Source organism: Plutella xylostella, chromosome 3 (genome assembly GCF_932276165.1).
Source record: "Plutella xylostella chromosome 3, ilPluXylo3.1, whole genome shotgun sequence".
Taxonomy (NCBI): Eukaryota; Metazoa; Arthropoda; class Insecta; order Lepidoptera; family Plutellidae; genus Plutella; species Plutella xylostella.
In genome coordinates, this window is record NC_063983.1 from 2,391,222 (window position 1) to 2,679,579 (window position 288,358).

A 288,358-nucleotide genomic window follows, 5' to 3' on the forward strand; every position below is an offset into this window, starting at 1 on the left:
TGGATGTGACAAAATGGGCATATTTCGTAGCTTTGCCACTATGATATAAAAGTCCGAGTATTTTATATTATTTTACCTGGCGGATACTACACAGTCTACCCCACACAGTACCCACTACTACTTGTGGGTAAATAGGCACATTACATACCCAGTTTTCATTAAAAATCTAGCTATATCTACCTCTGCTACATAATTTGTGCAATTTTCAGCGGTCTTTGCCAATTGCCATCATTTTCAGTTTTATAGCTAACTACTACATTGGTCTTTAATTCAATATGTAAAATTATTAAATTAACGAAGTCCTGTATTTATATTTAAATTAAACATCTGCCCATAATAACTGTGTGGTTAATAGTTATCTTATATTGCCATTCCGCATTCTAGGTGTGGCTCTTAAGTCACTTGAAAAGGCTTTTCATGGTCAGAGCCTTAATCTTCATAATAGCTATCATCTGGTTTGGTCATACCTGCCTACATATTTTTTTTGGAGGTAGGTATAATATTACAGACACCTTTTCAGAATTGCGCATCTTCCTAGTTTTTTTTCGCTGTATGTACTTATACCTACTTTAAATTAAAAATAGAATCCGCTATTCCTACGTTTTATAATATGTATAATCAATCGTCGTGGAATTAAATATAGTATTGGTCTAACTATAGGATTACTATTATTAAGATGCTAATTGGCAGCGGCCGACTTAAGGTTGTAGACGATGACAACACGTGTCGTAACGTCTCTACATGCATTCTATGTACTTCTCTATGGACGTGTTGTCACTAATATGTCGCTGGCTGCCAAATACATAGATTCAGATATTTAGATTCATCATTAATTCATATTATCAAGATATACGTCTACCACCATTTCACAAAGGCTAGGTCACTGAGGAGAACAAATGGCGAAAGAAATCATACACTACGCTAGTGAAGCTGCGACAGGTCGCCTGCTGCAACATGATGTTGCCAACATCATGTCGTCTGCAGCCAATTGGCACCCTTACCATACGAGCATGTGTTCCCAAACCGCAATGATCTACAGAGTTCGCATTCCATTTTCAAAACTCGTTAATAAAGGCACGAGCCAAGGACAGGTGACGTTATCATCACATGTGTTACTGTTTTTTTACCGAACGCCAGTCTACTTTGACCCCTAACATAACTTCCTTGTGAAGCAGCCCGATTCACCAACAAGGAGGTGGTAGAGGTCTGGCAGAGCTGGCTGGAAACTGCAAGGGAAGGAATTAATAAAAAAATAAAATAAATACGCACATGCCGCGCAACCGTCTTTGCCGAATGGTGTGTTTGACCGATCGCTGCACACGAGTACGAGATCTAAAGATACTTAATTGAGAAAATTTTAAGAAAAATATTTTTTTAAATAAAAATATTCATAAAGTTGGTAGGTATATCATTGATTGTATAACGACTGAGCAAACAAGTAAAATATATTTTTTAGAATAAATAAAATAATATTTAATTACTTAAACCCTTAAATTTCAATCCGTACTATGTTATGTAAGATGTATTTTTAAGTAATATTCTAAATGAAAAGTCCAATATGGGAAAACTAGTTTACCGGACCGTTGCTTGAAACAGTACATACTTATAATCCTCGTAGACACGTATTCTTTTGAACACAATATCTTAAGATACGGTGGTCATGTGCGCTCGCATGAAAGCTAGCACCTGATCGCTCTCACAGGTGTCCGGGACACCCCTCATCTGTCCAGCCACCTTGCCGCGCCGCGCGACATTATCGACACGAGTCGTGTCCATTGCTGCTTTTACAGAGAAATGGATCAGTTTAAAATTATCGGTGTGGCATAAAAGTAATGATGGCGGATAGTCTAAGCATGCTTGATTGTTTAGTGATTTTATTTTATTAGGAATAATTATTTATACTTACTTTTATGGTACTTATGGCAGAAAGGAAATTTAAGGTTATGTCGGTATTAAAACTATGTCTATCCCGTTGTGTCCGTATACCTACTATCAAAACAATGCAGCTAAAGGTTTACTTACATTACTTACATTTCAAACTCAGCGTAAATAACTTTACCTCTGATAGTATGTTATACTTCGATCATAATTATGTTATATTATAAAGCAGCAATGGTTATCACAGTTAGCGATGCAGTAGAAGCGATGGTTATGAGGGTGGATTTCAACAAGTCCTAAAAAATCTTCATTTCCGTGGACTTTTTTATCTTAAGGTTTTTTATATTAGAAAAACGCTTTTATTAAAGTTTTTGTTCATGTTAGTGTTCTTACTAAATGGGTAGCAGATAAGTTAAAAACTTAACGAGATACGGATGATTAAAAATTTCGTGCCACGGCGATGAAACATGCGTTCACGGCAATGAAACAAGCGTCCACGGCAATGAAACAAAGGCCCACGGCAATGAAACAAACTTCCACGGCAATGAAAGAACTGTATACAATGGAAATAAAAGAATCAATCCACTGCATTTTTTTAAAAAGACTGTGAGGGAAACGCAAACTTAGACAGGTATGTATGGCAGAAATATTTGGATAGATATTGGAACGAAAGAAAAAACGACTGTATGTATAAAAAATAAGAATATAGTATGGAATTCTCTAAGTAGCATTGTGGGGTCCGTATTGCGACTTATGAAAGAAAATGTTCATTTCACACTAATAACGTTCACAAACCTTGATCATAAACCTTACCTATAACATCTATATTTTCATAAGATATAATATCCAATTTTTATACTGTTCATTTTATGTAAAATTCATAAAATATACTATAATATGACATAATCTGTGCAGAATTACACAACACCGGAAAAACACCTAGCACCAAAAAAATAGGTGCGGTTAGGTGCACATGTTGGTCAGCTAAGCGTCCCCCTACATAGCGCCAATAATAATAACGCAGTCAAAACTCCTTGCAGGCTTGCACCAAAACCTAAACATAGAGCGTCTCCCGCTTCGCTTTTGATGAACATGTGCACTTAACCGCTCCTCCTCGCTTTTCTCGTCATCGCACCTATCTTTAAGTTGTGGTGTTAGAGGTTTTGATGGTGTTGTGTAATTTAACACAGATTACGTGATATGATAGAATATTTTATGAACTTTATGCTAAATCATAGTATATTTTAATTGGTATAATAATATGAAATGTACATGTTATCATCATCAGCCTATAATCATCCAATGCTGGACATAGGCCTCTCCCAAGGAGCGCCACAACACTCGGTCCTCGGTCTTCCGAATCCAGCCACTAACGGCTACCTGCCTAAGCTTGCATATTTTGACAGCTATGTTGGTAACCTTAGTCCTCTGACGTATAACCTCTTTTCTGATACCATCCATAAGAGAAACCCTAAGCATAGCTCTCTCCATAGCACGCTGAGTGACTTTAAATCGGTGGACCAGTCCCACCATCAGTGTCCACGTCTCTGCACCATATTTCATAACTGGCAGGGCGCAATGGTTGAAGACTGTTGGATGCGCCTTTCAGCCTCCTTGTCGAAGTTGCTTCTGCCTAGCCGAATAGTCTGCCTCCGGTAGTCATATTATTGCACAACTTCGATAGTTGTCTCACGAACGATCACCGGCTCCGGTTTTATGTGAACATTCTAAATGACTTTTGTCTTGCCCAAGTACATACGGAGGCCTACACGTTGCAAGCAGCATTAAGGCCACTTAGCATCCAGCTGAGTTCCTGCAGAGATGTATGTTCTATTATATTCTATTCCACTATCTGTGGGAGGTGTAAGTACCTGCACCTGGCTCTCTCGAATGGGACCTTTGTGCACTGTGAATATTCTATTCCAAGGTCTAAGCTGCCTTTCTAAGCTTGGACCATTTCCCACCACGCTGGTCCACAGGGGGTGGCTGGGTTCACATATTATCTAGATGTGCTAAATCTATAGGTAGATATGCAGGATTCGTCACGATGTTTTCCTTCACCGTAAAAGTGATGATATACATTGTATTTAAATTCAAAGGAACACATTGGTACATGTCAGCGCCGGAATTCGCACCCGCATCACTGGCGTGGGAAGCGGGCGCTTACCCGACTGAGCTACCACCGATCTTATTTATACATAACGTTCATTATAATTGATTCGATTGTTATTATTAATGTAATATTATATATTTCGTTTTTATACATCTCGATACGCACCCGTCTTAACGCACTGCAAAAAGAGGTAATTTGACTAGTCCTGTAGGTAATATGTCAGTGATCGGTATTACCTGTATTACAGGTAAAAGATGGTAAAGATATGTTACTTTGCCTAATCATACATACCACGGCGATGAAAACATAAGTCACGGAAATGAATAACCTGGCCACGGAAATGAATAACCTAACCACGGCAATGAATACAAATTATTTTACAGGACATGGCAATGAAATTTTTTTCATTGCCGTGGCTTTTTTTTCATTGCCATAGCAAATATTGGCCACGGAAGCCACGGAAATGAAAGCATGGCGATGAAAACCAAGGCATTAAATATAAATAACTAAAAAAGTATTAACTATTCGAAGAAATAAACACTTTATAAGTTAAATATTTTCAAAAAGCTTTCTTTTGAATGCTTACTCTAGAAGACAAACTTAATTTTATAGAAGTTATATCTATCCACGGCAATGAAAGAAAAAATGTCCAGTCCCCAAAATTTTTACTGATTTTCACTATAGCGCAAAAACGCGGGCACCGATGTACCTCCTTCCACGTCGAGCAGTTAGGCGACACTTGTAAGAAACGATTAGCGCACTGAGGGGGGCACCCAAGTTCATAGGTAAAACAATATCCTTGATCATGTTTAGGACACGGCGATGAACAGAAGTTCTGGGACACATGAATTTTCACTTACTGTTCGTTATATTCTTTATATATTTCAATAAATGTATTCCGTGACAATACTTTAACTATTAATGTATCAAATGAAACTAAGTTTAACTATCAATACTCAATATTTTTTCATCAATGAAGAATAATACAAAACGTGGTGACGTAGGGACAGACACGGCAATGAAAGATTTGGAGGTTTAATATTTTTTTTTTAAATATCCATTAATCCTATTAATAAAATATTTAGTGCTACACACAGATAACTATTTCACTTAACCGGAAAAAAATATTAGAAAATTATAACTTGGTTTTTTAGTACCGATTTCATTGATGCCACGCAATTTTTGGCCGCGGGAAATTCACCCATGAATGGATGACGACTATTGATATTATGACACGGCTGTGTTCGATCGTTACAAATTATTGTTATTTTTTTACTTTGACAGTTTGCAATGTGCTCGGTGAAATTTTATCATGATCCAGCCGAATACATGTCATTATTATTTGTGTCTCTAAATGTCCTATAAAAAGCTACGCAAAGAAAAAAAAATAAAAAAAACTTAGAGATTTTTTATACCCCATCCACACGCTCGGCGAACAATGGCAAACAGCAAACAGCAAACAGCAAACACTGACGTGTGGATGGGTGTTTGTCGTTGTTTGCCTGTTTGTGTTTGTGTTCGCCAGTGTTTGGCATCGGTGTCGGTTTTTCTTGCCAGATCAAAGGATGTTCGGCAAACAGTTCGCTACGTATCCACACGTCTGGCAGCGGTCAGTATGCGCGCTAGCATTGCGGGAGGCGGACGTATCAACTTGCTACACTTTTTCGTTGGCGCGCATTTTTTTTTATGTATGTTCACCGATTACTCCGCCGTTTATGAACCGATTTTGAAAATTCTTTTTTTTTTGTATTGGGTTGAGCTCCCAGGTGGTCCCATTTTTTTTTCATAATTTTATCTCACCCCTAAGGGTGGGTAAAGGGGTAAAAACAGGGTATGAATTTCCATTTTGGACACATATTAACCGATTCTAATGAAATTAAAAACATATAGTTCTTGTAACAAAAAAATATGATCGTGACCTTGAGCTGATCTGATGATGGAAACGGAAGGCAGTCAAGGGAACTCCTCAACGGTATATAGCAACTACCTCGTGTTTAGGCTTGAATGATTCGTATTGATTAGTAGGACTTTTTGGTATCATTTGCATCTTACTTTTGATTAAAAATTATTGCAAATAAACTAAAAACTATAAAATAAAATAATAATTAAAAAGAAGAAGTCAGTTTTTTTTTTATTATTATTATTATTATCCCACTATCGTCTCTGCTTTCTTCTTATTTTCCTTTTTTCTGTCTCTTGCTTTAATTTATATAATAAAAATATGTCAACCCGAAAGTAATAGCTCGTCGTCCGCCGTGTTTGCCGGTTCGGAATGTTATGAGCGTTCGCCGAGCATGTGGATGGCTGTTTGTGTTCGGTGATTGTGGTTGGTGTTTGCGACTTTGTTTGCTGTTTGCCGTGTTTGTGACAAACAGCAAGCGTATGGATGGGGCTTTACGCGGTGGCTGACATAAGCTTCAGTTGCATTCGTTTCGGTCACTGATAAAAAAATCACCCTGTTTCCTTAGACGAGAGCGAAAGATGGCTTCGGATGATATCCAAAGGTGAAAGTCGTAGATTCTGTTGCAAAAAATATCTCGCTTTTATTTTCGTCTAAATAGGGCGGAATTATACTCAATCACCCTCTACCGGTAATGCAGAAAGGTGATTCGCACTCAGAAAAAGTTGATGACAATTATCGTTAGACTGGCTATTTGATGCCTAATTGACATTTAAAATTATAATTAAGTATGTAAGTACAAGGTAGGAGTGGGTATTAATAAGTATAAATAATGAAGGTTTCCTTAAATTGGTAAAAATTTATGATAGCACTTAGCAGAGATATTATTTATATTTTGGGTCGTGTGTTGTGTATGTGTTAATGTGTGTAACCTTCTAGTAAATTGGGGCATTTATGACTTTCATCTGGTGCCTACCACCTACATAAGTATGTATGTATATTATTATGTCCTATTAGTTCTGTGTAGGTGCAGTCAACAAGTATAATCAAAAAGAAAGATACCACTCTCAGCGTATGATGAAAGTATACCTTTTTTCACAGCCTAAAACTTAAAAAATTCAGTATCGATTTAAAAACTCTTGCCTCATCGCAAATAGTTCACCTGCCCCACTAATCCAGGCCGTCTAGATCAGCTGTCGCTAATCCCCGCCGCTAGATCAGTGTGTCAGCGACTGACACCACACCTGCGCGCGCGCAAGCTGCGGCCGCGGGTCACTCTATGTTAACAATAAAAAACCCAAGTTGAATGCAACAGTAAAAGACGCATAACTTTTGAACGGGTTAGCCGGTTTTGATAAAATATGGCTAAGAACACTCGGTGTAACATTACATATGACTCTTAAAAACAAAACGAAAATTGGTTAAGGTGTTTGGGAGCTACGCTACCACAGACAGATACATAGACGCACCAACACATCAAACTTATAACACCCCTCTTTTTCCGTCAGGGGTAAATCACCGAACGAAGGATGGCGTCGAATCGGGTCTTTAATGCAACGAGATAGAGTCGTGATTAGCGCAGTAGTGGCGCCCCGTAACTAGGATTTGTTGAATTAGAGCATGTAGGTAGGTAGGTACTTACACTTTACAGCTTTTATATGGGCCCTTGTACTAAGTTACTCTTACTCTGTATTTGACAAACCGACTGCTCGGCGAAACGTGATTATCTCCATAAATTTTACTTGAATAACTACTGTATACTTTGTTTCTGGTGAATAAATGAATTTTATTCTATTCTATTCTTTGCTGGCTCAACCTGAAACTATAACATTGCGGTGACTGCATGTAACAGCTGAAAAAAGAAAAGCTGCCTGCCCTAAAAAACTTACTTTCAATTCCTAATTTACAGACTCGTAATAAAAACAATAAAACAATTTAGAATTAATAAGACTGTATTGAAAACAATTTTTGATTAAATACGAGTACAGCACTACACCATCTTGCCAAGAAAATATAAAATTAGTAAGTATAATCAGGTTATTTTTTTATTATAAAAATACTAGGTACTTTATAGAGGTAAGAGAGGTAAGATATAAAAGAACCCTGTAAATGTATAAGAATCCTTATAAATTTAGGACATGATTGAGAGCTTTGCGCCTATGAATACTCCTTATCCCAAGTTAATCATTTGAAGATACTGTTCCACGTGTCTGAGAACCATTGACTCACCCTGCTGAAGAAGTTGCACGGGAAGTTGTTCTGAAGGTTCCTTGACGGATCCAGCTGATCCCTGATCGACTGTTGCTGGTTGCAGTACAAGTACCCCGCCAGTACTACCAGAACTATTATTAATAATTCGATCATGATTGTCTAATCTAATCAGCAAATTAAAAATAAACTGCCGATTTTTGTAAGCATAAACATTAAATTTTTACGCCAAAACTATGGTATATCTTCAAAATGTCGTTCCATGCCTTTGGAAAGCAATTCCTCCCCCTCTCAGTAGAACACGCTACTATAACCAGAACAACTAATACACCACATATCACAATCGAGCATCATTGTTGTGTTGTGAGTAATCAGCAAAATAAACATAAACAGTCAATTTTGTTCCCAATACACACACATTTTTCAGCTAATACCGATTATAAACTCTTATAATAAGTACTCCAAAGAATCTTGAGCGAGATGAGGAACAATTTTCTTCAAATATTCATGGATTCTGCCAATGAATGTCGTGTTTAAAACAGCCCAAATTCGGTCCCATCTAGTAGGCTTGCGGTGGCGATCACGAAACACTGGACTTTCACGACAACAGAGTATAACGCTTGAGTTTAGTGTTGAGTTGTTGGTATGACTGGTATTCTTCCGTAGCCGCTCTTTAGGTAGTTTTACGACCTTCGGGAAATGCGCTGGCCATTCAGGGAGCTCGGCTGGATCTTGCGTATCCTGCGCAGAGATGTTATTGAAGTCGAAGCGAGACTCGTTCAGAGACCTCAACACTCGGTCAATAAAGATACTAGTCTTTATGTAGACCTCGGCCAGCAAGTCGCAAAACCTGAAAGTTCCCAGGTCATAAAACGAACAGAACACCATGAGTACAAAGAATATAGGTATCAAACATGTATTACATAAGTTGCAGCGTCCTGGGTCGCACATTGTCATGTGTGCCTTTTTCCTGTTATTGGTCAAACAATTTGTGATACTACTGCAAATAATTTCATTGAAAACTCGTAAATTAAGTTGGTAACAAAAACATTATTAAGTATTATTAAGATTGAAAGTGACGCACAATAACACAATGCTGGGTCTGACAGGTGGCTGAGTGGTATTTTTTTTTAATTTAGCTAACGAATGGAATGTTTTTTTCAGCCATACTGAGAAAAACTTTTGTAGCTTATTGCATAAAATTTTATTATGTCTGGCGGTTGTCGCTTTTCAGTTACACCTTAGCCTCTTGCAGCCTGACCTATTGTGTTCCGTTATTTTTATAATTTTAATTCATTTGTCGAATAAATAGGGTGGCTAATGAAATAAGGGCAAAGGTGTGACGCAACTGTCGTTACAGGTGTATGTGTCAGGTGTGTAGGCAGCCTTAGCCGAGTGTGCCCTCACCCTACACCTTGGCTAGTCGGTCGTTCGACAGACGTCGCGCCCGTTTGACGATACATTTTGTTAGAGCAATTAGAAAGGTGATATTAAATGCCACTTTTGTGCGCAAAAACAGAAAGGTAAATAACTTCCTTAGGTATCTAGTAGGGTATGTTATTTACCAACAGGCTTCATTACTCATTCGTTACATTATAGGTAACTAGGTACAAGATTCAAGGCGTTAGATAGGAGCGAGTGATTGATATGAAAGAGTATTGAGCTTCCCATACTTAGACACACGTTAAACAGATTTTCGATGGTCAAATATAATAAAACGGCCTATTAACTTTTCTTTGGAATTACAGTGATAATTTAACTATACATAGGTAATTAATACCTACCACCTAAATAATCTCACAAAATCCTGACTGGTTCAAATTTATGCCCCCTTGTTACGAAAGGTGTATTCTGATTGCATATTGCGTGGCCAGGTGACTCCCAGGTGACATAACCTTTAGGGACATTCAGGAGGCATAACAATTATAAAGATCACCCGGCGAAAAAATCTGTGCAGGTGTCCAAGGAATGGACGAAGAGCCAAGAGGCAGCTGATGGAAACAAACAAGGAAGGAAGGCATTATGTGAGGACTGCGTGGATAGAATTAGTGGTGTGGGGTGTGCGCTTTTTGGTAATATACTTTATTATCATTATGGTCATGGCTATATTTATTAATTTATTTAATGGAAAAATGGTGGCGGTGTATTGGTTCTGCCTTTTAAATAGGAGGGGGTGTAAACTTGAACTGAACCTTGGTGCATATCCTTAAGGTCTAAACTGCCTTCGTGAGCTAGGATCATTTCCCACCACGTTAGTCCACCGGGGGCCATAGTTCACACATCTAGGTGTCTCATCCAGACTTTTTCCTTTACCATCGGAGAGATGGTAAGTTAGACCGCTCCACTAGCACAAGTTTAAAATAAATGTGTTTATTATGGGTGCTAAATATGATTTCTAAAACTTCTAAATTTATATTTTTTTACAAATTAGCAAAAAGTTAAATAACATCTGCTACCTAGTTGCTCTCCCAATCATCATTATGGCAGCAAATCACCAGCCAGAAACTTTAACATGCACACATAATTATGAGTAACACTTGTGAAGGTTCATTCCTAAGGACTTATGTAACATCTGAAACTTCAGAGCACTTAAGGGTCGGCAATAGGCAATCGAGGGTTGGCATTGTCATAGAATTATGTAGTAAATGATGCTCTACAGCCTTGAAAAAAATCACACAGGTAGCCGAAGAGTCTAGCTAGGTGCTGAATCATTCGAATTTAAGTAAATGCTTATGGATAACTGTAAATTAATTACGAAAAACCAGTAAATCACACTCCCGTATTGTAACAACTGTGTCGTAATTATCAAGAATTTTCATATGATTCTTATCAAATTATAAAGATAAATGCTTGGACTAGGCGCTAAATACCTTGTTTTTTAATAAACACACACCTATTTTGTGTGCATTAATCCCAAACTTGAGCAATTTTTTTCCCTCAAATCTTCATACAAATATCTATGGCGGCTTTCTGTGTTATAAAATCATAAACACAAGCGACGTTTGACTCAGTCGGCCGGTGGCCTCCAAAGAAGGGTCACGTCGGTTTAGGCGGCACTGACAGCTCGCGATCTAATTGTGTACAGACACAAAATCACTGCACATTGGTTGTCATTGCACTTTTTCAACTTTTATGACACCAACATAATTTGATTTGAAATTGAGGAAGCATAATTCTTATACTATATTGAATAAATTAAATGATAATGTTTTTTATTAGTTAAGTCCATGGTACTTCTTGATTAAATTATAATTATTAATGCCTTACTAAAACTCACTAATATAAAATTAAAATCAAACTAAAAAGAAGATGCTGGCCAGATCGCTGCCACTGTCGGGTAGGGTACCCAAGACGCTGGCCGCGTTACCCCGCTATATAGCGATGCTTAGCCTTTGTGATAGGTAAGTGCCAGCCCTAGGGTCCCTTGAGACTTCTATTAGTCTGCTGCTGATGTCTTTAAAAAGCTGACGTGCATCCCCACGGCCCTGGGATGAGGAGCAGGAATATAGTGAATGGATCTTATGGATATTACTCAAAATGTTGACAACAAGCCACCTGTTCTCAAATGTTACAGTCTGCCTACTGGTTACTCACGGCACAGGCTTAGCCTAGTGTGAGAACCCTAGCTACCATAGTTTTTTAATCTGGTCCAAATAATTTATAACTGTTTTATATTCATAATATTTATTAAGATAACCTGTGTAAATTTTTTGGTTAAATAAACATTTTTTAATTTTTTCATTTTCATTTTCATCTAAGTGATGACAATACGTAGGAAGATTAGGTTAGGATTCAAAAACACAGTCTCATGGTGCTGGTTGAGGCATGGTCTCGTGAGGATCTGATGAGGGCAGTAACACGGAGGTGACTGAATTTTATTTCAAAGATTTAATAGCTAAAAGCATCGAGTTTGGGCGCGGTGGTAGCTCAGTCGGGTAAGCGCCCGCTTCTCACGCAAGAGATGCGGGTTCGAATCACGGCGCTGACATGTACCAATGAGTTCTTTTAACTTAAGTACAATGTATACCATCGCTCTAACGGTGAAGGAAAACATCGTGAGGAAACCTGCATATCTAGATTTAGCACATCTAGATATGTGAACCCACCAACCCGCAGTGGACCAGCGTGGTGGGAAATGGTTCAAGCTTAGGAAGGCAGTTTAGACCTTGGGGATATGCACAAAGGTTCCACTCGAGAGAGCCAGGTGCAGGTACTTACACCCCCACAGAGAATAGAATAGAATCGAGTTTGGGCTATTAAGTATGTTTTTCAAAGAGAGAGAGAAAGATATTTTATGTTTCCTCTGGATTAGTTAGGTTTACTGGGTTTACTAAATTCATTCGTAACGTGAAATTGTCAATGACGGAATTTCTTCTATAGACAGTAGCCACTAATAAAAACAACGATATATGGCGTGATTTGCAAAAGTACCTATCTAGTCAACCTGCCACGGGGTGACTTCGGTGGGTAACTCAGAATAATACTAATTATATGTTATTGCATCAATAATAAAAAAATCAAGAAAATATTCAAAGTTTCCATCCTCGCTTTTCACGCACACAAATCACAAACTCATGCCTTGTTCTAGGAGCAGGGTCTACCCTGGTGCATTTCCATGACCACTTTTCATTATCGTCCCACCGGTTTCGATGCTCAGCGGAATAGCACCAGTAACCATTATTATTCTGAGATATCATCACTTCTTATTCTGAGTTACCCAACATAAAATCACGCCATCTATTGAAATCATTTTTTAAATTAGGATTTGTCTATGGTGTGGTCCCCAAATTTAAGGGTAAAAGCCAAATAATTATATTTTAACCTTTTTTTATACCTATTATATTAAAAGACCTATTCAACGATACCCTACCTACACCATCAAAATAACCGGAAAAAATATCAGCCCCAATTTACTTGTATGGGAGAGGGAGTACCCCAATTTTTTTTGGGTACTCCTCATATCTATGCGAAATATCAGCTTGATATCTTTACCCGTTTCTGAGAAAAAGGACAGTGACAGACAGTCAGTCAGACAGACGGACAACAAAGAGATCTTATAACGGTTGCTTTTTTCCTTTTGAGGTACGAAACTCTAAAAATATGAAAAAATATTATTCTGCCACCAAAAAATATACTTACAAACATACATACATACAATCAAAAAACATTATTCTCCTCCTTCGGCAGTCGGGTTAAAACAAGTGAGACTGATTCTGAACTTTTGTTCTACGAGTTTTAAAAATTAACCAAAAAAAACTTTATCATAGAAACTTTGTTGACACGTGACTTTTTACCATGGAAAACGATTTTTTTTTTCGCGTTTTTGCAAAACTCGTAGAACTAAAGTTGTTCAGAATGACCCCTTGAGTCATCCCCTTTCGGCTTAGTATACCCTTAGTATAACTTATTATCTACACTTTAATACCTGTAGTTACCTTTCTACAAGTAAATACCACATTTGTTTAGAAATCTAATCGGGTTCCAAGTATAGAGAAAAGTGGCACCCCTATTAATTTCTACTCTTTCCTGGTGCCTACCAGTGTAAGTAAGAATTATACTTACTTACCCTAAAATCACCCAAAATGTACTTGAACATAATTGTTAATAAAGTTGGCGAGTAAAAGTTTATCGACCCACTGTGCAAACTAACATGTGTGCGTGTCACTGCGTGTGCTGTGTGAAGAGCATTGAAAACCCAAAATTGGCGCGGCACGTCACCCTGTACGGGGCCTAAGTATTTAATTTTATTTAAGATTATGTGTTACTTAGAAAACGAATCTCATGGTTAACTATTTTCGATTGTTATGGTAAAATGTAATTTTTATTCACCTAGAATACAGTTAAATTATTGTTTTTTTTTTATTAAAACAAGGTCTTTCAGCAAAACGACCGAATGGCGTAGTGGTTAGTGACCCTGACTACTGAGCCGAAGGTCCCGGGTTCGATTCCCGGCTGGGGCAGATATTTGTTTAAACACAGATATTTTTGTTCTCGGGTCTTGGATGTGCCCGTAAAATGGCAATAGGCCCGCCCCCTATTACATTGGGTTGGGACTAACATAACACTCTGGCGAAAATTGGGTGCAGCAATGCACCTCTGCCTACCCCGCAAGGGAGTACATTAGTACAAGGCGTGACTGTGTGTTTTTTTGTATTTTTTTCAGCAAATCTTGAGTAATTCAGGTACATCCACTTCATGTGGCATAGCCGTGGGACTACAGAAAATAGTTACGTGAGTGGGACATCCTGTATATTATATTTAGCTGAATATCGATAAGGAATAGCCCATTTCAGAGCTACTTCTCGCTAACTATTAAACCGGTGACAGAAAGCCAAATAAAAGCTTTGACTAACAACCTGCGGGTCAAAGTTGCCACCCTCAGCTAACTTACATAAATATTATCACGAAATATTCCTAAATCTTCCACAACTCCTGTTTTTATTTCGGCAAAAAGTTGTAGACATGTTGGAACCATTTCAAATGAATTCGGTTCTGTGTGGTTTGTTGAATAAAGTAACTAAGTTGCGTATGTTTTTTTAATGTTTCGGAGCACAGATGTTCAGCCATTCGTTAGTTTATATTTCAGATAATAGGAGATTTTCTAACAGCTTTGCCTTTCCGGAAGACTTCATCAAATGCAACAAAATATCCAATATAATTTATCTGTAAGTAGGTATATGTATATGTACGCTTACAAAAGCACGAGGCATTTGGTGAGCAAGTAAGCGGCAGGTAATCAGTCCTTAATATCAACGAATTATAGCCCAACGTCCTTATGAATTAAAACCGAATAAGAAACACGAGACAGAAACCATACTTATTACTTACTTACATATTTAACTGATAAATTGAACTCCGAGACAAGGTGTAGCCGCACCGGTCGCATTTCACTTCACACAGGAACACCACAACTAAATAAAAGTGTAAGTACTTATTTAAAAACACGGCTATTTGTCAGTCATACATCACTGTAGTGACAAAATGGTCTACAGCTTACACAGGTGCACTTGCCGCTAGGGAAATAGGGACACTTTTCAAGTTTTTAAAGCTAAGCTACTATAGTTCCAAGTGTTCCAACGATGTATCTAACTCGTAGAAGTTCTTAAATAAAAAATGCTTTCCTACTGAACTATGACGATGGTATTGTTTAAGAGATAATGACAATTTCATGCTCTATGCAACTCGTACAGGTAGGTAGGTACTTAATCATTACCTTTACCTATTATATTCATATGGATTTCTTAAATTAGTACTAAAAATAAATACATACATAAGTAAGTACATACTAATTTATTAACACCTTGAAGCAATTTACGATTTACTTTTAAGCCATAATAGTGACTTTACGAATGTCCCAATAATCTGCTCGCCAGTGTAAGCAATAACACACATTAATTTTAAGTTCCATATGCTCGCATCTTGGAAAGCCTTTATTTTATCATTAAATTTAATATGATAAGATGTTGTTTGTCCATCAGTTGGTGGGTGACATTGAAACTGACCAGCTGAAAACTGACTGTGAGCTTAAAAAAACATACTTAAGTACCTACCTACCTACCCATTAAATGCAATTTTGGACAGACTACCTATCATGCTATTCTTAACTGTCTGTTAGTACTTAAGCTTAAAGAGAGTGACTCAGCTGTTCATACTGAAAAAAAATGTTGCGCGAATATCGAAAAGTGAAAAATGTACCGCGTGATCAACAAAATTTCTATAGTGAACCACTTTTTTTCAGGAGCTTTCTAATGTCATGTATAGCATCAAAGTTGTCAAGAATATAGGTACCCTTACGTGACCGCTTTCAGCATAAGTATACTTACTTTATATATTATATTATAAGTATACTTACTTTAATGTGTCCACCGTTGGTCCTGCGATACGCTTTTCAGTTTCCAGCCCACACGGTCAAAATCAAAATTGTCAGTCTCGACTAATTTTCAGTTGCTTGTTTAGGAAGAGTGTTTGACTTCAGTCAAACGGGATACCTAAATAGACTAGCATGTATTTACAAACCGGTGCCGATTCCTATCTGTAGTCTGTAGGTAGGTACCTAATACTAGGGGGGTCACTCTCAAAATCGACGGACGAACGAACAAGAATAGTCACGCAATCGGCATACTAAATACATCGAGATAGAGCCTTAGCGCAGAGTGCTCTGAAACTCTGAAACTTCGGAAAGGCAAATCTGCAGCGCTGACCGCGACTCTATCTCGTATTAATCTCTAGAGCATTGGTACTCAACCTTTTTTATATAAGGGCCACAAACACGTTCAAGTCATGCTGTCGCGGGCCGCAAGCAATTTTTTTTGAACTATCATAAGCGATGTATACTAATATAAAAAAAACATATGCATATACTATTAGACCAATAAAACAAAAAAATATTGTTATTCATCCAAATTTATATATCTGTCACCTTCAATGTATGCTCCTTCAGGAACGATACACATACGCCAATGAATTATCCAACCATCACAACATTTTTAAATGCTTTTGCAGAGTTGTGTTTAGTACTCGCGGCGAATTTTCCTTTTTGTTTTCTATCGATTGTTATTTAAAGTCATGTGGACTGTTCTTTGACTATTGTGGTGTTGTGCACTCGGAATTCTTGCCAGAAAGTCAAACGGTAGGAAAATAGTATTATTTGCGGGTTATGTCACATTTAATACAGCAAATTCGACGAAGAAGGCCAGATTTGTGGAAAAAAACCAAGAAAGATTTTGCACCACGATATCGCACCTTTCGCACAATTGTGAATGAATTTTTCAACAAATACCATCGAGCATCCACCATATTAACCAGATATGGCTGCAGCTCACGGCTATAGCTTCTTTTTTTCCTAAACACAAAATACCACTTCGAGGCACTGTTTTCAATCGATAGAAGATAATAAGGAAAAATCGCCGCGAGTACTAAACACAACTCTGAAAACAGCGTTTAAATTTTTTTTGTGATGATTGGATAATTCGTTGGCGTATGGGTTGGGTATCGTTTCTTAAGGAGCAAACTTTGAAGGTGATAAAATAAATTTGGATGAATAACAATATTTTTTTGTTTTTTATATGGATATAATCCCGATACTTTTTACATAGAATGTTATTATCTATTATCTCTCATGGCACGCGGGCCACTAATAAAGGCCCGGCGGGCCACATGCGGCCCCCGGGCCGCAGTTTGAGTAATAGCTGCTCTAGAGACCTCATACAATGCTCTGTCCATTATACATGTATTATTGGTTGTTTAACATTCGAAATCCCATACATATTTGATGACTGCAAAGGAAAACCAACTTTACTTACCAGACATAAGGAAACGTCAAAAATGCAATAACATAGTGGAAGCTCTATAATGTGGAGACCTACGATAGGATTCAGACAAAGTTTATTACAAACAAAGAATAGATAGGCAAAGTTAAGTAGCCTCCGAAAACTGTAAGTTGTGCAATTTTAGGTCTCTGGTTCTTAGGAGGTGAAGTGGCAATATTTTTTACTCGTTTGTTCGTTCGTGGAGTAAGAGAGTGACCCCCTAGGTACACGAGTGGACATGCAGACTCGAGTCTCGCTGGTGGACCGCGCTGGCGCCATCGCGGCGCCTTGCAGCATTTCTGTAGTGCGAGGGAATTGGATTGGTCTAATCTAAACTTTCTGTTCAAGAGTCAGTCCCAGTTTCCTTGGAGGGGTAGCGGGAATGAAGAAGATGAAGAGGAATATAAACTGTCCAATAATTTGATGGGCGATGGGATGAATGTAAAATAATTATTTGAAAGCCAAATAAAACGAAATACTTAGGGCCACTTGCAGAAACATATTAAATCTAGATTTAGTGTCAAATTTTATATGGACTGACATTTCTTAAATCGAGATTTGACACTAAATCTAGATTTAATATTTTTATGCAAGTGGTCCTTAGTTATGTAAGAATTTGTGAACTTGGCTAACCTATAGATAGAATCTAGGTAGGTAGCTGGTAGCAGCTACCTTCTTGAAATTAATTTCCTGAAAAACCTTAGGCTTAATTGTAAGTTTTGATAATCAGCAAGCAGGTTTTAAATTACGTTGCATTAACCGTTCGATTTTCTCATATAAGTAATTTTAATAATTTTAATATTTAAATTTAATATGTATAGAGATTAAATGAGTAATTTACTATCATAATTTTACAGCGTCATGGTAATTTTAACACCCTTTTCGATGTAGGTAAATATTATAAAGCCCGAGTAAGAATGCCAATCCAGCGTGCGCGCAGTGCGTGGCGAGTGGCAATCGGTGACGAATCTGTGAAATTGGCTGCAGCTCCCGAGTGTCCCCAGCGCGGGCTGCTGGCGACTGGCGATCCACGAGGGTCACTTTAGGTTTACTTTAACTTATATGAAAACGAGAGGTTTCAGGTTAGGTAATCGGTAAGTAAGTACGTTTAAATCAACTGCTTCAACCTCAGCCTTCCTCATCAAACCACTACAGTAGGTATAAGTATCTACCGCATCAGACTATCTATTAGCAAATTAAACCCATGCATAGCAGGCATAACATGGAGGAGGCCTATACCCTGCAGTGGGTTGACATAGGCTGATGATGATGATGATGATAGCAGGCGTAGAGTAGACAGTCCACTTCGCATGACTTGATGCCAGCATCTACAAGTTCCTGCCTTGGACCACTCGCTGCTGGAATCGTCTGCACCGCGGACCATTACAAGTAGGAAACACAGCTGTTTAATGTACTTTATAGGTAGGTACACAGGACTGAATGAATGATATCTAACAGCTTTATTATGACTGTGGTAGGTAAAACATTGTCGAAACTTTCATTATTACTTAGTATGAGTCTCTTTTTAATCGCTAGTTAAATAACTAGCAACCTGAAAATAAATTACATCTCTTATTTTAATTAAGACTCTCGACCGCGTTTGACATGTGCTTTACATGTTGTTAATTAAATAACATTTACATTACAAGCTCATTGCTCTAAGTGACACGTTGCTTTGGTACTAGGAATAGGTACTAACTTACACTTTATTAAACTAACCTAGTAACTTAGTTGCAACTTAATTTGCTATCTATTTATTCGCAGGTGGCAGCCATTTTATTCCGCTGAAAACATCTGACCACTTTCAACGGTATCGCTGAGAATTTTAATACAAATGGTGAAGGTTTCTCCATATATCTGCCACATTAAGTTTTACTCCCCGTCCTTCAGGTGACTATTTACAATGTTGGTGGCTAACAGGATCATAATATACTCAAAAGAAATTTAAATTTATTTTATTGGTTAAAGTCTTCATAAGGAGAAGCTCCTTGGTGAATGATGATGCTTCGTGAATACTCTTAATTATTATGAGGTTATGACGCACATCACACATCCGTCCACTCTGGGGCCCTCTAGCGATATCAAAACGAAATAACATTTACAAACTCTATACATTTTGTCAATTTCAATACATTTTGAATCCTAAAATCGGTAAATAGGTACACTGTTTCTGTTGTTGTGGTTGGCAGATGTAGGTTCGAATATGGGTACTGTCCGATTTAAAGGGAATTAAGAGTAGGTACATTCTTAATCGGGTAAAACGTTTGGTATCCAAACTCGTCGTCCCTACATTTCGTTATAAGTCGATATCTTACTTACGATGGGAAAGTACTTAAGTCAAAACAATAAAAAATAACCTCGACCTTGTCCAGGAGGATCAGTGTGACGGCCTCTTGGATTATAATTAGTACATCTTGTATAATCCTGAAGGTTACATGGAATGACAAAAAGCTGTATGGGGAATGCTGAGATCCCCGTAGAGAAAGATGTCCTTTGCCTATCGTTCCTTAGTTGGTCAGACCTATTGAAGTTATAACCTACTTACTTTAAGTACTTACTTACCTATTTATTTATTTATTAAATTCTTTATAAACTTTTACCTGTCACACATTCATCAATCGAGCTCAATGACAATAGCACACATGCTTCTTATAAAAAAGGTAAAATTGCAGAAAAAGTCAACGTTCTATTTTTAAAGTTAACTTCCGAATTCACCGGTGTGCACCGCGGTACACACCTGTCCCTATTTCATCAAGCTGGTGGAGGCACGCGCCGCTCTCGGTAATGTGGAGCCACCTGTACCTATCAGCTGACTATCAGATGGCAAAGACGTTTGATATAGGTAAGTACTTACATTTGGTTTATTACCATGTACACCCTTTTTCTAACACCCCTTCAAATTTTCAGCATGGTCAAAACCAAAATCCAAAAAGCCATAAAAACGCAGTAGGTATGACTAAAACTGTGCTAAAACACGCCAACAAAAGGCAGAGGGCAGTCCCGCCAAATCACTCCAGCATTTTCAAGGAAAATGTTTCACAGAGCAGAAGCAGCGGCGATAAATCGCCAGATGTTCGTAGTTCTTAGGTGCTTCGCTTCCGGGCGGCGACAGAGTGGCGCCACCGTCGGTCGATAACCGCCCCCTCCTCACACCATGGGGACTCCATGGAGGTGCATTGTCTGATTGTGTTGTGATTTCAGGCGTTTCCGCAATGCTTGAAGGACCGGGGATGGGTGGGAAAATCGCGATGACTGAAAGTGCAAAGAGCTGAAAGTAAGCCATTACAAATGATTTTAATTACATACTTATTTGAAAAGTACCTACTTAGTTATAATTTTGATTAGATCCTCTCAAAGTACTCCCAGGAAGGAAACTACTTACTTATCATAATTATTTTCGACAAAAAAAACTGATTTAGAAATTGCATAACTAGTTAACTAGTGTTAGCGAATGCATCCCAGCAGTAGCTACGTCACTACCGGATGTACATTTTAATATTAGTAGGGATTTGAATTATTGTTTATATGTTGATCAAATTATTGTTAAGGTTTATAGAATATGATTTATATCTGAAATTATAAATATACAGTTATAAATAGCTTTATAATATTACATTATTTTCGCACTAGCGACAGTGGCGCCATTATACTACCGGAACAGTTAAATTAAGTATCAAGTTTTGTTATATATTTAAAAGAACCATTTTAAAAATATTATTAATATGTAGTAATTATAATCTAAATAATTAATGATTTTACGAGTTGTTTTGGATTATATAATTTTAATATTTAGAATATCCAGATACTGTAAGCGTTTCCATTTCCGTTTAGATTACGATACTTTTCAAATTGTTGGGAGTTCTTATAAAACTAGATGTAAGGGCTGAGAGAGCCTCACTCTTTACTGCACCGTCACCTAGACACCTAGTTAAGGGGAACCTCTGCCCGAAAATAAAATAAAGTGAAAGTGCCAGCCATCTTTATTTTTCGCCATCATTCGCCACCTGTTATACCTCAGAAGTGGGATCAGCCCAAGATGTCCGGCCCATATGCTGCTGGTTTGGGCATGAGGAAGAGGACAATCAGCCACGTGACCACCACCGACGACGAAGAAAACGAAGAAAAATTTTTTTCTTCCAACGACGCCATGCCTGCTCCGACGAAAAGACGGCGAGTCACGCATGCCGACGCTGAAGTAGTCCCAAAATTTCGACCAGAAGACAGCAACAGCAGCGTCAGTAGCTGGCTACACAAGATCGACCAGCTGGGAGACGTCTACGGATGGGACGCGACCGAGAAGCAGTTCGTGATGCAACTCCGCCTGCGAGGTTCAGCTCGACGTTGGTATGACGAGCTAGAAAACTACAATCTACGCTGGGAAGATTGGAAAAGTGCACTACGAACTGCATTTCCACGATCAACTGACTACGTGGATCGTCTTGAGGCCATGTTGTCGAGAACAAAAAGGGACACGGAAACCATGACAAACTATTTCCACGACAAAGTTTCACTCCTCAAAAAGTGTGAAATAGAAGGTGAAAGTGCAATCTCATGCATTATTCGTGGTCTGCCTGTGGAACTGCGCGCTAATGCTAAAGCGTATCAATGCGAAACACCTGAGCTTCTCTATTACGGCTACCTGTCGTCACTAGAAAACTACCGAAAAGTCGAAGCGGCCGCATCAACCAAGCGGTCAACATGGAGAAGAGGCGCGACTGACGTATATGTCGCAACATCACAGCCGTCTGGAGTGAAGCGGTGCTACGCGTGCCGACGAGTGGGACATGACGCACGGGACTGCCGGACTCAACAACGCTGCGACACCTGCCAGCGGGCCGGCCACACCTCTACCACCTGCTGGTTTGCATCCGCCCCAAGTTCATCTCGGGCACCGGTGCAGCAGGCGCCATCACGGGTGAGTCGTATTATGTTTACAACTATCAGTACCTGTCAGGACATCTATAAACGACTAGTTTACATTGGTGCGATTGTTCTATTAGCATTCATTGATACTGGCAGTAAATTGAATATACTTACATCAAAGCGGGCCAAAATGCTAGATCTTAATGTCGTTCCATCGGATATAGTAATGAGAGGATTTGGGGGTGCTCATATAAAATTGTTAGGCAGAACGCGCATAGATGTATCAATAGATGATATTTGCTTAAGTGGAGAAGTTGAAATTACTGATTACGATTTATCAGATATAGATCTAATCATAGGACAGTCTATGATCAATCAACCTGGTATTAGTCTAGTCACTACCACAAATACTGTAGAGTTCGTACAAACTAAGGAGGTAGAAAACTGTCTTATGAATTGTAAACTAGAGGACAATGATTTCAACTCAAAGTATTGTGTGTATCTCAAGTGTGATGTTAAAATACCAGCTCAAAGCGCCTGTTACATTAACGTATTTGTAGATATTGAAAGTAATGACAATAGTTGTTGTTTTCTGACTAATTCGATATATGTTCATAACGGTCAGATGTGCTATGCTATACCCGGGCGAGTTATCTGCATCGAGGGATATTTTAAATTCATTAACTTAAGTGATGAGGTCATATCTTTACCAGCCCATAAATTAGTGGCCCGAGCCGAGCTTGTTTCGCTGGTTCCTGATAATTTTCGCGACGTCATGGCTGTTGAATTACATACAAAGTCCACACGTAACGTGCCATTATTAGATCCAAACGAAATTGACATAGGTGAACTTTCAGGAGAAGATAATGATAAATTATTGACCTTGCTTAGTAAATATAGTCATATGTTTGCCAAAGATACGAAAGACTTAGGCTGCACAGATCTAATTAAGATGCAAATTCAGACAACGACTGACAAACCAGTTCATTTTAAGCCATACCGATTGTTACATAAAGAAAACGAAATAGTTAATGAAAAGGTGCAGGATTTAATCGATTCGGAAATTGTTCGTGAGTCGATGTCTGAATATGCAAGTCCCGTTATACTTGTAAAAAAGAAAGATGGAGATTACCGGCTCTGCATTGATTATAGAGCACTAAATTCACAAACTATTAAAGATCGCTATCCGTTACCAAATATTGATGACCAAGTTACGAAATTAGCGGGAAAATGCTACTTTTCGACCTTGGACCTCGCCCAAGGTTATTACCAGGTCAAAATATCAGAGGAGTCAGTACCTAAAACTGCGTTTGTTACACCGTCGGGACAGTACGAATTCCTCAAAATGCCGTTTGGTCTAGCTAATGCTCCCGCAGTTTTCTCTAGATTAATACGTCTAGCTCTACATGACGTCAGAAATGACGTAGCAACGTATCTTGATGACGTCATGCTACCAACCGTTACTGTAGAGTCAGGACTAGAATTATTAGAACGTGTCTTGGAACTTCTCGAAAGAGCCAATTTAAAATTGAACCTAAAAAAGTGTTCGTTTTTAAAAACTAGTGTCAACTATTTAGGTCACGAAATTACTGAAGGTACTATACGACCAGGTCAAAACAAAATTAATTGTGTTTCCGAGTATCGTCAACCTCGAAATGTCCACGAGATCAGACAATTTATTGGATTAACCTCGTACTTTCGCAAATTTATCCGCGGATTCGCTGAAATTGCTCTACCCTTAACGCGTTTGACAAAAAAAGACGTAGAGTGGCAGTGGGGTCCAGAACAGGAAAACGCATTTCAAACTCTAAAACAACGGCTGATAGAAAGACCGGTACTAGGTATCTACGATAGTAAATCCGAGACCCAACTGCATACCGATGCCAGCAAACTAGGATTAGGTGGTATACTTATGCAGGTACAGCCTGATGGATCCTTAAAACCAATTGCGTATTTTAGCAGGGTTACTACTAGAGAGGAGCAGTTCTATCATAGCTACGAGTTAGAAACTTTAGCGGTTGTAGAGTCGTTAAAACTTTTTCGAATTTATTTAACGGGAATACCAGTAAAAGTTGTTACCGACTGCGCAGCTTTACGTTCTACACTGGTTAAAAAGGACTTAATACCACGCATTGCCCGTTGGTGGCTTACTATACAGGATTTTGACTTGCAAATAGAGTACCGTCCGGGGGAACGAATTTATTATTATTATTATTTATTTATTCATTAAAAAACATACACATTTTTACATTTCATAGACCCTGCCAAACTACTTAGTAGTTTGTTGGCAGTAAGCTCTCAAAACAATATGCAAGAGGTAGATAGTAAGTTTTAGCCTACGAACAGTCATATTACTTATATATATGCACAGGACATCATAATTATTATTAAGGTTTATTACATTTTAGACATGAACATTTTCAACAGGTGATTATTAACATGCTTTTTAAAGGTTTTTTTTTGTTACATTGTTCATACATCGGAGACTTACAGGCAAATCATTATAAATAGAAGGTACTAGTACCATTCTAGTGCGTTCGCCATAGTAGTTATTTTTGTTTGGCACAATAAATTTCTTATCGGAGATCTTACGTGTGGTTATTTTATGATCAATGTGTTTTTTTATGACTATCATTGTTGTAGTTCTCTAATACAATTAACATTTTAACTTTTTCGTGAATAGGCAAAATCTTACAAATTCCAAACAACTGCTCATAATTACTCTTACAATTGTGTTTAGTATTTTTATCGACAAGTGTTTTTAAAATTCTGATTTGCAGTGTTTTTATTTTGTCCAAGTATGAGGGGAACGTGCACCCATAGCAGCTGAGACCGTAGTCGATTATAGCATCCACAAGTGCGTAGTAGACTGTATACAGGGTGGCTCTGGTCACAACTCTATTTAAGTGGTAAAATTTGCCAAGAGCTGACCTCAGTCTACCACACACTGCGTTTACATGAGACTTCCACGACATATCTCGATCTATAATTAGACCTAGGTACTTGTATTGTTCTACAAATTCAACCAAACAACAGTTACAGGTCCGCCCCCCACTATGCATACAATCATAATTATGACCAACAATTTTTATTGACTCATCTTTAAGTTTATTATAGGGAGAACGTATATGCACGCATTTGGTTTTAGTTAAATTTATGATAATGCCGTTGTCATGGGCCCATTTGATGATATTATCAATATCTGCTTGTATAAGTGACTGTAAACGTTGTAGATCTTTATGTGCATATAGTAAACATGTGTCATCTGCGTACATATACATTCTTCCGTGTTTAATAACATTACACATACTGTTAACGTGCATGATGTACCCCACCGGGCCATACACTGACCCGGTAGGTACACCATATACAATGTCAGCCTTATCTCCCTTCTTACCACTGATAACGGTTCTTAGTTTTCTATTATGTAGGTATGATTTGAGCCACACATTTAAAGGACCCCGTATACCACATTCGTTCATAGCCTGGATGAGCTGGTCATGGTCCAATGTGTCAAATGCCTTTTTAAAATCAATAAAGACGGCTACAAGTTGTTTTCTATCGTTAAGGTTATTATTAATATAATCTGTGAATTGCGTTAATGCAGTTGCAGTACTTCGACCGCGTCTAAAGCCGTGTTGCGAATTTGATATTATTGAATGTTTCTCTAGGAAGTTACATATTTGTCTCACAATTACTTTTTCAGTTATTTTATTAATAACTGAGAGTATTGCAATCGGTCTATAATTAGTGTAATCTAGGTGGCAGCCTTGTTTATAAATCGGCCTTATCAAGGATAACTTTAGATCATCTGGGTATTGCCCCGAGGACACAGACATATTAATAAAATTGGCGATAATAGGACTAATTTCTTTTTTAATGTATTTTATATCTTGTACTCTTATTTCGTCAGAGCCAGGTGACGTTTCACATTTTAACTGATCAATAATTTTTTCAATTTCGCAAGCACTAACTTTTTTAAAATTCATACTGACTAATGCCTCATTTACATAATCTGACCTTTTTAGAAATTTTTTATTGCATTTATGTTTTATATTATGTATCTCCTCAGTAAAGGTTTTAGAAAAGTTTGTACAAATATGCTCCATTCTTTCTGTCTTACCTAAATATTTTTCAATCACACTGTCCAAGTTTGTTTTAGTTCTACCTAGCCAGTTATTAATATTTACCCATATCTTTCTACAGTCATTCTGGCAATTTCTTATAACAGTCTGTCTATATATATTTTTAGCTTTATTTATGCATTTATTTACTTTATTCCTGAACCTTGTGTAATCTAGCCTATTGTTAACATTGTTTGGATTTGATTTCCACTTTCTGAAGAGATTATCCCTATAGTCCATCATTTAAATGAAACACGTAGACGCGCTTAGTAGGAACCCTGTCACTGAAAACGTGTACCAAATAGATGAGTCTGATTGGCTTGTGACCCTTCAGTTACAGGATGATAATTTACAAAATATTATTACCCAATTACGAGAAAATACAACCAACCCAGATATAACCAACAATTATATTCTGAAAGAAAATCTTTTGTACCGAAAAACATTGCACGGAGAACGCTTTGTAATACCAAAATTAGCAAAATATGGCCTTTTACAAAAGTACCATGATCAAATAGGACATCCGGGGTTTGATAGGTGCGAGAAAACTATTAAGGAACAATTTTGGTTTCCGGGTATGACACGGTTTATCAGAAAATACTTGAATTCCTGTCTACAGTGCGCTTATGGCAAGTCAGAGTATGGTAGAGCGCAGGGTGAGCTATACCCAATCGAAAAACAACCGATCCCCATGCATACTTTGCATGCAGATCACTTAGGCCCCTTTACAAAAACTCGAAAAGGAAATACATACATCTTGGTGGTAATAGACTCTTTCACAAAGTTCGTGTTTGCAAGACCTGTCAGAAACTGCAGCTCGATAGAAACAGTAAAACACATGAAAGAAATTATTACAATGTTTGGAAATCCAAATAGAGTCATTACAGATCGAGGAAAGGCCTTTACGAGTCGTTATTTTAAGCAGTTCGCGGAAGAAACCCAATTTAAACACATTCTCAATGCTATAGCTAGTCCGAGGTCGAATGGCCAAGTTGAGCGTGTCAACCGCACTATCATAGATGGTCTCAATACAATGTGTGAGAGCGAGAGTACTTGGGACGATAAACTTGCTGATATTGTGTGGGGAATCAACAATACGCCTAATGCTACTACCTCATTCCCCCCATTCAAACTTATGTTCGGACACGAAAACTCCCGTTTGCCGGCCTACCCTACTAATAGGCCTACTTCTCAAGAGGAAGCTTTAAAAGATAGGAGAGAGAACGCAAAGTTACGTATTGATAGGAATATGACACTAATGAAAAGTCGATTCGATCGTTCCCGTAAGAAGTGCAAAAAATACACAGTAGGTCAATTAGTTTTGTGGAAAGGCGGCGCTAGTAGAGTAACGACAGCAAAAGTTTCACAAAAACTGAAAAGTCCGTACAGCGGGCCGTACAGGGTATGCAAGGCAGAACCAAACATAGATCGTTATACAATATGTAGTGTAAAAGGGATGAAAGGATATAAGAAATTCAGTGCAGTTGTTCGGGGTGAAGTATTAAGACCATATAAATCATGTGTTTCCGATGCAGATAGCTGTTCATCTAGTGATAAAGATGTGGATAGAGATGATTTAATAGACTTGCTAGAGAGTTAATGATGTATAAAATAAGTAAAAGTTAATCCTGTAAATAGACTGTTCATAATCAAAATAGAACTTTGCAAAATAATGTCGAATAATTACGATGTTATAGGCTTGATTCACTAACTATTAACTTATATCTTGTGTACGAGTATGAAATTAAAAGCAGGCCAAATAGTATGTTTAATAGAAATAATGATTTACAGAGTCTTGGTATTTTGAATATATGGTAAACAGTACAAACAATATTATGGATATAAGTAGGTACATTATCTGGCTGAATACTTGCAACTCCACGAAGATCTTCTTATGCGGTAAACTCGGTAAACTGCAATTAAAAACATATATAGCATTATTGATAACCGTTACCTAACCTAAGTCTATGTGACAAAACTAGTCTGTGTGACGTCATGGCGCCTTGCGAATTTTAAACATACTTAGGTCTTAAGGTCTATGTGACACGTAGAAGCAAGCACATGGTGTGTGATGATGTGTATAACATTTAGCTCTTAAGGTCTATGTGACACGTAGAAGCAAGCACATGGTGTGTGATGATGTGCATAACATAATAATCGGTCTATGTGACAATTCTAGGTGCAACAAAGTCTGTGTGACAATGCTAGGTGTTATTTAAAGTCTGTGTGACTGCCAATAAGTCCATGAGATCAAAAATGTCTGTGTGACATGTTTTAACAATGAGGGGTACTTACTAATAAAAAATAAGTCTGTGTGACTTGAACAAAATGTAGACATGAAAGCAATTGAATATACATATTATACTTTACTAACTTACCATTCGCTTGAGGAACGAGATGTTGCTTCACTTTCAATAATATAAGTATACTTCATCACTCCACTTTATATTTTATTCGATGTAACGTTATTTATTTCTTCCAAATAAATAACTTACATCATAATAATTGACTTCATAATTTATTTGTAAATTCCCTTTTAAAGTATCGACTTTATCGATAACTTAATCTTCGGCGTCGATAATTCTTCAAATTATCGACGCGTTCCCGTCCCTAGCCAGCGAAGCGGTCTTTTGTTCTTGTCCCACCTCTCGCGGCAGCCCCACTCGGTGACCACTGGCTCTCGATCATTCGTCCACGGGCTACGGCATCGACTGCGCGTGAGCCTACCCTCACGGCGGTCCTCTAGGTGCCTAGCCCGCTCTAAAGTGACGAATGACCTAGACTTTACCAGTGGTGCCTTGTGCGTGTCTTCCCCAATATCGGGTAAGTGTGATCAGACTTGCTTAGCTCATTTTAGGAACCTATTTGTGTTTTAAACGTGTACTACTGTATTTTAAAAGTGTTAATTTAAATTTGTTTAACGTAGCTTCCATTTTATTCTATTCGCCTGCTTACGCGTTAGCTAGCTTAACTAACTGCGCACTTATAATAGCCAAGATGGCGGATATGCAATTACGCATTATCATTAAGATGTTTCATCAGCTTCCCTGTTTCTTTTATTTTATCGTTTTAATTACGCTAGCTTGCCTAAATGCATTAACGTAGTTTTATTCCAAATTATGCTGCAGCTAGTGTACCGCTTTCGGCCTTTCCTTATTATTACTATTTCTTATTTAATTAATGTTAGGTATTCCGTTCTGGTTTTCACTGCCGCCTCAATCAAGTTAGATTAGGTGCTCTGCTGTAGGTCTTGATGACGGTATGTGGAACCTAGACGATAACGGTGTACTGATGCGTTGGATTTCCATCTTTTCCAGGGTCCAAGGTCCACGCTACTACTCCAAGGTCCACGCTTACGTCCACGGTACGGTTTACCTACTCCGCGGTTCACCTACGTGGCTTCTACGGCTCGCCCTCTACGTGCTGGTTCTGCAACCCCCTGCCTTCGTGTTGCTGTCCACGCCGCGCAGCCGACCTACACGCCACGCGCACGCAACGGCCACGTGACCTGCCTGCCTACCTACCTGGGCACTGGAGAAGAGGACTTCCACGCCGGTCGCGTTATCGGGATTCCACGCCGATACTCTTCGACTCAGGGGAGTCCCTATCCGTGCCAACCGAAAACTGACTGATCGTGTAGTGTAGGCCTAACCCACACTTGACCTCTAAATAAATTTGTGTCAAGCTAAACCCTGGTTTCTCATTTCTACTCTCCTCTTAGCTAGCCATTTTTAAAAGCGCGACACTGGCGCCCTCCACGTGGTTCTAACGGTCAGTCATTTCTTGGTTGGTAACGTAGCTTGTTTTGTGTGCGTGCAACTTGTAAAGACTTCTTTTTGTCAATTTATTTTATTCCCGCTACACCTCGTAACTGTGGTACTGTGTTTGTAATCTAGTTCTGTGATAAATTTAAAACTATCGATATCGATAATATTTTCTGTTTAAAATATTTATTTGATTGTTTCCTTAAATTTTATTGTTACTTAACACAGTACAATAGTTGCATTTTGTTTTCAGTTGCATCTTTTATGCTTTGCTTATTTAATTTACTGTGTACTTGAGAAAAAACTGTCTACTTTAATTGATTTTGTAACAGAACGGAATCAATGAGTTAAGTAAACCTGATCACACAGTAGTTTTAAAAATGACGCTATTCGCTATAGTTTTAGATTTTCGGATAGAATAAATTTTTACTTTCATTTAAACCCATTGACATTTACCTTAAATTCCTTCTTTTTAAATTTATTGACTAAAAATCGTTAACTTTATTTTTTAATTCTACCCTCAGTTTAGAATATTTTCTTCATGAATAATGATTCTGCTTGAGTTAGCAAATTATTATATTTGCTGCCTCTTTGAATGAAAGGTGGCCTTATTATTCTCTAAATCTATGATAAGGCCTATTATGATTGAAAGTATGAAAGATTTTTGCAAGAGAAGTATGAATGTGTATGTAGTTCCCTTTAGTTATGAAGAAGTATTAGTTAAGCTGCGGATTTTGACTTGTTGAAGGTCAAAATCCTTGGGCAGAAAGGGGGGTAATGTAACGTTATTTATTTCTTCCAAATAAATAACTTACATCATAATAATTGACTTCATAATTTATTTGTAAATTCCCTTTTAAAGTATCGACTTTATCGATAACTTAATCTTCGGCGTCGATAATTCTTCAAATTATCGACGCGTTCCCGTCCCTAGCCAGCGAAGCGGTCTTTTGTTCTTGTCCCACCTCTCGCGGCAGCCCCACTCGGTGACCACTGGCTCTCGATCATTCGTCCACGGGCTACGGCATCGACTGCGCGTGAGCCTACCCTCACGGCGGTCCTCTAGGTGCCTAGCCCGCTCTAAAGTGACGAATGACCTAGACTTTACCAGTGGTGCCTTGTGCGTGTCTTCCCCAATATCGGGTAAGTGTGATCAGACTTGCTTAGCTCATTTTAGGAACCTATTTGTGTTTTAAACGTGTACTACTGTATTTTAAAAGTGTTAATTTAAATTTGTTTAACGTAGCTTCCATTTTATTCTATTCGCCTGCTTACGCGTTAGCTAGCTTAACTAACTGCGCACTTATAATAGCCAAGATGGCGGATATGCAATTACGCATTATCATTAAGATGTTTCATCAGCTTCCCTGTTTCTTTTATTTTATCGTTTTAATTACGCTAGCTTGCCTAAATGCATTAACGTAGTTTTATTCCAAATTATGCTGCAGCTAGTGTACCGCTTTCGGCCTTTCCTTATTATTACTATTTCTTATTTAATTAATGTTAGGTATTCCGTTCTGGTTTTCACTGCCGCCTCAATCAAGTTAGATTAGGTGCTCTGCTGTAGGTCTTGATGACGGTATGTGGAACCTAGACGATAACGGTGTACTGATGCGTTGGATTTCCATCTTTTCCAGGGTCCAAGGTCCACGCTACTACTCCAAGGTCCACGCTTACGTCCACGGTACGGTTTACCTACTCCGCGGTTCACCTACGTGGCTTCTACGGCTCGCCCTCTACGTGCTGGTTCTGCAACCCCCTGCCTTCGTGTTGCTGTCCACGCCGCGCAGCCGACCTACACGCCACGCGCACGCAACGGCCACGTGACCTGCCTGCCTACCTACCTGGGCACTGGAGAAGAGGACTTCCACGCCGGTGGCGTTATCGGGATTCCACGCCGATACTCTTCGATTCAGGGGAGTCCCTATCCGTGCCAACCGAAAACTGACTGATCGTGTAGTGTAGGCCTAACCCACACTTGACCTCTAAATAAATTTGTGTCAAGCTAAACCCTGGCTTCTCATTTCTTCTCTCCTCTTAGCTAGCCATTTTTCAAAAGCGCGACATCGACGACCAATTTTCTGCCTGAATTTATTATTTTTCAGATACAAAATGGAGGCAGCGGCAGCGGCAGCGGTGGAGACTCCAGGGTGCAGCCCGAGCGACGTGGGACACGCGCTTTCCAGGATGGCCGAGTGTTAGCGAATGCATCCCAGCAGTAGCTACGTCACTACCGGATGTACATTTTAATATTAGTAGGGATTTGAATTATTGTTTATATGTTGATCAAATTATTGTTAAGGTTTATAGAATATGATTTATATCTGAAATTATAAATATACAGTTATAAATAGCTTTATAATATTACATTATTTTCGCACTAGCGACAGTGGCGCCATTATACTACCGGAACAGTTAAATTAAGTATCAAGTTTTGTTATATATTTAAAAGAACCATTTTAAAAATATTATTAATATGTAGTAATTATAATCTAAATAATTAATGATTTTACGAGTTGTTTTGGATTATATAATTTTAATATTTAGAATATCCAGATACTGTAAGCGTTTCCATTTCCGTTTAGATTACGATACTTTTCAAATTGTTGGGAGTTCTTATAAAACTAGATGTAAGGGCTGAGAGAGCCTCACTCTTTACTGCACCGTCACCTAGACACCTAGTTAAGGGGAACCTCTGCCCGAAAATAAAATAAAGTGAAAGTGCCAGCCATCTTTATTTTTCGCCATCATTCGCCACCTGTTATACTAGGTACCTATAAGGTACAGTCATATCATATCATATTATTATACATATTTAAATGTAGTAATGTGTAGTTACCTAAGTATGTACTTACTCGCGCCTTCTCAGTTTACGTTGCTTTCAGTTCTTCATTGAAAATAAATTCCTTGGTAACTAACCTGTTATGATTTGAACGCACGGCCTCTACAATGTTCTCCACCTTATCCTCCAAATGTTGGATGATATTAGTTATAATAATCATTGCAGTGGTATACATTAGGTACAAAACCAATATTTTTTGTTAGACTGTGGGTCAAAGTCAAAGGTAACAATTTAATTTAAACTTGCCCGCCTTCCAAGAGTGGATATAGGCAAGCGTCCACCTCTTGGAATCGAATAGGTACGCAACGGACGCATCAAATTCAGTATTATTTCTAGGTATAGAAATTCACACAAGTGCGTAACAATTACAACTGCCGACGCCGTGACTCCATACATTTATGAAAATCCTTTTGGTCCGATACGCACGATACCGATATATGGACGCTTACCTTATGGCCATTCAGTCGTAGCACAACTGGAAAGAACCAAACTGCTCTGGGGCACTAATCAAAGCAGTACGTTCTACGACTTTAGTAAATTGGCGAAAAAAATATTTACAGACAGTCACGTGACAAAAAGATAGCGGTGGTAGCTCAGTAAAAGAGCGGTAGTAGGTAGCTCAGTAAAACAGCGGTGGTAGCTCAGTAAAACAGCGGTGGTAGCTCAGTAAAACAGCGGTAGTAGCTCAGTAAAACAGCGGTGGTAGCTCAGTAAAAGAGCGGTGGTAGCTCAGTAAAACAGCGGTGGTAGCTCAGTAGCAACTAAGCACTCGCTTCTTAAGCCAGAGATGCGTGAAGGAAAACATAGTGAAGAAACCTGCACATCTAGATATGGGAACCCACTAATCCGCAGTGGACCAGCGGGGTCGGAAATGGTTCAAGCTTAGGTTCCATTCGAGAGAGCAAACAGAGAAAATAGAAGAGAGTACGAGACAATCAAAGTTTGTATGGAGCAAATAATTTTCGCGATTTTCCGAAAGTCGTAGAGCAAAATTTCTCCTGGACCACCTGAGTCCCCCCTAGTCGACTTAGGCCCTGTTTCACAATGTCTGGTTAATATACAGTGGCTACCTGTGAGATAACACTCTCTGTTATTATTTTTTGGCAGTGACCCACAGGTAGCCACTAACCAGACATTGTGAAACAGGCACTTAGTGCCAATTTCTCCATAGTGGGTTAGAGCATAACCAGGGATTGGGTAGATATTGCTTGACTTTTGTTTGACACATTTAATCAAGAATTTAATATGGACATAACCTTTCCCTCGTAACGACTTAACCGACAATGGAGAAATTGGAGCTTAGTAGGTATACCACTTATGAAACACCAAGTTATTCTTAAGTTACTGGAGGCCGAAGAGACTAAAGTAATGTTGGAATATGAGACAAACAAACAAATGTTAAGTATCTAGCTGCGACTTTGGGGATATGAATCTTCGCAGCCAAAAGCTACCTAACCACCAAATATCAGCCACTATCAAGAGACCTAGGTTAAATACTTAGGTATGCTACGTGCTTTTGCAGGCAGTGTAAGCAAAGCTAAACCCCATTCATGCTGTTTTTTAATAAATGTTTGAAAAATGACATCTAGGGACAACCCAACGAACTAAGAAGACTCGCTACTCGACGGCACGATTGTGCAAATCATTGGAGTGCTTCTTCTGAGAATCTATTATTTACCACAGACAAAGAACTACCACGAAACCAGTTTTTTTTTATTTCAGCGGGAACAACCAAAACGAAAATCTAGAGTTTGGTACTGGTAGATATTGGTGAATTAATTAGCTATAAAAGTGTTTATAACTTAGATTTCGTGATGTTCTGGTTGTATAATAATTTTTGTAATTGTTATCAATAGGAGAAAACACTAAGAACAAAAAAAGACAATCCAACAACACAAATAAAATAAACTGTGGTAAGGGTTGGTGAAAGCAATTTTATTTTCGCTTTAGTTCTTTAACATACATCCATTAAATCTTAAACAATATTCACTTATTGCTTTTCAGTTCAATCAGGCGGTCCACTTGAGGCACCTGGTGTCCAGGTGAGTCCCTAGGCAGCGCACACTGCAGTAGCGAGCCCCGCACGGGATGCACGTGTAATTCGACGGGAACCCACACACGGCGCAGAAGTGACGATCAGGAAAACTGAAAACATAACATATTGGGTATTTATTTATTTTACATGTAAAAGCAAATGTGCAGCGAAAAGCAGGGGGCTTGCTTGTTTTGTTGACCTCTGAGCATGATGATGGTTTAGGATTGTTGATGATGATTATTTAGGGGCGTAAAAAACTACACATTCTGGTGAAATAACCTAGGACTCCCGCGTTCATCTCAGACATGTTAGACTAAAATATTCAACACATGCCATACTTGTTGCTAGTGATTTATAAGGTGCCCATGTAGGAAGGTGTGCAGAAGACTGTACATACTATATTCCAGCAATTGCGCATCACCAATCTGTTTATTCCTATCCAGAGACATAGGGCTTGCAGTATTGTACATGTATTTATAAATATAATTGTAACAAGAAGAGGTTCTGATATTTTGTTTTGTGTGCTTATAAACCAAAGAAATTAAACACTTACTTAGAAGGTGGCACTTGTGCCGAGAGGTAATTGGGAGGCTCCGGCCTGAAATTGGCATCCTCCTCAACAAGTTGGGCAAAAGTCTTGCGAAACCTCATCTTATAGTACTCGGCACTTTTAGATTTCTTTTTCCTAGTGGGCTTTTCATTTGAGTCTGCGAACTTAGGTACTTTCTTGGACATAACCAAATCAGCATGAGGATCATCATGGAAATTGTCTTGCTCCAGAGCCTCAACAGCTTTCCTTGCCCTTCTTTTCCTTGATGCATCATCAAGAACTCTCCTCTTCTCCGCATCTTTCACTCTGCCAGACTCTCGGGAAGTCATCTTTTTTATGCTTACAATCCTTTATCGTGAACTGGAATACTAAGCTGGTCCATTAAATCATCAACTCGGCCTTGTAGTGTTTCAACTATGTCAGATGAAATGAACAAATGTGTCTCATCAAGATCTTGAAGGATGAATTTTCTTCCCAGAGCAAGAGTTTCGTCTAAGTGCAAAAGGAACTGTTTCATAGCCGGGTCACTGAAAAATAAATAAAAAAAACATGTCAAAGAAGCGAGGACTTAGTGCTGATGAGAAAAAGACAAGGATGTTGGAAATATTCCATCAGAGTAAAGACTTCTTTCAACTCAAGGTAATAGGTTGAACAATATGATCTTGATAAGGTATCTTAAATACTTCACAGGTGGATAGTAGTAGTAGTTCACAGTAGATAGTTTTTATACATATATCCTCTAAAATAGATGCATATTTTCAGGAATTAGAGAAAATTGCCCCAAAGGAAAAAGGCATTACGGCACAATCAGTCAAAGAAGTGATTCAGGCATTAGTGGATGATCACCTTGTGGATTCTGAAAAGATTGGCACTTCTATTTACTTCTGGTCTTTTCCTAGGTAGGAACTATTATATTCATTGTTGTGAAGTGATTTTTCATTAATTGGGATAGTTACTATCATAATTAATGCTACTATTAGTTAGATTGTTATTTGTATTTTTTTACATTCTCAGCAAAGCCAAAAATGCAAAAAAGAGGAAGCTGTTAGACATACAAAGCCAGCTTGATGATTGCTGCAAAAAGTTAAAGAAAACTGAAGAAAATTTAGCTTCTGAATCTGTAAGTTCCAAATTATAGTAACTCATGCATGGAACATAAAGTGAACACCGACTTTACACCAAAAAAGTAGGAAAAATATAAAATTTCTCATTAATTCATACATTGATGTGTTTATTATTGATTCAGGTTGGAAGGGAGTTGAGTGATGAGAGGGCAAGGCATCTAGCAGAATTGGAGCAAACTTTAAAGAAAGAAAATGAACTGAAAAAAGAAATGGAGAAATACAGAGATTCAGATCCAGAATATATTGCTCAGTTAAAGAATGAGATTGAGGTAAGTGAGATTTCTTGATTTTCATAGCCAGGCAATGGCAGTTTACATCTGAGAATGTAAAGTTAAATTGCAGCAATGTAGATGGGCTGAATTGTTGTTGTTCATATATGACTTAGGTTAGGTTCCTAATTAGGCAGATTTACTCATCTGGACCTAACACTTCTTTTCACATGACAATCTCTGTAGGAACATGCCTAGCTCAATCACTCAGACAAATGAAAATCTAAATTCAAAACTTCATGGCATTTCTGTGATAAGTTAGTAACTGATTGGGAAAACTCTCTGTAATCTGCAGGAATTGAAATCTGCTGTTAACCGGTGGACTGAAAATATCTTCATACTGAAGTCTTATTGCAAAAATACATTTCAAGTGGAGAATGAAGTAATTGAACAAAACTTCAATATACCCCAAGATTTAGATTACATGGAGTTTTAAAAATGGATAATAATATGTTTAAGTAATGTTATTTGTTAAGTATTTTTTGTTGTATTATTTATTACTAAGTTAATATAACCTCAAAATGTTCTGCGAATGACTGGGACTGCGAATGCAAATGAATATTCTTATAAAATTCATGAATATTATTGTTCTAAACTTTTTATTTAATAAACGAATATCTTATACTAAACAACTTTAAACTTACCACTCTACAAGCACTCCTTTCATAACATTCACCATTTTTGTGTCTGCGACCAAGCATACGCCATTTAACACGGAATACGAATAAGTTACTTTATTATGAACTGTCTAACAATAATACCTTAGTACTAGTTAGAGGCGCTTTCCTGAGCTAAGGCTATTAAAATTAGTAAATAATAAACTAAAATTAAATTTGAGATGTAGGTAAACAACTCATACGGAGTGACCCAAAGACTACTATGTGACCATAGAGTAAGAAAATTAAGAAATATAGTTCACAGAGAAAAATAGTTAACGAAGCGACATTGAAGGCGCCGACACACTAGCGGACGCGGCTTACGGACGCGTCCGTTAGCCGCGACTGATAGATTGCACGATGCACGGTCTCTTGGGTCAGTCCAGACTTACGTCCGAGAGCGATCTGGCACGAACTGTCCCAAAAGACCGTGCACATTATCAGTCGCGGCTGACTGCCGCGTGCGCTAGTGTGTCGGTACCTTTATCATGCAAAAAAAGAAACAGACTAGGGTGCGGTAGGTAATCTGTTAACTTTTTCTGTCAAATTTCGTTTGTTGATGTTTTTGTTTACTTTAACTTTTGTTTATGCATAAAAATCTAGCAATTTACCTTTTAAAATGGATGATACCTTCATGACCATCATGAGATTGAATACTCTGGCAACCTTAGCTGAATTGGCTGAGGTAGCTACTTCGGAAACCGAAGAAAATGTAAATTATCCGAAGATTACTACTGCAACTGCAGTTAAGAAAGTAAAGTCTCCGAAGATTGATTATACTGCTACTGAAACTAACAAAGTAAAGTCTCCTAAGATAAAGCATCCTATAAATAACAAAGCAAAGAGTCCGGAGAGTAGAATAAAGAGGAAGACGGTGCATCGAACCAGGGTGGACCCTTTTGAGACGCTTGACGACAAAGAGTTCAAAGACCGGTACAAATTTGACAAGAAGACTGTCCGGTGGATCGTGGATCTTGTGAGAGACGACATCACTCGCTGCGTCCGCGGGGGCGGCGTGTCTCCGGAACTGCAAGTTCTGGTTGCCTTGCGGTGCTGGGCCGGCAGTCGGGTAAGGGTTTCACATTAAGAAATTTACAAAATAGACCTTGTAATGGTTCAAGGTTCTATTTTCAACATGGTTAAAAATCTGCTCTCTTCAGATCCGAACTGTGTAAAAAGTCCCTAAGTACATACTACAACCTGGCAAAGTTAACTTGGCACCTGGCCAAAGAGACGAAGATCACTAACTATTTATACTATCTTTATTTCAGATTCAAAATGATGCAGCAGCAATCCATGGTCTAAGCCAGCCTTTTGTTTCGATGGTGTGTGCAAGAGTTGCTGATGCGCTAGCTCGTCTACAGTCACAATTCATCCACATGCCCCACACTACAGATGAACAGGAGAAGGTTGTTAGGCAGTTTGAAAGTATTAGTGGATTTCCAAACATTATTGGGGCGATTGATAGCACCCATATCAAAATTAGAAAGGCTAAAGAAGACGCAGCTCCATTTTATGTTCAAGTAAGTCTGTTGTATGTATATCTCTGGATGTCAATGTTGGCTTGAGGACAAGATTTTGTTCAGGGCAGGAGTAATGTGTACTATTTTTGTAAATTTTAATGCTTTATATTGTATTTTTACAGGTTATATCTGATGCGAAATTAAGGATTTGTGATATAGAAACTTGTTGGGGAGACACTAACAATGCCAGAAACTTTAACCAAACAAAAATAAGAAAATACTTTGAAGATAATGAGTATAAATATAAATTACTGGGTGATCACAGCAATGATATCACTCCATACCTATGCACTCCCATACTGAACCCTCAGACACTTCAAGAAGACGAATACAATGATTCCCATTCTGCAACACATGGCTCTGTTAAAAATTGCTTTGAGGTTTGGAAACAGCGTTTCCGGTATTTACAGAGTGGCCTGACGGTTGCTCCCAAAAATTGTGGAAATATGATAATTGCTCTGGCTGTTCTACACAATATTGCCTTAGACATGGCAGATGACACTGAAGGTGAGTGCTGGATTAAACCCAGGTTCCTAGTAGTCATACCTACTAAAATATAGATTAGGTAAATTAAAATAAAGAAAGTAGTAGGTAGGTACTTAATAAAAAAAATATGTAATCTAATGAACTTAATTCTTTTCACAATATAAATGTATGAAGCAAACTGTACACAACACACATCAACTTGTCTGATGGGGTGCTGACAATGTTATCTAAGATCTTGCTGGATGTTTTTAATTAAAATCACTCTTATGATGCTCCTGTATTTTTCACTACAGAAATAACCATGTCTGATTTTAAAGTGAATCGTTTTGTGGAGTGGAAGGGATTTTGCCACCTGCAATAAAACATGACTGTATTTTATTAAGATAAGTAGATTTGTAGATTTATGGTTACTTTACTAACAAAACTTTATTTATTTCCAGACTGCCCATTTCATCATGATAACGATAATCAAGGGAGGGATGGCCAAAATTTATCTTTTAATCACACAGAAAATGGCTGAAATAAATTAAGATCACTTACCAACAGAATTCAATTTAATTCTCCAGTATTCCCTTTTCATTAACAAAATATGTTCTTTCTTTTTCGCATTTTCAGTCTTCAATTTGTATAATTTTGTTTGCATAGTGCTTGCACTCTTCACTAAGTGGTTCATATATAGTTTTACTTGCTCTGATACTGAATTCTGTAATTGTAAAAAAATAGGTGTTATTCAGTGCTCTGCACAATATATGATTCATCATATTTTGAGCTTTATGCCTAAAATCAATGAAATATTTGAATTTACTCTGCCTTATAAAGGGTTAGATAGATCCTGATTTGTACAGACAGCAAAAGAGATAGGTACGGTCAGGTGCAAAGAGACCTGACCCCCCTCTCATACTAACAATGCTTCTGAGGGGGGTCAGCTTTATCTGCCCCTTACTGTACCTATGCCACCCCAGCATAAACTGTTAGGTCATCACATGGGTTGCAGACAGGTTGAAGACGGATGAATCAAATCATATTTTATTGATATATTCAAACTATATCATATCACATACACTGTACATGTACACGTACAGATACCAAATAAATAGTTTAATAAATACATTCCTAACCCTGATTCCTCTCAGAGTGACAATGCCAGAGAGGGTTGTTTCTTTGTCCCAATGTAAAAAGGTTGCAGTTTGAACATAATAATAATGTCCTCCTAGCCGAATTTCGACTACGGCGGCCAATCTCAATTGAGATCAGCCATCTACGCAGGAGTAGATTATAGTGCCCAAGTGTGTGCGCAGTACACAGGAGCACTCTCTGTTCCATCACTCTCATAGCCCAATGGGACGGATTGACCGACACGACTGGAGAGAGCTAGGCGCAGGACCGACTGCTTTACATGCCCATCCGACAGCATGGATCGTTTTCACTGTTTCGGACAACAGGTGATCAGCCTTCTATGTCCTAACCAAACTTAGAACCACAATTTAGAAACACAAATTGATGGTCCCACCCGGGAATCGAACCCGGGACCTCTGGGTCATGAAGCGAAGCTTCTACCACTAGACCACAGAGGCAGTTTGAACATACTGTATATAATAAATAAGACTAAGGCCCTGTTTCACAATGTCTGGTTAGTGGCTACCGGTGAGATAAAATACATGCACTCTCTGTTATTATTTTTTTGACAGAGACAGCATGTATTTTATCTCACAGGTAGCCACTAACCAGACATTGTGAAACAGGGTCTAAATATAATAAGTTATTGATTATGGTGAGAGCTTACTGTACTGGGTATAGGCTGCAAGCTTGGTTTACTGATTCTGATGGTCTCTGGAATAGAGTCATCTGAATCCGATTGGTCCTGAAAAACAAAAAAATCGTTATATAGAAGAATCAATGCTCGAATAAACTGACTTAAAAATAAGGCCGCATTTTTGTACAAATTTATAATAGAAGTTTTCATTTTGTAAAACTTTCTTTCATGGTGCATAATAAAGAGTAAATATTCTATTTTAAACAACTATGCAGTAGAGCAGCTTCCAGAATCCTGTTTTTTTTTGCTTCAAAAATCAATAGGTTTTATTGTTATTTTAGGAAAATGGTTTAACATTATTTTTATTTTGAACAGCAAAAAATAATCAAAGCATTGAAACATCCATGACCTGAGGTGGGCAGGTAGACCTACTTACAAGCATATCTGTGTCTTCCTGTATATCCACTTCAACTGTGACTTTCTCTGGTGGCTCCATTTTCTGTAAGTAATATATTTATTAATTTTTTTTGTATTTATCTAATCCTAATAAAAAAAATTAAATCTGCCTTGACTCTGGAACAGAAAATACTAACCACAGCATATGAGTCACAGGAAAAAGACTCATTTGTATTATCCATGGAATAGTTGCTATCTCCGAATGAGGTTGGTGAATCGCATGCCTTACTGCAGTTATTATCAGTTCGCTTTGCTTTGGCCATCATCTTCATCAACTTCCACCGTATCTTGAGCTGATCAATGGTGCGTGTTCCACATTTTGATTGTTGATTGAAACTGTAAGTAATAAATAAGATTTGCAACAACCATCACTGCTGGACAGAGCCAAGCTGGTTCAAGAGTTTGCTTCAAGGGGTACCACAGACACTATGGAGAGCAAGGTGTGAAGAAAGTTTTCTATCACACTCACTCTTGAAGCTGCACCATGTGAGTGAATGCAACACAAAACTTTTTTGCTAGGCCTTCTGGATAAGATAGCCACTACTGTGACATCCCACTATACTATGATACATCAGTTGATCATCAACAACAGGTCCAGAGATAATGTGAGGAGTGCAGAAAAGCGAATCATTACCTAGTGCAGATTTTTTTCCATGCCTCATATTTCCTTTTATTGCTGTCTGTGTCCAATTTTTTGTTTTCTATATCCTGAATATATTTTTTCACTAAGTTCTTCAGGATTGCCTGAAACAATTCATTTTAAGTCATAAGAAGTCCATGGATTCTTAATGCTTACTTAAGTACCTACTTATACATCTGATTTTGAGTTCTTGGTAATCTCAAATGGTAGTACCTTTTCCTCGTCTTGCCAGTTCTTGTCTCTCATCCTATTTTTTTTCGACCCTGGTTCTTGCTTTGATTCCATTTTATTCATTTCCGTAAATATCCACCCAATTATGAACTAATTTACTTAAGTTTGATTTTAGCCACCAAAGGAACCGTAATTTTACTAAGTAGTTAAGTACTTTACAGCATATTTCATTTATTAATCATAACTTAATAATTTGATGATACCTGAAATGTAGGTAGGTACGTAAAATACTATAAATTAAGGGTTGAAATCGTTAAACTAATGAAAATAACTACGAACAACAAACAAACAAGCAAGGAAGGAAAGTTTAGGAAAGCCAAAGCTAAAGCTAAACTTCAAAATGTCAAACGAAATTTTGACATTGACACTTACATTTTTATAAATCCACAGCAATGACAAAGGAATAAAGACTCTTTATTCCTTTGTCAATGATCCACAGAGTGAAAATTTTTATAAAAAATTAAAGTTATGGCTACTCGATAACAGATGGCGCTGAGTGCGCTGACTATTATTATTCCTTGAATAGAACCAAGGCTGAGACCGCACTACTTACACTATCTTAAAATTTTCTTTTCGTTTTTGCACACTGGAAAATAATATAATGTTGGTAAAACAGTATAAAGTACGCCTCGGGAGGTTAATTAAAAATAAGGGCGTCCGCCGCCGTCCGCCACTACTGCGGAAAATAGTAAAGCAATATTAGGTAATGAGTTGCTAAGAAAATCTTAGTGAGGAAAAGCTACAACATACATACTAGTAGAGGTACGCGGACATACATACTAGTAGAAGTACGCGGACTACTATATGACTGGTTTCACTCCTACCTAGCTAACAATACGTTCAACTACAATATACCGACCTAGACAAGCAACAAATAATACCTATGAAATCAAATACCGGAACAACAAACTGCTCTATTCCACAAGGAAGCGTCTTAGGATGTGTTCTATTTCTTGTCTATATAAATGATTTACCAAACCATATAAAAGCACATAACACACTATTTGCAGATGACATCTCTATACTACTCCAAAGCACTTCCGAAGATGACTGCAATAATCAAATTAAAAATATATTCAACGAAACGAAAACCTGGCTTTTTAATCACAACCTAGAAATTAATATTTTAAAAACGAAAATCATCCAATTCAGACCTTATCAAAAAGCTCCTCTCAACCTTCAACTAGACCATATAGAAAATGTTACAGAATTCAAACTCTTAGGCATAAACATAGATACCCACATAAATTGGAAAAGTCATATACAAACCATAAAAACTAAACTATCACAATTTATTTATGCTCTAGGTGTACTTAAAGTTAATACAGACCTGAAAACGGCATTGTCGGCTTACTATGCCTACGCAAACGCATGGCTGAGCTACGGCATCATCCTATGGGGAGACAGTGTAGATGTGCACGACTTGTTTGTTTTGCAAAAAAAATGTCTCAGAATTATATCTAATATACCAAACACAACTAGTTGCAAATCATACTTTACCCAACACAAAGTCCTAACCCTACCATGTATTTATATCTATGAAATAGTCAGATTTGTAAAATTACATATCAACCTTTTCAAACAAGTTAACGAAATACATCAAATAAATACAAGAAATAAGAACAAATTAGCAGTACCACAGTCAAATATGCAGATCTTCAACAATAGCCCATATTTTAAATGTATCAAAATTTATAATAAACTACCTACCACTATTAAATGTGAGAAAAATTATAACATATTTTTCAGTAGTCCAAAAACATTTCTAATAGAAAGATGTTATTGTTCAGTAAATGAATATTTATTAGATAGTTTTTAAATACATATTTTAAAATGGTTAAATGTATAAAATAGGTATATTATAAAGTTATATGTTATGTTTTATATTTTTAAGTACCTACCTACTTGTTTAGTTTTAAGAAAATGTTGCTATGCCCTGCAGGGAGCTATGTTAAGGATACTTATATGTACATAGATTTAAGAACAGTGTAACACCAACATAGTTGCAATGAATAAATGATTATGATTATGGTAAGCAAGTACTAAGGTGGTACATTCAACTAAAGAAGACCTAAGTATAATAGCCGTACACTTTTTTACCATAAAAGCTCGCATAGCGCCTATTAATTCATTTTAACATTCACAAGGTACCTAGTTTAACTCATTCTCCATAATTTCCATAGTAAAAAGTCACGTGACAAACAAAGTTTCTATGAAAAATGTTTTTGTTTATATTTTTTTAGCTGTTCCCGCGAGCTCCGCTTCGCCTTAAAAAGTCTTCCCGTGGGAATTCCGCAATAAAAGTAGCCTATGTGTTAATCCAGGGTGTCAGCTAACTCCATACCAAATTTCGTTAAAATCGGTTCAGCCGTTTTGACGTGAAGAGGGAACAAACATACACAAATACTCACAAACTTTCGCATTTATAATGTTAGTAGGGTACCTACCAGCATTAATGCGCTAACTACTTATAGAGCAGCCAATAAAAAATATCATAAACATAAATACAAAGACAAATCCAAGGAGTGATCATTTAAAGTTGTTCAAGTTAAAACTTGTAGTTAAAAAAAACCAAAACGGACGTTTGTCGCGTTTATTTTCGTTTGTTTCCTTACTATTGAGGGGTATCGCGAAGTGAAAACCAAGTTAGTACCAACTTCATCATCAGCCAATAATCATCAACTACTTACTGGACAATCTGGACATAGGCCTCTCCCAAGGAGCGCCACAACACTCGGTCCTTGGCCTTCCTCATCCAAACACTACCGGCTACCCGCATAAGGTCGTCAGTTTCAGTACTACTTAATTAGTGTCAGGTCCAAGAAGCTGCCAAGATACTGGAAGAGGAAGCTCACAGGGTCGGGCTCAGAATCAGCACAGAAAATACCGAATACCTCCACATGACACGACACCGAGGCAACCATGAGGTACGAAAAAACCTGCAAGTGGGAGAGACAGCCTATGTATAAGGGAGTGGCCAAATTCAAATACTTAGGTTGTACGATCACTGACACAAACACAAGGGACCAGGAGATCGACATCCGAGTACAAAACGCCCTCCGATGCAGCGCTGCTCTTCATAAAGTGCTAGTGTCAAAGCTTCACAGCAGGAAAACCAAGATCCGAATTATAAGACTGTATATATTACAAAACTGTAATCCGGCCGATCTTGATGTATGGCTCTGAGGCTTGGACACTCACTCTCAAGGAAGAGAATAAACTTCTGGTTGCGGAAAGAAAGGTGATGAGGAAAATGCTCGGACCAACTAAGAGGGAAGATGGTAGCTGGAGAGTACGGAAGAACCAGGAAATCGAAGACCTGATTTCCGAGCCAAACATCATTGGTCAAATTAAATCCCAGCGACTCCGTTGGCTTGGTCATCTGCAAAGGATGGGGGAGGATCGCGCTGCCAAGAGGGCCTACCTTGGAGTACCAAGCGGTCGTAGGCCAGTTGGCCGTCCCAAATATCGCTGGAGAGATGAAGGTGGCAAGGACCTGCGCCAACTACAGGCAGGCGACTGGAGAGCGACTGCGCAGTATAGAGACCAGTGGCGACTTCTTGTGCCTGAGGCCAAGATCCACTTCGGGTCGCTGAGCCAGCGGAGTAAGTAAGTTAATTAGTGTCAAATTGAATACATTTTGAATCCGAAAATCGTTGACAAGCGATAGGGGGGCGATACTACACATTATTACTCGTATATAATAATGATCATCTTATGAAAAATTAAGTTTTGGAGCGCTGCTAGGTAGGCGACGAATATATAACAATAATTGTTATTATTTGGTTCTACACGTTGAGGTTTTACAAGCATCTTTTAAAGCCTTTTTTTACACCGACTGTGAGTACCTACATACTAATATTACTAATGTGCAAGTTCCAACTCAGTGGTTTTTAGAATGGAATTGCAAAATTAAAATATTGTACAGTTATGAAAGGAAGACTCGGATGCGGAAATACCGAGCTCGTAACTGTAGCGGTTGCTGAAATTTACCACTTTGTTATTCTTTACCGAAAGTTACTCTTTACGGAGTAAAATACTTCAGGTAGGTAGAATTGCCCACCAGGCAGCTGTAAACAATTCTCTTGCATTCGAAATTCTTATTAAAATTTTAAAAGATTTTATGCGGGTTTCCTAAAATACGGAAGGTAGGTAAAAGTGGGACTATATAGTCATATTTTTTGGCTTGATAGTTTTTCATACATAATTAGAAATTTCAAATGCCGACAAAATAAAGATGTAGGTTGAATATTTGCCGGAAAAACAGAAAAAAAAGAATATGAAAACTAATTTCAGAGAACTTAAAGAAATGTGAAGAAAGATTTTCCAAGAAATTAAACAAACATTCCGGTTGTAGAACTCTTAAAATTGCTCCCTTGCTACATTGTGATTCAAAGGAAGGTAAGAAATTTCAATACTCAACTAACTTTATTGTTTTGTTGTAATTGCATTTCCTCGTGTAATAGCTGCACAGTATGTCTTGTATATTGCCTACGGTATAATAAGGTACCTACGGGAAGGTCACTGATATTTTTTTATCCTGTATACATCATCATCATCATCCCGTTGTACCTTTTTTTATCGCACATCCTTTATCCAAAGCCTGTCTGGCAGAAATCGCTTTTAGCTGCGCTCTTCTCTACAATTTAATGTTTTGCATAAATAAAAACAAGCCGCTGTCGCTGACGATTTGAAATAATCGGATTATGCATTAAACCAGAGACTTTCAAGACGCTTTTATATTTTCCGTACATACAAATATCTAGATTCATTTTCTAATGCTTCCTTTTGCATAATAATTAATTAATAATTATGTTTATTTCAGATAATTCAAATCCATAAATGTGTTAGCAACAGTGAGTCTTAGCCTATATTAGTAGATAGGTAATAATAATAATAATAATGCGTTACAATAATTTCAAGTGACCTAAAAATATGTTTGACTTTTTACCACATAGACTTAGGGTTAATCAATCAATGACTGAAGCCTATTCCCGTGACTCATCTTGGATGTGATAAGATTAAGTGTTTTCCCTAAAAAAGTATAATACCTACTTATAAAAACAGTGTGGGTAGTGGATACAATGTCGGTAGTGGAAAGATAAGACGGACCCTGGAGAGAAACTAACTTAAATGTTCAAGATAGCTAATTTTACCTAAAGGAAACATTTCCTTCCAGAAGCAGACAGATTCTTGCTTTACGAAATAGGAAGTTTCGGAGAACTGACATGCAATCGGTACGTCTCATCTGCTGTTAGCTCAGCTCAGGGTTTGAGCTAGCGATTACGTAAATCTAGAGTAACTCTACGCTACGCTACGCTACACTGTCAAGCGTACTCGTAAGTAGATCAAAGCCCTCCAAGCCCAAACAGCAAACAGTTTGATCCTAAGACTCGTAGGTAGAACACAAGTGAATCAAATAATATTTTATAAATAGGTAAGTAATAACAAAAAAGCTGTATTAATTAAAATTACGTTTTTGTTGTGTTTGCATTTGCACTGCATGGGCGGTAGGTACATAATACCAATATATATTTTGCTGACTGTACATAGAGGTTTGTGCTGTCAGTGCCTAGAATCGAGGAATGTAGAACATAACATTTACAAAGTTATATTTCGGTAAGCGCTACAAAAACTCTCTCCTTGCCAAACATCCAACTGTTACCAGCTACTGTTGTCGGCGGTCTAGCTGACTGGAGGGCGTCCCACGCTTCGTCCCATTCCTTAAGGCACGAACCACCGGCACTCAGAAGGCTGATGCATTCCAATGAACCGGAACGCAATGAACTGAATGCACCCACTTAGCATTATTGATTGACTTACTTTGTGACGCCTCGATCTCAGGGATGACAGCTTCTGGGTTTCTCCCTAAGTATAAGGTGGATAAGAAGCTCAAACCTAAATAGGATTTACAGGGACAGGAAAAGCCGACATATAAGACATCTACCTTGTTTTTATTTCGTAAAAATTAAGCCGATTTAAAAAGCTTCTTACGTTGTAAACAAATACATTATCCACGAATGACATACTTAGCAGGGAATTCCCACGGGAAACCTGGGAAAAGCTAGTCATTTTGTGGCCACTCGTAATGGTAACGCTAAGGCTAGGGTTGATATCATTTGCCTGCATTTTATTATCTATTTCAAGACTTATTCGATTGGTTTTATTCTATTGTTAAGTAGGTACAATAGAATAAAACCATTCGAATTAGTGGTGTACAATAATTTATTAAAAAAAATAGTATAGCTGCATGATAGCTGCCCAATGAGAGGAAGTTTAAAAAAAAATAAGTATATACAAATCGAAAATAGCAAAATTATTATGATTACTTATTTAAGAGCACCAACCATAACCACAAAAATAATTCAATTTAATAATAAAATTGTAACTAACAGATATTCTATGTCAATCATGCCATCGTGTCGTCGCAAAAAAACGTGTGGGATTAGAAATATGAGGATACTATATAATACTACCCAATACCCAACTAGTTTGTATAACCTATAAGTTTCGGGCTTGTAGTCATAAAAGGCCGACCCTTCGTATGAAACAGTCCAAGTAAAGTCGGACTTCGGTCCAAATCGTGTCGAAACTATGAGGTCTCGTAAAATAAATGATTTTATTCGTGAAAGGACTTCTTGCTATCGGGTATCGAATCTTTGTATTATGGCTCTCTGTGTGGTCTTTTGTTTTTGATGAATACCCCAGCGGCTTATATTACGATAAATAGAATACTTATGTAGAATAATACATCTTTATTGAACACTATGCGAACCAACCTATGCGACTGTGGTACCGCCCCCCAGACTATGGAGCATTTACTCTCCTGTCCCCTGTGCCCTTCCACCTGCACACGGGAAGACTTACTCCAGGCCAACCAGAATGCTATCAAAGTTGCTTCTTTTTGGTCTGGACAAATATAAAAAATCTGATTTCACTGACACGAAAGAAGAAGAAGAAGATTGAACACTAATTAAATTTAACTGAGAAATAATACTTACAAACTAGGAACAATGCATAATAGCAGGCGTTATCACAAAGAACATAGGTAGGTAGTTTAAAATTGAGTCCGTATGCACAGTTAAAGATATTAATTAAGATAGACCTACCATAGTTAAAAAGTATGGAAAAGCTTTGATAACTACTAAATACCTAAAGCTCTGGGGAAGAGCTAGTTTACTATATCTATATCGATCTGCTCAGCTTTATAAGAATGCATAGACTTACGTCTAAAGTCAGTCTCCCAGGAAATTTGAATTGAAAAGCGAATCACTGATATTTGACGTCACCGAGCGGTTTCAACGACCGACGTGATCACTGTATCGATTTCAGGAATTGCGACAGGAATAACTTATTTGGTTTTATTTATAACTTTAATAATAAATGTTCAGTCATCACCCGATTTCGGATAATCGAATGCATATTTTCAATCCAAATCCTGGAATCAAGAAAATTCCGGAATTCCAATTAACTACCACTTTCAATACTCTATCTATCGATAGCTGACAGTTACTATCATACGATTTTGACACATAGAAAGCTGCATTCTGTCAAAATAGTCTGAAATTAACTGTCAGCTATCGATAGATAGACTTATTGAAACTAGTAGTTAGTCGGTGATTTCATATACTCATGACTCACTAAAATACCCGATGGGTTAGTAGTTAAGCCACTTGGCTATCACCACAGTACAATAAGCAACCCGTTAGATTCCGAAGCGAGTATATATGTAGAAAATCCCAGTAAAAAATATATAAAAAAGTAAACTAATAAAGCAAAATCTGCTCCATTACGCCGAGCCAACGACAAAGTATATCTACTTAAATGCTGTTATGAAAGAACATGTTTCATCACACACTGCCCGTCCGTGGGCAAAGTTTCAGAATATATTAAATTAGCTCCAACATCACACGCGGCGGCAAACGCGCTTTATTTGAATTTAATTATGTCGGAGATTTGAAAGCAAACATACTTTTGTCGGGTATTTCCTTTTAATGCGTCCCTGTCAAGCGACTGTCCTTCTCGGTCACATAGTCACTCGGGACATTTAGGTAAGTATAGCTCTCTAGTTTTCACTACTTCTTCAGTATTTGTTTTGCACAAAATTCCATAAGGCATAAAATAAAGTTTTTCAAAATGTCAATCTCAGTCAAAGTAAAAAATGCTTTTATTCATCGTATATGTGTACTTAGGTACCTACATATTATATATTTTTATGAACTTTTTACAAACTACTCTTCGTTTGAAAAAAAGGCTCTTTGTGTTTGGAGAAGACCGGAGGCAAGAAACTCCTGAGGCATCTTTTAAACATAGGACTTACTGTATCACTTTTGCCACCTTGTATTCGGAAAATTCTATTGTGCATACCGTCTAGTGTGCTACCGTGCTCATCCACAAACTGATTTCAATACGGAATATGAATTCTATGAATTCTATTCTGCAAGGGGACAAAGTTCCCGGAGGGTTACTTTATACTGACGAAAAACTAACGAACGAGAGCTGTCAAGCAATCGTCACATTTAATACAACGAGATAGAGTCGTGGCTCGCGCAGCAGCGTTCCGAAACTTAGTTTTTCGTGATATAAAGTGACCCCCCCCCCCTAGTATTTGGCTTTGTAAATGTCCCCTTATTTTCAGCTCAATCTAGCTCCTTTGTACATTGGAGTAATAAGCCTGGGTGTTCCAATAGATATCCATGAGATAATACAATATGAAATGGTCAGCCGATCCCGCAACACATAGTCGAAATGCTTACTTAATTAAAAGTTTCATGAACAAAATATTTCCTCTGAAAATTGTCACCATTAATATTCATAGCCCTTCGGTTGACCCTTCAACAACTATACAAGTTTAGGTATCTACGTGACTCTCGTGAATAGGTACGTATCCATGGAAGTAATAAGTACAATGTTACGTATCTATCACTATCAGTCAACGTCCAAATGTAAAGGTCATACGTATAAGTACCATTATTTTCACGTGACTGGAAATAATCAGTGGTACCTCTATTCTCTCTTCCAGAAACAAACTAAATACAGCCGCCGCTACACGGGTTCGTTATCGACGTAGACAAGCGTCACTATATCGCGATTCACCATATTGGTAGAACGTGCATTAAACGAGTTTATCGACGTCGATAATGAACCCGTGTACCAGCCGCAGGTTAATTTAGCTTCAGATACACTTTTGGACCTACAAAATCACAAACCATTCATTCAAAAATAAAACATTGTCGTTAGTTAGACAAGGCACAAAACCTATAAAGCTGAAAGTACATAAGGTACGGTCAGCTACATAAGTAGCTATAGACTTCTGTACCTAGTCAAACTGACGAACCGTCAATGTTTCAATGATTTGATAGGCGGTTTCAGTTTGAAACACTACAAAAGTGTATAGCTACTTATGCAGCTGACTGTACCTAAGGGATATTTGACATATCGTCCCCCGGCGCCATCCTCCATTACACGAAACACACAGTACGGGTCGCCTTGTCTCGTTTAGACCCGTCTAGACCTACGTGATCTGTTTTTAGGTCTTAGATTCAGTAATAAACAGCCTAAATTGGTGACTGAAGTGCTGGGGAATTCCAAGTTTATTTTATGTTAGGTACGCCTTAAAGCCTCTTTGATCTGAGATCAATGTTGATACCTATTTTATACGTGCTTGTATGTATGTCAACATGAACATAGAATGACTTTTAACTTATTTATGATAAAGCTTATAGTGGATTTTCGTTATTTTAATTATAACAAAAACTAGCCTAGGGGCCGTCCATTAATCACGTGAGGTCGTTTTTATCATTTTTTGACCCCCCCTCCCCCTTGGTGATATTTGGTGAGGTTTGGGACTAACCCCCCCTCCCCCCCCATGGATCACGTGTATTTTTTTGGAAGTCTATGTAAAGGCAATTTTTGACTAGAAAAAGTATACAATAAATTGCAACGACTCGGGGCGGTCTTTTGCGGCGCGCGAGGAGTCGTTGCTTAGCAACAGCTTCCGAGTCAATCAAGGTCATACGAAAAATCATTCAAATTTTTGCGCGTTCAAAATTTCGGTTCAGAAATACCTAGCGGTTTTTGACAAAAAATTAATACACGTGATGTCTAACGAGACCCCCCCTCCCCCCTCGTGATGTTTCGTGAGGTTTTCCGTACCCCCTCCCCCCCCCCTTTGAGCCTCACGTGATTAATGGACGGCCCCCTAGGCCCGTCGACGTCCGACGCCGACGCTCAAACATTTGTCGTCGGATCCTGATGTCATACGGCAAAACCTGAACATTCTGTCATAAATACCCATCATGAAAATATATTTATAAGTATTTTTTTCTCTTTCGCGTTATAGCTATGAAGTTTTCCATCTTTAACTTCTCAAGTAACTTAACAAAAAAATGACCATACCATATTAATTTTAAGTACTTAACTTGTTTCTATGGATTATTTTAATGCCATCAAATACATACATAAATGTAAAGTACCTATGAAGAATTTGGAAGCTACAATAATTCAGAATGAGTTATTTTCGGTATTCCACGGCGTAGAACAATGCTTCGTTAAATGACAAACTTCCGTTACTTGATACAGTAATTATGCAAATTTGGCGGGTACTAGCTAATATTTCAGCACACTTCCGTTATATTTCAGTGTTTCCCCTCATAGGTCAAAGGTTATCACTACATTTAGTATAGAGGGTGTTATAGTCAGCCAAAAGGGAACCCAGCTCCTCATTCTGAACAACTTTTAAACACAATTGTACAAATCAGCCTGCGTAGTAGAAAAAAACGTGCTCAACAAAGTTTCTATCGAGAAGTAATTTTATTTTGGCAAATTTTCATTAAACGTTAAAGACAAAAAGTTAAAAGGAGGGTATTTTTAACCCTATTATAGCAGGAACAAATTCAGTTTATTGATAAACTTTGTAAAACAATACCCACTCAATTGGAAAAGAAACAATGTTATCATCATCATCAGCCAATAATCATCCACTGCTGGACATAGGCCTCTCCCAAGGAGCGCCACAACACTCGGTCCTCGGCCTTCCTCATCCAACCACTACCCGCCACCCGCCTAAGGTCGTCAGTCCAGCGGGCAGGAGGGCGTCCCACGCTGCGTTTGCCTGTTCGTGGTCTTCACTCGAGAACTCGTCTACCCCAACGGTTATCGGTTCTTCGGCAGATATGACCAGCCCACTGCCACTTCAGCTTGCATATTTTGACAGCTATGTCGGTAACCTTAGTCCTCTGACGGATAACCTCATTTCTGATACGATCCATCAGAGAAACCCCAAGCATAGCTCTCTCCATAGCACGCTGAGCGACTTTAAATCGGTGGACCAGTCCTACCGTCAGTGTCCACGTCTCTGCACCATACGTCATCACTGGCAGGACGCACTGGTTGAAGACTTTTGTCTTCAGGCTCTGAGGAATGGCCGAGGAGAATATGTGACGAAGTTTCCCGAATGCAGCCCAACCCAGTTGGATGCGCCTTGCAGCCTCCTTGTCGAAGTTGCTTCTGCCTAGCCGAATAGTCTGCCCGAGGTAGACCGTAGACATATTCTTGCACAACTTCGAGTGTTGCCTCACCAACGGCGACCGGCTCCGGTTTGATGTGAACAATGTTAACTGTCTTAAAAATCTACCAACTTCAGGTAGTACGAATGTTTTGAAGAAGTTATAAATGAAACAAATAAATATTAGGATCGAACAACAGATAAATTAACATCTGAAGTAGTCTCAAGTGAATAGTAGTTGAGTGTGGCAAAAAAACTGGGCAAAACTTATACATACTACGTGTAAAAGACATACTCCCGACCCGAATGTCTATAAATCCGTACATCTATACCGTCAGGAATGAAATTGTAATTGATCCTCTATAAAAAATATGATTCTAGAAAAAAAATTTTGAAATTGCCAATAATTGAAAAACCTGGTGGTAAAATATATCGGTAACATCACTTTTACGATTAAAAATCTTAAAATTTACTTAACAATATAATCATAATCGTCATATTATAAGGAAGTGGACACACAGGCAGGAGTGGGCAAAGCGTGCGAGGGCGGGCGGGCGCTGCGGCGGGGGCAATTTCATACAGACCGCCCTCGCTAGCCACACACTCCGAGTTTAGAAAAGTGGAAAGAAACTATCTTGTATTACTCTACTTGGAACACTTATGCCTCCCACCTCAGTGTGGTTCAAAGCTTTTAACCTTGAGACGTAGAGTGGACTTTATTTAAAATTGATAAATTTTAAATAAAGTCGCCTTAGAAAACTGGATTTAGAAAAAGTCAGAAGCCCGTAATTCTCCATAACTTTAGCTTTATGGTACGGCATTAGAAAATAGTAGAAAATAACTCGAAAAAGTTACAGCGATTAATAATGGCTGACTAAGATACTAAGCAACCTAATTTTACCGAAAACTATTATTTATCAACAGTGGGAAGTGTTGTATTTTAAAGGTAAAATATAGTATTATGTAGTCTGAGCCTATCTGAAACCTAGTTAAACATTGTGAGATATGGCGTTTCGACTTTCTCCGTGTTCGGCATCATAAGGGTCACAGTGACAGTTAAATAAAGTCAATTTTTCTCTCCACCTTTAATTTGCAAGGTGCGGGTGCCTATATAAATAGAGTGAGTCGCCCGCGCGCCTCAGTTGGTTTTTGATTTTTGAAGTGAACACTTCGGCAAAATGGCTCAATGTAGCCACGGTTCTCGTCGGCTTCGCTCCGACGGGGAAAAATATAATATTGAATTTGCGGAGTCCTCGCTGCCGGGAAGCTGTAGCGTGATGCGGACCAGGCGGCGCGGGGCCTGCCGGCTGCTGCGCACGCAGCGATTGCTGAGGATTTCGCAACGAAGGTTTGAGTTGATAAGCCGTGAGTAAAATGCTATTATTTACTGCTTTTAAAAGCTCAGCCACTGGTCATAATGCTCCGGCGCTTGGGGTTTTTATCCCACGCAGTAGGGTCCGATTCAATAGTCGTGGTGATGATTGATCACATATTCCGGTCCTACTAGTGGCGCTTGAGCTAGATACTTACATTAATGACCGCTTTAAGTAAAGCATATGTTAATTTTATACAGGAAAAAATTATAAAAATATATTTTTCTACCCTCAATTTCTAATATTTTTAGAAAACAGTTGATAAAAACTTTGCTATTACAATAATGCACTTGATTATAGCTTATGTAAGGCTTTACAAACAGGAGCTTTCCAGGACCGTCATAGGATTTTTTACAGGAAGCACGTGGCTCCGAGTTTCAGTATGTTGGGACATTGTGGCATGTGCGGCGAGTAATGTGATCCGCCGGTACCTACCCGCTGAGGGTAGGCAGGCCGATTCGGTGAAATTGAAGTTTCGTGTAACCTGCACTCGGCCCTGTGCTCCCGCGCTGGCCGCCGTCTCGTGCCACCTGCATCGCAGCGTACACCCGGCCCTGCGCTCCTGCCCTGGCCACCGGTTCTTGCCACCTGCATCGCAGCATACACCCGGCCCTGTGCTCCTGCGCTAGCCGCCGTCTCGTGCCACCTGCATCGCAGCGTACACCCGGTCCTGGCCCTGGCCACCGGTTTGTGGTACCTGCATCGCTGCATAGACCCAGCCATGCACTCCTGCCCTGGCGGCTGTACACCCGGTCCTGGCCCTGGCCACCGTTTTGTACCACCTGCATCGCAGCGTACACCCGGTCCTGGCCCTGGCCACTGGTTTGTGCTACCTGCATCGCTGCATAGACCCAGCCATGTACTCCTGCCCTGGCGGCTGTGTTGTCCCACCTGCATCGCTGCGCACACCTGGCACTCCTGTTCTGGTTGCCAGATCCAAACGCCCCCTGTCTGGGAAGAGATTTTATGCTCAGCGGAAACGCCTGCACTATTGCTAGCACGGTCATCATCATCATCAGCCATCATTATGAGCTTATTTAGAAGGTATCGAGTAACGTGCGCTATTCATCAGTGATTTTGGCATATGCAGACGAACGTTTACTGCCAAGGTTGGTCATGTTAGCCATACAAGGGCACACCAACGAAGCCTGAGTAACCACCTGCAGTCGCCGTAGCCACATCGGCATGGATGACGACAAATCGGGTAACGGGCACCGCTTCTAAAAGTGTTATAGCACTTCAATTTGATGCCTCCGCTGAGGTAGGGTATTCTATTAAAGCAGCTTTCTTCTGAACTGCCCAAAGTGACCTGTAGACTGCTCCTGGGGATAGTTGTGCAATCAATTTTTTATTTCGATGTCTCTGCTGAAGAAACTGTCTAATGCAGCTTTTGTTCTAAACTGCCTAAAGATCATTGGACTGCTCATGGGAATGGTGACGCACGGTAAGTACAGGAGCGTTACTCTATACTGATGAGAAACGAACGAACGAGAGCTGTCGTGCAATCGGCACGTTTAATACATACAAACAGATAGAGCGGCTCGCGCCGCAGTGCACTGAAAGTTCGTTTTTCGTCAAATAAAGTGACCCCCCAGACACTATCTTAAGTATCATGACACATCGGCAGATTCCAGCTTTGAGTCTTTTCTTTTCTCGGCTGTGAGCAAAGTGAATCCCACCGGCGAGTGTTCAACCTAAAAGCACTGAGCTAATTCCTGATTTCGTGAAAGTCGCTGTTGCTATACCATACCGCTTCACAAGTTACCGAATTTATTATGATCCTACTGTCGGGTGATCATGATCGGAGTGTCATCGCGGTTTCTGAGTGGCACCATATTAGCTGTCTTCCTTATGTCCCAGTGGATTGTGAGTGTGTATCCGAGCTCTTTGTTGAAAAATGCGTGAACCTCCTACGCAGCAGCTGTCTTCTAGTTGTGTATCGAATAAATCGAGTAACGGTGCTCTTGCACGAGACGACTACCTTTTGGTAAAATTATAACTTGCACTATTCTGGGAACATGCATATACGTACTGTGTACTGTGTATCACATCACGTGTAGCCGCAGCCCTACTCAATGTACGGAGCTAGATAATAAACAATGGCAGTCGTCATTAAATTTCTATGAATTTCGAAGGTCATCATTTGGAGCACAATCCAAAGTGTGAAAGTACCTATTCATGCCTAAACGGCTTCTCTAATATAAATGTATTTTTAATTCGATTCTGGCGCAAACGTTTCATAACTATTTTTCAACACTGTATCTGCTGAAACTACTGAGACTGACTGGTTAAGATGCAGACGTGCCGTTTTCACAATTCCATTTTGAGTAATCCTCAACTGTTTTATGGATCTTTCAGTTAGTTACGTAACTAGTTACCAAGTAAAAAATTACTTGTGTCATGCTCGTACTCGCATCTCATTTAGGAGCTCTCTGGCCTCTAGCTGAAGGCTAGAACTGGTATATATATCTACTAAGCTAGTACAGAGTTATAACCGGGCAGCGGTGACGTGGCAGCTGCTTGATTTATTAGTTTGCTGAAAACTTTCTAAATAAGTAATAATTATTAGTCATAATATTAACTCTTTGCAGTTCTTTCAGAATGCAATACCAGGTCGCTGAAGTAGGTAACCTTCCTTAACTGGACAACAACAACAAGAAGCCTTTTTGTTTTAAATAATGTCACAGTTATTCGCCGTTCCACTGTCATATCGATGTCCAAGGACTTTTTCTTGGGTATAGCTAACTACCTAAGTTTACCTATAGATAGCCGCAAGCTATCCGCTGTTGGCGAACTGTCAGTTCTAATTGATAAGTCAGGCTCGAGGTGGCTCGTCCAACTGTCCATGTTCCCGCCACCATGATTGTTGCTTCCACAGATTAGAGAGTCTATGTTGGCTGTCGTTGCATCAGGTCTGATCAGGTACAACTAACATCTTTACGTACCATGTTTATTTAATCGAGCTATTTTATTTTGTTTTATCTAGGTTGACTTAATGGTTTCAAAATCGAACCTACAACAATGTAAGTAGGTACCTACCTACGTACCTTTGAAGTTGCAACAAGGCGAAGCCTTAAGGTTTTGGCCGAGACCTGCCCTTAGTGTTGACGAACATACCTAAAGGTGACCTTGTTAATGTTTTTCATATGAAGTACTGAACATTTTACTTATCCTGGTGGCATGACTGATCATTTACTTACCCAGTTAAGACATGTTAGCCGGGTTTCATTTATCAACTATTATAATTGTTATGGTTGTGTTAATCAATCTTTATTAATTGATGTCATCTACCAAGGAATGCTGCCAGAGCTCATAATATTCACACATGATGATACAGAATGATAGTAGCCCACAAAATGGGTGCAAAGGCTTATAAAATAACTTTCCTTCCTAGTAGGACTGCACAGGAACTCGTTAACCGCCGAGTTAGTTAGAATACAAAATTAGACTGTGTGTTACTTGTCAATCTAGAATATGAATATAGTGACCTGCATCATGTTTTGAAAAACTGAATACTTAGTTATCCGCCAGTGTCACAGCCTTCATCTAATATTTTCCAGTAGCTGATGAGGCTGAGATATTTAGTAAAATTATCTTCCCTTCAAGCACCACTCCTCGTTCCAAGGACTAGATGCCGCGCCAGGTGTTGCAGGCCGTGTCGTCGTACAGGGCTGACTGAGCAGGTCCACGAGGCTCCAGGGTCGGCTGCTGCATTTCTGAGGTCAGTCCAGAATTACATACCCTAGTCAGCATGTGCTGACCTGAGCCCCAGCGGCCTGGATCGATATTCTACATTTTACAGCTTTTAATATTGTTGCAAAGTATTTCACTGGTTCCATCCATTCGGCAAGTGTATGTTAAAAATATTGCCTTGACAATAACAAGATTTTGATCAATAATTACTTATAAGTATTGCTTTCGAAGAGGCACTGTGTGTATCCATATGTATAAATACCTACCTATATGTATAGGTACATACCTTCCATAACTTTCTGACAAGTCAGGAATAATAAGGAAGTACTTAAGTCTTATGTATACTTATACCTTTCTTTTTAGTATATCTATTACCTAGAAATCTATGCATTATAAATTTATAGATTCAAATATTTATCTACTGATATAATCATCAGTAGCTTATGGGTCACAGTTGGTTTTCTCTCCACCATGCGATAATAAACACATCTCACAATGTTTAACTAGGTTTCAGATAGGCTCAGACTACATAATAGACGCATTTTTCCTGAAATAAAAATGACATATTATGTATCTAGCCTATCTGAAACCTAGTCATTTCTGCATGGTGATATTACAACTGAGGCGCGCGGGCGACTCACTCTATTTATATAGGCACCCGCACCTTGCAAATTAAAGGTGGAGAAAAATTGACTTTATTTAACTGTCACTGAGACCCTTATGATGCCGAACACGGAGAAAGTCGAAACGCCATATCTCACAATGTTTAACTAGGTTTCAGATAGGCTAGATACATAATATGTCATTTTTATTTCAGGAAAAATGCGTCTATTATTACAGTAGCCCAACGTGCAGCATAAGTAAAAAATCCTACATAAAAGATATTCTACGTTTGACTACAAAGTGAAAGTGCCGAAATATCGTGCCCCGTTCCGTGTGAATACGTCGCTACCCCGGCCCCTCAGCAATATACCTCATATTTATTTTTGCAACACCCTGTAAAGACCATAATAACCCCTAGTATCCTTACAGGCTATATGTGGGTCAAACTATTCATACATCGTATCCGCCACCAATTTGCGTGCAAATCTCAATTCCGGCGCCGTGATGTTACCAACTTTGAAACACGAAAAAATAACCAAACTACAATAAAGAGCTTGCTGACGCTATTCTACGCGTTGAAACTCAGTAGTACATAGGTAGGTATATAGGTAATATATCTATGTATATCTAATCTACGTGCTTAAATATTGTGACTTTTACATTTGTTTGGGACATGCGTTGTGAAATGTTATTTTTAGGTTAAAAGTACAATAAAGATAGGTATATAAATGCGACGTGGCGTGCGCAAAAACATTTAACAGTACTTATCAATATAAATACAGTTCTAAATTAAATGTTCCTGATCTACTAATCCATACAAAAATGCTACAGTAGATCTCACTGTAATTTAAGTCAGGATAGCGTTTTTATTTTATTTCTTATTTCTGATTTTGACCCTATCGGGTATTAATTATCGCACATATACACATACTTACTATTCCGCTTACCTAGCAGGTAACAGGTACAGTCAGGTGAATTCCAAATACCGTCATTGTGGAGAAAATGAGTAAAAACCCAGGTCTCGGGTCATCAATCAAGAAACCTATTTATCTCTACTTCAGCTCTCGCGTCGCTACCCTCGTCTCTCTAAGGAGTATTATCATTAATAGAATCGATTTAGGTACAAGGTACCAACATGTAGAAAAGAAAATTGGGGACTCTTATGTGCTATTGTTATTTATTGATATATTGGTATTTAAACTACTTATAATAATTTTGTTCAGCACGGAAATAGGTGTAAACTGTAGGTACCCATATAGGATTTCGGATTTGTCACGCATACAAAACCTAATGACATCTGTATCCTGTCCTGCCTGAAGAAAATTACTAGTGGGTGGTTTTATAATAATTACGTGTTTTGTCGGTAGCTAATAATATCTTGTATATTCACTTAACCTAGGTGGTTGAAGCGGTCAACATTAAGGAAGTTTTACACTAACTGAACTCAGACTGAACGGGTCAATGAATATGAGGAAAATTGAAAAAGTTGCTATTCTTTAAAAACCAATTCACTTCACAATCAAACTTTGAACACTGCGCCAACTGTAACCATACTCCAAAGTGTTTAATTTCCATTGTAAGTTTGTGTTAAGAATAAGTTACATTGATGGATCGGACCAAACGGATTTACCTACATAAATGTATGGAGATTGGAGAAACGACGTCGACTCACGCGTGTAAATTTCTATAGAAAAAATACTGAATGCGATGTGTCCATTGCGTATGATGCTCGAAAGGTTGACGCTTACCTTATACCTACATAGAAAAGTCAAGAAAACTCGTACCATCTTACCATAACAAAAGTCTTCTTTGCAAAGCCACACTGCACACGCAGGCAATATATTTGAAACTTCACCGCCCAGGAATAAGCCAATAGAACGGTAATGTGCCGTCGTTAATAACGCTGCAAGTCCTTATTAACTGGAAACTTGCGAATAGCTGGTAGTTCCACCTAATTAAGGAGCCAGTTACCTGGTATTCAACTACCTGTGGGCAGGGGGGGGGGGGGAAATTTTGTCAGTGCGCAGGTTTTTCGCGCGATAATCGCATTGGCTAGACTGGCCTAGAGGATTTCGTGAGGAAATTTCTGAGGTTTTTATAAAATGATAAATTGGGCATACGTCTAAATTGTATACTTACTGAAAAATCTGACGATACATTAGAAAATAATATAAGTACTTATATAATATAAAAAATAATATATAATATAAACACTCACACCTTTGTACTAATGTACTCCCTTGCGGGGTAGGCAGAGGTGCATTGCTGCACCCACTTTTCGCCAGTGTTTATGTTAGTCCCAATGTAATAGGGGGCGGGCCTATTGCCATTTTACGGGCACATCCAAGACCCGAGAACAAATATCTGTGTTTAAACAAATATCTGCCCCAGCCGGGAATCGAACCCGGGACCTTCGGCTCAGTAGTTAGGGTCACTAACCACTACGCCATTCGGTCGTCCTATTAAGTATAAACAGCTATTTACTTTAAAATGTAAAACTTTTCAAAGTTTGATTATAAGATCATACCGAGAAAAATGGCGGAGACAGATTTCAGAAGAAATCAAAAAGTAGATGTTAGATTGTCTACAAGAATTTATTATAATAAAAATATAATAGTTTTCTTACGAAATTTATAATGAATTGTAGATTGTACACAGGCTTTCATTTAAATTTTAGAAATAGTTTTTTTTATTTTTTATTTCATGACAATAAGTAAGTAGTCGTAAATTTATTTAATAAAAAACAATATTATGAAGTCCTGCGTATTTTGACTTTTGAGATTAACACAGCTTTATTTAAGTAGGTACCTATGATTTACCTTACATTACATTTAGGTGTGGAATTAACTTTTAAGAAACGTTAGAATTTATAATTAATTTTAAATATAACAATTAACTTTGTCAATATACTTACTATCCTATTCTAAATTATACTATTGTTAGCTTATTTAAGTAACTCTAACTCTACATATTTTTACAGTTAACTCTTAAAATAGTAGATTTTGTTTTAAATATGTTTTATTACAAATATTTACAGAATTATTTACAGTAGTAAAGTGTAGCGGTGTAACAAAAAAGGTAGGTAAGTGTAACAAAAGAAAAACTAGAAATAAATAACGAAACAAGTAGGTATAGCTTATACCACGGGCTCTAACGGTGAAGAAAATCATCGTGAGGAAATCTGTACATCTATAGATGTGTGAAACCTGCACATCTAGATGTGTAAAACGACCAACCCGTGTAGTGAACCAGCGTGGTGGGAAATGGTCCGAACTTATGAAAGAAGTTTAGACCTTAATCCTAAAAGTGAACATCTAGATGCAACCTAGATGCCTGCTGGGAATGGAACCTAACTAAACCCTGAAAGATTTTTTATTTGCCACGACATAGCCTAACCTCCTCTACACTAGCCTGCCCTAGTGCCGCCAGTTTTCTGATACAATCGATACCCTCGAGGTTGCAACTTAAATAGAACAAGTTAAACTTTCACAATTATGCGACGAATGCTCCGCTTGACCACTACTTCATTAATTTTACAACTCTGCTTCACAGATTGACTATTCACGTTAGTGGAAACCACCTCCTTTAGGACTCCCTTGAGGATTAGGGACTAAAAAAATACCATATTATTTGAAATCGGATCTACAGGTTGTTGCAAAAAGGATATACTAAGCTGAAACCAGCATGTGCAGCATGTTATATCTAAGCCCGAAACTGAAATCAGAATATCAAAATTAGGGAAAAAAAACATTCTCCATAGTAAAAAGTGACGTGACCAACTAAGTTTCTATGGAAAATGTTTTTTTACATGCTGGTTTCGGCTTAGTATACCCTTTTTGCAACACCCTGTATAGTTAGGAAAAAAATGATCCCAAATATTTCATTATCTATGAAATATTTGATTTTCCATTTCAGAACTATGTTTTATAATCATGGGGTTACACCACCTTACGGAGCATAATCCAAGAGCAAACTAAAATATTAGCCTTTCTTAAATTTTTTGGTCAATATGGTTATTTACATACAATTATAATTTACAGTGCTTACTTTTGACAACATAAATTGTTAGATAGTTGACTGTAATTTTTACTACACTTATGCCCGTTTTCACCAAGACATCCTAAACAGTCATATTACTAAAAGTTTCTTAAGCTAAGAGACTTCTTAAATCCACTTCCTACGTAAATTCATTTTCACCAAGCTAAGAGCTCCCTAGCAATCCGTCACCTAAATACTAGTGATGTTTTTTTACCGATTCAATTTCATTCATTCATTTTGCTGTCAACATTGGCTGTTAGTCAATTGTCTATGCTTTTAAAAGTATAATATTTGTTGACATCGCCTTATTTATTACGTTTTGTTTGTAAATAAGAAACCTAAAATTGTATTTTATCCTTCCAAAAGAGAAGAAGTATAATTTAATAAAGTGCAGGGAGCAATGGCGGAAAATAGAAAATTTTGAAAAAATCCACCTTCGCTTTGCTCTCTTCCGCTATCTAGGAGACGGAACTTGAAGAAGAAGAAGAAGTGGCAGAGCGCAATATCATTAGTGTTGATGAGTGTAATAAAATAATATGTTTTAATTTAGATCAAATAAATATTTTCACCCAAATCACAATGGTATTATTAATCCTGGAACTCAATATTAAAGTACCTAGTAAGCAGGAAAAGCACACCTGCTTTAGTTAATCTGATGAACCTTCGAAAAAAGTTAAAGTGTCCAAGTTGTTACTCAATATTTTTTTTGGTAAAATGCTGTCTCTCGACATCCCTCACGTAATTACGTGGTCGAAAACACGATCTGTTATTAATTCTATAGTCTCAATAGCATCAATATATCTAATTTTGAGTAGCTAGAAGTATATTTGCAAACAAAAAAACTGTCACTTAACTTTAAGAGGCCGAAATTCCACCTCCTAAATTTAGGAAGTCCCTAACGGATTTAAGTGACAGTTTGTCATTGGTGAAAACCATTTTACGCTTAGGAGATCCTTAAAATGAGTTAAAAGTTTCCTAAAATTTAGGATGTCTTGGTGAAAACGGGCATTAAGTATACAAATTAGAGACTAACAAAGACTATCAAATTCCTAAAAGCAACACAAAAAGTTGTCATGGAAAGTTTTTATGCATGCGAAAAAAATACATAATAATATGTAATGTACTTGTCAATTAGATTATCGTGTTGCACAAAGGACCTTTAAGCTAAGAGCGACCTTTAAATATAAATGTATCGATGCCTTGCTTTGAGAGTGTACGGACAGAAAGGCAGAAATAGATTTAATGCCGACATTAGCTTAGTTCCTTTGTGCAACTCGGCATAAATTTAAATACTACTTACTATCTGCTAAAACGTTCATGTGATTTTGGACCTTATGGATTTTTTTTTTCATTTATTGAAATAAATAATAAATAGCAAGGATATAGTTTAGTAACAAACAAGGAAAAACCTATAACTTTCATAACCAAAAAAAGTTAAACTAAGGAGTTGTCGGTTAAAAATCATAAATTAGGAAAAAGTAACAATATTACGTTTTGTATATTATGTAACGGTTATGCTATGCTTAACTATGCTACATACCTACTAAGTATATATTAATTAACATTTATCTCTATAACAAAACGACTTTACCCTTTTATCCAATATTCTTGCTCGCCATAATTTAATAAGAATATCAATTAAATTTACACTTATTTCATTATCGACATAATAAGTAATAACAATACGTATTTTTTGAATCTTTATACAGTACTTACTTTTAATTATATCAATAACTTATTTACTTATCGGCTTTTTAAAAACAGCTTCAATATAACCGCCAAAACTCGACAACCCATCCATAGACGACTATAATTAAACAGACCAATCATCGGTAATGATTATCTGGAGGCAGAAAGAAACTCTCCGTGCTGACGGCCTCCCGCGCGTCCAGATTGGTCTCGCTGATGCGGTTCTCGTTCTCGCAGCACCGGGGGAAGGGCGCTGATTGGCCGGCGTGGCGCAGCGACTTGCTTCGGTAGTCGCACGCGCGGTTGTTATTGGCTGGTCCCGGTGCTGGCCGGGTGATCCTGTCTCAGAGCTTGGACGAGCCGTTGCCGACTAGCCGCACGCTGCTGCAGCGACCCACGCTGGTTCTGAGGACAAATAGAGATACTGTTTAAAAATGGTTTAGCCGTAAGAGACTATAAGTAAAAGGATGGCATTCTGAAAAAATAATAATCATAGAAACTTTCTTTGAGTACGTGATTTTTACTGTGTACAACAAAAGTTGTGCGGAATGAGTCCTTGAGTTGTTCACCTTTCGGCTTACTATGCTTTTGCAACACCCTGTACGAGTATACGGGAGCTGATTTGTGTGCCCTGATTTGGTGGCAGTAATCAACTAATCAAGTTGAATGTTACAGCGAATTATATCGGTCCAGCTAACTGTACCTATGATACCTATCACCCTGCTATAATAATGTGTCTCTATAGTACCTACATCACCTATTATTATTATTATATCATCATTTATCATCATCAGTTATGAGCCAACATTTCTTCAATGCTGGAAATAGGCCATGGGGCTTCTGTTGCTTGACGAAATACGGAGTTTCGGAGATAAGCACCGATTGTGTATGCTACATATGTTTTTATATAGGTATTTGACTCAACGAGATAGGGTCGTGGTTATGGCTCGATTACACCTAAAGAGTACAGTGGTGAGACAGTATCCTCGGCCGATCCTCGACCAATGAACGGCTAGCAAGTGACCGAGTGCGCGGCCGAGGACACTGACTCGCCACTGTACTCGTTAGGTGTAATCGATTCGTTACCGATGACATCGTTCTGAAATATCGTTTCTGCGACAGACGACAGAATAGTAAATTTTCGTCCAACGACGAATATTATACTTTCCAGAACATAATAATTATAAAAAGTGTTAATGAAACTGCATATTGCATAAGCTGTTTCGGTGGCGCAGTCTGAAACCCATTATTATTTTGGACATCTGACAGGTTGGACTGACATTTACAGACTTGACTTGACAGATATGTCAATCACTTATGTCCCGGTCCCGCTTAAATGAACTTTGGAAATGGTGTTCATTTCAAAAATATCTTCGTAGAATTAATTAACTTCATGAAAAAATTATCCAATTTTTTTTATTATTTAAATCTTGTAAATATTACCAAATTATGACAATAGACAAATTATATTTTAGTTGTTTGTTTCTAAACTTCATGAAAAAACTATCGAACTTTAAAAAAATATATATTTTAGTCTTTGTAATATTACTGCATCTATGAAAAAACTGAGATTCTTACCATATGATGACAATGGACAAATGATAAATATTATGGAGGAGCGAAGGTGATGCCACTCCTCCATTGAATGATGTCGCCACAATATTATTGCTGTTTTGTTTCCGGTATAAATATCGTGTACCAAAAAGAAAAGAAAAATAATTAAAAGCTTTTCAAATGCAAACAGACATTGCAATAACTGTGTTTGATATATTGAGCTGTCAACTTGTTAAAAATTACGACCGCTCTGCCGTTTTGTGAAGCCAAAAATAAAACAACGGCGCTTGAGTCAAATGAGAAAAAATGGGAAAAGCGAAAAAAAAAACTCGTAAAAGTTTAATAATTCAACAAAAATGGTTGCCTTTTCGTGACGTGAACACTTGTGCCTGTAATCCCTGCGAAGCTTTTACCTTTGCCTACCTAACATTTTATTGTAACATTTCTAATTTTTAGTTTTGACAGTTTTGATAAAGTATCACTTCTCCAGACTCACGTTACAAACATAAAATATAAATAATAGTTGTTCCCGCGAGCTTAATTTCGCCTTAAAAAGTTTTCCCGTGGGAATTCCGGGATAAAAAGTAGCCTATGTTATTTGTCAAGGTCTAGGCCATATGTATACCTAATTTCATCAAATCCGTCCAGTAGTTTTGGCGTGAAAGAGTAACAGACAGACAGACACAGTTACTTTCGCATTTATAATATTATAGTTAGGATAAGCGGGTTGACCCGATATTATATTGTAATACCATCCCCGTTCTACCTCACAGAGTAACTTATTACGACTCGCGGCAATTCTACAAGTTTGCAACTCCACTGAAACTAGCCTGTAATTAAACAACTCTGGGTAAGAGAATTGACGACGATAAAAAATTAAGTTTAACCGGATTCGATTTATAAAATCAATTGTATCTTCAAGATAAAAATAGCATAACTTTTTTGGTATAGGTAGGACTGGATCATTACAGACATATACATATGCACTCAAGACTGTAATCCCCGAAGGGGTAGTCAGAGGTGGCTCACAAGCGAGCCACCCACTTTTCGCAGCACATTTGTCCTCACGTGATAGGTTGCGAACCATATCGCCGTTTTGGAATAAGTACAATGCACTTAGGATACACATCTAGAATCTAGATGTGCAGGTTTCCTCACGATGTTTTCCTGATGGACCGTAATGGATTTACCGTAACAGCACGTGGTCATCATCAGCCAATAATCATCCACTGCTGGACATAGGCCTCTCCCAAGGAGCGCCACAACACTCGGTCCTCGGCCTTCCTCATCCAACCACTACCCGCCACCCGCCTAAGGTCGTCAGTCCAGCGGGCAGGAGGGCGTCCCACGCTGCGTTTGCCTGTTCGTGGTCTCCACTCGAGAACTCGTCTACCCCAACGGTTATCGGTTCTTCGGCAGATATGACCAACCCACTGCCACTTCAGCTTGCATATTTTGACAGCTATGTCGGTAACCTTAGTCCGACATAGCTGTCAATGTAATCCATCAGAGAAACCCCAAGCATAGCTCTCTCCATAGCACGCTGAGCGACTTTAAATCGGTGGACCAGTCCTACCGTCAGTGTCCACGTCTCTGCACCATACGTCATCACTGGCAGGACGCACTGGTTGAAGACTTTTGTCTTCAGGCTCTGAGGAATGGCCGAGGAGAATATGTGACGAAGTTTCCCGAATGCAGCCCAACCCAGTTGGATGCGCCTTGCAGCCTCCTTGTCGAAGTTGCTTCTGCCTAGCCGAATAGTCTGCCCGAGGTAGACATATTCTTGTACAACTTCGAGTGTTGCCTCACCAACATGACACATACATGACTATCGTCTTGTCCAAGTTCATTCCGAGGCCTACACGTAGGGAAGCAGCATTTAGGCCACTTAGCATCCAGCTGAGTTCCTGCAGAGATTCTGCCATAATAACGATGTCGTCCGCGAAGCGGAGGTGTGACATGTACTCGCCATTTATACATATGCCATGTCCTTTCCAGTCCAACGTCTTAAAGACATCTTCCAACAGCACGTGGTATTATGTACTTAAACTCCTTAGTTGAAAACACACTTGAAAGAATTAATTGTTACAGGCCAGGATTTGAACCCACGGCCTCTCGATTGAGAGGACGAGGCCTTATCCATTACGCCACGCCGCTCTCTTAAATCATTTTCAGATTTTAAAATATTTGCCATTAAATAAATTTTACCTATATTTTTGCTGCTTGCAAGTTTATTAAGTTAACTTCATTAGTGCGGTCACGTGTAAAGGAAAATAAAGTCATGGCTGCCCCAACGTGATGGAACTATGTCGCACTTGACTTTTTCTTGGAAAAGGAACCTATCGTGATTGGATTTTTTCCGACATAGGTAAGTAACGGAATTCAATTTCATTAGGGCTTCTATTACCAATCTATCGCAGTATTTAAACTCCCGATAAAACAAACAGTAACTTGTTGAATTGTCATGGAGAAAGTTAATTCGCAGAGAATGCTATACAATACCTATAGAATACACCTACCAAAGGTTCAGGGCCCCGAGATCAAAAGGACACAACCAAATAATAATAATAAGAAAATGATTCAGACAAATTAGGGTTCCCAATGCAATGGGTCAAATAGTATACAGGGTGTTTCAAAAAGGGTAGATATAACATGCTGCGCATATAGGTTGCCGCTTAGTATACCCCTTTTGCAACACCCTGTATAGATAGTATAAAAAAACGTTTTTTGATGTACGACCACATGGTGAATGCGACATGTTGACACATAAAACAGATTTTTCATTATGTTCAGATTGGATTGAATGAATCCTACGGGCAACGCATATTGGAAAAAACATTTTAAAACTACCAAAACCTAATCTACAACTAACAAATTCAATATTCCACAATAGAACCTCCGACACACAAAAGTTTGCCGCGATGCGCGAAAACAACAAAAGGCGGGCTTATCTCTAACAGCGATTACTTCCAGTCGGGCGAGTGCTATAACAACCACAGAGATATGGACCCGGTTACACCCGGGTCACTGAGACCGGAAGCCACACGGCCAGTTTCCGCCGGATAACACTTATACAGGGTGATCGGAAACGGATTTATTAGAAAATATAGTATAAATTGTTGCACCTAGTAGAGTATAGAGAATATTGATGTATTTTTGTACCTGCAAATTTACTGTTTAGAATTGTATTGGAGCGTTTTTTATGTTATGTTATTTTTAGTTAGTAGGTATCTACATCATTGTATGCCTTAGCCTTTAGGTACATATTAGTAAGCCTACAACTTAAGGCTAGGATTCCCATGCATATTTTTTTAAGAGCGAAATTAAGCTCTCGAGAAAAAGCAATACATATTTTAAAGTAATAATAATAATATTCTCTTCTCTGTTAAAAAGCTACTAGAGGTACACATATTTTTTTAATTAGCCAATTTATTAAAAACATCCTGTATACCACAGTGTACCCGGTGTCGACCGTAGCCGTTGGTATCTTTAGTGTTTTGTATATTCAAATGAATTACATTATTAATTACTCAAAATTACGGGTATTGTGCCGATGCCAAATTAACACCTATTGTGTAAGTTTCAGGGACCAAATTTGTAGCTTGTTCTTTGAAAATTAGGATAGGGAAATAGTTTTTTAAATTTATGAATTTGTGTAAGTTATTATTTTAAACGACATTGAAAAACTAGTAAATGTTGGTTTTAGGTATTAATTGTATAGTATATTAGTTCCAAAGTCAAAGTCAAATGTTTTTATTCATCGTATAAAATAATATAAAATAAATTTTCTGATTAACGTCAATTTTTACAAACTAGGTACTCTCCGTTCGGATAAGGGGCTCTTAGGAGAGAATAAAATTGGTGTTCCCTTGAAAAAAAAAACAAATGACAAATAAAATGCATGAATTTGACAGCTGTCATAGAACTCATGCATGAGTCATGCATATTTTACAAAGTATAGTCTGATGGCACAAAAGATTCAGCATTATTGACCACTAAACAACCGCTCTTCACTTGAGCTATGAGGAAATACACCATTCCATTTTATACGCAATCTTCTTTTTGTTTACTTAGTGTGGAGTTTCCCAGCCGGGTCGGTTCGTGTGTTCTTGTATGTAAATACAATTTGTCTGGTGAAACACACAGATCGAGGCCCTGGGTGACGGCATCTGCGGATTGCCTGAACATATATTCTGATGGGAAATGTTTCAAACGTGTGATTGTGAATGAAATACACTCACGGGCAATGAAAAAGTTCCACTCACTAAATTCCGACACCAAACGACCCCTAATGCGTAATTAAGCCAGCTTTTAATTTGGAGTTTTTCTCAGTGGAACCTTTTAATTGCCCGTGAGTGTAATTAACTTTATATTTTGACCGTTTACTTTCTGACTGGATTTAGGTGCGTACTACATCATTTCAAGTCTTAATCAAAAAGACGTTAGTATTTTTCTTTTCTTTTTGTGCTTTAAATGGCTTTTATTAAAACAAATCTACATTTCGCCTGAAATATACTTTGAAATTTTACTGTCCACAGTCCCCATGACCAACAAATTTAACTTATTGGATAACTTTTTATTTGAACTTCAAAATGTAGGTATTTGAACTCTTGCAATAAGCTCAACTACAAAGGGGTGACTCCTATTTACTGTTTAGTAGTTCTCTTCTGGACGCTATCTCGACTAGCCATCCCCCTGTATGTCCTGTAACTAGGAGTTGTGTAGGAACACAAATAATGTCTGTAAATTTATACAGGAATTTTAACCGACTTAAAAAAGGAGGAGGTTCTCAATTCGCCGGGATCTTTTTTTTTATATTTTTTATGTATGTTCACCAATTACTCCGCCGTTTATAGACCGATTTTGAAAATTCTTTTTTGATGTAGGTATTGGAGCTCCCAGGTGGTCCCATTTTTTTTTCAGAATTTTGTTTCACCCCCAAGGTTGGGTAAAGGGGTAAAAACAGGGTATGAATTTCCATTTTGGGCACCTATTAACCGATTCTAATGAAATTTAGAACGTAAATATAGTTCTTATAATTAAAAAATATGATGGTGACCTTGACCTGATCTGATGATGGAAACGGAAGGCAGTCAAGGGAACTCCTCAACGGTATATAGCAACTACGTCGTGCTTAGGCTTGAATGATTCGTATTGACTAGTAGGACGTAATGGTATCATTTGCATCTTACTTTTGAGTGACAATTTATAATTGCAAATAAACTAAAAACAATAAAATAAAATAATAATTAAAAAAAATTAAAAACCGACTTAAAAAATTACTAAAAAGTAAGAAATAATAAATAATAGTCGGTTTTTTATTTTTTTATAAAATAGGGAGTTGGAAGCCAAAAGGCAGTGATTCAAATGGGCATTCTGAACATTGTAAACAAGTTAAATAAAAAAAACAAACAGAAACTTTGTTGGTTACGCGACTGTTAATTTTTTACTAGATGGGGAGTAAACAATTTCATCACCATGATCATCAGCCAATAATCATCCACTGCTGGACATAGGCCTCTCCCAAAGAGCGACATAGCACTCGGTCCTCGGCCTGCCTCATCCAACCACTACCGGCTACCCGCCTAAGGTCGTCAGTTCAGCGGGCAGGAGGGCGTCCCACGCTGCGTTTGCCTGCGTAAATAATTTGTTTTCGCGAAATTTCAAAAGACGTAGACCAAAACTTCTTCAGTAAGACGAATTGAATCACCCCTTTTCTGCTTATCCTCGTCTCCCATTTTTGCAACGTCCTGTATATTACGTACACATACATGTATGAAAGAAACACCGCTGCTCATTAAAAATGAAATAGAGCGAAAACATGGCTAATTAGGTTCCTCTTCCGAGTTCAGCTGAGCACGAGTGCGAGTGGCTAAGTGATTCTAAATCACTCTAATTAGTGTCTCTAAAGGTTCTCACGTTGCTTGTTGCCGAGCTAGATCTAGGCCTTTCATAAAGATATAAGTAGGTACCTAGTAGTGTAGGAAGATCAGAGACACATATTGACTATAAGGCAACTGATTTCTAGTAGGTAATCTAAAAGTGACAATAGCGACCTCTGTTTAACGTGTTGGCGACAAACAGTAGAGCTGCAAAAGACGGTTTGATAGTTTGTCAAAAACTTTTAACTCTTAGGGCCTTACCACAAAAACTTAGACACTATTTAACAGGTGTTTAGCGCTGTCAAACGCCTACAAAATCTGTCAAATTTCGTTTTAAACACTAGTTAAACAGTGTTTAAAGTTTTTTGTGGTAGCACAGTTATAGTTTTGACCAAACTATCAAACAGTGTAAAGTTAGTATAGGTAGTATTTTTTTTCACTTATATCCATTTATTTATATTACAATATAAAAATATGTACTTGTACGTATTTGTTACGCAGTTTTTTCTCATTAATGACAGAGCATTATTAATTATGAGTACTTACTCATAAAACAATTGAATTTCTTACTATTAAAATTGTATTCTGCTCTGTAGGTTTATAGGTCTGTATATTTATTAAGTTACGATAACCTATTAATTGTAATCTAGAGGAATGACTAGTGGTCGTACAAACTGTAACAACTTTCAGAATCACTAGGTTAAGCGAAAAATATATTGTAAACTTTTGTAATGAAATAAATAAAATAAAAAATAACCGTTGTTGTATCGATATTTCCACGTAATTTAAACTGCAATATCGCTCTAGCTTGACATGATTTCTCCGTCCAATTAAGTGCTGTGTTTTACGTAAAAATTATGGTTTAACAAAGCAAAGACGGCTATTCATTTTATACACCCGCTGAGACTCGGGTGCCCTATTCTGGCTACTCAGCGATTTCAAATCGATGAAGCAATCGTAGTAGGCGGTGCAAATTATATTTTTTTTATTAGATTTACCCTCAAATTCATAGAACGTATTTTAAATTTACAAGGTTAAAATTCATTTTGAAACACACGAGTTTCGACTCTTTACGTGAATGAAAAGGTTGAATGTATGGCAACGTCAATTTTAAGCCTATTGTAAAGTATCAAAAAGCTCTATGAATTTAGGGGTAAGTCTGTATCATCAGCCTGTAATCACAAGACATACAGACCTAACTGGACATAGCCCACAATTCTCTGTTGTTGGACATCCTTATACAACCGCTGCCTGCAGCTACCTGCTTATACTATATATACATATACTATATATATGCAGCCTTATACATATATATATATATATATATATATATATATATATATATATATATATATATATATATATATATGTATATATGTATATATATATGTATGTATATATATATATATATATGTATATATGTATATATATATATATATATATATATATATATATATATATATATATATATGTATAAGGCTGCACCGTCGAGTCGAGCTGTATAACGACACTCACGATCAATGAAAAAGTTCCACTTACAAAATGTCGACACCAAATGACCAAACTGGCTGCACGCCAAATAAATACGTTAAAGTTCATTCGATTACGAACACCCGACTGTATGATTACTACGAATTCAGTATCGTTTTAGAAACTTGAGGTCGCCATGAATAGGGGCGAATGTATAAAATATTAAAGGAGCGGGAGTGCTCGGATTAATTTCGTTTGGTGAGTATCGTGACATACACACGATACTCACCATTATTTATTTCAGTATTTTTATTAAAAAAATACATTTAAACCATTACATACATTTAATGAAAATTGGTAACTAAAATGGATAAGTACAGTTTTTTAAGGAAAGGGCATCTTGTATTCTTTGATTTTTTGTGCGGGCACATGTTTCTGATGCAAAGTTTTTCAAGCTTTGTCGGACTGTAGTAATGAAGTATTCATCTTTGTCTGTTTGTAGGTATATCGCTGTACAAATATGACGCAGTATGACCCTCGTCAGGCTGATAGTGATAACGCCATTACCGCCACACTTGAAGTCAAGTGTGAGGCCTCATGAGTGAATGGACTGTTCTGATTGCCTCGCTATCTGGAGATATACTTGACAGCTTTCAGGCTGCGCTCCCAGTAGGCCAACTGTTCGTCCGTGGCAGCAATTTGCACCTTTGTCCGTTTTTTTTAGTTGATAGATAGCGTCCTAGTCGCTAAGCCTAGTCAGAAAATGACGGATTCGTACGTCAATCCCTGTGCTTCGTGTATGGTTAAGACGCGTGATCCCGTTCCTTCTCCAAACCCTTGGCTGGTCAGGGTCTCTTTTTCTTCCTGTGTATGCGTCAGGAATAGAGTGTTGGTTTGGGATTTTGGAATTGCTGCGTCTGTAAACCTTTTCAGCTGCAGGGATTGGATACGCGTTGTGGCTGCGTATATGCCTGAGTATACTTCTCTTAGGGCGTATGCAACATCCATGGGGTTTCTGTATGAGCACAACAGCTCCTGGGTGATGTTTGCTACCAGTGTTGGGCGACTGTACCTTAGTTCGAATAGGTTCTCTCTGTCTATGTACGGTAGCTGGTTGATGTCTCCGATTAGAGCAATATCACTGGCACGGGACAGGCGGGCGGCAATTACGATTGCCCCGAAATGGTTCATCAGGGCCTCGTCAATTATCAGGCGTTGGCATCCGACATGTTCTCTAAAGCCGTTTACTAGGACTGATGCCATCGTACGTACCCTAGTTCTAACCATGTCCCCGATCCTATGCGCTAGCCTGTTTCGTATATCGACGGCCGCCTCAGTTGTCGTGGTGATAATGGTGTCTTTGCTCACATCGAAGTTATTTACCACCCAGGTTGTCTTCCCACATCCAGGTACCCCGTTCACCCAAGCGATGGTGGGCATCGTCCAGCTATTCCAGGTAGCGTTAATGGTTTCCGCTTTTGCTAGGATTTTGTCCTCTAGCATAATCCTGGTACACTGAGCTACGACCACCATTTGGTTGTTGTGTGGGAGAGTGAGTTTCGGGATGTTGCGTTCCCAGGGCACGAATCCGCATTCCTCGCTATAAGCCGCCATATACGCTCCAGTCATTTTGCCTCTGAGGTCTTGGCAACTACTGTTATCGTATATGCAGGCTTCGGCCTCCTCGAGTAAAACTTTTAGCCGGCTTTCGTTCTCTTGCCTGTAGGTCTGCATGATCGTTTTGCATTATCATAAAAACAAAAGATAAAATAAAGTTGCACGATAGCATACCTCACGCAGTAGTGGCGCTGTCGAGGCACACCTCCGCCTGCACCTACTATGCGGATGACACCGAGGACGCTATCGGCAACCTCGCTAGAACGGCAATAACAGCACCGAAGAAACGGATCCTCGAGTACAACCTAAAGATGGCAATAAAAAATCGGGACAAAGAGGTCGTTGCCCAGCAATCAAGGCTTTTGGCAACGCAAAATGGAGCGGAATAGGAGAATTTTGATTTTAATTTTATATTGACGGCCAAACCGTATTGCATGTATTTTATAGTTTTGTTATGTATAGTATATAGCATGTATTGTATAGTTTTGATATGTAGGCATTGTATAGTATATCATGAATTAATATTATCTGTATAAGAACTAACCAATAAAATTAAGATAGTTTTAAGAACACTGTCACACATTAACACCAGGCAAAACAACAGCGATGACAAAAGGAGTGTGTGGCCACTGACAGGCGTCTGTTAAGTTCTCTGAAGACAGCTGACACTGGCCCTACCCTTCAAATGTTTGTTGCCATTATAATTGTAAGTGTGACTGTGTGAAACAAAGAAAAAAAAAAAAAAAAAAAACAAACAAGAAATGCACAACTGGGGGTTTTTAGTCGGTTAAAGGCCGACACTACCTGGGTCCCCTTCCCAGGTGTCTGTGTAGATTTTCCTCCAGGAGTGCAAAAAAAAATAAAATATTAATAATATATAGGTATATATATATAAAAGATAAAATATATATATTATAAGCTTCCACATTGAGTAGTGAGTAGTTAAAAGATGAAGACAAAAAACAACCAAACTCTCACAATATATTGATCTCTCAAAAAGGCACGGACATAAAGTCTGTGGAGTGATAATAAAATCTTTAAAAAAAAAAAAAAAAAAAAAGCCTAGTCAGAAACCTTCGGGCAGCTTGAAAACATCTGACAGTCGGGTTGCCCACTTACCCGACAACTCTCTCAGCACAAGCTTGCTTGTGTTGGGGTCCACCAACCCGCACTAGGCCAGCGTGGTGGACTAGGCCTAAACCCCTTTCATCATTGGAAGGAGACCCGTGCCCCAGCAGTGGGGACGTGATGGGTCGATGATGATGATGATGATGAGATAGTGTCCTTCAAAATTAGTAGTGCTGCTTCATGTACCTATTTATGTATATCTTAAATCACTTTGTAAATAAAGAAAAGTGGATAAACAGGCCATATAGTGGATAAACAGCACATATACACTATCCTGCAAACTTGACGGGTATCATGATCAATGAGTGTACATATATTACCGTCCCTATATGATATGAGTAAGTGAGGGAGGAGCCCTTTGCAAAGCCCTTACGAAAACTGTCTACGGATAAAACAAATGGGTGGCTTGGAGTGTGTCTATTTGTCTCATTAATTGCCACATCCGGTCTGGCAGTCGCTGTCACGTCACTAGACTTGCCGGAATATATGGGTGGAAACCACGCCTAGGAAAACACGCTAGACAAATCATCATCAACATCATCATCATCACAACCCGCGTCTGGGGAACAGGTCTCCTTTCAATGTAGGAAGAGTTTAGGACTTATCCACCACGCGGCCTTAGTACGCTAGGCAAAGACTTAAAAAACTAAATTATAAGTAGTATTGTTCTATTTATGTATCAATTTAGATATAACTTAATTTCCACGCGGGCTTCTCATCGCTTTTGGACGTCAGCCTGTCAGTGCAAAAGTGGTTAATTTTTGTTACACAGAATGGAATTTAATTGTGTTTTTTTTTAACAAAGAACCTTTTTTAAAACATGTTCTCAAGAGATAAATCATGAAATTCATGAAAAATAGTCCACATCGCGAGACAACGACGCAATCAGCGACCACTGAATGGGACCAATCTTAGATTGAATCTGACACTTCGCTCCGATAGTGAACAGGGACCAATCTACCGCCCACTTGATTCAATCAAATGAACGAAGTAAATCAACTCAACTCGTTGTATTTTACCTTCGTTTCATACATACAAGGTGTAAAGTCTGTTTTTTAATCTCAGATACTAAATTGACAGATTCCTTATATTTTTATTAGATTATTGTTTGACGATGAGATGAGATGATTGTATTGACGAATCGTTCTATTGGTAATCGACTTTTGTTTAACCGTTCAGAATCTGTCAATTTAGTAACTGCAAAGGTGGCATAGTATACCTTACTCAAAAAACTCAAGGAGTCACGCACACTGAAACACTTTTAAAACATCGTGAAATGATGAATTTCTAAAAGTTTTGGAGCAAAAGTTGTTTAAAATGATGACTAAGTCAACTTTTTTTGTCTTACTACACCACTTTTGCAACATTACTGAGTGCCAAAAGTGAGGGGTATTTAAAAAAAATTTATAAATATTCTTAAAAGATATCCCCCTCTATCCCCATGATCAGTCGTAAAACTTACCTCGCCTTGAGTAACTGTTAATATTAGTCTATGGCGGTAGACAGACAGGTAATCGATCCGCTAGTCCAGACAACAAATAATAGCTGCTAAAAATGGTTCGTCTTGTCTGTCAATTAAGGTGACCTAGCTAATGTACCTCAATAATTACTGATTAATACCGTCATAGACGCTATTCTAACGGGCTAATACTTGCAGCACTTAAATACTAGTTCTAGTCTAGGGTTTGTGGTTTGTAGGTAACAAACCACAAACCCTAGACTAGAACTAGTGTTTGTCACCGACAGTCCGACACGCTTATAAGAACATCATTTCTTAAAAAAATATTCTTAAGTTCAATTAGTGCCTACAGCTATTTCTGTCACCACCACAATTTTTTTATGTTTTGTTTTATCTTTTTAATTTCGGGAAAAAAAGTAAGTACTCGGGTAAATAGGTAATTTTTTTTATCGGCCCTTGGTTGTCCCTGTTTTTCCGGTTCGCGTAAATGCGTGGAGTACAGTACTGGGTCAGTACAGGCGGAGTTTTTAAAATAGCGATCTCAAGCTAACATGCTGCTCAAGCACATCCACATAAACACCACTACTATATACACACATCACACACAACACGTCCCCGGATTTATAACAAATGTAGCTGGTCCCTTCATCATCAGGGATCGCTATTTTAAAAACTCCGCCTGTATACTTTTAGGCGCAGGCCACCGTACATAGATACATACACAGTACTCTTTGGTAGTAGTCTTAGGTACTTGGTGCCCGGAATATGCAAAGTGGGTTGGTAGATTTGCAAGCGGGCAGTAGAATTCCTTGTCTAGGTTTCGTAAGCTCTCTTGCGTGAGTGACCAAATTCGACTGAATCCTGTGTAGGTATATTTTTAATCTACATCTTTGTTTCATGCCCTTATACACACACAGCTCGTAAACATCTACACTCTTGGCTGGTAAGTTGGAGATGGACAAATTTTTATTCAACCTAGTCCGGAGAACTAATATCTTTCCTTTAAATATTTACCACGGCGGCGATCGAACCTGGGACCCTCGCCTCGTCGGCACAACAGACAAAGCTACTAACCAATACGCCATCCGGTCGTCATACTATCATCGATCGCTATGCCATTATTTCCGTACTATTGTTTTACAAGATTACCGTCATAATAAAAACAGAGGGCTACGTTCACTTCCTTCATCGCATGCAAATTTTGTCATTTTAGTACCGATTCCATAGGATTCTTCTTTTATTAGCATCACAATATCGAAGAGCACAATAGCTTGATACCATCAAAGAACTTTCGGTGTTGTAAGTTTTAATTAAAACTGGAGTCTGGGGACCAAAGAACCTTGTCACAGCTTCGGTCAATGTTAGTTCACATTGTGTGTAAGTTCTTGTCCTGAAATTTAGAAGTGTTTTTTTATTTATCCTGTAGATATAGGAAAGTATAGGCCTTCTTAGTTGACGGTTTTATAGATTGCCTTATATTAAAATCCTCTCGTCAGGACAAAAGGTCTGATGTATGCTATTCCAGCGCAAAAACTTTAATTTTATTATATATATAGGTACATTGACATGACATGATATACACTCTTGTTGTTTATTACTTATGTATGGATACAATATTTTCATATTCATCTATCCTCAACCCATGTGACTCAAGCCTCAAACTGTTTCCGCAATTGACATACCTACATAATATCTCTTTTACAGACTGTACATTGTACAAACTCCAGTATACATTATCTGTCGATAGGACGTAAGTACATAGATGGCAGCACTTCGAAACTTCCTACTCTCAAGCCCTAGGGCCTCACAACTTATCGATTGTTCGAAAGCACCGAAATGAAACCGCTAGAGGCTTAGCGAATTGCACAAATGTTTAACTCGTGTGAGCGCCCGGAATTTTAGACAGATGAATGTAGGCATTCCTCCCTTGTTACCTGGTAAGGATTAGCAAATAGTTTACTACTCGAAATAAGTACAAAGCTGGGAATTTAGTGAACGTAGGCTTTGAAAATAATCCCGACAGGTTATGGACGAGTAGCTTTTCCGCGCGCGCTTCGCATAGCTTTCACGGATGCTACTTTTTATCCCAGAATTCCAATCTGGGATAAAAAGTAGCCTATAAGTATAGTGTTCCGAAATATTTTACCGAAATAATTATGAATATTTTTTTATTTTTTTCATTACTGAAACAATTTTATAAAACGGCTTATGCGTTAAAAATATAAATAGGTACACACCTACTTAAAAATATTTCCGCACTATACCTACGTACCTACTATTCAAATTTAATATTAATATTTTCCTCACTAGTATGATAACATCAATTGATATCTGTGCTACATTATATCTTGGTAGTCAGTAAGCGTTATTTAGATGAAGTTATATATTTTAGAATGCTTTAGTATCAGAAAACAACACCTATAGCGGGCCAAAGTTACCGACACAATGAGTAAAATATGCTAAAAATACATCCTAAATTCACTTAAACCTTTTTATCCTTTATACTTATTTTACATAATATACAGGGTGTCAGAAAGGGTCTGACTCAGGTGGTCACTCTTCCCTAACGGTCTGTGGCAAATATGTCCGGTATTTTAGCAAAAGAGGGTAAAGCAGTGTACTCACGTCCTATGCACCATGCTGACGTTGGTCTTGCGGCTGGAGTTGAGTCTTCGGGACGTCGATAGGGACACTGACCCTCTTGGCCCGTGTGACGGCGCACCGCGGCAGAGCAGGTACCTGAGATTAACAATAAAATAAACAACATGATTATGATGATAAATAAAATGTTAGACGGTAAGTATTAGGGCATGTCACCTTATCTGTGAAAGTCAAAGGCAATTTTATACAAGAAAACCTCATAAGAAATGAAAAATGTTTAATTTAGTTACCTAGTCTAGTGTTAATTATTTCTAATCAACCCGCAATCATAAAAACCTGAAACGGTGACGGGTCAGGTTTCTTTGCCCGAAACTAAACAGTAGCTGAACTCCAAATCCTACAGGAATTCTCCACACAAATGGTACTCTAGCCCACACGTCAAAGTTATGCATTAAATTTTCACTAACATAGAGTGGTAGCAACTCAAACAGAGCTTAGGCTCGGTTCGTTAATAGTTGCCTCAATATAATACATTCAGCTGACTTTCTACCACTAATGAAGGAGAAAAGACATAGAAAATTGCAATTCTGGTTTCCGTCGAGACCCCGGGGGAACGCTGAAGTTACTGTAATTGACCCCGATAGATTTCTAATGGCAGATCTGACATTGAGCTTATAGATGCGTAGGTTTAACCCCTAACTAAAAAGAGGGGTGTTATAAGTTTAACTTGTCTGTGGTAGAGAGTTTTCTTATAGCTTTAATGTATCTCTTTTTTGATGTATCTCTTTATGCTGTACGTAACAAACAAACAAGTTTATTTAAGTAAAAATCTTTTAAATTGTGTTTAAAAGTTATAGCTTGTGATAAATAGGATAAGTGCCAATTTCACCATAGTCGAAATATAATATCATATTCATCAATTATACGTCATCTCCATATAAAATTCATGACAGATGTGTAAAAAGTCAACCACTGCTCCCTGGTTATGCTCTAAGCGACAATGGAGAAATTAGTACTAAAGCTGATTTTAGATAATGTACTGTATATCCCGGTTCTACCAGCTAAATAAATAAATAACTCATCGTACCGACAACTGGAAACGGCCGAAGTGCACAACGGAATATACATAGCGATTACACAAACAGATATCGATCATTATCATTATCTCCATCGCTGAAAGTCTAAACAGAGCTGTGGAACAAAGCCAGGAACCTTATTCATGAACTCTATACGATTATAAAACTACACACTGAAATAGTTCCACTCACAAAATGTCGACAAGAAATGGCCCCATTTTTTTAAAACATCTAATTTATAATTTGATCAAATTTGTTGAGTTTTGCGTTAATGGTGCAGAGATTTTAAGTTTCACTGCGTTCACATCTAACTACAACGGTAACAATAAAACAACAAGTTGATTGGTTACCTAAGTACTTGACTATTTCGTATTTTAGTAAATCCTCTCTTACGACTTACGACAACGAAACTTCGAGTCAGTATCGCTTTAAAATCGATAAGTTATTTTAAATATGGTTCCTGAGAGCGGGTAAGAAATTGCCGAATAAACAGAGGCGGTTTTGTCGATTCCTGTCTGATACAGGGTACTGTCAGTACATACCTAGGTAAGAACAGAACATTATAATATTCTAATATTAATGAAACAAACTGCCTTCAGTCTCGTTGGGGTAAGACTGATCGGAAAGAGGTTAAACCAAACCCTTCAATTTTATTAGTGTTGCCAAAAAATCTATAATTTTGCAACTTTGCAAACCATTGCTTTTTTGAGATCATACTGTTGAGTCTCCTATTTGCACCTAGCTGTATATTCCCATAAAGTAATTAACGTATTCGCACACTATTATCAGTTGGGAAAGATGTAAATTCCCGGTTTCCACTCTGGCGTAAGTCCAACATGCAGTTTAACATTATCCACGGAAGCAGCCGACGCGATTGTGCATTTGCCCTTGTCTTATTGGCATCAGATTATACATTCATGGACTTACTATAAAATACGGTGTATTGGTATGTCCGTGGGCAACTGTATAATTTGTGCAATGGTATGTATACAATGCATTAATTTGCATAAGCATTGAGTGGTATTGTCAGAATTTAGATCCTCCGTTAGTGATATAACTACTTATTGTTTACTTACGTAGGTGTATTGCGAGAGAAAGCTACAGTCGATATAAAGAACTTTGATCGCTTTTCGGCTAATCAGCTAGCAGGTAACCGGCAATTTGTACTTTTTGGATCGTAGGTAAGGTTAGCCCGAGAGTTTCTAACCAATGTTTTATCAAAATCGGCTGAGCCATTCAAAAGTTATGCTACTTTTCATGTTACTTATGGATTTTTTCACAAATTTTTAGGTTATAAACTTTCTCGTTTTCTTTCTTTTTTTCTTTCACTGACCTGTTGAAGTGTTTCCCGAAGATGCCGCTGGTGCAGTGGAGCGTGACGGTTGACGCAGCTGTTCAGGAAGGACATGCAGAAGCCAACGTGTGTCTGTCTGTGGTACCGTAGCTCCCAAACGGCTGAACCGATTTTCAATTTGTTTTTTTCAGATTGTAGGTAAGGTTACCCCGAGTGTTCCAAGCCATGTTTTAATAAAATCGGCTGAGCTGTTCAAAAGTTATGCTACTTTTAATATTGAAAGTCAGTTTTTTTCCCAATTTTTTTAGCTTATACATTTTTTTTGCCATATTTTTTCCTTTCTTTCACAGACCTGGTGAAGTGTTTCCGGAAGATGCCGCTGGTGCAGTAGAGCGCGATGGGGTTGACGCAGCTGTTCAGGAAGGACATGTAGAAGCCGAAGAGTACTAGTAATACCGTACCGTACTTGTCTGTGGTACCGTAGCTCACAAACGGCTGAACCGATTTTCGATTTGTTTTTTTTGGGTCGTAGGTAAGGTTACCCCCAGTGTTCTTAGCTATATTTAATCAAAATTAACTGAGCCGTTCAAAAGTTATGCTACTTTTACTCTTGAAAGTCGGTTTTTTTTCACAAATTTTTAGGTTATAAACTTTCTCGTTTTCTTTCTTTCACAGACCTGTTGAAGTGTTTCCTGAAGATGCCGCTGGTGCAGTAGAGCGCGATGGTTGACGCAGCTGTTGAGGAACGACATGCAGTAGCCAACGTGTGTCTGTCTGTGGAACCGTAGCTCCCAAACGGCTGAACCGATTTTCGATTTGTTTTTTTGGGATCATAAGTTACGTTACCCTGAGTATTCTTAGCTATGTTTTATCAAAATCGGTTAAGCATTTAAAAAGTTATGCGACTTTTACTGTTTAAAGTAAAAAAAACACAATTTTTAGGGTTCCGTAGCCAAAATGGCAAAAACGGAACCCTTATAGTTTCGTCATGTCCGTCTGTCCGTCTGTCCGTCTGTCCGTCTGTCACAGCCGATTTACTCGGAAACTATAAGTACTACAGTGATGAAATTTGATGGGAATATGTGTTGTATGAACCGCTACAAAAATATGACACTAAATAGTAAAAAAAAGAATTGGGGGTGGGGCCCCCCATACATGTAACTGAGGGATGAAATTTTTTTTTTCGATGTACATACCCGTGTGGGGTATCAATGGAAAGGTCTTTTAAAATGATATAAAGTTTTTTAAAAAACATTTTTCTTAAAGTGAACGGTTTTTGAGATATCAGCTCTCAAAGTCGTAAAAAGTATGCCCCCCCCCCCTCTATTTTTATAACTACGGGGTATAAAATTCGAAAAAAAATAGAGGTGATGCATGCTAATTAACTCTTTCAACGATTTTTGGTTTGATCAAAGTATCTCTTATAGTTTTTGAGATAGGTGACATAATAAGTTTATTATATTTGCTGCTACGGAACCCTTTGTGCGCGAGCCCGACTCGCACTTGGCCGGTTTTTTAGGTTATAAATTTGGACGTTTTCTTTCTTTTTTTCTTTCACAGACCTGTTGAAGTGTTTACGGAAGATGCCGCTGGTGCCGTAGAGCGCGATGGGGTTGACGCAGCTGTTCAGGAAGGACATGCAGAAGCCGAAGAGTACTAGTAATACCGTACCGTACTTGTCTGTGGTACCGTAGCTCCCAAACGGCTGAACCGATTTTCGATTTGTTTTTTTTGGGTCGTAGGTAAGGTTACCCCCAGTGTTCTTAGCCATATTTAATCAAAATTGACTGGGCCGTTCAAAAGTTATGCGACTTTTACTGTTTAAAGTAAAAAAAAAACACAATTTTTTAGGTTATAAATTTTGACGTTTTCTTTCTTTCACTGACCTGTTGAAGTGTTTCCTGAAGATGCCGCTGGTGCAGTAGAGCGCGATGGGGTTGACGCAGCTGTTCAGGAACGACATGCAGAAGCCCACGATACGCAGCGCGTGCCACCAGCCGTTGTAGTCGTCTTGTGCTGATGGGCTGCGGGCAACGAAAGGGTCAATGAACTAAACAAGTAAAAATTTAGGTTCTCAAAAAGTCATAAAGAAATCCAAAAACCTCTATCCTGGGTAGTACCATATAGCACAAACAATGTCATATTTTGGACTACAGAACCTTCTGTAGCCAAATAAGGCAAAAAAAACATAACTTCCGTTTGAAACCCTTGGATGTAGAAGTTAATGTAAAAACGCTGGAAACAACCGTTTCTACATTCTAGGTATTGGGTAGCGGGAGATAGGTGCTCAAAATTGGAATCAGCTTGACGAGGACGTGAAACGTTTCAGTTTTGGGACAAACAGTTTCAAACGGAAGTTATGATTGTTTGATTGTTTTTCAATTGGCGGCGCTAGTTTTCCTTATCTCCTCTAGTACAAAATATTTTACAAGAGGAGATATTTAATTAAATTTGACAGTGGAAAACAATTCAGAGGTCCAATGCCTTAATCTCTATTCATTTTGATATTTCAATTTGAAATGAATATACATAAATAAAATTAAAAATGAAATATCACTGTGCAACCGCTGCGGTTTTATTATGGCTCGCAGCCCCGACCACTCCCGGGTCATGTCAAAGAATTTAATTAATTCGTAGACCATGATTTAAAAATAAATTTGTCGAACGCAAAAATAGCCCGCGTTCCGGCCATAAATTATTGCCGTGACAGTTATTTTCAGTTGCGCCTCTTACACTCTCGGAAAAAGGTTTAAATTAGAAATGTTTGGTTCGTGCCTCCGTCGATCGTCCTCAGGGGGTCACTCTATATGACGAAAAACGAAGCTTCGAAGCGCTGCTGCGCGAGCCACGGCATCTCGTTGTATAAGGTCATGCCCGCACCGCGAATATTTCGCCGCGCGAATATTTTTTCGCAATTCTGTAACACATTGAATACTATAGGATAGTGTTGCCCAAATGCAAGAACAAGACGAGACTTAGCCAGTCTTGGTCTTGGTCTTGCGCCAATACACCTGGTCTTGGTCTTGGTCTTGGTCTTGCGCTCCCAGTCTTGGTCTTGGTCTTGGTCTTGCAGCAAGAGTCTTGCAAGTCTTGCAATTACCTATTAGTCTATTACTATTTATTAAAGTTTACTTTTTGATTTTAATAGATATTTTTTTATTCGCTATGTTTATGGTATTAGTCGTAATGCGCATAGGTCCAGTTTTTCATTTTCTTTGATACAGTTTTGTTGACGACGAATGCTGAAAGGAACACTCACCGCGGTAAACAATGCCAAAAACGGTCATGTTTATGCTGCGCTAAACAGATAGCGCTTGCGTGACCAATTCCGCCTGGGTCTTATTTTTTGTGAAAATTTGATTGTTTTATTTACCTTTTTTCTGTTTAAAATCATGATGATTACGCTTATTTTGTTCATGTACATAAGTTATTAACTAGTTTTAAGTTCAATAAAGAGATATTGATGATTGTGCAACGTTAGAAATTACTTAGTAAAATGTAAGGAAAATTGTTATAACTTTTTAGTTTATGTACCTAGAGTAGGTGTGTTTTATTTCCCTGCTAGATTATTTAGTAATTAAGTTGATTAAAACGTTAAAATGTACATAGATTAAGTCTTTATAATAAATAAATGCGTTTGAAACAGTAAAGGGAAGCAAAAGAGGGCAATAAAAAATGATTAAAAAACAAGGTTCGTCTGTGCGGCATAGCTTCGAGGTAGCTAAGCAACCATTTCGCTAGGTAGAAATCGTACTACGCCAGCCGAACAGAGGAACAATAAGAAGACTAGAAGAAGCCTGAAAACACTTCTGCCTCCCTTTCTGCTCACTTTTCAAGAAAGAAACTGGAGTTTTACTTCTGCCCCGGTCACCTACCTAAGCCTAGGTATTCAACAACCTTAAGAAGCAAGTTCAAGTGGATTACGGCCATCGGTTATCTTCGTTTTGCAACTGTAAGCAATCCGCTACAGTTCATGGTCCTTCGAGCCGGATTCTGCAACCAAGAAGCTTCATCGAAGAGGAGGAGACCAGCAGCTGAAGAGGAGGAGAATCAAGCCTATAAGCGATTACTGGGAGTAATACGCTGTGAAGAGGACGATTCGAAGCCTACGCTGATGCGATTACGTTGCCACTCTATCGGCTCGTATATTGCTAAGCGTCCCACAGAAGAGGCGGAGTGTTCGAGAAACTACGCGCTCAGCGCGGTTGCATTACGTAACACCTTGACGTTGCGTATTTGCAATTAACGCTTTTGAAGCGGTGCGGTCGATCCAAGTAGACTGCCTTCGCCTTGTACGTGAGAAGATCGCCGAGGGACATCAAGTGGAGCCCACATCAAGCAGAACGGCGACATGATGAACACACGAGCGAAGACCAGTCGGAACACGACCCCCACCGCTGAAGGGAGAGCCGTCGAAACTCGCGAGAGAGAAGGCACAACGAACAACTCGCCGGCAGAGTCAGCATCGACAGCAACAACCGACGCCACCAGATCCACGGAGGCCACCGGCACCACGGGCACGTCCGGCACCACGGGCACGTCCGGCACCACGGGCACGTCCGGCACCACGGGCACGTCCGGTACCACGGACACGTCCGGGGCAACGGGAACCTCAAGAACGTCAAGAAACTCAGCCAAGTCGACTGCCAAACTCGACGAGCCGGCCAGCAAGCAAAGTACCAGCAACAAGCCAATGGAGAGAGAGATGACTGCACCGACCCATCACGAGAAGAGGGCCGGGTCAGAGCACACTGTGGTACCTCGAAGGAGGCCAACGTCGCACGCCTCGACATCGAAGACAATAAGAAGAAGGAAGGAAATCGAACAGATGATCGAGATCAAGCGACAAGAAGCGAAGAAGGCGCAAGCTGAACAGGAGCTAGCCAAGATGAGGCTGGAGCTGATTCACCTGGAATCCGAGACAGATCTGAGCGACCTGGAGGAGGACAACGACGAGCCTCATGGCCAGGCCGGACGATCGAGCCATATTGACAAATGGGTCGAGGAATCAACAGCGAAGCGCTTCACTTCACTTCCAACATCACACGTGGAAGCTCACACATCGGCAAGACGACACGAGGGGGAGCGACTGGAGTACGGAAGATACTGTGAACAGGCACCCCACATGTCAGAACCGCCACGTCTCTACAACGGCAAACCTACGGCGCCGCACACACGCGCCACCCCTTATGATGGACAAGTTCATCATCATCAGCCGCCGCCGATCGCACCCCGGTACATGAGTGAGCTGCATACATTCACCGGGGAGCCGAGCGACTGGATCGCATTCAGAGCGACATACAGAGATACAGAGATGTACTTCAGCGAGATCGAGAACATCGCGAGGCTCAGAAAAGCCATACAAGGAAAAGCTAAAGAAGCAGTACGTTCGATGTTATTCAACGATACAAATCCGAAGCTTATCATCGACACATTACAACGAAGATTCGGTCAACCACTACGACTGATAAGAAGCGAACTAGAAATCATCGAGAAAATGAAGCCGCTGTCTGACGACGCTCGCAACCTCGCTCACTTCGCCGGGGTCGTAGCCAACGTGGTGAACACCATCCAACTCACGAAGCGCACACACATGCTACACTCTGAAGACATATATGAGAAGATATTATCGAAGATGAGCATCATGATCAGATTCAAGTGGTTTGAATATAAAGCCGCAGAAGAAGCACGAGAATGGCCAGTATTACTCGCGCTCACGTCTTTCCTGAACCGGACCGCCGATCAATTCGAAGCCTGCGAGTTCGAGAGCCGACCATACATCAAGAAGGAGAGAGAACCACTGCGCAACCGTATGAAGAACAAAGTGCACATGACAAGAGCGGACAACTATGAAGAAGAAATAAGCGACAGCAGTGCCGAGTCCGAGAACGAGTCGATCATCGACGACGATGAAGAATACCACCAAGTTATGTTGACCTCTCGGAAGGACAATCAAGAGTGCCCAGCCTGCAGTGACAAACACGCTCTGAAATCATGCAAGAAGTTTATGAAGCTACCACTGGAAGAAAAATGGGAGGTTGCCAAGAAGGCATACGTGTGTTTTCGATGCCTGAGCTCCACACACCGGGGTTTCAACTGCCGCGCGAAACCATGTGGAAAAAACGGGTGCAGAGGATCACATCACAGGCTCCTCCACCGAGACAAGGAAGGCGAGAAGGATTCGACCGAGCCTAAAGACACACAACCCACGAATACACCACAGCAAGCTAAAGACAAGCAGACGCACTCAGTGAACACCCTGTGCACCATGAAAGGATACCTGAAGATAGTGCCGCTGAAGTTATATGGCCCGAAGAATACTACTGAAGTCTACGCCCTGCTGGATGAAGGAGCCACCATCACACTCATAGAGGAAGAAGTGGCCGACTGCATCGGAGCCACCGGTCCAAAGGAAGGTCTATGCATAGAAGGCATCGGCGGACATCGAATGAACGAGCCCGACTCAAGGCGACTGAAACTGAAGATTCAAGGAAGATACGCACGAAACATTGAAAAAATGAATGCCTACACGATTTCGAAGCTGAGCATTTCGTCACAAATGGTGCCACACACACTAATAGAAGACTGTCCGCACCTGTCCGACATCGCCGACGTGATTACCTACGACAACGTGCGGCCGAGAATAGTGATTGGACAAGACAACTGGCATCTAATCATATCGCAAGACGTGAAATCCGGAGACCGAAACAAACCTGTAGCCTCACTCACAAGACTAGGCTGGACATTACACGGTTGTGCAACATTCAGCACAAGACCAGTGGTAGCCGTGAACCACATACGAACAACTCGCGAAGACAAGATGGACGAGCTAATCAAACATCACTTCAGCATCGAGTCTCTAGGCGTAACTCCCAAAACGCCTTCAAATGACCCCGAGAAGAAAGCCAACGAGATACTGGAAGCAACATGCCGACGACTACCCGAAGGCCGACTCGAAGCAGGTCTATTATGGAGAACTCCGAATGAAACTATGCCAAACAACCGCGAAAATGCAATGAAGCGACTAATCGGTATAGAAAAACGACTGAAGAAAGATGAAAAGCTGAAATGCGAGTATGAGAAGCAAATAAGAAACTTACTCGACAGTGACTACGCTGAACCAGTACCTGGACCGTCTACATCATCGAGAACCTGGTACTTACCTCATTTTGCCGTCGTGCATCCCCAGAAAGGGAAGGTTCGCCTGGTGTTCGACGCAGCCGCAAGAAGTGGCGGAAAATGTCTAAATGACGCGCTACTGACTGGACCCGACCTACTGCAATCATTATTCGGAGTACTACTGCGATTCAGAGAGGGACCGATAGCAGTCGTGAGTGACGTCAAGGAAATGTTCCTCCGCATTCAAGTGTGCGAGCAAGACAGAGATAGTCTCAGATTCCTGTGGAGAGAAAAGGACAGCGAGAAGCCGAAAGAATATCGAATGAAATCACTCATATTCGGCGCAGCATCGTCACCGTGCACCGCAATATATGCAAAAAATCGCAACGCAGCCGACTTCAAAGAAAAATACCCGCAAGCGGTACAAGCCATAGAACGCAACCACTACATGGACGACTACCTACAAAGTTTTCAGTCTGAAGAAACCGCGAAACGTGTCATCTCAGAAGTCGACTACATACACAAACAAGGCGGATTTCTACTCAGAGGATGGGCTAGCAACAGGCCACAGATATTAGAACAGTTCCCCGAAGACGTGCGAAACAACGGTTCTATCGACCTGGGAAAAGATAGCGAACAAGTCGAGAAAACACTGGGACTCCGATGGAACGTGTCTTCAGATCAACTCAACTTCACGCTGAACCTGCGAAACACACCGTCTGACGCCATAGAGGGCACGAGACCGCCAACGAAACGCGAGGCAACAAGCGCAGTAATGTCCGTGTTCGACCCGCTCGGGCTGGCCTCGCCGATAACTGTACAAGGAAGAGCTATGCTACAAGATGTATGCCGCACGGGCATCGGATGGGACGAGCCTCTGAAAGAAAATGAAGAACGAAAATGGAAAACGTGGCTGCAAGACCTGAAAAAGCTACAAGACCTGAATATACCTAGATGCACTACAACGAAGCTAACTGAAGGCGAAATTCACGTATTCTGCGACGCGAGTGAAAAGGCATATGCAACAGCAATATACTGGCGAGCAATACACCCCGATGGTCACGTCGAAGTAAAGCTGTTGTCAGGAAAGTCACGGGTGGCACCACTCAAGCCCGTGTCTATCCCACGCTTAGAACTGCAAGCCGCACTACTGGGCTGCCGCCTAGCCGCCACAGTAACAAAGGAAACGGACTTAACAATAAACAAGTCTACCTACTGGACCGACTCGAGAACTGTCCTCGCATGGATAAAGTCGGACCCGAGAACATTCAAGCCCTTCGTCGCACACCGGCTAGCCGAAATTGAAGATCACACGAAGCCGACTCAGTGGAGATGGATACCTACTGCTCAGAATGTCGCAGACGACGCTACACGAAACGCGCCCTCTCACTTCGACATACAACACAGATGGTTCACAGGCCCACCGTTCCTCTACTGTGATGAATCAGAATGGCCAGAAGACAAGAGCTCTCCCAACATACCTACTACCGGTGAAGAAAAACCAAACTGCGCCCTGCACGTCATCAACACTGAAGAACAGCTCATCAAACCTGAAAAGTTTTCAAAATTCACGCGACTGCTACGAGCGACCGCCCGCGTGTTTCAAGCCGTCGACATATTCAAGAAACTAATTAAATCAAGAAAACATCAAATTCAAGTAACTAAGAAAATTACACAAGATACCACTTGGCGTATCAAGAAGACTGCCAAAGCCATCCCGCGCAAAATTGTTCCTACTCAACAACGGAGCACAATAAATTACGTGATACTTACGCAAGAATACCTAAACAAAGCTGAAAAATACCTAATCCGCAAGATACAAGACGACTGCTTCAAGAGCGAAAAACATCACCTGAAAAATAACACCAAAATACCTAATAGCTCAAAACTGAAAAACCTGACGCTCACGCTGAAAACTGAAGACGACATAATATACCTATCAACGAGAGTCGGCGCCGCTCCATACCTACCTCACGACTACAAGAACCCCGCCGTGCTCGATGGAAGTCACTACGTCACGCTCCTACTCATCGAAGAGAAACACCGACAACTTCACCATGGCAACCATCAAACAGTCATGAACGAGATAAGACAACGATACTACGTGACGAAATTACGTAACTCCGTGAAGAAGATAACAAGAGAATGCCTAACATGCAAAATACGCCGACAGAAACCACAGAGTGCTCCCCTGGGCGACCTACCTAAAGAAAGACTGAATAGGTATCAACGGCCCTTCACATGTACCGCCGTGGACTACTTTGGCCCAATGACTGTGACAGTTGGAAGACGTCATGAAAAACGCTGGGGTGCATTATTCACATGCCTGACTACGCGTGCAATCCATCTAGAGTTGGCCAACTCACTCTCAACCGACTCTATGATACTGGCGCTGAGGCGAATGGCTGCCCGCAGATCGACCCCTGCAACAATATACAGCGACAACGGAACTAACTTTGTTGGCGCGAACAAAGAACTTCAAGAACAGCTGAAAAGTCTATCACAAACAGATTTGGTACGAGAAACTGAAAACTACGGAATCACGTGGAAATTCATCCCTCCCGGGGCCCCACACATGGGCGGAGCCTGGGAACGCCTCGTACGCTCCGTGAAGACAGCACTAGCAGCAACTCTGAATGAAAGATCGCCCAAAGAAGAGGTGCTTCACACACTACTCCTGGAAGTCGAACATGTGGTAAACTCAAGGCCACTCACTGAAATAAGTCTTGACCCAGACGCAGAGGAAGCACTAACACCTAATCACTTTCTGATTGGAAAATCATGTGGTCTGCTGACACTGGGAACGTTTCACAATAGTTCTCTTGTTGGTACTGCAACGTGGAAGACCTGCCAACTCCTAGCGGATCACTTCTGGGCACGATGGACGAAGGAGTACCTGCCTACACTGCTGCCACGCCGCCACCCAGGCCGACCTTACACTAACCCAAAGGTCGGTGACATCGTACTAATCGTGGACTCTTCACTACCACGTGGTACGTGGCCTAGAGGCGAGATCGTCGCGACACACCCTGGACCAGACGGCACAGTAAGAATCGTCGACGTGAGAACCAAGCACGGCATCCTGCGAAGACCTGCAACGAGGCTGATCATCCTGACGACTACAGCACCACCCGATATGACTTCAGCATCCTGCCGCCAGAACCTGGAACCGGTTACTACGTAACGAGGGGGAGACTGTTGACGACGAATGCTGAAAGGAACACTCACCGCGGTAAACAATGCCAAAAACGGTCATGTTTATGCTGCGCTAAACAGATAGCGCTTGCGTGACCAATTCCGCCTGGGTCTTATTTTTTGTGAAAATTTGATTGTTTTATTTACCTTTTTTCTGTTTAAAATCATGATGATTACGCTTATTTTGTTCATGTACATAAGTTATTAACTAGTTTTAAGTTCAATAAAGAGATATTGATGATTGTGCAACGTTAGAAATTACTTAGTAAAATGTAAGGAAAATTGTTATAACTTTTTAGTTTATGTACCTAGAGTAGGTGTGTTTTATTTCCCTGCTAGATTATTTAGTAATTAAGTTGATTAAAACGTTAAAATGTACATAGATTAAGTCTTTATAATAAATAAATGCGTTTGAAACAGTAAAGGGAAGCAAAAGAGGGCAATAAAAAATGATTAAAAAACAAGGTTCGTCTGTGCGGCATAGCTTCGAGGTAGCTAAGCAACCATTTCGCTAGGTAGAAATCGTACTACGCCAGCCGAACAGAGGAACAATAAGAAGACTAGAAGAAGCCTGAAAACACTTCTGCCTCCCTTTCTGCTCACTTTTCAAGAAAGAAACTGGAGTTTTACTTCTGCCCCGGTCACCTACCTAAGCCTAGGTATTCAACAACCTTAAGAAGCAAGTTCAAGTGGATTACGGCCATCGGTTATCTTCGTTTTGCAACTGTAAGCAATCCGCTACAAGTTTTTTGCATCTCATAGAATTCCTAAGCGTACTTACCTATACACCGAACTGTTACACCTAACTACTCAGTGAAATAGCGCTCTGCAAGACGCAAGAGTCTTGCAGGCTATGTCTTGTTCTTGCTCAAGTCTTGCACGGTCAGTCTTGGTCTTGGTCTTGCTAAAAATACGCGGTCTTGTTCTTGGTCTTGGTCTTGCAAAAACGCAAGAACAAGACCAAGACTGCAAGACCAAGACTGAATTTGGGCAACACTACTATAGGAGTATCCGCACTTGCCGGGATCTGCATAGAAGTGACAAAATTCGCGAGAAATTTTATTCGCGGTGTGAACAGGCGAACTTTGAGTGCGGAATATAATTCGCGCGGCGAAATATTCGCTGTGTAGACACGGCCTAAAACATGCCGATTGCACGACAGCTCTCGTTCGTTCGTTTTTCGTCAGTATAGAGTAACCTTCCAGAAGTTGAGCTCGAATTCCGATCAGAGCCGAGAGGCTTATAAAACCCGACAAACTGTGACCGAAATTGCCCCAAAGCGTGACTTTACGTGACCTTTTTTTATGAACCGCAGCGAACAAGTAACAAGTAGATAACTTATTGGCTTGTATCAAAAATACACTCTTTTTTAAAATATGTATTTATGACATTCTATACTAACGACTAAGTTATTATGTATAAGTAAGTATATATTCTAGTGTTTAACAATATAGATATTAAACAAAATTAAACTGTCCTCATTGTCTTTCGCACTACCTATCACTTTCTCCACAACGCCCAAGGTTAACTGGAAGAGAATGCTTTTAGCATTAAGTTCGCCTATGTACAAAATTAATTTATGTGCAATAAAGAATTTAATAATAATAATAATAATAACGACTGGATTAGAGACATCCTAACTAATATTATAAATGCGAAAGTAACTGTGTCTGTCTGTCTGTCTGTCTGTCTGTCTGTCTGTCTGTCTGTTACTCTTTCACGCCAAAACTACTGAACGGATTTGAATGAAATTTGGTATACATACGGTCTAGACCCTGGGAAAGAACATAGGCTACTTTTTATCCCGGAATTCCCACGGGAAAACTTTTTAAGGCGAAGCGAAGCGCGCGGGAACAGCTAGTACATTTATATAACTCATAGTTGACTTCTTCGATTTATGTATAAAATTGTTTTGTTTTAAAAAAATAAGCATTTACATAGTTTAGAAATGACCTAAGTAACTTAAATATTTATTTGAGATATAGTTTCCCTTTCAACCTGTGTAAGCACTTAAAACATCATATTACCGGAGTTATTAAGTACTCATTTATATGAAAACGCCGATCTACTGAGGTAAACAAAAGGTTCAGTTCATTACAATATTATTTCAAAGCACTTTTTTTGCATACCTGTCAATATGCGCCGCCAGTGTGGGAGGGTTGTCCTTTTTACCTTTCAAGTGCAAATGGACACCCTATTGAGGGTACCGAGTGTGGAAATAATATGCGGCTACATACTCAGGTGTATTAACTAATATACACTCACGGGCAATGAAAATGTTCCAGTGACAAAAGCACAATATTTCTCCTAAAGGCCAGCTTAATGTAGGCTGTCTTTTACGATTAAGAATATTTCATTTCATTTCTAGCTGTAGCCCGCGATCTCCGCGAGAACTTATAGAAAAACCCAGGGGAATTCCGGGATAAATGGTAGCCTTACAGAGTGTTGTGTAGCCTCACAAATTGTTTGGGTGATAGAGGAGTCATTCTAACCAACTTTTATCCTTGGAGAGCGTGTCCTATACAAACTTTATTGGTCACTGGACTTTTTAGTTTGGACTGTGTAGTATAGGGATTTAGGGAATAGTATTTTGTTCACGAATAAGGCAAATTTTGAATGATTAAATATGTTAGAAATTACTTTTATTATCAACAAAAAAGTTGGTCTGGAAATCAAACATAACAACACGTGATAGCTTTTTTTTTGGTGGGTGGGTGCAAAAAAGTATACACATCACTTATAATTGTTTATTAATAATTAATGCAATAATTAACAGTAATTGAAAATAATAGTGTGTTTCAAAACATAATATAGACTAATTCAGTGGATAATTGTTATTGAGCAATTTACTCTATGTTATAAAAATATTGCACTCCTACCTGCTGGTTGACCTTTGTTTGACCCTACAACTGACACAAGGCAACAACATCAAGATAAAAATGACCTCTTCTCAAGCACTTCAAGAGACACAAATGAGTCTAGAGAGAACTGTAATCGCCAGAATGGATGAATTTGAAAGAAGGCTTGGGAGTTTCAGTTCATCCACTAAGAAGGCGGACCTTGAGGAGCTCACACAGGAGTACTGCAGCTTCAAAGAGACAGTACTGCCCATGCTGCGACTGCTTCAAGATCAGATTCTCCGTATCGCTGCACAGGTTGATGAGATGGACAGCCAGACCCGCCGGAATGCCCTACTCGTCTCAGGCATTAAAGAGGATGATGGTGAAAGTCCTGCGGCATTGATTTGCGATATGGCAGTTTCTGTGATGGGGATCTCCAACTTCGACAAATCATCAATTGTTCACTGCGTCAGGCTTGGTGTTCGACGGCCCGGTTCCAATCGACCGATTCTGGTTAAGTTTGGCAATTTGAAGTCCAAATCTGATATATGGATGAGCAAAACGAAGCTGAAGTCAAGTCAAGTCGTCATTAGCGAGTTCCTGACCAAGCCTCGTCAGCGCATCTTTCTCCGCGCCCGCCGACACTTCGGGATCAGCAGCTGCTGGACGAGGAGCGGCACCGTCATGGTGAGGTTGCCCGACGACAGCCGGGTCAAGGTGCTGACCGAGGCGGCGCTAGATGATCTGTGCAAGAAGCACCCCGCCGTCACTCCAGTAGCCAAGGAGGCAGTCAAGGCTTCCATTGCCAAGCCGGCGACCTCCCAGCACAAGGGCTCTTCTCCTAAGGGTCGTACTGCGCCGTCGGCGCCCGCGACCAGGAGCAAGACTGCTGGCTCGGCGACTTCGAGGGACAAGCGGTGATTGCACGTCATTGATCGTTTGCGTTTTCTTTTCTCTTTTCTAGCTTCATTTAATTATTATCTTGCAAGTTGAAGGTATTTTTTCTTATTAATTTTTCTTGTTACCTCTTTAACCTCTTTTTTGAATTGTAAGTTAATACTGTCAATGTCAACTGTCATCTGTCAGTGATATGAAGACGTCAATTATTAATCTGTGAACACTACCATGTTGCGCCTCAGAACATTAATCCCATTTAATAATTTTCTTGTGTAGTTAATATTGTTTTTGTTTTGTTTATTGGTCTTTGTCTCTTTTATCTTTTTTTTGTTTTACTTTCAGCCAGCAGGACAGTGCAGGCTAATTTTCTTCCTTAATATTAATAATAGTGATTCTATTTATTTTTTTAACGTCACTTGATAGTATTTGCTGTTTATTATTTATTATATTTTATTATTTATTGATACTTTATTTTATAATATATGTATTTATTTATGTCTGATACCGATAATGAATCTTTTATTTCAGCTAATTCATCGCTATCTTACTTAAGTGTTGACGATGACCTCACTCTGAGCGCCGTTCTGACTAAGGAGTTTGCACCGTTACATAAAAACTTCAACGCTTGTCACATAAATGCTCAGAGTATTCCTGCACACTTCAGTGAGCTTCTTGACACTTTCTCCTCTGGTTGCTCTGATGCTATTCTGGTGTCAGAAAGTTGGCTCAAACCCACCTTACCCTCCACCTCATACTCTTTGCCCGGATACATATTAATTCGTAACGATCGCGTGGGTGGCAGAGGGGGTGGGGTTGCCATTTACCTAAAAAGCAGCATTCCATACAAGGTTATTGCATCTTCACCCGCTAGGAATGCTCCTGCCGAATACTTGTTCGTAGAGCTTAACTTCGGTTGCAAACTCCTCCTTGGTGTAGTCTACTGCCCACCTACTAATGATTACTTCTCCTCCTTGGAATCCGTCCTGGAACATCATATAGCCAACTACACGCACCACTTAGTTTTGGGTGATTTTAACACTGACCTCCTTGTAACTGATTCTCGTTCACGTAAATTCCTCTCCATAGTCGACTCTGTCAATCTACAAGTCATGCCGTTAATGGCCACTCATCACTCCAACACTACTGACACTCTTCTCGACTTGATCCTTACTTCCGATAGCTCCCTCGTCGTTAATCATGGCCAACATCTAGCCCCCGGTTTCTCTCGCCATGATCTCATCTTCTGTTCATATTTAATACGCACCCCAAAAACGAAACCAGTGGTATTGTTACAAAGAAATTTTGCGAAGATGGATGTGGAGAAGCTCAGACAAGATGCTTCGTCTATCCAATGGAGTGACATGCAGGACCTACCTAGCATTGATGATAAGGTCGCTTTCTTATGCTCCAATGTGATAAGCATCTTTGATAAGCATGCGCCAGTCCGACCTGTTAGATTAAAACACCGTCCCTCGCCATGGATCACTGACACTATCCGCAAGGCTATGGCACATCGCGATCGTTTATTTCGTCGTTTTAAGAAAGACCGTACCGATGAAAATTGGTCCGCTTGTAGAGCTGCAAGGAATCGGTGCAACAAGCTGTGTAGGAACGCCAAACGCCGATTCATATTTGAACAAATTGAACTCTCTTCGCCTGCAGGTACCTGGAAATTCCTCAGGACTCTTGGCGTGGGCAAACCTCCTAACCAGGATACACGTATTCCCTTTGATATCAACGATCTCAACCTCCACTTCACTTCAGTTTCATTACTTGATCCTCATATCAAAAGGTTATCTTTAGATAATATTAAGAATATTTCAATTCCCACGCCAGACATTGACTCCTTTAATTTCGCACCAGCAACTCGGGACGAGGTCAAAAAGATAATTCTTTCGCTGAAATCCAAGGCTGTGGGACATGATAACATAGGACGTTTTATGATCACAACCCTTCTTGACATCCTTCTCTCCGCTATAACCCATATTGTTAACTTTTCCCTTTCCTCAGGCCAATTTCCTAACCTTTGGCTCAAAGCCTACGTCCTTCCTCTGCCTAAAGTCCCAGCACCCACCGCTCCCAACGAGTACCGTCCTATCTCCATACTACCCTTCTTATCCAAAATCCTAGAGTCTATTGTGCATCGTCAGCTGACTATGTTTCTCTCAAATGGTGGTCTCCTGAACCCATTCCAATCTGGATTTCGTTCTGGACACAGTACCACCACAGCCTTGCTTAAGGTGACTGAAGACATCAGATGTGCCATGGAGGATCGGCGGGTAACAGTACTGGTCCTGGTGGACTTTAGCAATGCGTTCAATGCCGTAGACCACGACCTGTTGCTTGCCGTTCTTCAATGTCACAAGATCTCCGATCCCGCTGTTAGCTGGTTTTCTTCATATCTTCGTGGTCGCCAACAGGCAATCCGTTGCGGTCCTTCTGATATATCAGACTGGGCTGACTTGTCTGCTGGTGTTCCTCAAGGCGGCATTCTCTCTCCTCTACTTTTTTCAACCTTTATTAATTTAGTCACCTCAAACCTTCTATGTTCCTACCACTTGTATGCCGATGACCTGCAGATCTACAACCAGGTCAAATTAGACGATTTAGATGCTGGCATTGCTGGGGTCAATAGTGATCTCGAGGAGATATTAAGATGGTCTCGTAGCTTTGGCATTTCCGTTAACCCTAGTAAGTGCCAAGCCATCATTGTGGGTGGCTCAAGGCTGTTATCGGGTCTCGACTATGCTGCGGTGCCTCCTGTCAAATTTGATGGTCGTGTTGTACCTTTTTCTGCAACTGTGAATGATCTTGGCCTGATCATTGATCAAAACCTAAGTTGGGATCAGCAACTTGATAAAGTATCCCGTAAAATTTACGCATCACTCCACTCCTTGCTTCGCTTAAAAAATTTCCTTCCCCAGCACACTAAACTTGCCCTTGTTAATTCTCTTCTTCTTCCCATTTTAGACTATGCGGATGTGTGCTATCTGGACCTAACTGAAGCTTTGCTCAATAAGCTTGAACGCTTATTGAACACGTGCATTCGTTTCGTTTTTGGGCTGCGTAAATATGATCACGTTTCACATTACCGCGCTCAATTGAAATGGCTCCCCATCCGTGACCGTAGGAACCTGCGTATCCTTTGTCTTCTCTTCTCTATCCTCGACGAGCCAAATACCCCACCTTATCTAAAGTCTATGTTCCAATTTCTATCTGACACTCATACCAGAGACTTACGTTCTTCTCATAATTCAATTTTAGCCCTACCCTCCTTCCACTCTGGCTTTATGTCTGACTCTTTCGCGGTCACGGCTGTGCGTCTATGGAACGATCTCCCTGAATCCATTAGGAAAGCTCCGTCTCGAAACGTTTTTAAGCGTCTTACTCGAACTCACTACCTTAGTAAGATAGTTAGTTGATAGCTCTTTCCTGAACCTCTAAATTTATTTATTTATTTTTATTTTATTTTTATATATATATATATATATATATATATATATATATATATAGGTATATATAGGTATATATCATTTATATTATGCTTATTTATATATTCATAACTTATATTTTATGTAGTTACGTATTTTATATTATATTTGGTAATTATTATTAAGTGACTTGTTTTAATTTTGTAGTTATAGTGTTGTTTTCTTTTTGCACACCTTATAATAAAATTTTCTTGCACCTCCTGTGGGTTGACTGGTAGAAAATGCTTGTAGCATTAAGTCCACCCTTTGTACACTTATTTTTATATTTGTGCAATAAAGGATTAAATAATAATAATAATAATAACAATCTGTATGATTAATCAGGGTGCCAGCTACATACGAAATTTCCTCAAATTATCGTTTTAAAGCTTGCTGCTTTTATAAACTAAGGCCACTCCACGTCGGTCTAGGTCAAAGAAACAGGACCCCTTTCAGGTAACTAACTCTGAGAGGGATCAGATTTCTCTGCCCCAGACTGTACGTCGTGGACAACAATATTTTAAAATAAACTAGATGGAGTGTCAGTGCAAAAGAAACGTCTCGACAAATAACACCTCACTTCTACTACTGAGCTCTTATTTTGAATTAGTTCGGTTAGAAGATTTGTTACTTTATTCATTGGTACAATGGTTGTCATTAGGTTGAACTGAAAACGTTTTGAAAGTAAACAATATCCGGACAGTATTTTTGCTTTGTTTTCGTATGTGACAATACCATCTTGTTCGCATATTGTTAATCTAAGTTTCTGGTACATATTATAATTATATCTACCCGCTACGACTCAAGATTAAGTATACTCGTAACACTTATACAGGCTGTTGAAATCTCTTTGAGGTTTCGCCTACATAAATATGACGCTAATTTTCTTATCGCTATATTAACCCAAGTGAAACATTCTGGACTTTCTTGCCGACTACATAGAACACAATATGGTTTGCCCAGACAGTTTCAGTACAGAAACACTTGAGACCGTAACATCATACTTTTTATTAATGTGGTAATTATATGAGCTAAGGTACCGCTTGATTATGAAGACTCGAAATCGAAAGATTATGTACCTCCTGTAGGTTGGCTGCAAGAAAATGCTTTTAGCATTAAGTGCACCTTTTGTACACTTATATCTCATATTTGTGCAATAAAGTATTAAATAAATTAAAAAAAAAATATATTAATAAAAAATTGTGTTTCTACAGAATGTTTAAAAAATAATAGGTATAATAAGGAGGGCTTATGTTATAATTTTTGAATATAGAGCCAATTCAATATTATTATATGTAATAAAATAGGGATACACCGTAAAATGGCCTTTTTCCACACATACGGGTTATTGCCGCATCAATAGATTCACTTTTAATTTCGTGCATCGGTTTAAAAATGCGAAAAATTTACACATGCGATTGAAATTGATGGCTAAAAAAGTTACGTTTGTTTTGTGAGGTAAATAGAAGTTTTTAAATAACAAAAACATGAATATTCCTAATATACATTTAAACAAGCAACTGTTGTATATTTATACATAGCTAGTGTAGTGTTTACATCTGTTTGTTTAAATAAATATATTAAATCTGTGCTTTCGGGCATTTAAATCTACAACATTCCAGTATTGAAATACAGACACAGTACGCTCCGTAAAAAGGGAAACCCTCTTCAAACCCACAGGTTTCAAGTAGGGTTTCAGATACAAGATTCAACGATTTGATTTCTATTATTTTCTTCTTTATTACTTAGTTTTAGGCACATTTTATAGCGAACGAAAACCAGACATGGTTTATAAATACGACGATATAAATTAGGTATAATAGAAGAAAGTATATAAACTTAGATAGTATGTTTGTAACTATCACTGAAGTGGTTTTATAATAATAGTTAGATTGGACATGAGTATAATTTGCAGCGCCGTTTAGATTTAAACAGCCACTTTTCGCCACACAAATTGCTCCAAATAATTGACCTTATATATTATTTATTATAGTACTTACCTATATTATTATTTTTTTACTTAAATAGTTACAAGTTTGTTATCCTGCATTTATAAAAAAACCATGCACAGTTTTTAACGGACGATACTTTTTACTTTCTATTTTCCTAGATCATACAAAGTTATTATGTTTTCAGGTATTTTCTTCTATTAAAATATTCTGTTTGATTGTTTATTCTAACTAAACCCACTGCAACAAGAGATAAAATACACAGGATCGTGTTCCTGGAAGTAAGTTTAATATAGCCAATATAGTGTGTATTTTAGAAACCAATTTTGAATCGTAAAAAATACCTATTTCAGCTTTTCCAAAATATCAATTTACAAGTAGATCTCCACTGAACCCATATGTATGAAGCAGAAGATTTCAGAGTTGGTCCCACAGTGAAAGTAAAAAAATTGCAACGTGTAAGTCATTTATAAAACTCAACCTGTATTATGTATAAAAAGCGGTACCAGAGAGGAATATTTTCAAGGAATATTTATTTCATTTCAGATACATCCGAACACTGTACGTATAAAGATATACGTATTAAACCTTTGTATGAACGAAATGTAAAATGGCAAATTAATTGGTATTCACTGTGTAGGGAAAGTCGCCATTATACCTACTTATAATACCTAGTCGTATTTGATACAAAATGACTTCCCAAAATAATATTTTAAGAGGATTATATGTTCTACGTTCCTTTGGTATCCGAAGTCAATTTGCTTGTGCTATGAAAACTTTGAGTCTGCTCAGAAATTATAGGTAAAACAAAATATAACTTACTTGCTGTAATTTAACTGACATAATTACCTCTAAGATATCCAACATACGACTTACGAGTGATAGTACTACAAATAATAAAGTAGGCATGTACTTTTTTTTTGTTTGAATACTTACCTAAATGAAAGTTGCATGTTATACAAAATCTAAAAGATACCTACTTTGAAATGAAATGAAATATAATATGTATATTATTTATTGGACGTTTTACGTTTTACAATTATTTGTCCATTGTCATAATATAATATCACTCTACCACCATTTCACAAAGGCCCAAGAAATGGCGAAACTTCAATACCAATTAATTCAAGTAAGTACTTACGTATTTAGTTTCATGTATTTTATCCCTCTTACGGTGAAGGTAAACATCGCGTTAAGTTACAAAATTGCGTTAAAATCTCATTGGAGGCACCTATACGATGGCTATGCCTTTAATATTATAGGTCTACGGGTAGAAGCTCTCTCAGCACAAGCTTGCTTGTGTTGGGGTCCACCAACCCGCACTAGGCCAGCGTGGTGGACTAGGCCTAAACCCTTCCTTCATTGGAAGGAGACCCGTGCCCCAGCAGTGGGGATGTAATGGGTCGTGATGATGATGATGATGACGGGTAGAAGACTTTTTCTTTTATCGAGAGTTTATACAGGATGTTAATAAAAGGGGTGACAAATTTGTTCTACGAATATTGGTCATTCGTGAAAAAACACCCCCTTTCGGCTTATTATACCACTTTCACAACACCCTGTATAAGATTACGGTTAAACACAGTCTCACCAGTAGTAGAACCACATCATGAAGACGTGCGAGGGCAGGAAGCACGCGGCGAACACGAGCACGAACGCGAGCACCGTCAGCGCCACCTTGCGGCGCGCGCGCATCTGCAACAAACGTTATTGATTATTATCCAAAGGTTGTCTGGAAGAGATCGCTATAAGCGATAAGACCGCCTTTTGTACCCTAGTTAGGTGTCTATGTAAAATGGTTAATTATTTCTTGGTGTACAAATAAGAGTAGGATAGTACTATCTAGACAGGATCTTGCAAAAAGGCAAATGTCGAAAGGGCGTGACTCAGGGGGTTATTCTGCACAATTTTATTCTACGAGTTTTGAAAATACACCATTTCCATAGAAACTGTGTTGGTCACCTGACTTTAACTATGAAGAAATATTTTTTTTCGCGAATTTCCGACACGGCTCGAGACCTTTCTCGTAAGTTCAAAATATGTTGGTACAGCGAAAGCCGGGTGGCTGCCTTGCGGGTCACCTCTGACTACCCCTTCGGGGATTACATTCGTGAGCGTGACCATATTGTATGTATGCAATATTACAAGGCTAAGACCCCTAAAAGAGTGATAATCTATATCTGAATCTGATAGACGTCAGGTTTCTTTGTCCCTGACTGTAAAATTGTAAATTACCTATGATTAATGCAGAAAGTGGGTTGTTATAATTACAGTCGAGTTAGCGTTGTGTTTGCACAACACGTACTGGATTGCAAGCAGAAGACTGATGAGACTGTAATGAATAATGACCATCCGCACTATGAACATACACACCCTGTATAACCCTAAACTTACTGCCAGTTTCTATAACTCTATCTATCTATAACTGGTAGTTACTTTCATACGATTTTGACAGATTGTTACTTTTGATTATGTCAAAATCGTATGAAAGTAACTACCAGTTATGGATAGATAGAGATATAGAAACTGGCAGTTAGGCGTAGGATTTTTTTTTGCGTCTTACGCCGTTATTTTTCTGTCGAACTTAAAGGAATTCTCGGTTCTAAAATTTAAATTAAAATAATGAATAAGTAAGTAATCTTTATTTTAACTTTTTGCAAAATCGTTTTCCTCCTTCTATAATGACAATGCTAAGAGCTCTTTTCAGAGTGGCAAAGTTTTACGAAGGATCATTATTGTGTGAATTAAGGATATTTGAAGGAAACGCGGAGAAAGAAATCCTATTTTTGCCATCTCTCAAGCCCTCATAATACTTAGCAGAGTTGCCATCGCGCACCGTGGCTTGTTGCTAATGCATTACCAAATAAATTAAGTAATACAACGATTTTGGCATTGTGTACTGTTGGATTTAGTTTTCTTTTATGGACGGCAACTTTGGGCAGACGGACAATAAAGTCATCCAATGTGGATTCAATTTTTATCTTTTTAGGTACGGATCCCTAAAATATAAAGGAAATAGAACAAGCTCACTATTTATAAACAGAGTTATTAAGCCTATTAGGAGCTGGTTACTTCCGAATGAATAAACAAAACCATTAATCTAATCCTGTGGCCTCCTTGGTTAGGGGCAATGGATTGTGCTAACAGTTACGACCCCCAATTTTATACGTCATCTCAAGAAAACAACAGGAAATGATTGTACAATCACAGTCAAAAATTAGTTTACTTATTGATATATTTAAGTTCCTACATCAGTGTTTTTGACATTATTGAAACGCAAGAAATATGTAAATAATGTTGCTAAATATGGAAACCTAACATCTAATTCAAAAAGTCATATAATTACTTTCAAGATAAACTTTTTTAAGGTTAAGACACGTTTACGCGTAGTTTTCATAAAATCTCTAAACGTAAAAAAACACAACGCTTAATATATTATGTAACTAGAAAACGTTTTTTTAGCTTTTTTATAGAATCTCGCTCGCTCACAATGCACTCAACGGTGTGATTCGGTAGAGATTTCAATGAATTCCCAATGAAATAGAGTTTTTTACAAACCATTACCCATTGCTGAGTAGGTATTTATTGAGAGAAAGTTTTATTTTATGCAGTTTCACGTCTGTAAGCGAAGCAGCCGTGGGGAAACTTCTCTTGCAAAAACTTTGTTTAAGTATTTACTTATAGTTAAAAACAGAAATTCATCAGTTGTGGAGATAAAAGCTGGCGATAGGGGTTCCCACAATTTTTTATTTTATTATTTTTACGATTTTTGGAATTTACCTACATCGATATATTTATCAAAGTAGAATACCTGTGGCGGACTCCTAGCCACTAGTTCAGATGAAAATCAACAGATGGCGCTCGGACCCAATACAGAGAAGATGTATGGGAACTACGTAAATTACTATGAAAATCCTACATCGCGCATACGAAGTTTCTCACCTACTCTGCAATATATACGAATCCCCAACGCTAACCGTTGGGCAGCTGCCCGCCAGGCCACACCACCCGGCCTGGTCGGAGGATCCTCCCTTTGCATGGGGATGCTCTACCACCTCCAGCATCTCCATATACCTACCTACAAGTATTAAAAATAAATTATAAAAAAGCTTTCCCAGTACCCACTGTTAGGTCCCGGAGGGTAACTAACTCTAGCTTTACAAAATCTGAACGTACGAGAGTTTTCATATAATCGGTACGTACATCGTACAGCCCTGCTCTAAAACTTCCTTTTTTTTTCGTAAGATAGGGTGACCCCTCCAGATATGAGAGTAGCTGTGTGACATATTTCAGAACTTTTATGCTGCACTGGAGTCTTCAGTTCTAGTCTCTATGGCACCTGGTGGAATTCAGCTTATACATAAATGTATATCGCAATATCGTCCTGAATTTCAGTACGAGTGACAGCTCTCCACATATTGAACCGGAAAACCGGCTATACTGGTAGTGGAAAGTTGAATTTTTTGCAGAATGTGCCTGCAATTTCACTCTCTGCCTTTTTGTTTTCATACCTGTATTTTTACAATAGAAAATACCCACTATGCACAATGAAAAATAAATATTTCGGTATGGTACCCTAAAACTAACTTATTTCAGATGAATTGGGCTCAACATCTAATAATTCTACAGTATTGGACCAGCATTATTATTATTTTCTTTGGTACACTTGACCCCTCTTTGTATGTGTTAGTATAATGAGTCGAAAAAAAGCTGTCGTTAGCAGTTATTTTACGCGATTTCAGTAGTACATCCTTCAGAATAGGTCTGAAATTCCGCTACACATCAAGCTTACGGAAATGACGTCACACCACAATAACAATTCAAGTTAACTCGTACAAGTTGATTACTTGAGGCCTGCCTTCATTTCCGGCCTCCAAAGATTATGCCACATCATTTCCATACACTAATGCTAGCCTATTGCTTATTCTCTGGAGTGGTTCGAGCGGGGGGCTACTCCTGTTTTAATCGCGTTGGCATGGCTTAAAGTAAAAAAAACCGATTTAATATACCTTTACTTCCGACTAAATGACTCCCAACTGCTTTTAGGTTCACATTTTTACGAAGCGTCTTATTTACTACCGACACTGTATCAAGAAGCCAGCCACCAAATCTATCCACGGACTTTGACGAAGAGTGATACTGTACAACATACATCACATTCTTATGTGGAAATTTAAACAACATTTTCAATCAATTCAAAGAATCACTAACCTGTCTCACGGTCCCCTGCAGCTCTCCAGGCATGTTTTGCGTGCTCAGCACTAGATGGCGCGCCATCAGGATGTAGAACACGGCGATCACGGCCAGCGGCAGCGAGTAGTACACCACGAAGCGGACCAGCACCACCAGCCGAGGGTAGTCGTCCCCCCACTCCACGGGGTACGGGTAGCACGCCAGGAACTGCAAGGTTATTAGGTTGAAGTAGTTGTGCGGTTTGACAATAGATGGCGCTGATTCATTGTTCGTGTATGTTTGTTTTTTGTTTTTAAATTTAAAGATTATAGATATAGACAGGATTATATCTATTAGCACCGAATGAGCTCAAACCCTTTTCGGCTCAAAGTTCGTGTAGTTTTTTTGTATATTTTTCAAGAAGAATTTTAAAGTGTAGTTGTTCGTGAAGCGGGAGTAGCCCAGTTACTTACGAACACTCAAAGCAATTTGCTTAGCTCTCGTAAATGAATATGACGGATGACCGGGACGACTACGACTGTGGATATTTCAGGCGCAATAATGACTATTTTGCATGACAGCGACGATCATCTCACTGTTGCCAGTTAGGGTGCCCGCACACGACCGACAATAGGTAACTTTTGTATGAGGCTTTCCTCATACAAAAGTTTGAGGAATGATTGCAGTTTATAGAACAGTTGCAGATTTTGACACTGCTTCTTTTCTTCCCATAGCAGTAATGTGTCAAAACCTTGACATGGTAGTAACGGGATGTAGTAAGAGAATTATTGTTTCATGAAGATTAAGACAGAAGGTGTCTAATGAATAAAGAGAAGGCCTAGCACGGGGCGCAAGACCGTTCGCAACAAAAGTTCGAGAGCGAGTGCGACGTAAACCTTAGTGCGTCTTGCGCCCCTGCCCGGCCCCAGGGCCTTCAGCTCGGACTAATGGTAGCAAAACAATCAGAACAGCAAGACGCAACGGAATCCTATGGTCTTAAATTTATCTCTAGACTTATTAGTTATTATTGTAATCATTACCTGAGTGGTAGGGTTGACGACAAACACCCGTATGTAGGAGCCGACGTAGGCCGGCGTGGCGAACAGCGCCGCCAGGATCCAGATGCCCAGCGCTGTGGCCACCGTCAGCCGCGTCGCGCGCTTGCTGCCACCTGGTGGGAGATCATAAAGATTATTAGTCACTAGTAGTGTAGTAGTTCCCATGTCACTAACGCGACCATTAGTCCACCGAAAAACGACCAGAAGGGTTACTCTATACTGACGAAAAACGAACAAACGAGAGTTACCGCGCAATCAGCACGTTTTATACAATGATACAAATAGAGTCGTGGATCGCGCAGCAGCGCCTCGAACCTTAGTTTTTCGTCATAATAGAGTAACTCCCTAGGATCCAGATGCTGAGGGCCGACGCCACCGTCAGCCGCATCGCGCGCTTGCTGCCACCTGAAGAGACCACCGGGGTTACTACCACCGAACATTAGTTATTAACAATCCATAAGCAGCGTCGCTCAAACCTGCTAGGGTCTAGATAGACGAACCGCATTTCAACTGCAATCCAACTGCAAATTGCTGTTCTATTTCAGTCGTGTCAATAACTGCATTCAAACTGCACCTGAACTGCAATTTGCAGTTGGATTGCAGTTGAAATGCGGTCCGTCTGTGTAGACCCTGAGTCCTTGTTTTTGTGTCAATACAAGTTACGTCAGATTTGACAAGCAAGCGACACTGCTTATTGTTGCCGATGGTGCGGTAGCTCAGGATATGAAATCCAGTCGTCTTGTTTCAGAGAAACTAGTTAAACTTCCGTTTAACTACAGATTAATAATTAGTGTTTTAAGTACGTCAATCTAACTAACTTTAGTTTACGTTGCATGTGATGCAGACGTGTGGTGGTGCATTAAGCCACGGTGGTGTGAACGGCACAGGGTGGTACTTAACGACGCTCTCCGTAGAAATAGAACCTTAAACAAGCCTACCTTACCTATCAGCTTTCAATAATCTACAAGAACAAACTAGTTGAAAAGTAGTTTAGAGACATTATCTAGAAGGGTGGCTTCAATCTTCTACAACTTACATACGGAATTTATAGGTAGGAAATTGATTTTTTGTCTAGTGCATAAATTTGGCTTTTGAGTTAAGTTCATGGATAAATATCCCACAACACATTTAGGGCGGAGATAATATGGACCATAAATATCTGTAAAAGCCATAAATAAAACTTCGAAATTTGCTGAAACGCCAACAAATCATTGCAGATAATAGATGATTCCCCAAAGCTTTTACGAAAGTGGATTTTTTCCGGGATCCTTTGATAGTTGGCGGAAAATATAAGTTCATCCAAGTGCGATATTTGCTCTCCAGGGTGCCAACGGTTATTCATCGTTATACGTATATGACACTTATGTAACTATCTAGTTATTTAACTTGTTTATTACTTCCTGACTCTCAGCCGAAGAATCGATTTATAACCGCCTTGGCATTTACGAGATTTCCAGTGGAGACCCCGAAGAAGGGAAGCGTGGGACGCCCATTTGCTGACAGAATTGACGATGCGAAAGCGAGTTTGAGAGCGAAAGCTACATTGCACCCACCAACCCGCAGTGGACCAGCGCGGTTGGAAAAGTCCAAGTTCAGTTTAGACCTAAACGGGATGTGTAAAAAGGTTCTATTCGAGTGAGCCACGTGCAGGGGGTGCACTCTCTAAATTGACGAACGAGCAAACAAACATTTTCACGCCATCGGCACGCCTAATTCAACGAGATAGAGCCGTGGTTTGCGCAGCGCTTAGAAGCTTCGGAAAAGCAAAACTGCAGCGCTAAAATCACGACGTCCACGACTCTCTCTGGATGTCATTGCGTGACAGTTCTCGTGCGTTTGTTCGTCGATTCAAAGGGTGACCCTCCAGGCGCTAAAACAAAGAGAGAATAATAATAGATACTCGTAGGTGGCTAGCTCGGCTTTGAATACTTGCTGAAAATATATACCTAAGCCCAAACACATAGGTCCGATACCAGGTCACTGAAAATTGAGTCGCCTCAGTGCGCAAGTAAGCCCTCTACGAAAATAGATACATTTTCAATTCGGATGTCCGGTTTATCTATTTGAATAATACTTTCTTGGTTTCCTTGCTAGCCGTTCAGCCAGTGAAACGTTTCTATGTAGATAAAGTGTAATTTATCTATACCCGCATGGCTCTATAAAGATCCGATTGCACTTTAATATTGTAGGTTCTAAGGGTATTGTTATTTGTGGGTTCAATTTGTTATTTATTGTTCTATTTAAAATATTATTTGTTCGAGCTGGATGCCGGATGTACATAATGATAAAAAAATTGCTTCTCCTTATAAAATTAATTGGTCACTTGACTTTTTTACAATGGGGTAAAAAAAATATTCACAAACTTCCAGAAGTCGCGTAAAAAGAATTGTTTAGAATAAGTCGCTGAGTCAACAACAATCAACAATTTCGCCTTGCTATACCAATTTTTAAACATTCTGTATACTCAACTTGTAACTTGTTGACATATTCTGTCAGTCTATCACTCATCTAGCCCAGTGGTTCCAGCACTGTTGATGGATCAGTCGCACGATCAGTTTGACACACAATCTGCAACTGTTTGAATTCACGAGGAATTTACAATCCAACTATGAAATTCTGTAACAAATTCATCGACGAGTTCACGGGGGATATCAGCGATGTCGACGTTAAATATGTATAACGTTTTCATATGAATTTTTCAATCCGACATTGACATTGATTGCCATACGTCTTGTCTCGTCAATGTCTTTATTACAGAATCACCTAGTACCTATATAAAATACCTATAGGTATAAAATATTTACTTACACACTAGGTACATATGCCAGCATGACTGTAAGTATTCCCCGAGTTGGTAGTCAGAGGTGACTCACAAGGTACTTGATTTTTTCTTTGATGGTGTTACAGTTAGTGTAAGTCAGTACTTACCTACAACATAATTGAGTGCCAGGGGTGAGCCTCAAAGGAATATTATATATATAACATAAGGGAATGGAACTTATATTCTCTGTAATACGAAATGCAATATTCTATCGCGTGAAAAAAGGAAAACGAGTAGGTTATTCAGTAATATTATAAGCATCATTTTCATGTACTATGCATGAAAAACACGCTTGAATAATATACACACAGGAACTATTATTTATTTATTTACTATGTAAATGTGATGAAATAAAATATGAATAATTCAAATGATTTATTGTGGTTCAAGTACTCATTTACAGTATGTACCTACCTTATATATTTATTTATTTATTTAATATATAAAATTAAGTACTTATATAGTATCATTTAATTATTATTAATATACCTGTACTAGATACATTAATATCTGTATACATAGAAGGCTGATCACCTGATGTCCGAAACAGTGAAACGATCCATGCTGTCGGATGGGCATGTAAAGCAGTCGGTCCTGCGCCTAGCTCTCTCCAGTCGTGTCGGTCAATCCGTCCCATTGGGTTACGAGAGTGATGGAACAGAGAGTGCTCCTGTGTACTGCGCACACACTTGGGCACTATAATCTACTCCTGCGTAGATGGCTGATCTCAATTGAGATTGGCCGCCGTGGTCGAAATTCGGCTAGGAGGACATTATTATTATTATTATTAATATCTGTATTATAGGCATTGCCCCTTATATCACTTTTCCCCTTTAAAAATTGGTCAAAAGGTGTTAATTCAATGAAGGGTTGTAAACTCATTAAAAGAAGCTCAAAACGGCTTTCGTACTCGTATCAATCGGTCAGCCATGAAACGCGATCAGTTGAAATTACTGGGCCAAGTAATTGAAAAAAACCCTGAATTCCATTCGAAGATTCTTGCGTTAATAAATAATCGTATGATGTTTTAAAAGCCTTTAAGCGTACAAAGTTTATTTATTAGTAAGCCGAAAGGGGATCACTCAATTTTGCAACAACCTGTATAATAGGTACCTACTTAATATAGCACTAAGATTGTAAGTTAAATATTAATATTTACAGAGAAATGAGTGTGTGGGAAGTTAGTAGGTAATTAGATAATATTTCCTACATTCTAAACAGATTTTATTCGAGTGTAAAGGCAATTTTTCTCAGCGTAGTAAGATGCCTTAATAGACTGCGTTTTTACAACTCTCCGTTCTAACATCAAACGTTCGTCAAAGTTTACTGATCAATATAAATATTGTAGCAGACGCAAACACCATTAAATTTCAAAGTAGGTAACGGCAAATAGCTTGTCTGGTTTCCAGGCAATTTAGGCGCGAGTGGGAGCGGCACGCCACGGCTCGGCTCACTACAGTTAGTAGTAACTGATTGGCAAGTGAAACATGGCCTTTGATTTTGCTAATTCGCATATTTATATTTTTAGGAAAGCTAATAGCTTAAGAAATACATAAGTGCATTATCAATGTTTAACTTAAGGTTCAACCGCAGACCAACTAGCGCCGACAATTGAAAAAAATACTTCCGTTTGAATACGTTTTCCCAAATCATACACGTTTCAGGCCCTCTTCATGCTAATTTAAATTTTTAGAACCTAGAATATCCCAGTATCTAAAATGTAGAAGTCGAAGTTGTTTCCGCCAGAAACGGCAATTTTTGGCGGTTTAAAAAAAAATATTTGCCTTTGACTTTGACTTTTGCGTTTGTTACTTACCTTCTAGGTACATACATTCTAGGTTCAGTAGATCTATCTAAACTAAAATTTTTACAATTTCACTCATATACCTAAACAATTTTTAATACGAAATCTGTTGAATCCAGCCACTTGGCGTTCAAAAGCTACAGACAAGAACCTAATCAGAAGTTTCCGATTCGTCTTTTACCGTCAAAGTTGAGTGTTCGAAGTTTCCAAGTTTTCTAATACACTAACTGCCGGAAGGAATCGATAAGCATTGATATTTATGATGACATTTCACCCGATTCGAATATCTAGTACTTACCTACTTACTTATCCTTTGATAAGGACAGACTTTATGATGTTAGGGTAAGGGACTCATCATAAAATATTACAAACTTGAGTTACAGTCATCAAAATACTTAATAAAAAAGACATGTTCTAAAGGATTAGCAGGAAAACTGAACTGTTAAAATGAGAAATACATATATTGACATATAAACGCCTGTATTAGTGCTCATCGCATAGATTAAACACAGGTACTTAGTACATTTTTTAGTCTTTATATGTATAACTAACTAAACTTTCGTAAGGGCGCTTGTACACAAAACTGCGATGTTTTTTTTGTACAGCCCTAAAACTAGAGTAACTGGAGCAAAATGATTTTGATACCTAATTGTATTTTGTTAATGGCTAAATCAGAACGGAAGCGATGTTCCAAATTTGATTTAGAATTTCTGATTTGGCGCCAATGTAAACGGGCTTTGTTTGCCAAAGCGCGCGTTTTGCAGTCGATAGTACGAAATTGATACGTGTATTTTTCAACAAATATCACTTGTTGATGGTTAGGCCATTCGTGGTGTTTATTTTAGGTGCAACAAAGTCCAGAATGTAATAGCAACTAACAGGTATAACTCAGTCTTCCGTCGTTCAATTAAATTGCAATTTTAATTGTAATTTTATTGCAATTTAATTAATAAAGCCATTGCATGCTAATTGGAATCGTTATAGGGAACTACATATTTTACCTAGACCTAGGCGCCACGCTTACTTCTATAGTTTACGACAAACTATCAAACCTCTACAATCAAACCGTATATTGTTCATCTAAGAACTTGACATTTGGTTAGCGCAGCACTGCTCCCATACTTCGTTTCCATTAAGCTAGAGTAACGTTATCACCTAGGTATGTATGACGACCGAATGGCGTAGTGGTTAGTGACCCTGACAACAACTGAGCCGATGGTCCCGGGTTCGATTCCCGGCTGGGGCAGATATTTGTTTAAACACAGATATTTGTTCTCGGGTCTTGGATGTGCCCGTTAAATGGCAATAGGCCCGCCCCCTATTACAATGGGACTAACATAACACTCTGGCGAAAAGTGGGTGCAGCAATGCACCTCTGCCTACCCCGCAAGGGAGTACATTAGTACAAGGCGTGAGTGCGTGTGTGTGTATATAGTTTGTCAAAAAGAGGATCCGCCTGTGGGTTGACAGACAGGAAATGCTTATAGCACACCACCCTTTGTACATTTATGATTATACTTGTGCAATAAATATTAAATAAATAAATACACTTTTCAACGAAGTTCACAACCAGCATTAACATGATACTATTGTTACGTAATATGTCTGATCCGTGCCGGCGCGGACGGTCAGATCAACACGGGATACGGTGGTGGAATCGGCTTACGTATTTAAGTATTACTGTATTGGATGCGGATTTTGAGTTCTTACAATTTCGCTTCGAGCGGAGTAAAGTAAACGCAATTTTGAATAGCGGAGACAGGGAGTAAAAAATATACTTGAGTGTATTAAATGTTAAATTAAGTGATTAAATTAAGTAATAACGTTATAATGTAATGAGAATTCAGTTCTTTAAATACAATGTTTTAAACTTTAATAGTAGGACTGATGTCATTGGTCCCCGAACTTACAGGGAATATGGGAATCGGACATAGGTACCTAGTTACCATTACACTCACGGGCAATGAAAAAGTTCCACTGAGAAAATCACCAAATTACTCCTAAGCGAAAAATACCAGCTTAATGATGTCATCTGCAATATTTAACTACGTTTAAAAGCGCACCAGAATATTACCAACTTATAACGTAAACATTTCGTCCAAATTTCCTACTAAATGTTCAAAAAAATTGAGCCTATTCTGAATCGGAAATGTGTGAGTGGAACAGTTTCTTTGCACGTGACTGTAGTTACATATCAACACCCAAGACCAAAGAGTACCAAAGTTTATGCTCCAACCGGGAATCGAACGCGGAACCTTCAGCATAGCAGTCAGGGTCACTAACCACTTTACCATTCGGCCGTCAAATCTAAGTTTAAAGTGAAAAAGGCGTCTGCTACTTTTTTATTCTCTAAAATACGGATAGACTCAATATGGAATCTACTTACCCTAATATCATTATAGCGTTATATCAATTATACTTAGCCCCTGTTTCACAATGTCTGGTTAGTCGCTACCTGTCGGATAAAATACATGCTGTCACTGTCTAAAAAATAATAACAGAGAGTGACAGCATGTATTTTATCCGTCAGGTAGCCACTAACCAGACATTGTGGAACAGACCCTGAGTCTCGATCAAAGTTATAGTTAATATCCACAACGTAAATGAGCAAAATGTCAGAGTATAGGTATTATTATTATGTAATCTAGTTACCTACGTAACAAAGATGTCGCATTAATTATTAGCAATGTTGAAACTCAACAAATGCTGGTTCTATTTACTCGTTTAAAGTTGGCTGGAGTTCCCTAACATACACAAAACTTTTGACTGTAACATGTGAGTCTGTGTGTATGTATAATCAGGGCAATCCATGCTGACCGGATTTGAAAAAAAATGTAACCATAAACATACCTCTAATATTTAACATTAAAAGTAGCATAACTTTGGTACTGCTAAGCCAATTTTGATAAAATATGGCTAAGAACACTTAATGTAACATTGCCTACGACAAAAAAAAAACAAATAAAAAATCGGTTCAGCCGTTTTGGAGCCACGCTACACATATAGATACACAGGCACGTTAAACTCCCTATTTTTTTGTCGAGGGTTAAAATTCACCCAACTTCGGACCAGACATTTTTATCTGACCCCGCCGGTTTATGTAGTTTATATACTGAGCAATCTTGACTAATATTATAAATGCGAAAGTAACTGTGTCTGTCTGTCTGTTACTGTTTCACGCCAAAACTACTGAACGGATTTGAATGAAATTTGGTATACATATGGTCCCTAAGAAAGAACATAGGCTACTTTTTATCCCGGAATTCCCACGGGAAAACTTTTTAGGCGATGCGAAGCTCGCGGGCAACAGTTAGTTGTCTATAATTAACAGATATTACTTTATCAAAGTTCGCTGTTTCGGAGGAACCGAAAATTTTAAATTATTTATGTTTGTAAGTAGTACCTAAACAGGATGAGTAAGCTTCAAGAGGTTTTAAGCAATGGGCGATTCCCTGATAGTACACATGCAGTGGCTTGCCCGCGGAATGCCCCAATGATTTGCAGTCACACCGAGTCCTGGGGGGTCACTCTTTATGTCGAAAAACTAAGTTTCGGAGCACTTCAGCGCGAGCCACAACTCTATCTCGTTGTATTAAAGTTGCCGATTGCTCGACAGCTCTCATTGGTTCGTTTTTCGTCAATATAGAGTAACCCTTCTGGTGTTGCTAACGATCATCTGTCACGGGGGTGGCCAACCTTTACTGCTACTGGGCCAAATTCCCAGAAAATCAGAGCGGGCCGCATTGGATATTAGTTTTGCAGATGTTGCAAAACATTTATGTTTTCCTGGCAACCTGCTGGAAGGTGATCTATACAAACACCATGACCAAATATTTGATATTCACACTGTATACTGAGAAGAGCGCGGGCCGTCGGTTGACGACCACTGAGCTAACACGTTGAAACGTAAACGCTCCTTTCGCAATCAGCGAAATTTGTATTGCACCTCCTGTGGGTTGCTCTAGTTTAAGAAAAAAACGAACAAACGAATGCGTTCAGCCAATCGATACGTTTAAAAAAGGTAAGCGTCCACCTTTCAGCATCGTATGCAACGCATTCAGTGCAGCGATCACAGGATTCGATAAAAATTTTGAATCTACACAAACATAATTATCAAAAAAACAAATGTCACTTTTGGAACTGAATAATTTGCCTTACATTTTGACATTGACAGTTCACGATACTGTTTTTTTTTCCATATGTTTGTGTAGTTTCGAAAATAGTATCGAATCCTGTGATCGCTGCACAGTACTATTGTATAGAAATGCGTCACACAAGTACGTCCATATTATCGGCATTGCCGACGCCGTTTCTCCATACATTTATGAAAATCCTTTTGATACGATACCGATACGTGGACGCTTACCTTAATGCAATGAAATGGAGTATACATAGTAGTTACTGCAGCAGTTTTCCGTAACTTCGATTTTCGCTAGCTAGAGTGAGCCCTGTGTTTAGAAATGGCGGCACGCCGGCTTATCGACAACATGTACCTAATTAGAAATGTTCAGGTGTTCAGGGTAACTGATTCTGAAGCTATACATATAATATATGTAAATTCAGTCATTTTACTGAGATATTTATGGGATTATGTAAAGCGGTTACCAGTCCAGTTATTATTATAGAGCTTATTATTTTAGACGTTTCTTTATGTCTAGTAAGTAAAGTTGGTTTTCCTTTGCAGTCGTAAAATATGTATGGGATTTCGAATGTCAAAAAACCAGTAATATAATGGACAGAGTATAGAAGGTACCTTGTATATGTATATTTCAGTACCACACGTGTGCATTTAGCAATGAAAATAGTATAGTAATTTAATTGGTTCAGAAATAAATTCCAATCAGAGCCAGTTCGGAAACCGATTTCCGACATTTTATTTCAACACTAAATTGTGTCTGCTTATTCTCAATTCGCACTAAATTTTGAAATTATACCTGTAACTGAAACACTCTTGGTCGGAATAGTTTTTAGTACCTATTTACTTGTAGTATGTTGATCTACTTTGTATCGAATAAAATAAAATCGTGTTTCTAAGACGAAAGGGGTTGACTCAGGTTAAGATTCTTAAAAACTTTTGTTCTACGATTTTGGAAATTCGTGAGTAAACGTAAGATACTTCTGGAATTTGGTCCAAAAATATGAAAGCCCTACTATGTAATAAATAATTGTACGGAACCCTTTGTGCGCGAGCTGGATTCACAGCTAGCCGGTTTTTGACAAAACTGAGAAAACTAGTGGTTGGTTAAGCAAGAGTATGAACGCATCACTGTTATCATATTTTACTTATTGCAGAGCCTAATGCATTTCCTAATCCAAGCACCATTACGGCTGGTGTTGGCAACACAGTAAGTTCCATTAGGTCTCAATGTAACTATATTTACTTTGTAACAGTAAAATTTACGGCCCTATCATTGCACCGGGTTTGATGGCATAATTCCATTTGCCGGCGCTAAATCCATCTTCAGTGCCGTTTGTACGCGTTTGCCAAATATACGATGCATCGATTGGGTAAAGGGGTCAAAGGAAGTGACGAATCCAACTCACTCACTTAGGCGCTCCGCTCACTGCTAGAGTCGAGGCGGAGTCGAGGCAGAGTCGAGGCGGCGCCAATGTAGCGTAAAGATAATAGTCCCATTTTCTCACTCCAGTCAATCTCACAAAATGTCGAAACCAATGGACACCATTTTAAAAAAAAGTAAAATACGAAAATTTACGCTAAATGTACTTTAATATTGCAGACGGCATAATTTTCCTTTTAGGGTATTTTGGTGCTTTGTCACTGGAACTTTTTCCTTGCTATCGAGCGTACGTGGGTGGTCTGAAAAGTTTCCGACCTAACATAGATACAATTTTTTTTCTTAAAATTTATTTTTATTCTTCTACATAGCCTGTAAAACAGTAATTAGGCGGCGCCAAAACACGGATTTAGTGCGCCTAAACTGCGCCAACAGAGCATTGGAAATGTTCATTCGAACACGTCGTTGGTCTGACGTTAGCAAACGCGGCAGCCAACGCGCGGACAGCCTTCTCATGCCTAAATCTTGATTGAATATGTGATAAACACGTTTTCTGGACATTTTCATTGCCTCTGCTATCTCTCTCACTTTAATCGGCGGTCGTCTAACACCATTTGGAGAACTTTAGCGATGTTATCGTCAGTAGTTACAGTTTTTGGACGTTCCGAACGTTCATCATCTCCGAAGCTCTTACGGCCACGTTTAAATTCGGCTGCCCAAAATTTTACAGTGGTAAATGACGGTGAAGAGTCCCCGTACACAGAATCTAACTCATCTTTGATTTGCGTAGGGGTATTCCCTTTCAAAAACCAATATTTTAAGACAGCTCGATACTCGATTTTTTAAATTTTCACAGAAATGCTCACATCGACTCATTCAAACGACTGTAAAATAAAAACCACGCGTCAAAAATGCCTGAATCTTTGAAGTGTTGCTGTCAAAAGATGCACAGTTACATTATATCGGAGAAACATCATAACCCTATAATACAGGATCATTCCTAGCTTAGGGTTATGATGGTTCAACTCACAACGCATTTGTACTACCTATTTTGTCTAGATTAAGTCTGTAACGTTGTTGCTATTTTTTTTATTGAAATAAACTTTTATCATTTTTTATTTTTATTTTAGTTACATTCCCTGACTTTAATTGATGTGCGCTGCCATCTTCATGTTGAGGTCGGAAACTTTTCAGACCACCTACGTATTATGTATTACTGGTCCAAAATAATACCTAATGGGTCTGGTACATTGTGCCTTGACTGTAACCTTTGTACAGTATGCCTCTAATAGTTTTCATAAGCTGAGTCCCATCAATGTTGGTCAACTCTATCAGTGTAATAGTGAAGTTTCAAGAAAGTGATAAACTTGCAATAAAGGTACAGTTTGGAGCCAAGATACCAGACACTATCGGGTAGCATTGTGACTCTGACAGTTCTCTGGGGTTAGATTACAATACCCAGACTGAAAAAATTATAAATATATGATTTACCTACGTAAATTAACATAATTTTTCTTTATACAGGGTGCTGCAAAAAGGGTACACTAAGCCGAGAGGGGGTGACTCAGTGGGTAATTTTGAACAACTTTAGAGAAGTAGAATATATTTCTCACTGACTAGTCAGCGAATAACGCTAATCTGAGTGGGCGATCACCTCGGCCAGAAACCCTAGGCTAGATTTGTCTAGCTCTTGTGTTTTAACTGTACAATTCAATGTTATTGTTATTTCACTACAAGTCACGTATGTAGCCTCCATCAGAGAAATTATTGAAGTACTCTCCGTAAGAAAAATAAAAAGGACACGAAAAGGAAAAAGGCACTCTAAAATCTACACTTAAAAGTTGTAAGATAAAACTTTAACACGATAAAACTAACCACACTTAAAACAGAATAGATGTTTGGCGCTATCAAAAATCGAATCTAACAAATACCTTCCATGTCTAGTCAAACCCTGTTTAATCTTTTTAGGCCATGTAGGTACTTGCCTAAATGTTTTATAATTCTTGTTTTTTTGCTAGGTTTGCTATATCCTATAATATCTTATTTTAAAAGATTCGCAATATTAAATGTATACATAAAGTATATAATTATTATGTTACTGAATTAAATTGTATATTTAACTTTTTTTTCATATATTTTTCGTTTGATGTGTTAGATCTACAGGATGTTGCATACTCTGCTTAGTATACTCTTTTTGCAACATCCTGTATATTTTATTAATTAGGGTAACGTAACGTACCTAGGGACATTTTCGACTACCCCAACTTTGAATGATGCTATCGCAGTGTACAACTAAGATTTTAATGTGAAATTTACTTCATTCGGTAGGATATATAGTCGCTATACTATAATGACCAGAATTTGTGCCAAAGCTTTCGTGTGTCCAGATTTTATTTAAGATAATAGTAAAAATGCTTGTTTTGATCCAAGGTACGTTACACGTTTTAGCTTGGGACACTCTTAAGTGTACTTTGGGACAAATTGATTTATAATATTTTAAGTACAAAACGTCTTGTAATCACCGTAATTTTATAACTACATTGACATCATATTATCATTAGTTTATAACGAAATTACATTTTGCCATTATGCATGAATCTTACGTTACAAAAAGGAACATTCACTTTATATAAAAAAATAAGAATATTTTCTCCTGTTTTTACTTTATTTACTGCTTGTTTCAAACGTTCCAGACTAACTGCAACTCTCTTCATTCCAGTTTCACTCTGCCACTTATAATAACAGAGACAGAAGACGTTATTTAGAAGTTAGCAGTCTACATAGTACAAAACCATAGGAAATAGTGTCCCAAGGTACAAATTTAATCGTGTCCCAAGGTACAAAAAACAATTTTTACCAAATAAATCAGTATCTTTATTTTTATGTTACGAATCTTTCAGATAATTGCCGTATCATAAAAATAAATAACTGAAAATATATACGTGATATCCATGTCTCAATTATGAGCATGCGTCAATGAGATAAAGCAACTCAAAAACTTTACAAAAGTAAATTTTGTCGCCAAAAAACTTCTTGTTGTCTGTTCAAAAAACCTCACACTCGATGCCGGTATGATCACGAGACTCACTAGTTTTGCCAAGCGAGTAAAACACTACGCGTAGGGTAGAATTATAATTTGTTAAATTTGCCGGTTTTTAAAATACACTCACGGGCAATGAAAAAGTTCCACGCACAAAATGGCGACTCCAAACAACCGCAATTTTTTCCAACATTTAATTCAATATTTAAACAAAATATTATCGTTTTTAGTTGGTAATATCCCGTCCCGATGCTCTGTTAAATGAACTTCAATGTTGCAGAAGGCGTTGATAAGCTAGCCTTTTCCGTTTAGGAGTAATTTGGTATTTTTTCAGTGGAACCTTTTCATTGCCCGTGAGTGTAAAATCATTGTCCCGAGGTAAGCGTCACAAGGTACGTTAAGTTACCCTACAGCTCGCATCGATTTAATTCCGACTGGTATGAACAAAATAAAGAAGGGCTTCCACTCTCATGTAGTTGCAAGACTTCCTAGACGAGCGATAAAATTCATTGCTAAATGTTCACTTAAATTATGGCATAACGATAACTTTAGAAAGTGTGTGGCAAAAATTTTGCTATCAATTTTAAAGAAAAACTTCACAAAACATATTTATTCATCGTTTGGGAGCTATGCTATGACTGAAAAATACACAGACACTTAAAAATGGCATCACCTACAATTATCAGCAACGACAAGAGTACTTACTTAAAAAAAAGAGTTCTGGAAAGAAAATCTGCTATCTGAAAAGAAAATCTACTACAAGTCGTCTCTATTCGCTGAATGCTAGTAATCCTACTAGTCCAGAAATGCAGTCGACCGAGCACAGATTACTGCAGCTCGACTAATGTAAGCTACTTAAGCTGTTGTTATATTCCAGTGCTATTCTATTCTATTCTACAGATTATTGCAAAGATGTGTAGTAAGCTAAAAGGTGTCTCACTCAGCACGTCATTATGAAGAACGAAAATTTTCCAAAGTCGTAAAACAAAAGTAATTCAGAATCTGAATCACTTCCTTTTGGCTTAACGTAAGGATTTGATAAGACTCGTGCGTGATAAAAGCATCGTAAGGGGGTTTTTTGCAGCCGTAATGGTGAATCTGATAGGTTCACCATTACGCAAAATGGCTAAACTGGTCGTTTGGATTCAAAAGTACCTAAGTAAGATATCCTTTTCCCGTTTGGGTCGAAATATAAGATTTTATGCTATATTTATAGATAATAATTCCTTTTAGGGTGGATTCGTCCAAACATCACGTTACACGAGAATAACTATACCGGAATTAAAATTATACGCGAGTAAATATCTAGGATAAGTACATTTGCATTCTACCAAGTTATACCATGATTAAATTGAATGAACGAGGAACGAAACTGTAATGCAACTAAAATAAAAATAGCTGCGTTTCAAAGCATGCAATAGAAATGACATGCCAACTTAGTATGAATGGATTATAAAAGTATGAAATTGTTTATGTTTTAATATTTTATTCGCTGTTGTTATTCTGAGACTTTGCCTTTTAACGTACTTTTGTTTATGTTTTGACAGATGTGTTTATATGTCATTATGACGGTTTTCTAATCAGCTGATGTGCTGCCGCCATTACAAAATTACTCTCGGATAAGCTCGTTACACGGTCAATTTTGGCGGTATAACATTTTATTCTTGGGATAAGCTAGTTATCTTGGTTTCAGGTTTGGTAGATTGCAAAATCTGCTTACTCGCGAGTAACTGGTACTTTACTCGTGAGTAAACAGTTACTCGACGTTGGCCGAATCCGCCCTTAATCCATTAATTGTTACTTGTTACTCGGGACATTTAACGGGCATACATTTTTTTTCTAGAGACGATATATTATTATTATTATAAATTCTTTATTGCACATAAAAACATTGTACAAAGGCGAACTTAATGCTAGTAGCATTCTCTACCACTTAACCTTTGGTGGTGTCGAGAAAGTGGTTGGTAGTGCGATAGGCTGAGAGGAGAGAAGTTTATTTACTGAAATAGAGACACAGAGATATACTTACTTATACATAATAACTATACAAACTAGACTATAGACTAGATTTATCTCCCTTTTTTGGCTATTCTATATATATAATAATATAATATTATAATATTGCCATTTATTTCCAAATTATCTACAGTTATTCTTAAATAACATATTTTTGCAAATAATAATATTAAATTAACATGCATTTCACTTAATTAATTAATGTTTTAAACTCTATAATTTAATTTATAATAAAATAATAATAATTCATGCACTAAACTTTATATATTTTGAATATTTAATTAAATAATTGTTATTTATTGAAAAATAATTTGGTCACCCATTGCTGGGTAAAGGCCTCCTCCATGTCTTTCCATTGCCCCCGTTGCCTTGCTTGCCTTTGCCAAGTGTTGCCTGCTACTCTGACAATGTCGTCGACCCATCGTCTCTTCTGTCGACCCCGTGATCTTGGGTTGTCCCTTGGGTACCAGTTTAGTACGCGTTCGCTCCATCGGTTGTCTGTGTATCTTGCGACATGTCCCGCCCATTTCCACTTTAGTGCGCAGACCATTTCAACTATGTCTCTTACTTTAGTAATAGATCTTATCACACTACATCTCACTTTGTCTCTTAGTTTGATTCCCAACATTGATCTTTCGGCTGATCTTTGAAATGTATTGAGCTTTCTGATTATGTTTTTTGTAAGAGGCCAAGTTTGACAGCCATATGTTACAGTAGGGAGAACTGCACTTTCCATTAGTTTTTGTTTTAAATGAACTGGTAAGTTGCTTTTAAAAATATCTTTGTGGAGCCAGTATTTTTTCCATCCTAAAGTTATTCGCCTGTCAATTTCTTTGCATATTGCATTATCAAAGGATATTAATTGGCCTAAATATATATATTCTTTCACATATTCAATATTTCCACTGCCTATTGTAGTGTTCTTTTCTTCTCCATTTGTCATTATTTTTGTCTTTGACTTGTTCATGTAGAGTCCAACTTTTTGGCTTTCAATTTCCATGGCTGTTAACATTTCTACTATATTTTCATGGTCTTCAGATAGGATAACTACATCATCTGCAAATCTTAGATGTGTTAGTATTTCTCCGTCTATGCTTATACCATATTGGTGCCAGTTAATTTTTCTGAATACAGATTCTAGTAGAGCCGTAAAAAGTTTTGGAGAGAGCGGATCACCTTGCTTTACGCCTCGCTGTATGTCAAAGGAGTCTCCTATCCTTTCAAGCTTTATTTTCGCAGATGCTTGGCTGTACAAACTTTTTAATAGATGTATATATTTGCTATGTATACCCTGTTCGGCTAAACTTTCCCATAGCTTTGCATGAGATATGGAATCGAATGCTTTGGAGTAGTCAATAAATGCTACGTAGAGTTTTTTGTTATATTCATTATATCTCTCTATTATTTGGGTCAGAGTGAAAATATGGTCTGTTGTTGAATAGCCTTTTCTAAATCCAGCTTGTTCGCGAGGCTGCTGATAGTCTAAACTTTTTGAAATTCTATTCAGTATCACCATAGAAAACAACTTGTAGAGTGTTGGTAATAGACTTATCGGTCTGTAATTGTCTATGAGTTTCGGGTCTCCTTTTTTGTAGAGCAGGGTGATTAGTGATATTTTCCATTCTTCGGGTGTTTTGTTTTGGGTAATTATGTCATTATACAGTTTTGTCAAATGGGGCGTTAAAGGCTCTATCATTGCGAGGATTGTGTCGTTGGTTATGGAGTCTTCTCCTGGGCTTTTCTCTTTTTTCAGTTGTCTTATCGCGTACTCTACTTCTGTTTCTAGTATTTTGGGTAATTTTTCATGCTCTATATTTGGATCTATAATGTTTTTATCAGGTTCATTGTTTTCAGTTTCACTGTATAACTTTCTGTAGAAACTGGTGGCTACTTCAACAATTTCATTTCTGTTTGTTAAATCTTGAGCTTTTCCATGATGCGACTTTGATAGGGTTTTGACCCATTCTTTATGTTTATTATGTAGTTTGTTGCTTCTTTTTGTCGAGCATCTGGTTTCTAATTCTTGTTCTATAGCTTCTAGTTTCTTCCTCTTTTTGTTTTGTATAATTTTCTTGCGAATTTTTTTTATGTAGAGATTTAAGTCGGTGTCGTTGCTCTTGGTTTCTTTGGGTGATGGTCTTAAGATAGCATCTTTCTTCGATAAGTAGTTTAATATCGTCTGTTATGTAATTATAAAAATTTTCATGTTTGGGGTTTTTAGGTAGCATTTTAATACATTCTTTTATAGCCTGAATTGTGTTCGAGTAGTTTTCTTGTATGTCTAATGTTTCAATAGTACAGATTTTTTCATGCATCATATTTTTCAAGGATTCTTTTTCCAGTTCATTGAATTGATTGTTTTTGTGACTAGTTCCTATTTTATTTCTGTTCATTCGTGTTTCTGCATTATAGGTGACTCTTATAAGTCTGTGATCGGTCGAAAAGGTTGTGGATATTACTTCAGTGTTTTGTACATTTTCTCTGGTTTTTGACAGAATATAATCAACTTCATTTTTTGTCTTGCCATCGGGTGAGCACCAAGTCCACTTAGATTTTTCTTTTTTCTTAAAGAGAGTGTTGGTAATAACTAATTTGTTTTGCAGGCAAAAATCAATCAGCAGCTGGCCTCGTTCGCTTCTTTCCCCGTAACCGTATCTTCCGCATATAATGTTTTCCTCCTTACGCGGAAGGCCAATCTGAGCATTGAAGTCGCCCATTACGAGTGTATGTCTTTTTGTGTTTTCCAAGGCTTTTTGTAGGTCGTTGTAAAAACATTGTATTTCTTTTTCTCTACATGCTTTATTTTTCTTTTTAGATTTTTCTGTTGGGGCATACACTTGGATTAGACTTATTGTTTTTTGTCCATATGTGATGTCTAGTCTCGCAACTCTATCTGAGAATATTTTAAAATCATCAATGTGTTTTTTTAGAAATGGTTTGATCATAAAACCTACGCCATTTCTTCCCTTTTTCTTGCCTCCGTACATTAAGATATATCTGTCTTTTTCTAATATTTTTTCACCTTCTATCTTAATTTCCGACAGTCCAATTATATCCCAATTCAGTTGACTTATAGCATTCTCTAGCTCTATGATACGTGATGGATGTTTGAGTGAGCGTATGTTGTAGGTGCATATCTTTAATTGTAGTTTCTTATATGAGTCTCTTTTTGTATTATTTAATTTCTGTAGTGTTATTTTGTTTTTAACTTCATTCAATTCGACTTGATGATTCATGGAGGGCTGTGGTCTACTTCCCCCACGGTGACCAGCCGGATTGGGAGAGGGTTTTGATTTCGATATTTTTCCGGTATTTTTCTGTATTATTTCTATGTTTTCGGTAGATAGAGATAAAGGAGGCGCTGATAGTTGCTAATTAGATTGATTGCTTTGAGAAGTCGCAGTTTTAGCCTCTACATTGAGATATTGTGTTATGCTTCTGTAGTCTGTATTTGTTTTGTGCTTTTTTGGTTGATTGCTCGGATTTTTTGAGTTTTCTTTTTCGTATTGTAGAGATGGTGGGGATTGCTGAAAGGTTCTTTTTTTGAATTGGCTCGATGTATTCGTACTTCCAGTTTCTGTAATGTTTTCGTTATGTGGCATAATAATTAGCTTGTCGTATTTCAGGAAAGCTTTTTTGCCTTGGGCCTTTTCAGTTTTTAATTGTTCTTGTAGTGATTTTCTAATTTCTAAGACATGAGGGGGATAGTCTTCTTTTATGTAATAGGCATGATCATTCAGTTTTGATTTACTCTTTAAGATGAGTATTTTTTTGCCTAGTGTTGTCAGTGCAAAGTTTATTGGCCTTGGTCGACTCTGTTTTTTCCCCATTCTTCTTGCATGTTGGATTTCTTCTCTACTGAGCTTTACATTGAGGTTAGTGTTTATAATTTTTAGTAGTAGATCTTCCAAGTCACTGTAGGAACTTTCTGATTCCTCTACTCCAAATATCACTAGATTTCGCAATCTCACATCCTTTTCTAAGATATTAAGCCTCATTTCATGTTCTTTTTGTGTTCGTTTTGTTTGCTCTATATCTAATTGAAACTGCGATAGTTTGTTATCCAGTCGATCTATTTTTGTTGAGAGATTTTCTTCTAAGCCTGTTATTCGTTCTCCCAAGTTTTTCAGAAGTGCTGTGATGTCTTCCATAGTTAACGTTTTGGTTAAGTATTCAATCTGACAATAGCTTTTTGTAGATGTTGGGTTTTATTTTTAATTTGTACTGCTGTGAAGTATTTTCGGCGCTAGTTGTCTATGAAAAATAGTTCTTTCACTCGACAATAGATGTCGTTGTTGTTAAATATTTTTAGTTTTCACTTTTGTGTCACTTTTTCTTATTGGCGCTAGTTGTCTATGAAAGATAGTTCTTCCATTCGACAATAGATGTCGCTGTTGGTAAATATTTTAGTTTTCACTTTTGTGTCACTTTTTCTTATTGGCGCTAGTGGTCTATGAAAGATTAGTTCGTCTACTCGACACCAGGGTTTGTTTTTATTTTTAATAAGAGGGTATTATTTAAGTTGTTGTTTTTATTAACTATTTCCCTTGATTGTATTTTCGTGTTTATTTTACTGGATCATGCTTAAATAATGATTGTACATACTTTGAGGCTCGAAGTTGAGTTTCTTATTGTGTCTGTTTTGATAATTCCAGCTAGAATTGGTGCACTTTTTCGCCACTGAATTTTTTCTTTGGTGAACACAAAAAGTTAGTTTTCTTCGTAATCCTCGCTTGTATTTCACGAATAACGTTTTCACTTTAGATTTGTATTATGAGGATGGTGTGGATATAATTTGTTTCACATTTACGACACTTTTTACACTTTTTCCGAATATTTGACCTGGGAGTGTTAGAACTTCAATGTTTACATTTGGCTATTCTAACCTCCATCCAAATGATGAGTGATGAAAAGGTATTATTATTAGTTATGGCCATTAGCCATCAGTTCATCACTGAATAAGATATAATTATGAGTGAAGAAGGCATAAAGATAACGAAAAGATATATGTATTTTGAAAAGTCGAGTCACATTATTCAAATGTATAGTAAATATATTTATTTTATTTTTATTTATTCTTTTATTGCACAATATACATATGTAATTATGTACAATCAGGTGGACTATATATGCATAACAGCATTGTTTTTTACACCCACCAATCAAAGTTTAATATAAACAACTTGTCAGCCGTCCACATGGCTAGAAAGGCTTTCACAAAGGCACTGTAGCGATATATCACGCCTCATACTCTCATCGTTATTATATCTACCTACATCGAAATAATGACATTTTATTATATGTATACAGGGTGTTGCAAAATTGGTATACTAAGCCGAAACCTACATGTGCAGCATGGTATATTTTCCATAGAAATTTTGTTGGTCACGTGACTTTTTACTATGGAAACTTAATTTTTTTTAGCGAATTTTCAAATTCTGATTTCAGTTTCGGGCTTAGATATACCATGCTGCACATGTAGGTTTCGGCTTAGTATACCCTTTTTGCAACACCCTGTATACAAGTACGTTGACAGCATACATAAAACACCAAATATTATAATATTGATTTATATCAGCTTAAGTTTTTTGAAATGATGTCCATTGTCGTACTTAGTGGGTACATTTTTTTTCACTACAGCGATTTCACGTTCATAAAATATATGCTGGTAATTATATGTGCTGTATCACCCTGTTTGATTTCGACCACGACTTACAGGGCCACCCTGTATAACTCATCGATCCACAGTCGTTCTTGAAGTGGATGCGACATTGTCTCACGCTTGGCCCTAATATTTAAGGCGAATTTGCATAATAAAATTGCCATCGAACGGTCACAAGTTGCTTAGTAACATAAAACCGCAGGATTTTTGGATGGAGGAAGAATTCAAATCAGGTAATAAGAGTCTATCAAGTAATACTTCAGTGGTGATTCCGTATAAATTTAAGGAAATTGATTGATTGATTATTGCTTCTTGGAAATTTACTAACCAATTTTTTTTATTTCTATGAAATATTTGGGTAAGTACCTAAGCACATTTTTTGCGTGGTAAATCGCATTTAAATTTTAATTTTAACGTTATGGAAACAAAGTAAAAAATAATATATATCAATTATAGGACGTTTATAATTTATTTTCTTTCTAAAAAAGTGTTTTTGAGAATTTTGAACCCGGTCCATCTAGCCATTAATAAGTAAGCTTCGCAGATTTAAAGTCATAGCAATACATATAGGTAAGCGAAATTTTAAGGTTGCCCGTAAGAGATCGCTCTTAGCTATAAGGCCGCCTATCACACATAATTTCTAGTCTGTAAGTATATTTTTCTTGTACTTAAGTGTAATTTATTTGGTTTATAAAAAAGTTATATTCTATTCTATTATTCAATAAGTTTCCTGATTGTACTAAATCACTAAAGGCTGTTCGAGATTTGATTGAAATTCTAGGCGGTCGAAAACGTTTTCCCGATGCGACGACGCATAATCTCAGCGCAGTGACTGGGGGGTCACTCTATATTCTAAATAGCTGTTCCCGCGAGCTTCGCTTCGCATTAAAAAAGTTTTCCCGTGGGAATTCCGAGATAAAAAAATAGCCTATGTTCTTTACGTTATATGTATACCAAATTTCATTCAAATCCGTTCAGTAGTCTTGGCGTGAAAGAGTTACAGACAGCCAGACACAGTTACTTTCGCATTTATAATATTAGTTAGGATGACTAAAAACAAAGTTTCGGAGCACTGCTGACTCTATCTCGTTGCATTAAACGTGCATATTGCATGGCAGCTTTCGTTCGTTCGTTTTTCGCAAGTATAGAATAACCCTCCTGCATTCGTTCTACAAAGGAACTAGTCATAAAGTATTAAAGAAAAGTAAAGTAAAGAAAAGAAAAGTAAAGAGAATTACTTATTATGCTATGCCACTATAATGTTGTAAAGATGAATGTTTGTAAGTGTGTTCTTTGTTACGCTTGGCGTTTGTTGGCCTTTAAAGGGCAATGGCTGAACCAATTTTGATAAATAAAATTTACGATGGAAGCTCTAGTTTTTTTTTTTTTTTTTTTTTTTAAAGATTTTATTATCACACCACAGACTTTATGTCCGTGCCTTTTTGAGAGATCAATATATTGTGAGAGTTTGGTTGTTTTTTGTCTTCATCTTTTAACTACTCACTACTCAATGTGGAAGCTTATAATATATATATTTTATCTTTTATATATATATACCTATATATTATTAATTATTTTTTTTTTGCACTCCTGGAGGAAAATCTACACAGACACCTGGGAAGGGGACCCAGGTAGTGTCGGCCTTTAACCGACTAAAAACCCCCAGTTGTGCATTTCTTGTTTTTTTTTTTGTCACACTTACAATTATAATGGCAACAAACATTTGAAGGGTAGGGCCAGTGTCAGCTGTCTTCAGAGAACTTAACAGACGCCTGTCAGTGGCCACACACTCCTTTTGTCATCGCTGTTGTTTTGCCTGGTGTTAATGTGTGACAGTGTTCTTAAAACTATCTTAATTTTATTGGTTAGTTCTTATACAGATAATATTAATTCATGATATACTATACAATACCTACATATCAAAACTATACAATACATGCTATATACTATACATAACAAAACTATAAAATACATGCAATACGGTTTGGCCGTCAATATAAAATTAAAATCAAAATTCTCCTATTCCGCTCCATTTTGCGTTGCCAAAAGCCTTGATTGCTGGGCAACGACCTCTTTGTCCCGATTTTTTATTGCCATCTTTAGGTTGTACTCGAGGATCCGTTTCTTCGGTGCTGTTATTGCCGTTCTAACGAGGTTGCCGATAGCGTCCTCGGTGTCATCCGCTCTAGCTGAAGCTCTAGTTGAAACTCTATTGTCACGTAGAAAATCCGCAAAGATCAAAAATTGCAATTATACTTTGCTTATAAAAATGCCGCTGCCAGACGTTTGCCAATGTTGAACCTCCTGCTGGTTGACTGGCACAAAATGCTTTTAGCATTAAGGCCGCCTGATTGTATATTATTAATGTTGGAAAGTGTGCAATCAAAGTGTAAATTTCGACCAAAGAGTGTAAATAAATAAATGTTATAAAAGAAATATTACTGTAAGAGAAACAGTAGCACGGAGTTTGAAGACTTTATAGCTACCTAATACTCGTATTATTAATATTTTTACAATTCATTAAAATGTATTTTATACTTGCACATTTAACCAAACAGGTTCTCGCCCCTATTTTTCGGACGAGGAAAATACGATTGTTTCAATATTGTTAAGTGTCAAAAGGATATAAAATGCTATGTGGCTCCCCCCTCTCCCCTAAGATTGATGAAAGCACTAACGCGAAATGAGGTTTCTATACAATTTCACAGATTCACTTCCCAACCTTTTTGTTAAATCCAAAGATCTTTAATGGAATTGTTGGGATTGTTTGTTGCAACGGTCTACCAACTATGCAGGAGGGTCACACTAGCTAACGGGAAACTAAGTTTCGGAATGAGCGGTGGTGGGGTAATGGATAAGGCCTCGTCTTCTCAATCGAGAGGCCGTGGGTTCAAACCCTGGCCTGTACCAATGAATTCTTTCAATTGTGTTTTCAATTAAGGAGTTTAAGTACGTGCTCTTACGGTGATGGAAAACATCGTGAGGAAATCTGCACATCTAGATTCTAGATGTGTATGCTAAGTGCATTGTACTTATACCAAAACGGCGATATGGTTCGCAACCTATCACGTGAGTACAAATGTGCTGCGAAAAGTATCATAACTCCTAAACTACAAAAAAATACATGGGGGTGATATAGCTACCCCTTGACCTAAGCAATCAAACATTTTCCTTTGGACGTCACTCTTTGGGCCATCCTGTATATATGTATATATATACACGTTTCGGAATGTTTCTGAGGTTACCACGAAACTAGGTGGTATCTCGTTGTATTAAACGTACCGATTGCACGACAGCTATCGTTCATTAGGTATTGTAAGGTGGAGTGACCCCAGGCGAGAGTGTTCCTTTGTGTACTGTGTTGTAAAACAAAATGAAGATAAACTGCGCCGTTTTTAACTTAAGATCTTAAAAGAGGAGTGGTATAGATTCCATGTCTGTCGGATTTTTATATGTGGTTTTCATCAAACATCTTTTTATTTGCAGTTTTTGTGTTACAATAATTAGAAGACAATCGTCAGTAAATAAAAAAATCACAATGATTAAATTTTTACCACATAGGTAGGTATTTTATAATATGAACCTTCATTTCAAATTAGACTTTAATTAAATAACTTAACAATCATATCATCAACATTTTAATTAACAAAATACTGATTAACAGGAGCGAAAACGCAAATTAAAGGAGACAATATTATTGTGTATTTCAATGGTTACATGCCGGCTGTGGGTGGCGTGACCCCACCGCAATTTCAGCCAATTTAAAACATGCTGAGTAAGTGCACTCAATCCTGAAATAATAATAAATAAATAATAAATATGTGGGGACATCTCACACACGGCCATCCGACCCCAAGCTAGGCAGAGCCTGTGTTATGGGTATTGGATAGCTGATATACGATCTACACAAATACATAGATAGATACATATTAAATAATCAACACCCAAGACCGAGTACAAATATCTGTCTTTAAACAAATATCTGCCACAGCCGGGAATCGAACCCAGGACCTTCGGCATAGCAGTCAGGGCCATTAACCACTACGCCATTCGACCGTTCAGCCAATTTAAAACATGCTGAGTAAGTGCACTGAATCCTGAAATATTCAGCAGAAAAGTTTATCGGAAACAACGCTTAACGAGGTGGCTCTGGGCTTTCTTCGTTTCCTTGTTACTTTGTAAATTACGATGAGAGCTTTATGGTTCAAATTCGCTTTATACAGTTCTTGGTTTGGCATTAAATTATGTATGTTTCAGTGTATTTTATTCTAGATAATGTATATAAAAAGTGAGTTCATATTTCAAAAAAACATACATACATACATACATACATACTCACGACTGTAAACCCCGAAGGGGTAGTCAGAGGTGGCTCACAAAGCGAGCCACCCACTTTTCGCAGCACATTTGTACTCACGTGATAGGTTGCGAACCATATCCCCGTTTTTGGGATGTGAACAATACACTTAGGATACACATCTAGAATCTAGATGTGCAGGTTTCCTCACGATGTTTTCCATCACTGTAAGAGCACGTGGTATTATTTACTTAAACTCTTAAGTACTTAAACTCCTTAATTGAAAACACAATTGAAAGGATTCATTGGTTTGGCCAGGATTTGAAAAAATATCATTAACCATTGACGGACAGACGGACGAACAATTAAACGGTCCTTCGGAACCTTAAAAATTCATAAGATTCCGGCGATCGTCCTTTATAGCGAATAGATGCCCGCGGCAATCAGCTAGTCAGTGTTAAAATGTATGCTATTATAAGTTTTATTATAACATTTCCCGGTGTCTAAAAATAAAGATCTAATAATGAGTAACCTTTTCGTATGTATAATGATGTTTATTGTATCCTTTGACTGTTGATTTTTGTTTATTAGCAGTATATAAATACTTACATGTAAGTATTCATGATTATAATGATATATTTATAGCAAAAACATGTCAGCATCCACAAAGATATTGTTCATTAATAGACAGTGAACTTGGAAAAGCCTTAAGAGAACATTTTATGTTACAGAACAATTTTGTGCCACGAGTAGCGATAATGAACTTCTTTGTATTAAATTAAAATTAGTTAACAAGCTTAATTCTGTAGAGTTTGTAAAAATTTCAAAGGCAATTTGGAAAAGCTAAGAGAAATCATCTACCGAACTAAGTTTATTAAAACGTCTACTAAAAGCCCTCATTAAGTTGCACTTCTTTTTAATATTTTGCGAAAACAAAAGTTGATCAGAAAGACCAGTTTGTGCAACCTGCTACCAGATTAACGTTGGAAAAAGGAATATTCTATACAATATAGGTAGGGATATTACTTTATGGTTTAATCGGAAATCCTACAGTTTATTAATATTAATTCACGGTTCTTTTATATTTTGTACAGTATCACAAAAAATATGGGCTACTCTTTTATGAAATTTTCACTGACAACCATTTTTTACAGATTAATTATCCTCTTGATATTATGATCCTGTTGAACTTAATAACTCTGTCAAAAGCACCTATTGGTAAAAAAACCTAAAAAGTAGTAATCAAGTTAGATAATGATTTATAGTAGCATTTTTTAAAATTTACTTCTAACTCTCTTTGCTTGACACAGAAAGTCTTTTTGATGATAACTAAATTAGATATAACTTTTAAATTTAAAGGGTGTTTAAAGTAACAGATCTTTCATATATATAGGTACATACTTAAAGTAATTTTGTCATCGAAAGTTATAAAAAAGACCAATCACAGAAATGTTACGTTTTTAAAATATGATTAACCTCTAGTTAAATTAGAACGTTATTCTTCTCCCAATAGCTTATTATAAGGAAAGTGAATTGAAGATTCAGTCATTTCCATTTGTTCCGGGATAAAGTGATTTATGGTTTAATACGAAATTCTTTGACCCCATAGAAACGTCGTAAAAGATCATTTAATATCTTGGCTGGCGGCATTTTCAAGATTTGATGTTATTAAACAGAGGGGAGGCGAACCCGATTACAAAATTAATGTTTTATTTTAGTCACTTCCTTATTAAAGTGGGGGAGAGGGACCTGACCCAGGTTTCTCTGCACCTGACCGTACTATGTAAAAGTAATACTAATGGCTAGTTTCAATAACTTTATCTGGCGATGGCTAGAAGTTACTCTCATAGATTGTTATGTTTATCTGTAAAAATCTACCGATAATAATAAAGTAGGTACATGAGGAATCAAATACGCTGAATAAAATAAATATAACCTAATTTTTTTCATGATAAGAGAATTTAATTGCTTCTTTCATATTGTAGGTACCATTATACCTATCTAATAATAATAAATGATTCAAAGAAAAAATATGGCATATTCATCTTTTTGGTAGAAAGTCAACACTGAAGTTATTAAGATTCTCCTCTGAGCAATACCATTATGGTCTAATTACTTATGCGATATTCTACTTCAAAGTAAAATTAAATTCCGCCATGACTTTCATGTCCTTTGACACCATCAGAATTTGAGATTTTCCATGATTTCAGGTCGCAAACGAAACTTTATTAATTATTGCCTAATTTTAATACTTTGACGTTGTCTTGTATTATCAATATTATCATTAGGGTGATTACAATAACGGGGTCTTAACTTTCACGGTAATGGATTTAAATTCCTTCACATCTACTTAGTTTTATATCACACTTGAAATTTTGAGTATGAAACGCAGCGCTGTGAATGTCTGAATTGCGGTTGAGTAGGACTTTGTGATTTTTTGGGTATTTATTGTGACTAGCCTGTTGGCTTGACACATTCTTCTTGTTTCTAGAACTATATAATTTTTCACTGTCCCCGCTGCACGGGTCCGATATCAACGACGATAAACTCGTTTTAACAGAGCCGTAGTTAAGCGAATCACGATACAGTGAAGTTGATTTCCGTCGACAACCAACCCGTGCAGCATGTACGTAGGGTTACCACCATAGAACATTTTCAATTAGCAATCCTCAAGCAGCGACTGACAACTTGTGCGTAATTGGTATGGATCTGACAGATTTTTGGCAGGCGAGCGACGCGCTTATGGATTGTTAATTGCTAACGTGTCAATGGTGGTACGGTAGCTGATTGTCTTCTAACTCACCAGTAGCATGCAGCTTCCTCAACGGATCCACGATCGCAAAATACCGGTCAGCAGACAGCGCGGTGAGCGTAAAGACAGAGACGCCAATACTGACGTCCTTCGCTGCCTCGCTCACTCTGCAGACCGTCGGCCCCCACGGCCACGACTCCACGGTGTACACGATGGAAGTGAACGGCACGCAGGTGATGATGACCAGCAGGTCCGCGAGAGCGAGCGAGAGGATGTACCTGGGGAAAGAGATGGGGGGAGGTTTGTGAGTTGCGCTGGAGATGTGGTGAGCTGGGGTCACATTACTCTAATTCATAATAACATTTTCCCTCTTGACTTGGATACAGAATAACAGTAGCTGCTTATCTAATCCATCGCCCTAGGTAGAGGTAACAATAGAAATAATCCTAAACAAGAACCTTGTTGAATAATATACTCGTACAGGGATAAAGATATCGTATTTACTTAGATAGAAGATTATAATTATTTTATTCCGAGATTAGTAAAATCCCATTGAAATCTTTCTAAGCTGCTATGTGAATAAATATTTCGATCCACCCCCTTTTCCCCACCCGATATGGGTACAGCTGATTCCAGGAAAAACTCTTCGCTTAGCAAAACAAAAGAAACGCGAATTCATAATCTTTTACAGATTAAGAATGTCTTTGAACCTTCGGATTATGGAACATAATCCTAATTTCTACTGAAAATTAATTTTCCACGAAGGCTAAGGTTAAGATGGTCACTTTTGATAATGGTTGTTACAGGCTTTTTTACACAAAGAGTATATCATTATAGCTTTTGCGATATCGTCAGAACACCCTCGTAAAACCCAAATGTTTTAGATAATAGGAACACTGTACTCCCTAGACCCCTGCTATTACCTATCATTCCCATCTTAGAAAAACCCGCGTTAGCAATCCATTGTTTATACCTATTTAGAGTATTTTAGACCCATACCCCCTTATTATAAAACATAGACTAAATACCCCTACAGTCCCGGTTTACAACCGATTTTAGTACAGATATTATAGCAGATATTATATATAATGTGGATATGATATGATATTGTTTCTGTTGGCGGTAATTAGTAGGTATATACTTACAGGTAGGTACGATAGCTAGAAGCGAAACTAGAGAACACAGCTACTGGCGCTAACGATTATCGCTCATGTTTTAATTGGCCTTTAGGGCATCGTGTTTGTACGTGTTATGTTACATTACGTAACTTGTAACATCTTAAGGATGGGTCTAGAGGGAGTTTTTGTCACCGTTTGATCAGTAAAAGTAAACGTGATTTTGTATGGGAATGAATAGCACGTGTACGATTAGGTGGTGAGTCTGCCACGCTGCACAAATTTTTGTTTACTTTCCACTGCTCTTACGGTGAAAACTCACGCTCTGAATGCTGAGTTACGATCTGATCCGAAGAATATATTTATTGTACTACCACAAAAAACTTAAAACTTAAAACAAGTGTTTTAAACTCAATTTAACACTAGGATAAACAGGTGTTAATCACTGTCAAAATTTTAGCGGTAAGGCCTTTATTATTGTTATAGCTAATATCCCCACTCTATTAACCAACATATTCGTCAAGAATTGGGTGCTGTATTGGAAAGTTCTGCTTTTACTTACGGAATGATTATGCAAGAAAAGTAGTTAGTGACGTACCTATGAACTTATACATCTGGAACACCCTGGGCCTAACCCTACTTGAGCTTTAATCAAGCTTCAACGAAAATGAAGAAGCAGAGGAAGAAATAGAACAAGTTTACTCACGTATTAGGAACATTCCTCATAGCCTTATGCCGCACAAACACAGCGACCAAGGTGCCGTTGCCCACGACGCCGATCACGAAGATCAGCGCGAACAGTATCGGCACGATGTAGGTCTCGGGCCGCTCGTCGTACGGCTGGTAGGGCTCCGAGGCGTTTGTGTCGTACGTGCCGTTGAGGTCAACGAACTCTGTGGTTTCCTCCATGGCGCATAGCTTCTGGGGGAAGAGAGTTTGCGGTTAAAAAGGATTTTTAACCCTTGACAAAAGAAAGGGGTTAGTTTAACGTGACTGTGTATCTGTCTGTGTGTGATAAGCGGTTGAATGTCGGGTGTTCTAACGTTGCCGTTGGTTAGGTTAGGTTGTTTAGGTTATACTTTTTTATAATAACCGTGACATATTGAGACTACTTTGAAATTTTGAGTTGAAGATGAGCTTCTTCTGTTCAGCCCCCCTACTCTTCAAAAGCAATGTGTTGTATCTGTCTTGCGTTGTCAACATTAAAAAAATCATAACTTCTCTTCAAAATCGATTTTACAAAAAGTAAAAATACATAAATGTTCATCAAGATAACGCCTTTTTTTAAGAACCAAGCACTAAGAACCAAATTGGTACCCAGAATGTAGAATATATTTTTGATTTTGGCCGAAAAAGCCTTTTTTGTTTTTTTTTTCTAAGTAACTTCTAAATTTTAGGCATTATATTATTGTTTTTACAAGTCGATTTTACAGATTTTTATAAGTCGAACATGAAAAGCATGACTGCCTGGCATAATATATATTTTTTTGAAAGTCTGAAAAAAAAAACTTCCTAAAGTATCATCTTTAACCCAATTAATTATAGAGCTTAGAATTATATTGAAAGCTCAGACGCTATAAGAGGCTTAAATTGGTTTAGTTTCCTCGCAACCAATCACACAGACAGAAGCAAGCTCATACTAAGTATACATCCTAACTAATATTATAAATGCGAACGTAACTGTGTCTGTCTGTCTGTTACTCTTTCACGCCAAACTACTGAACGGATTTGAATGAAATTTGGTATACATATGGTCTAGACCCAGAGAAGGAACATCTATAGGCTACTTTTTATCCCGGAATTTCTACGGGGAAACTTTTTAAGGCGAAGCAAAGCTCGCGGGAACAGCTAGTACTTTATAATTCCGTGTAACCAATTCGAGCTACATTGATTACAAAGTTCGCGGAATAAGTTAAGAGAAGAGAAGAACCTACCAATCAGTGCAGCAATCATAAGATTCGAAACCTCCGTTTACTATCGTGTATCGTCAACTATCACTGTCAAAATGTAAGGCTTTGTTAGTTCCAAAAGTGACATTTGTTTTTTCCATCTTAGGTGGAATTTCACCAAACGCTAAACGTATTTAGGGTGGATTCGGCCAACGTCGAGTAACTGTTTACTCACGAGTAAAGTACCAGTTACTCGCGAGTAAGCAGATTTTGCATTCTACCAAACCTGAAACCAAGATAACTAGCTTATCCCAAGAATAAAATGTTATACCGCCAAAATTGACCGTGTAACGAGCTTATCCGAGAGTAATTTTGTAATGGCGGCAGCACATCAGCTGATTAGAAAACCGTCATAATGACATATAAACACATCTGTCAAAACATAAACAAAAGTACGTTAAAAGGCAAAGTCTCAGAATAACAACAGCGAATAAAATATTAAAACATAAACAATTTCATACTTTTATAATCCATTCAAACTAAGTTGGCATGTCATTTCTATTGCATGCTTTGAAACGCAGCTATTTTTATTTTAGTTGCATTACAGTTTCGTTCCTCGTTCATTCAATTTAATCATGGTATAACTTGGTAGAATGCAAATGTACTTATCCTAGATATTTACTCGCGTATAATTTTAATTCCGGTATAGTTATTCTCGTGTAACGTGATGTTTGGACGAATCCACCCTTAGTAGCCTGTAATACGTCTGTCAGTTAGTACAAAATGTATTTAAAATTTGATTTAAATACTATTTTAGCGTTTGGTAAAAGTGACCCTTAGTGTAGTTTCGAAAATGGTATCGAATCCTGTGATCGCACCTCAGATCAGCGTGTAAGGTCGACCGTAGAGGCCGCGACATAGACAAAAAAGGTGATTGGATTTCTCCACAGAGTATTCAACCGGGTCGCGCGAACCTTCTTTCAATGCTCTGTGGGTTTCTCAAGTTCTAAAGGAACTCGCTAACCTTTGCGGCCCCTTGTTAACAAGATGACCTTCCTAACACGTGCAAGCGCGAACTATGACCCCTATTGCAGTGGTTTAACAAGAACTTTAAGCTGAAATTTGTTCACTCTTGCAGTTTGTAGCGAGTTTTATTTGATGAGATGTTAGTGCAAATAGTGAAACAGAGTTATAAACTTTGTAGGATAATTTCATTAGTTAGCCACATTGAAGTCTTTTAAACTAGAACAATTTTCCATAAAAACAAGTTTTTTTTATTAAGTTTTTAACTAGTGATTAATAAAGTTTACTCATTTTTAAGTATTAAAAGATTATTTCCCCATACAGGAAAATTATTAATTTCCAAAAAAAAAATTGTTACTTTAGTTGGTGACCCCGCTACAACAGTGCTACGGGCTACGACGGGCTACGAATTCGTAGCGAAGCTGCTACGCCGCGCCGTAGGCAGTTGTTTTGTACAGGGTCTGATTTCAGTAAGATTTTGTAATTTTAACAAAGCTTGAAGGATCTGGGGCAGTAATTTGCCCTTGCACAGTTGGCTGATCTCAATAAGATTGACCGCAGAAGCCGAAATTCGGTTAGGAGCCCCATTTCAATGACCGTGCGGAATAATGCCAGTGTTTTTGACGTAGCACTAAACGACTATCGTTTAAAATGCTGAGAATATTTTTCAGTGTTTACATATTTTTGTTTGTACTACTTACATTTTGTTTAAAATATGAATGCTTCACAGGTACAAGTAGGTACAGGTTGAGTAAGATAAATGATAAAAGTGACGACAAAATTGATCCCTATTTACTTAGTATATTTACGTAAAGCCTTGCCAACCAATAAGACAAGGTAATCTCTTCATATTTTAATAAAACCCTTTTAAAGGCTCTTCAGAATTTACAAAATCTTTCAAAATATCTTCCTCAAAAGAGAGCTCTCTTCAATACTCGTAAGTACAGCGACAGCGTAAACAAAATTGAAAATAATCTAAAGTAGCCACAAATTTTGAATAACAGATATTATTATGAATAGCAAATTATAGGTAAATTAAAGCCCCAATCACAGTTCTGTGTTACGTAGGGTTGGGCGTTATTACACGACACTATAATATACAATAACTAGTATTCTATGCCAAAGTAGACTAGTATTCGATGCCAAAGTACAAGTAGTGCTTTTTTTCTACAATGATTTTTCTAAGTTATAAATAAATAAAACTTACAATGAACGAACCAATAACTACTGTCACACCTATAGAGTGTCCCACGGCATATGCAGGGGCGGTTTCCACATGGTTTGTTTATTTGTCTCATTAATACAACATGTACGTAAATTAGACAGCTAACACTTCGATCATTTCATTGATTAAACATTTCACACACACACACACACGCACTCACGCCTTGTACTAATGTACTCCCTTGCGGGGTAGGCAGAGATGCATTGCTGCACCCACTTTTCGCCAGAGTGTTATGTTAGTCCCAATGTAATAGGGGGCGGGCCTATTGCCATTTTACGGGCACATCCAAGACCCGAGAACAAATATCTGTGTTTAAACAAATATCTGCCCCAGCCGGGAATCGAACCCGGGACCATCGGCTCAGTAGTCAGGGTCACTGACCACTACGCCATTCGGTCGTCTTATTACGCATTAAACATTTCCTTAATACTTTATTGACAGCCAAGTGCAGTGATTTTGTTTTCCGTTGCTCAACAATTGATTTATGGTACAATTACAGTAGCTACGTAAACAACAGTATCAGAACCAAAATCACTACTTTCAAACCGAAACGATAGCGACAAACTAGTATCGTTACGTTTCTTGAAAAAAAACGTAACGGCCCTAGTGTTTGGTTCGTTTTAATCGCCGAGATCCATTCACCCCGCGATCTATTCACCCCCGTAGTGGGTCAACTCAACTCAGTGGTGGGTCAATTGGCCAATTCACATCAAGCTGAAGAGGCATCCTCGATCAGTGTGATTAGTAATAAGCAATGATTCTGACACCAGGCCCCTATCGCAAGCTTGTTTTGTCAACGGTTTCCGGTTTCAAATTGTATTGAATTTGTCACTAATTAGGTACTACGTAAATGTTTTTGTTTAGTCTTCGTTTTGACTTCGCGATGACCGCACAGTCATTTGTAATCTAATCACACTATATAAATTTTCAATAGGCTATGAAAAATAACCCTATGATAAGATTAGTTTTCAAGGTTTTTAAACCAACGAACGAGGAAAGATGATTGTCACACACACATGTGAATATATCTGAAATTTATTTTATTTTAATAAGTATTTATGACAAAAAAACAAATAGTAATGAAAAAAATGCCTTCCAATAGAATTTTGTTACTCACGTGACTGACGGAATTTTGTTCACAACAAAACTTGTTCAGAATGACGTGCTAAGTCAGCCCCTTTTGGCTTATTATACTTTGTCCTTCTTATTCATGGTTTTTGACGTTTGCTTAGTGCATCTGGTAAGTAAATTTGGTTTTCGTTTGCAGTCATCAAATAGGTATGTATGGGATTTTGAATGCCAAAAAACCAATTATAAGATGGACAGACTAGTACACGAGTTCTCGAGTGGAGACCAAGAACAGGCAAACGCAGCGTGGGACGCCCTCCTGCCCGCTGGACTGACGACCTTAGGCGGGTAGCCGGTAGTGGTTGGATGAGGACCGAGTGTTGTGGCGCTCCTTGGGAGAGGCCTATGCCCAGCAGTGGATGATTATTGGCTGATGATGATGATGAAAATTTCCATCTGACTTTCACTCACAGCTGCCTCGCTCCGACTCGCATAAACCAATCGAGGTCGATTCAAGTATAAAATAAAGGAAATATGATCATAAAAATGCAGTAAACATTTCCTTATTTTTATGGATTGGCGGTATAAAAATCGACATATTGCTATAAAATATTTTTTATAGATTTCTTAATTAATACAAGATAATAAATTGTGAAAAAGGCATAGAAAAATAGAAAAAATCCAAAAGTATATTTATAAGTATATATGTATGTGAATTAGGCTTGAGACGAAATCAAAAACAAGGCAATACCAATCTCAGTAATTTCAAAGTCTAGCATTGAAATTTAACACACGCAATACTAAAAAAATAACACCTACATTTAATTAAAACATCTGCCTTTTAAGCAACGGTTACTAAATTGATCATGATAAAGAAGTAGTAATTTTACCAACATAAAACCCAATGAAAAAATAACGATTTGAAAGTTTAGTTCAACCCCAATTTTTAATTTTAAAATTTAAATGGAAACGATTTCCTGAATAAGGATGCATGTGACATATTTCAGCAATAGGCAATACAATACAACAATGTTGTATACAAAGTATACACGTATACAGAATACGGTCCGACTGTGTCGCATACAAATGATGTAATTTTTCCCTGCCTGCCTTAGATTAACAATATACCAACAAGATTGAGTGTCAGTGCAAAAGAAACGTCTCGACAAACACTTCTATCACTGACCTCTTATTTTGAATTAGATTTGTGACTCTTTTCATTGGTAAAATGGTTGTCATTAGGTTGAACTCTATTCTATTAAGAAGTAAGAGCGATGGTATACATTGTACTTAAATTCAAAGATCTCATTGGTACATGTCAGCGCCGGGATTCGAACCCGCATCTCTGGCGTGAGAAGCGGGCGCTCACGCGACTGAGCTACCACCAGTCTTAGGTTGAACTCAAAATGGTATGACAGTAAAAACAAATGTGGACAGTTTTTTGCTTTGCTTTGTAGTTATGTGACATGACCATCTAGTTCGTATAGTTAATCTAAGCATAGGAATGGTGTAATTTTTCCCTGTCGTCACACTCTGGTATGACAAAGGTACCCTTTATTAAGAAGATCGAGTGGGGCTAGTGCAACCTGTCTGTTTTGTTGTTATCCTATTTTCTTACTTGTACCTATATGGTGTTGCAAAAGAGGTATAGTAAGGGTAAACTCAGCTCGTCTTTCCTTTTTTATATCGTTTTGAAGCAAAATGTTTCTGTAATTGACATTCAGTGAAAAAAAAATCTAAGTATAAAAAGGTCGAGGTATATAAAAGGTTGAGGTTCCACAACAGTCATTATAAATTTATATAATCTCCAAGTTGTATCTATATACATAAATATAAAAATACAAGTTCTTGTTGTTTAGTTATCATAATCTCTTACTTACTATAAATAATTACCTAATTACTTATAACTTTTTTGATCATGTAAACTCGAAACATCTGGGAGGTTTGCGGAGTTCACTTCAAACACAGAATGTTTCTGGTTGAAGATTTTTGGTTGTTAATCACCTTTTAATTACCCAAGAGCTAAAGGGTTACTTTAGCTTTACAAAAACGGGAGCTGTCAAGAATTTGGTGATTTTAATGAAACTAGATTGAGTCATGGTTAGTGCAGCAGAAGTTTTTCTTTTGCTAGAGTGATCCCTTTGGTGGTACTTCATAATTTAATAAGTTAGCAGTATAATAGTAAGTATGTCTTGCCTTATACACTATATTTTGAGCCTTCTAGACTAGAGAGCGAATTTGATGTTAGTATCAAGCTATTAAGTAAGTAAAGTGCTATATGTAAGTTGTTTAAAATAGTGCAAAGTAAATTAACTGCGTTTTTGAATGACAGACCGACATTGCTGTGAAACATAAGTTTTTTTACCATTCCAACCAACAGATTTAATACGCAGATCAGATCTGAGCAGACAGACAAATACCCTTATAAAATTTTATCACATTCATGGCACTCCTCTTTTTAGATAGCATGATGAAATCATTAAGATATTGAACCTGATAAACATATTTATTATTGTTTTGTGCTCCCCGTATCACAACAAGACTCGGTTTGTTTCTTCATCATTAAGACATGTTTATTTATCATGTGTATTTGTTTTTCTCTTTGTAAATAAGGGTGAAATATGGAGTATTTGTGCGAAGAACGCCTGTTTATAATTATGTGGGATGAATTTTTATACAGGTTGTTGCAAGGAAACCTACGTGTGCAGCATGTTATATCTAAGCCCGCAAATGAAATCAGAATGTCAAAATTCGCAAAAAAATGCACGTAATAAAAGTCACGTGACCAACAAAGTTTCTATGGAACATGTTTTTTTGAGAATTTTTACATTCATATTCCATTTTTGTGCATAAACCATATTATATACATGCTGGACACTTAGGTTATGGCTTAGTCTATTCTATTCTATTAGGCTTTGTATACTTACGCTTTTTGCAACACCCTGTATTTGTAAAAAAAAAGTTATTCTTGTTTTGCACTTCTCTCCTCACATGCTAGGTATGCCTAGCCCTTAGATAACCTCATGTGATTCGCAACCGCAACCAATTTGCTCCTTAATTCTAAAGCTCAAAGATGTAACAAGGGCGGTGAAACTAGAGGATAATTTAGTAATTTGAATTCGATTTGTACCTCTTCGTAACACGTAGTAAGATTACTTAATTCAATTATCTACAAAGCCTTGTATTTAATAATTAGCTGAGTTAGGTGGGTATACAATAGGTACAGAGTAGATTTTTTTCAGTAAACTACTTGACCTATTGAGCAAATTTTATGAAGGGACTATTGCAAAAAAAACTTAGTTGTGCGCTATATTATAAGAAATGCTATATCTAGCCACCCGCAATTATGTAAGTAGCCCTTAAAATTTTAGACTAGTCTATAAAATATTACGTTTACGATAGCATCAATGCGAGTTTATAGCCTCATGCGCTTAGCCTAAGTACTTAATCTGTAAATTAGGTACAAAGTACTAATCCCACCAACTTAGGCCATCGCACGATTCCAAGTCTACTGCGCTTATGAATGAACCCGTATAAAAAGCTGGCCACTACCACAAATATTATTATGAACTCATAACTTAAATTTGGTCAATAGGCTCTCACAATTACGTCACTTCCGACATATTCTGCTACACCGATTGTCTGGAAGAAATTACTTTAAACAAAAAGGCCCCTCATTTCTGTATGCTTTAGAATATTTACCAATACCAAGAGGTATAGATTTCTCTAACTACATTGTTTATGTGAATAGCCTCCCTAATTCACGGTCTCGGCTTGAGGCGCGTGAACAAAAACAATGGTTTAATTGAAACTTGTCACAACAGCTACAACATAAATTGTTTACTTATTGAAGCCTCTATAAATCCACTAAGTTTTGTTGAGCCACAAATCTTAAACGTCTTGGATAAACACGTTCTTTTGAATTAAAATCGATTGTTGTTTATGTTTAGGGATCCAAGCTTAGCTATGTAAATAATACTAAGCTGAAGGTGACGTATGTATACAATAACTATGCTTACGTATACATAAATAAAAAGGTCGTCGCCAGTACCATTAGTAAATAAATTTCACTATATCGCGGATCACGACAAACACAGCAACGGAAAGTGTATGAAACTATTTTGTCTACGTCGATAAAGATACCGTGTTAACTGCAATGCCAATGTCAAGTTAAATAATTTAAAATACTTAATTTCCGATTCAAATTCCCCCTGTATAATCGAAGCTCGCGGGCAAAAGCAATAACATTTATTATCCCGCTATTGTAATCAATTAACCTTTGTGTGGAAGAAAATGATGGATAATTGTGAAAGTTTCCCGAACAACCCTTTCTAATTGAAAAGCTGAAACGTATTAATAAACTTTAATCCCGTTTTTGTTCTTGAAAAGTCATTGAAATTACGCTTTCGGGTTTTAGTCACAAAAACGGTTTTTTAATTATAATAGTGGTCACTCACGAGCAATAAAAATTTAAATTCAAATGGTTTAATCGACGTAAAATTTTACAATTATTTGTCGATAGTCATCTACCACCATTTCACAAAGGCCCCGTCATTGAGAAGGAAAGAAATGGCGAAAGAAACTCCTCGAGCATCTTTTCAACTTTTTCCTTATATATCTATTACAATTTTTACTTATCTAGTACCTACAATTTTACTTAAGTACCTACAAAAAGTTCCACCAGCCATTGCCGTTCCATTATGTCGCTGGAACTTTTTCATTGCTCATAAAGTCATGACCATGAGTATAATATTTGAAGTTGTTTGCATCAAATATGTTCTCCACGATTGAAATGTTTGATTTTTCTTCAGATCTTGAAGCCAATGTAAATACGTTCAGAAGTATCTGTTACATTTCGCATAAAAATACTGTTACATAAATATTAACATCTCGTTTCAATACGCTCACGCGGTGGCATCGTTATAGATTTGATTTCCAATCTTACTTTAATGTAAACGGTGTATGTGGTAATCCATACATACGTTTCGGTTTAAGAACCTGATGCTCTATCGCAAAGTCAAAACGAAATAAAAATTACGAAGTTAATAGTGCCAAATTCAATAAGTACCTACATTTTGATTCCGAAACTCGTTGTCAAAACAAATTCCAGATAGGTAGGTATACGATACGGTAAGCTACGGGTACGGGAAGCTATTAGCTCGCATCCAGTGGCGTGCTTTGGGAGAGGCCAACGTCCAGCAGTGAACTGCAATAGGCTGATGATAATGATGATGATGATGATAGGTATACGTACACTGCAGTGCTGTTATTGTCAGTTTAACACCTGAGAAACTCAAATTAAGCAGATCTTGGGTATACAATGCAGCAGTGTGATTTACAGAATTCTCGTTGACTAGAAAATAAGTTGTCCACCATCCCGCACTAGGTAAACTAACTCGCACTAGGCGTCCACCAACCCGCACTAGGCCCGCTTGGTGGACTAGGCCTTCCTTCATTGGAAGGAGACCCGTGCCCCACGGACGTGATGGGTCGACGATGATGAGAATTAAGTTCACGCTTAGGTAGATTTAAATTACACAAGTGACAAACTGGGGATTAGTCTGATATTCAAATATGTTGATTGGTCGTAATCAACCCTAATAAATCATCTCTTCAAACACTATCCGGCGCTTATCGAAGTCATCAATCAACAGCTGATGAGGATCTTTTGTACTCTGTAATTCATTCAATAATGAATCTGGTTTTTATACAAATGTATTAAAATTACCTACTATATTTTATTTAATTATTGGCTAAATTAAAATCAGAATTGATTGGCTATGAACCTTACAGAATGTAATTAGTAGGATTGTTGAGATAATACTTACAGAAAGTAATTAGTAATATTGTTTTGACGTCGCACGATTTTCGCTAAACTTTAGATCCTACTACAGACAAATTAGTTTCAAAATAATAATTTTACGATAGTTTAAATAAAAGTTTTTTCCTAACAGTAAGAAGATTCATTTAAGTATTCATACACTCGCAAGCAATAAGGATAAGGCAAGGAAGAAGAAGAAGACACTCGCAAGCAATAAAAAAGTTCCACTTACAAAATGACGTCTCCAAATGACCTCCATTTTTTAAAACATTCATTTTAGAATTTGATCAAAACATGTTAGTTGGTAATATTCTGATGCGCTGTTAAATATACTTCAATATTGCAAACAGCGGAGGTGTCATTGACCTACATTTTCCGCTTAGGAGTAATTTGGTGCTGTAGTCACTGGAACTTTTTCATTGCTCGTGAGTGTAGCAAACTAAAAACTTGTAATTTTTTGAACAAAACGAATTAATAGGTTATTAGTTTCTGAGATTGACAAGCCACAAAAGTGCTACTTTAGGTATAGTTGACTGTATTATGTATGGTTCTCCCCTTCTCATTTCAGTTTAATTGCTTGCAAATTGTTCACATTGTCTGATGAATAGAATGCTCACGAAAATAGAAATGTGACCTTTATTTCTTACGACTTACGGGCTCTCATCTCTCACTGAAAAACTCCCGGAATCCAAAACTATGAATATTCCTATATCCACCTATGAGGTCACGTAGAAAATTGCTTCACAAAACCAAATTCCTGTCTAGTTTTAAAATAAATTGGTTGTGAATGAATTATTCAGAGGATAGTGTGTACAAGACTTTGGGGCAATTTGTGAAGCTGATGCTAATGACAGAGAGAAAATACTGTTGTAGGATTGAACTAGCATGACAGTGTAGTGTCTGCAGGTTTGTGTTCTGGCAATGTATGGAAGAGAAACTTTACCACGGTCTGCATAAATAAGGGTAAAGGTAAGTAAAAAAAAATGGTTAACATACAAATACTTACTTAAAAAATAAACATAAGCAATTTTTTTATTCATATGATAGTTATTGAATTATTATTTCGGAAATTTAAGCATTGGTAAACCTAACATTACTTATTAGCTCACCATTTTCTTCAACGTACTTAGTTAAACAGTAACCCCCTTATTCATAGAGAAGTTACAGAATGTTTTAACTAATAAACTGTTTTGTCCCTCTCCGACCAAGAACAATTTGTTCTTTGACAGAGAGGGACAAAACAGTTTATTAGTTAAAACGTATTGTAACTTTTCTATGAATAAGGGGGTAATAACGGAACTAAAACTTGAGTTACTTCCCTTTGAAAAAACTGAGATTACTTTGGTTTACAGACCATTATCAATTCAACAGTCCCCGAGGACTATTAAAGTTTTTATTCCGCACTCACGAAACGACTGTTCAGACACCATTACTGTAAATATAAACTGTGGCCGTAACTTCACCAGCTATTCCATTATGAACGGGGACACGGTATAATGTTTTGAATGGCTGCGATTTGTATTACGGACAAAATGTACTGAAAAATCACATGTGAAATAAACAGTTGGAACATATTAGTGGACAAAATCAAACAATGCAAGTAATTACTTACTAAAACTTACACACGTAGGTTTCGGCTTAGTATATTTACCACCCTGTATATTTTATTGTACTTGATTAATAGCGACAGAGAATAGGTTAACGTTTTATTCTTGATGATCACAAGAGCTAGTACATAGATTAGCCAGTCAGATAGTCAGATAAACGTTAGTTCCTTTCTAAATATATATAAGGTGCGCTTTACGTATAACAAAAAGGAATATAATAAGGATATAAAACTAAAAATAGGTGTTAACTCCCCGCGCCATAAAACAAATAAATGAATCACTCTGTAAGGGTAATTTTTAACAAACTCTAAGGTGGGATTCCAAACAACGTACCAATTTAGTGGCCTGTCAAACGTCTGTCAGTTAGTACAAAATGTATTTAAAATTTCCCTTCGTGCACCCCATCAGTGTCAAAAAGTATCAATTTTTACTGACTACCTCTGAAAGTTTCATTTTAAACCACACCTATTAGCTTTGTAACGGCTCATCGAGTTAATACGAGCACACATAAAACTGCACACTTCGATGTACGACGCCATATTTTATGGGTTTCATCAAAACATTATAGTCGGACCAAATTACAGTGATTAAAATTAAATTTCTGCTAATTTTCTTAATTAGAGGTACTTATACACGGTTTTGGTGATGTGAACATATTGTTATGGTACTGAGATTTTCAACTGTTACTGAAATTAAATATTGTATACTATTCAAACACAAATATTGAAAGAAAAAGAGTGTGCTAAATTCGGGAAAAAAATGTAAAAGATTGCCAAAAAAGATATTAGGTAAGAAACAAAAGTATGAAGTGTGAACGATTAATCCGATACGCCTATAACTATAAAGCTATAAATTCTTAGGTATATAACTTTAGAATAAAAGCTCTTATTTACTAATATATGCTTATATACTAAAATTTTGTAGGCTTATCGTGAGACTGAATTCTATGAATTCGTGGTATTTCCCTCGCGAACATTCACTCATATTTTCTCGTCGAAGTTATTTACAAATCGGCCTCGCGGAATTCTTGGTGATGTGACGGGAAGACACCACTATTATGCTATTACTATAATTACAATTAGGCTGTTAAAATGATACCCATTTTAACAGTAAAATACGTAACAAAATACATAAATAGGTAAATATACGTATACTTTTTAAAGTTGACAAAAAATATAAGTAGGTATTCCGTAGAAATTTGGTTAAAGATAATAAAGTTATATGAAAATGGCAGTAGTAGTATAATTATAACAAGAAAAGAATCTAATATTTATAATTTGACGTAGTTTTCTGTTATATCCCAAAACACAGCTGAAATCATAATTTCAAATAAGACACTTGGCATTACCATTTTCGGTCGTTAAACGCATAAAGAGCAAATAAAAAGGGTGTTTATTCGTATTTCCTGTAAAATTTCGCTTTTATTGCAGCCTTGGAGAAGTTTGTTGCGAATTATTATAAGAATTTATGTCATCGTTATGGTAATTCAGAAATATGCCTATTAACTTGTTGGGTGTCTAAATGCGCATCCTTCCAACATCTGTCTGATTTCAAGACAAACAAGCGGTTAAGTGTGTACGATAATTCCATAATTATTATATAAGTAAAGTACTTAATCAATTTGTAAGTTATTATCGGCATACTTACACTCATTCTTACATATTTAGACATTTTAAATAAATCCTAGAAAAAATGTTACTGAGATTGCCTGGTTCACCCAATAAGTGTCAGTATAAGTTTGTCAGTCCATGTGATCAACTCTATCTATTCCACTACCACCACGACATCCTGTATATTATACTTTGTAAACTTCTTATTATCACAGTATTATGACTCAACTGTAGATTGCAAGGTGGACAAACTTGGGCAACTATACTTTTATTTTATTTATTTATTTAATAATTTACGAAATACAAATGTGAAAGCAGAACTCGGCCACTCGGCTGAGGAAAATACAAAAATGTTTGCAAGACATTGTCGCCGCACAATAGGTACATTTCCTTCCATTTTCAAACCGCATCTCGACCGGCGACAATTTTATAAGATGTCTTCCTCTCGAGTGCTTTATAGTGCCACAATCTTATCTGTTCCGGTGGTCAAAATGTGCAACAACGAGACGTCATTGTCAAACGTCATTTCATAATCTGTGCGTTATTTGAGTTGTCAATTTCTGCAAAGAAGCTGACGCTACGTTATTTAATTTGTTTTGTGATTTTCTGGGTGAAATACTGCCAAAAACGCTATAATGTGATGCAAGAAAAGTAGTACTATATATATTGGCTTTTATGCAGGAAGAATAACGTATTCAGGCGCCTTTAATTCCGTTTGAAAAATTGGAAGAACGAGTTGCAGCGGCTACAGGTTAGTGTTGCCAAATATGACGAATAATTTTACCCATATATACCTACTCCATGTAATTTTATGAAATATTTTCCCGAGAGGAACGTGCCCCAACAGTGGGGACGGGATGGGTCGTGGTACTCGTGATGAAAAGTATATAATCTTTATTTTTCTTTGGTTACAGGTGTGAGAACGTGACATGATACTTTAAATCTTAGGCAATGTACCAAGAAGAATTTCGCGCACCTGCAGCGATTTTAGACGAAATAATGATGATTTATGACATGTCATTGTTTTCCCAACTTATCAAGAGTTGGCTGAAAGAAATTGCTTTTTAGCAATTAGCCCTTGGAAGGAGACCCGTGCCCCAGCAGTGGGGACGTGATGGGTCGAGATGACGATGATGATGATGAATTAGCCTTTGCACACTGTCTGAATTTCTTTTAATTGACAACATTTCAAAATTTTATACAGTTGAAATTCGAAAACCATTTAGAGATATGGCTCTAATATTCACAAAAAAAAATGTTTCCGATTTTTCTATTGATTTATTTCAGAGAAAAACATAAAAATCTAAATTATCATTCGTGACATCACGATGTGGCATAATAATTAAACGCGCTTTTACTTCTAAAACATGAACAAAAAAAAAACATGTTATGTCACTTTGACAATGACAATGACAAACGTCACTCAAATGTCTGTCACTTTTATGTGTCCTTGTCAATGACGGAAGTTTGTGATTGGTCCTTGCCACAAAATAAAGTTGAAGTTAAAGTTGATTGGTCCTTTGTTCATGTCAAGTTAATGTCATCCAACTTTTTTTTTTAGGTTAGGCAGGCAACGAAAATATTTTTATCCAAAGCCTCGACGTGACGTCACTCATACTATAAATATTTTGAACTTTGAAATTAAAAAAATATATTAAAACATAGAAATATTAAGAAATAAAAAAATACGGGTCATCTAAATTTGTGATATCTACTCGAAAATAAAATAAAATCGGTGAGCATTTTATTTGAAATGTTGTCAATTGTATGTCTGAATTGCTTTTGTTTCTTGTTACTTTAGAAAATGTAAAATAAAGTGTTCAAAAATAATACTTAATTAATAGTTTTTTTTAAGTCTATCTATCTCGTTAGTCTCACGACCCACATATATTACCTATACCATTGTAATCTAGATTTAATCTCCTATATCTGAAGCAGAACATAATCAGAACTAGGTAATTTTATTTCTGTTCGCCGTGGACAAATTTTCCATACAACAAATAATAATAATATAATAATAATATGTGGGGACATCTCACACACGGCCATCCGACCCCAAGCTAGGCAGAGCCTGTATTATGGGTATCGGACAGCTGATATATCTACACAAATACATAGATAGATAGATATTAAATATAAATATCAACACCCAAGACCCGAGTACTCGGCATTTGTCTTTAAACAAATATCTGCCCCAGCCGGGAATCGAACCCGGGACCTTCGGCATAGCAGTCAGGGCCACTAACCACTACGCCATTCGACCGTCGAAATGAAAAAATGTCGTTTGATATATTATATCCACTTGCATTTACTATCGACCCTATATTTTGATTTATCTATGCTTATGAATGTATTAAATTTTGCCTATTTCTGGTTTAAAATTATAACAATAGGTAATAGCAGAAATGCATTGTCGTTTAAACCAGAAATAGGCAAAATTTAATCGATGGCATCACTGGATTCAATGACAGCGACGTCGCCACCGGAACAGATAAGATTGTGGCACTATATGTATGAGTCATTGCCGCTGGCTGGAAACACAGAATAATGAAAAACAAAAACATTTCAAAAAGCGAACGCTGCCTCGAGCTGCAGCGCTAGAAGCAGGGTTACTCTAGCCTCACACAAAACTACCCAACGGGAGCTGTCATGCAATCGATACTTCTAATACAGCTACATAGAGTCGTGGTTAGAGCAGCAGAGCTTCGTTATTCGTAAGGAGTGTGCCCCCAGTACAAAACTGTTTTATTTACGCCTTAGCTCCGCGTGATGTGGGATTTCTACGGAGTGACACACGATACGACACTTCATTTTGCGGGCACATTATTTATTTTATCCAGTAAAGTGCAAAGTGCATGCTGCGCTAGAAAAATATTGTTGCCCAGTGTTGTGTGCATAGTGCAGGGGGTGTAATGGCTGCTTTAATAGCGCCGCTGCCTGGTACCTGTGTTGGAATGAAATATTAAAAATGTATGACTGTCGCCGTTGGAACTATTATATGGAACAAAATGAAATTAAATGTCAGTGGTTGATTGTTTGTACTGAAATCGAAAAAGGATAACGCCATTGTCGTTGTGTGCAAGTTATTTTCTTCCTCTTTAGATATTATAAATTGATTATACCTACCTACTTTTTTGCTTAACCCGGTTTAGGTGATTAGACTGATAAGGAAAATAAAACCTCCTTAACAAAAGATATTAAAGTACCAACAGCATTGTATGTTTATTAGGGCAACATGTATTCTAAGTTCGTTTTGTTTTGATACTAACGAGTATGTGGTACATAGTATTATTATTAATGGTACATCTAGGTACTTCACTAATTTAGGAATACCTGTTAAATAACCTCTAACTCTACTCGTATCTTAGAAATTTGACAATTTCAATCATTTCTCTCAAAGTTATCCTGCATTGGATTTTAGTACAAAACTCCAAGGGATAGGTAAATTTCATGTAAACAAGTGATTGTACATTCCGGCTCACAAAGTTTCAGTAATACTTTCAGGAGCATTGCTTTTGTGAACTTTTAATGGGGCGGAAGACCTTTAGCCTTGTTGGCAGCAGCTGTCATATTTGGCCGAAGGTTCTGGACGAAAAATGAAATATCCTATTGATATCCCAAACTTCGGTAGAACCCCAACCTCAATAAGTACTCTTATTTCCATACTGTCTTATGTACATAATTACCAAAACATCCAGGGCAGTCAGCTATTGATAAATCATCTGGACTGGCTAATTCTTTCAGTACTTTTGATACGCTAAGCAGCTCAAAATAATCTAAAGTCGAGAATAAGAAGAGCGTGCCTTTAAGCTCCCGGGCAGCTAGTGTAATATAAATATCATATAACATAGAGATTTGTTGCGCGTAAACCGTGCAGAATCACCCTGGAGGTCAGTGTAAACGAAGCTTTATGTGCACGCATTGTTCACGGCTTGCAGAATTGCCCGCCTTATGACTCTTTTACCTTCTACGTCGACCCTTGTTTCCGTAATTAAGTTTTATGAACTAGCAGGTAAATACTGCACGCTGTAAGATCGAGGAGCGTGGTGGCGTAGCGGGTAAGATCTCGTCCTCTAATTCAAAAGACCGTGGCTTCATATTCTGATACTCTAGGGCTGGTTTTGCAATTTAGGAAAGCAAAAATAGTTTGTTTTCTTATTGCTAGAGGCGCCAGTTTGTAAGCGAGAAAACATAAACTTTTATAGTCTTCTATCAAACCGACGTAGACGTAGTAAATGTTTGAAAGAACCAAACCTAAACTTTTTTAATTTTCGCAGGTGAGGTGCAAAATTTGACTAGAGTCTCTGGCATGTAAATTGAAATCGAACACACGACCTTCTAGGTCCCAGTCAGAGTAACTAACTACTGCGTCTGTGGTCGAAAATGGCATAGTATTTTATTACATATTCATGTAGAATGGGACACAAAAGGTCCGGTCACGTCGCGCCCACAATTCAAGAGATTATCTGAGGCTCGTGACAAAATACCAATTAGTGGGGTATAGAGAGCAAATACCGGCATTGTCACAATCGATCGCCCTTGGTAGATGCGCGAATATCGTACACTCATATATTATACTATAAAGTTCCACACACAAAACGCTGACAATAACCCATTTGAATAAAACATTTATTTTAATATTCGAACACAATACTTACGTTTTTTCTTGGTAATATTTTGATGCCCTGTTAAATGTATACTAATCTGTGTAAAAAGTATGCTCCTTCAGAAACGATACACATGCGCCAACGAATAATCTAATCGTCAAAACATTTTTAAACGATGTTTCCGGGATGAGTTTAGTACTCGCGTTTAGTTTTAATAAGTGTAAACGTGTTTACAGCAATGACTGTACATGTGTCCTTATGTAGTCGTATATTTACAGGCGAGTGTTGCCTGCTTCCTTCCCCCACATTTGCATAAGATTTAGAAACGTTTTTGTCTCTTTGATATACTGCACTTTAAAGGTTCTCGGTCGTATTCTAGAACTAAATGCAAGGGTTGGATTACAGTCAGAATAATTATGATCAGTGTAATTATATTTACTCGAAGTAATTTAACGAGTACCTACATAAGATTTTAATTAAAAAGTTTAAGGCGTAATTAATTGTCACAAATTACAAAAAAAACTGTTCCCATAATAAAGTTTTTTTTAGTGTCTGACTGTTTCTGTTACTTTGTTTTTGTTGCAAAGTTGTTGGACTTAGTGCCAAATTCTCCAAAGTCGGTTAGAGCATAACCAGGGAGTAGTGGTTGATTTTTGACACATCTTTCATGAATTTTATATGGAGATGACGTTTAATTTATAAATCAATCCCTGTCGGTTAGATAACCGACTATGAAGAAATTGACACTTACTGCCAATTTCACCATTCTCTGTTAGAGCATAACCAAGGAGTAGTGGTTAACTTTTGACACATCTGTCATGAATTTTATATGGAGATGACGTTTAATTTATAAATCAATCTCTGTCGGTTAGATAACCGAGAATGGTGAAATTGGCACTTAAGGTGCCTTTTTTTAATTATTTTACGTTTTATAAATTACTTAAAATCTTTTGAACTTAGGCTGGTGCTAATCTTTGTACTAATCCAATCCTAATTAGATTGTGTAATCTTGTCTACTTAGACGCTATTACACAGTTCTAGAATAAGAGCCTCCATGTTTATTTAAATACACTCAAAGGATAAGCTCCGGAAGGAAGGAACTTTTAATTCTAGGAACTTACTTATGCAAGAGAATTGAAAAAAACCGGTCCCGCCGAGGTCATTGTAGAAATAAAAGCAAAAGATTCCTGTAGTTTAGTAATAAATTATTTAAGTAAATAACATTGAGTAGATAACATATTAAAATAGATTAGTATAATACACTTCAAGATTGCCGAACACATACCAACATAGAAAATAATTATACAGAAGATGATTGGACATAGAACATAGACCTACACATAGAAGGACGAAGAAGGACTTTGATTAGGTTTTATCAAATTGGGTTTTATCTTATTATCTAACTACATAATTATATTAGTTATCTTGGGATCAATCAACCCTTTAGAGAGTAAACCCTTACTCCCAATCCCAGATTAGATGATAATCTGTTTTATGAGAGAAAGTTAAGATTTAATTAAAGTATACTTAACAATTAATTTCTTGGAAGTGGTCATGTACAGATGGAAGGTTTACTGAAATATAGTGTAACATAAGACGTATACCAACGATATTGACGTGTATAAATCACTTATATTGTCGACTCTAGTCGATAGGCAATTCTACAACAATTGGTATGAAATCTTGATCAGCAGTAGGTAAAGTTAGAAACTAATAAAACGCAGCATACAAACTCCAGTGAACCGCCTCCTATGGAATTACTATTGTCTAAACTCGACAATATTTGTGATTCGCACACCTGTGGAAGTGGTAAGAAATTTACGCCATCAAGACAGTCATCTTCGTCGACACAAGTCAATAATGGTAATTATTTTCTGCGGTACCGCTCTTGAAGTTTGTCGAAGTTAAATTATGCAATTTAAGTGTACGGGTACAGTATAATTGTACGGGGCTTATACAGCTAGATACCTAATAGAAACATTTTTTTCGTAAACTATTGACGCCCTCCAGCTGCCGTAGCACCACCGACACATAAGTCAAACATCTGTTAGATCCGGATACAAGTTACGTCAGATTTAACAAGCGAGCGACATAGCTAAACATACGGTGGTGGTAACCCCACAGGTGTGTAAACTTAGTGGCCATGGCCTTGTTACGTGACACACTCAAGATATAAACCTTTGTATTTTTTATTTTTATTTACACAACCCCGGCTTTACGAGGTGACCGAAGTAGCCAATAAATATAAGGGGAGGTTAAAGTGTACCAGTTAATCACGAAGTCACAGGACCTCTTACATAAATATGACTATTGTTTAGTTTTTTTTCGAAATTCATATAACAAATTTAGGTAATATTTAAAGTTTACAGGACGTTTAAAAATGACTTCGAAACACAGAAGTTCATACTCTTTGCAACAGTTAAAAAGGCAAAATTCGTATATCACAAAGTTATTTGTGATAAAGTGAAAAAAGCTCTATGAATTCGGGGGTTAGAATTAATGGCCCACCTAATTCACCTTTTTCGGCTTACTACACAATTTTTGGAACACGCTGTATATTTTTATATTAAAAGTTTAGATTTCTTACGACTCACCTAATAAAAGTTTTAACATTATAATATCTTATTGTAGGGCAATTCTCAGTTCATAAAACCAGTAGCCCGTTTCATTGCTCTTGTTTTTGCTATTAGTCTAATCTAACGAATAACAAACTTTATTACTTATGGTTTTAGGGTTGGGTTGTACGCTGCATTGACCAATAAAAATATAATAATAATAATAAACACGCACTCACGCCTTGTACTAATGTACTCCCTTGCAGGGTAGGCAGAGGTGCATTGCTGCACCCACTTTTCGCCGAAGTGTATGTTAGTCCCAATGTAATAGGGGGCGGGCCTATTGCCATTTTACGGGCACATCCAAGACCTGAGAACAAATATCTGTGTTTAAACAAATATCTGCCCCAGCCGGGAATCGAACCCGGGACCGTCGGCTCAGTAGTCAGGGTCACTAACCACTACGCCATTCGGTCGTCCAATAAAAAATAAACTATTTTTCAAATTACCTATTTTAGTTACTTTTCACCACTTCATATTGTATAACAGCATTTTAATAATTATAATGATTAGGTACTTAGGTAACAACAAAAAGCAACTAACGCTTGAAATAATAGCAGCAAGCTGTATAGAAATCAAATAATGAAGTGTACCGATAAAATAAACAACCAATATTAAACAGCGAAGTGAAATTACCGTTTCCAAACAGTTTTCCCTTCAATAAATGGTTGAGAATGGACCGAGGTATCACAGCGTAACTTCATAAAATATTCAACGAACATTCTTTTGTTGTGGCTTAAGAATACTTCAAAAAGTAGGTATTTCATGAAAAAGCTTGGCGATAAGAGTGCCCAAATGTTCCGGTGGTGGCTCTTCCCATTAGAGCAATTTTGGGATTTTGAGGACGTTATTAAAATTAAGATGATATATTTTTTATGATGGAAACAAAATTGTTTCGGACATACTTACGGATGATCTGCAATTTAGTATTTTTTTCAAACAGCACATTTTTAACGTTTTCCTTTACGAACAACCACCGTATTATTAGCAATCATTAAGCAGATAGCTTTAAAAAGTTATGTTTATAAAATTTTCCTAATAAGTTGTTTCCGATCTCCTCTAAGCTTATAGAACGATAATTATATTTCTACCGAACCCAATAAACAAAAAAGTATATAGTAATATTTATTGACGTCCCTAGTCGGCACTTGAAGAGGTACGAATTTATTATGTCATAAGAAAAACCAAAATCCGTCTTTGTCTTTGGTAACGACGATAAACGTGTTGTTATAGGTAGGGACTCATTAAAAACAGTTAATTATAATAGTCCAAACTATGTATAGGTAGTATATGTATACGTTACATTTATTCGTGTTGAATGAAACAAAACAAAAATTTATTGACATGGTCGTATAAATGTGTACCAAAATCCCTAAAATTAATAAAGATTATAAAAAAAAAAACTTAAACTATTTATTTTTTACCATTACGGAAATACCTACACGTACACTCACAAGCAAAGAAAAAGCTCCAGTGAGAAAAGCTAAACCTAATTACCTACACTTAGGGTGGATTCGTCCAAACATCACGTTACACGAGAATAACTATACCGGAATTAAAATTATACGCGAGTAAATATTTAGGATAAGTACATTTGCATTCTACCAAGTTATACCATGATTAAATTGAATGAACGAGGAACGAAACTGTAATGCAACTAAAATAAAAATAGCTGCGTTTCAAAGCATGCAATAGAAATGACATGCCAACTTAGTTTGAATGGATTATAAAAGTATGAAATTGTTTATGTTTTAATATTTTATTCGCTGTTGTTATTCTGAGACTTTGCCTTTTAACGTACTTTTGTTTATGTTTTGACAGATGTGTTTATATGTCATTATGACGGTTTTCTAATCAGCTGATGTGCTGCCGCCATTACAAAATTACTCTCGGATAAGCTCGTTACACGGTCAATTTTGGCGGTATAACAATTTATTCCTGGGATAAGCTAGTTATCTTGGTTTCAGGTTTGGTAGAATGCAAAATCCTGCTTACTCGCGAGTAACTGGTACTTTACTCGAGAGTAAAATTTACTCGACGTTGGCCGAATCCGCCCTTAAACGGATAAGGATTAGTTTAATGACGCCGTCTGCAATATTGAAGTACATTTAACAGCGCATCAGGATATTAACAAATGAAATTATTAAGTTCAATTTGGTGATCACATTTGGTGTCGGCATTTTGTCAGTGGAACTTGTTTATTGCTTGCAAGTGTAAATCCGGCGCACTCTACACAGTCATTTAGGCTTACTACGATCTGAAGGGCTAGCACAGGGCGCATTTAAGAAATGACAAAAGTTCTCCGTCGCTCTTGAGGCTGCGCGATGTGAGTGAGCGCAATGCAAAACTTATGTACCTATACCCTGGCCACAGCCCTGGCTAACCCTCTAATCACGGGGACAAACCCTATTCCAGCTCAGTGTCTAATATTACAAACGTGTCATTATTAAAGCAGCTCAACAGCATAATTATTAATTTGAGTTATAGCATAATTATGAAAAGTCAATTAAGAAGATTAAAATAGTTTCCCGGTATTGCTTGTACTATGAAACAGATTCCAAGAATGTGTATAATCTCAGAAAATAAAAAGCTGAAAAGGATCAGGTACTTTTGAAGAATTTCCTTATACAGAAAAAAACTTTTGCAGAGTAGCTACCAGTATTTTTAGCATTAAACATTCGTGTAAGAAATAAATTTCTAGTTTACACAAAGCATTTTTTTATTAGGAACAGAATTATCAATAATTTCATTTGCTCCAAAAATAGAACTGAAAGAAGCATAACTGCTTATCAAATATCGTGAGCCCAAAATTAAATACTTACGCAAAAATCACAGTATAATTGGATAACTAATGATGAAGTATTATTCTTACTAATATAAAAGGTCTTCTCTCTCTTCAGATCAAAATATGTAGTAGCATCAGATAACTAGTAACGTTATTTATATCCGCGTCAGAGAAGAACGCAAAATTTAATGATCGAAAAATCGTTTTATATTCAACAAAAGGCAATCAAGCAGTTTACTGCCGGACGGCCGCGGCCCATCCTGTTGCTTCAGTGGTTTAGTTAGAATAAACTAGCATAAAATGACCAGACTGCCTAGGTCTGTGAGGTCCTCAAAATAGGCACTTAGGTACTGCAAAGGAACTGTTTTTTAATGAAAATCCCAATTAGGTAAGACAACAATTTATAACGATATAATTTTTTTTTATGAAGAACTGAATACCGGTGGAGTTAACGTGTCGTTGGATGCCCTCCGGCCCTCTGCTGGCGAGGAATTGAAATTTGAATGGGAATTTTTCAATTCTACTACCTAGATAAAAAGATCTAAATCTAAAGATCGCATCCAGTGGCGTGCTTTGGGAGAGGCCTATACGTCCAGCAGTGGACTTCTATAGGCTGATGATGATGGCTACCTAGATGCATGCACATTTTAGACAGTTGATCGAGATGTGGCGCTTTTGGGGACGGATTATGTCCAGCATTGGACGATTACCGGTTGATGTTGATGATTATATAAAATATAGGTGCTATAGTCGCTATATAATTGACTAAACTAACTAGCTTATGCAACAAGCTTTGTAATTATGTAAAACATATCCCTTGCGTAGAGTCAACTAATCTCATTGGCTATCCCAAGAGACCTTTGTCATATTTTTGGATTAGTGCAAGTTAAATTTCGGTTTATATTATGTTTTAACTTGCATGATAGGTCAGTTATTCATATATTAGATGTACTAAATATATTATAAATTACGTGCAGGTTTTCTCCCAATGCTTTCCTTCACCCTATTTGAAAACAATGCATCGCTACATGCCAGGATTTTGACCTATTTTGAGATATTATCTATGACGTGACCACATAACTCCTCTTTTATACCTAAAAACGTAGATATAAGTACAATCTTGAGAAGTAAATACCCAGACTAGTTATCGGGTGGTAGATCAAGCCATGCTGGTTGTGTAAGATAAAGGAGGCAATGCTATTCTTCTAGACCAATATCAATTGAGTGAACAATTTGCCTTGATCGGAATACAGAATGTACTTTTGCACAAGAAATACTTAAGGAAACGTGGGACGTCTAACCTAATATTTGCAGAATAGATTGCCTTATAACACCGTCTATTCTATATTTTTATTTACATACATGGACATTTTCTATAGGGTTCGCCCTTTCATGTTACAATTCCTTTAGCCAAATATTTGAGGGTACAAACAACATTTCATGCGCACTTTGTGCTGGCTGGACTGACAATACACCCCTAGGGTTACAATAATACCTGTATTATTATAAGCCTTGTTGCAAAAGTGGTAGGTATAATTACCTATAACCCACTACTATGAAAGAGGGTAACGCGCTTTAGAATTTTAAAATACTTTGATTGAAGATTTCATGAAAATTGGAGAAAAAGAATTTAACATTCTGTCATTTTTTTTTCTGATACCTGTCCCGGATACATTTTATACAGCCATGGACAGGCAAAAATCACAGTTTAGATTCTCATGTCACAAACAAGGTTGTGCGACCATTATGCTATCGTAAAACTGAATTCATTCACACGAGGGTCTCAGAAAATGATCTCTAGCGATTTTTTGTGACTGTTTTTTAAGGAGGAGAATAGACTAGTAGATTTTCGGCGCTTATGTAATATGAAGAGTACTTTTAAAATAAATAAAGCACACTCAATATGGGAGCTCTCGAGCAGTTCACGATAAAATGTGCTGCAGTATACTATAGATTATATTACACAAACAATACACTATATCTGTAGATTAAAAGGCAGCGGCTACTTTCAACTTTCATTAATACACTCGACGCTTGCACTGATTTGATTAACCAATCAGGTTAAGTAAAAAAATGCTTTTAAGGGATCCGTACTTAAAAAACCAACGAAATTCTTGTTAATTTTATTTAAATTAATCGTTTTGGTCTCAAAATCATGATGTAAAGGCAGCACGTGATCCTAACTATAAATTCGAAAGTAAGAAAAAAAATGTATCTGTCTGTCTGTTACTCTTTCACGCCAAAACTACTGAACGCATTTGAATGAAATTTGGTATACATTCGGTCAAGACCCTGGGAAGAATATAGGCTACTTTTTTATCCCGGAATTCCCACGGGAAAACTTTCTAAGGCGAAGCGAAGCTTGCGGGAACAGCTAGTGGTTACATACAACTTTTTAATATCCACAGTAATCAGAAATATGGCTGTACTGATTATTTATTTATTTAATACTTTATTGCACAAATATGAGATATAAATGTACAAAAGGTGGACTAAATGCTAAAAGCATTTTTTACCAGCAACCTACAGGAGATACAAGTAAAAAGGTAGAAAGGTGCAAAATGTACGATTACGATGTAGTTTAGGATTATCTATTTTCGTACGAAAAACTACTAGGAATACCTACTCGTTTACTAACCTGAGACTCGTTATTAGCACTAGATGGTCGTGCTGTGCCGAATGAGAGCCATTTTGCCGTCCGGAGCACGATAATTGCCGGTCCGGCGGCGCACGTGTCACCTATTGCAGTCGTTTGTCGTGATTATTCCGTCAGGAATTTATCGTACACATAGTTTACAACAAAAGGTTAAGTGCCAATTTCTCCATAGTCGGTTATCTAAGGAATTGGTTATTAATTATACATACGTCATCTCCATATAAAATTCTTGACAGATGATTGTGTCAAAAGTCCACCACTAATACCTGGTTATGCTCTAACCGACTATGGAGAAATTGGCACTAAAGGTTAAAAGTATTGGTGGTGCGGTGGATACTTATCTCAATTGCTAAATGTATTCAATAATGAAGATTATGTTTGGTCGCCCTTATTTCACGTCGTAACGACGATGCGGCGAAATATCCATTTCAAATTGAGAATCTGTTTCCTTTTCCTTATATTTCTGTCGAAACAGGAGGGTTACTCTATACTGACGAAAAACTAAAGAACGAGAGCTGTCGTGTCGTGCAATCGGCACATTTAATACTACGAGATAGAGTCGTGGTTCACGCAGCAGCGCTCCGAAGCTTAGGTTTTCATCATATAGAGTGACCCCCCAGTTCCATGTGACTTGGAGCGGTCCTGTCTTAACCTCATTAGAATGTTTTGTTGACTCAGGCGATGGTGGAATCTGGAAAACAGCCAATGTACCTGAGAGGTCACTACTGCTTGCGAAAATTGAATGAACGAGAGGTGGCACGCAATCGATATGTTTAATGCAATCGGATAAATTAGTCGTCGTTATGTAATGTACTTTTTCATAAGCTTCATTGACCCCCTGAACCTGAAAATTACTTGTACATATTTACGTGTTTAGTTGTTATTATTCTGATGCGCTGTTAATTAAATATACTTCAATATTGCCGAAGGCGTCATTAAGCTAGCCTTTTCCGTTTAGGAGTAATTTGGTGATATTGTCACTTGAACTTTTTCATTGCTTGTGAGTGTATTAATTATAAGACTTGGCAGAACTCAGTTTTATTCAGGATTCCGAGAAAATTCCGGCTTCGGAAACTTTTTTCATACTTTTCTTGCATAATAGATAGACGGCTCGGCAAGTCAATGTTCTAAAGTAAAACGATCCACAAAAGTTGTCGCATAAAATCATAAGCGGCGAAATTGAATGTAGCTGCCAAAAACTGAAAGGTACAGTTGAACTCACAAATGGGAGAATGTAAAATATATAAAGTATTTTTTTATCTCCCATACTATTGGTTTGTCCCACGAATAGTCCGCCAATAGAACGATACGTCACTAAATCGCGGTAAATTCATAATGGGACCATAGACTGTTGATGAATAAAATAAATAAACTTTAGTATAAACTCAGTACTTAAAATTGTTATTTCAATTGAACGTTTACTTGTATTGACGACCGAATAGTGTAGTGGTTAATGGCCCTGACTGCTATACCGAATGTCCTGAGTTTGATCCCCGGCAGGGGCATATAAAATACTTCTTTATTTTACAAACCATTCTTAATTGCTCTCATTTGTTTTTGAAAAAAAGCGGAGAAAAGAAAAAAAATGATTGTCATGTCATGTTTATCACATGTCCATCAATGTCTTCAAAAATCCGGTTTAGAATTAAATAAGTACTATAATACATAATATATTATTTTACCACTAGAAACTACATGGTTCCCATTACGGCGACGGCTGAATGGCGTAGTGGTTAGTGACCCTGACTGCTATGCCAAAGGTCCCGGGTTCGATTCCCGGCTGGGGCAAATATTTGTTTAAAGACAGATATTTGTACTCGGGTCTTGGTTGTTGATATTTATATTTAGTATCTATCTATCTATGTATTTGTGAAGATATATCAGTTGTCCGACACCCATAACACAGGTTCTGCCTAGCTTGGGGTCGGATGACCGTGTGTGAGATGTCCCCATATATTTATTTATTTTATTTATTTATATTTATTTATTAGTCAATGTCATGCCGGTAAGAGGTGATGTACATACTAATATGTGAGGACAAAGTTATCCCAAATGGGTTTCAACTTTTCGAGATATGGAACTTTTAAAAGTATACCTTGTTTTCTACTTCGTAAGCATTTTTTTTAAACTGTTAAAGTTCTCATTACTGTAGCCGACTGTACCACGTCAGTCAACACTTTCATAAGTGTTTTAATTAAAATGTCCGCACTCACTGTTCGTTATTTATTACTTTTATTCAAAAAATCATAATAAGTAATATTTTTCTAGAAGAAAATTCCTAAATTTACATCTCTCTCTGGAACATATTGCGTCATAAACTTTACGTTTCTACCTTTTTTATCTCAGTTTGTCAGCAGTTATTATACAAAGCATTAAACTTGGAATATTGCTGGTAGGAATTCCCCGGATTGTTATAGAAGTAGAATAAAAAGTACAATCTTATATACCTATACTTTGGAGCATTGACTAGTGTAGGTACTCCTTATAACACAATTTTAACATAATATTATGTTCTTGAACTCCCAAATCCGGTAAAATCCAAAGTTTGGAAACATAAAATAATTTTAAAATTTGTTCTTAGGAACTTAAAACCCCCAATCCACCTATCTCATATTTGCATAAAAATGATGCTGACGAATTAAGAACCTCCTCCGTTCTTCGAAGTCGGTTAAACTATATTCATATCTCCTAAACATGGTTTCAGTTCAATTTCAATCACACCAGATTCCACATAGTTTTGTGTTTCAACCAATATTAACAACATTAACCCAGTGATTACGTATTCATGCATTTGTCTATCAGATTCGTTTGTCATACGTGGACATAATTTTTTAATAAACTTATAAATATTATTTACTTTTAGTGGAAAAGTAAATAATATTATGAAACATCATCCAGTTTAAAAGTAGTTTGCCATAGTTATGTCTAGGCACAAAATCGTACTTTAAGCTGAAATGAGTGACCCAAATAGTGGTTTTCCATACAAACTTTGTTGGTCACGTGACTTTTTACTATGGAGAACGATTTTTTTTCGCGAATTTCCATAACTTGTAGAACAAAAGTTGTTCAGAAGGACTCCCTGAGTCACCCCCTTTGGCTTAGTATACCTATTTTGCAACACTTGTATATAATTACCTATCTACGAAAAAAAAACGTAAAAACTAATGTACTAAACTGTAAAAAATTATGTACTTCCGATACTAAGGGTTATTGTTATTTTAGTACTGTACATTGTAACGGTTTACCAATAAAATTATATCACCTTTTTGCATTGATTATTTAGTCCGAATTTAAAACTGCATAATATACATCTACCAGTCAGTTGTAGGTTAGGTAAATTATGGGACAGAGAAACCTGACCCCTCTCAGAGTGACAACTAATGCTACTGAAGAGTAAACAGTACATAACACTATTGGATGCACTTCTTCTTAAATAAATCTGTATTTAAATGCAAATATTCTAGCGATCGAGGACATCTAACGGAGATCTGATACATGGAAATACATGATATTTACATATACACTCACGGACAATGAAAAAGTTTCACTCACAAAATGCCGACACCAAACGACCCCAGTTTTTTAAACATTAAAATTAAAATTTCAACAAAATATTACCGTTTTTAGTTGTAGTATCCCGATGCTCTGTTGAACCTTTTTTCAGGATCATGGTGTTTTTTCTCTGTGGAACCTTTTTTCAGGATCATGTCATAAAAGTATATGGTTAACAACGCAGCACTGCAACACACCGCAGCAATGGGGCCTCGCCCTTAACGTCCGGATGACAAACCGTGTTGAAATTATTGTCAGTCGCTGACCGCCCAGTGTACAGTTAATACGTCACGTGACTCAGAGAGGCTCCGATACTTTTAGCTCCAATTTCTCCATAGTCGGTTAGATCGTAACCAGGGAAAGGTTGATCAATTACAGATCATCTCCATATTAAATTCTTGACAGATGTGTCAAAAGTCAAGCAATACTCCCTAGCTCTAACCCACTTTGGCGAAATTGGCACTTAAAATCCTAGTAGGATATATGTACCCCAACATTATGAAACTGTTTTAACAGTAAATATTTTGTGAGTATACTAAGTATCTACGAGCTTTAAATCCTAAATACATGTTACTTACTAAACTAAATGAGAAATTATGCCTCTTTTATCCCTGGAATTTCCACGGTTAAACCGTAGCAATGCAGAGCTTGCGTGGAAAGCTATAGTCATTCTATAAATATCGTTCACTAATTCGATAACTGAGACACATGATGCTAGGGAGTTACTTTAGATTTCCGATCTGGATATTATTAGGGGCTGATTTTTCGACTATTAGTTTAAAAAATTATCTGATGAATTAAATTATTGCTATCACTCGGCTGATTTTTCAATGGTCAGATAAAAGTTCTGAGAAATAATTATGATGCTGTCGCGACTGAATGTTAGTATTAGACAGTGACCGCAACATTTTTTTTCCTCACATCACATTTATCTGACCATTAAAAAATCAGCCCATAGTTCAAAAAATTATCTGATGAATAAAGTTGTTCTGTTACTGACATACAAACATTGATTAGTTCTTTGTAATTTAAGTACAATGTATAAATAATAACACTAGCCCACAGTGGACCAGCGTGGTGGGAAATGGTCCAAGCTTAGGAAGGCAGTAGATCTTAGAGATATGCATAAAGGTTTCATTCGACAGAGCCAGAACCCTGATTCAAGTGCTTACACCGACAGTAGAGGATAGACTAGAAATAATGTATCACCATCATCAGCCTTTGTCAACCCTCTTAGAATAGATTTATACACTCACGGGCAATTAAATAGTTCCACTCACAAAAAGCCAAACCAAACAACCCCAATTTTTTCCAACATTTAATATAAAATTTGAAAAAAATATGATTGTTTTTAATTGGTAATATCCTGATGATCCGTTAAAAGCTGAAGACTCTCTATCTCCTTTACCTACCTACCACTAACCTACCAGCTTCTCTGGTGTCATGACAGTCTTATGAAGTCATCAATTTCAATATTGTATTAATAGCCGTGGAGATTTTCGACTGACCAATAAATAATAAAGGATTGGAGTGTTATAGCTCTGAAATATATGAAATTATGGACCGTTTATTTCTAAATGTGTTTGGTTTACAGTCTGAAAGAGGACATTCTCGAAAGTTTTTAAATTTTTAAGCAAAATCAGTTTTACTAACAAAACATTAGTAGGTAAACTTGACCAGTCTTATTTTTTTTAAATATATTTTGGGAAGTATTATGTAAAAAATTACAATAAAAACTAGGGAGTTTTAGAAATATGTAGTATGAATTTTGAGTTCGAAGAGTGATGTATCATGAGTAGTGGATGAGGATGAGAATATGTACATCCTGGTAGTAGTGACCACGAAGGGGAGTAAGAGGTGATTCGCATGGGAGTCACTCCTGCGCTTTCCTCTGTACAATCGTACTCACATTCTTATTATTAGGGTGCGAGCCGTATCGCCGTTTTCAAACTGAGAAGTAGTTTAAAATTAGAGGGTGTTTTAAGCTGCCTAAGCGTAAGCGCCTAATGTAACAGACCTATTACTAAACAATTCATAAAGTGCTTCTCAGGAAGTTAAATTTTCATTACCAGTTCACAAAATAAATAAAAAAACTTGATAAAATAATACCGCGGCGGGCCGTATATTATGTAAATTTGAAATCACAAAACTTTTTAACAGCCAATAAAATGTAAATTAAATAAAGCTTTGATACTTACTCGGATTGAGTCGTAAACAAACACGAACCACACACAATTTATTTATACACCTTTTTATAATAATCAAAACACACTATGTATAAATAAAAACTTGCAAAAAGTTTTATTTTATCCACTGTAATTCATACTTATTTAGACACTAAGACTGGCCACATTCAATATCCCGGAAAAAGTAGAACACATTTAAAAAGCAACTTCGATTTGCTGTGATTCGAATTTCAAACTACAGGTTAACTTTTTTTCGCGCGTCGCGTGCGTGTTTCCCGCCAGCCAGCTCCGGTCGGCCGGCCCGAGCGGTGTCTTTGCTTCAACTGCTGTGGGAAAACTTGCCTGTATGGGGAGACTTTTAGGGATGGAAACTGCTTACTACTGGTTTTCACTGGTGAAGTCATTTACAAAGACGCGATTTCTAGGATTTGAAAGCATTAATTTGACGGTTAGGTTTCAAGTAGTTTGATCGAATTGATCGAATCGCTTCCTTTTTTGAGCGTCATTTAAAGCTGTGACCTCTATCGTAGATTCTATAGAAAAAGTTATTGAATAGCCTCTTTTCCGGTTATGAAAACTGTTTAATTTTATTTAATTGTTTTATTTTATGTAGAATATATTTATTTGAAACCAATAACTGCACATACAAATAAAACATCAATAGGTACTTACAGGCTATCATAAATAGATAGGGCAAAAAGTTTTAAAGTTTATAAATAATATCGATGTAAAAAGTTGTGGTTTCTATTTTTATGCTGTTGTTTTTAAACTTTAACTTTATAGAGTTCCGTGTCTGAAAAGGTAAAACGGGGCAGTGGAATCACTTTGTTGACAGTCTGTCTGTCACAAGATCCTTTAATTCAGTGAAAGCGTGAAGTCTATGAAAAGAAAAGTTAAGTATATTTATTTATTGTGGCCAAAAATAATAAAGTACCTATAATAATAAGGATTGTACTAATATAATAATTATTGTAGTCATATCGATAATGATACGCAAGTTACGGAACCCTTCAAGCGTGAGTCCGACTCGATCTTAGCCGGTTTTTTTTACTATTTTTGACCGTATGACTTGTTTTAGACGCACGTCTTAGTGATCCGGAAATAAAACCGGTTACAAACGTGATTGGCGGACCGGGCAGAGATTCGGAAATGACGTCAGGCACAGGTCACTCTAGCTTACGAAACACTAAGTTTATAGACTTTAGACTTTAGGAGCTCCGCTTTAGACTTTAGGTGTTGCAAAAAGGGTATGCTAAGCCGAAACGATTTCTGTTTCGGGCTTAGATATAACATGCTGCACTTGTAGGTTTCGGCTTAGTATACCCTTTTTGCAACAACCTGTATATTTTCTATATGCGAGCCCTGGTCGACGAGCTAGTGAGGTGCAGGCGAGGCGAGAACTTGTCATTGTAAAATGAGACATAATTCCCTGCGCCTTAAAGCCAATGCGACGCCACCGCGACGCCACCTCGACTCCAGCAGTGGGCGGATCGCCTTAAAATACACTCACGGGCGACGAAAAAGTTCCACTGAGAAAAGCACCAAATTAGTCCTAAACGGAAAATGCTAGCTTAATGACGCCTTCTGCAACATTGAAGTACATTTAACAGAGCATCAGGATATTACCAAATAAAAACAGCAATATTTCGTTCATTTTCTAAATTAAATATTTTTTAAAATTGGGGTTATTCGGAGTCGGCATTTTGTGAGTGGAACTTTTTCATTGCCCGTGAGTCTATCTCGTGGCATTAAGAATACAAATCGCACGACAGTTCTTGTTTATATGTTCTTTGTTAATATAGAGTATTCTAAACTTGTTTTTTCGTTCTTTATTACTCTAGAGTAACCCCCCCAGGATCACTAATGGAAACGTGACGTCACGTATAGGATGTGTGTTATTACCTATGGTGGAAAATGCAGTTTTACTTTATTCAGGACTAGCTGTAGCCCGCGAGATTATCTTCCCTTAAAAAGTTTTCCCGTGAGGATTCCGGGACTAAAATAATCCTATTATTATGTTAGCCGAGGTCTTCTAGCATACTTATAAAATTTAATCAAAATCTGTTCAGTAGTTTTTACCTGGAATACTAACAAACATCCAAAACACAGTTACACACACAAAATATATTCGCGTTTATAATATTATTCACGGATATAAACCACTGTAATCATTAAAGCTATCTCTTATACGTAGGTCTACTTAACGTAGACCATAGCTAGTAAAGTAAAAAAAAACTTAAGGCAAAGTTGCCCAGAAACTTATTTCTCAGCACGATGTTAACATTGTGAAGTTGAGGAATCTTGAACTCAGTTTTATATTGCAACAAGTATTGCAATGTAAGACTCTTTTACAGGACTAGTTAGTTTTACAAAAAGTAGTGGGGAATGTTTAGCCGACAGCTACTGACTGTTAGGTAAGTAAGTAAGTTGTGTATTTTTTTTAATCAGGCTAAAGAGTACCAAATAGAAAATGTTTGGCTTCGTCGCTCAAGTTTACGAATTAGAAAGAAAGAAAGAAACATTTATTTGACACAATAAAAACAGAAACAAACAATAAAAAGAATACTACAAAAAATATATTAAAAAACTAAAAATAATACAATACAAACAAACAACGTTGCTGTCCAGAGCGTCAAAACGGCACCAGCTCAGCATGTGCAATTACGCTTACGATACGAAGTTTTCTCTAGGTAGGTACTTAGCTAGCTTACTCTATCCATTTGCAATTGCAAGAAACGTTTGTATGATAGCTGTTGTTCGTGTTGTGTCAAGTTACAGTGTCCCCTCTCCGCTCTAGCATGAGTTCGACCATTGCGGGGTAACTACACCCGAATTCGCGTTGTTCTGATGCGTTCGACGTAAAATATCACAGCTATTCTAATAATACTCGTCTAATTAATAGAATCACAAACATATAAATAGAAAATAAATATTGCTACCAAAAACTTTACATCCTTCATAAGAGCCATTTACTCCTTCATTCGTGTGAATGCACTTATAAGGATGTCCAATCCTTGCCACCTTGATTGCGCCATTCGCTAGAAAGAAAGTTAAAACTTTATTTGACACTGACAGAAATCATACTTAATTATAAATTATATGTATATAGAGGTTATAGTTAGCCTTCATTAGAACTTCTTGAATCCTCCCGTGTCACTTACAGAAGTTACAGTACAGTCATGAGCTTTGTGTATACATGTATGACCCTTAAATATTAAAAACCTGTAGGTATTTATTACACAATAATTTCTAAACTTACTTTATAACGTTATCGGCACGCTCCTTTTCCAATTCAAGAACCATAAAACGTATGCACAAAACACGTTACTACAACGAAAATAAACAAACACCTACGATACGCATAAAATCGAACTTTTCAGTGTTTTCTGTAAACAGGCAGTCAAAGGCGTAAAAAAGAAAATAAATAGCCAATACTTCGCAGGTTTACGATAGGCGAAAAAACAGTAGGCTGTAACTTCAGCAATAAAGGTTATCTTTGAACTCGCCGGTTCAACAAACGCTATAAAAAGCAATTCTTTCACGAAAGAGTGAGTCAGAATTGACTAAATACCTATTTGGTTGGCCGTGAGATTGCTTCGCCTTAAAAGGATTTAACATGAGACTTCCAAAATAAAAAGTATAAAGTGAAGAATAATAATGATAATACAGACTTTTTGTTTAGTAGCTTCTGAATACAATCAGAAAATCAAATATTATATTATCCTAATCCCCCGAGGAGCGGTGGTAGCTCAGTCGGGTAAGCGCCCGCTTCTCACGCCAGAGATGCGGGTTCGAATCCAATGAGTTATTTTCTGAATTTAAGTACAATGTATACCATCGCTCTTACGGTGAAGGAAAACATCGTGAGGAAACCTGCATATCTATGTAGATTTAGCACATCTAGATATGTGAACTCACCAACCCGCAGTGGACCAGCGTGGTGGGAAAATGGTCCAAGCTTACTAAGGCAGTTTAGACCTTGGGGATATGCACAAAGGTTACATTCGAGAGAGCCAGGTGCAGGTACTGTTACCCCCACAGAGAATAGAATAGAATAGAATAGGATCCTAATCCCCCTTTAGATGCAGCTACTCTCACATGATATTATATTTAGATGTTTACCTACTAACGGCATTTTCCATAACATAAATAAAAACATTGGATCACACTGTATTTGCCAATTAGCACGCGGGTGTGAAATACCAAAAGCTCAATTCATACAACACAACAAACTCAAACTCAGATGTTTTTATTCATTGTATTATTCATATTGATATTCATTTAATGATAAATAAGCATATGTAAAATAAATTAATTTTAGGTAAGTATATAATTAAGTTACATTTTGTTAATTTTATTATTCTGTTTTGGTGTACAAATAAAGTGTATTCTATCTATCTATCTATCTAATATTTATTTTTTCGTACATCGATAAGACTGTGGGTGTGGACTGCATTACCTGTAAATATCCGTTTTGCGAAGACAGATAGGTTTCAAAAAACACGTAAAAGAACATTATCTTTCCTCCATCTTTCAATAGTACCTATATTATATAAATCTATACAGGGTGGCCCAAAGAGTGACGTCCAAAGGAAAATGTTTGATTCCTTAGGTCAAGGGGTAGCTAAATCACCCCCATGAATATTCAGCAATTTTTAGTAGTTTAGGAGTTATTGATTTTTTTTCAAAATTTTCTACGAAAATCGACCTCAGTGGATTAATTATGTTTTATTATTTTGTGGATAACTTTTTAAAAGCATTTTTTATTTTTGTGTCATCCTCTTAAGTGGTTCTTTTAACCATAAAAGTTTCAGCTTCCTACTTGTAATTTAAGTTAGTTATTTTTTTATCGAAAGTTCGAATTATATCATCGAGCTAGACTGCTCTGAATTTTCTACTTGAAATTAAAAATTGAACTAGATATTCTCATGGTCCCTTATTAATTTTAAAAACTCCGCAAGGTTCCAAAATTACATAAAAATAAAAATAAACTATTGCTTAATAGGGTATTATTTGCAGAAAAAAGCCTTCAAAGGTACCTGGGTGGAAATTACTTAATTAGTAAATTGTTTCAGAAAGTTGAAATATTCCTGTTATGTCATTACTAAGGACTAATTAAGTTAAAAAATGTATCAAATTAAAGGGAAAATTAAATTATTTACTTTTTTTTTAAATTTAAGTTACATTTTTGAATGTAAATTCTTAGAAAAATGTTTAAGTCTGAGTAGTAAGATTTATGAGATAATTTTATTATTAATAATAAGTAAATAAACTCAAATAATTATTTTACACATTTACTCACAATAAATTTTCAAAATGGCCACCTCCCATAGCAATACACAACCTACATCTACGCAAGAAATTTTCTTTAAGTCGCCTATACGCTTCTCTGTTTCATTCGGATGTAACTTTTTGACAGATGTCACATTTTTGAGAAAAGGTACTTTTTTTACATGTTTAACCTTTTGACAAATATCATATTTTTTACATTTGTCACTTTTTTGACTTAAAGAAAATTTCTTGCGTAGATGTAGGTTATGTTTTGCTATGGGAGGACGCCATTTTGAAAATTTATTGTGAGTAAATGTGTAAAATAATTATTAGAGTTTATTTACTTATTATTAATAAAAAAATTATCTCATAAATCTTACTACTCAGACTAAAACATTTTTCTAAGAATTTAAATTCAAAAATGTAACTTAAATTAAAAAAAAAAGTAAATAATTTAATTTTCCCTTTAATTTGATACATTTTTTAACTTAATTAGTCCTTAGTAATGACATAACAGGAATATTTCAACTTTCTGAAACAATTTACTAATTAGGTAATTTCCACCCAGGTACCTTTGAAGGCTTTTTTCTGCAAGTAATACCCAATTAAGCAATAGTTTATTTTTATTTTTATGTAATTTTGGAACCTTGCGGAGTTTTTAAAATTAATAAGGGACCATGAGAATATCTAGTTCAATTTTTAATTTCAAGTAGAAAATTCAGAGCAGTCTAGCTCGATGATATAATTCGAACTTTCGATAAAAAAATAACTAACTTAAATTACAAGTAGGAAGCTGAAACTTTTATGGTTAAAAGAACAACTTAAGAGGATGACACAAAAATAAAAAATGCTTTTAAAAAGTTATCCACAAAATAATAAAACATAATTAATCCACTGAGGTCGATTTTCGTAGAAAATTTGGAAAAAAAATCATAACTCCTAAACTACTAAAAATTGCTGAACATACATGGGGGTGATTTGGCTACCCCTTGACCTAAGGAATCAAACATTTTCCTTTGGATGTCACTCTTTGGGCCACCCTGTATAACTATTTCCCCTACCTTTGATTTTATTATGTATGTATGTATTTAAGTATTTATTAATAAACATGAATGTTTACTACATCGTTTTGTACACTTTCCTCATTTATTCTTTAAGTCTCTCCTCCACCCAAAGGTTGCCTGGAAGAGATCGCTTTTAGCGATAAGGCCGCGTATTGTGTTGTATCCACTGTATTATAAATTGTTATTTGTGTCCTGTTAAGTCAATAAAGTACTATTCTATTCTATTCTATCAATATTTTACATTGTCTTTAGAAAATTACAGCTTCGCAAATTAGTTTACAAACGGAACTGGTGTCAATCGCTTGGGAAGGAGGCTTGAGTAATGCGACCATAAATTATAATAATGATAATTACTTGTTCACAATAGATAGACATTTCATTAACCCAGGATAGTGTATTCTAATTAATGTATACCAACATCCTATTGATCAAGTTTATGATTAATACTGGCACCAGAGTTATATCAGGGCAAAATGTAATGACAACATACAAAATTAATTTAAGATATAAGATCTTGCATAACCAAATGACATTGAAATAGGCAAAATTCCCCAAACAACATTTTGGTATAAAAATATACAGAGCTTAGATTCTCATGTCACAAACACTGGTGCGACCATTATGTAACAGTAAAACTGGATTAATTCTCACAAAGGTCTCGGAAACGTTTTTTAAAAGAGAAGCTCACACCATTTTATGTCAATTAAATTCATATTGTCCCGTTGTCAACATCGAATATTTAATCAAGATTAATAAAACCGGCCAAGTGCGAGTCGGGCTCGCGCACAAAGGGTTCCGTAGCAGCAAATATAATAAACTTATTATGTCACCTATCTCAAAAACTATAAGAGATACTTTGATCAAACCAAAAATCGTTGAAAGAGTTAATTAGCATGCATCACCTCTATTTTTTTTAGAATTTTATACCCCGTAGTTATAAAAATAGAGGGGGGGGGACATACTTTTTACGACTTTGAGAGCTGATATCTCAAAAACCGTTCACTTTAAGAAAAATGTTTTTTAAAAAACTTTATATCATTTTAAAAGACCTTTCCATTGATACCCCACACGGGTATGTACATCGAAAAAAAAAATTTCATCCCTCAGTTACATGTATGGGGGGCCCCACCCCCAATTCTTTTTTTTACTATTTAGTGTCATATTTTTGTAGCGGTTCATACAACACATATTCCCATCAAATTTCATCACTGTAGTACTTATAGTTTCCGAGTAAATCGGCTGTGACAGACGGACAGACGGACAGACGGACAGACGGACATGACGAAACTATAAGGGTTCCGTTTTTGCCATTTTGGCTACGGAACCCTAAAAAAGGGCGCATTCTATTAAAACCGTTGTGTTTCATTCTTGTTGCATTACTTCTATACAGGGTTATTGGTAAGTAGACCAGCAGGGCGATCACGAACAATATAGAATCGAATGCGAGTGCGACTAGTGGCAACTTGACAGCACTTTCGAACACTTTTTACCTATAAAATTGACAGTTGTCGCACTCGCATTCGATTCTATACGTTAGCTCGAATTTTCGTGATACGGGTATATATATATATATATATATATATACCTGATCCTTTCAGGAGGTGATAGAGGAAGGCATTTCCAGTCGATTGAACCCTATTATGCATTATCCGAAACTTAACCATTTCTAAGATATTTAATATTTTAGTTTTTTTTTTAATTTTGCCAAAATTTTATGTTTAAAACCGTAAAAAAAAACTAGCCATATTTCAATAACTTTTTTGGTTGTTTTGCACAAGTAACACCTTAATAAAGTAATAAAAATAATCAGATGTGCATTATTTGACTTCAATTAGACACAATACCTCAAAATAGTTAAACATTTTTAAAAAATATTCAAAACGTAAAAACAAATAAGTTAAATTAAAAAAGAATGTCATATGACAATTTTTTGTGCACTTTAGCTTAAAATATGGTCAACTTATAAGCTTTCCAATAAGATATTTCAATATCAAATCGATTTAGGTATCACCAAGATATGGCCAAAACAACCAGAGAAGGCGGAGAAAACTCTACCAACTGATGACTGTGCAGCGAGCGAACTGGCAGTAAATGGAAAATGACAGTTATCGATTCGTTTGCGACTGTCTTTTAAAGGGGAGAAATAGGGGAATAAACCATCAAGGTAGGTACATACTGAAAAATAATTCATATAGGTACCTAATATATGGCTGCGGGCGGCCTCACATGCATAGCTATATTTTATTTGCTAACATCCTTTTGTGTGGGGAACATCAACATTTCACACAAAAGAAAATAACTGTTATTTTATGTAGGAATGTTCCAGTGTTCTGTTGATAACATGATTGAGCATAACGCTGAGGGCTCTCCTTTGATTTCAGAATTCGGGAAACCAAAAAGGAACGAGAGAATATCTTGTCAGTCTGTGTTGTCTTTGCTTTGGTAATTTCACTGAAGTATAAAACAGGATTTATTTTATTTACTGTAAAAACTCACATACGTTGATGATGTAGAGCCCAACAAAGGTGTAGTATGCAACGGAAACAAAAGATTAACATAAAAAATCTTTATGCGGGTTCCAACGCCACACACCAAAAATCCAAAAAAAAAGAACTTATACTAACAGGTTTTTGCAAAAGTAGTAAGTATACTAAGCCGAAAGGGGTGACTCAGGGGGTTATTCTCAACAACTTCTAGAGTTCTTCAGAAGCCGTAGAACAAAGGTGGTTCAGAATGACCCCCTGACTCAACCCCTTTCGGCTTAGGTACCATACCATATTTGTAACACCCTGTATATTAAACGGCTGGCGCTTTGATAACACTTGACACCCAGTTTGTATACTTTGTATACTTCTAAATTATATGAGCGATATACACCGACTTTGATCCCTGGAATGCGAAAATAAGCACTTGACTATCAGTTTTATGCGTTGCCGTCCAGATGTACGCTATTTTGGAGGTATTAAAGCTTAGAGTAACAATAAACGAACTGGATGGAGGGTCAGTGCAAAAAAAAACGTCTCGACAAATAACACCCTACTTCTACCACTGAGCCCTTATTTTGGATTAGTTTGGTTAGAACATTTTCGACTTTATTCATAGCTACAATGGTTGTTATTTGGTTGCATTTAAAACGGTTAGACAGTAAACAAAATGCGGATGCGCTTTTTTGCTATCCTAAACCTAACTATCCTAACTAATCCTAATCCTAACTAATATTATAAATGCAAAAGTAACTGTGTCTGTCTGTCTGTCTGTTACTCTTTCACGCCAAAACTACTGAATGGATTTGAATAAAATTTGGTATACATACAGATAGCCTATACCCTGAGAAAGAACATAGTCTTTTTATCGCGGAATTCCCACGGGATAACTTTTTAAGAACAAGCGAAGCTCGCGGGAACATCTAGTGTTTTTATATGTGGGGCACCATCTCATTCGTATATTGTTAACCTAAGCATTAAAGTATGTCTTATTTTCGTACACAATTGCTTTGGATAGCGACAGTGAAAACGATAAATCAACATTATATTGCCGTACTTATTATCAGCCATAAAGCTAAATTCATGTGATGTAATCCCATGTGGAATATACACAATCATCACGACCCATTACGTCTCTACTGCTGGGGCACGGTTCTCCTTCCAATGAAGGAAGGGTTTAGGCCTAGTCCACCGCGCCGGCCTAGTGCGGGTTGGTGGACCCCAACACAAGCAAGCTTGTGCTGAGAGAGTTGTCGGGTAAGTGGGCAACCCGACTGTCAGATGTTTTCAAGCCGCCCGAAAGCCTCTGACCAGGCTCAACGACTTTTGCCGAAGCAGCAAACGGGACTCCAAAGCACGGTAGCGTCCAGAAAAGAACCACTTGAAATCGGTCACCTATCCAATGGCTGACCGTGCCAGTTGTTGAGCGGGCTTCAGTGATCAGTTACGATCACTGAAGCCCGCTCGACTACGGACTCTTCAATGGAATATACACAAACGCAGGTGCAAAGCTTAATTTTAAGGATTCTAGTTTATGCTATCGATTCAATTGATAAAAAAAAAATGATGGTTATTTATTTGAAAAACAATAGGAAGGAAAGAAATACCTAGTATGTTATAAATAGTTATAATATTATGTAGTTCATCCTAATTCAATGGTACGAAGTTACATAATGTTGCTACCAACTTTTCTCTACTGTGATATCTTAGACGCTTGTTTTCTTAACGAGTTACATCAAAGCTGTGTAATGTGTATGAATAATACAGTTTAGTACCTACACTGATACATTATACATAGGTAATAATTTACCAAGGAACCAATCATTTTAATTAGGAAGTTGAAACAATAACTTTGCACAATAAAGTGAAATAAATCATCTTTATCATTGGAAAAGACAGGTCAAGAATTTACATATTTTTTAGAATTACACCCTGACGGTTTACTATACCATTTTTTAACAACCTGTAAATACAATTCTTTTTATGTAAAAGCCCAAAAGCAATGTTTCTGCTAAAGGTTGGTCTAAAACATAATCGAATCAATACTTAATGGTTGCAAATAAATAAATAAATATTTATTTTATTTAAGTATTTTTATTTATTTATTTATATTTGGAAAACCAACCAGAAAAATACAAATTTAAGTTACATAGGGGTTATATATATGACATTTCAAGCGAATAACAGGTATTCACATTTTTCTAATTTAGGCACTTAATTTTAACTAAGATGAAACAGTAACTTAATGACATTGTAAAACTGAAATTGTATTAACTAAAATATGAACTGTTATTAACTAGAGTTGTGGCTCTGAAACTTTCAAATACGCTATATTCCTATATTTCCCCCTCAAACCCAGTTCTGATAGTAATCAGGTCAGTGATTTCAATATTTTGTGTCATAATCATAATACTGATAATTTCCCCGAGGAAATTGTAGAGATGAGGAGGTTATGAGGACAATCTCTGGCCATTTACAACGGCAAGGTACTTAGTTATGATAAACATCAAATTATCTATTTTATAAGTCATTCCTCCACCCGAACAGGCTGCCTGGAAGAGATCGCTTTTGGCAATAATCCTATTCTGTAATTCCTACTGTATGAAATTTGAATATTTGTCTTTGGTTTGATCAATAAACTAATATTTTAAGGGGAGAGTGTATTTATAAGCATGTGGGTATTCTTTTACATTTAATTGAATAATGAATATAAATAAATAAAAAATCACGATAATATAACCTAACCAATGAAAAAAATCTTGAACTTAAATTGAATTGAATTAAAACAATTAACGTAACGCGTCCCTATTCCGAGGTAAATCACAACATTTGAAAGTAAGTAAGAAAAATAAGCATTTGTAACCGTCAATATTGATGTGAAATATTGTCTTCTGTAAGAATATACGTTAAATTTTATATTTCTTAACACAGATTCATTGATAACACATTTATTATACTTAAAAAAATATAATTTATTAGACATGTCAATTTACCCTAATACCGAGGTATGATTATGGTTTCTTCCATATACCGAGGTAGCCTGTTCCATATTCCGAGTTAGTCCTGTCAGTGGCTCCATGAGTGTGGCCATGAACGTAAGGAAATTACAATCGATATACTTTTTTAACCTTAAAGTACTCCAAATAAATTTAATTATTCTAAATAGTAGTTGAAAATAATGAAAAGAATTAAATACTCTCCATTTATATTGGTTTTCGTGATAATTTCTATTATTTATGTAACATTTTCATAATTCATTATTGCAACTGGTAACATTGGCTAGAAAAAATATTCATAATGCTTCTATGATGTACTATGGACTTTTCCAAGCGATAAAAAAAAATAGAATAGAGATGGGGTAAATTGATGAAATAGTGACAGTAATCGAATATAATCTCGAACTCGAATGATTTAAACATTTTTTACTATAGTTTTTATCTAAGTAAGGTCTAAATTTTTTCCACGATATTTTATGTTCTTACTTAAATGTTTAAAAGTTGATGATACGTAATAAAAGTAGATGTGTAAGGAATGAGGAAAAGTATCGAATAGTTACAAAAGCACAAATACCTGTAATCAGTACTAATTTCCGATGAGTACCTAATGTATTTACCATAAACGAATATGACTATAATAAAAGTATCTACCCAGGAATCGATCCAGCATCGATTATTTTTTCATTCAAGCATAGGTCGGAAGCAAGGAACATTGCACTAGGTACATCTCTATGCCGCATGCGCGCTGGACTGGAGGCGCGCCGGCGCCATGTTCAATTTTCCGCCGAAAAGTTTGCCGCTATTCTTCGAAAGTATTTTTGTTAAGTCTTTACATTAGAAAACAAACATCTTTTATTAAATTATTATGTTTGTATTTGCAATATGCAATTGGAAAATCGATAAGGTAAGCTTGTGTGCGAATTATTTTAGGAAATTACGTAAAATGGAAATATTTTTATGTTTTTATCAGTAATTTGGCATCAGTTTAGTTACTAACCTAGGTTTCTGTTCTAGCGTTTTCGTTTCTAAACTCACTAACTTTTGTGAAAATGGGTACCTACTTATAAGGATAAGCTTAATTCTGTCAAGTATCCATACAATTTACCTACTTACTTTATTTTTCAGTGACAACAACAAGAAAATGAAAAAATCAACCAGACCCCTAAACCAAACATGAAATGCAGTATACAGGACATTCATTTATCTGGGAATTCTGGGATAACAATATTACAACGGCCATCAGACCGCGAAGTAGAAGGATAATGGAAATAAAATACAGAAATGAAATTAGGCAATTGTGTATATAAGTGTTATAAAAACTCAACCGTCGTGTGTGTTATTTTATTCACCCAAATAAAGTTTTACGTCTACAAATTTCTTTCTTTCTTCTTTTAAAAAGAGTAATAAGTAGTATCTAGTAGTAGTTTCGTAAAGTTAGGCATATCTATCCAGACCCCTTTTAAATTTAGGAAGAAAGTCGCTATTTCATCTTGATTTTATGGTTTGATGACGGCATCGGATGACACTGCGAAGGTGTGATGTAGTCATATTCCGATTTCCGAGGTACCTACCTATGTAAAATGTCATACTCCATATTAGGGGTTCAGCAAGTATTTTAATAATCCATATTTCGAGTTATCAAATTATCGATTTAGAAACAACATAGATATGTTACTCAAATCATACATAAAATATTGGTAAAAATATGTATCACTTACGTTAATAGCGATAAAATAACACTGTTTTTTTATTCTAGGTAACCATGATTTTTGCGTCAACAATTATCGTGTCATATTAAGATTCCTAGAGGATATTTTGTACCGCCGAATTAGGTTATTAGCTTGTCACGTTCATCATTATTATTATGTAATCAAGCATATACTTCAAATGTTATTATTAGTAAAGTTATGAGCTAAAAATCATGACATAGTATTTTTCCTTATACCGAGGGTACCTCGGAGTTAGGAACAACGTATAAAAATCAGGCCCTTATACCGAGGTATTTTGTTTTTGAGTTTAAAGGGGTTAAATTAGTTTAAAAAGAGTTAAAATTTAAATTTAATGTAAGTATAAGAATATAATAAACTAAATATAAACTATTTACAAAGTTGAACGTCGTATAAACATTAAAAAACACAATTATTAAATATGGCTGGCCTTACGTAAGCCTGGTCGTGTTTGTATGAAAAACATGGCGGCGTCGCCCTCACGGCACATTACATGAGTTTTTAGTAATTTTAGGCAATTTTAAACATATTTACTACATCAAGTAGTTTCAGTTAAATATAATGAACGATTAAATGTAATTTTAGAGTATTCAAACCTATTAAAATGAGTAATAATCATGAAAATAAATATAACTCGAAATAAGGACGCCATTTTGAATACCGCGAAATATGGACTCTCTACCTTATTCTTTGAAAAAGAGCGTGCAAACACATAAATATCATTGTAAGACATGGCTAATGCTACTACAGTTTATATTATGCTATTACTTGGTTTTTGAATCTTAAAATAGATTTAATATCCACATTACATTATGATTGATTTATGAATGACCAAGAATTCAGTAACGTATAAACTGTGAGAATTACTGCAGCAGCTTCCTGGATAGTCTGCAGAGTTGATTACTTTCATGAAATTATGTATGTGATGTATGGGTTACAAATTACACTTACAAACAATATACATCTTAGGAAGAAGTGAATAACGTAAAATGGGTGTCGGAAAGCTGATATAACCACCCAGGGTTCCGCTCATCTGGCATAATCTTTATTGACCAAAACTCATTTCGCATAACTCGTAGGGTCTAAACTTTTTTGGCCGAACCATCACTTTGCCAAGACTTATGTGGCATAAGGCTCGTTTCGTCTAAAACTCTTTAGGCACAATCTTTAAACACCTAAGTTTCGTTTGCTCAAATTTGTGTTAGTCTATACCTATGTATAATCTTGTTTATCCTAATGTTATCTTAATAAATAATATATTAAGTATGTAGTAAATGTAGAAATTGTGGTATTTTTCTCCTACATCCCGAAAATCACGATATTGTATGATCAAAAAATCGAAAGTTAACGACCAATATAATTATTACAAACCCCATGAGATCGAAACCTAAAAATAGGTGCGACGACGAGCAAAGCGAGGAGGAGCGTGTTAGGTGCACATGTTCATCAAAACCAAAGCGGAGCGCAGCGAAGCGGAGCGGAGCGTTTTCCAAACAGTGGAAACAATACAAGGCACCAGTTTGCGCTATGTAGGGAGACGCTCCGTCAAAGTTAAAGCCAAACGAATATTATTACTTTTTATAAACCTATGCCATAGCATTATTAGGCTATTCAAGATTTGGCCATACCATTATTAGGCTAAACAATGTTATGCGAAATAACTTTTTACTAAACGAGATTTATGCCATACGATTTTCGGCGTAACGAGACTTTGACCAAACGTTACTATGCATTACGAGATTAGGCAAAAAAATCTTATGCCAAAAAAGGTAGAACCATCTACCCAAGACCCGAGTACAAATATCTGTCTTTTAAAAAATCTGCTTTGGCCGGGAATATAACACGGGAGCTTCGGAGTAGCAGTCAGGAGTCAGTGACCCTGACAACCATTATACTATTCGGTTGTCGTATGTCCAGCAGAAGCCAGTTACTGGCTTCAGAAAAAAGACTAAAAAGTTGGTAGGAACAAATAAAATATTACCTAATCCAAAAAGGATAATGAGTAGAAACCTGAATGACCAAATCTGACTTTACTATAGTAAAAACGATTGATAGTATCTCTGTGGTTATACGTTTATAGCAGTAATTTGAATAGAAGCACTGAGTAAGATGTCAATTTTCGACTTTTTATGCTCAATAATTGGCATGGCGTGAGTCTAAGCTATCACAAAACACGTATAAAAATATTAGAAAAGAAAGTATTGAACATAGCCTACAATTTTATTTATATTTAGAAACAAAATATAGGGCTATTTAAATAAAGGGAAGATTTAAGCCGCAGCTTGGAAAAAGACAATCTTGTTTGTATTTGAGGCGCGACCAATACTGATGTACCTACTAACAGAGAATCTCACGTACACACGCATTTACGCACACACGCAAAAACCGTAATAATTTACTGTAGGACATAGACCTCCTCCAACTGAAGCGATATCGTCATAATCTCCACGCTTGGCAGGTGGATTGGAGATATCACTCAACATTTACATTTAACATCCAAGACTCGAGAACAAAATAATATCTGTCTTTAAACAAATATCTGATCCGGCCCAGGATCGAACCCTCGACCTTCAGCATGGCCGTCAGGGTCACTATCATTAAACACTACACCATCGGGTATTGCGGGTACGTAATCGCGGGTACAGAATAGCATCCAAACATACTCCTTGGTCCAAGCATATTATTATTATTAAATTCTTTATTGCACAATAATAAATACCTATGTACATTGCGAACTTAATGCTAACAGCATTCTCTCCAGTTAACCTTAGAAAGGCGTTGTGGAGAAAGTTATAGGTAGTGCGATAGACTGAGAGGAAAAATATCATTTGTTATTGTTAAAATACCTATAAACACTAGAATATACTTACTTATATATAATACATGTATCAAAATCAAATCAAATCATTTATTTGTTTGTTAAACATAGGTATAGTTACATGAAGGATATTAGGTATAATATATAAATTTGTTCCACTATGTTTTACCATAAACTGGCGTACAAAACTATTTTAAAACTAAAAGTGCAAATACAAACATGCACATGCATTTAACAATATTAAAAAATCAATCCATAAAAGTTGTAAGTACATGCAGTATGTCAAAAAAAATAATTATATAATCGTAGTCAATGTTAATAATTTTTTTTAAATATAATTTATAGTCATTATTGAAATATATTTACTTGTTATTTAATAATCAATTATATAATTCTAGTCTATTATTAAATATTGTCATTTAAGAAATCTGTCAATTTATAATAACATTTGTTTACTAGCATTTGTTTTAATTTACTTTTAAATAATGGCAGTTTATAAGCTTTGAGGTCGCTTGGCAGTTTATTATAAACATTTGGGGCTAGATTTAGGAAGCTCTTGCTTAACAAAGCGGTTTTAAAACTTTGCTGGCACAAGCGATCACCGTGTCGAAGATTTCTGTCACGTTGCTGAGAGAATTTTGTAAAAAAATCTGGGTTGTTCTTCACAAAAATTGCCATCTCGAAAATGTAAATGCTTGGTAATGTTAATATGTTTAATGATTTAAAAAGAGGCTGACAGCTATCGGAACATTTAAGTCCATTAAATGCACGTATGCATCTTTTTTGTGCTTTGAAAATTCGCCCCCTTTCGCTACAATTTCCCCAAAATAGAATGCCATAACTAAGAATTGAGTAGACGTATCCGTGATATGCTATTATGACTGTTTTTCTAATGACAATTTTAGAAAGTTTGTACAGAGCATATGCAAATTTATTAATTTTTTTGCAGAGTTCATCTGCGTGTTGTTTCCAAGATATCTTATTATCAATGGTTAATCCTAGAAACTTAGTAACTTCTACATCTTCTATTTGTTCTGAATTATATTTTATATTTAACTTAGGTTTACTGGTTCTTTGGTAAAACTGCATCAATTTAGTTTTATTTATATTAGCTATTAAATTATTTTTAGTCATCCAATTTATAATGTCATGGAGAATAGAGTTGATGTCATTTTCATACTGAGTTAAGTCATTACATTTTATTATAGCAGTACTATCATCGGCAAATAATGTCATTAGGGTTTTTATATTGCTAGGCATGTCATTAATGTAAATCAAAAAAAGTAAAGGTCCCATTATACTGCCTTGGGGTACACCATATGAAGTATTACGCTCCTGAGATTTAAATGTTTTTAATATGTTTTTATCTTTACATAAGGCTGATACTTCTGTGTATTATGTAGTCTGAGCCTATCTGAAACCTAGTTAAACATTGTGAGATATGGCGTTTCGACTTTCTCCGTGTTCGGCATCATAAGGGTCACAGTGACAGTTAAATAAAGTCAATTTTTCTCTCCACCTTTAGTTTGCAAGGTGCGGGTGCCTATATAAATAGAGTGAGTCGCCCGCGCGCCTCAGTTGGTTTTTGATTTTTGAAGTGAACACTTCGGCAAAATGGCTCTATGTAGCCACGGTTCTCGTCGGCTTCGCTCCGACGGGGAAAAATATAATATTGAATTTGCGGAGTCCTCGCTACCGGGAGCTGTAGCGTGATGCGGACCAGGCGGCGCGGGGCCTGCCGGCTGCTGCGCACGCAGCCATTGCTGAGGATTTCGCAACGAAGGTTTGAGTTGATAAGCCGTGAGTAAAATGCTATTATTTACTGCTTTTAAAAGCTCAGCCACTGGTCATAATGCTCCGGCGCTTGGGGTTTTTATCCCACGCAGTAGGGTCCGATTCAATAGTCGTGGTGATGATTGATCACATATTCCGGTCCTACTAGTGGCGCTTGAGCTAGATACTTACATTAATGACCGCTTTAAGTAAAGCATATGTTAATTTTATACAGGAAAAAATAATAAAAATATATTTTTCTACCCTCAATTTCTAATATTTTTAGAAAACAGTTGATAAAAACTTTGCTATTACAATAATGCACTTGATTATAGCTTATGTAAGGCTTTACAAAGAGGAGCTTTCCAGGACCGTCATAGGATTTTTTACAGGAAGCACGTGGCTCCGAGTTTCAGTATGTTGGGACATTGTGGCATGTGCGGCGAGTTATGTGATCCGCCGGTACCTACCCGCTGAGGGTAGGCAGGCCGATTCGGTGAAATTGAAGTTTCGTGTAACCTGCACCCGGCCCTGTGCTCCCGCGCTGGCCGCCGTCTCGTGGCACCTGCATCGCAGCATACACCCGGCCCTGTGCTCCTGCGCTGGCCGCCGTCTCGTGCCACCTGCATCGCAGCGTACACCCGGTCCTGGCCCTGGCCACCGGTTTGTGGTACCTGCATCGCTGAATAGACCCAGCCATGCACTCCTGCCCTGGCGGCTGTACACCCGGTCCTGGCCCTGGCCACCGTTTTGTGCCACCTGCATCGCAGCGTACACCCGGTCCTGGCCCTGGCCACCGGTTTGTGCTACCTGCATCGCTGCATAGACCCAGCCATGTACTCCTGCCCTGGCAGCTGTGTTGTCCCACCTGCATCGCTGCGCACACCTGGCACTCCTGTTCTGGTTGCCAGATCGAAACGCCCCCTGTCTGGGAAGAGATTTTATGCTCAGTGGAACCGCCTGCACTATTGCTAGCACGGTCATCATCATCATCAGCCATCATTAGTGAGTGACTTATTTAGAAGGTATCGAGTAACGTGCGCTATTCATCAGTGATTTTGGCATATGCAGACGAACGTTTACTGCCAAGGTTGGTCATGTTAGCCATACAAGGGCACACCAACGAAGCCTGAGTAACCACCTGCAGTCGCCGTAGCCGCATCGGCATGGATGACGACAAATCGGGTAACGTGCACCGCTTCTAAAAGTGTTATAGCACTTCAATTTGATGCCTCCGCTAAGGTAGGGTATTCTATTAAAGCAGCTTTCTTCTGAACTGCCCAAAGTGACCTGTAGACTGCTCCTGGGGATAGTTGTGCAATCATTTTTTTATTTCGATGTCTCTGCTGAAGAAACTGTCTAATGCAGCTTTTGTTCTAAACTGCCTAAAGATCATTGGACTGCTCATGGGAATGATGACGCACGGTAAGTACAGGAGCGTTACTCTATACTGATGAGAAACGAACGAACGAGAGCTGTCGTGCAATCGGCACGTTTAATACATACAAACAGATAGAACGGCTCGCGTCGCAGTGCACTGAAAGTTCGTTTTTCGTCATATAAAGTGACTCCCCAGACACTATCTTAAGTGTCATGACACATCGGCAGATTCCAGCTTTGAGTCTTTTCTTTTCTCGGCTGTGAGCAAAGTGAATCCCACGGGCGAGTGTTCAACCTGAAAGCACTGAGCTAATTCCTGATTTCGTGAAAGTCGCTGTTGCTATACCATACCGCTTCACAAGTTACCGAATTTATTATGATCCTACTGTCGGGTGATCATGATCAGAGTGTCATCGCGGTTTCTGAGTGACACCATATAAGCTGTCTTCCTTAAGTCCCAGTGGATTGTGAGTGTGTGTCCGAGCTCTTTGTTGAAAAATGCGTGAACCTCCTACGCAGCAGCTGTCTACTAGTTGTGTATCGAATAAATCGAGTAACGGTGCTCTTGCACGAGACGACTACCTTTTGGTAAAATTATAACTTCCACTATTCTGGGAACATGCATATACCTACTGTGTACTGTGTATCACATCACGTGTAGCCGTAGCCCAACTCAATTTACTGGGCTAGATAATAAACAATGGCAGTCGTCATTAAATTTCTATGAATTTCGAAGGTCATCATTTGGAGCACAATTCAAAGGGTGAAAGTACCTATTCAGGCCTAAACGGCTTCTCTAATGAAAATGTATTTTTAATTCGATTCTGGCGCAAACGTTTCATAACTATTTTTCAACACTGTATCTGCTGAAACTACTTAGACTGACTGGTTAAGATGCAGACGTGCCGTTTTCACAATTACATTTTGAGTAATCTGTTTTATGGATCTTTCAGTTAGTTACGTAACTAGTTACTTACCAAGTAAAAAATTACTTGTGTCATGCTCGTACTCGCATCTCATTTAGGAGCTCTCTGGCCTCTAGCTGAAGGCTAGAACTGGTATATATATCTACTAAGCTAGTACAGAGTTATAACCGGGCAGCGGTGACGTGGTAGCTGCTTGATTTATTAGAGTTTGCGGAAAACTTTCTAAATAAGTAATAATTATTAGTCATAATATTAACTCTTCGCAGTTCTTTCAGAATGCAATACGGTCGCTGAAGTAGGTAACCTTCCTTAGCTGGACAATAACAACAAGCCTTTTTGTTTTAAAGAGTGTCACAGTTATTCGCCTTTCCACTGTCATATCGATGTCCAAGGACTTTTTCTTGGGTATAGCTAACTACCTAAGTTTACCTATAGATAGCCGCAAGCTATCTGCTGTTGGCGAACTGTCAGTTCTGATTGATAAGTCAGGCTCGAGGTGGCTCGTCCAACTGTCCATGTTCCCGCCACCATGATTGTTGCTTCCACAGCTTAGAGAGTCTATGTTGGCTGTCGTTGCATCAGGTCTGATCAGGTACAACTAACATCTTTACGTACCATCTTTATTTAATCGAGCTATTTTATTTTGTTTTATCTAGGTCGACTTAATGGTTTCAAAATCGAACCTACAACAATGTAAGTGGGTACCTACCTACGTACCTTTCAAGTTGCAACAAGGCGAAGCCTTAAGGTTTTGGCCGAGACGTGCCCTTAGTGTTGACGAACCTACCTAAAGGTGACCTTGTTAATGTTTTTCATATGAAGTACTGAACATTTTACTTATCCTGGTGGCATGACTGATCATTTACTTACCCAGTTAAGACATGTTAGTCGGGTTTCATTTATCAACTATTATAATTGTTATTGTTGTGTTAATCAATCTTTATTAATTGATGTCATCTACCAAGGAATGCTGCCAGAGCTCATAATATTCACACATGATGATACAGAATGATAGTAGCCCACAAAATCGGTGCAAAGGCTTATAAAATAACTTTCCTTCCTAGTAGGACTGCACAGGAACTCGTTAACCGCCGAGTTAGTTAGAATACAAAATTAGACTGTGTGTTACTTGTCAATCTAGAATATGAATATTGTTACCTGCATCATGTTTTGAAAAACTGAATACTTAGTTATCCGCCAGTGTCACAGCCTTCATCTAATCTTTTCCAGTAGCTGATGAGGCTGAGATATTTAGTAAAATTATCTTCCCTTCAAGCACCACTCCTCGTTCCAAGGACTAGATGCCGCGTCGTCGTACGGGGCTGACTGAGCAGGTCCTCGAGGCTCCAGGGTCGGCTGCTGCATTTCTGAGGTCAGTCCAGAATTACATACCCTAGTCAGCATGTGCTGACCTGAGCCCCAGCGGCCTGGATCGATATTCTACACTTTACAGCTTTTAAATATTGTTGCAAAGTATTTCACTGGTTCCATCCATTCGGCTAGTGTATGTTAAAAATATTGCCTTGACAATAACAAGATTTTGATCAATAATTACTTATAAGTATTGCTTTCGAAGAGGCACTGTGTGTATCCATATGTATAAATACCTACCTATATGTATAGGTACATACCTTCCATAACTTTCTGAAAAGTAAGGAATAATAAGGAAGTACTTAAGTCTTATGTATACTTATACCTTTCTTTTTAGTATATCTATTACCTAGAAATCTATGCATTATAAATTTATAGATTCAAATATTTCTCTACTGATATACTCATCAGTAGCTTATGGGTCACAGTTGGTTTTCTCTCCACCATGCGATAATAAACACATCTCACAATGTTTAACTAGGTTTCAGATAGGCTCAGACTACATAATAGACGCATTTTTCCTGAAATAAAAATGACATATTATGTATCTAGCCTATCTGAAACCTAGTCATTTCTGCATGGTGATATTACAACTGAGGCGCGCGGGCGACTCACTCTATTTATATAGGCACCCGCACCTTGCAAACTAAAGGTGGAGAGAAAAATTGACTTTATTTAACTGTCACTGTGACCCTTATGATGCCGAACACGGAGAAAGTCGAAACGCCATATCTCACAATGTTTAACTAGGTTTCAGATAGGCTAGATACATAATATGTCATTTTTATTTCAGGAAAAATGCGTCTATTGTCTCCGGTTTTTTAGGTGTGACCTTAGAAGATTTAGCGTGTTGCCTCGGACTCCATAGTGTTTAAGTTTTAATAATAGTATGTCATGATTAACAAAATCGAAGGCCTTTGTCATGTCCATGTAGATGGCACAAATTGGAATCCGCTTATCCATTGCCCGCATGACTTGACTCAAAAAATCAAATATAGCATGGTTAATGCCTTTTCCTCTTCTGAATCCATTCTGTTCTTTTACTAAAACGTGTTGTTTTTCTAAAAACGATGACAGTGATTTATATATAACCTTTTTGAAAATCTTTGAGAAAATGGGGACTAGTGCAACTGTAGTATTGCATATTTTCCTTATCATTTTTGTTTTTGAAGACAGGTTTTATTACGCTTATTTTTAATTTGTCTGGAAATATCCCTTTAATTATACTTAGATTAATGATATGCGATAAATGTCCTGATGTTTCTTCTGCAACATATTTGAGTACACATGTGCAAATGCCATCATATCCTACGCTTTTTTTGTTTTTTAGTGATTTAATTATTTTAATAATGTCATTTGTGTTTGTAGGTCTAATAAATAATGAATTGATTGGTGATTCTAAGTCTAATTTTATATCTTGCGTAGGTTGTGAGTTTTTTTCAATTTCCTGAATAAAAAAGTCATTAAAAGCATTCGCTATGTATTGTGGTTCAGTTATTATTGTATCGTTTGTTACTATTTTTGAAATTGGTTCTCTTGGTAAGTTAGTTTTAGTCCGGTTTTCAATATTATAATTGTTCTGTGCTTTTTGAGTTAATTTAATAATCTTTTTTAATCTCTTTGAGTATATTTTAAAATTTAATTGGTTTGTTTTGTTTGGGCTTTTCCGTAACTGGGCAGTTCTTCTTTTTAACCTACATAATGAGTAAAAAATTATCCCAAATTCGAAAAAAAAAACTATAGCTTTTTGGTGAACTCTTATCATTTTTATGATAGCTTCATGTCCATTCTATCGAAAAAGGTGGTTGGCCGCGTAGTTTACCAATTTTTTTAATATTTTAAGGACATAATACGTGGATAAGGCACAAAAAATTACACCCTCGTCACATTATCTTTTATTTTTTTTTAACGAGATAGTCTTCGTCGTTTGAAATGAAACTTTTTTGATACGCTAATAAACAAAATACCATTTTAGAAAACATATGAAGGAATGGATTTTTAGTAATAACAAAATATTTATTAAGTAGTTATTACCACTCTGTCACAATTTCAGCTAAAATGAAGCTTGTTTTTGTTATAAATATTTTTTCGCTGCTAATTACAGTAAAAAATTAACAGCATAGACGTTAACATCAATGACTAAATTTAATATGATTTTTCCAAAGTTGTACTACTTATAACATAACATATAAACGACCAAAAATAAGTTGACTACCAGGAGACACCAATCGTTACAAAGTGGTAAACGATGTGACAGAGTTGTTATTCTATTAAATATTAGGCAGGGTTTTGGAATAAAACAGTTTTATTTAATAAGAATAATTTAGTAACTTACATATAAATCATTATGGTTTCAATTTAGTCAAAGAATTAACTGGAGACATCTTTATAATTAGTATAACTAATTAAAATCACACTTGAGAACCTCTGGAGACTGAAATATCCGTATTTCAGGAACTTAAAGGACAAATTTGTTCCAACTACATAAATTAATGTTTATCTGCACAAATAATATTTTCGACAAACTAAAATTTAAGTAATATAACGAAAAATTACGTAATTTCTTAAAGTTTTAATCAGCCATATTTCGAAAGTACAGAAGTGGCTCTTAGAACTTGAAAAACTATTTTTTTTCCTTTTTTAATTACCTTAGAAGCTGGAAGGACTTTAATGTAATCATCAAACATCCGACAAATCAATCTCCACCATATTAAACAGTCTACCACATTCATCGTCTGTTCTTGAGAAGAATAGCACGAAATCACCTTTTTCACTAACGAAACTTTTTATTACTGCAGCGCAAGTGTATTGGAAGTTCCTTTCGCTTCGTACTTTAACCAAAACGTGTAGTTTCTCTTCAATTTTTCGTTGATGAATATCCTCAGGTTGGAGTGTTTGGTAAGAATGTGACAGATTTGTCGTGTGACAGAGGGGTAAAATGTATTGCAAAGTCGAATAGTATTTAAACAGTAACATAAAATGTATTATTCACATGTTGATTGCAAAGTAATCGTTATTACCAATGAGTAAATAACAAAATAATAATTTAAATATATTTTATTTTAACAATTACCTACGTGACGAAGCTGTCGCCGAATAAACACACGCACCTCCTGTCACACTTTGCGGGTGGCCGATACGCGGTGTCTGGATCTCTAAGGGGAAATCTTACCAAGGGGGAAAAGGAGATCTTAAACTCTGATCGATGGCAATAAGGACGAGTGGCTCAAACAAATATTGTAAATGGCAACCTACGTGACAGAGTGTAACTACTAAAACATTGGGTAGTGAGAGACAATTTTTCAACAATTTTTTTAAATATTTCAGAAATGTTTTAAAAATATATATTTTGTTTTACTAAATAAGTAATATCTTCTGGAGTTTAAATAAAATTTTATATTTTAGGTATCTTGTCATATATTTTTTTTCTAACATTATGAAATATACGCAGGATGAAGTGGCAGGAGACAGCCAAGATTCGTATGTAATACACCTCTGTCACGCGGATTTACCACTCTGTAACGTAATTTTAAATACAGAAATATAAATTTTTATTTTTGTAAACGTTCACAGCCGTTGTGTTTTTAGTACAATGCACGTTGAAATATAAATAAATAAATAAATATTTGTAAAACTCATGATATTTTCCTCACAACTGGTGGAGACACAGTTATGTAGGTTAAAAAGAAGAACTGCCCAACTCCCATAGCATAATTCTTTGTTTTTTGGAACAGAGTTTTATTCCAGAACTAATCCATTTTGGCCTCCTTTTGCTTGATAGTTTAATTAATTTGGTTGGGAAACATGAATTGTATATACAGCTAAAAAGTTCGAAAAATGAATCAAAAGCTGTATTTGGATCATCAGTATCATACATTTCTGAAAAGGGAAGATCACTAAGGTATTTTTTTAATTTATCCAAGTTTCCTTTACAATAATCTCTTCTTTCTATATACCAAGACTTTATATAGCAAGTTTTTTTAATGGGCAGTTTAAATAACTGTGCTGTATGGTCTGATAATCCATAATCCAGCACTTCTGCACTACAGTTCCGAGAATTCTGATTATGAGCAAAATTATCAAGGCAAGATTTACTTTGTAGTCGAGTTGGCTGGTGAATTTTAAGTTTGAGGTTATACTGACATAATAAATCTTCGAAATCCAATGATTGCTTGTTTCTGTCTAAAATATTAATATTAAAATCACCGCATATTACAATTTTTTTGTTTTTATATCAAAGTGTTATATTTAAAATGTCTTCAAGTTTCTCGTAAAATATTGTAAATTTTACTTTTTTTCTTATTTGAGTAAGCTCTATTGCACAGCATTCAATAATGTTGCATATAGATTTTTTGTTATATTCTGGAAGTATCTTATACTCAATGCCAAATCTAATAAGGATACAGGATCCACCCCTGCTTTTATTTCTTGAAAAACATGCTGCTAATCTGAAGTTAGCAGCATGTTTAGAAGCGTCCGTAGTCGAGCGGGCCTCAGTGATCGTAACTGATCGCTGAGGTTAAGCAACAACTGACACGGTCAGCCATTGGATGGGTGACCAATTTCAAGTGGTGCTTTTCTGGACGCTTCCGTGCTTCGGACGGCACGTTAAGCCGTGGGTCCCGGTTGCTGCTTCGGTAGCAGTCGTTAAGCCTAGTCAGAGGCCTTCGGGCGGCTTGAAAACATCTGACAGTCGGGTTGCCCACTTACCCGACAACTCTCTCAGCACAAGCTTGCTTGTGTTGGGGTCCACCAACCCGCACTTGGCCAGCGTGGTGGACTAGGCCTAAACCCTTCCTTCATTGGAAGGAGACCCGTGCCCCAGCAGTGGGGACGTAATGGGTCGTGATGAATCTGAAGTTTGGGATGTTAATCATATTTTCTAGTCCCTCCTGAACAAAGTGCTCTGTGATGCAAATTACATCTACATGCTTACCTTTATCTTCTAGATCATCAAGATATACTGTAAGCAAGTCCTGTTTATTGATTAGTCCGGCTATATTCTGATGCAGGATGTACAAATTATTGGTCACGAAAAAGATTTGATCCGATATCAGATTTATGCCCATGGTTAGCAGTGGGCTTATTAGTTTCGTTTCCTCTGCGTTCTTCATTTACAGGAATAAACGTTTGGGGTTTTCGAATGTGTTTTATTAGTGTAGACAGGTCATCAAAAATTATTTTCATGCCTTTATCATTTATCGTTCCTTTAGTGTCCAGAAACATACTAATATCATACTCTAGATTTTTATTGCTGTCCAGGATATACGCATATTTGTGTGAAAGATTGTCCATATACAGTAGACTGTTGAATGTTTCCACACGTCGGTTGTATATATATTACTGTATTCGTTGCAACGATAGGTGGGGAGGCAAATTATGACGTTTGTGTGCTGTATCTTTTTTAACTCCTCTCTTATGAATATAATGAGTTCATAATACTTCTTTGAAGTTTCAAATTCCTTTTCTCCCACTATTAGTACAAAGAAGTATGAGCAATGAGCATACTTCTTAACGTAAAAACGCTATAATGCTTATAATCGCTTGAAGCCCACCCGCAAGTTCGATACAAACACACACGCTCGCGCTACGAGTTGCGCACGGGATTTTGTTTTGATATCGAGACAAGACGGTTACTCTATACTGACGAAAAACAAAAAAATGAGAGTAGTCGTGAAATTTCCACAAGCAGATAGACACGTGGCTCGCGCAGCAACGCTTCGAAACATAGATTTTCGTCATATACCTATGTAGAGTCTTCTTCTTGTCGTGTCGATGGCAACTGTACCTATTTAAAAATATACCACTTAATATATGTATATAATATTTAAAAGTTAACGTTAAGCACAATTTGTTAATGCACGTCCTGTGTGTACATGCTTTGGAACATAGTTAGATCAGATTCTATGATTTTGTTTACAACTAATGTATGAACTATGTACCGTTTTTTATACCTAAATAAATAAATAAATAAATAAATAAATAAACTATCACACTTCCGCGGCCCAGTGGACCGCCACGTCGATACCCCTCTGGTTGGCCTTCAGGAGGTCTTCCCGGATGCAGGTGTTGGGACATCCAGGGAACACCATCAGGTGCTCCATGGTCTGTGGAGACGCACCACATGCGCAGATGTTGGAGGCAGGGCCGCGGTAACCCCACCTGCACATGTTTTCTCCGCATCGGCCCATGTTGGTCCTAAGTCCGTTGAGTGACTTCCATGTCGCCCAGGGTAGTTCTTGTCCGGGAGATAACAGAGTTCAACAAATTCAGTCATATAGAGTGACCCCCCAGCATTGATGTCCCCGATGGTACGTGTTTAATAATGCATGAGAGAAAGGTCCCGGTCCAAGGTCACGTGATTATCCTTTTATTAAAGAATAGGGGGGAGGGGGGGTCACAGAATGTGGTGCGACGTCATTACCATACCTAACATAGTGATAAAATCTATAAACATTATGTAATATCACAATTATTTTAACTCACTCTCTTCCATCCAAAGGTTGCCTGGTAGAGATTGCTTTAATCATTAATAAAAAGTATTGGAAGTTCCTTTCGCTTCGTACTTTAACCAAAACGTGTAGTTTCTCTTCAATTTTTCGTTGATGAATATCCTCAGGTTGGAGTGTTTGGTAAGAATGTGACAGATTTGTCGTGTGACAGAGGGGTAAAATGTATTGCAAAGTCGAATAGTATTTAAACAGTAACATAAAATGTATTATTCACATGTTGATTGCAAAGTAATCGTTATTACCAATGAGTAAATAACAAAATAATAATTTAAATATATTTTATTTTAACAATTACCTACGTGACGAAGCTGTCGCCGAATAAACACACGCACCTCCTGTCACACTTTGCGGGTGGCCGATACGCGGTGTCTGGATCTCTAAGGGGAAATCTTACCAAGGGGGAAAAGGAGATCTTAAACTCTGATCGATGGCAATAAGGACGAGTGGCTCAAACAAATATTGTAAATGGCAACCTACGTGACAGAGTGTAACTACTAAAACATTGGGTAGTGAGAGACAATTTTTCAACAATTTTTTTAAATATTTCAGAAATGTTTTAAAAATATATATTTTGTTTTACTAAATAAGTAATATCTTCTGGAGTTTAAATAAAATTTTATATTTTATCTTGTCATATATTTTTTTTCTAACATTATGAAATATACGCAGGATGAAGTGGCAGGAGACAGCCAAGATTCGTATGTAATACACCTCTGTCACGCGGATTTACCACTCTGTAACGTAATTTTAAATACAGAAATATAAATTTTTATTTTTGTAAACGTTCACAGCCGTTGTGTTTTTAGTACAATGCACGTTGAAATATAAATAAATAAATAAATATTTGTAAAACTCATGATATTTTCCTCACAACTGGTGGAGACACAGTTATGTAGGTTAAAAAGAAGAACTGCCCAACTCCCATAGCATAATTCTTTGTTTTTTGGAACAGAGTTTTATTCCAGAACTAATCCATTTTGGCCTCCTTTTGCTTGATAGTTTAATTAATTTGGTTGGGAAACATGAATTGTATATACAGCTAAAAAGTTCGAAAAATGAATCAAAAGCTGTATTTGGATCATCAGTATCATACATTTCTGAAAAGGGAAGATCACTAAGGTATTTTTTTAATTTATCCAAGTTTCCTTTACAATAATCTCTTCTTTCTATATACCAAGACTTTATATAGCAAGTTTTTTTAATGGGCAGTTTAAATAACTGTGCTGTATGGTCTGATAATCCATAATCCAGCACTTCTGCACTACAGTTCCGAGAATTCTGATTATGAGCAAAATTATCAAGGCAAGATTTACTTTGTAGTCGAGTTGGCTGGTGAATTTTAAGTTTGAGGTTATACTGACATAATAAATCTTCGAAATCCAATGATTGCTTGTTTCTGTCTAAAATATTAATATTAAAATCACCGCATATTACAATTTTTTTGTTTTTATATCAAAGTGTTATATTTAAAATGTCTTCAAGTTTCTCGTAAAATATTGTAAATTTTACTTTTTTTCTTATTTGAGTAAGCTCTATTGCACAGCATTCAATAATGTTGCATATAGATTTTTTGTTATATTCTGGAAGTATCTTATACTCAATGCCAAATCTAATAAGGATACAGGATCCACCCCTGCTTTTATTTCTTGAAAAACATGCTGCTAATCTGAAGTTAGCAGCATGTTTAGAAGCGTCCGTAGTCGAGCGGGCCTCAGTGATCGTAACTGATCGCTGAGGTTAAGCAACAACTGACACGGTCAGCCATTGGATGGGTGACCAATTTCAAGTGGTGCTTTTCTGGACGCTTCCGTGCTTCGGACGGCACGTTAAGCCGTGGGTCCCGGTTGCTGCTTCGGTAGCAGTCGTTAAGCCTAGTCAGAGGCCTTCGGGCGGCTTGAAAACATCTGACAGTCGGGTTGCCCACTTACCCGACAACTCTCTCAGCACAAGCTTGCTTGTGTTGGGGTCCACCAACCCGCACTTGGCCAGCGTGGTGGACTAGGCCTAAACCCTTCCTTCATTGGAAGGAGACCCGTGCCCCAGCAGTGGGGACGTAATGGGTCGTGATGAATCTGAAGTTTGGGATGTTAATCATATTTTCTAGTCCCTCCTGAACAAAGTGCTCTGTGATGCAAATTACATCTACATGCTTACCTTTATCTTCTAGATCATCAAGATATACTGTAAGCAAGTCCTGTTTATTGATTAGTCCGGCTATATTCTGATGCAGGATGTACAAATTATTGGTCACGAAAAAGATTTGATCCGATATCAGATTTATGCCCATGGTTAGCAGTGGGCTTATTAGTTTCGTTTCCTCTGCGTTCTTCATTTACAGGAATAAACGTTTGGGGTTTTCGAATGTGTTTTATTAGTGTAGACAGGTCATCAAAAATTATTTTCATGCCTTTATCATTTATCGTTCCTTTAGTGTCCAGAAACATACTAATATCATACTCTAGATTTTTATTGCTGTCCAGGATATACGCATATTTGTGTGAAAGATTGTCCATATACAGTAGACTGTTGAATGTTTCCACACGTCGGTTGTATATATATTACTGTATTCGTTGCAACGATAGGTGGGGAGGCAAATTATGACGTTTGTGTGCTGTATCTTTTTTAACTCCTCTCTTATGAATATAATGAGTTCATAATACTTCTTTGAAGTTTCAAATTCCTTTTCTCCCACTATTAGTACAAAGAAGTATGAGCAATGAGCATACTTCTTAACGTAAAAACGCTATAATGCTTATAATCGCTTGAAGCCCACCCGCAAGTTCGATACAAACACACACGCTCGCGCTACGAGTTGCGCACGGGATTTTGTTTTGATATCGAGACAAGACGGTTACTCTATACTGACGAAAAACAAAAAAATGAGAGTAGTCGTGAAATTTCCACAAGCAGATAGACACGTGGCTCGCGCAGCAACGCTTCGAAACATAGATTTTCGTCATATACCTATGTAGAGTCTTCTTCTTGTCGTGTCGATGGCAACTGTACCTATTTAAAAATATACCACTTAATATATGTATATAATATTTAAAAGTTAACGTTAAGCACAATTTGTTAATGCACGTCCTGTGTGTACATGCTTTGGAACATAGTTAGATCAGATTCTATGATTTTGTTTACAACTAATGTATGAACTATGTACCGTTTTTTATACCTAAATAAATAAATAAATAAATAAATAAATAAACTATCACACTTCCGCGGCCCAGTGGACCGCCACGTCGATACCCCTCTGGTTGGCCTTCAGGAGGTCTTCCCGGATGCAGGTGTTGGGACATCCAGGGAACACCATCAGGTGCTCCATGGTCTGTGGAGACGCACCACATGCGCAGATGTTGGAGGCAGGGCCGCGGTAACCCCACCTGCACATGTTTTCTCCGCATCGGCCCATGTTGGTCCTAAGTCCGTTGAGTGACTTCCATGTCGCCCAGGGTAGTTCTTGTCCGGGAGATAACAGAGTTCAACAAATTCAGTCATATAGAGTGACCCCCCAGCATTGATGTCCCCGATGGTACGTGTTTAATAATGCATGAGAGAAAGGTCCCGGTCCAAGGTCACGTGATTATCCTTTTATTAAAGAATAGGGGGGAGGGGGGGTCACAGAATGTGGTGCGACGTCATTACCATACCTAACATAGTGATAAAATCTATAAACATTATGTAATATCACAATTATTTTAACTCACTCTCTTCCATCCAAAGGTTGCCTGGTAGAGATTGCTTTAATCAATACGGCTGCCTCTTTGTACTGTTTTATATTAATCTATTTTTTTGTGCAAATAAAGTGTATTATAGGTATAGGTACTGTAATTAAACTTATAATTGCCCCCATCCCAATAACGGCGATACAGTTTACTATGTATGACGGGAAAAACAAGTGAAGTCCAAGAGAAACTCACGAGCAACAGCTAATAAAAGCATACAAAACACAAATTTATTAAAAAAGATATTCATATTAGAATAGCATCGCAGCGCAGCTAATACTTGTTTAGTCGTCGTTGCGATGAATCAATGGCCTCACCAACAAATACTCGTACCTACCTAAAGAAAAAGTTTGAATTAAGAAACCACAAAAAACGGCAATCATTGTAACGTACATCTCAATCTGAAGATAAATATTTCTTACTTATATTTTATTTTCCTCCCAATTAAATCACAGATGGCAGCAATTCACGGAAAATTAATGAAATCCATAAATCGGGAAATACCAGTAAATTATGGCATTTGTATCGCTTCATTATTTTGATCAGCAGTTTGAGGTATAAAGTGGGTATAAACTTCAGGACATATCCAATATCCATATTCATATAAAGAGAGCGCGAGACACGAACTCTTAATTGAACATTTGAAATTCAGATATCCTAGGTATAGCATCACACAGGCAAAGAAGGCTATTTCATCATCATCAGCTGAAAGTCCTGTTTGCTGTTTTCTGTTAAATGTCAAAAAACCAATAATAAGATGAACAGAGTATAGAGGGTTATCTATAAATATTAGAAGTGGCCGTTTCTGGCGAAAATGAAATTGACTTTTACATTCTAGGCAACTGGGTAATGGGAGGTGGGTTATAAAATTTAAAATAGCATGGAAATACCAAATAATGCGCTGGTAAATGTTATTAAATATTGCAGGCGGCGACAATAGGCTAGTCTTTTCCATTTAGGAATATCATAGTAACATATTACAAAACTTGGGGGCGGTTTCTGTAGTTTTGGAAAAAGCGCTTCCAATCGGAAGTCAAAGCGTAGACTTACAAAAATTACAGTTTAGCACTGTGAATCGACGAGAATGAGCCACAGGTTATACATGATCATGATTTTTAGATCATCCCGTTTTTAATTTCACGTGTGAACTAAGGGTCTACCAAGCTACGCCGAGGCTACAGGATTTCGTAGCAAACGGCGTAGCACTACTGATGAAAAATTTACGCAATGTTAAATGTGATATTGTAATTAGTATTTTTATACAATATTTTTTGAAATAGAATAATTTTATAGATAGTTAGATACTTGATTTTATATCAACTTTCATAAAATAGGTATCTTCCGATATTAGTAAATCACTTTTCGAACAATATGAACAGACGTAAGTACGTGCTATTTACTAAGTCAATTTCACAGAACTCCAAACCCGACATAAACATATCTGATTCAATTTACTTCATCGCTCGAGATGAGAACCGTAAATAAGTTACTCAAATAACCATGTGTTGCAAGCGAGCGGTTGGAGCCAGAAATTTATAGGTGTGAAATTACTCTTAGTTTATGAGAATATGTATGTTACCTTAGCAGGGTCACTTAATACAGGATGTTACAAAAGGGTGCCGAAATGGGCTGACTCAGGGGGTCATTATGAACAACTTACCTCTTTGTTCTATTAAACTTTGTTGGTCACGTGTCTTTTTACTATTTACTATGACAGCAGGTTTTTTTTTCAAAGCGGTTCAAAATTATCCCTGAACATAGCTGTTTTGCAAAATGCATGTACACTTGTAAAAGCTAAAAAAAGCTATAAAAGCGTTTTGTGAAAAAGGAAATAAAAACGGTAAAGTACCGGCAATTACAGGTTTGGCCAAGTCACGCTAAATTATGTAATTTGTAACTCAAAATAAATATATTATGGCTTTATCTTTTCAAAATAGCATCAAAATGTAACTTTTACGCAACATTTCCAATGTGAAATATTCAATTCTCATGTTGCGGCGGGCACGAAAACAGCGATGGTAGTGATAGCATTCCATTGTAGTGAGGGTGATAATAGCCCCACGGCTAAACAAGGGGTTCACCCGAGGTAAATTAATCTGTCCTTTATACACTCACGGGCAATGAATTACATTGGTACCTATGTACCTACGATAAAAAGTAAAAATTAAAACATGAATGTCAAATTTGTACTTACCTAAAAAGCCCTATGGATGAAAAGAGCTACTTTCATCCCACTTCTTTCAGTAATGAAAAAAAGAATTTTACTTCCACAGTCCATAGAAAATTTGAGCAAACGAACCCTTTAAGTTTCAAGATTGTGCTAAAACAGATTTAGGCGAAACGAGTCTTAAAACATAAATCTTTTGGAGAAGTGATAATTCGGCCAAACGGTACTATGCATTACGAGATTAGGGAAATAAATCTTAGGCCAAAAAAGGTAGAACTCACAAGTTGCTGCCCATTCCGTGTCCACAGCGTAGATAGTAGGTACCTACTTGTTGTGTAAGTGCGCTCCTCAATGCTATGGATGTGACAACTCACGTGTGGCTGTCACCTGGAAATGGGTAAAATATTGCATATTCTCACATTCCCGCACAGTAACAATGTAAGGGTACCAATTGGCAGCGGGATACATTAGGTGCAGTCCATATAAGTTACGTCAATTTGACAGATATGCAATGGTGGTGGTGGTGGGATTACCATTACCGAGCAATAGCAATCGACATCCGCTCTGGAGCGTTTCTGATGCAGATGATCTCTCTGGCTGTACGCGTACAGCGACATAGTTTTTTTTTTGTTTATACTATACTTGGTGTACGAAGGATTGACCGAATCCGGAACACCACGCTACGCTCCTCGACTCGTATAACTGATGTGGGCGCACAGACTGCGAAGCTGAAGTGGGCCTGGGCAGGCCACGTCTGTCGCATGCACCCGGACCGGTGGGCCAGAATTGTCACCGAGTGGGTGCCCAGTGATGGACGTCGGCGTCGCGGAAGACCCAGACGGAGATGGCGGGATGACCTCGACAGGTTTTTGCCTCAATGGCCGAAGGAAGCACATGATCGGGAACGGTGGTCAATTCATAAGGAGGCCTTTGCCCAGCAGTGGGACACTATACAGGCTGCAAAAAAAAAAAAAATAAATAAATAAATAAAAAAAATAGTTAGGCTAGGAACCTTTAGTCATAAGTTTTTCTTAAGTTTAGAATAAGTTATTTACATTGTATTGTGTACATAGATATTTACAGTTTCATTAAATGACTTGCGCATCGACAATACTGTACCTCAGAGGTAAACAGTAATAAGTCCACTTTTTTGTCTTATGGGCAGCCACTTAGGCAGCATCGCTTATCTAGTATGGATCTGACAGATGTTTGACACATAATCGATGCTGCTTAAGATTTTTTGATTTTTTGCAAATGTGTCAGATGTGTATTTGTAGGATTCGTTTAGCTCCGTTAGCTAGGTACATGGCGTTGTATGAAACTTTCATACATATAATAGAAACCAGTCGTTGCGACACGTCATCTGCTACAACTTCATGTCTTCATCGGCCAATTGGAACCTTAAGCTTTATAAAATATGTTCAATTTTGAGCATAAACGAAAATTTTGCTACGTCAAGACAAGCAATTTTTAACGTATTGTTGGATAACGATAAAGTCTTTTGATCTTTGAATGCCGCCTGCAATATGCTTTAGGAAGAATGTCCTTAGCCTTTTCCCTTGTTCGTAAAGTTAAGTAAAAAAAATAATACATTTAGTTAAGTAGCATATTCGTTCTTTACATTAAAAAAATAACTTTAAAAAGTAGCAAATAATATACTTAATCTAACTATCGTAGCATATAGATAAACAAGTATTATGTAAGTTTAAACATATTTATTTCCCAAGGGTCGTCGTTTCAGTGCGGTGGAGCGATCGTGTCGTGACAGACATGGATTCTGACGAAGAAACATTGAGTGGAGCTTGTAGCAAAAGACAAAACATGATCGCGAATACATAACATACGTGCCTACGTGTGCGTCTAAAAAACGTATTAAACGCTAGTCTAAAACCGCTACTTACACGATAAGAAAATAATTATTACCTCTATCTTTAAAATAAATTAACAAGGTGTTTGACAGCGCTAAAGATCTGTTAAAATTTATTTGTGGTAAGGTCCTTAGGGTGGCTGTTACGAACTTCTATTTAAATACTACATAAATTTATTTAGCTAATTTCGTTTAATGCACTAAACAATTTTATCCTAAACATGTTTAGCTTCATAATTCACCATGGTCTTTCAATTACTATTTAGTTAAATGCGTTTAGCATCCTGCGATTTGTTATTTACGTTCAGTTCCACATCTTTTAATGAGAGACTTCATATTTTTTTATTGAACATTCGAAACGACTCAGCGTAAAACGGAGTCAATCTATAAATGTCAAACATAGAGAAAATAACACTACTTATTTCAAAACAAAACTTATTTCGGCTTTCACCGCGTGGTGGTGTTTGTATTTATTTGTTGTTGTGATTTCAAAGTAAAATTAATAGTCAAGCAACTTCTTCTCGTGTTCGTGCCCCTAATTTTACAAGGGAAGAACAAGATTTATTGTGCAATGTAGGTATTGGAACCATACTTGCACATTATAGAGAGCAAAAAAACGTTGTTCCTGAATGGTATCAGGAGGTTTAATGTATATTTTATACAATAATGCTATTGCATCTCTATGAATGATTCTGCAAGCTGTTGGTTCTTCCACACCTATCACATCTTAACAAGTAATTAACTGACTGCCAGTTGCATAATATCGGAGTGTGCATAACAACTGGTTCATTGGAGTAACTGCATTATTTCTGTAACAATAATTATAGGTATAAATAAAAGTATAAGATTGAGTAAGAAGTAAGAAGAATTATGTAGTCAGATAACTTTATTATTTCAATACCTTAGCTACTTAGGGTAACGTAACGTACCTAGGGACATTTTCGACTACCCCAACTTTGAATGAAGCTATCGCAGCGTACAACTAAGATATTAATGTGAAATTTTCTTTATTCGGTAGGATATATAATCTATTATCACTAGTATTTGTGCTAAAGCTTTAGTGTGGCCAGATTTTATTAAATTAAGATAAAAGTAAAAATGCTTGTTTTGACCCAAGGTACGTTACACGTTTGTACCTTAGGACACTGTTTCCTATAGCTTTGTACTATGGAAAATGCAAACTTCTAAATAACGCCTTATATCTCTGTTCTTATTGATTTACTGCATCTCTCTTCTGTCTAGTTTCACTCTGGCACTAATACGAACAGATATAAGGCGTTATTTAGATGTTTGCATTTTCCATAGTACAAAGCCATAGGAAACAGTGTCCCAAGGTACAAATTTAATTGTGTCCCAAGGTAGAAAAAAGCAATATTTGACGAAAATTTAAATATCTTTATTTTTAATTAATAGGAATCTTTCAGATAATTGCCATGTCATAAAATTAAATAACTGAAAAGTTATACGTGACATCCATGTCTTTATTTTGAGCATGCCTCAATGAGATAAAGCAACACAAAAAACTATACAAAAGTTACTTTTGACTCCAAAAAACTTCATATTGTCTTCACCACACACTCGATGCTGGTATGATCTCAAGACTCACTAGTTTTGTCAAGCGAGTAAAATACTATGCCTAGGGTAGAATTTTAATCTGTTTATTTAGCCGGTTTTTAAAATACAATCAATGTCCCGAGGTACAAGCGTCCCAAGGTACGTTACGTTACCCTACCTGGTGGAAATAAATTCAAGATGATGTTGAATTTCTTGTAGTATAAGCGATACAGTTTAGCGAGCGGTGGTAGCTCAGTCGGGTAAGCGCCCCCTTCTCACGATGCGGGTTCGAATCCCGGCGCTGACATGTACCAATGAGTTCTTTTAACTTAAGTACAATGTATATCATCGCTCTTACGGTGAAGGAAAACATCGTGCGCATCTAGCACATCTAGATATGTGAACCCACCAACCCGCAGTGGACCAGGGTGGTGGGAAATGGTCCAAGCTTAGGAAGGCAGTTTAGACCTTGGGGATATGCACAAAGGTTCCACTCGAGAGAGCCAGGTGCAGGTACTTACACCCCCACAGAGAATAGAATAGAATGGAATAGCGATACAGTTTTTTTTGTCAAACGAAATCTTCTAACAATTTTTTTATCCGGTAGTGTCTCAAATAAGTTAGTTCTTTCTGCAATATAGCGTAATGAGCGAGGTCTATTCATATAGAGAAGTAATTCTTCATCATCGTCATCAAACAAAATATCCCACAAATCCATTATTTATTAGATAACCTCAATAACCTCTGAACAATGACCTCTGAATCTCTCACAGACAACAACTAGACATCTCTGAGGAAAAATGCTAGAAATGGAAAAGTTCTCTTGACAGCCGGTCGGTCAGCTGGTCGCCGCGACTGACGCCATGACATGCGTAGTAGATAAATGTGTTTAGTAAAGTTAAATCATGGAAGTAATAATACAACAGGAATGCGCACTCACCAAAATGATGCAAACAAAAATAGACCTAACGAATTCACCTTAAGATTTATATTTGAAGTGAAAGAGGCCGCGAGCCGATAGAGAGGGTTACCACAGAGCCCTTCCTCTCTTTCTAACAATTGCCAGGATTTAGTTGTGTAAACTTTAGTAGATTTTGTACGAAGAGAGCTATGCAACAAAAATATTAAATTAACTCATTGACTACTGTATATCATATCATTTTCAAAAACAAATTTATAATAAATCATTATAAACATGTAATTTTAATTAAATATTTGGTATTTGTATGAATAATAATTTCATAAAAAATATTGGTAGTTTTTCTAAATACTTTACGACAAGACCGAAGTTGTCAAGATGACGGATGACGTTTATACTGTTGTGAGAGACGTTATGGTTAGGGTGACCATTCATTCGTACTTTTGAATCACTTTCCATTAATTAGGACCTGTTTCATTTAACTTTTTGTTTTATTTTATACCTAAGTATCATTAGGTATTATTGTGGCTGTTATCTTATAAGGCTGGTAAAGAGTTATGAGCTGTTGATTTTTTTGGTGATAGATATGAGTATTATAAGATAATTTATCAAGCTTAAAACCGGCGGAAGCACTTAGGTTGAGATATTTGAGATTTTTTGAAATCTTATGATTTTCATCAACTAGGCTATGTAAACGGAACACCCACAGAGTAAACACGTTTTAGGTACATAGTTGAGTTTAATGTTACAGTGCCACAAACTTATCTGTTCCGGTGAGAGCTCACATAAATGTCTAATATTTCTTAATTCAATAAGATTTTAAGTTTTCTCGTATTATTAATTCGCTCTTGCAGTGTTAATAAACCCATCTAATCTTTTACAATATACAATTCATTAGTAAGTAATGAGATATGGATCAATTTGGTTCGCTCTCACCGGAACAGATAAGTTTGTCGCACTATAACCTGTTTTGATGCTTTCTTGACAACACTACACCCAACTTAATTTTATTTACTTAAAATTATATTTACCAAAATTTCAGCTTTCTTTCCAATGAAGAAACATAGCAAAGGTGGTTCCAAGTAATTCCCACAAAGGAGAACGGCAGTGGGCGTACCGCCTTTTTTTTGGAGCGTTTCAGAACCATGTTTTCACCATTTATTTATACAGTGTAGATAAGGTATTTTCAGTAATTACAATATTTTTAGAAGTCGGGGGAAAAGAAAAAATGATAAATGAAGAATATTTAAATCTAAGGATTATGGAACGTAAAAACAAACATATAGAGAACGGAACGTAACAACAGTGGTGCCAGACCTCGGAATATTACCAGCAAATCCGAGCAAAAAAGTAATCGAATAGAAATATCGATACATTCTTAAATACAAAAGATATTTTATTTATCAATAAATTACATGTTCTGGTACTATTTGTGCCAAAACTAGTACATTTGGTTTATAAAATATCATTATATTGAAGTCTTGAAGACTTTTATCCATAGTAAACCATTTTCTTTTTCTCTTTATTCGATTCACTATAATCGATATTTTTTGAATATTTAAATCTAATAACACTGAATCTTGCTTGTCAATCTGATATAGAACAAATGTGACAAAGGGGAGAACCAGACCCGGTTCCTGTTCCACCTCCCTGGCAGGCTCCCGTGCCACTTCTTCATCAGGAACCTGCAGAAGCAGCAGAACAAGAACACGCAAAATCCTGACAATATTTTCTATGAACCATAGGATGATAAATACCTAAGTCAAATATGAGAAGAGCAACTGCGTTCTGCAGTTCGAATCCCGGCGCTGACATGTACCAATGTGTGCTTTGAATTTAATTAAAATGTATACCATCACACTTACAGTGAAGGAAACCTGCATACCTATCTAGATTTAGCACATCTAGAGAGCCAGGTGCAGGTACTTACACCCCAACAGAGAATAGAATAGAGTAGGTAATAGGAACATAAAATTCCTAAAGTTGATTCCAGGCAAATTATGTTATGTAAATAAAACAATGATCTTTTAAACAGTATATTTTATTTCATTACATTACTCGCCAAATGCATACCCATATAGTAGAACCTTTACATATAGCATTTCGAAATGGCATAGCAGATCCCTGTTGCGGAATGGCAATTTAAAACTTCAGAAGTTGGATAAGTATAACATTATTCCATGATGAAAGTAGTAGCCTGATCTAGTCGATAATATTAATAAAATCATTATATTTATAATGTACGTTGCACGTCCCGTATTTATTTAAACATAAACATATAACTTGATATACCTACCTAACATATTATTATCAAATTATTATACACGTTGTTCGTCTTGCTTGTGTTGTTCAAGTGTTGACATGGTGTTGACGTTTAGTTGTTGACATGACACATTTTTTTATCATTTCAATTTTTCTGCTCTGGTTTGTCAATTTTTATGATTATACTGAGATCCAACCTAGACATTTATGTGGGACCAGGCGGTGGAAATGAAAACCAAAAGTATTTCACTGAATCACGTTTATTCCAGTATCACATCCTTTAAAAAACAATTTTATCTTCGAGCACAACAACCTTTTCTAATCCTCCATCTTTTCTTAATCCTTTCACTCACTCATTCTTCGTTCCTTTCATAGACAATACTTCCTTTCATAGATAATACTCGCTTTCATAGACAATATTTCCTATCATACACTCTGCACTATCAAATATTATTAAATGACAATGTTACACTCCTACAACTCGGCCATCCTGTATAGTAGTCTGACCTCAGGCTACTCTAAACAATCTAACACAACTTTAACTTCAATAACAAACAACAATTAAATAACTTTACATTTTTTCAACAACAAAAATATTAATCGAACAGTTAAGTATAACTTTTCTTAAGTGACTCTAATCATTCACACAAAAAAAAAAAAATTTAAGTACAGTTTCAGAATAGACCTCTACCTAAATTACACAAACATTTAAAATAAACACCTTACTCTTAAATAAGAAAGTTATGTTAATGTTAACATCAGCTAGGGAATAAACATCACCCTTAAAACACAACAAGTACTTCAACAAAAGTATGAACTTCTTAACATCTAACACAAAAAAAAAAAAAAAAAAAAAAACATTCTTTACCATAAAATGATAGTAAGTAGTTACAGAATAACACTGCAAAAAAAATCTTTAAGTTAAATCAATAGTATTTACCTTGTTAAACTACATAGCTACTTATTACACATAACATAGCACACCCTTACTTAGACTTCAGTAAATACAAGCTTATTATGATATTAAACACAACAATTAAATACCAATATAAACATTTTATATCCCTACCTAACAAAATAACAGCTGTAACTTTATTTTTCTGAAAATAAAGTTATTATTATTGAAACAATGTTACATATTTAAAGATGTTAACTACTCTTACTCAACACATAAAAATACAGTTAAACTTTAACGTTATTATCTTATTTTAAATTTAAGCACAATAGAAATTTAAATAACAGCTGATACCTATACCAAATCATATTGGGTAAACCTCTTTCAACCAAACTGTTATGAAATTAAAATCATGGCCACATTTTCATGTAGTCTACACCCGTTGAGGTTTTCCTAGGTCCTTCAGTATTAAGATCAACTTTCTCTACATGGTACCTACCTTTACCTACTTTCTTTACTACTTGATAAGGTCCGAGAAATTTTGGTTTAAGCTTCAAAGTATTACCGAATTGAGTTCTCTGTATGGCTACAATATCCCCAACTACATAGTCCTGAGCTTCTTTCCTTTTCCTATTATAAGTTCTTCTGTTCTCTTCTTGAACCTTCAATATCTGTACTTTAGCTGCTTGTCTTACATTGTCTCTCCTTTCCATGAAATGTTGTCTGCATTCTTCATCTAATAATTCTATGAGCTTTATATCTTCTTTCTGCTTCAGCTTTGTACCGGTAAGCAAGTTAAATGGTGATGTGTTAATCGACCTTTGATAAGTGCCATTTATCACTCTTTGCACCTTACTAACATGTTTATACCAGTGAGTAGGTTCTTCAATGCACATCTTGGTCAAAACAGATATGATAATCCTGTGGATGCGTTCTACTTGGCCGTTTCCTCTTGGTATACCAGTTGTTACAGCATGATGTTGAATCCCTTCTTCTTGGCAGTAATCTTTAAATTCTTGTCCAGTAAAGGCAGCTCCCTTATCAGTAATATACCTCGTTGGATTACCATAGTCCTTCTGATGTAGCCTCAGCTTCTCTACAGTTTCCTTTGCAGTCAACGTCTTAGTAGGGTAAATCCAGACAAACTTCGTGAATGCATCTACTACTGTTAAGATATAGTTGTACATTTTCTTGGTTGCATCCAATGGTCCAAGATGATCAATATGTAACGTCTCTAGTGGCAGCTCTCCTTTGTCTATTGGACTGAGAAATCCTTCTTGTTTCCCTTCCTTCTTGCTTGCTAATATGCATGGTACACATCCTAAAATCACTCTATCTATCTTCTTGGCTAGGTCTTTTATGTAGTAGTCTTTATCTATTATGTCCATGGTCTTCTTTTTTCCAAAATGTCCAATTTCATGTGCTTTCTTTATGATTTCGGTCTCCATGATGTCAGGTATTACCAACTTTTTCTCTACACCTTTGTATATCAAGTCATTTTCTATGTAGAAATCCTTGTATTCTGTCTTCTCATTCAGTACTTCTCTTAACACACTTAAGTCGCTGTCTTCCTTTTGTGCTTTACATATCCGTGCATGTAATTCTGAATGTATCAGATAACAGTGAGGGTTTCTGCTTAATGAATCCACATGAGACATCTTAGCTCCAGCTCGGTGTTCCACTTCATAATCAAAATCTTGTAGGAATAAAACCCATCTTGCCACCTTGGCTGATACTTCTTTCTTATAAAGCGTCTTCTGAAATGCTGCACAATCAGTGACTATCTTGAAGTGTGTTCCAAACAAATACTTTCTGAATTTTCTCACTCCTTCGACAACTGCTAGAGCTTCGAGTTCATAACTTGTATAGTTTCTTTGTTCCGTCTCGCTAGTCTTTCTACTCATGTAGTGTACTGGATGTAACTTCCCATCTTTCTCCTTCTGCATCAAAATGGCTGCATATCCATATTTTGAGGCATCTGTGTGCATCTCCGTGTCAAGACCAACTTCATATATCTTCAGTACTGGTTCACTACATAGTTTAGTCTTCAATACTTCAAAAGCATGTCTTTCCTCTTCACCAAAGTAGAATTCTTTCTCCTTCTTAAGTAAGTCTGTGAGAGGCCTCGCTATCACTGCATAATTCTCAATGTACTTCCTGAAGTATGAGGTAAGACCCACAAAACTATGAACTTGCTTTACTGTCTTTGGCTCTGGGAAACATCTGACTGCTTCTGTTTTGCTTGGTGAAGGCTTCACTGTACCATCTTCAATGACATGGCCCAAATATTCAACTTTTCTTTGTAATAACTGTGTCTTCTTCCAATTAATTTCAAGTCCGTACTCAGACGACACTTTCAATACTATCTTTAGTCTTTCAATAGCTTCTTCTTCATTCTCTGCCAGAATTATAACATCGTCGATGAATATTAGCACTATTCCACTAGCAATCTGCTCTCTGAAAATTATGTTAATAAATCGGCTGAAGTATTTAGGACATATAGAAAGTCCAAAAGGAGCTCGGAGGAACTCGTACTGTCCTTCAGGGCTGCTTGTCACAAACGCCGTGTATTTTACTGACTCTTCTTCTACTGGCAGATGAAAAAATCCGTTTTTCAAGTCTAAAGTACTAAATACCCTAGATTTACTCAGCTTATCTATGTGATCATCTATAACCGGCAATGGGTATTCATCTTTAATCATCTTTTGGTTAATTTTCCTATAGTCTACGCAAACCCTAATACTACCATCTTTCTTTGTAACCAATACTAATGGACTTGCATACTCAGAATAACTAGGTCTTATTATCTCCATAGCTAACCACTCTTCCACCTGACGCCTAACAACTTCTTCCTCTTTGATAGCTAACCTTCGTGGACGCTGAGCTACAGGCACTTCATCTTTTAAAATAATCTTCAACTTTATTGGAGCCTCTTTAGTAAACATGGGCTTGTAACTAGCAACAAGTTCCTGTACCTCTGGATTACTACATAAAGGTTCATCAGCCTCAATAGGTAAACACAACATGTACTGACCACCTTCAGTTTGTGCCATGAGCTTAACTGTACCCTTGTCTAACAACACAGTTGTATTCAACAGAAATGGTTGACCCAATATGACTTCGTATGGCATAACACCGCATGGAACAATATAGAATACAGTATCAAAATATTTACCATCAACTTTGATCGTAGTATGGGACTTTCCCACGGAACATACCCTAGATGCACCCAGTCCAGTGAGCACCACCTTGTCCTCGTTGTCCTCGTCATGTCCAGCTTTGTTAAGCCGGGACAACAGCTCCGACGACATCAGGTTGACATCGCTGCCCGAGTCTATCAAGGCCTCAACGTCTACATCACTTATTTTGACTAATTTCACTGATTTATTCGAATTACACAGAGATTCACTGACCGCACTGTTTGTGTTTACATTTACTCGCATGACACTTTGACTTTGACATTGACAGTTACACGATCCCGTTCCTTCGGCTTCGTTCACTTCGTTCGTTCCGCGTCGTTCCCGTTCACCGTTCACTGCAGCGGCAGCGCCATCTTCTGGAATGACCGATACGCACATCGTCCGCTGACCGGAGGCGCCGTTTCCGCTTCCGCGGCTCCCGCCCTGTTGTTGATGCCTCGTCGTAGTAGAAGATCGGCATTCCGTTCCAATATGGCCGAAATTGTTGCAACGAAAACATTTCACGCCATTGGGACACCGATTTGCGAGATGATTCTTGTCTCCGCAGTTGTAGCAACTGCGACCATCGGGTCTCGCCGTCTCTTTCTTCTCACGTGAAGATGAAAACACATTTTGCGTTTTACTTTCGACTTCAGTCTTCTTTACCGTCTTGGATTTCATCTTCTCGTAAATGGCCAACTTCTCCTTTAGAACAGAATAGGTAGTGACACCGTATAAGATAGCCTTGTTATTCTCATAGTCAGTAATGCCGTCAACGATATATTGAATCGCGACGTAGTCGGCAAACTTGGCTCTTTTGCCCAACTCCTTCATAGTTAGCATATACTGGTAATACGTCTCATCTTTCTTCTTCTTCCTCGTAGCCATCAGCTCGTGCATTTCCTTGCTGTTCAATGCATCGGGAAATTCCTTCTGTAAGGCAGCACTCAGTTCATCGAATGTTTTAAACGTCTTCTCCGTCCTCAGCCACAACTCAGCCGTACCAACAAGCGACCGTCGAGCGACAATGAGCTTCTGCTGGGCAGTCCATCCGAATATCTCGGCATTATCCTCTATGTCGGCGGCCCACTTCGCCGAGGAATACGTCTTGTCTTCGCCATTAAATTTGGTGATTCCGCTGAATCCGTCGTTTGACGCCATGCTACCAAGCATCGCGTTGCTGCTTGCGTCGTTTTTTGTTGTCGTCGTCATTTTCCGTCTTCTTCTTCTTATATTTAGTGACCAATCACTTTTTCAACTTTATTTACGTCGTTTTCTTCTTTAATAATGGCCGTCGTCGTCCTGTGTGCTCATCATCATCACGCGTCGTTTTTTGCATTTCCACGCTCGATCCCGGACGAGCCCCCAAAATTGTGGGACCAGGCGGTGGAAATGAAAACCAAAAGTATTTCACTGAATCACGTTTATTCCAGTATCACATCCTTTAAAAAACAATTTTATCTTCGAGCACAACAACCTTTTCTAATCCTCCATCTTTTCTTAATCCTTTCACTCACTCATTCTTCGTTCCTTTCATAGACAATACTTCCTTTCATAGATAATACTCGCTTTCATAGACAATATTTCCTATCATACACTCTGCACTATCAAATATTATTAAATGACAATGTTACACTCCTACATTTATGACGTAAATCACAGAGTACTTGTCATAAACATTACTTCACTTGACGTTCCATTCTTCCTGTATGAATGTTTACGTTCCATTGCGACTACATTTTAAAGATTCTTTTTTTCCGTTTTTCTCTTTTCTCCCAGCTTCTAAAAATCTAGTAATTAATTGACTTGTGTACCTGTACAGTGTCTCTCTAATCATGGTACTTTCATTACGGAACCCGTCATTTCCATAGTGGTACAAAACGTCCTTAGAACCCTGCCTTTGTCCTTTTCATCATTTTAAACCCGATGATAAATTCCGATTCATCGCAAGTGTTTATTATCGTTACAGTCGAACTATAAAGTCCTGACAATAAAGAGTGCGATTTTGCTAAGACTAGACCATCGACACCTATTCGCGACATGATAGATTAGAAGTGATGTCTCATGAATTACCTAAAATTATGGTCACCAAAAATAGAAAGAGATGGAGGGCTCCGTGCTGACTATCTCTGTCGGCTCGTTTTTTTGGTGCAGTGCGCATTCCTGTTGTATTATTACTTCCATGAGTTAAATAGCCATTTGACCGCATTTAGGTTTAACAGATTACTAATCATATTTAAGTCGTGGTAAAAGATGTTTTACGAAATTTAAATAAAAATTGTGTTTAAATAAAAAGTTAAATACATTTATCACGTTGATAAAAGCCACCCTTAGTGTATTCCAACTTATGACTGTCATGATTCATGATAAACAAGACTACAACAAAGGATTACGTACACTATTTATCTAATCAACCGTTCAGCACGGTTTGATAAAGTAAACAAAAGCTTCATTGAGTAAAAGCAAACAAGAAGTAGGTATTATTGGTCGAAACCATGAAAGCAATAAAACGATTAGGTACCACAGGAATGCAGCAATACACTTCGTATTGGATTTCCTTAGATCAACAATATATTAAAAAGATGGAGTGTCAGTGCAAAGGAAACTTCTCAGAAAATATCACCCCACTTCTACCACTAATCTCTTATTTTGAATTATTTCGGTTGGAAGCTTTGTGACCTTAATCTTTGGTACAAAAACGGTTTAGCAATGAAAACAAAATGTGGATAGTATTTCCTTCGTTTTCGCATGACAAACCATCTTGTTAATCTAAGGGTTTCTGATAGAGAAAACATCCCAACTATTTATTATCCTTTGACTCTCAGTTGTACATTTTGTTTCGTTCTGTTTTGTCCTACTATCCATTGTTGCTGTAAAGAACAATATTGTGTTGCTTCTCCGCCACTGTTCTGAAGAAAGAAGTAGTGAACTAAATAATAAATTTAAGAGTGCGTTCCCAGTAGGGAAACGGTTCACTTGAAGCTAGCCGCAAATTGCGTAGAGCAAGCGCAAAAGTAGCTAACTGTGTACCATTGACTTATACATATATTACAAGCGTAAGGACAGGACCAACCGTTCTAGGAAATGACACCCTCGCGTTGGCCCTAAAATCTCATAAATCTGTCATAATTTGTATGAATTAGGGCCAGCGCGCGGGTGTCATTTTCTTTTGAAATTCTGAGGGGCGTATCCTTCCTTTTGAAATCATTGCTGTGAACACTCTGCATACCTACTATGCTGACGAATGGTGTAGAGGTTAGTGACTAGTGACGCAGACTGCTATGCCGAAAGCAGGCTTCGAATCCCAGATTTCCCGGCTGGAGCAGATATTTTTATGAAGACAGACATTTGTATTCGGGGCTTGGGTGTTACTATGTATACTTATAATATTGTTTTGTTATGTATTTGTCTACTTATTATGTATCTGTGTAGATATATCAGCTGTCCGATACCCATATTAGACGCTCTGCCCAGTTTGAGGTCGGATGGCCGTGTGAGATATCCTTACATATTATTATATTAAGCGCACTCGCGAGCAAAAAAAAAGTTCCACCTGCCCGTGAGTGTATTAAGAAACCGTTTCCCCGCTAACTCAGTAACTCAGTAGGTGCCACGCAGTTTGTCTACTGGGAAAGCAGCCTCGAATACATCTTCACGGAAACAATTGAATCTGCTCGTCAGCAGTGAATCTAACTAAAGGGTGGTTTTGTTCTTACGTGCTCAATTTGTACCTACAAACCAACCTACTGCGCTCGAAAAACATGACAATGTTGCAGATTCTGAAGGCACTTTAGAGAAGGAAAATTAAAGTGTTCATAGCGCTTAATAAGTAATGAAAGTTTACTAAAGATGGTAAGTACTTAAGTACCTATGGTAAAATAATAGCATCCTATAAATTGTCGTTTAAAAAACTCTTGTCTAAAATATAATTTCTGGTAGAGATTGCTTTAAGCAATAAGACCGCCTGTTTTGTACAATTTTATATATAAGTTGTGATATTGTAATGTTTTCTTTAATGGTGCAAAATAAAGATTATTCCATTCTATTCTTTTCTATAATTGATGCATGTTTTCTATAGGCTGTGTTTTAGTAAGCCATGTGTCGTTTTTCATCAATAGATATTGTATGAAAATGCTGTTTTATTTTAGCATTTTCAGATTTGTTAACCTATCTTCGGGAGCTACGCAGAAAAACACATGCTGTAGATATGTATACTCATAATCATGTACGCATAATTTGGACCAACCCACTTTAATAAAAAAAATAACCAACTTTAATATATATTTTTTTAGTTTTTCTTTAATGAACTTACTTTAAGAAATTAATAACGGACTCTTTGTAGAACAGGTAGGTAAAGGGCAGGAAGGACCCAGTGGACACAAGCATAATTAATGACATTATTCCCTTTATTCTCCTGTGAATAAAGAAACTGCCTACTTATTAAAACTTTTGTCGTTTATTTTAACTCTTTTACATCTTCCCACGCCCACAACTTGTTTAGATTTGGCCTTTCCGAATTAATATTTCCGTACCATTATCTATTTATGATAAATAACTCATAAGTGTTCTATGAGAGCCCTCATCAATATTTACACTGCCGGGCAATGAAAAAGTTCAACTCACAAAATGCCGACATCAAACAACCACCATTTTTTCAAAGATTTAATTTAAAATTGGAACATAATATTACCGATTTTAGTTGGTAATATCCTAACGCTCTGTTACATGTCCTTCAATGATGTAGAAAACGGCATTAACACTGAGTTGCAGAAAGGATCTTTAAGTTAATGTCGGCATTAAATGTATTGTTGCCTTGCTTTGACAGTATACGGACAGAAAGAGACAGACATAGATTTAATGTCCACATTAGCTTAAAGTCCCTTTCTGCAACTCGGCATAAGCTAGCCTTTTCGGTTTAGAAGTAATTTGGTGATTTTCTCAGTGGAACCTTTTCATTGCCCGTGAGTGTATAATATATGTAGGTATTATTATTTGGTTTTCATTTGGTGTTAAAGTTTCAGCGGAATGCACACCAAAGACCATACAGGGTGTTGTAAAAGTGGTATACTAAGCCGAAAGGGAGTGAAACTGTTTTACAACTTTCAATTCGCGTTTTATTTTTTGGTATTGGACTTATTTCAGTAAAGATTTATTTTTATTTCCATGCACGCGCTACTTGCCAGCCCACATCGCGTTATTAATTACTTAATTAAAAGCAAATAATTATTTATCCGTAAAATTGTATACTTTCAGTAAAGTTCTCCTTAATAAATTGGAGATAATTTCATAAATGAAATTCATGTTCGCACATTGGTTTAAACAATTAGTGGACATATAAAGATAAACATAAGTAGGTACTTTAACATACTTACGAATGGAATGCTCCAATTTCTAAAGTCTTAAGATATTACGAAAATACATTTTTGAGTTTGAAACCAAAAACTCGTTTCCTACAGAGTCGCAAGTCCCAAGCAAAATTATATTTTATATTCTTTTCTATTCTCAAATTTAGTAATGCTTCAGCGAATCTTTTGTGCAAGCCCCTATTATTTGAGCCACAGTTCTGTAGCTCTCATGCTTAGAATATGCGATAACTTATGTCGCCTGTGTCTAGAACACAACCAATGCAAGGAACGCTAACGATTAGGTACTTACAAAAATTTATTTATAAACACTTTATTGTATAATGATAGACACAGTTACAGAAACGGACTTAAAACTAGTAAGTATATACAGAGGCGGGCTTATTGCCAAGAAGCAATTTCTTCCAACCAACCTTTGTTTGGTGGAAAACTAAAGTTCTTAAACTCCCTTAATACAATAAAAAGCTATAAGTACCTACTTGAATCAATTTAAGCAAAGAAAAAACAATGTGGAAAGTACCTGAACTAACACAAACTACAAACTAAAAATACAAACTAACTAAGTACTTACCTATTTAACTTACATAAATAATAATAATACAAATACACATAATACCTAAATGACAAAATAGACTTAATATATATCCGCTATATTTATATAAATACATATATAACTATATAATATAATAAATAAATAATATAATAAAAATAAATTTTCGTTTAGGAGAATTTGGGTGTTAGGGTGTTATTATGTCCCAAGAGCTTTTTTATTGCTCGCGAGTACATTTATTATGATACTATTTTGTTGACTCTTTTTAAAAGAAAACCTCACAAACACAAAGCTCCATAATATGAAGTGAGGACTCAAAAATTCAACATTATTTGAGTGGCTTTGAGCAATTTGTAAACTAAATATAAGAGCTGTGAAGCGGGTTTTCATAAAATTATTTCAAAAGCGGCTATTTCCGGACTACTTCATAATACTTGATAGGTTTAGTTAGTTTAGTAGTGAACTGTTAGCCAAGGAGTGGATAAGTAGGTTAAGTATTTAAATCCGATTAGTTATTTTAACTCGACGCTCGGTCACCAAAAAAACTAATCGGAGTTAAATGCTTGTAACTCAGGACTAGACCAGAATCTCAAAATAATATCCAGATTCTGAAATAAAAAACGCATGCCCTCTTGCGGGGAATTCATGCCATCTTGACTCTCGGCACAATATACTCATGGTCACTAAGCACTGCTCCCTGCATTCGTCCATTGTTTAAAATCATGCGACAGAATTAGATTTAATTAGATTTCATAGTAAATGCATGCGCGAATTCCAATTTAACTTTAGAAGGACCAAACTATAGTTTGCTAGCAACATGCAACATGACTGCAACATACGATACTGTCAGTCACAACTAGCACTTATGGCTAAAGCAATAAAGCTCTCAATTAAGATTTAGCCTTGTGAGAGTGAAGTCTTGTCAAGTTCTAGAACTATGGTCAGCTTTGTTGGACATCGCTATGATTTAATTCTAATATTACCTACATAAGTACTTATTTATCTATGTACTTATGTGTACCTACCTAATTGCAGATTCCTTCCCCCAAATTCATAAAGCTATTTGACACTTTAAAATAGGTTTAAAATTGACGTTGTGTTATACAAATTTCAACTTTTTAATTGACGTAAAGAGTCAAACCTCGTTTGTTTCTAAGTAAATTTTAACCTTGTTGTAAATTTACAATATGTTCTATGAATTTGAGGGTTTAATTCTAAGTAAGTATTAAGTGCTAAAATAATTTATTCTTAAAAAAGGAGATTTGTTTCACTAAAGCCGACGTCCACGATGGTATGACGATTTTGATTCAGAATTAAAAGTTCTTTAATATTGGAATCAGGTGACATTTGGTATCGATATTTTGTATGTTAAACTTTTTCTTAGCTCTTGAGTGTAGAGTTAGCTCTGTTCGGATTATAATATACGTATTAGATAATATATTTGCCCGTATAGAAAGTGTGGTTGTGTCCAACCTCTGCTGACATGTTCATTTCCTCCGTCGTCGCTCGCGATGGAAAATCTGAGGAAATCCGCCACGACACGTGTTGAGGCACTCACAATTCTATTTTAAGAAAGTTTAAGCTAAAGACTCTTTTAAGACTTTAAGGGTGACTTGCACCAAACATTTTAACGTATTTCAATCTTTTGCTCGCTTGCTTTGACAGTATAGTGAGAGCAAGACAGCAATACATTTAAATATGTACAGAATACGGCAGATAAATCTGACCCCTCTCAGAAACATTGTGAAACTATGAGAGGGGGGAGGTTTTTCTGTACTTACCTTTAAATGTTTGTTGCAAGTTACCCTATAAGTATAACTGTATTAAAATACAAAAATGTTTAAATAAGGTTTATTTTTTTTGTATTTAGTATTCTTATTCATAAATTATTAGACATTGTTCCTGTTCCCGTTTTAGATTCGATGTATGTAAAATTAAACTACGTAATGTAACTACACTCACGGGCAAAGAAACAGTTCCACTTACAAAATACAGACACCAAATGGCGTAATTTTTTTTCAACATTTTATAGGAAATTTGAACAAAATATTTATGTTTTAAGTTGGTAATATTCTGATGCACCGATAAATGAACTTAAATATTGCAGAAGGTGCCATTAAGTTAGTTTTTTCGGTTTCGGTGTAATTTGATGATTTTCTGAATGGAACTTTTTCATTGCCCGTGAGTGTAGGTATGTTCAATGCACTTAACTATTTCAGGCGTCAGTTTAGAAGTAACTTGGTGCTATTGTCACTGGAACTTTTTCATTGCTCGGGAGTGTAGCAGCAAGAAAAAGTCAGTATTGATTCAAGAGCCTATGATTAGAGAGAAATTATGTGATAACATAATTAGGAGTTCATTCGCCATGTTCAATTCTATTCCTTGTGTACCTGAACCGTTGTGCATATCCCCAAGGTCTAAACTGCCTTCCAAAGCTTCGCCATGTTCATATTGTTTCTTGATTTGCGAGCGTTGTAATTGTCGAAAGCCCTATATGAAGCAAGTACAGCTAGACATGATCGTTGGGTGATGCGTATGTATACTTTTAACAATAATAAATCTGTTTTACGCGTGATTTCAGAGTGGCTCTCCCTTTGTGAAGTTGCTCAGTATTATGTAACGTCACTTGTAAAATTCTACCCTGCATGTGTTGTAATTTATTTCAGGAATTTTCGACTCGGGCTGCAGCTGCATTGCCGACGAGGTGTCGACAGATTGTGCCGGCTAAATTAACGTTCAGCGATGCAATAAATCCCTCTATTCCAATTTAGTTGAATATGTGTGAAATTTGTAAAAAAACACATCATAAATAATAATAATAATAATGTCCTCCTAGCCGAATTTCGGCCACGGCGGCCAATCTCAATTGAGTTCAGCCATCTACGCAGGAGTAGATTATAGTGCCCAAGTGTGTGCGCAGTACACAGGAGCACTCTCTGTTCCATCACTCTCATAGCCCAATGGGACGGATTGACCGACACGACTGGAGAGAGCTAGGCGCAGGACCGACTGCTTTACATGCCCATCCGACAGCATGGATCGTTTCACTGTTTCGGACATCAGGTGATCAGCCTTTTATGTCCTAACCAAACTTAGAACCACAATTTAGAAACACAAATTGATGGTTCCACCCGGGAATCGAACCCGGGACCTCTGGGTCATGAAGCGAAGCTTCTACCACTAGACCACAGAGGCAGTTATCATCATAAATACTGAGTTACAGAAAGGAACTTTAAGTAACTCAGCATTTACATTTACACCCATGCAACCATATTATGCCTATATATGCTCTTATATATGGATTAAATTATACCTAATAATCTATATAGAATATTAAATAATGTAGTTGTAGGTGCATTATCGGTTTCAGAAACTGACGCAAGCTCTGTCGCAAGTGTGTGTCGTATGATAAGAACTTTGTCAAACTATAAGAGCTTAGCAGAGCGTCAGTACTGCGTTGTTGCATGAATTCAGAGTTTCAGACAGAGACTCTGTGCTGAACACATGGTGGACATGTATCTCTGGTGTAGATATATACATATAGGATGTAACATTAAGAAAGTCATAATAACTATCGTAAAATTGTAGGTGCTTAACGCGAGATTCGTCGAACGTGATATTATAAATTCAGGCATAAACTAATAATTCAGGTACTTAAGTATAATAATTTTTTGCTCCTCTTGCGCTCACTGTCAAGTCAAAAAAGAATAATAATAAAACTATCTTTGACTATTCTCGTGTATTATATTTTATACGGTGTTCTTCCGGCTCATGGAAAGTAGTACCTATATTCTTAGGAACCATGACATACCTTAGTTGATTTATAGCTTATTTTAGCGCTGTCAGACCCGTACGTAGGTCGTTTATTGTAATATATTTTATCATCTCATGCGTATATCGTTAATCTAAGGGTCTAAGTCCCAAACTGCATAAATCTGCAGTCTTCATTCTGTCATAGACTTAATATCAAAGTTAGATTGGAAATGTTTACTGTTGAACTTTACAAAGTTGTTGCAGAAGCACTTAGACTGATGTTCGACAATTAGGCATTCCTCATTATCGGTTAGAAATTCTAACTTGGAATTACCAACATTGTACAGCATGAAGTCAAGTGATGTATTATACAGAATTAGCAAATCGTCGATGTCAGTCGTCATCCAAAAGCGATTCTTACAAGGAACCTTCGGTCAGCAGAGTTTAAGAACTCGGTCGACTGCATCTATCTATGCATCTATTATATATGTATATAGCTATAATATATCTACACACAAGACAATTACAGTCAGACAGAATTTCATACATCGCATCAGAATAGTATCAACTAGAAACGTAAATATTCTGTAATAATTATAAATTATCTAAATGTTTGAAAATAATGAGGTCGTTTGGTGTTGTATTGTAAATTTGTTAGTGGAACTTTTTCATAGGTTCTATAAGTAGGTATGTAAGTTAAGCTCACAAACCTATACTGTTTCATCTGTATGCAAGTTGGAAGCTGTAGCTGTATAGTGTATGGTTACGTTTGTATGCACATTATGTAACTGTAGGTATAATAAGATGTTTGTGAGCTCAAACAAATCCACAAGAAACATTTGGCAAACCAACGTAGCTTCGAATTAAACGGGGCTTTCCTTTTATGTCATTTTAATATTTTAAGTAGTAACTTACTTTAATTCTTTATATTGTTTCCCGGTATTCCAGCATAATAAGAAGCTCAAGGACTTAGGTATTTTCGCTAGTATAGGTAAGCTAGATTTTATACTTATGTGTTTGTAAACAAATGAACAAGCAACGAAAGTATCGTTTTTTTTTATCTTAAGTAATAATTATACGATAAACAACAGAGTATAAAAGTAAAAAAAAATATGTTGGTACATACTTACTTATAATATGGTTTTGTAGATTTCTTTTCATTAACTTTTAGGTATATAAATTTCCACAGACATATAATTACACCCGGTTCAAAGCAGCTGTAAGTATAATCTTTTAACGAAGTTCTATACATAATTATTACAAAAGTGATGATGATGGCCTCCTCGTCGTATCCGACGACAGCGACCCTGTCTATCTTCTCGCATGTGCTCTGATGTGGCTGGAGAATCCGAACTTGTTTTTAAACACCCAATTACAAAAGACTAAACATACAAAAAATACTCTGGACTTTTTAAGAACCACCCAAAAGCGGCGGAAAACACAAAGTGTTACAAAACCACTTTGCTCTTTTAAATGTTGAAATGATTTTTTTCTTCACTAATGCTCTGAAAGTGGGTAAGAATTCCCTGAAAAGAAAGATGAAAGGAGTTCATTTCATCCCTAGAGAATTTTTTTCTCACAATATTGTTTCTTAAAACTCAAATTAATAAATTGGTATCGATAAGTATACGTAAATCTATATTTTTTGCCATCTGAAGTTATTATTTATAATTTTCGGTAGAATTTAATTTAGATACAAACTGTAAGAGGTATAAACATAGATAGTATACTTACATAAGTATAGATTTCTCCAGGGTTTTCAGATTGGCTCATTTTTAGGGTTCCGTAGCCAAAATGGCAAAAACGGAACCCTTATAGTTTCGTCATGTCCGTCTGTCCGTCTGTCCGTCTGTCCGTCTGTCCGTCTGTCACAGCCGATTTACTCGGAAACTATAAGTACTACAGTGATGAAATTTGATGGGAATATGTGTTGTATGAACCGCTACAAAAATATGACACTAAATAGTAAAAAAAAGAATTGGGGGTGGGGCCCCCCATACATGTAACTGAGGGATGAAATTTTTTTTTTCGATGTACATATTCGTGTGGGGTATCAATGGAAAGGTCTTTTAAAATGATATAAAGTTTTCTAAAAAACATTTTTCTTAAAGTGAACGGTTTTTGAGATATCAGCTCTCAAAGTCGTAAAAAGTATGTCCCCCCCCCCTCTATTTTTATAACTACGGGGTATAAAATTCTAAAAAAAATAGAGGTGATGCATGCTAATTAACTCTTTCAACGATTTTTGGTTTGATCAAAGTATCTCTTATAGTTTTTGAGATAGGTTGATTTAACTGTAATTTTGCTGCTACGGAACCCTTTGTGCGCGAGCCCGACTCGCACTTGGCCGGTTTTTATTTTATGATTGCCTTGAAATAGCATATTTATGCACCGGTGGTGAGTTCGCTTAGGAGATAAGCATAATTAATATTATTACAATTTAAAACTATAATATTCAAACTCGTATAATACTATAAATCTCGAAAAGAAAAAGGTCAAAGTCGTAAGAGCATCGCATATCTTATCTAAATATCTGAGTCGTACTAAAAATAACTGAACTGTGAGTACGAGTATAAAAGGAAAAGAATACTTAGGTACTGATCTATCACCAAATAGCTCAGACCACTGGGGGATTACTCTAGCTTATTAAAAACTAAGTTTGAGACAAAATCCACAACCAACCCCGTTTTAGGTAAGTATAAACAAATTTAAAACCCCGACATACTTAAAAAAATAATAATAATATAGGTAGTTTTACTTGGTAATAACCTGATGCTCTGTTAAATGTACTTCAATGTTGCAGAAGGTCTTTGTCCACCAACCCGCACTTGGCCAGCGTGGTGGACAAGGCCTAAACCCTTCCTTCATTGGAAGGAGACCCGTGCCCCAGCAGTGGGGACGTAATGGGTCATGATGATGTGATGATGTTGCAGAAGGCGTTATAAAGCTAGCCTTTTCCGTTTAGGAGTAATTTGGTGTTTTTCTCAGTGGAACCTTTTCATTGCCCGTGAGTGTAATAATTATATTATCGTCGCATATAACGTACCTATATACTTACTACCGTTTGTTCATTTTATGTCAAGCTAGAGGTATTCCTTTGGGATGGATCAAACTTTTATGACCAAATATCTTCCGTGCTCCTAGTTTTCATTTTTGAACGGATTCATATATATCTACGGATAATACGGGCACTTGGCACCTTATGTGCGCTGTGTGATGAACTGTTTTTTAATCGGACTCGAAGCTCTGGCGGTACCATGGGAACGTGCACGAGTAGTATATGATTTATTATAGGCGCGAGTAATGCTGCAAACTGCGTAGGTACCTAGACTAAACTTAAAACTAGCAAATAGTGAATCCTCGGCATACTAAGTGCCAATTTCACCATTCTCGGTTATCTAACCGACAGGGATTGAATTATAAATTAAACTTCATCTCCATATAAAATTCATGACAGATGTGTCAAAAGTTAACCATTACTCCCTGGTTATGCTCTAACAGAGAATGGTGAAATTGGCACTAAACCAAATCGCCAATCATATCAAAATGAAAAATATTCAACCAACATTTAGGTATTTGTTTATAGTTTACATACTGGAAACGTCGCATAAATCTAAGGAACCGTACCCCAAGTAGGTTAGGTCATAAAACCTGAAATTGAACGTTGTAAAATACGTCATAATCATAATAATACCTATGAACATCAAAATGCTATAAAGCCTTAATAATACTTAACGACAACCCGAGGAAAATATATTGAAGGAATCAAGTATAAAGCAAATACCTAATCGGTAATTAACTAGAATTGCCTTTAAGAAACTGGAGATATTTTGTCCAGTAAGTCTAGAAATTTCCAGTAAGTGGGGCTTAGCTTAATAGGTTTCACGATGCAATGTGGCTCATATTGGATTTAAAGAAAATTGTTTAGCTTGGCTCAACTGTCGTGAAAGAGATAGCCGACAATTCGAAAATTCGAACCGGTAAAAAATCTGAGATTATAATCAAGTTGTACATCATCATCATCAGCCAATAATCATCCACTGCTGGACATAGGCCTCTCCCAAGGAGTGTCACAACACTCGGTCGTCGGCTTTCCTCATCCAACCACTACCGGCTACCCGCCTAAGGTCGTCGGTCTAGCGGGCAGGAGGGCGTCCCACGCTGCGTTTGCCTGTTCGTGGTCTCCACTCGAGAATTCGTCTATTACAACGGTTATCGGTTCTACGGCGGGAGATCTGACCAGCCCACTGCCACTTCAGCTTGCATATTTCGATAGCTATGTCGGTAACCTTAGTCCTCTGACGGATAACCTAATTTCTGATAGGTACGATCCATCTGAAAAACCCCAAGCATAGCTCTCTCCATAGCACCCTGAGTGACTTTAAACCTACTAACTACTAACCTACACTTGATTCAAATATAAATTATTTAGATCCTATCCAGTTCTACCAATATATTTACATGACCTTGTGTGTTTGCTAATTAGGTAGGTATAAGTATGTATAAACTATATAAGAACCAAACCATAGAACACTTAATAAGTAGGTACTTACATTCGTACCTATTTTAAACACAGTGAAGCATCTTACATTTTCATATTTTTCCTAAAACAAGTAACAAAGGCTGATCAATAAATATTGAGTCACAATTTTCACCCGAGTGTTCTCGAAAGGGACAAACTCTTGACCCCCTTATTTCTTTGGTCCCTAAGGAGCGAAGTTTGGTGGCTGCTGTGTACCTCTGTGAAGATTGGAAACCTAACGAATCTTTGTAAACGCTTTGAAAATTTTACGTAAGATGGTCAGTTACATATTGGAAAGGATATGAATGTATATTTTCGTAGCTAACCAGATTTACTGAAGTAGTAAAAATACCTACTATAGTAGCATTTAACTGAAGTTTTTTTATTTATTAGATAATTGTTGTGTATGAAAGGAGCCTCCCCGAATGTCTTGAGGGTTACTCTATCTATACTGACGAATAACTAACGAACGAGAGCTGTCGTGCAATCGGCACGTTTAATACAAGATAGAGTCGGGGCTCGTGCAACAGCGCCCGAAACTTACCCCCTTATTCATAGAGAAGTTACATAACGTTTTAACTAATAAACTGTTTTGTCCCTCTCCGCCAAAGAACAATTTGTTCTTTGACAGAGAGGGACAAAACAGTTTATTAGTTAAAACGTATTGTAACTTTTCTATGAATAAGGGGGTTAGATTTTTGTCATAAGCGTGTCGGTAACAAACACTCGTCACTCTAGAGAAGACTTATTCTGTGAAAACGTGAGAAAAAGCCACTCTACAATATACTTACGACACTTTGAGGATGTTATTTGGCTGACATATCCCTGTATTTGGGTCATTGCCCTTCAATCCTGACTATCACACGTGTATCCGTTTCCTTTAGAAGTACAGTCAGCAAGATATACTACGTATGCCATCCCAGCGCAAACACTTTGATACTAAAAGTTGGATGAAAAATACATAGGTACAAACGACGATAACTATTTTTCATGTCATGTATTACGTCACTTAAGTGGGGTGGGGGGCGGGGGAGGCATTAATATCTCTATTACTGACTGTACCTATGCAGTATCCCGCCGCGAGACACATTGTCTGAAGTTTTACACTAATGTAAGTTATGGCTATGTAAATTACGTAGAATGAGGCTGGGGTGAAGCAAAAAGGTACGAATTGTGTTCTTCTTGGCTTATGGCCGACTGCCAAGAAGCTCTCGAGCGACAGGCTATTTGCTAGGTTACCTATAGGTATAGGTATAGTTTACTGCAAAGGTACTGTAGTAAGTTCATTTATACTTTTAGATAAATAAATGTACCTATATCTAAAAAAATATATACTATATTTGAACATCTATTGATCTGAATCAAAAATTGACACATCTATTCTCAAGCCACAGTGGACTTATGGCATAGAACTTTGGGGCACTGCAAGCACTTCAAACATACAAGTCATACAAAGGTGTCAAAATGCAATCCTTAGAAAAATAAGCAACGCACCCCTATTCACCAAAACATCTGAAATACATGAATACTTGAAAGTTCCTACCGTGTTGGAGGAGGTTAGATCTCGAACAGCTAGATACAGAACGCGACTGCAGATGCATGTGAACCCACTCGCCGCCCAGCTCACTAACGAACTGAATAGTACCCGACTCAAGAGACACAAAATCCTGGATCTTGACAAAAGGGGACTATTTTAAAACATGGGGAAACAATCAATGGATGACAGACCCGACACGTGACGCTCACAGAAAATACCTGCTTATGGTCTCAGGACCGAACGCAAGTGACCATTAAATAAGAAAAAAAAAATTGAACATAATCACTTACTAAGTATTCATAGTCGACCGAATGGTGTAAAGACTTCTAGGTTAGTAATTAATATTGTACTCGGGTCTTCGGTATAAACGAAGACACAACGCGTGGCAGAGTACGAGATTTTAATTAAAACTATCAAAATGTAAGTTTAGGTAGAATTATATTGAGTGAGCATAATGAAAAACAGTAATTATATTTGAAAATATAACAACATAGGTATTAAATTATTATACTGACATAATAAATATTGCTATAATTTATTTATTCTATTACCGTATCAGTGAAAAATAATATCACCGGACAGGGTTCACAGTGGCTCCCAAAGGATGAAAGGATAAGTCATTGGTGTGCCATATCGCATAGGTAAATTTAATTTAGCATACATTACACTTAACCATTTTACCTATTTATTATGTAATGACGCAGTATAAAACTACTTGAAAATTAAACCTGTACTATAAAACTATACAATATACAAAAAAACGATTTCATTCATTATCTTTCAGCACAGCTAGAGCCATTTCTTTAGATATACAATCAGACATGCTATTCCTCCTTTCCACTTCGACTTCATCAGTCGACCACCAACTCTCATCCTCATCCTGGATGAAGCAGAGAAAAAGATCATCTTCATACGTGGGAAAATAATACTCTGGTTGATCCCACCTTTCTTTCACTAAAACCATGTGCTTACTATCCTTCATATGCTTTTCTAAGTTCATGTAATCATCAAACTTGGTATCACAGGATAAACACTGCCGTAAATGCATTTGCCGTCGGATGTAGTTCACTATTTTGATCTTGTGATAGAAGTCTATGTGTGCGGTTAGTTTTGTAAAGTAGAAGTCGTGGGTTCTTTCCATGTGGTCTAAAATATTTTCAAATTCCTGCTCATTGTGTTCACAGAGTAAGCAGGTGATCAACGGACCGCTGTCTTCGGTCCAATCCGACCAATCAGGATCACTGTCTACATTGGAATCATTATCTACATTCTTTTTTTGTGTCTGATTATTTTGAATGCCATCCTGTGAGGATGCTTTTTTACTACTGTTAGGCTTAACACTATTTACACTCTTTTTTACATATTCTTGCTTTTTATAAGTCTGCTTTTTATCACCATTGTAATTTATAACAAAAAACTTATCATATTCCTTGTTTTCGGGGTTTATCCTCTTATGTCCTTTCTTCCTCATGTGTTCTTTTAATATGTTTCTGTCCTTGAAGTGTCCTTCACAGAAGATGCACTGGAGATTTTCCAGTTTAGCTTCAAGTAAGTTCACCAGTTCATCGATGAAGATAAGGTTCTCGGGTTTAGCAATGTGGAAGTTGTGTTTCTCATACAAATGAGTCAAGTACATAGCCCTGGTGCCGGACGGTGTGGTGCGGCAAAACAAACACTCTTTTTCATAATTCTTGTCTTCTCGCTCAAACTCATGCCTCTTCATGATGTTTTCTATGCGGGTCTGTTGCAAATTGGACCTCAACTCCTTGTCCTCTGGTAGAACATCGCTCAACAGGTAGTATTTCTCATCTTTTGACTTAGTGCCATCTGGTTTGTCATCGAGCAGCATTGTAGTGCAGAAATATCCGAGACCCTCATCTGAAAAATAGTGAATAACACACTTGTTATTTATATTTTAATGATAGGTTGGTCACAGTTTTAATAAGGCTGAATTTGATACCCTTTCACCACCCAACCCTATTATAAGGCTTTGTAACATCACACAATTAAAACTAACCTCTAAATCGTAACCTCCAATAGCAAAGATATGCTTGTAAATCGGCGACTTGGTTGACATCAGCGATAACTAAACGATGCTCCATGAATAGATGAGTCAGTAAAGGCTTCTCTTCAGCAGGTAATGTAAACTTTTTATCACATAAAACACAGGAACATTCGCAAGATTCTTGGCTCTTCAAAATCGACAAATTATCGCTCTTCTGGTGAAGTGTGAGTGGCCCAAAGTATTGCTTTTCCGACATGATCGCTATTCAATAACTAAGCAATAATATAACTCAAAATTCTATCTAAAAATACGGACAAATTGACTTGGAAAAAAGGAAAACACTAAGGTGAAATCAGAAATATTTGAAACTGTCAAATCAGACGTCAGACGTCAACGTCAGTGTCATGCTGTCGGTGTTGTCATCAGTGTTTCTGCCAGTGTCGTGTAATACTTTGCTCAGCTCGGTTTCATAATTATCAAATATAGCTGTACCTATTATTGCAATTTTATTTAAATGGGGAAATCCAAAATGATAAAATTTCGAACTCCTTCACTTAGAATAGCAGGAACATAATGTTTTCTTGTATAAGGGTACCTACCTAGTTTTGATTGGTCGGATGGCACTTTGACGGAACGTTACAACATAAATAATGGTATGATCGGTAGGTAGGTAGGTACTTATGTAAAATGTTTATAAGAAAAAAATACATATTTTGTACTGTTTCATGTCTTCATTTATTCTTATAGGTATTTTACCTTAATATACGTCTTACCTAGCTATACAGGAACTTCGTAATAAAACTTATTAAATATCAATATCCATAAATGCTTATTAAGTTTTTTTTTATTACCTTATTACATTTAACATAATAATATATAAGCACCATACCTACATATAAGTACATAAGCCTCCTATAATAGGAGATTTTATGAAAGCTCAAAAATTATGAATAAAATATGAATCTTAGATGGCGAAGGTAATGTACCTTTATTATTTAATTTTATTTATTTCAATACTTTGAGATACCTAGGTACCTACAGAAAATTAATTCAGTAAAAAAATCTATAAGGACCTGCACAACAAGTGCTGCAATAATAAAAAAAAAATATGTATGAAAAAACCTAAATACGTATCTATCTACTTAAAGCGATTAACCTACGCTTTATTAATTGACTACATACATACACCACCTAATTACTACTTATATTTATTTACTAATCCTGTCTAATTATAATATTAGATAAATAGGTAATCACTTTAACTTAGCCTTTGAATATTTACATAAATTAAGTTAGGTATATAGGTACTTTTAGTCAATGTTATAGGACTAATAGGTCAAGTCTGACTGTTCAGACGCTGGAACCGTAAGGGCCAGAAGCAAAAAAAATATTAAAAGAAATTGGATTACCAATTTTTCATCGTAAATCAGATAAGTTTTCAGGGCAATACATTTTGTAGCTTTCACAAACATTCAGTCGTGGCATCAAAACCTATTATTGATATATATCACAACAGCGTTCAATTAAATGTTGTCTGTTTCATTCAAGCAGCACGGTCTCATGTTAATAAGTTGTCTACATCGTCAGTTAGCTTTTTATACATTGGCACTAAGCAACTAGGTAATTCGACACGATCACATCTGATAATTACAACCTTATGTTTGCACGCCAGTCAGGTAATTTTGTCTCTATCGCCAGGATATGGCACTTTAAACTAAATAATTCCACTTTAAAAGTTACTTTATGAGTGACTCAGGTTCACTCATAGGCCTTACTTCCTAGGGTTCACTATTCAATTCACGAATATCCCGAGTTCGCAAGAATCTCAGTTGAAGTTACCACCTGTGTCTTTTTCTTGTGTGCTCACTACCTTTCATTTATCACTTTTGAAAATCTATTAAGATGTCGCGGGTATGGTTCCATCAACTTCCACTCTATTTGTATCTATTGATAATCCTTAACTCTAAGAGACCCATTATGAATCTACCTCACTGCTACTTTTGATAAACCTACCTAGTTTATCGTTTTTACAAGATATATTTGTATCGACATAAAGCGTCTTGTATGGCACAGCAGATCCTTTGCTCTCGGCAGTGACTTGTATTGCGTATTTTCGTCCCGGCTTGAGATTTTCTACTTTTCTTACAATCACCTTCACCCTGTAAAAACGAAAGTCTTTTAAGGAAATCTGGTCCACAACCCAGTGATTTTCATGATCATAATGCTGTGAAACAAAGATAAAGACATTTTATAATATATGTAGATAAGTAGGTAACTTACGAAGATTTTTGGGATCGGTTAATGCACTGCAATTTCGACGTTGGCTTCTTCGAGAAATGACACTTACTGTCACTTTCTCCATTTATGATTTCACTTGCTGAGATGCAATATCTGGTAATGAAAAGAACAGAGCTTAGTGTAATGTAGGTACCTAGGTAGGTATAATTCAAAATTTCCTTAGAAAAAGCTTATAGGTGCTGGTAAAAATTGATAGTTTTGTATACTGCCTTTTAAAAGAAAGAAAGAAAGAAAAAACATTTATTGTCACATAATCGAGAAAACACAATAAAACACAAATACAAAATTAACTTAAGATTAAAAGGTGGCAAAAGGACAAACTCAGCAAAGCTGCGAGTTATACCTCGTATAATCTATGCAGCGCTGGTTTTCAGTATGCCCTGAACTTAGGTGCTAAATTATAATATACTAATAAATTAATTAAACTAGTTACACAAGCTTAATTAGATAATAAATAGTATAGTTTTATATATAAATAAATACTTTATAATAAATATTATAGTTATATATACAAATAAATAATAATAATAAAAAAGCTGGTCATCGCATCTTTACTAAAACAATACAGTAGGTGCTCCCATAAAATCAATACAATAGCATAATTATTTGCACTCGAAATACCTACCCACTAAAACCCAAAATAATATTATGTTTCTAGTATCAAACCTGATAACATCAGTGGCATGATGAGAAGCGGGTAAGAAGGCGACATCCACGGAGCGACACGACCTGCGCGGGCGCAGCTCACGCACCGTGGCGCCGTCACCAGCCGCCAGCTCCGGCGTGTTGATGCCCCAGCGTGATGTTGACGCTATTAGCTGAAGGGAAAATATACGCTAATAAATCTAAACTGTTGGAACTGTGAGCCATATCTGCTGCCAATGTAAAATACGTGAACGGGTGAAGGTAAAAACTAAGGTTCTTCTGAGATATGTCCAATTTACATGGGAACTGGCTATTCACATGGTGGGAATAATCAAGGAAGTCACATCAGACTCCCTTGATTCGAGACTGGTGGTCTCCACTCGAGACCTCTTCTACCCCAACCGCAATCTTCAACAGGGTACATTTGGCAGAATCCTGACCTGTATTCCCAAGTCCCCGCTCCAAGAGTCCCGTCGACTCGGCGTCAGCTTGATGACGTAGCGCATCCTCGTTTCTTCTGAACTGCTGGAGTCAAACTGGACCCCCTCATCACTGGTCTCTTGGATGGAGGAGCTGGACATCGGAGCCGGGATGAAGATGTTCTTGTAGGGCTCTAGGTTGGAGATAATTTATGTATAATTATGTATTTTTTTTTACTTATACTTAAAATTTTATTGGAACGCTTGGTATTGAAATTAGAAACATTTAAATTCACTGATAGATAATAAAAAAATAATAAAACATGAGTTCTAAGTAGTGTAGGTATATCCCAATTAAAACAAGTGAGAATTATTTTCAATAGTTATCTATTTGGGCACCTATAGGATTTTACCTAGGTATAACATTTTATATAAGTATCCCTTTATTGCGCGGTAAATTGCTTCACTTGACTCACCAATATTCTTTCCTGAGTAAATACGTGTGCCTCTCACAAAGACGTCCGCATCGACAGCGCCGCCGCACGTGGACACGACCAGCCACAGCCCGCCCCCTGCGCTTATTGTCGACTGCAACAAAACAAATAGAAACGGTGCTTATTTTTATTTACCACCGACGAAAAATAGGGGTGTTAGGGAGTTAAAGAAGGTTGTCTGTCTCTGTATCTGTGTCTGTGTATCTGTCGGTGGTAGCGTCATAGCTCCTAAACGGCTAAACCGATTTTTGATTTGTTTTTTAATAAGGTACCTTATATTTTTGTTCATTTTATATGAACAAGAGAAAGCATCAATTCTTAAATTGATAAGTATGGATGCTTTGGTCCTGCTAGGTGCTTACATATTCCATAAGTGGAATAACGTCAAACCATAACTTCTGTACTGCAATCCAATGTTTAAGAAATCATAATTAATAGTAGTAATAAGTAGTAGGTACCTTGAAATAAAACACCTGTCTCCCCTTCAACTCAGCCGCATAAGGGACGCTTTCCCTCAGTCTCTTGGCGACCGACGTGCGCGGGCGCACGCTCCCGGCCGCCAGCAGTGAACCGGCGCGCCGGTCCTGGCCCAGCCCGAACAGCGACACGTGGTAGGTCTGGAACATTGGCGGAATTAAAAAAAAAACACTTAAATTAACACATCCCTACTTATATTATAAATGCGAAAGTAACTGTGTCTGTCTGTCTGTCTGTCTGTTACTCTTTCACGCCAAAACTCTTGAACGGATTTGAATGAAATTTGGTATACATACGGTCTAGACCATTGGTACTCAACCTTTTTTATATAAGGGCCACAAACACGTTCAAGTCATGCTGTCGCGGGCCGCAAGCAATTTTTTTTTAACTATTATAAAGCGATGTATACTAATATAAAAAAACCGGCCAAGTGCGAGTCGGGCTCGCGCACAAAGGGTTCCGTAGCTTAAATCAACCTATCTCAAAAACTATAAGAGATACTTTGATCAAACCAAAAATCGTTGAAAGAGTTAATTAGCATGCATCACCTCTATTTTTTTTAGAATTTTATACCCCGTAGTTATAAAAATAGAGTGGGGGGGACATACTTTTTACGACTTTGAGAGCTGATATCTCAAAAACCGTTCACTTTAAGAAAAATGTTTTTTAGAAAACTTTATATCATTTTAAAAGACCTTTCCATTGATACCCCACACGGGTATGTACATCGAAAAAAAAAATTTCATCCCTCAGTTACATGTATGGGGGGCCCCACCCCCAATTCTTTTTTTTACTATTTAGTGTCATATTTTTGTAGCGGTTCATACAACACATATTCCCATCAAATTTCATCACTGTAGTACTTATAGTTTCCGAGTAAATCGGCTGTGACAGACGGACAGACGGACAGACGGACATGACGAAACTATAAGGGTTCCGTTTTTGCCATTTTGGCTACGGAACCCTAAAAACACATGCATATGTCGCAGTAAGATAGTTATAGCCGTAATATAGTTATATCCCTAGGAATATGATTATATACCGGAACATAGTTATACGAAAGCGATATCTCAAAACTTTTGATTAGTTTAAAAAGATTTGTTTGATTAGTTTTAATTGTACTTATTGTTAATGCTTTAAATTCCAAAAATATGATCGTTTTAATTATAATTTCAATTAATTTAATACTTGTTCATGCCACAAAGTATTGTAACTGCAGGTTACCTATACCTACATAAATAATGTAGATTTTTTATGAATAACTAACTATAAAACATTTTGGCTTTGATGCCAAGGTTATTGAAAATGTTCCTGTAATAAAACGAATAGGTGTTCTACTGAAAGATGTGCTGAGAAGCATCCAGCGCTATGTATGTTATTCTGGATGTCACTATTCCTCTACTTGTCCGAACAAAATTTTTAAAATATTTATATTGAAACCATGATCTCAGTTGATAATTGATAAGAGACAAAGATATCTCAAAATGTTGATTAACTTTAAAAGACTTTTAAAATTTTGTTTAGTTTTCATTATATTGTTAATTCTTAAATCCCAAAAAAATATGATTGTTTTAATTATAATTTAAATTACTTTAATACGTGTTAATGACACAAAGTAACTAACTGCAGAAACAACAACAACTTGATTTTTTTATAAAGATAAAACCAATATACCTACTTTCGTTTTATTTAATTCTATGTGGTAGATTTCTATTTCACTAAGTGCAATCAAGTAATAAATTTATAACACTGAACTTAATCTAGTAATATAACTATATCACTAGACTTGTTCCGTTTTATAACTATATTCCTAGTGAGATAGTAATGAATCGCTTTCGTATAACTATGTTCCGGTATATAATCATATCCCTAGGGATATAACTATATTACGGCTATAACTATCTTACTGCGACACATATACTATTAGACCAATAAAACAAAAAAATATTTTGTTATTTATCCAAATTTATATATCTATCACCTTCAATGTATGCTATTTCAGGAACGATACACATACGCCAATGAATTATCCAATCATCACAACATTTTTGAACGCTTTTTGCAAAGTTGTGTTTAGTACTCGCGGCGAATTTTCCTTTTTGTTTACTATCGATTGTTATTTAAAGTCATGTTGATTGTTTTCTTTGACTATTGTGGTGTTGTGCACTCGGAATTCTTGCCAGAAAGTCAAACGGTAGGAAAATAGTATTATTTGCGGGTTATGTAAAATTTAATACAGCAAATTCGACGAGGAAGGCCAGATTTGTTGAAAAAAACCAAGAAAGATTTTGCACCACGATATCGCACCTTTCGCACAATTGTGAATGAATTTTTCAACAAATACCATCGAGCATCCACCATATTAACCAGATATGGCTGCAGCTCACGGCTATAGCTTCTTTTTTTCCTAAACACTAAATACCACTTCTAGGCACTGTTTTCAATCTATAGAAGACAATAAGGAAAAATCGCTGCGAGTACTAAACACAACTCTGAAAACAGCGTTTAAAAAAATGTTGTGATGATTGGATAATTCGTTGGCGTATGGGTATCGTTTCTTAAGGAGCAAACTTTGAAGGTGATTAAATAAATTTGGATGAATAACAATATTTTTTGTTTTTTATATGGATATAATCCCGATACTTTTTACATAGAATGTTATTATCTATTATCTCTCATGGCACGCGGGCCACTGATAAAGGCCCGGCGGGCCACATGCGGCCCGCGGGCCGCAGTTTGAGTATAGCTGGTCTAGACCCTGGGAAAGAAAATAGGCTACTTTTTATCCCGGAATTCCCACGGGAAAACTTTTTAAGGCGAAGCGAAGCGCGCGGGAACAGCTAGTACGAAATAAAACAGTTGACATTATTGACCAGCGGTGACCGGTGATCTATGTAGGGAAACCTAACTACCAGCTACTGACACTGCATTAAACAATTCATAAGCAGCGTTGTCGCCTGTCGAACATCTGTCAGATCTATACAAGTTACGACAGATTTGACAAGGTCGCTGCCTAAGGATGGTTTTTTGCAAATTTTCTGTGGCGGTAACCCAAAAATCATATTCCTAACCATCTGTCAATAATCATTATTATTATCTAGCAACCATTATTTTAGTAGCGTGGGACACCCTCCAGCCTGCTGTCCTGACGACCTAAGCGATAAATAAATATGTAAGTAATCATGATGATCATACATTAAATTTAATATACTTACAATACTTGGATCTAAGTTTTCTATCAAATGATGAGTCCTATCTCCAACACAGGCGATGACTGGGTCTATGTTCGTGACTTTCGTACTGCGACCTGAAAAACATGCCTGATAGGTAGAAATATTCTAAAATTCTTAAAAAAATGCTCAAATTCTCGTGTAATTCCTGCATAGTTATAACATTATTTATAAGTAGGTAGGTAATAATAAAAAAAAACATATTCATAAAACACAACAGTAAAGTTGATCCACCAAATTTTCAGCATAAAATAGTAATGAATAGAAGTTTTACATAAAATTATAACGTAAAAAACAAAACACTCACTATACTTTTTCCTTCTATAGATACTGTTGAAATTGGCAGAATCGTACGCATCAAACAAACTGACGTCTCTATCAACTTCTATCTTATTGTCAAATTCTGTTGACGCTTCCATTCCACTATGGTCTTGGATCACTCGATTCTGCCCAGTGAATCGATTCTGTTTGTTCTCCAATCGGTTAATTTTTAGGTCGAACTGTGCGGCACAGAGTGATGTGTAGTTTCTTCTGCGTGACGCCACCACGCAGTAGGAAGTTGCTTGAGGGTCGACGGGGCTGCAAGAGTAAATTATCTAGTTACAAGGAAATAAAGATAATAAAATCAATGTATGGTGTTCGCTCCTTTAATTCTATACTATTCTCTGAGGGGGTGTAAGTTAAGTGCCTGCACCTGGCTCTCTCCAGTGGAACGTTTGTGCATCTCCCCAGGGTCTAAACTCCCATCCTAAGCTTGGACCATTTCCCACCAAATGGTCCACTGCGGGTTGATGGGTTCATCACACATAGGTGGGATATGCATATGCAGGTCTCCTCACGAGGTTTTCCTTCACCGCAAGAGCGATATTACTTATACATTTTACTTAAATTCCAAAGATCTCATTGGTACATGTCACCGCTGGGATTCGAACTCGCATCTCTGGCGTGAGAGACGACACGACTGAGCTACCAAACCTCTTTTAGGTTTTAGAAGTGAAATGTTAGGTACCTCTGTTAGGTAATTTTTATTCACTTACAATTAGTTGGTAAAACCAAAACCTCCGCACTACTGTAAATTTATTAACAATCAATGTATTGTTATCCAAAAAAATCGAGAGCGTAAGTTAAGTATCACTTTCATTAATCTTATTCCAAGGAACGTATTGAACGGCTATAATAATCGCTTACAGCACTCGTTAAAAGACTATAAGCCGCATAACCGTCACTAATAAATTTATAAGGGCAATAACTCCGAACTATTAGCAGGACCAGTTTCTTGTGACCTATGAGTGTTTACATACAAAAGGATTATTGGTAGCGGTTTTGAGTTTTTTTGTTTCCTTATTGATAGAATATTCTTTATTTGTACACACACAAGAACATAAGTTACAAAGATTGATATTTTATGCCTAGTACCACATACATAGGTACACAACACAGGTTCTCTACTTATTTAGGTATCTGGTAATAGGCATAAAATACTCTCTCTTTTGATGTTTAACTTTCTCTCCATATACCTACCTATATAGCCTTAAGTTTGGCAAGACCTATCCGGTAAACCAATATTTTTTAAATCTTACTAAGTACCGGCTTGCTGTCAGATTTAAAGCGATAGCGATAGCAGAAAGTGCAGACAATAATTAGACACCAGTTTTGAGATTCAACGCAAAGAAGTAGGAGGGGTCTGGCCTAAGTGGTCGTTTCAGGGTCATACTTAGTGGCTGGTGTTGCATTCCGCCTGGTTTAATTGTAAAGAGGATCAATGGTACACGTTGCTATAGTAACTTAGCACTTTACATACCAAGTGCAATTCTGGCAAGTTGGATTGGCCTTTTAATTTTACTGTGGGCCAATAAAATTGCAAGATCATTAAATCCCATTATCAAGAGAATAATGGTTATTCAAGAGCCTTTCTTTGTTTGGATTAAGCTAGATAGGGTTTGTTGTGAGAATTCCGGGATGATAAATTGAAAATTGTAATCAATTTTTGCACGTTAGGTATGCGTGAAAAAAATAACAAACATATTCACGAACTTTCTCATGTATTACTTTATACCTACATAGTTTCAGCTCAAATGATTTCTGTAACGTTATGGAGACGTTTTGAGTTTTGCCGTTTTAAAAATATCTTATAATTAAATTCTATAGATTTCGTCTACATTGTTGAGTCGTATCCAATGAAATGTAATTAATTGACACAGATTTCACAATAGTATTGGTTCGTAATTCGTCAAATTTTGATCTGTCACAGCAATCCTCTTAGCTGAAAGTAGTATATATATAGATGCATAGTTTTAGTATAATCTACATACAGTACATTGTACTAAAATATTAATACTTGTGACCCTTTTACCGCAGACCCGGTCCGTAATATTTGATATTGTATGAACCTACTTTGGTTAAATTTGTGTAAGTTTCTGAAAGGATTCAATTTGATAATAAAATATCGTCCGTGGTCGGTCGAAGGGTTAAAACTCTTGAAATCACAAAGGTCAGTTCAAGGGTCCAATAAAGAAAATTATTTCACAAATTAATTACTTCGTAGCCACTTCAATTAATCGTCACTTTAATCATAGCATTTTGTTTTTAATTAATTATTATTCCCTCGTGTTTCGTAGTGAAAATTGTAAATAAAGTTATCCTATTATGTAATGTTATAAAAGGAAAAGTTTTGAAGCATAACGGATTTCTCTTTCATGCAAAAACTACCGAACGGATTTTTATAATTATATGATTTTTTTTTAATATATGTACCTACCTAAACTTACTTTCAATTAAGAAATTATACATATAATCAGTATGCTTAATTAAGAATAAAGTAATAATAAACATTAAGGTATCTGAAACATTAACGTTAAGTATAATAGAAACAACGAATAATGTTATTAAAAACGGTATTTGATAATAAATAAATAATCGGTAATGCCAATTTCTCCTACGCTAAGTATACGCAACTGGCTGAAGATAGCTCGGTGGCAACACACACCGCGCAGTGCGTCAGAACAGAACAGAAAAAGCCTTATTTAAGGCAACCATCATTCCAACCACTTTTTGTAATGCCTATCGATAGACATACTAATCTTTCCAATCGGCCATTACGATCAAAAATCAATCATACCCACATCTGTTTACAGTCGAATTTCAATTACGGCAATGAAACGGTGCGGTGTGAAGATTATCATTGAATAATGAATTTTAATATCTCAATGCAAGAGCCGTGTTTCGAGTGGTCGCCGAAGAATGTTATCGGGTGGTTGTAATCTCTGATAGATTGGGTCTTCTTAAGGATACTTTGCAGGAATAATTAATAGAGTAGCGGCGTCTTTTAAGCGGTTTTTTTACGCGGTTCGCAATTACTCGCATGCCAGCCTTAAGAACGAGTGCCGGGTGATAACTTAACCATTAAAATAGGGTACGACATTTTATATAAGGAAACCGACCAAGAATCCCATTGTTTGAGTGATAGGCTGATAGCCTTTAGCAGACACTCGTAGTAGGCGAAACAAGGGTAATTAAGATCTATTATAGGAGCGTGGAGGGTGTTTGTTTCAAGACTCTTTCTTTTTCATTCCGTGCTGGATTGCGGCAATTCCCATTAGTGCGTCGATGGCGATGTGACGTCATAGAACTGTTGTTTTGTTTTGTTTGCCGTTTGTGTCGTAAATTCACTTGGAACTTACTTAACACACAAGTATACTTACACAAGTATATTCGCACAATACTGAGGCGCGATCACAAGGTTCGATTCTATTTTCGAAACTACACAAATATATGGAAAAAGAACAGTATCGTCAACTGTCACTGTCAAAATGTAAGTAAGGCAAATTTGTCAGTTCCAAAAGTGTCATTTGTTTTTTCCATATGTATAGATTCGAAAATAGTGTCGAATCCTGTGATGGCTGTACTGAAGTCAATATACCTACCTACTTAAGTAAAATAAATTGATTAATTCTTGTATTACTAAATTCAAAGTGAGGTGATTAGGTTGGTACTATGATTACGGCATTGAAATGTTAACCGTTTAAGCTGTGTTCAAATATTCATTCAATAACCTCAAAGGCTAGGCCACTTTATTGCCACGAAATATCAAAACAAGCCGGTGCCTTGCTGGTACTGACAGAGACACATCATCATTAAAGGCCCAATACAGAAAGAAAGCTGGCTAAAGCTAGTTACCAGCGCTTAGAAATCTCCATAGGAAATTTTATCGGCAATGGTAACAAGCGTTATTTCTAAATACTTATATTGCTTAAGAAACATTCTAGCTCTATTACATTACAAAAGTTATAGTATATACTAAGTCTATGGGTATTGGGCATTGACAGTACTATGGCTAATGATTTACGGACTTTTACTAACTTGTTGTAGGTACAACCTCCATTTTACACGTAACGTGCTCTTTGATAATAAAATATAAAAATAATGTTCTATGATCACATTAAAACTAAAAAACATTCTTGTATTACTAAAAACTTCAATCAAAGCTGAGTGCTGACGTATCCTCAACTATACATTTGGTTCATTACCAACTCACAGCTTCGTCTTCTATATAATTTATTACAGAAAGGGAAATGAAATGAGAAATATTCCGGTGGTGTACTGAACTGAATGACGTAATATTTTGAAATCACGGATGTATATTAGGGGGAGGAAGGGAGATACAGTTATTCAGGGCAAAGGCCGGGTAAGGCTTTATCTTTCAGTTACTGTTCCATTTAAGAATAACCTAACTTACCAAGTTAATCTCTGGACAGTGATGTTGATGAGCTTTAGAAAAAAGCTTATTCATAAGTATAGAGCGGTAAATTTGGATGAATAATAGCTATAAACGCAGTTATAAATTTATTTTACAAATAAACAATAGAAACATTCGTTTCGGTTAGTATTAAACAGTTCCGTAGTTGAGTAGCCACACATAGATTCATAGATACACGGGATGTACATACTAGAAATTGGAATACATGTTAAAAATAACCCGGACATATATAAACAAGTAGGAAACGTAGTAGATTTTAACATACGAAATAAAAATAGACTTGTAATGCCAATTAATAAAAGTGCCTTATACAGGAAAAACTGCCACATTATGGCAATCAAAGTATTCAACCAAATACCAATGGACATTAAACAAGTACCTGTAAAACACTTTAAGTTCAAACTTAAGAACTGGCTTATTCAAAAAGTTTTCTATACATTAGACGAATTCTTTATGCATAAATAATATCTTAGTATTAAATTTTAGTGCCAAAATTGAATTTAAAGTATCATAATTTTTATTATTTATTAATTGCTATTGTTAGTGCACGATTGACATATTTATAATAATTTTTATAATTGCACAAATCTTTCTTATAAATGTTGTATTAATGGTTGCATGTTTCTGCATGTTTTGTTGTTGATTTATATACCTGCCTGTTTAATCTAATTTTATGAAAATATTATGTTTTGTAAGTATACTTACCTATAATTTGCATACCGAACAATCGGTGAAACTTGCCTGACACTATTTTATTAATGTAAGACCTAATTATTGTACCCATGTTTCTAGCAAATAAATGAATCTGAATCTGAATCTGATATGTTATGGCTTAAGAAAACAATCTAAAGATTAACCAGCTAATCCTAAGATTAAACAGGAGCATCAGTAGAGTTATACAAATTACAAAGCAAGAATAATAAAATCCATACTATTGCAGTTAAACATCTTTTGTTAAAATAATTAACATAGCAAATCTGCTGTAGTCATACTCGCTAACATAACATTGTTTTTCTCGATTTCATAGTTGATCACATGTCATGTATAAGATGAAAGTTGTTCAGTTTGTCAGGTACCAACCTACCGTCAGAGAGTTCAATGATAAAACCTCACTCTGTACACCAGCTGTGGCAAGTTTCCCCCATTCTTGTAGGTCCGTACAAGGAGTCCGATCATAAATTCATCTGCGTTTCTTATGACGAACCGACGGACTGACACATTGATGTCAGAACATGAAATGTGGAGAGGCCCTTTATCTGCCCTGGCGGGAGATTCTGCGTCTCTGAGTATAAGGCAATATAACTTATACGTGATGGTAAAGGAGAACGGCAGTGGGCGTACCGCCTTTTTTTTGGAGCGTTTCAGAACCATGTTTTCACCATTTATTAATACAGTGTAGATAAGGTATTTTCAGTAATTACAATATTTTTAGAAGTCGGGGGAAAAGAAAAAATGATAAATGAAGAATATTTAAATCTAAGGATAATGGAACGTAAAAACAAACATATAGAGAACGGAACGTAACAACAGTGGTGCCAGACCTCGCAATATTACCAGCAAATCCGAGCAAAAAAGTAATCGAATAGAAATATCGATACATTCTTAAATACAACAGATATTTTATTTATCAATAAATTACATGTTCTGGTACTATTTGTGCCAAAAGTAGTACATTTGCCCCCTTATTCATAGAGAAGTTACAAAACGTTTTAACTAAAAAACTGTTTTGTCCCTCTCCAACAAAGAACAATTTGTTCTTTGACAGAGAGGGACAAAACAGTTTATTAGTTAAAACGTATTGTAACTTTTCTATGAATAAGGGGGTTGGTTTATAAAATATCATTATATTTAAGTATTGCAGACTTTTATCCATAGTAAACCATTTTCTTTTTCTCTTTATTCGATTCACTATAATCGATATTTTTTGAATATTTAAATCTAATAACACTGAATCTTGCTTGTCAATCTTGTCATAGTAGTTGTTATTTCATTTTCCATTACCTAACCTAATTATTTAATATTTTGAATACCGCTGAAACTGCTGAAGATATAGAACAAATATGACAAAGGGGAGAACCAGACCCGGTTCCTGTTCCACCTCCCCGGCAGGCTCCCGTCCCACTTCTTCATCAGGAACCTGCAGCAGAACAAGAACACGCAAAATCCTGACAATATTTTCTATGAACCATAGGATGATAAATACCTAAGTCAAATATGAGAAGAGCAACTGCGTTCTGCAGTTCGAATCCCGGCGCTGACATGTACCAATGTGTTCTTTGAATTTAATTAAAATGTATACCATCACACTTACAGTGAAGGAAACCTGCATACCTATCTAGATTTAGCACATCTAGAGAGCCAGGTGCAGGTACTTACACCCCAACAGAAAATAGAATAGAGTAGGTAATAGGAACATAAAATTCCTAAAGTTGATTCCAGGCAAATTATATATAAATAAAACAATGATCTTTTAAACAGTATATTTTATTTCATTACATTACTCGCTAAATGCATACCCATATAGTAGAACCTTTACATATAGCATTTCGAAATGGCATAGCAGATCCCTGTTGCGGAATGGCAATTTAAAACTTCAAAAGTTGGATAACATTATTCCATGATGAAAGTAGTAGCCTGATCTAGTCGATAATATTAATAAAATCATTATATTTATTATGTACGTTGCACGTCCCGTATTTATTTAAACGTAAACATATAACTTGATATACCTAACATATTATTCACGTTGTTCGTCTTGTGTTGTTCAAGTGTTGACGTTTAGTTGTTGACATGACACCTTTGACACATTTTTTTATCATTGCAATTTTTCTGCTCTGTTTTGTCAATTTTTATCATTATACTGAGATCCAACCTAGACATTCATGTCGTAAATCACAGAGTACTTGGCATAAACATTACTTCACTTGACGTTCCATTCTTCCAGTAGGAATGTTTACGTTCCATTGCGACTACATTTTAAAGATTCTTTTTTTCCGTTTTTCTCTTTTCTCCCAGCTTCTAAAAATCTAGTAATTAATTGACTTGTGTTCCTGTACAGTGTCTCTCTAATCATGGTACTTTCATTACGGAACCCGTCATTTCCATAGTGGTACAAAACGTCCTTAGAACCCTGCCTTTGTCCTTTATTTCGGTTAGGAACTATGTAACTATAGAATATGCAGGGTCTAATTAACTAGCTTGGGTTTTTAATTGGATAACTTTTGTACCAAACTTCATAATGCTAAGCTAGAGCTTGTAACGTTTTTTTTTACTAAAGGAAGCGGCCCTTATTATTTAAATAACAATTTATCAATGTAACTCGATTATGTAAGGCGATAAACACAAAAAATACATTATATTCATTGGTGCCACAGTAAGTAAGTATTAGGTACAGTAATTTTTTTAATGGTCTCGTGCGTTGTTCACGTCCACTTCTCCCTAACTTTGTGCTGACAGATGAAATTTATAGCGATGAGAGATATGGCTAACGGTCACTGCGACTGACAGGTTTTTATTGAGCTATTTGCTGTTAACTGGTATCTTACGCGGTATTTACTGTATTAGAACTGTTATATATGATTGATTCTGTTTTCCACCCTTAAAGGTAAGCGTCCACTTAATGGTATCGTACGAATCGGACCAAACATCCCAACTAATTTTATAAATGCGAAAGTAACTTTCTGTGTCTGTCTGTCTGTCTGTCTGTTACTCTTTCACGCCAAAACTACTGAACGGATTTGAATGAAATTTGGTATACATATGGTCTAGACCCTGAGAACAAAAAGGCTATCTGGGAATTCCCACGGAAAAACTTTTTAAGGCGAAGCGACGCTCGCGGGAACAGCTAGTCTTTTCATAAATGTATGGAGAAACGGCGTTGGCAGTAGGAAGTGGACGCACTCCTGTGAAATTCTATACAAAGAATACTGAAAGCCATGCGTCCGTTGCGTACGATGCCGAAAGGACTTACCTTTAATCTCCACCCGAACAGTAATCCTCCCTCCCATACAGCGGCTTTCCCAATCCAAAGCCGCCAATCAATGGGTGCGAATGTCGCCACTTACATACGAATGTTACGTAAGTGGCTCATCGGTTCTGTATTCTATAGGATTATCATCATTATCGTGCTCATAGCTATCTATTACTGCCCTTGCTTTGGGCTCAGGGCTCTCCTTAGTTTTCTGAATCGAAGTTCTGTAGGCGTTTTTTGTTTGAGGAAATCTATGCATAATAACCTAACCAACGTTAAATCCCCCGACATTCAACACCACAAAAGTCACATAACTATAAAACGGCTGAGCCGATTTTAATCAAATGTGATTAAGAACACTTGGAATAACATATCATTGACTAAAAGTTAATAGATTCAGCCGTTTGGGTGCTAGGCCACCACATACAGATACACAGATACGGATACACAGGCATGTTAAACTTTTAACACCCCTTTTTCGTTTCAGGAAAAAAAAACAGTTGCTACCCCAAGTAACATTTCATTCGAGCTTAGGTTGTAAGAAATGCCTTTAGGTTTTATAAGGGTTGTGAAAAGGTTAATGCTTTGCTATCTGGTCATATTGAGTACTTGAGAATGATTACTAAGTCCTAAAACTAATTGTTTATTAATACAACCTTGTAGCTGCTGATAAGAGTTTATATTAACGTTATTTTAACATGTATTTCAGGAGCATATAGTTCTAGGATCTTATAGTTGTCGTAGACTCCTGATTTACTTCTAGAAAAGCTAGCATTAATGCTAAAGTGAGAGCTTAAGGTTAAATTTTTAACCTTGATACAACCATAAAGTTATGGAATATTTAAATTACTTATAAGTATTTTTTAAAACCTATCTTAAACCTTTAGGTTGATAAGAGTTGTCTAGGCAAACAAATTAGGACTACTTCGTGAAAACCAAAAGCATTAAGCACTGGCTATGAGCTAAAGGCATGATTTAAGTCCTACAAGAATATTTTAAAGCTTTAGAGGCATCCTCAAAATATGTTTAATGCTTTTTAGTAATTTCCTAACGGCCGCCATATTTTTTCACTGAAATAAAAAAAAAACTTACCAAAAAGATACATTTTAATTAATAAGGGAAAATTCAGTAGCGTTTCCTATACTATTCCAAATATATGTTTTTTTATATAGACAGTACTTTTATTTCTAATATAAATTTACACCAAACATAAAATTTTATCTATTTTTTTAAATTAAAATATCTTTAAATTTATCATTTACAAAAGGCCCGTCACTTATACAGAACTATTATCCGAAAGTATCACAATAAAGTGCTAGTCGCACAACGTTTCCATATTTCCTGACTTCAGCCTAACTACTTACTGTATTTTGTATTAATACAACACTTACAAGTTAGCCATTTTGAGTCTTGGAAAGTGTCAGGTAATGGCGCCATTTATTATAATTATTATAAAATCTTACACAGAAACATTTTAAGACCCGAGAGTCCTGGGAAGGCATTACAAATATCCATCAAATATGTTTCAAGTTATAAAAGAGTTACATCCAGGACTAATTTAGAACTTAAAAGCTGTCTTCCAAGGTTATGTTAACGTTAAATTAAGGTTGTGAAGGTTTTATTTAGGTTCTGTGTAAGTTGTTCAAAAGGTTCTGGGTTTGAGCTATAGGTTTTGCTGTAGCTCTCAGAAAGGTTCTAAAATGTGGGCCCTTTTTGCACTCAGGAGGTTAATATAAGGTTATCGAGCCTTCTAAGTCTCACGAGTTGATTTCCATACAAAGGTTCTAGAACCTTTTCAAAACCTTTTTAAAACCAAAAATGTTACTTGGGACGTCACTCCAGGAGGCTTCATTAGTACCCCTATTAATATTAGCAAAATGTCACATACCTAGGGTCCCAGTTAGCAGCTAGTCGTCGTCTAGACCGGACCCGCAGCCTCATCCGGGCGGGTCTCGAGGTCTCCCCTCGCACGCTCACGGCCGCCGCGCCGCCCAACATTGTGGATAGCTGGTGGGAATTAAAGGAACAAGTGAAGATAAGAATCATCAAAATTGGTCCATAACTGAGGAAAACATCAGTGGAAAATTTTATTAATTTTTTCTACAAAAACCCTTTCCTGAGGTAATTAGGAACCACGAACAGGCAAACGCAGCGTGGGACGCCCTCCTGCCCGCTGGACTGACGACCTTAGGCGGGTGGCGGGTAGTGGTTGGATGAGGAAGGCCGAGGACCGAGTGTTGTGGCGCTCCTTGGGAGAGGCCTATGTCCAGCAGTGGATGATTATTGGCTGATGATGAGTTAATTAAAGTCTTGAAGGGGTTTGATAACCAAAATGTTTGTGGTTTCAGTGTAAATGGTTTCATAAGAAAACGCTTTCAAAAAACCCATTCAAAAACCCTCGAATGGCCGGGCCGGGCCTTGCTGGAAATACATGCAGTCGAATTGAGAACCTTTTATTTTTTTGAAGTCGATGAAAACAAATGCATGCTTCGTGAAAAGAGAGAGAAATGGAAGGTAATAATGAACAGTGGATAAGAGGGTTATTTAAATTGATTGATTGATTTTATCCAATTGAAAAAAGTCATACCTATAGATAGGTATGATTATGTAACTATACCTAATATTCCAGTCTTATCAATAAAATCTCTAACTTGTCTTGAGCCTTGTAACAGTTTATGCAAACAGTTTAAGGCCTGGGTCTCCTATTTACGCCGAGGGGCGCGTCCAGCGTCACGCCGTAGGCCGCGTCACAATGCTCACTATAGAAATGTACTGATGCGGTCTCCCTCACACGCCGACGTTGGCGCGTAGATGTAGTGAGCATCGTGACGCGGCCTACGGCGTGGCGCTGGACGCGACCTACGGCGCGTAATAGGAGACCCAGGCCTTATTTATTTTGAATGAAAACATCTCTCTCGTTTGCGGTCGTTTGACCGAAGAGAGCCGCTGCGGTGAAACGGGTTTTAATGAAACGTCTAGGAAAATCGGGAAAATGTGATAAAGGTACAATTTACAGTCCATTTGATAGTGAAGCGAAGTGAGCGAAGAAATGTTATACTTAATGAGATTCTGAATATTATCACTAAAATTGATTTCGATTTTTTTATTGGACTAAAAAAATGGTCAATTTCTTTCCTAAGTAAACAGAAGATAGGCAGATGACACATAAAATAGTTTGTTTTGACATAACTTACGTAGTGTAAAGTAAAAGTATACATAGGTACCATATAATAATGAGATAGGTAGGTACACACTACATTTTAGTGAGTTAAAAAATTATATAAGTATACCTAAACAAAAAAATTGCAACTGTTGTAAAACAAATAAATACCTACCTGTAATACATATCGGTCCTGTTTCCCGACTACTGCAGAGAACGTGTGGACGTCTGCGTCTTCGTGCTCGGCAACGAGGCCCAGGCGACCTGCAACAACGTTCGTTAATGTTTTAATTAATAATTATGTTATACAGGGTGGTGCTATAGTTTTATAGTGAGCCGAAACGAAATAACGTTGCACTTAAAAAGTTAAAAGAATATTTTTTTTGTCTTGAAAAATCACTTTATGCAATTAGACCGCCTTTTTTGTAGCTATGTGTTAGTATATAACATCATACATATATAGGTACATAATGATCACGACTGTAATCCTCGTATGGGTGGTCAAAGGTAACTCGCAAATGGGTCACCTGCTTTTCGCTGTATATTAGCACTCTTCATTTCTTGTAGTACCTATACAAATAAATAATATTCTTCTATCTATGTATCCCACCATCGGAGCAGCCGGCCTGGTCGTGGTACACGGGCTCACCGTGATGAACACAGCCGCCTCCGTCATAGACTCCTCGTCATTATAAGATTCGGAATTATAATACTTAACTGAAGGGGTTGTCAAAGGTGACTCGCAAGTGAGTCACTGGCTGAACATTTGCACTAAGTAGTAATTTCTTGCTGTATAGAAATAAATTATATTCTATCTACTATGTATGTAGGTATGTATCTTACTATCGGAGCAGCCGGCCTGTCCGCGGTACACGGCCCAGTGCAGGTCCCGCGCACACGGGCTCACTGTGATGAACACTGCTGCTTCCGTCATGGATGACGTGTTCAGCTCTAATCTGGAAATTCAAATGAAAATTTAATGTTTTTCACGTCGCGTTTTCAGTCGTAAAGGATGTGTGTGATAAAATAATGTGGGAAAAAATCATAATCTACTAATATTATAAATGCAAAAGTTTGTGAGTATGTGTGTATGATTGTCACTTCTTCACGTCAAAACGACTGAACCGATTTTAATGAAATTTGGTATGGAGTTAGCTGAGACCCTGGATTAACACATAGGCTACTTTTTATCGCAGAATTTCCACGAGAAAACTTTTTAAGGCGGAGTGAAGCTCACGGGAATAGCTAGTCTCAAGTATTTCCAATTTCCGAAAACACCGTTATTTATGGCTAAGGAAACATTTTTTCGTACAAGATTTTCTTTCAATAGAAACTGGACCCAATTCTGCTAAAGTTAATTACCCGTACGCAATATCACGTCGCCCCACCTGTGAGATAATTAGAAAAACCTGAAAGAGATCGGTTTACAACAGAAAGTGGGTGGCGTTAACCGGAGAAGGTCTATTTCCCCTTGGAGGGCTACTTTAGATTGACGAAAACGAACGAAAGCTGGGGCATTACAGAAATCCAACGAACGAACGAACAAACGAGAGCTTTCATATTATATTGTAATCGGTCAAAATGTACATTATAACTCTATGTAATCGATACGCTTTATACAACGAGATAGACTGGTGTTTCGAGGCTTAGGAAAAATGAAGATTAGGAGCTAATCACGACTCTATCTCATTGTTTTAAGCATAAAACGATGAAAGAAAGAAAGAACGAAGAAAGAAACATTTATTTGACACACTGAACAATATAAACCATAAACAAAAAAGAAAAGAAAAAGAATACTACAAAAATATTATACCTAATAAAAAACAGAAAATAATACAATACGTTAAAAAGGCACCAGCTCAGCATAGCTCCCGTTATTTCGATTTATGTGTAGGTTTGATACAACGACATAGAATCCCGGTTGGTGCTGTGCAAACTAAGTTTTTCGTAACCTAGAGTAACCTCCCTGTAGTAAGCTCTTGGGTAGCAGAGCCATATACGTTTATGATGATGACTTTTAACTTTATGCTTATGATAATATTATATTATAGGTACGTATTTCTACAAAACTAATAATCATTCGACAATTCTCCAGTGGTTACAGATTTTATTTTAGTCATTACGTTTCGAAAATTGAGACAGGCACATAAAACATTAATTTTATGATCTTCTGTAGAAATATTTACTTGCTCGATTTTCTTGTTAATAAACTGAGTTTCTATTTATGATGTTCATTTACACTTCCAAAATATGGTATTTCAGACAATGTGTGTTGATTCTTCAGTGCTGAGGCAATGAATGTAGGTACCTACATTGCTAGTTTTCTCAATGAACTTCCTGAAAGCATTACTCGATATTGATTTTCATTATAAATACACATGTTACTTTTCTATAATATTAACATCTTTCTGTCTGTCTGCTATATTATAATGTCCTGTGTTTGTCATTACCTAATGTAATTTTTCCGTTTAAATTGTGCATGTATTGTGTTCAGCTACCGCTACACGCTACACGGGTTCGTTATCGACGTAGATACATGCCACTATGTAACGATTCACCATAAATATGGCGTTATCGACGTCTATAAAGAACCCTTGTAGCGGCCGCAGTTATCTATCTATCTAAAAGTCCATGTTCACTAACCTCCGAACCTCTCCCTTATCCAGCCTATAAACGGTCTGGTTGTCCCTGGGCAGCCACTCCAAGAGGGCGCGGGGGGCCGGCCGCGTCACCAGGACTGCAGGAGACGCCAGGCCAGCGCCGGCCGCGTGGACTAGCAGCAGAGCCACTCGAGACAGCGTGATAGGGAAGTGTCTGTGGGAGAAAGAGACGGGTGGTGAGGTGTTTGTATTAGCCCATGTTCGTGGATCAGCAGCAGAGCCACGCGAGAGAGGGTGATGGGGAAGTGCCTGGGGAAGAAAGAGAGGGGTGGTGAGGTTGGATTGTGTTAGTCCATGTTCGTGGACTAGCAGCAGAGCCACGCGAGACAGCGTGATAGGGAAGTGTCTGTGGGAGAAAGAGACGGGTGAGGATGGGTTGTATTAGGCTACCTTCGAAACGTAATTTAAGGTGTATGCCCTAGCTAAAAACTTAATCAAAAATAAGTCCCTAACTACTTAATTCGAAAATTCGAAAAACCCTTCTCTTTAAGTGGTTATTTTTTATGCTATTGGTATAGGTGGCCAAAAGTATTTGCTTAACTATGCCAATTGCTGCAAACGGCAATTGGAAAAAGTTTGGGAAGTTCGGACAACCTGACGAGCCTTTAAACTTTGGGCGTTTCATTATTACAAAACGATCCGTGAAAATGGGACATAAAACAAATAATGAGAAAAAGATGGTGACAGGAGGAAAACATTTTATAATTGCATACCTGCCTTAGTACCTGTGGTATATTATAATAATTTTCCTTCCATTATGTTTTTAAAGGCTTAAGTAGCTTATATCCCACATGATCTATGCGGTATGACATGTAGCACATAGTTTATAGTCATAGAAGCTCTCCCTTAAGCCAATTGGCAACCTCTAGGCAGTCTGTGTAATTTTCTTAGTCTAGGTACCTACTAACTAATATACCTACTTTTACGATAAACTTCGAAGTTGGTATGATGTGAAGTCAATTCACGTTCTTGCAGTTAACAAGTTCAGTTTAGTGTCATCCTAAAATTTGCTAGTTAATAATTAATTTCTCGTCGCAACTTTGAATAATAGTTTGACAACTTATACTGTTTCAACACACCTAACATAAATTCGATAATGCTCATAAAAAAATAAAAACATGTTTTTTTCCTAAGCTTGCATCACTAGGTATAATTTTAATTCTGCAGTATTACATTTACTTCAGGCTTTCTTATTATTAGACTAAATTCTATTATATTTTGAAGATTTTAATACTAGATTTTATTCACTTATCAATATAGTTAGTATCCGAGATTTAAGAACAGACTTTAGTCAGTCCGTTACCTTTGCTTTTTTGTATACACCTATACACAGAATACCTATAGGTATACACACAGAATAAGCACCTAATCCGGGCACAGACTCGTTATAATGAATACTGGAATCCGAGTTCACCAAAGATTACTCGAGCGCGAGCGAACAGTCACCAAAATGTAGCTTTTAATGCCGATTCCTAGAAAATTCAGACAAATTGTAAATGCTATGTAAAGAAGGAACACTTCTTGGAAATGGAAAAGAGATGAATTTCATATTTTCTTTTTCTTTCTTTCTTGCTTCTATTGGTTCTTGGTTGGTGAAAAATAAGTTCATAATTAGAAAAAATTGACTCAGAAGGTATGATTTTCATTTTACTAATAAACTGTGTAAGTAATACTACTGCAATAATGAATGAGATGCGTCCGTTGTGTACGATGCCGAAAGATAGTCGCTTACCTTTAGTTAAACACATTTTTTTTTAGTTAAACACATTTATTTACAAAAGCACAATACAATTCACAGACACATAGATTTGCCAAACCGTGAGGTTTGTTGGCAGAACATCCTCTCGTTTACAATACGAAGTTTACATTGTATTGAGCAAGTATGTAAGTACACAAATGAACAATATAAGAAGGTACAGATCAATCATAATCATCTTGATAAGGCAGAAGGTAGGTAAAAGGTTTAAACTGGTAAAAGTAATAGTAAGTGTAGGTAGCTCATTAACCGACTCAGAAGTTATGGCCAATATTTCTCTCGGGACCATTCGACCGTCCATTACCGACGTGGAATGAGATTGTGTTCTTGTAAATATTCTATTATTACCCTCAACCGACAAAATAGGCTGTTATAAGATTTATTTCCGCGTCTATGTCGACGAGTTTCCATGAAATAGATGTTGTTAAATTTATGTTTTGAAGTGACCTATGTTTACGATAGTGGTCATCATAGAACAACGCGGACTCGGGTGTACCGTCTTCATACTTAATGGTGTTCATAGATAGGTAAAATTTAATTACTGGTAGATGACTATCGACAAATAATTGTAAAATTTTACGTCGATTAAACCATTTGAATTTGAATTTGAATTTACAAAAACATATTATATTTATGACTTACCGCCGTCATTGATAAGAGTCTGCAAGGATCCTACTCGGATAACATGAATTATCTGGCTTATTTCATAATAATAATAAATCAATAAATACACTCACGGGCAATGAAAAAGTTCCACTCACAAAAAGCCAGACACTAAACGACCCCAATATTTTCAAACATTTAATTTAAAATTCAAACAAAATGTTACCGTTCTTAGTTGAGTTATATCCTGATGCTCTGTTAAATGTATTTCAATGTTGCAGTTGATGAAGGCGTCATTAAGGCGTCAGTGGAACCTTTTCATTGCCCGTGAGTGTAATTATCTGGTCTGTCAGGGTCTGTCAGTTTATTTAATCGTCAGCCTCTCTCATCTCTTCAATTAATGCTGCAAAATGCCACTGAATTCACATACATACTTACCTCCCTCACAATAAATCCACACTTGTCTCGAGTTCAGTCTTTTATACGATCAGTAGTAATTGATACCTTTACAAATCCACTTAATTTCTTAAGTAAACAAGACAGAATCCATCTCTTCAACATTCCATTGGGCACTACAAAAACTCTTCAATGACCTACTTATACCTTGAAGCCAACGTAATAAGAGTTTAATTAGCACGTTCCATCAATTGTATGAAGAGTATATCACGTTGGCTCATAACTATTATCATCTACAAAACTAGTAAGTACAATATCCATAAAAGCATTTAACTGCGTAAGTAATCAAGTTTTTTTCGCACTAAGGTAATTAGTGTCCGTATGTCGTATACACAGCTTGCTGCCGCGCTGGGGGCTTACATATCTCTTTTGCTGACTGTACATATTAATCTATGAGTATTTTGCTGAGTATGCTAAATGCATGTCTGCAATTATAATATTAGGCTCTGCGTATTTTTTGTCGAAAAAATATATTAACGTTATAATATGACATAATACAGGCAATGAAAAAGTTCCACTCACAAAATGCCAACACCAAACAAACCGAATTTTTTCAAATATTTAATTTAAAATTTGAATGAATACTATTACTGTTTTTAGATGGCCCTGTAATATCCTGATGCTCTGTTAAATGTACTTTAATGTTGCAGAAGGCTTAATTACGCTAGCCTTTTCCGTTTAGGAGTAATTTGGTGCTTTTCTCAGTGGAACCTTTTCATTGCCCGTGAGTGTAATATGACTTTCAAAATAGTGGAGAAATTACACTCGCTAGCTGTAGAAAAAATAACCGAACACCGAATGGTCACATTTATTTTAAACGGTATTAAAATTTGAACAAAATATTTAGGTACGCTTTAAGGTAAATGTCCCTGTAGTTGATAGCGTCCCAGTAATTGATAGTTTCAACTTTATGGTTGAATAATAAGAAAACTAATTAAGTTTTTAAACGCACTCCTGTAAATATTTGAACTTTGAAGTCTCTCAAATTGACTACCAAAGTGTCAGTATTCTCCATCGATTCAATTTGACGTTTAATTTTTTTTCGCGAGTAGCCGTTTGCATCAACGGTTTTACTTGTGTTTCGTAAATTGAATAACTAAGCTCGCAGTGTTCGCCGGTACGATATTGCAGTTGATTCATAGCGTTTTACGGGTAAGTATTGTTTATATTACCTTTGAATGTAAAGTTACTTCGCTGGTTCATGCTTCTTTTACCAATTTTTATTATATTTACTTGTTTGTGACGAGTATCATCTACTAGGACAAGAAATAATCAAAAACCTAGTAATTGATACCCCCTATCAAGTAACGTTAATGCGTAAAATATGTTGCTCAGACATGAAAAATGTTTAATGTTTTTATGTTTGAAAATTAATTTACTTTTGCAATAACAGATTTTTAATACTTTGTATTATTTTTTGTTGATGACTTCATATCAATTACTGGGACACAGAATGTAAAAGTACTTTGTCAATTACTGGGCGAAGTGAAAAATTTGCTATCAATTATTGGTACATTTTGAGACCGTTTGAATTTTCTCGGAAAATAGTAGAAAACGTTTATTTAGATACTTGATTGTAAGGAAATAATTTAGATAGAAGACTGATTTACCAAAATTTGTTACTTAGTTACCGCCTGATTTCGTAATAAAAGTTTTTCCCTAACAACGTTTTTATTATTGTCACTATTGTGTCAACTACTGGGACATTTACAATTGGTTATACATATTATTATGATGCGCTGTTAAGTATTCTTACCTACTTTTATACTGAAGACGGCGTCATTAATCTGAGCTTTTCCGTTTAAGAGTAACTTAGTCCTAACTCCTATGTCACTGGAACTTTTTCATCGCTTGTCGACTTAATTTTTTTTTATCGTATCGCAAAAAGATACATTTTAAAAGATCGTAGTGCGCGCTGGCCCTTACTCGCAGTTTTTTTCAAAGATTTTAAAGTTTCACAACATAAATTCTTTATTTGTGCATTATTTTGAAAAGCAAGTACCATAAATTGTCCCTACCATTGTCAGCCAAAGGGGAGAGACAAAAATGTCTTTAATACCCTATAAATACTCCGTCTGGCCGTCTGTCTGCTTTCAGGATTGTTTTTAGATTTCCATTTAGTTACACGTCGCTCGCGTCTCATTCATATCACTGAAACGCAGATTTTCACAGTCACAAGTTTCCTATTTCATATTCTCAATTCGTTTATTCATGCAAAATATAATAATAATACAATCAAATTAAATAAAATTAAAACTTATTATACGTCAAAATAATATTTCTTATTTAGGTATTTTATTATTTATTTATTTTTAATCAAGTTAGTTTATTAGTTATTGCACAAAGATATTCATAAGACGAAAGGTGGACACGATAAAAGCATTTTCTAGCAGTTCACCCACAGGAGGTACAGGAAAATCTGTAGCATTGTGTGCAAAAAATAAATAAGTACATAATTAACTTACATAAGTATATAGTTAACTATAGTCCTAAAAAAGAATCATATACCTAATACATATATAGGTATTTGGTAAGAGTACATAATATCTACATACCTACACTAAATAAACAATTTACTAGGATGTGTTGAATTTTTCCTATTTTGTACTAGTTTTCCTTCCTTCGGGCGCATTACAGACATACCACGAGAAAAAAATCGCGTGACCAACAAAGTATCTATGGAGGAACAAAAATTGAATTTTCAATGTTTAGAATTTCTCCTCCCGGCTTGCTTCAAATTTTTTTAACACCTATAGATTTTAGTCGTGGTTCGGGTTAAAATGATAATTCCCGATTATTCTTAAGTGTTTATTCTCGTTACACAACGATAAAACAGTTATTAAGCACAGAATGTTATGGAAATGTTCACAAACACTTGTTTTAATGTTAATTATCAAAATAAAGTTCGCACAGAAAATTTATACATGTTCGTGGTACCGGTTAAACATGCAGAAGGCAAAAGAAAAACTCACGTGATTAGGCGCAGCCAATCAGCGTTAAGATAAATGACTTTTTCTTGATTTCAAGTACCACTAGCGTCCTCTATTGTAGTTACATGAAATTACTTACTATTATGACACTGACTACGTATGGGTTGTCTCGCTACACACTCCCCCTCCAGTTCATGATGACGACCTCGATTATGGACTGGCATAGTTAAATCCTGAATTACAAGGTTTGGATTATTTGAAACTGAATCAGGTTCTTCCCTGGGTTGTGTACGAGCTTTTGGAGGACGACCGCGATTCCTTTTAGGGATAATAGGTGCTTGAGGTGTATTATCTCGGTTATGAAAGCGAGTCAGCTGTTTTATGTGGTATTTTCCTAAATTGTGAGTTGGATCATCAACGTAAGATACCAGATAGGTGGTAGGACTCATTTTCTTTGAAATGATGTACGGTCCATCTCTTTTAGGGACAAACTTTGAGCTTACACCTTTAGCCGCATTACTAAGTACATGGGACTTTAAAAGTACTTTATCTCCTACTCGAAATTCTTCAGGAGTTCGGCGCGATTGATCGGCGTACTCCTTCCTTTTATCTTGTTCACCTTCAACTTTGTCACGTATCGTGGTTAAAGATTCAATAAACTTTTTTAGATATGGAGTAATTTGAGGACTAAAGTTCTCTTTGTCTAGAATCGACTTCGGATCATTAATAACATCTAATGGTGAACGTAACTCTCTAGCAAATGTTAGGAATGCTGGAGTAACGCCTGTAGTTGCACAAACAGATGAGTTAAGAGCAAATCTGATGGTGGCAAGATAGCTTGGCCAAGATGAGTGATCGTTCCCTACAAGTTGAGACAAAAGGACCTTTAAGTCTCGATTTTTGCGTTCTGCCGGGTTTGCTTCTGGGTGATATAATGGTATTAAGTTCTGATCAACTTTTAATATTGACAAACATTGTTGCATGACGTTCGATACGAACTGAACTCCATTATCCGAAATCACGCGGCGAGGCAAACCATACCGCAGAAAATATTGTTCTACAAGTACTTTTGCACAATTTTCGGCTGTAGCATCAATTAATGGGAAGATCTCCGTCCACCGAGTGGCAGTATCTTCAATCAATAAGATCCACTTTTCGCCTTGACTACCCTCCGGTAGTGGGCCAAATAAATCTATGGCTAGGACTTCATTTCTTTGGTTTAAGACCGGAGTCTGCAGCAAACCTTGAGGTTTGTCGTTGGAATATTTATACCGCTGGCACGAAGGACATGATTTCACGTAGTCAATTACTGTGTGGCGTATCCCAGAAAAGTAATACTTTTGAGCTATCCTTTGGCAAGTTCGATCCACACCTGGATGGCCGGCGAGAGGAGAATCGTGGCACTCACGTAAGATCTCCATTCTCATATTAGTTGGTGCTACTAATTGAGGTTCTTCGCAATCGGCGTCAGGGTGGTAACGGTACAGAATACCACGCTCTAAAACGTAACCACGTTCAGACCAACGACGAATATTTATTTCATCTCCCTCTTCTAATTCGGTAATAATCTTTTTTACTTCCGGGTCGTCTAACTGTCGTTGGCGAAGATCTGCGACATTCCTTGAAGGAAGATCTACAATAACCGAGCAAACACCGCAAGAGTCTTTAGTGTCATCCGTACAGTTTGGGCGACTGAGAGTGTCTGCAACAACATTCGCACGGCCAGGGGTATATTCAAACTGAAGGTCATAAGCTTGAAGTTTGAGAGCCCAACGCACTAGGCGTCCTGACGGCGACTTAAGTGTTAGCAACCACTTTAACGGTTGGTGATCACTAATGACAACTACCGGATGACCGTCAATATAACCACGAAAACGTTCCACAGCCCAGATTACAGCTAGAGCTTCTCGCTCTGTAGTTGTGTAGTTCTTTTCAGCGGGTGTAAGGAGACGACTGGCATATTCGATAGGTCTTTCTTCATTTTTGTTTTCTCCTTGCAACAAGACAGCTCCTAGGGCGTAGTTGCTAGCGTCCGTTCTTAATACAAAGGGCTTTGAATAATCTGCCTGTATAAGAATGGGCGAGGAGATCAAGTAAGTTTTGAGATTATCAAACGCTTGAGTTTGTTCTGGTCCCCAGGTCCACGGTTGATTTTTCTTCGTGAGTCTGGTGAGAGGTTCTGCTACTTGCGAGAAACCTTGAATAAATTTGCGAAACCAAGAACATGTTTGCAAAAAGGACCGAAGATGTTTCAACGGGGTAGGCGGCTTAATGTCGACGATGGCTTGAACTTTGTCCATGTCTGGGGAAATACCGTCTTGTGTGATGACATGACCAAGGTATTTTATCTCTTCTCTAGCAAAAACACATTTTTCGCGATTGGCTCGAAGATTGAAAAGTCTCAGACGTTCAAAAATGGCACGGAGGTCTTCTACGTGTTGTTCAAAAGTCTCCGAAATTACCAGCAAATCGTCCAAGTAAGCCAGTACCGTAGCATCCTTGAGAGTTGATCCTGAGCGAAATCTATCGATGAGACGCATGAATGTAGCCGGCGCATTTTTTAAGCCAAATGGCATGCGTTTAAATCTGAAGGTACCGAACGGTGAAACGAAAGCTGTTTTGTCACGATCAGCCTCCTTGACTGACACTTGCCAATAACCAGAGCGCATATCTAGCGTACTCATGACGCAATTACGCTTTGTAGATTGCAAAAGTTCGTCAATAAGGGGCATCGGGTACGTATCCGATTCCGTGACTGCGTTTAATTTTCGAAAATCGACGCAAAAACGTAAACCGCCGTTCCGTTTTGGTACTAGTAGTGCTGGTGCTGCCCATGCTGACTCACAGTCCTCTATTATATCTCCAGCTAACATCTTGTCAATCTCCTCTTGCATGGTTTGACGACGAGCAGGAGTAAGACGGTACGGTGGGACAGCTATGGGTGCATGGTCGCCTGTGTTGATTGCGTGCTCTGCGAAACCCGTTGGTGCACCATTTTCAGCAAACACATCCTCGTAGGTTGTTAACAGCTGTGAAAGTAATGAACGCTTATCATCACTAAGACCACAACCTTCATCTTCTCTCAGAAGATCCAATGAAGCGTAGGTAGGCCGACGAGTGACAGGTTCAAATGACAGTTGAAATTTTCTACATTTATCGTCAGAAAAATACCACATAGAACTACCGAAGTCGAACACGAGATTTGCTTTTTTAAGAAAATCTATTCCCAGTAAGGACTCGTTGTCGGAGGCGTCGGGAAAAATAAGGAATTCCACTGAAAATTCCCTATTTACGAGTGTGACCTCTAAGTCAGTAGTGAGCAAGTCCATAACCTTGGTTTCACCATCAGCGAGTTTAACACTACGCGACACACGACGCAGCGGATGTCCTTTTGACCGAAGGAGAGTATGTAGTGAGTGTCCCGCAATACAGCCTTTAGCTGCAGAATCTACTAAAGCAGTACCCTTCATACCTAGCACTTCAATATTTAATAAGGGCCTCCTAACAAAATTTTCTTTAACATTATCAGTATCGTTTGAAAATGAATTATATACTTCTCTATTATTAGAAGTAGGCGACGTCGTCCCCTTAACACAATTTTCGTCGACATTATTATTTAAGTTCGAAAATGAAGTTTTTTTTTCTTGATTTCCGAAAGTGGATGACGTCTCCCCCTTAACAAAAAGATTAGACATATTTCTATCACAGTTATAGTTACTACAGTTATAGTTAGCAGAATCGGACAAATAACCATCATAGACACTCGAACCTATTGGGCTTTCATCGCAAGACTCACTTTCACTGATAACACAGCCTTTACTATCACTGCAAGTATTGACAGAATAGAATAATGCACTTTTCTGTTGAAGTTTACTACATTGGTCTCTCATATGGTCTCTGCTTTTGCAATAAACACAAAATAGTTTACCTTTGTCACTCGTAACACGTAAAGACGTCGCGCCTGCGCCAGCGGCCAAGGCCGGCGCGGCGGCGACGTTACCTGTAGGGGCGCGTCCAGCGGAGCCTCCACTCGGCGCGTCGCCGGCGGGAGCATGGCGCGCGAAGCCGGAGAGCGGGGCGGCGGCGCGGACAGGGCCCGGGAATGGCGCGAGCGGCTGCGCCGGTGCCGGCGGCTGCGCGGGGGGGCGCGGCCGTGCACTAGGCCAGCGAGCCTCGCCAACAGACGGATCACCGGCGGGATGAAGAGCCTCGTAGCGACGCGGAGCCTCGTGAGCGCGCCGGGCGGCGGGCGCGGGCGGCGACGGGCGCGTGAGCTGGTCTTCTTCGCGAGCTGCATCTTCTACTTCTCGGGCTGCAGTCAGGAGATCTCGGAACGAACAGACAGCATCTCTTTTTATTCGTTTTCGGATTCGTCTGTGTAGTAGTCCATATATCATATCGAGTTGTACCTTTTCAGTCAGTTCATTCTCTGGCAGAAGAGCAAGCAGCGATCGCGCCTTGGCGACAAACAGATCAGTCCGTTCGTGTTCTCCTTGATCAGAACTGAATAACTGTCGATAAATTCTATAAGGTGGCTTGTGTTCTCCGTAGGCTGAACGAAGTAAAGTGAGGGTATCATCCCATGATTTAACTTCGGACTTGATACTTCGCCACCAAGTAGCTGCTGAGCCGGTCAGAAGTAAGGACATGCCTCTTATGCTGTTTTCATCAGAGACATTGGTACACTCTTTGTATGCTGTTATTTGATCGACGAATACCTCCACTGGTCCCTCACCGTCAAATCGTGCTGTACAACCGGCGAACGTTCCCGCGCCAGCGCTCATGGCTGCGGAAAAGTTGTGCGGCGTAGGCGTCGATGAAGAAGGCGGGAATTGGCGGTCCATAACTCTGTCGATTAATCGCTCGAACGCTTCGGTTTGCGATTTTTGCATAGCGGCCATCATGGCCGTTACCTCGTCCGAGGAAAACGTAGCTTCTGTGAGTTCTTCGTTCGGCGGCTGAGGGCTTCTTCTGGTGCGCGGCATCTTGATAGGTTATAACATATAAGCGTCGACGGCGGGTGCACTGACGTAAAATCTAAGATTTTCGTAAAGTCCACAAAGCCAGCACTTCAGTATTCTCTAAGATAAGCCGGAAATAACAAAGTTTACGTATGTAACACACGAAATTAACACTTATGCCGGAAAAATTTATAATTTTTCACTACGTTGGGGCGCCATATTTAGTCGTGGTTCGGGTTAAAATGATAATTCCCGATTATTCTTAAGTGTTTATTCTCGTTACACAACGATAAAACAGTTATTAAGCACAGAATGTTATGGAAATGTTCACAAACACTTGTTTTAATGTTAATTATCAAAATAAAGTTCGCACAGAAAATTTATACATGTTCGTGGTACCGGTTAAAAATGCAGAAGGCAAAAGAAAAACTCACGTGATTAGGCGCAGCCAATCAGCGTTAAGATAAATGACTTTTTCTTGATTTCAAGTACCACTAGCGTCCTCTATTGTAGTTACATGAAATTACTTACTATTATGACACTGACATTAGTGGTAACGTTTAGGGAGGTTGCCTCGAGTACTACGTATGGGTTGTCTCGCTACAAGATGTAAATATACAATACAGGGTGTTGCAAAAAGGGTATACTAAGCTGATTGCAATACCCTGTATAAAGAAACCCAAGAGATTCTTCCACATTAAATATCAACGACATGCCCGCGTCTCATATCTCATTATAATGCGATAAATAAATAATTACTGTGGCACTTAAATCGTACTTAAACTTCAGGAATAGACGTTCATAAATCAGAAACCGCCATCGACTATATTTTATAAGCTCTGAAAGCGACTCTGAAACTATTTTCAGCGCATCTACAAGCATAACCGTATTATTATTTACCTTAGTACCTACTTCATTTAGTTTTTAATTGCTTTTAGTAAAACAACTGTATTTAAAATGAATTAACATTTCCGAAACTCCGTTAACGAGTAAGATATCAATATCACACACGCATTAAACAGTGAAGCTTTCAGGTTACATACATGTTTACTAAACGAACAGTCGGTTGTAAATGTGACTACATTGTTGCAACGCTAACACGGCATCCGTGTCGGCAAAGAGAAGGAAATTACCGGAAGCCTTATTCAGAGCTTTATTTAGAGCTTTTTTAAAATAGGATAGAATGCTACTTTATTGATTTTACACAACATAAAATAACAATTGTATACGAAGAAAAAATCACTCAATAGGCGTACTTGTCGCTCGCGATCTCTTCCAGGTAACCTTTGGGTGGAGGAAAAACAACGAGGAAAGTGTACAAGTACCTAAAGTAGAAAACATTCTCATTTATACTAATTATAAAAGTTTAAGTTTTATCGCACACAAATTGGCGCCTCTAGCGGAAACTATCAAGAAACTTTTGACAGATAAATGTGTGCAGATGAAAATGAAAAAAAAATATAAGTATTTATAAATTAAGATTATGAAAGTTTCAAAAAAATATAGGTTGCAATGTTTGGTAAAAATTAAAAGCAGAAAAATACCTAAAATTTTCGTTTTCGTAAATTGCATAAACCGTACTAGCTATCATCATAAGCTGTGAAGCAGTTCAAGAATATTATTGCTTTAATGTATCCGAATACGCCTCTCCATCCGTCGCGAGTTTACAAAACATATTATGAAGCCAAACTCAGAAACTCCTGCCAGTTTGTTTGATCCTTTAATCGTTGGTTACTGTTTGTTTACGTTTGTTGAAACGTTTCACGGGAATATCAAGTATAGTGGCTGCCCACCTAACTGCGCTACTAGCATTGCAAATATAACTCTTGTAGAAGATTCAACAAAGTCTAAAGTGTCATGTTCATTATGTCCTCCACTGTTCATAATTTGCTTCGCGCTTTATTCAAAACAAGACGCGAGCTTTGCGTCGCCCTAAATGGTTTCAGATTTTTAAATGTTATTACACTGCCTGAGGGGAGGCCTTTGCCCAGCAGTGTGACACTGAAAAGACTACATAAAAAAAAAAATTACACTGCCGATCAATGAAAAAGTTTTACTCACAAAATGCCGATCACAAAAGACCCCAATTTTTTCAAAGATTTAATTTAAAATTGCTACAAAATATTACCGATTTCAGTTGGTAATATCCTGATGCTCTGTTAAATTGTTGCAGAAGACGGCATCAAGCATCTTTTCCGTTTAGAAGTAATTTGGTGCTTTTCTCAGTGGAACCTTGTCATTGCCCGTGAGTGTATTTTAAGCTTATGAGAAGATTTTTGCCTTCTGTTCTATAGTTTATGAATTGATTTTTCAACTTTATTAGTACAAACTTTATGATTGTCTTTACTCTTTATTATATGAGTAAGTACTTGTTATGATATGATAAAAATATGATCAAAGGATTCAATTAAGTAAAGAGGTACGACGTTGGGAGACGGATCACGAAGCTGAAGTGGAGATGGGCAGGGCATCTGGCAAGGCGGCAAGACGGCAGATGGACCAAGGCAGTGTCGGAGTGGTGGCCAAGGGAGGGACGGCGATCAGTCGGTAGACCGCCGACCCGTTGGTCCGATGATATTAGGAGAGTGACTGGACCAAACTGGATGAGTGTAGCACAGGACCGTGGGACTTGGCATAACATGGAGGAGGCCTATACCCTGCAGTGGGTTGACATAGGCTGATGATGATGAAAGAGGTACTGTTCTGTCGTAGTAATGTTAACCCTCTTAGGATACCTAAGTTTTTAAAAAGTGAACTTAACACGTTCACGGACAATCCGTCGAGGGCCGTAATTAAGTATCCTTGTAATATGACTACGCGCCTGTGGCCGTCCAACTTCTATTGATTGAAACGGACGAACCGTCAACAGCCGTATCATTTCCGTATTCTTAACAGGAGATGCATGATTTAGTGTCGTATTGTGCTAATTCATTTGTTTCTAGGTGTCATAACAAAGAACTTGTCGGGGTTTCTTTTGCACACACATAAGTGAACTTTATAGTGACATGCCGCCTGTCGCCGTAACCGTTACAAATAAAAATAACCTTCCAGAAGTTTAGTCATTTAGTGTCACGGCGCGCGCGTCGCGGAAATGTTGTGTAGTACGGGTGGTAGTCTGGTAATTTTTGTGGCAAATTACGAGGTAAATTAATAATAAATCGATAATATTATACTGTTTTGCATATAGGATACCTACCTATTCGATTCAAATACTATAATTACTTAAATGGAACAAAGAAAAGCAAAGATATAACTGTAATGAGGAACTAGAAAATTTTAGCTTTTGCCGATGAACCCCTTTGTTTAATCTTACTATATCAGCTTTATTTATTGTAAATAGCATGCTAAAAGTGGAACTTTGTATCTGAAATACGTCCAAACCTATTTGAAAATGAAACAGTCCTTGAAAAAAACTGGCGGCTGCCGCCTGTAGCCGTAGATGTCACTATACGCATTGTTGGATATGCATGATGTGGCGGACCGCTTGTAGACGATACCGTCTATGGCCGTAACTGTCACATTACGTAAATAAAATATGTTGAGATACGGCAATACGTTTCAAGGCGGAACGATAAAATGTATGGGATTTTTAGGTGTCATATCAAAATATTTTCCAACCATCAATTGTCCGTGAACGTGTTAAACTTCAAAATATTATTCTCTCTCTCTCTCTCAGCCTTCTATAGTCCACTGTTGGACATAGGCCTCTCCTAACGATCGCCACCCCACGCTGAGCATTAACTCTGAGCTTGTGAATAAGCCCTTTGGTGAAGCACCACGTCTAGGCACCGTAAGTCATCACATTAAATATTATTATGACTGCATTATAATTATGGATTTTGGTGTGAGGAACCATTAAAGACCTTTATTATAAGTAGGTAATCCCATGGAGTTATTTTCTGTTCAAAAACTTACCTCTAATTCACTTAGCTCAATACTTAAGCCATTTCCCTAAGTACCTAATAAGTCGCTGAAATCGAATCAACCCAACTTTCTCTGATATTTCGTAACTTAAATCTTAAGGCCTGAAAATTTTCGTCGTAACTTTCCGTTGCCTAAGTGTTTCGCCTTAATTGTGAGCTCAATCATATTTGTACATTTTAAACTTTGTTTGGCTGTTTCTTACCGGTGTTATTGTTGCGGATTATGAAGTAAACTTGCAAGTTAAAATAAGGTTCTTATTATGAAACTGCTGCCTTATTACCACCACACCCGTATCTGAGTTGTCATATGCCACCGACAAACATAAAAAAACAACAATCCTTTGATTGTGTTCTCAGTGGGCAAACTTTTAGTAGCCGACTAGAATTATCATTATATTACTTATTATAAATTATTTATTGAACATAAATAAATTTACAAAGACGAACTTAATTCTAGTAGCATTATCTACAAGTTAACCTTTGGTGATGTCGAGAAAGTGATTGGTAGTGCGATAGGCTGAGAGGAGAGAAGTTTATAAATATAAAAATCAAGACACAGAGATATACTAACTTATAGATAATAACTATAAAAATATATACCTACATATAAACATAAATTCCTACATTATATATAATATAATACTAATAATACCTAATATGATTAGAAATGAAATAGGATTGAGTTAGTGGCGAATCGCTTTAGTAGGACCCGTGTTCGCTGTTTGGTAGTTTTGCACGCAAGCGATAAACGCAATTTGCAGCTGTCAATCATATAGGTAGATGTTTGATATAGATCCAAACAAAAAACATTAACTGCCAGTTTCAATAACTCTATCTACCGATGACTGCTGATAATTAGGTACTTTCATACTATTTTGACACATTAAGGGCCTGTTTCACAATGTCTGGTTAGTGGCTACCCGACGGATAAAATACATGCTGTCACTCTCTGTTATTATTTTTTAGACAGTGACAGCATGTATTTTATCCGAAAGGTAGCGACTAACCAGACATTGTGAAACAGGGGCTTAAAGTTACAACCTATTGAAACTGGCAGTAAGTAAGTATATTATATTATATTTATGCCACTTAACATGTAAATATGTGTAACAATCAACCAAACTATTAAATTGTCCCCCGAAAACTCTGTTCAGAAACAATTATTAAATAAATCTGCCAAAATATTTTACTGAAATACTAAATGTTTCCCAGCGGCTGGTGTTGTGTCGGCACAAATTGAATTTGTGAACGAGTCTTAACTTTTCCAGCTGTATAAGAGGTTTTCAGTGGAAAGTTGAATGTTATATTGCGACTAATTTGCCGAGTTTAATACACTAATGCCCGTTTTCAGCAACACTCCATAACTTTGAAGGGTGCATGGCGTGTGTGGTAAATATGTTGTGTGAATACAGGCTGGAATTTTATTACTGTACTTCTTCTTGGTACAAAGTTTATCAGTGTGAAGTTTAGGCACATTTATTTGCCACTGGAACTTCAGTTATTAAATTCGACTATAATTATCTATAGGTACACTTCACGGATTCGTTCGGAAAGGTATGTTGCTATACTGTGCTATGACGTTATACGTTTTTTTCTTGCTACTTTTCCTATTTATACAAAACTAGGTCTTTGTTCCGACGGTAAAGTAATACAAAGCGGCTATGGAATAGCCTGTCAACAAACTAGTTAAGTTTTGGAATTCCAAATTGCAGGTTGCGGGTAAACTTATATTACCAACAACTTGGCGGGACCAAGGAACAACGTCTTTACAAGAGTTCATAGCAAAATATTTACTAGAGAGCTGAAAGCTGAAGCTCAAACTCATTTTCATGTATTAAAATATCAACTTCATAGCAGAGAACTGAATTTAAGTAGCGGCGTGTTAAAACAGTTTATTTAGTAAGTACATAGTTACCAATTTATATATGTTTAGAGTTTATTATGAAAATTAAAACTACACTCGCAAGCAATTAAACTGTCACAATTTTTTTTATTTAAATAATTTAACTTCGCAAAAATGCACGTATTTTCTGCATTTTTTTATATAATGTTGTAGGTTCCCTGCAAGTTACTTAATACTGACATTTGCAATGCTGAAAGCCTCTCGATTGTGACCTTTTATTTTTATGTTATGTTTGTGCGTAGGTATGTAGCTAAGTTTCAACGTCGAAATCTAAAACGGAACCCTAAAAAGCACAAAAGGCTTTAGCTAATCCGGATGGTAACTGGATACTTGCAAATTGATTAACAGTGTTACCGCGTAATATTACTGCAATGTATGTATGTACAGTCAGCTGCATAAGTAGCTGTACACTTTTGTACCTTGTCTAACTAGGTTAGGTAAACTAGGTTTTCCCTCGAGCTTTATTACCCCTTAAAAAACTTTAATAAGTCATCGAAATACGCATAAGTCTGACACTACTTGTACTCTGAAGCAGATTTTTCTCATAATGTATGTATCAAAGTCTCATTTTTTTTACATAAATGTAGCTTGATCTTAAACAAGCATTTGCTTAGATAGGGAGAACATAAATAGGTAGGCAGTATTTTTGTGACATAATCCATATAGCTAGGAAGTCTGAACTTTTAACAGGTTTTGCAATATTACACCATACATTAAAATAGATAACACTCAATATAGCGTAGATCTAATAGATGCTTAAACTAAACAAATTATATAAATTGTATTGGCACTTACCTCATTATTCTGAGTTTTAAACTTGACGCAAGTTAAAAAATAAGCAACACCACTTCACTCTGTATCCAAAGGGAGATAGTCACAAAAATAACAAACACCCACGCTTATAAGGTGACAACATTTGAAATTCAATGGGGACAAGAAAAATGGACTTGGATTTGATAGAAAAATCTATGTATATCGTATGCAGAGAATCAGCAAGTGGCACAAGGAAGGTAGTATTTTATGCATTTTTTATAGGTAGTTCTTTTTAATCAGGCTACACTTTTTACATACACAAGGATTGAAGATGTTTTTCACTTTTATGCCTAAGTATCTAAAACTTTCATACTTTTTCTTCTATTTAAACAAAACGAGTCATTAACCGACCAAAACCATCAATAACAACACAAAAAACTGGCAACTAAGAAATCCATAAAATTACAAAAATAGAAAAGCGCGGCGCAAAATTCGAAACTTCGAAACTTTGAATATCGAACGCGGGTGAAATTTCGTGCCAGTAAGGGCTGGGGCACACTGCGCCAGTGCATGTGCGTGTCGCCCGCGCCGCCGCCCGACTGCGTGCCGTGCGTGCGAGGAAGCTAGCGATGCATCGCCCGCTATCAAATAAACAAAAACTGCACTGCGTCCGACGAGCTTCGTACAACCAAGGAGTTAATTTTATTACCGATTTCGTGAAACAGATAATGCTTTTAACGATTCCAGCGGTTATTGCCGCGGTGTCCTTTTGTGCGCGTATATGTGCACAGCCCCTTACGCAATTTGAAATTAGAATATTTTTATGTTCAATTAGCATGGCTCGTCGGCCGATACAAGTCGATAAGCAGATAGGTATTTAGTTATTAAATTTTAATGATTTTATTTGCACTTAAAATAGAAGTGCGTGTTTGCGTAAGCAACAATGTCCGAGTAAAATGTTTATGGTTTACCAACATTCTTGTTATGGTTGCGTGGAGACAACTTTTTTCATTCAATCTCTTTATAAGTGCCATTTAATTAATCGAACTGTACCGCAAATAAAAAGAAAAATAAGCTGCGCGGCGCATGCGCAGAACGCGACGGGCGCATTCACGTTTAAATTTAGAACGGTGACAATGGACAGTCCGTCACCGGCTAAATCAAGGATATAACTTCTACTTATTTTTATCTAGGTATGCGTCCGAAATGTAAGTTCACATTCTTCAAGTCATACATTAATGACTACATAACTCTTTATTTAGAACTTTTATTGAACTGGATGAAGACCGATTGATGATCAATCATTAAAAAAGCAAATGTATTGCATAACTTTCTTTGTTCGCGCAAAGTTTCAGATAGTGATTTAATTTTATGTGCTTTATAAATTATAAACCTTCATGTGGGGTAAAAACGTCAAAGTAAGCACTAACATTTATTTAACTAGGTATCTTTAATGATCTGGATACACGCACACACACATAGTTTAACATAATTATATTCAGGGAAAATTATACGTACTTAGTATGATAATTTTAATGGATATACAATGACATATACTTACAATGTTGTGATAGTTAAATCTATATCATACTTATTTAACTGTCCGTTTTTATTACATACTTACGCGAAATTTAAATAAGCTTTCAAAATCATAAAACTAAAATGGAAATAAAATACCTATAAAATTCCATGATACCTACAATAATTTATTATTTTCAATTTGACATACCTATTTATTACCTAGCTACTTTAAAAAGGCTCTGATATTGTGTAAAAGGCCTAAAACTTTAACAATTAAATTGTTATAAGTTTAAAAAATAGTTAGAAAGTACCTAATAGAGCTCAAAACAATGCTATAACAAACTATAATTATTTTACCATATGTCCATTTTGTCAAGTCCAATACTTCAAAACTAAAAATACAAAAAAAGAACCGGCACGAAAATTCTTCGAAACAATTAATTTATTATTTGGGTACCCTTTTCGCACATCCAATTTAAAGTTTGACGTCTTAAACAGTCTTAAATAATGCGTGAAATTATTTCATTAGTGGCCAGCCCCTGTGGCCAGCCGCTGTGGCCGGGGTCACTCCCGTTGCAGTCGCCACAATGGGTGCTTGGCGGCCAAATGTGGCCATCGTGTTTGTTGTTTGGTGTTCCGCAGTTAAATCTGTTAAACTTTAGGGTTTTTTTTTTCACGGTGGTGACTAAACTTATAGGGGCTTTAAAAATAATGTTTTATGATAATACATTGTGACAAACTCTAACATCAAAATTAGACATTATTTGAATGTAAATTCTGTTAAAACTACTGTAATTTTATTGACTAAACATAGTTTAATTTTATTGATTGTATTGTAAAAGCAGAGAATTTTTGGGACATGTATTGATTTGTTTAAAATCAAAAGTTCGCCTACTATGTAAACTGGTAAACTTTGCAGTGACACAAAACTTAAGTTTGATATATAATAAGCAATATAAGCATGTTTTGCACGCAAAACTGAAATTGTAGCTGTAATCATGTAATTATACCATAATTATACTTGTAAATTTATTCATTAACCACGACCACAGATGAAGAAATCAAATTAACTCATATTAAAAGATAACATATACTTATTTTTATTTTAAACTAGTTGTTCCCGCGAGCTTCGCTTCGCCTTTAAAAGTTTTCCCGTGGGAATTCCGGGATAAAAAGTAGCCTATGTTCTTTCTCAGGGTCTAGACTATATGTATACCAAATTTCTTTCAAATCCGTTCAGTAGTTTTGGCGTGAAAGAGTAACAGACAGACAGACAGACAGACACAGTTACTTTCGCATTTATAATATTAGTTAGGATAGTTAGGATTAGTTAGTAAGTATATTTTATGGAAATAATTTAAACCTATTCATCTAAGTATTCATTATAACAATCATCACTGGGGGGCTATTTTTGTTGGAGCAAGTTCTTCAGTGGGGCCAGTATCAATTTGCACTCTGTTTAGTGCCAAAATACATAATTAATATCATCATCATCATGTCCTCCACACCGTATCCGGCGACGGCGACTCCTGAATGTTCAATCCGGGTTGTTGTTTTGGTGGGCTCTGATGTGACTTGCAAAGCCAAACTTCGTCTTGAAAACACGACTACAAGGCGTACAGTACAGTTGGCCAGACGAGTTGTACGTGTAGTTGTAGGAGGGCTTCGGTCTGGTTTTCCGTGCCTGGCGTTTTGCATCAAGGTCTTCCAGACGCTTCTGTTCGAAACGGTCCACATTTGTGTGGACGGTATGACGCCATTCTGGTCTACTACGCGCACGCTCCTCCCAACTCTTTGTCGGAATGTTGCAAGCCACAAGATTACGTTTAAGTACGTCTTTGTAGCGCAGATATTGTCCACCCTGCTTGCGCTTCCCGCACGAGAGTTCGGAGTAGAAAACTGCCTTTGGCAATCTACTAGGGGGCGAGCCTATTGCCATTTTACGGGCACATCCAAGACCCGAGAACAAATATCTGTGTTTAAACAAAAATATCTGCCCCAGCCGGGAATCGAACCCGGGACCATCGGCTCAGTAGTCAGGGTCACTAACCACTACGCCATTCGGTCGTCTTAATTAATATCTAGGTAATCTATTGGGATAGAGTCAGAAAGTCTTCCTAAAAAGTTGTGAAAAACTGAGTGGTTCACATCCAAGAGCGTAGGTACCTACTATGTATTGCATTGAACTGTGATTGTCTAACAAAGAACCAATACTGATAAATTATAAAAAAAATATATTGATGCAAAAAACATGCAAAAATCTACAGTTTAATTTTTTTACTGTTTGTATAAATTACGCACTTGACCACCGTTTTAAACATGATTGTGACTTCACAAAGAGCTGTAAGAAGCCAGTGCATTTGTTTAAAAATCGATAAAATAAAGTATAGTTAGTACCTATATTATGTTGACCGTTTCATTTTACGGTTTTGGCATCGACCATTGACTTAAGGTCAGCTAACCAATTGTATAACAATGTAACAATGTTATGATTGGAAAAGCTACTACTGGTTTTATTTTATGGTGTGGCTTTATGGTAATTATTTAATTTAAGAAAATGTAAACCTAGTAAATTCTGTAAGTTCATAATTTATTTCTATGTTTTTTTTTCTGTAACCAGCATCACAGTCCACTGGTCAATAATGGACATAGAAAGCAAAAAAAAACAATAAAAGTTTTATCAAACCATTTTCAGCAAATTACTTATAATAGAATAAAACTTGAATGCACATAATATTCCAACGTCAAAACCGCTTTACAAGTACCATCCGACAACGAGTGACCCCGCTAATCTTGATCACGCAATCGGGATCCCACTTTTGGTTCCGAAATATGCAATCAACACGTCAGTGTAACCCCGCCCTAAGCGGCTCGCCGTAATAGCGCGATCGGGTATCGGCTTGTTCTAACTTTGAATTTATGAACGACTTGCTGGCCACTTGCATTTATTTATTTTGCGCATGTGCGTAAGGAAAAGAAAAAAGAATGAGTGTGTTTAAGTTGGAACTGCAAATCGTATTTACGTTGGTAGGTACCTTCTTAAAGTAGGTTTATTTAATCCAACGCTTTTTACTAACATTTTGTTTTCCAGACTCTACCCGACATTCAACACTTAAAGTATCGCATATCTTTTGAACGACTAAGGGCGGATTCGGCCAACGTCGAGTAACTTTTTACTCACGAGTAAAGTACCAGTTACTCGCGAGTAAGCAGATTTTGCATTCTACTAAACCTGAAACTAAGATAACTAGCTTATCCCAAGAATAAAATGTTATACCGCCAAAATTGACCGTGTAACGAGCTTATCCGAGAGTAATTTTGTAATGGCGGCAGCACATCAGCTGATTAGAAAACCGTCATAATGACATATAAACACATCTGTCAAAACATAAACAAAAGTACGTTAAAAGGCAAAGTCTCAGAATAACAACAGCGAATAAAATATTAAAACATAAACAATTTCATACTTTTATAATCCATTCAAACTAAGTTGGCATGTCATTTCTAATGCATGCTTTGAAACGCAGCTATTTTTATTTTAGTTGCATTACAGTTTCGTTCCTCGTTCATTCAATTTAATCATGGTATAACTTGGTAGAATGCAAATGTACTTATCCTAGATATTTACTCGCGTATAATTTTAATTCCGGTATAGTTATTCTCGTGTAACGTAATGTTTGGACGAATTCACCCTAAGCCGATTTTTATAAAATGTTACTAAGAAGACTCAGGGCGGATTCGACCAACGTCGAGTAACTTTTTACTCGAGAGTAAACTACCAGTTACTCGCGAGTAAGCAGATTTTGTATTCTACCAAACCGGAAACCAAGATAAGTAGCTTATCCCAAGAATAAAATGTTATACCGTCAAAATTTACCGTGTAACGAGCTTATCCGAGAGTAATTTTGTAATGGCGGCAGCACATCAGCTGATTAGAAAACCGTCATAATGACATATAAACACATCTGTCAAATCATAAACAAAAGTACGTTAAAAGGCAAATTCTCAGAATAACAACAGCGAATAAAATATTAAAACATAAACAATTTCCTACTATTATAATCCATTCAAACTAAGTTGGCATGTCATTTCTATTGCATGCTTTGAAAACGCAGCTATTTTTATTTTAGTTGCAGTATAGTTTCGTTCCTCGTTCATTCAATTAATCATGGTATAACTTGGTAGAATGCAAATGTACTTATCCCAGATATTTACTCGCGTATAAATTTTATTCCGGTATAGTTATTCTCGTGTAACGTGATGTTTGGACGAATCCACCCTCAGGGTATCATTACCTATGACCCAAAAAAATACAAAACGAAAATCGATTTAGCCGCTAGCCGCTTGGAAGGACACTTAACACCCTTAAACTTAAACTTATAACACCCTTTTTTGTCGAGGTTAATCATGAATCTATGGTCAGTATAATATACAGTTTACCAACCACTGTCCTGCCCCCGTATTTTGTAACTTTTTGAGAGTTAGCAACCGGTGATAATTGGTATCAACTTAGAGACTTATTAACCGAAAACACCAAAAATCTTAGTGAAAGAAATATTCAAGTAGCCTACCAATATATCCTTACATTCAACATAAACGTTTGTGAAATCAGATAAGTCAGTAAAAAGTTATTAATTAATAATGCTCTAAGATGTCAGCCATTTTATACCAACCAACCCCACTCGGAGTTACATAATACGGGGGCTGGCTCGATCGATATTTTACGAGCATTTTACATAAATATATGCTAATTAATGTCTCCATAAAACGCGCTCACCCTCAGACCCTCCATAATATTAGCAAATTACTGTTCAATCACGACAAACTCAACAATCAATGTTATTATCATTATTCATTATAATCTAATTATCGTTAAAACTTACACCTTCCGCGAGCTAAGCTCTTTTATTTTATAATTTAAGCGTTAAACATAAAAATATACATCCGCCGTTTCGCCTTAAATATTAAGTTAAAACGTTTAAAATAATTACGGGACAATTTTGTTTGGGGTCCGTCCCGGTGCTGCGATTTTGCGATTTATTATGATTTGGTTAATCGAGATACTAAATGCTAAGCTACTTAGGTACACACATAGTATCTGAAATAGACTTTCATAAAAAAGTAAGGAATTAAAATTACTTTCACAAAAATATTATATATAAATTAATGTTCATATTAGAACATACCTACCTGATTCAATATTATTCCTAACCATAACAACATTCACAGCATCATACCTTAAATAAGTCTAGCTTCGATTCACCTGAAACGGGTATCCTGTGAAACCATTGTGCTAATAAGCTTACAATATGCTTACCCCCTTATTCATAGAGAAGTTACAATACGTTTTAACTAATAAACTGTTTTGTCCCTCTCCGACAAAGTACAATTTGTTCTTTGACAGAGAGGGACAAAACAGTTTATTAGTTAAAACGTATTGTAACTTTTCTATGAATAAGGGGGTTAATTTCATAAAATAATGCTCCAGATGTCTCCCGTGAAATATTTAGTAACATTATATTCATACCTGCAACTTTCATGTTTATCATATTAGCAGGATCTGATAATTCTTAACAGAATCTCAGCCGCAGCGCTGCGACGGCGGTCTAATCGTGATGAGGGCGTGGAGGCGATGATCAGCTGGATTGCAAAAATTGCACTTTCGCGTCGACGTGCGATCGGCCAAATGTCGTTAAATTTTATGACCTATTTGAGAAGGGTTCAAGCAGCACGCACACTGCACCAGTTTAGTTAAGGTGGGCTTCCATTGGCAGCGATAAAGCAGTCAAAATGTTTCCTAAAGTTTTTTAGTGATAAAAAAAACGAAACAACATTTATTTTCAAAATGTGTGTATTATGTACCTATGTTTTATAGAGATACCTTTGTCACCTATAAAATATGAACATTGTTTATGATGTATTTACGTAGGTGTAATACCTATATGATGTGAATGATCGAAAACTTAAAAATAGAATTGTCGATCAACTTCTAACCCTTATTTGAAGATTGTGAATGGTTCTTTGTGAATGCTTACCACTTGTTCGAAACTAACTTCACAAAAGGTATGAACATTTGAATCTCACAAATGGTATGGTCTTTAGAGACTAACCTTTGTAATCAAAACTACAAAGTAGACTTTGTAGTTAATTTACAAAGGGTATGTTGTGTAACAGTGCCTGGGGACTCTAAGATTCTGAGTTTGGGTTTTTTTAGGATTCCAAAATCCACTAGATTCTGCGAAAACTTTTTTTTTTTTTTTTTGAGTTTGATATCTTGAGATATTTGAGGATTGTCCCCCCATGCCCCCATGTCATAATGACTCTGTCAATGATCTTCTTCTATCGTGTAAAATGCACTAAGCTAGCTTCCTCCAGTGTTTTGCTACTCTTATTGCGAGATCATTGGCCTTCATCAGGTCTCCTTGACTGCATTTTGGGGCATTAGGACACTCTATAAGGTGTGACGTTGTCTGGAGGCTTCCGCAACTGCATAGAGTGCTGGCATTGGCTGGGAGCATATCCCATCGCCTTAAATTGTCCTTCGTCCGGGCAACGCCAGCCCGGAGGCGGTTTAGAGTTTTCCATACAGACCACTCTTCACCCCCTCCAGCAGGCAGCTCCTCGGCTGGCTGGACAAACTGACGCAAGTGGGAAGTATCGGCTCTCCAGCGGCTCAACCTGAACTCCTGCGCTGTCTCGTTAGTCAGCGGTTCGGTTGTGACGAAGCTTCTGCGTGATTTAAGGCGCTGCTGCACTGGAACATGACCATACAGAGGATGGCGCAAGTCGTTCAGTTGTTTCCAGCGCTCTTTGGCCGCAGCGGCCTGTCTGCGAACCGCTGGCGGTGCTATTCCAGCGAGCAGGTATAGCTTATCAGTCGGAGTTGGTTTTAAGCAGCCTGTAACCAGCCGACAGGTCTCATTAAGCGCGATGTCCACCTTCCCAGCGTGAGCCGAGTTGTTCCATACTGGCATGCGTATTCTGCCGCGGAGTAACTTAAGGCTAGGGCTGAGGTTCGTAAGACATGCGGGTGTCAATGATAACAAGAAATGGAGTAAGAAACTGGGGCTCAATTCGGAGATAAATCTCATAAACAGAGTCATATCAATCTATGTATGTGTATACTGTCAAAACAAGGCAGCAATATAATAATTTACATAAGATTAAAGTTCCTCCTAGTTTTTACACTGTTTTTGCCTCAATGGCCGAAGGAAGCACATGATCGGGAACGGTGGTCAGTTTATAAGGAGGCCTTTGCCCAGCAGTGGGAAACGACACAGGCTGCATAAAAAAAAAAAAAAAAAAGTTCCTTTCTGCAACTCAGCGAAAGAGGCACCAATGTATGCAACCCATGGTTGTGTCCTTCTACCTTAGTTCCAACCATAACGTCAATATCATGCGAATCATAGAAGAGATACACAAATAATGTGAATTTCCATAGATTTGGCAGGTAGATTATAAATAAGACATAAGCTTTATTGACGTGATCCTCACTGTATAATCAGAATCAGTTTCGTGGCTTGGCTATTTATCTCCTTCAACACAGTTGTTATGGAAAATAGAAGTAGGTACCTACCTAAGATGATAACACAAAGAAGATTGGAATAATTTTGTTTCTGAATCTGATTTACGTGAAACCTTTTTATTATTGGCTGCAAAACGAGGGTATCATCATCATCATCATCACGATTCACGACCCATCGCGTCCCCTACTGCTGCGGCACGGGTTTCCTTCCAATGAAGGAAGGGTTTTAAGTCTAGCACGCGGGCTTAGTGCGGGTTGGTAGACCCCAACACAAGCCAGCTAATGGGGTCAAATTTCGAGTATGTTTGCCTCTAACCATGAGATGATTTTATTAGAAGCTGCTTATGTTTATGGTGCTATCAATTTCTTGTGACTATTTATGAAAGCTTATCTAATTATTCTATAATTAGTTGAATTTAGGATTTAGATTAAGCAAGAAACAGCCAATATAACCGTTTTTCTTGAAAAGGGTACAGGAAATTCAATTTGTAGAATATTTTACTTACTTACAGAAGATTTACCGACCATGTTTTGTGTGTTCGACATCCAAAAACAGGTTGAATCGCGGTACCACGGGTTAGCAACCAACTGTTTATATTCGATATTTAAAATTGTAATTCGATTTTGTGAAACAGGCCGCGGATTCGTCAATGCAAGATGAGCCGATGTTAAATTGGGTTTTTTTTGTTTAACCGCTATGAAACAAAGGAGCTGCGTATGGCAGGTGGATCGGCTGGTGGCCGACTCTACCCTTTCGGCGGACCCTAGACCTACAATAAAATTGTGCAATATATTGATTGTGCAATAAAATTGGATTGCGTTTTGAATCCAAATGACGTTTGCGCAATCTTCAATATTAACCCTAGACGATGCATTATATTTCACAATTTCCAATATTGCGCAATATAATTGATCGTCTAGCTAGGGGGCGCCTTAGATTGGGTCTAGTTTTTACACTTCTACGGGGTGTAGCAGACGCGGTAAAACCGAAAGACCCCATTCAGGAGGTTTGAGTATGAACTAGGTAGGGCAAAACACCCAGTAACTGACCATGTGCCAGTAACTGACCACCTTCCTCTTCAACTCCAAAAAATAAGAAATATAGCCAAGCAGGGCCATCTAGTGAACATCCAGTCTATTTTGTGGTTCATTGAGAGCATTGCTGATACAAAAGATTTTGCCAGCCGCCAACAGATGGATAGTGAGCGATCGAAAAAGTTCAGTTGGCGCGCGAACCGAGTAAATTGCAGTTGTGACTAACGTATTTGTTAAGGTAAGTGAATTTTTTGATCGTAAATTTTACCATTAAAAATATTGAAATCAATGAAAGAAAAAATTATACCATATAGATTTCATTATAAAGATTACGTTTTTGATAAGATTCAGCTTGTTATTTCGCGTTTGATTGTTTTTAATGGGGTTGACAGTTACTGGACGACAAAACAGCGATTTTCCAATAACTGACCACCTATGTCGGTTATTGGGATTTTTGGTTGAAGCTGAATTTAGGCAAAATTAGAACGTAATATTAAAGCTCATATGTGCTATTTTCTTGTGTCAAAATATGAGCATTCTATCTTCACTCCTTCCATTTACTGACATAGGTGGTCAGTTATTGGTTAAATTGGTGGTCAGTTACTGGTATTATTATATATGACATATTTTTACAGCTTTCAGCGAGATGAAGAAGCGCCAAGATAGCAAAAAAAGTATAGAAAAGGCAATTCCACTTGTCTGAGACAAACTAGGATTAACAAGACATTCCAAAATAATTCAGGGTGCCATGCAAGCACCTTTTAAAATATAGGGAATTCAAACACAAAGTCCAAGTTTGTTCCAGATTCGGTATTAGCTGATGAAGAAGATAAAAACGCTAATGGAGCATACTATCAGCCTAGGATAATGTGGATTCTCCAGGATAAAGACAGATGTCACCATTTTTCCTTAAAGATAATCCTTGGAGCAGTCCCTTCAAGAATGCAAGACCAGGAGACAAATGGCTTTCACCATCTCACTCATTGAAAAGATACTCAAATGCTATCTTCAGAACAGCTGAAGGCGTACCTAACCAATACCAGCGCTTGTGAACCAGATGAAATTGGTTCCCCGAGCACAAAAGCACTTGGCGAACAAGACCTCAATGACGCTATTAATGACCCAACCCGAATATACGTTACCGACGAAACGCGCCTCCACATTTGTCCAAAGACAGGCAAAGCCACTTCAGCAAAATAGGAAAAAGAAAGCATCACTCTACAATGCATCAACAGCAGCAGCAATCCTCAGCCGGTGCACCAACACGCCCTTCAATGGCATTATGAACCGCCAACGAATTTCAAACAGAACGATAAAATTGGCACACAAGAAATTGGGCATTCTTCTATTATAAGTTGTTACCACGACCAACACCCCAGCCATTTGGAACCGATACCACAACTATCCGGAATCCACTGGCAACGCTATACCATCATTGGCGGACAAATTAGTCCAGCAGCGGAAAATGCAGAAAGTACAGCGATGTTCTGCTTCAGTCAGGCCTCTTCAACAAGGCAAAGATTCCCTGTCCCCCTTGCAGAAATGACTACTCCTGTCTTTGACCAAATACTTACCTGCGAAAGCACGTTTCAACAGCATCATAAATATTCCAGTTGAATCCTCAACAAAGTCATTGAAATCCCGTTCGTCATCTTTGTATCCTGAAAAACTAACCCCCAATATCTGATTCGGTCATAATGGCTAGCCTCAATGACTCTTTTAGCCGCACTGAAAGTCTCTGGGTGGGGTTTCAGCAATAATGAAAACCATCTGTCTCTGGTCGTACATCCCTGAAAGGACCGGCGAGGAAAGGGCCTACTTTTCCGGCGGGGAATTTATGTTTTCCTAGGCCGACAATACAATCCGCCACGATTCCTCCTCCTCATCAATTGATACCGAATATGGAAAAGACCCGCTTTAGCGCTTGGATTCGCTACTTTATATTTAAGAAAATGCTCGTTTCTGGCACCATGAATGCTTCATGGGCCTGTCCCACTGATCCTGGCTTGTTCCGGACAAACAAAATTGCCCTTTCTATGACTTATCTGAAGGTACTACATTGGAGGCCTCTTAATCTCCCTGAAAGCTGTAAATTTAAAATTCGTGTTCACTATGTGCATGTGTCTTTATTCCTTTGTTTTTAGTATTTAACAAAAATGCATAAACTTGTGTTTTTAATATATAAACGGTTGATTATTAGGATAAAATATCATTTAAATTATGCATTAAGCTGATAAATTAATTTAATGCACTTTTCAGTTAAGAAACCTTGAGCAAAAAGGGAGATGTCACACATTAAAAGAGACCAGAGGATCGGTACTATTACATGAAGTAATCAAATGAATAAATAATAATAAGATTTAATGATAATTCAATTTTTAAACCATTTTAAATTGGTGGTCAGTTACTGGCATCGAGTGTGGTCAGTTACTAGATTTTAGTGGTCAGTTACTGGGAAAATCACTACTTTTTGTTTGCAAAAATATATAAAAAAATTAGTAACTTCTACATGTTTGCTATTTACTCAGGAATGTGGGTCTGTTATTCTAGTTTCTAAAACAAAAATCGGATTTAATAAGCGATAAGAATTGAGCCCGCTACAGACAAATTACTGGAACAACTCCCTTAAGGTGGTCAGTTACTGGGTGTTTTGCCCTACTTTTGTTCTTCGATTGTCATTCCCTTTTTTAGTCAATCCCTGATTATATTTTGAGAAAATTAAGCTAAAACATCGCTGCATATGCATTACATTAGTCGTTTTTTTTCGTGTTGAATCTATTAATGAGAAAAATCATACAGTAACAATTGTTTTTAACGTACCTACAAACTTCCTTGTATATTAAAGAGCTTTTCTATTTAGTTCCTTTAAGGTTATCCGGAGCCAAATTCATACATTCTGTATTGATTTAATTTTGATACATCGCTTGCAGTTTGAAGAGTAAAAGAAGCCTAAAGCCCAAACAAAAACCCATAGATGTTTTTTCAATGAATTTATTATTTATTTATTTAAACTCTTTATTGCATACACATAGAAACATACAAAGTAGGTACAGATCATTACAGGTTGACAGTCTATGTACGTACACAAAGGCGGACTTATCGCCTTAACGCGATTTCTTGAATGATGAATGATGATGAGCGATGAATGTAAAAAAACTTACGTCATGCAAGCTATTAACCCGTCAGGGTCGAAAGAAGTGAGTCTAGATGGCAACAAACCGAATCAGTAATGCTATTGCGAAGGCAATAGCTTATTTATTTATGGTTTTCGGAATCGTGTAAAAAAATTGTTTTCGGTCATTTTGAATTAGAATGATCATCACTTCTTTGATGGCGCTATTGTCGCCATTGTATAATATGTAATATTAAACACAGGAAAATGTAATACTTATGTATATAATTTAGCACATCTAGATATGTGATCCCACTAACTCGCAGTGGACTAGCGTGGTGGGAAATTGTCCACGCTTAGGAAGGCAGTTTAGACATTGGGGATTTGCAAAAATCGTCGATTTGAGAGAGCCTATTCATAAAAAGATCGGTTTGAATAACATGAACAGACTTACTGCCAGTTTCTATAACTCTTTCTATCTATAACTGGTACCTAGTTACTTTCATACGATTTTGACAGATTGTTTCTTTTGATTATGTCAAAATTGTATGAAAGTAACTACTAGATATGGATAGATAGATATATAGAAACTGGCAGTTAACGTGTACCTACCTATACAAAAGGTACGGTTCATAAAACTACAGTTTTCAATATTTTAATGTATTCAAAATGAATTATTCAAAATCGGAAGTGATACGTCATTCATTGATTTAGTGTTTGATTTTCAAATTCAATGTTCCCTGTATTTTTTAACGTTTTGCCTTACAGAAACTATTATTGTTACAAGGTGACATCGTCACCCAAATCAGTGCAGCGATCACAGGATTCGATACTATTTTCTAAACTATACAAACATATGGAAAAAGAACAGTATCGTCAACTGTCACTGTCAAAATGTAAGACAAATTTGTCAGTTCCAAAAGTGACATTTGTTTTTTTCATATGTTTGTGTAGTTTCGAAAAAAGTATCTAATCCTGTGATCGCTGCACAGGAGTGTTGTTCTAGCTTACTAAAAAAAATTTAGTCTATATTTTACCCCAGAAATGATTGTCACCCTACTTGCCCTTTACCTAATCACGAAACGGCCCTTCGAGATCAGAACTGTGTTAATACGATCATAAATCTGACATTGTCCTACTTAGCCCACGTGTCTAGGTACACCCTACAGTCACACATGTCAAAGGATTTTGAACTTTGTCACAATTGTTGAATAGTTAATTTTCAGTTAGCTGATGTCACACGTGACGAATAGTGGATGCAATGTTTCTGTTTCGGCTACAATTGATTTTGGTATGTCTGAAATAATAAGAAGCCTATTTTTTCCCTTAATATGGTCATAGGAGAACCGATGCTAAAACGTCCTTTCTTAGCGTGTCGATGACAAACACTCATCGATAAGAACCATGGTCTTTCGCCGTAGTGAAAGGACTAGGTAGTCAAAATCATAACATATCAAAACAGTGTCATTCGCTGACAACCTAGGGTGCGACGGACGTATCTACAGAATGTTGCAAAAAGATATGGAGAATGACTTTTTTTTCGCGAATTTTGAAATTCTGATTTTATTTTCGGGCTTAGATATACCATGCTGCACATGTAGGTTTCGGCTTAGTATACCCTTTTTGCAACACCCTGTATAGTACGCTCGTTTCATACACCCTAATTAATAGTAATAAAAAAAAACTCTAAAGCTCATTGAAAAAAACAAAAAGTGTATTGTTGTTGCTGATGTTTTACATCAGAAATCAGAGCCACGAGTGCGAGATTTTTCACCTATCGAGAAGTGAAATCAAAACGCAAATTTGTTTGCCGCGGGGTGAAAAAACTCGCACTCAGGGCACAGTTCATTTTCGGCTAAAAGCCGAAGAATATGCAGCACTACTGCGAGAGTTTGTATCCTTTTCCTTGACAATGTAACACTTGGCTCGTTTGGCATGCGCCGAGCGTCTCCAACCTTGTTATTACATGTCGCGGACGGATCGGAAACTATTGTTTGTGTTGTATTTGTTCAAGTTCAAACTAAACAATCTCCAACCACACACCAAATAAGGAGTTTACGGCAAAACACGGCCATAGCTGTT

The 288,358-nt window shown here is 37.2% G+C and overlaps 9 protein-coding genes and 1 long non-coding RNA gene across 12 annotated transcripts; 3 read left to right on the forward strand and 7 right to left on the reverse strand.

The window, feature by feature from the left end:
• Window positions 1-28,842: 28,842 nt before the first annotated feature.
• LOC125489328 lies at window positions 28,843-30,012 on the forward strand. Its single transcript, XR_007266896.1, has 2 exons — window positions 28,843-29,217; window positions 29,712-30,012. It is a non-coding gene; the product is annotated as an uncharacterized LOC125489328 (long non-coding RNA).
• A 4,932-nt stretch (window positions 30,013-34,944) lies between these two features.
• Window positions 34,945-35,914, reverse strand: LOC105381751 (zinc finger HIT domain-containing protein 1). The gene is made up of 2 exons (XM_011551549.3): window positions 35,589-35,914; window positions 34,945-35,145 (listed from the first exon to the last, which is right to left on the reverse strand). Exons 1-2 carry the CDS (start codon window positions 35,912-35,914, stop codon window positions 35,010-35,012), a joined length of 462 nt encoding a protein of 153 aa, XP_011549851.1. The 3' UTR covers window positions 34,945-35,009.
• An 11-nt stretch (window positions 35,915-35,925) lies between these two features.
• LOC119693535 (general transcription factor IIH subunit 5) lies at window positions 35,926-37,840 on the reverse strand. Its single transcript, XM_038117274.2, has 2 exons — window positions 37,623-37,840; window positions 35,926-36,112 (listed from the first exon to the last, which is right to left on the reverse strand). Exons 1-2 carry the CDS (start codon window positions 37,655-37,657, stop codon window positions 35,926-35,928), a joined length of 222 nt encoding a protein of 73 aa, XP_037973202.1. The 5' UTR covers window positions 37,658-37,840.
• On the forward strand, window positions 36,068-37,456 carry LOC105382312 (meiotic nuclear division protein 1 homolog). The gene is made up of 5 exons (XM_011552167.3): window positions 36,068-36,224; window positions 36,348-36,484; window positions 36,600-36,705; window positions 36,832-36,978; window positions 37,274-37,456. Exons 1-5 carry the CDS (start codon window positions 36,135-36,137, stop codon window positions 37,412-37,414), a joined length of 621 nt encoding a protein of 206 aa, XP_011550469.3. The 5' UTR covers window positions 36,068-36,134; the 3' UTR covers window positions 37,415-37,456.
• Window positions 37,841-38,173: 333 nt separating the features above from the next.
• On the forward strand, window positions 38,174-40,188 carry LOC105381753 (putative nuclease HARBI1). The gene is made up of 4 exons (XM_011551551.3): window positions 38,174-38,703; window positions 38,906-39,157; window positions 39,280-39,664; window positions 40,084-40,188. Exons 1-4 carry the CDS (start codon window positions 38,254-38,256, stop codon window positions 40,161-40,163), a joined length of 1,167 nt encoding a protein of 388 aa, XP_011549853.3. The 5' UTR covers window positions 38,174-38,253; the 3' UTR covers window positions 40,164-40,188.
• Window positions 39,746-43,023, reverse strand: LOC105381752. Of its 3 annotated transcripts, none has more exons than XM_038117092.2 (7): window positions 42,706-43,023; window positions 42,487-42,596; window positions 41,990-42,188; window positions 41,833-41,895; window positions 41,427-41,504; window positions 40,184-40,346; window positions 39,746-39,995 (listed from the first exon to the last, which is right to left on the reverse strand). In XM_038117092.2, the coding sequence occupies exons 1-7, from the start codon at window positions 42,784-42,786 to the stop codon at window positions 39,955-39,957; spliced, it is 735 nt and encodes a 244-aa protein (XP_037973020.2). In that variant the 5' UTR covers window positions 42,787-43,023; the 3' UTR covers window positions 39,746-39,954. The 3 variants fall into 3 exon arrangements, with proteins under 3 accessions (XP_037973020.2, XP_037973019.2, XP_037973021.2); XM_038117091.2 differs by having other exon boundaries at window positions 39,746-40,011; XM_038117093.2 differs by lacking the exon at window positions 41,833-41,895 and having other exon boundaries at window positions 39,746-40,011.
• A 22,446-nt stretch (window positions 43,024-65,469) lies between these two features.
• On the reverse strand, window positions 65,470-171,386 carry LOC105381782 (neuropeptide CCHamide-1 receptor). Its single transcript, XM_048622767.1, has 9 exons — window positions 171,086-171,386; window positions 139,136-139,350; window positions 137,366-137,592; window positions 109,389-109,519; window positions 108,388-108,576; window positions 104,768-104,871; window positions 85,593-85,730; window positions 81,361-81,474; window positions 65,470-66,030 (listed from the first exon to the last, which is right to left on the reverse strand). Exons 2-9 carry the CDS (start codon window positions 139,336-139,338, stop codon window positions 65,970-65,972), a joined length of 1,167 nt encoding a protein of 388 aa, XP_048478724.1. The 5' UTR covers window positions 139,339-139,350; window positions 171,086-171,386; the 3' UTR covers window positions 65,470-65,969.
• Window positions 171,387-213,190: 41,804 nt separating this feature from the next.
• Window positions 213,191-217,171, reverse strand: LOC125489549 (uncharacterized protein K02A2.6-like). Its single transcript, XM_048625587.1, has one exon. It carries the CDS (start codon window positions 217,169-217,171, stop codon window positions 213,191-213,193), a length of 3,981 nt encoding a protein of 1,326 aa, XP_048481544.1.
• A 14,934-nt stretch (window positions 217,172-232,105) lies between these two features.
• LOC105387291 (zinc finger protein 277) lies at window positions 232,106-234,050 on the reverse strand. Its single transcript, XM_011557995.3, has 2 exons — window positions 233,702-234,050; window positions 232,106-233,562 (listed from the first exon to the last, which is right to left on the reverse strand). Exons 1-2 carry the CDS (start codon window positions 233,943-233,945, stop codon window positions 232,451-232,453), a joined length of 1,356 nt encoding a protein of 451 aa, XP_011556297.3. The 5' UTR covers window positions 233,946-234,050; the 3' UTR covers window positions 232,106-232,450.
• Window positions 234,051-235,198: 1,148 nt separating this feature from the next.
• Window positions 235,199-273,415, reverse strand: LOC105387309 (protein NDNF-like). The gene is made up of 13 exons (XM_048624568.1): window positions 273,126-273,415; window positions 255,782-255,952; window positions 253,982-254,094; window positions 253,314-253,402; window positions 251,867-251,985; window positions 241,560-241,831; window positions 241,238-241,329; window positions 238,004-238,162; window positions 237,528-237,639; window positions 237,073-237,245; window positions 236,654-236,805; window positions 235,970-236,080; window positions 235,199-235,848 (listed from the first exon to the last, which is right to left on the reverse strand). The coding sequence occupies exons 1-13, from the start codon at window positions 273,128-273,130 to the stop codon at window positions 235,665-235,667; spliced, it is 1,752 nt and encodes a 583-aa protein (XP_048480525.1). The 5' UTR covers window positions 273,131-273,415; the 3' UTR covers window positions 235,199-235,664.
• Window positions 273,416-288,358: the final 14,943 nt, after the last annotated feature.

Bases quoted from the DNA above. Each gene is read 5' to 3' on its own strand.
- LOC105381751 (XM_011551549.3), bottom strand. From the start codon at position 35,914: ATGACTTCCCGAGAGTCTGGCAGAGTGAAAGATGCGGAGAAGAGGAGA. The intron at 35,146-35,588 runs GTAAGTGTTTAA...TTATGTTTTCAG, and splicing joins GCACAAGTGCCACCTTCTAA to TTTTCCTGATCGTCACTTCT.
- LOC105382312 (XM_011552167.3), top strand. From the start codon at position 36,135: ATGTCAAAGAAGCGAGGACTTAGTGCTGATGAGAAAAAGACAAGGATG. The intron at 36,225-36,347 runs GTAATAGGTTGA...GCATATTTTCAG, and splicing joins AAGACTTCTTTCAACTCAAG to GAATTAGAGAAAATTGCCCC. The intron at 36,979-37,273 runs GTAAGTGAGATT...TGTAATCTGCAG, and splicing joins AGTTAAAGAATGAGATTGAG to GAATTGAAATCTGCTGTTAA.
- LOC119693535 (XM_038117274.2), bottom strand. From the start codon at position 37,657: ATGGTGAATGTTATGAAAGGAGTGCTTGTAGAGTG. The intron at 36,113-37,622 runs GTAAGTTTAAAG...TTTATTTTTCAG, and splicing joins AAAGGAGTGCTTGTAGAGTG to TGACCCGGCTATGAAACAGT.
- LOC105381753 (XM_011551551.3), top strand. From the start codon at position 38,254: ATGGATGATACCTTCATGACCATCATGAGATTGAATACTCTGGCAACC. The intron at 38,704-38,905 runs GTAAGGGTTTCA...TCTTTATTTCAG, and splicing joins GGTGCTGGGCCGGCAGTCGG to ATTCAAAATGATGCAGCAGC. The intron at 39,665-40,083 runs GTGAGTGCTGGA...ATTTATTTCCAG, and splicing joins CATGGCAGATGACACTGAAG to ACTGCCCATTTCATCATGAT.
- LOC105381752 (XM_038117091.2), bottom strand. From the start codon at position 42,786: ATGAATAAAATGGAATCAAAGCAAGAACCAGGGTCGAAAAAAAATAGG. The intron at 42,189-42,486 runs GTAATGATTCGC...TATTACTTACAG, and splicing joins TGGAAAAAAATCTGCACTAG to TTTCAATCAACAATCAAAAT. The intron at 40,347-41,426 runs GTAAGCTCTCAC...TTACAATTACAG, and splicing joins TGCAGCCTATACCCAGTACA to AATTCAGTATCAGAGCAAGT.
- LOC105381782 (XM_048622767.1), bottom strand. From the start codon at position 139,338: ATGGAGGAAACCACAGAGTTCGTTGACCTCAACGGCACGTACGACACA. The intron at 109,520-137,365 runs GTGAGTTAGAAG...ATCTCCCACCAG, and splicing joins GAGGAAGCTGCATGCTACTG to GTGGCAGCAAGCGCGCGACG. The intron at 85,731-104,767 runs GTGAGACTGTGT...CGTTGCCCGCAG, and splicing joins ATGATGTGGTTCTACTACTG to CCCATCAGCACAAGACGACT.
- LOC125489549 (XM_048625587.1), bottom strand. From the start codon at position 217,171: ATGACGACGACAACAAAAAACGACGCAAGCAGCAACGCGATGCTTGGT.
- LOC105387291 (XM_011557995.3), bottom strand. From the start codon at position 233,945: ATGTCGGAAAAGCAATACTTTGGGCCACTCACACTTCACCAGAAGAGC. The intron at 233,563-233,701 runs GTTAGTTTTAAT...ACTATTTTTCAG, and splicing joins TTGGAGGTTACGATTTAGAG to ATGAGGGTCTCGGATATTTC.
- LOC105387309 (XM_048624568.1), bottom strand. The intron at 241,832-251,866 runs GTATGTGACATT...TTACTCTTGCAG, and splicing joins GCTGCTAACTGGGACCCTAG to CCCCGTCGACCCTCAAGCAA. The intron at 235,849-235,969 runs GTAAGTTACCTA...TCGTTTTTACAG, and splicing joins AACCGATCCCAAAAATCTTC to GGTGAAGGTGATTGTAAGAA.